The sequence below is a fragment of the Urocitellus parryii genome, chromosome 1, assembly GCF_045843805.1.
Source record: "Urocitellus parryii isolate mUroPar1 chromosome 1, mUroPar1.hap1, whole genome shotgun sequence".
Taxonomy (NCBI): domain Eukaryota; kingdom Metazoa; phylum Chordata; class Mammalia; order Rodentia; family Sciuridae; genus Urocitellus; species Urocitellus parryii.
The window spans coordinates 94,272,749-94,561,106 of NC_135531.1; the positions used below are offsets into that span (position 1 = coordinate 94,272,749).

Below are 288,358 nucleotides of genomic sequence, written 5' to 3' on the forward strand. Positions count from 1 at the left end.
GTTCGCCACCACACCTGGTTTTCTCTACCGCTGGACGTTCCTTCTCAGTCTCCCTTGTGTTTCTCCACTTGTGCCATCTCTTCATGTGGGGGCCTCAGGGACCACTGGTGGTCCTCCGATACTCCCCCATTCATTGGTGACCTCACCTTCTCATTTTAGCTCTGGCTCAGGCTTTCCTGCCTGCCTCCCTGACCCTTCTGCCTGCACAGCCAATTGACACCTCACTTGCCTCCTGCCTGGTCTCCAGGTTTCAGCCCTGAGCCCTCCAGTCTCTCCCCAACCGAGAAACCAGAAAGACCCCTTTAAAAACAGGAGTCAGATCAGGTCAACTGTTTGTTCCAAACATTCTGTGGCTCCCTATATCACCAAGAGTCAAAGCCAAAGTCCTCACAATGGTCCACAGGGCCCTCCATCATCTGGCCTCTGCTACCTCTCTGTCCTCATCTCCTACATCCTTCCCCTTGCTCCATGCTATTCCATGAACTTGTCCGGCACATTTGTGCCTCAGGGCCTTTGCACTGGCTCTTCTTGACTGAAATGTTCCTCCATCAGATGTGTGCATGACAAAGTCTCTTATCTCGTTGTCATCTTTGCTCAAAGTTTAGGGTTTCAAAGTGTCTCCCAGTAGCACTCTATTTAAAGTGGCAACATCTCACCTGTCTATCTCCTGACCTCTTGTTGCTGCTCTATTTTCCCTTTAGTACTTACCACAGTGTATAACATCATAAATGTCACTTATTTATCATGCTTATTGTTTGCTCTCTCCCCCCACCTCTTCTGGAAGCATCATTCAGAAGGGCAAGAATTTTCATCTGTTTTGTTTCCTGATATGGTTCACCTGGAATTGTGCTTAGTACATATGAGGGTTCAATATATTTTTGTTAATGAGTGAAGGAAGAAAGGAAGCATGATAATTATGGAATGAATATCCAATCTAAAAAGGAATTAGAGGCTGGGGACATGGCTCAGTGATACTGCATTTGCCTGGCATGCATGAGGCTCTGGGTTCAATCTTCAGCACCACACACACACAAAAATTAGAACCCATAAAATATGGTGCCTGGCATGGTCAGTGTCTTGGACATTAGAGCCATTGGCTGTGCAGTGGCCAGTCCCATTTCCTGGTGACTTTTCCTTGCAGGTGCCTCCCCCCCCCCACCATCAATTCATGTGGATGGCCTGAGATTCACTGCAGTCCTCACTGCAAGGTGGCAGTGACCCTTCAAGTCACCAAGATGGTTGGAGGACTGGGCACATTTCCCTGGACTGGTGAGACTGAGTCCAGAGACTTGCTCATGTGTTGGGATGGGTAGGGAGGGCGTCTTCCTTCAGAGCTGGAGGTAAACTCAGCTACCTGGATGCTGCGTTGGAAGAACCTGCCTGGAAAGGAAGCCAGGGCACTGGAACAAAGGGCTATAGATCCGAGGACGGAAGCTGCCTCTCCTCCCAGGCTTGACTTTCCATTTACTTGAGCCCCTCTTCAAGGAAGGCAGTTTGACTTGGGCTTCTGTCTCTTGCAGCCCCTTACACTGTAGCCCCTGATCCTGAGCTCCTGAATCAGGGAATGAGCCAGGGGTGGGAAAGGCCTGTCCGGGTGTGTGGGCTGGATGGCCTGTGGTAGCTCCAAGTGAGGGGGACTGAGGGCACTCCCTTATCCATCTGGGATGGAAGTTGGCATGGAAACAGACCTGCCTCCTTGAGGGCTCCCAAGTTATCAGGGGAGGATGTGGAAACGAAAGGGGCCAAGACAGATGGAAAGATCCTGCTACTCCAGAGCAGCAAGGGAAGCTAAGATGGATTCTGCCCAAGCTTGGGGTGGGAGGTAGGATCAGGAAATGTCTCCCCATCCCTCAATGCAGGGCAAGAGCCCAGTTAAAGTGGAGTGTGGGCTCTGCCACATGCTAGAAGAGAGTTCTGGGGTAAGTCACTTAAGTTTTAGCAAACAACAGTGTCCTTAAACATAAAACAGGATGAATAATGTCCACCTCATAGAGTTATTTTGAGGACAGAATGGGATAACGCGGGTCGAGAATTGAGCATGAGCCCGGTTTAGTAAGTCAGTTCCTATTACCTTGCGCAGGTGTTCCGCCTGGCCAGGGATTCTGTTGGTACAGGTGCAGTTACTGTCGTCACCAGGAGGTGGCGCCCCGACCCCAAAAGAGCCTTATTTGCTCGACTTTTTGCGGGGCTCTGTGAAGGTTTGGGCGGGGTCGCCTCTTGGATCTCAGCCCGTTAGACCCCTACCTTCCCGGCCGTGGTGGGGCGAAGTGCTTGTACTCCCCTCAATTATCTATGGTCGCTGGCTCCTGGAAGGGGAGACCTCGGTCACCATGGGACAGTCAGAGGAGCCTTCGTTTTCCACCCGTGTTACGTAAGAGCACAACCTTCAGGGAGCGCGGGGACAAAGTTGAGGGTGCTTTGCTCAGGGTGGACGAGAAGAAGGACTTCCTGAAGGAGCGAGCATCACAACACGGAGGCTGGAGCGCGGGAGCGTCTGGGCCTGGTGCTGAGGCAGGGGGATGACCCATCTGACCTTTCTCTGTGCCAAGGAGCCGGGCTGCCCCTCGCGGTGGACCTCGCAGTGGATGGCCCCTTGATGCGGTCACTGGTAATTCTAAGTTCTGCCAGCAGAGGGACACAGAGAGACGCCCGCGCCGATCCGCTCCCCTCCCCGCCTGAGCTAGCCCTCCCGGGAAACTTCCCTGCTTGGCAGAGCCTGCCTGGGCGAGACCCAACGTGTCAGGTGTCCTTAAGCTCTGGAAAAAGACTTGCCCTTCTCCCTCCTGCTGGGCTTCTTGGGGAGAGCATTTTAGGTGAGGGGAGGGTCAGCTCCCATCCTAACTCAGCCCTGGCCCAGCTGAGCTCCACCCTAAGTAGGACTTGCTGGCCATTCCAGTCTAGAAACTCAGAAATCCTAGGACAGGTGGGGTTATCTCCCAGAGGCAGGGGTTTGGGAGGGGGCCCCCTGCCACCCTGGCCTGGATCGCCAGCTGGACCTCAGGAAGTAGGGGTTGCCCACCCCATACCACCTTGGCTGGTTCCCGGCATTCTCCTGGACAGGCTCCCAGAGGCCCACAAAGGCCCTCAGATGAAGTTCTGAGCCTTGCATTGCTGTGCCCTGGGCCAGCGTCCTGCTGGCTCTAGGCACCACAAGTCCCTGGCACTCCCTGTAGAGCTTTGTCCACCAGCCCTGAGGGCTGGTGGGGCCATGTTTGCTGGGGGAGGAGTAGTCAGGCATCCCTCAGAGCTGGGGCAGTCTCCCTTCTGTCCTGCCTGTGGCTTTGCTGTCTTCCAGATGACCAGCCCCTCACTTCTCACTTGTTGGCCCTCACCACCAGGGTGATCTGGAGGAAATGGTCTTTCCTCCTTACATGCCCTCCTAGCTGACACAGGAGTCAGTGGTGGATAATGTCCTCATTTGTAGACAATACCATGAGGCTCCAAGGACTCCCTGTGGCCTGTGGCTCCCTGCAGAAGTTTCTGACAGCACGACTTCCTTACTGCAGCCCTGATGCCTACTGTATGCTGGCCCTGGGCTCCAGTGGATCTGTACACTCAGGAGTGAGAAGGGCTCCTGCCCTCATGAAGCATCCGTGTGGTGTTATATGGGCTTTGGAGAGGAAGCCAAGGCACTGCATGGCCCTGCAGGGCTGTCCGCCCAGCAAGGGACACTTCCTCAGAGAGGTCTTCCTTGACCAGCTATCAAACAGCCCCTCTGACTAGGTGCTGTCACACCTTCATGTTTTGTTTGTTTCAAAACCCTTTTGGGATCTGTATTGATCTTCCTTACCTGTGGATGGTTCATTATCTAAGTACCTTCTGCATACCAGGCACAGCTGTAGCCCCTGGGTGACACGGAAGTGAAAGAACAAATTTCTTATCCTCGAGGGCTGGGGCTGTAGCTCAGTTGTAGAGCACTTGCCTGGCACCCGTGAGACACTGGGTTCGATCCTCAGCACCACATAAAAATAAATAAGTAAAAATAAAGGTATTGTGTATTTTTAAAAAATTTCTTATCCTTGGGCTGGGGTTGTGGCTCAGCTGTAGAGTGCTCTCCTAGCATGTTGGAGGTGCTGGGTTGGATCCTCAGCACCACGTAAAAATAAATGAACAAAACAAAGGTATTATGTCCAATTATGAAAAATATTAAGAAAATATTTAAAAATATTTCTTATCCTTGAGAAACTTTCAGTCTAGTGAAGGGCATGGTGGTGGTGAGGCAGCCAGCCAGAGAAAGCAAGGAAACATTCAATATCGGAACATGTGTTATGGAGGAATAGAGGGCAGGGAAATGGGAGATTTGGGGGAAGGAGGGAGTGGTCTTTTAGGGGCAGTAGTCAGGGAAGGTGACATTTGAGCAGAGAACTGACAGGAGGGAGGGGTAAGCCATTCGGACACACAGAAGTAGTGTTTCTGACAGAGGAGAAGCAAGTTCAAAGGCCCTGAGGTCGGAGTGTGCCTGGTGTGAGGAGGGAGAGGATCAGTGAGAACATGCGTGGCTAGAGAGGAGCGACAATTTGAGCATTTTTTTCTGGTACCAGGGATTGAACTCAGGGGCACTTGACCACTGGGCCACATCCCCAGCACTTTTTTGAATTTTATTTAGACACAGGGTCTCACTGAGTTGCTTGGCTCCTTGGTTTTGCTGAGGCTGGCTTTGAACTTGCGATCCGCCTGCCTCAACCTTCTTGAGCAGCTGGGATTACAGGTGTGCGCCACCGCACCCAGCCATTGGAGCATTTTGAGCAGGGGATTTCAAGGCTCTGCTTCCATTGCCAGACACCTTGGCTCCTGTGTGGGGAATGCTGGTAGCAGGGCTGGGTGGGAGCAGGGACCAGATAGGAGGCTTCACCTCTAATGTCAACCTCTCAGGATCTGACCAGAGTTTGGTGTGGGAGGAAGGAAGGGTGCCAGGGTTTTGGCATGAGCCAATGGAAGGGTGGTGGTGACATTTATGAGGAAGAGGAGGGCCAGGGCAGCTGAGTTGGGGGCTAAGTGAGGGACTTCTTAGCACTTGGGAATCTGGGTCTGACCTCTGTGCGGGGGTCAAGGCTGGAAAGTCATGTGCTGAGACTTAGTAGGGCTCAGCTGGGCTCCGAAGCCAGGGTGGCCTCAGCCTAGGGAGAGTGGGCTGGAGAAGTCCAAGATCTGAGCCTCCGGGTGCTCTGGCACTTGGAGGTCAGGGAGCAGAGAGGCATAGCCAGGGAGGCCGAGGGAAGCATGATGGCGAGAAGTCCAGAAAACAGAGGAAGCAAGTGTTCCAAGGAGGAGGGAGCTGCCTCTCTCAGACACTGCGGGAAATTTAGCACGAGGTCTGCAGGTTGAGTTTTGGATTTGGCATTGTGGCCCACCAAGCACACCACACCTAGCACCTTTGTCCTGAGCACCAGAAAACTGGTGTCATTCCATGTGTACCTTTTTCTATAGACATCTGGATGGCAGATACCTCGGTGTAAAGAAAGAGACATCCCTGCTTGGTAGATAGAGCCTTGCACCAGGGCACGTGGCCTGGCGAGAAGATGGCAGGCTGGGGCGCAGCTCCTTCTCTTCCTCCCTGCAGCCTAGGCGCCCCAGGGCAGTGTCCAGCCTGCACACCTGCACTCAGCAGCTGTGTTGGCTGTTGTGATACATGGTGTTGGGGAGTGTGCTTGACTAGGGGCATCAGATCAGTTCCTTCAAGAGAGAGGAACTGGAGACAGTGGGCATGGACAACTTCATCAGGGAGCTTTGCCATAATGAAGAAAGAGAAGCAGGACAGTAGCTGGAGAGTCCGGAGGAAGTAGGCAAGGGAGGGTGGGCGAAGGGAGGGCATCCTAGGCAGGGAACTGCGTAAGCAAAGTGAGGTCCTTAGAAATGGCTGGAGGGGGGCTGGAGATGTGGCTCAGCGGTAGCGTGCTCGCCTGGCATGTGTGCGGCCCGGGTTCGATCCTCAGCACCACATACCAACAAAGATGTTGTGTCCGCCAAGAACTAAAAAATAAATATTAAAAATTCTCCCTCTCTCTCTCTCCTCTCTCACTCTCTCTTTAAAAAAAAAAAAAAAAAAAAAAAAAAAGAAATGGCTGGAGGGACAAAGGTGGGAAGGTCCTAGACATCAAAGTGAGGTAGGAAGTGTCAGGAGAGGGCACTGGAAAGGTGAGTTGGAGCCCTTATCTGGGGGTGCTGAGGGTGGGGCAGGTCTGCACACATTGTGGGTGCTCACTTGACACTCCCAGGTTTGGCTTTGTTTGATGGAAGACTGGTGCACTGGGTGTTTTAGGGGCCTCTGAGACAAGCCTCCCCTGGGCCCAGGGATGGACCTAAGATGAGGTCCTTCAGGTGGGCCTCAGGTTCTGGCCTCCTCTCCTCCCTGAATGTCCCACCCTGCTCAAGCTGAGGATGAGCAGGAGGCCCTGCCTGGGCCTGGGGAGCAGGAGGTCAGGTAGAAAGCTATGGTGGGCTGGAGCTATGCCTCGGCCTCTGCCCAGGGGTGCTGGCTGCTCCCAATGCAGCCAGGGCCCTCCATACCTCTCTGTGCTCTCCCCAGGGACCACAGGCCAAGCAGTGAACCATGGAGGAGGTGAGAGTGTGTGATCTTTACTCCACCTCCAACACCTGCTTCCTGAGACCCCCTCAGATGAGGAGGTGAGGTGGGGCAGAAAGGGAAGTCACTTGGAGGAATGGGCCACCTGCTGACTCCTCTTTCCCTGGAGGGCACTGAGGAATAGGGTGCACTTGGGTAGGGGACACTGACCCCATCTCTTTCAAGTAATTGCAAGGAATGAGAGCAAGGTTCTTCCCTCCCTGTGGCACCTAGGGAGCTCCCCTACAGAGTCCACTTTGGCCCCTAGACAGTCCTTTGAGCCAGTTCCACTGGAAAGAGGGGTAAATGAGGTTCGGGGAGGGCCATAGCTGCCCACGGCCACACAGTCAGGAAACGCAGAGGCCACACTGGATCCTAAGCAGTCTTGTCCCAACCCAATCCCACAAGAGAGGGCCTATTACCATCCTTAGAGGGCAGATGAGCAAAGAAACCCAGAAAGGTGGTGTAGTTATGACTTGAGGTCATGGGTCCCGCGGGGAGGAGTGTGGAATCAGAGCTCCATCACCTCTACTTCCTGCCACAGCCAATCCTCCTTGCCCTCCTTGCCTGCAGGGAACAACAGGGAAGCTATGACTCTCTGGGCCCTTCAAGAAGACCCTGGGCACCTGAACAAAAGAGTGCCCCTGTTGTTTCAGGGCTCTGGAGAATATCTAAGGGTTTGCTGGGCAATGCAGGGGTGTGGTCTGGGTGCTTTCTCAGCTGCCCTGCTGTGTCCTTAGGTTCACCTCCTGGGACCTTGAGGCAATGATTTATGTTCTTGAAGCCTCAGTTTTCTTATCTGTAGACTGGGTTGTAGGAGTGTTTTGAGGGTCAAATATGAGCGCCCATTGTGAACTCTGGCATGTGGCAGATGCACAGGTAGTAGCAGAGGTGACCGTGGTTGATGAAACCCCAGCTCCAGCTCTCTCCAGGGGAAGATTAATCACAGTTTAGACACTTCCTGTATACGACAGACATGCCTCATAGGCCAGCAAATCCTCTCTCGTTCCCTAAGAAGAAAATCCTGAAATGCCTGTGTGTTCCTACATGAGGGATCAGAGAAGGCTTCCTGGAGGAAGGGGCCTTTAAGCAGGCATTTGAGGTTCAGATCACTGACCACAGCAGGATCAAGGCCCCCCAGGCAGGGAATGGAATGTTTGCAAAGGTCTGGAGAAGGGAAGGACCTGGGTGTGGTGAATAGCCTCTGGGGGCTGAAGTAGGGAGAGTTGGGAATTGGGTTCCTTGTGGACAGGGCCTGACTCCAACCTGATTTCCCTTTTCCCAGGGTCTGGGCTGGCTTAGCCTCCCCTCCTACCTGCCAGCCCCTAGGCTCCTTAGATTCCTATGGTTGGGGGCACTTTAATATTTCTCTGAGAGGTGGGATCTTGCTCTGTCAGAGCCTCACAGTCAGAAAGTTCTTTCTAGTGTCTAGTCGAAGTACATTCTGGCCAACCTTCTTTGGAGCTGGAGGCCTGGGGTGAGGGGGAGTGCTTCAAGGTCATGACTAGCCATGGGGTAGAGTCCCTAGGGCAGGTGCCTTGGTTTGTGGTGTCCACAGCCCAGAGCACTCTCTCCATATCACCTATCTGCCTAGTTTAGTGTCCCCTGATCTGGCACCCGGACTTGCATACTTGGTTGGCCATTCCTCACCCCCCACTTCCCTCAGGGTCTCTCTCCTTTGTCTCTCTTCTGCCCCTCCTCTCTAGCTCTGTCCCTAACTCCCCTTGTCACCCCATGCTCCAAGTCTGTTTCTAGCTCTGTGTGTTCCGGCAGTCTCAAGGGCTCAGTTTTCCTTTCTGAGATCCTCCACCTTACCCCCACACTCCCCACTCCTCCCTTGTGGGTTCCAGGGTGGAAGGATGGGGGAAGGATGGAGGGCAGGAGTCAGTCGATGAACCGACCCCCCGGGGGGGGCAACGGCCTGTCCCCTCCTTCACCTGGAGAGGGGCAGGACAGGCCACACTGTCTCAGGGTCTGAGGCTGGAGGGCCCTGTCGAGGGGGTGGTGGTTAGGTCTGCTCGGGGGTTGGGGACAGCGGGGCCCGGCGGGGCTAGGAGGGGGCGGAACCTCGTGGCGGTCCCCTCCCCCTCTTTCTTAAAGGGCCCAGCGCGGCGCTGTGCGGGACTGGGTGGGTCGCGCCCTCCCCAGCCAGGCCCCCCGGCACAAGGTCGAGCGCTGGGTGCCCTGGCGCCGCGGGCGGACCAGCCGGGTGGCCGCTGTCACCTCTCGGCTCCGCGCCCGCCTGCAGTCCCCCCGCCCTTCCCCGCCCTTCCCGCTCCTCCCTCCCTTCCCTCTCCTTCGTTCCCTCCCTCCTGCCGTCCGTCCCCCCATCTCTGCTTAGCTTCTCCACAGCCGAGGCTCCGGCACCTGAAGGGACAGTAGCGGGAGCCGGGAGCTCCGACAGGCGGCCGCGGAGCGGGACGGTCAGTCCACTGGCGGCCTCCGCATGGCCCCGCCGTGAGAGGCTGGACCCAGCGACTGGGACCGGGAGCGGTGAGTGGGGCCGCGGGGCCACCTTGTCCCCAGAGCCCGCGTGCTCCGGGACCCCGCCCCTCCCCTCTCGGGGCCGAGCTGGGGACGGAGCGGGGCGCTGAGGGGTGGGGAGGGGCACGCCTGCTGGGTGGCGGGAGCCGCCCTCCGCCCTCGGTGCCTGCTAGGGTCTGCTAACAAAGCTACATTTCGAGATCAATTCCGTGGCGGCTGGAGCATCCGAAGGATACGGTTGTCATGGAGATGGGGCCGAGAGAGGAAGCCCGAGATGGCCGGGACTGGGCCAGGGAGTGGGGGCGCTGCTAAGAGCCCCAGTCCAGGCTGCAGGGAGGGTTGGCCAGCCCGATTGTCTCCCGGGTTCTGCCTCCTGATCCCCCTCCCCCTTTTGTATAATCTGAGTGTAAATGTGTGCGTTGATGGGGTGCCAGTGGCAGTTTGGTGGCCCATGAACCGGGTGTGGGGTGACGGGGCCTGCCAGCAGCCACCTTCCCAACCGAGAGCTTTGAGGATTTATTTCTGTTTCCAGTTTCCTAACTTTGACAGCCGAGCTTGGCCGCCAGGCCTCCCCAGCTCTGCCGCTAGAGCAGGGGCTAGCGTGGGGGCGTGGCAGGCAGCAGGGAAGACCGAGGAGGCCCACAATGGCTGTGGCAGCAGCAGTGAGGGAGGGGTCCTTGGAGCCGGCTGCTAGGTCTGGGTGGGGCAGGCAGTCCAGATGTGGGGACCACCCTGCCTGGCTCTCTCCTAGGAGGAGGAATTCAGATTCCTTCTGTTCCTGAAGGATCTGGGAGCTCCTGGGAATGAGAACCCGGGGTATTGTTTCTGCACAGATGGACCCCCCCCTATGCCCACCCCTTTGTCTTAGGGCCATCTTGTGGGGCCCGGGAAGAGAACTGGGGGTAGATGCAGCAGTCACAATGGAAGAGGGTTCAAGACTCTTGGCAGGCTCAGGATAAACCAGGCTGAGCTTGATGCGGACTCCGGAGAGGGCCAGGGTTTGGCCAGCACAGATGGGCAGCTTGGGTCTTGTGGCAAGAGGCATTTGAATTTTCCTGGGTTCTCCAGCTCCTTCCTCTAGACCCAGGAGCTCCAGACAAGAGCTACTTAATGGGGGCTATTCAGGCAGCTCAAGGGATAGTGAGTAAAGGGCACTGAGACCACCTCCAAGTCCAACCACTGACCCTGGTCAGATACAGTCCTTCTTTCAGTCCCTCCCCTGGGAAGTTAGGAACTCTGTACCAGGGAAGCTACAGGTTCTATGGCCCAGAGTTCTCTGAATCAGTAAAATGGGCCAATTCTCTCCCTGCTCCTTCATGTCTCTGGAGGAGAGACCTGCCCTCACCAAAGTCCCTTCCTCTCAATATACAGTGGGAGACAGTGGCTTTTGAGTGGGGCTACCTACTACAAAGTTTGGTCCTTTTGGAACATGGCAGGCCCATCCGGTGTGGTTAGAACCCTCAGAGGGTTCCCACACATAGGGGTGAGTCTGTGGGTGCGGGCCCAGCTAAAGGTAGAAGGATGGTGGGGGTGTCTTTGGAAAGCCTCCCCAACTGCTGCCTCTTGCAGTGCTGAAGTCTCTGTGCTTATGTGATTTGTACCTTGTAGCGCCAGGGATTTCCTGTGGTAGACTGAGAGGTGTCCCTCCTGCTGCATGCCCTGATCTGGCAGCTATGTGGTGGGTGCAGACTCCTTGGGCAGACCTGACCAGTGGTGCCTCCCAGGGTCTTCTCTGAAAGGAGAGTGCAAAGCTAGCTGAAAAGAATGACATCTTGCTGTGTACAGGACTGAATGAGAGGGCCCAAGGAAGCCACACTGCCTGGCTTCCACCTATTAAGTGCCACCACTGTGCTAGGTGCTGTCCAACACACAGCAGCCTGTAGAGGGGGGTACTGCCACTACTCCCATTTTGTGGGAAAGGATGTTGGAGCTCTGGAGAAGTTGCCTGTTCAAAGTTGCCTGGTTAATAAGTGGCAGAGGCCAGATTTGCCCCTCGGAAGAACTTTCTAATGCTCAAACTTGTGCCTCTTCTCTTCTTCCTTGGAGATACAACTTAGGAGGGAGGTGGGTCTGAGTGCCTCATCAACTGAGAAAGGGGGTGACCTTGGGGGAATTTGAGGCACCAAATTGGGGTCTCCTAGGGAGGTGGGGTGAAGGCACTCCCATTCTGGATGTCAAATTGCAGAAGATTGCTGCTGCCTCTTGTGACAGATGACGCTCTAGACCTCCTTTGCCAGATGGTCTTTTCCAGGAAAATCTGTTTTGAGCGGCATCTTATGTCTGGGGCTCCATATTTAGCCTGGCTTCTCACATGGGAGGATACACTCAGGCTGTCGCCCCTAGAGGGGTGTTTAAGGGTAGGGTGTTTGGGGGAGGGGTGTGCCTGAGGCTAGACCTGGCTCCATGCCACAGCTTGGCATAGGTGGGGAGGGGTCCATGTCCCTGCCCCAGCTGAGGGCTGCCTTGCTGGTCTCCCTCATGACTGACTGTTTCCTTAGAGCCCTTGTCACCCATGTGGGTTCCCTCCTAGGGGCATCTGCCTCCTGGAGTCTAGTCCCCTTTAAGTAGTGAGCTGCTCCAGGGGTGTGCCTACCTGACCTGGGTGACTCCAGTGTCCAGCCGAGGCAGGTCCATGGCCCAGCTTACCAGAAGTCTGTGGCCTGCTCAGGGGTGTGAATATCCTCTGCCTCGCTTCATATCCCTGCCATCAGCATCCCTCTTTGGAGTGTCTCCCTGCACCTCCTTCCTTTCCCCACCTTACTTTTTATCTTGTCACACCTGATAGTACAATGAATATCCACCTACACCCTTCACCTAGAGACCTAGATTTGCCAGTCACTAACATTTTGCCATATTCTCCCTCCCTCCCTCCCTCTCTCTCTTTTACTCTCTCAAGATTAAGTTGCAGGGCTGGGATTGTGGCTCAGTGGCAGAGCCCTTGCCTAGCATGTGTGAGGCACTGGGTTTGATTCTCAGCACCACATACAAATAAATGAATGAAATAAAGGTTCATCAACATCTAAAAAAAATAAAATAAAAAAGAGTAAGTTGCAGACATCTTAACACTTTACCCAAAATACTTCAGCATGAATTTCCTGAGATGAAGGCATTTATCTACCCAAATGGTTTTAATATTTTGGTTTTTTGGTACTGGGATTGAACTCAGGAGCACTTGACCACTGAACCACATCCCCAGCCCCACCCCCTTTTTTTAGTCCAATTTTTTTTTTACATTTATTTTATTTGCTTATTTTTATGTGGTTCCGGGGATCGAATCCAGTGCCTCATGCATGCTAGAAAGCACTCTACTACTGAGCCACAACCCCGGGTCCACCCCAGCCTTTTTTTGTATTTTATTTGGAGATAAGGTCTCACTGAGTTGCTTAGGGCCTTACTAAGTTGCTGAGGCTGGCTTTGAACTCAAGATCCTCCTGCCTCACTCTCCCAAGCTGCTGGGATTACAGGCAAAATGACTGTAATATGCTATTATCAGACCTAAGAAATTTAGTAAGGATTCAGTTTGACTAATTTGTAATCCATATTCAACTTTCTCTATTTGTCCCAGTAATGTCTTTTATAGCTCTTTCTCTCTCTCTCTCTTTTTAAATTATCAATTAAGGAGCATACATTGCATTTAGTTATCATGTCTGTTTTGATCTGGAATAATAACCTGATTTTTAAAAAAATTTTTATGACATTGTTAATTTTAAAGTTTTATGAAATAGCCCACATTCTGAATTTGTCTTCATGCTTGCTCGTGATTAGATTCAGGTTTAACATTTTGGGCAAGCACATCCCCTACGTGATATGTGTCTTCCCAATACCTCACGGCAGGAGGTGCATGTTCTTAGGTTGTCCTATAAGGGTTTGTGTTCAGTTAGGCTACTTGACTGAGGAGTCTCTTTGTTTCAATTCCTTCCCCTTCTCTAATTCCAGAAGCTCCACCCACCTGCTCATTCAAACCCCCCAAACTGACTGAAGCCCTACTTCAGATCAGGTATTAGAGAATGGAGATCCCAGACACCGATGGGCCCTTACACAGCTCATAACCTCGGGTTGGGGATGGGTGAGCCACAGCCCACGCAGGTGCTATTGATTAGGGAGAGGGGCGACACAGAAAAAAGGAGTGATGGGTGGTGAAGAGAGAGGGCATGGGGTGCAAGACAGGAAGAGGGTGCAGCCAGAGATGGCCTGGAATGTGGGCAGCAGTAGACCTTTCCCCCAAGGGCACTGGGAGCCACTGCAGGGTTTTATAGGGCCTTTATGAATACTCTGAGGAGGTAGAGTGGAATTGGTGGGAAAGAAACCCGCATGCTGTCAACCCAGGATGCCTGGGCCCAGAATAGCCGCTGTGTGTGTTGCTGAGGGAGGGAGTTGTGTGCTTGGGTGGCCCTGGTGGGATGGGGTGGAGTAAGGAGGGGTTGGGTAGATGGTCTCAGTGTCCAGCTAGAGGACGGGGAGCAGACAGGAAGAGCCGCCGTGCAGAGGCTTGGGAAGGCTGATGGAGGAAGCAGTTTGGGGCATATGAGGTCTGAGGTGTCTTCCAGGTCAGAGAAACTGTGAGGGAGGCTCTTTTCCCTGGTGTTAGTGGTGCCCGTGGCCAGAAGTTCTCAGAAGTTCAATTTTGAGATGAGGGCAGAGGAAGGCCAGTCCCTCCCACAGCAGGAGCAGATAGTAGGCTTCCAGGTGCCATCAGGGGCAAGACTTGGTCAGGCCTCAGGGCCAGCTAGAGGCAACTGCCTGTCAGTCAGGAAAAGTCCCTCCCCTGTAGAATCCAACTCCCTTCCTTCATTTTGCTTCTTCATACTGGCTTGGCAAAACCCAACCTGGTTAGACCAGCACTTGGCCTACTCCACCCCTGGCCTACTCCACCCCTGGCCTACTCCACACCTGGCCTACATCACACCTGGCCTACTCCAGCCCAAGGTGTGCAACTGGATGGGGCTGAGGAAATCCATCACCCCAACTTTAAGCCCAACCCTGTGGATTCAGATGGGCCATTGGTGCCATCCAGCACTCATGCCACAGGTCCCGAGTTCATCACCTCTTCTGATGCTAATGGCTATTTCATATTTTCTCTTTTTTAAAAAACATTTTTATTGGTGCATTATAATCATACATAAACGTGGGGTTCATTGTGATATGGTTGTGCATGCACATAATGTAATTGGTCAATTTAATTCCCCAGTACCTCCCCTTTCCCCTCCCTGATCCCTATCCTTTACTGGTCTCCCTTCTATCTTCACAAGATTCCCTTTTTCTCTCTTTTTCTTTCCAGCTTCCACTGGAAAGAGAGAGAACATACAACCTTTGACTTTATTTCACTTACTGTGATGTCCTTTGGTTTTATCCATTTTCTTGCAGATGATACATTTTCCTTCTTGTTTATGGCTAACACTATTTTTTTGTGTGTGTATGCCATATTTTCTTTTTAAAAAAATATTTTTAGTTGTAGATGGACACAATACCTTTATTTTATTTATTTATTTTTATGTGGTGCTGAGGATCGAACCCAGGGCCTCACAGGTGCTAGGCAAGCGCTCTGAGCCCCAGCCCCAGCCCCTGCTCTACTTTCTGCCCTTTTGACTCTTGGCAGGAACCTAGGCTGGTTCCATCACTTGGCTATTATTACACTTTCTCTCCTGCCCTCCACCCAACCTCTCCTTTTTGATCCTCCCTTTCAGCTGACCACCTTTGAGAAAGTCGAAGCAATCAGAACTTCTCCAGACCCCAGTGCTATGTGCACTCACCTACCTACTTCTGCACCTGCTGTCCCACCTTCCTCCTGCCCCTGTGGTTGCAGCGTCCCTGCTCCTGGCTAAGGTCATCCCTCTCTACTCGTTCACTAGATTTCGCCTGTCCCCTTGTCTCCTTGGGCATTTTGTTCCAGCAAGTGTCCCTTCTGGCTTCGTCAGTCCCCCTCCCCAATCTCTACTAGATCACTCCATCAGCAGGTATCATGTCGTTCTTTCTCTTGGCTTAAGACCTTGTCCTCCTGTCTTCTCCACAGCACCACTACATCTCTCCTTCCTTTCCAGTGAAGCTCCTTGGAAGGGTTGTCTAGACTCCTATCTCCACGTCCTCTCTGCCCACTCCCTGTGACTGTGCTTTGGTTGGCTTTGCCCCTGCACTCCACTCCATGACCTCCATGTAGTGGCACAGAGGCCAGTTCTCAGGGCTCTTCTCCAGCATTTGACACCTTCAGTCTCTCTCTTCCTTGATACACTCTCCTTGACATCCAGGACCCCATTCTCCTGTTCTCTTCCCACCTGGCAGGTTGCTCCTTCTCAGCTTCCATTGTTGGTTCCTCTCTTCCTCCCCGGGTGATCCAGGAGTGTCCCAGGACTCAGCCCTGCACAGCTGTCTTCCCCATCATGTGGATCTCATCCAGTCCTGCCGCTTTAAGTGCCACCTATATGCTGCCAGCCCCCTCATTCATATCCCAAGACTCCACCTCTTCCCTGGGCTTCAGGAGGCTGTTCTACCTCTCAGCCTTGGAATCCACCAGACACCTCCAGCTCAACTTATCCAAAGCAGATCTCCCCATCCTCCTCCCCAGACCTGTTCCACCCAGACTTTTTTTTTTTTTAAGAGAGAGTGAGAGAGGAGAGAGAGAAAGAGAGAGAGAATTTTTAATATTTATTTTTAGTTCTCGGCGGACACAACATCCTTGTTGGTATGTGGCGCTGAGGATCGAACCCGGGCCGCATGCATGCCAGGCAAGCGCGCCACCGCTTGAGCCACATCCCCAGCCCACCCCCCCCCAGACTTTTTTTTTGTCTTTAAAAAATGTTTTTGTACAGAATGCCTTCATCTTATTTGTTTATTTTTATGCGGTGCTAAGGATCGAACCCAGTGCCTCACACATGCTAGACAAGGGCTCTGCCACTGAGCTACAGTCCAGCTCTCCACCCAGCCTTTCTCTTTTCTCATGTCATTCTAGTTGTTCCAGGCTCTTGATTTCTCCTTTCTACTGCCCTATACATTGCCCATCAAAGGGTGAGGCTTTACTAGTGCCTCGTTGTCCCCTCAGAGGGCCTTGGTGAGTGAGGAGGCCCAGTTTCCTGGCTCTCGCCCAACACCTGGTCCAGCTCAGCCCCTGCACACATACTGTGCCACATACTGTGAAAAATTTTTTCCTTTTGGTACTTCGGATTGAACCCGGGGGGCTCTACCACTGAGCTACATCCCCAGCCTCTTTAATTTTATTTTTAAAAATTTGAAACAGGGTTTTGCTGAGGCTGTCCCTGAGCCTGTGATCCTCCTGCCTTGGCCTCCCAAGTTTCCAGGATCACAGGTGTGTGCCACTGTGCTCCGAAGTGCTGTGATATTTCCATCCAAGAGGGTACAACTTGGAAGAGCCTGAAGTGAAATCCTAAAGCAGAGACAGGAGAAGACAGGGAAGCAGAGGGAAGGAGGGAGGGGACCAGAAGGACCGGCCAGGGAAGGTTAAGAGAAGCTACACAATGAAGAGCAAGGGGGGGAAGGTGAGAGGGAGGAGGCCTGGAGGGAGAGGGCTTCCCTTGGGGGCTGTGGGCAGACCACATGAAGATCTGAGGAACTGGTTTTAAGGGTGCTCGTCAGGTGCCTGGCTCCTTCATCGGAGGATCTGGAAGGTGAGGAATGTGAACACTGGGCAGAGGGAGGGGAGGAGGGGCTTCTTGGTTCATTTCTCTTGGCTATTGAAGCTGACTGAGTGGGGGTGGCCCAGAGACTGAAGCCCCTGGGCTCCCAGAGACTGACCCCTGCTTGGTTGGCAGGACTTGCACCTGGTCAGTCCACTGTAGTTCTTGGAGCTGACTCTCAGCCAACAGGCCCTGGGTCACCTGTGGGCTCTAGAAGCAGGGCAAGTTCCAGACACTCCCAGAAGTTCAAGGCACGTAGAGCAGTGGTCAGTCTGGTGTGGACTCCCTTAATCAGGGCAGCCTTTGAATGATTCCAGATAGCTGAGGTTCACCCTGGAGGGAGGTCAGCAGGGAGCGGAGTCGCCTGCTATAGACGTGATGTGATTTGGGTTTTGACAGCGTACACTGTGGATTTCATTAGTGTGAAGGGCTCTCCAAACCAGCATGCAGATGTATGCAAATGCTAAGCAAATGAGGGTGCCAATGGGCTGAGGGGTCGGGAGAGAAGCAAACTAGATGTCAAGGAATGACCTTTGTGGAGCGAGCCTCTAGAGTCCCAGCAGGCTGGAAGGCACAGGAAGATGCGAAAGTGCACCCAGCCCAGGGGACCTCTGCCTGCCCAACCATGAGAGCGGAGAGCTCTTCTCTGCCCTCACATCCCAAGCAAAGTCTGCTTCCCTGATGGCCAAACCAAGAGAAAGAAAGGTGCTGGGCTCATTAATAATCCCCAATAGACACCACCTGAAGGGGACAGGCCCTTTTAAGGGAGGCCCAGTTTTCTGGCTCTTTCCTGACACATGGTGCGGTTCCCGTGCCTTAAGATGGAGAGATTGACATTTAAGTGGGAAAGTCGGTGGGTTCAGGACTGTAGGGTCCTCCTCTGCCTCAGGAAAGGGTGGGATCCTCTGTATATCCCTCCCCATGACCCCACAATAGTCTTTCTGTGCCTCTACCTTCAGGCTGAGCCTCTGAAATTCTTGCTTCAGAACCCACTCTGACAGCCATCAGGGGACAAATGACTGTGAGGCTGAATGGCCTGTGTTCTGTGTTGCTCTTCTGGGCATCCCACCCGGGGGATAAGGCAGCCAGCTAGTTCCTCCGAAGCTCTGAGAGGGTTCTGGAAGGTATACCTGTCCCTGAGCACCACACACACACCCTCTCATTTTGTCCTCATAGCAGCCCTGCAAGGCACATACTGTTAGTATGTCCCATTTTATGGAGGAGGACACTGAGGCTCAGAGATTTGAGCAACTTTCCTGAGGTCAAATAGCTTGTGGGTAGCAAAGCTGGGATTCGAAGCAGGTCTTTCTGAGTGTGCAGTTTGACTGTGTCCTGACCCACTTTCCTGGACTGTCTCAGTCTGAGGCACTTGTTGTCATACAAGGTGGTTCAATCTGGGAAAGACCAAATGGGTTAGGAGGGTTAGGGCCACTTTGGCCTGCGGAAACAGAGAAGTTCCTGAGACTCCTGGGTGGACATCCCCTCCTGTTATTTTGGGCTCCTTCCTCCCTGGGGAGCTGGGATGTTGAAGAGGTACGGGTTCAGACTGACCTGGGCCTGGGGGCATGCCTGGAGCTCTGGGATGATAGGAAGAGTTGGCCTCTCAGTGCCTTGGTTAGCAGAGGCTGCCGGGGAGCACGATGAGCTGTGTGATCCGGGGAATTGACCCAGGGGTCTTCCAGGCAGTTTCTCGCTGCACATGCTCAATGATCCAGCAGCTTTTGATGGAGCCAGAGTGCTCGGGCCTGGGCCAGCTCAAGCCCCAGGCTCACGGGTATGGCTGGCCAGGGTCTGTCCTGAGCATTTCCTATAGGCCAGCTGTTTGCATTGATTGGCTTGTGTGAGTGTCCCTGTGTGTGCCCTTGTGAGTTCATGAGTGTGTGAAGATCCCAGCTATGTGCTAAAATCTAGATGAGTTAGGGAGCCAGTTAGTTCAGGAAGAATTTGGGGGAAAGGCAGCAGGGTCAGGAGGGTGGTAAGGGTAGGTTCCCAGGGGCAGAGAATGATTCAGAAGTGAAAGGTTTCTTACTTTTCCTTTTCTTCCTTTGTTTCTTTTTCTTTTTCTTTTTTGGTCAGGGAACCCTTGTGAAGCTCTCTGCACCTCCAGTGTCAGAGATGGAAGGCTCTTGGGGATTGTCCAGGTTGGGGCTCATGCCCAGAGCCTATAAATGGGCTTTCGAGATCTGTGAGCCTCTCAAACAGACTCAGAATGCTGTGCATATATATGAGAGTCCATCTGGGGCAGGGTCCTCATCTCTATCAGATGCTGAGAGAGACCCCGGATGTGGGAATGGTTCAGAATCTCTGACACAGGTGGGGAAAATGAGACCAAAGAAGGGTTTCATTTTTCTGAGCTCCTTTAGCAAATTAGAGGCTAAACCAGTAGTCTCTCTCCCTGGGGCATCAGTGGTCTCGGCCTTACCTCCACACCGATGTTCCAGAGCAGTGCTCTCTGACCCCAGCCTCTTCTACATGCTCTTCCCGGGCTAAGCAGCCCTGGACTCCTGCAAGCTTAGGTTTTGCCTGTTGGGAGAAGTGCTCAGCTCCAGAGCCCCCGTCCCAGCTCTGCCCTGGTGTTCCCATTTCTACCAAGTGGCCTGCACCCCCAGCCTCAGCTCTGTGCCTCCACTGTGTATGGGGATGGTCAGTGTGGGTCCTGTTTTCCCCAATGCCACCCAGCCTGACTCTCTGGGTTATCCCTTCCCTGGCCCCAGATTCTCCCAAAGCAGAAGGATTTTTGACCCAGTGACATTGGTCTAGCTGCCTTAACTTTGCCTATGAGCCTGGAGGCTGCTCATCCCCATTTTTTCACCCAGAGAATTGCCCCATGTGTCCGTCTACCTCCCTCCATGTGTTAGTATGTGTGCGCATGTGTGTAGGAGCACACGAATGTCCACATTGCTCAGAGACAAGCGCATGGGCACCTGTGCACATATGCTTGCCTCTGTGTCTTACAGTGCCACCTGGAGCCTTCCTGCTAGGACCTACCTCCACTTGGACTTCCCCCTGTCCCTGGCTTAGACCATGGAAGGGACCATAAGATTATCCCTATAATAGTCTAGTGTTCCAAGCAGACTCTCAGCCTTGTCATTTTCCAACTTTGTGACCTTGAGCATGCTCCTGAACCTCTGCCAAAGATGGGGGTGATGATAATTCCAGGATATCCATTCAACAAATATTTATAAGGTGCCTACTGTATGTCACACATGGTATGAGGCTATGGAGAGACAGCTATGAACATGACAGGTCCCCACTCTCATGAATTTGCTTCTCAGTGTCAGGGAGATGGGCAGGATGTAAGCAGACAGCAAAGGGAGTTCAGTTCCGCTTGGTGCTCTGATGCCTCAGGGTGGAGTGTGAGAGTGTGCTAGGTGGTCAGAGATGGCCTCATTGAGGAGGCAGCATTGGAGTTGAGCCTGGGATGGCAGAAAAAGCAGTCATTTAAAGATCTAAGGAAAGAATCTTCTAGGTCAAGGGTATAGTTGGTGCAAAGGCCCTGTGGTGGGAATGAGCTCAAGGAGAGAAAGAAGGCCAGGGTAGCTGAAGGGAATGAGGAGAGACAGCAGACAGCTTAGGCAGGGCCTTTTTAGGCCATGCTGGAGGGGGGACTGGATTCTAATCTTAGGGTAATGGGAAGCATGGGAGGGTTATGAAGGAGGCGGGCGTGTGATGTCACTTGTTTTCATAGTGCACTCCAGCTGCTGTGGGGAGAGTGGTGAGGGCCACAGGGTTTTCTCAGGAGCAACTGAGACCCAGAAAGTGCTTGGCTCAGCTGTCAGCTCTAGCCCAGCCAGGGTTCCTCTATCATCATGGTCCTTATCTTGTCTGGTGCTGAAAAAGAGGCTGCTGAACCCAAGGTCATCCCAAGGACTGTGGGTAGTAGGAGCTCCTGCCTGGAAAGGGCCCTGGATCAGGCTGAGAGAAGCTGCAGGGATCTTGGCCACTGGCAGCCTGTCATTTGCAGTCATCTCCTTGGGATGGATGCCCAGGGCCCAGCAGTACCCTCTCCCTTACTCTTGCCAGTGGGGCTGGAGGTGGGCAGGGTCAGTGCTTCAGGCCTTCTCTCTGGGTTGAGAATATGGGCCCTTCATCTCATGAGAGGGCCTGATAGGGGGCCTGGAAACGATGGCTCATCCTGCACCTCCAACCTCGGGCAGCAGAGGGAGGCTAAGGGTTCTGGAGGCAGCTACTCACTGTGCGCTCTCCTGAAGCCTTCTGGATTCTGTGCCTCAGTCTCCCCATTTGTCAAATGTGGTGGTGGAAAGAGTAGAGCCTGGTTGCCTTTCATCCTTGACCTCAGATCCTTAAACCCCAGATCGCTCAGCGTTTGTCACCTTAGGTTCCTTCACCAGCCCTGGGGGAGGAGGGGCAAACGGTCCCATTCTGCAGATGGCTTCACAAAGGCCAGATGGGGCAATGATGAACCGGGTACGTAGCTGTTCCAAGTGAGGCTTTGGGGTGTTGTTTTACACCTCTGCTCTGAAACTTACCACTTACACACCCCTCCTGAGGCTCCGTAAGAAAGGGGGTCCTGGCTCAGCTCTTCTAGGCTCAGCTGGCCCTCTGCCCTGGCAGGGACTCTGGGCCCCCCGCCCAGAATAGAGCTCAATGCTGCCCCTTGTCTGCCCACCCAGAAACCAAGCATGCGGCCCAGTGCCCGGTGCTGGCAGAACCTCCATCCTGCTCCCAGCTGTAGGAGGACATGGCAGGGCAGGTAGGGATGCAGCTAGCTTGAGGAAGCTGCTAAAAGTTGGGGGGGGGTAGCATAGGGGTCTCCCAAGGGGTCCTTGATTTATCTACAGCCCTGACTTTGGGGCTGGTGGAGATTGAGCATCAAGCGAAGCCACTTATACTCTCAAACCGTGGGTGGGATCAGGCTCCAACCTCATGCCTCAGACCAGCGCTCACCTGGCCCCGGGCTGGAAAGCAGGCCAGAGGGCTAGACTAAGATTCAGGCAGCAGGCCAACAGGCCCCCCTCTCTCTTCATTTCTTTTTAAATGCCACCCCCCCACCCCCTGGAGACTCAGTTGAGGAGGTGACCTCCCGTCCTCCTGTTCTCCCTCCTCTGGGTACACAACCAGAGGGAACAGATCGAAATAGCACCAGCGGTGGCGGGGATGTAGGGCAGACCAGAAAGACAGCGCTGAGCCCCCAGGGTCCCTGGTGTCCTAGGATCAGGGCTCAGAGAGTTTGGAACCTGAGCCTTGCTTTCAGATTTTTTTTTTTAATATGTGGACTTTAAAAAAAAAATCTTATTCTCATGCAGTAGTCTAAACTTTAGAGGTGGTGATCAGGGTGGGTGGGCTGGGGCCGCAGGTCTGTCTGACCTGTCCTCTTTTTCTCCATGTTTGCAAACCCAAGATTAAATTAATTTTGTCATAGCTGATCTTTCTTCAAGGACCTAGAAGTCCACCGAGAAGTAGATCCACCTTCCTCTCTGGGCTCATCTTCTTTAAGAGGGAAGTCCTCCTGGAGTCTAACTCATGTTTCCCACACTTGCTTCATTATAGAATTACAGATGGCCCTCTCTGTCCTGTAGAGTTTGTTCAGAGTCTGGGGTAGACTCTGGCTATCTGTATTTTAACGTCGTCCTCAGGTGAGAATTCTGAAGAAGCATGTACAGGAAGTTTGGGTCTCATGTTCTTGTAGTTGCCCCTGCAGCTTGTTCTGTTGCAGCCCAGAAAGAAGACCCATTGCTCTCCTCCTTCAGCCTCTCCTGGACCCCAGCAGCCCTTCTCAGAGGAGAGTGGGGGTGCTGGGGTAACCAAGGCCTATGGAGGGGAGGAAGAAGGTGGCCCAGCCAGAAACAGGAACCATGCCCTGGATTCCTGCTTTTTGCAGTTTTCAGGGCATTTGGAGTCACTGGTTCCCCACCTCCCCACACCAAGCAGAGGTGACTGTGGGTGGCTAGCCTAGACTAGGTGGGGCCAGGGGCAGAGAGTGGAAGGGGGTGAGCTGGACCACAGCTCTTTGCATACAACCTCTGCCCTTCCCAGTAGGATGCGGTTGGGTAAGCGGGTGGGAAGCCTGGGTTGGCTCCTAGCCATTGTAAATGGGGGGGGGGGATAGAGATGGAGCACAAAAGGGGTCTCCTCACTTCACGAAAGAGAAGCAGACCCAATACAAGGCAGCGAGGAGTGGGGCTGGCCTGGCCAGTGCAGTCAGGAGGCCTGGCCTAGACTGACACAAGGCCACACAGAAAGTTGGGCAGAGCGGGGCCTGACCCGCCTTGCCGTGCTCTCCCCACAGTGCTCCCCAGGGGCTTCCTCTGAGTCCCTCCTCAAGCCTGGCGAGCTGTGGTGGGGATCTGGATGTGGAGGGGAACCCCAAGTCTTTTCCTCCTCCCTCTTGGCACAGCCAGAGTGCTGGGCACTACAGAGGCAGCCTGGTCTCCCCGAGGCTCTCGGGTGGCACTGCAATCGCCCAGCACCCTGGACAGCGCCTCACTCTGGGCCTCCTAGGGCTGATGTCTCTAAGATCCGCTTTGGCTTCCCTGGGGTGGACTCACCTCTGACTGAGCTGACCGAACTGCACTTCTGTTGACTTCCTTGCTTCCTCTCCTAATGCCCCATAAGGGTATCCTCCAGCCCAGTTCTCTCCACTAACTCTAAAGATTCCCTCATCTCTGGCCCCTGGAACAAGCACCGGGGACCTGTCAGCCAGCAGGAATGGAGGGGCCTGCAGGAGGTGCTGCCGTGGCCCAGCTCCTCCCTACCTAGATCTTCACTGGGGGACTTTGGTGAATTCTGGAGGGCACCACAGACACAGGAGGTAACAGGGAAGACAGGAACTGAGGCACAAGGGATTGACACAGGGGTCAGGGGACAGTGAGAGGGCCTGGTCTAGGCAGGGCAGTGAGGGGGCCCTGACCTGAACCCAGACTTCAGCTGGAAGGGTCCTGAGATCATCATGACCACCCTCCTGCCCCCAGGCAGGCTGTACAGGTACTGGTTCTGCAGGGCTTTGGATCCCCTGATCCTGCCTGTCTGACGGACTCTGACCTCATCTCTCCGTCTTCTGCCAGGTCTACTGGAGTCCCAGGAGCAGCTGGGACAGGATGGAAGCAGTGGCTGCCATGGAGGAGGATAAGCTCCCATCCTCACTGCCTGAGGAAGGCGGTGCCACCTGGGACCCCAGCCTGGCACCTGAGGAGGAACCTGGGGTCCAGAATGGAATGGCAGCCAGTGAGGAACTGAGCAGCCACCTCAGCAGCCCAGTGCACGAGGAGAGGGGAACCCTGGAGGATACCGAGGAGCCCACAGAGGACCCAGATGAGGCTCTGTCTGCCATCAGCCTGGGCCTCTCCCTCACCAATGGCCTAATCCTGGGGCCAGATACGAACATTCTAGAAGATTCAACAGAGTCCAGGCCCTGGAGGGCTGGTGAGCTGGTGGAGGGGGAGGATATCCCCAGGAGCCTCTGTGCAGACACTGAGGACCCTCAGCTGGGGTAAGTGGGTGTCTTGGGTTGGAGGCTTACCATGTTTGGCAGCTCCAGTCCTATGTGGCCTGTGCCTAGCCCCTTATTTTTCTGGTCCCTGTTTTTATCATACATAAGATGGGACTCTCATATCCCTATTCTGTCCACCTTCTGGATGTTTGGGGAGGATAGGGCCATGAGTGGGAATTCAAAGGCTAGCAGGTTTATTGTATCCCCATCCCTCAGCCCCGCAAGTCATCACGAGCTGATTTTGTCAGGTGCAAGGATTTTACTCCCTCCATCCTAGACTGGCATTTGAGTTCCAAATCCTTTCAAAATGCTTTGATGGGCTGGGGTTGTGGCTCAGTGGTAGAGCGCTTGCCTACCATGTGTGAGGCACTGGGTTCAATTCTCAGCACCACATATAAATAAATTTTTTTTTAAAGAGAGAGTGAGAGAGGAGAGAGAGAGAGAGAGAGAGAGAGAGAGAGAATTTTTAATATTTATTTTTTAGTTCTCGGCGGACACATCTTTGTTGGTTTGTAGTGCTGAGGATCGAACCCGGGCCGCACGCATGCCAGGCGAGCACGCTACCGCTTGAGCCACATCCCCAGCCCCATATAAATAAATTTAATAAAGTGCTTTGATGTGCCAGGTGCGTGGTAATCCCAGTGGCTCGGGAGGTTGATACAGGAGGATCATAAGTTCAAAGCCAGCCTCAGCAAGGGCGAGGCGCTTAGCAACTCAATGAGACCCTCTTTCTAAATAAAATACAAAATGGGGCTGGGGATGTGGCTCAGCAGTTGAGTGCCCCTGAGATCAAAAAACAAGCTTTGATGTGAAGGTCATGTGGGCCATGCCTCGACTTTCTGCAGATGAGAATCTACCAGTCCTGCAGCTGGCCCCAGGAAAGCAGGCTTTATGAGGTAGCCCCTCTCAGCCACCGTCACCTGAGGTTGCCATCAGAAAGTTCTACTGGGATTCCCGGCTTCCTGGAGTTGTAGCCTCATTTCCATTATCCTCAACAAGAGGTGGCAAGACTTGAAGTCTTGGGATGCCATTGGGAGGAGGGATGTGCATGGGAAAGTCTAGAAGGCACCAGAAAGGGCTGAGAGCATAGAAGAGAAGGCTTGGTGAGCACAGCTATAGTCTCTGGCCAGAACAGGCAAGTTGCAGGAGTATGTGTGTGCCTGGCCTACACAGGGGTGTGTGCATGGGCATGCGTGAGCATGTTGTCATGCATGGGCTGTGTGGTTGTGAGTGGGGGTGTCAGCGTCTGGCGTGTGCACTTGTGGGTGTGTGTTTGGGCCTGTAGTGGGTGTCTGGAGAGAAGTGTCTTTAGGTCTGGGTTGGCATGTGAGTACAGTATGTGGGTGTGCGAGCCCGTGTGAACTAGGTGTACATGGCTGTAGGTTTCATCCACAGAGAGCCTAGGACAGCCACTGAAGCTAGCAGGGGTTGGCAGGAGCCTGGGGCTTCTTGGAGCACACTGTTCATATTCAGGTGACTTATTAATTTGGGATGACTGAGGGTGGATGCAGATGGAGGTTTGGAAATTTGCTGATGGTTTTCAAGCCTCTATCAGGGCTATTCCTCAGGTCTGCTCTGTTGCATGAGCAGGTGGGAGATGGGGGTACCATTTGTGGCTCTGACAATGACTGAGAGTCTCTTAAGGTAATGGCTCTTTTGTTTTTTTTTTTTTTTTTTGTATGGGGGATTGAACTCAGGGGCGCTCTACCACTAAGCCACATCCCCAGCCCTGTTTTTGTATTTTATTTAGAGACAGGATCTCACTGAGGTGCTTAGAGCCTTGCTAAGTTGCTGAGGCTGGCTTTGAACTCGATCCTCCTGCCCCAGCCTCTCAAGCTGCTGGGATGATAGGTGTGGGCCACCATTCCTAGTACGGCTCTGTCTTATTTGGATGTCACTAGTACTCGGCACACTCCTGGCAGAGGTGTCCTTTCTAGGCAGACCAAAGTCTAGGACGCTTTGGTTTGGGGAGTGTGGAGCTGGGGGAACATACAGTAAGCTGGAGAACAAACACAATACTACATACTGATAACGGCTAGGGTGACAGCAGAGATCCCTGAGGATAGGGAATGGAGAGAAGGGGCCAGTGTGGTGTGGGCCTGACCCCCTCAGTATTACCCAGGGAGTGACATAAAGGCAAGCCCTGAGAGTAGAGTGGTTGGCTGAGCTAAGAACCTCCTAGGCTGTGAGAACAGCAAAATGATGACCCAGTATGACACTAGTTATGACAGGGAGCTGTCCACATTGCTCAGGGAGCTCAGAGGAGCAGCCACCCAGGCCAGGCTGGGGGAAGAGACCTCATAGTCACTTATTTAGAGAAATATCAGAGGCCTACTGTGGTCCAGGCTGCCGGTCAGGCCCTGAGGGTCAGGGACCACATCTGTCCCTTACACTGCTGTATTCCCAATCCCTGGCCCAGCCTCTAGCCCCTAGTGCTCGGTAAGTTTTGGCTGAAAGAAAAATCAGCAGAACACAACCCATGCCTGCCCTGCTCCCAGGGAGCTCCCAGCCACCAACCCCTGTGTGGCGTACCCCTGGGCAGGATGGTGACTGGGTCCTTGCATCCCACAGGCTGGATGGCACCGGGGAGCCAGATGTGCGAGATGGCTTCAGTGCCACCTTTGAGAAGATTCTGGAGTCAGAGCTGCTGCGGGGCACCCAGTACAGCAGCCTTGACTCCCTGGACGTCCTGAGCCTCACAGATGAGAGTGACAGCTGCGTCAGCTTCGAGGCCCCCCTCACCCCCCTCATCCAGCAGAGGGCCCGTGACAGCCCCGAGCCAGGGGCTGGGATGGGCGTGGGGGACATGGGGCCTGAGGGGGACATGGGGGCAGCCGGTGGTGAGGGGGAGCTGGGCAGCCCCCTGCGGCGCTCCATCTCTAGCAGCCGCTCAGAGAACGTCCTGAGCCGCCTGTCTCTCACAACGGTGCCCAATGGATTCCATGAAGACGGGCCCCAGGGTCCAGGCGAGGATGAGGAGGAAGATGAGGAGGACACAGACAAGTTGCTGAACTCAGCCAGGTGAGGCAGGCCTGGGGCTGGGGCTGGGGCTGGGGCCCCATCTTTGAACAGATGGAGATACTGAAACCTGGAGGGGACAAAGCATATTCGGGTGAACCAGTGTCCAAAGTCAATGAGTCCTCTCCAAGGCTGGCTTGTCCATCCTCTGCATCCAGAATTCTCACCCTGAGTTTCCATTCTGCCCTTCAGGTTTTCTCAGCTTGTAGGAGATCAGGGAGCTGTGTCATGGGCATGTGCAATAGCTAATGATTTCTCTTGAGGGGTTGGTTCTTCTGAAAATCTAACTTGATTCTTTCTTGCTGCAGTGGAGCTTCTTCCTCTGCTCTGGCCCCTGCGTGGGTTTTTAGAGGCCTGGGATTCCTTCTAGCCTTGCATCAGACCTCTGTTCCTGGGCCTCTGATCTCCCTCCTCCATCTGCAGTGATCCTAGCCTGAAAGATGGCCTGTCAGACTCGGACTCAGAGCTGAGCAGCTCGGAGGGGCTGGAGCCTGGCAGCACAGACCCGCTGGCCAACGGGTGCCAGGGGGTCAGCGAAGCTGCTCGCCGGCTGGCCCGCCGCCTCTACCACCTTGAGGGCTTCCAGCGCTGTGATGTGGCCCGGCAGCTGGGCAAGAAGTGAGTGGGCCTCCCACCCCTCCTACCCCACGTAAACCTGTCACCTTCTCCAGCCAGTGACTGTTTTCAGGAGTAGCTGGTATCAAGGAGCTTCCAACACCCCCAAGGACACCTCCTCCTGCCACTGTCCTCATTCCTGGCCGCGCCCTAAATCTGTTTCCTTTCTGGGCTGCTTGGGCCAGGGCTGTTGCTCTCAGCTCCCTTGGGGCTGGGGTGCAGTATATGGGATGTGGTTATGAGGTCATCATGAATGGTAGTGAGGACAGAGCAGCTGGTCAGGAGCTAGTGGCCAACCTAATGGGGCCAGGGAGAGAGGAGAACCTGGGAGAGGAATGGCAGGGGACACATCCCGACACCTGGGCTCAGGAGGGAGTTCCCGGGCCTCGTGAAGCCCTACTGTCTATTGGGACCAGCTGAAGGGGCTGGAACCCCCAAGTTCAAGCCTTGGCCTTCAGCCTGGGGTACAAAGGGAAGAGCTTGGGGCAAGTAAGGGCTGTGACTGAGGAAGTCGGCTGGCACAGCCCCACGCATGTCTCACCAGTGTGGTCCTGGCTTTTTAATTTATTTTTTTTGGTATCAGAGATTAAAGCCAGGGTCACTCAACCACTAGCCACATCCCCTATTTTGTCTTTTACTTAGAGACAGGGTCTCACTGAGTTGCTTAGTGTCCCACTTTTTGCTGAGGCTGGTTTTGAACTCACGATCCTCCTGCCTCCACCTCCAGAGCCATTGGAATCACCCACGTGCGCCACCTTGCCGCACTGGCCCAGCTTTTGACCCTTCTGTCCAGAGGGCCTCCCAGCCCACTGGAAGGCTCTGAGGTGGGCAGAACAGACCTGGCTTCTGCTTGCTGCTCGAAAGGCTAAGGAAGACAGTCAGACCCTTGGCCACCAGTCAGAGCTCACCCTTGTGGTGGCTTAGGCCCCAGGTCCTTCCCCCTCCCTCTTGCTCCTCCACCCTCCACTCAGCCTCCACTGGGCCCTCAACCACCCCAGCCTAGAAATCACAACTCAGATGGCCCCCTCTTCCCTTCTGGGTTGTAGGCCCCACTCCCCTGAATGCACGGCAGCCTTTCAGTCGCCTTTCTGTGATGAGTCCCTCTCCTGTCTCTTCTGCCACTCCCTCTTTAGGCATCTGCTTAGCCACACTTAAGGGCATTTGTCTTCCCAAAGAAAAGCAAAGCTCTTCCTCCAACTTCACAGCCCACATTCCCAGGTTTTCTCCCTTAGGTGCATCTAACCTTCCCCTTCTTCTCCTCCTCACTCATCTCCTATAAATTGGTTTACCACCCCCACCTTCAGAACCTTCTCTTTTCAAGGTCACTGGTGACCTTGTGTCTTTGAATCTGGTGACCACTCACCTTCAGCAGCTTCGACATCATGGATCACTCATTTTTCTTTCTTTCTTTCTTCTCTCTCTCTATATATATTAGTTATAGATGGACACAATGCCTTTATTTTATTATTTTTATGCGGTGATGAGGATCCAACCCAGTGCCTCACATGTGCTAGGCAAGCCCTCTACCGCTGAGCCCCAGCCCCAGCCCTCCTTTTTATTTCTTTAAAGTATCATTTTTAGTGTGGAAATTTCAAACATACACAAAAGCAGAGAAAGTAATATATTAAATCTTCACACACTCATTTTACTCAGCTTCAAAGTTATCAATATTTTAAAATTCTCATTTCATCTACTACCCTGCAGCTTCTTCCCTCCATTTGCTGGAATATTTTAAAATATATTTCAGACACTCCATTATTTGAACCTTAAGCACTTTAATGTATATCTCTAACTGATCAGAGTCTTTCTATGTAATTATAATTCCATTATAATTACAAAAAAAATAGCAAAAATTTCTTATTATCTCTAAATTCAGTTTGTGTTTAATTTTGTCTGAGTGTCTTAAAAATGTTGGTTTGTCCAAATTAGGACCCAAAGGAGGTCTGCCACATTGCATCTAGCCCTGTGATTTCTAAATGTTGTTTAATCTACAGTGGTCAAGAGTCTCTTCCTTTTTCTTCTTCTTTTTTTTTAATGGTACTCGGGTTTGAACTCTGGGGCACTCGACCACTGAGCCCCATCCCCAGCCCTATTTTGCTTTTATTTAGAGACGGGGTCTCACTGAGTTGCTCTAGGCCTCACTAAATTGCTGAGGCTGGCTTTGAACTCAAGATCCTCCTGCCTCAGTCTCACTAGCCGCTAGGATTGCAAGTGTGCACTACTGAGCCCGGCTTCTCCTTCCTTTTCCATGTGCTATATATTTGTAGAAGAAAGTGAGCCAGTGGTTCTGGAAAAATTTCCACCTTTTGGACGTGGTATCCTCATGGTGTTATTTCACAGGTTCCTCTGTTTCCTGTGGGTCCTGTTAACAGGAGGGAGAGCTTGAGGCTTGATTAGAATCAGGTGGCAAGAGTTCCCTCATTCTAGTCTTGGGACACGTTCTTCAGTGGCCTCCTGAACAATACTTCCCTCTTCTCTGCCTGTGTTCCTCCGTCTCCTTCACTGCTTCTCTCTTTGTTCCTTTAGCTTTCATCAGAGCTCTGCCTTGGGCTGGCTGCCCTGACTCTGCACCTTCTTCTCCTGTGGGCTCAGCTCCCACTGCAAATCATTATTAACTACCATGGAGTGGTGACTCTCCCAGGGATCCATTCAGCGCTGTCCCTGTCCTGAGCTCTGACATCTTCACTGTTTTAGTCATGCCACACCCCCATTCTAGCTCCCTTTTTGGTGGATTCTGCCTCCATAATTTTTTTTTTTTGTACCAGGGATTGAACCCAGGGGCACTTTATCACCAAGCCACATCCCCAGCCCTTTTAAATATTTTATTTAGAGGCAGGGTCTTGAGTTGATTAGGGCTGGCTTTGAACTTGTGATCCTCCTGCCTCAGCCTCCTGAACTGCTGGGATTACAGGTGTGCACCACACACACTCAGCCTCTGCCTCCTCAGTCTTCTCCCCGTCTCTCCCATCTCTTTCTTGGACAACTAGAAAGTTGTCCAAGACCAGGGGCCTCTACCCAGCAGGTAGTGTTCCAAAATACGAATCTGACTGCCCTGCTTCAGACCCCCAGAATCACATCCTTTCCCCTGAGCTGCAGCCCTCTTCCCTGTCTCATCTCTTACCTCCCCCGTTCCTGCTCTCCAGGCTCTGGCCATACATCCCTGTCATAGCATCTTGGACGTGTTTTGCAGTTTACTCCATTGGGAACACTTGGCATCATCCCATCCCCCACTCCTTGCACCAGGTAGCATTTTTCAGTGTTGGCTGAGACATCACCTCCTCCAGGGAGCCCTCCTGATCTCCCAGCCCAAGGTTGAACAACAAGCCTGACTGGCCACTTGGGGAGGCAGCCTAGGGGTAGGGAGATGTGGGAGGGTGGGTCAGAGTACTCTGAAGCCAAGTCCCCCTGTAGTTCTGTCATCCTTGGGATGGACCCTACTTCTAATTGACTTCTCATACTTTCCCTGCAGCAACGAGTTCAGCAGGCTGGTGGCTGGGGAGTACCTCAGTTTCTTCGACTTCTCAGGCCTCACTTTGGACCGAGCACTCAGGTCAGTGGGGCTGGGATGGGACAGTGTTCACAGGTGGTATGGGCAGTACATCTGGATTCTCATCCCAGCTGTATCAGAAACTGCTGTGCCACCTTGTACAAGTCTCTCGAACCCTCTAGTGAGGCTGCAAGGGCAGCAGCAGAGCAGCACCTCAGGTTGGGCTGAGGATACAGAGGTGGGAAGTTCCCGTCTATTGTCTCTAATATCGTGACTCTAGGAGAGGGAGGCAGAGGGTTGCCTCTGTGAGAACTTCCTGCCTGCCACGTGCCGCACTTGGTCCTTAGCAGCTTTGCAAGGTGGGCGTGATCTCCCCACCATCTTTGAGGAGAAGATGATGAAAGGGGGATTTGATCTCAGCTCTTACTGGTGTTTGAACCCAGGGAGTAGGCCCCAGGAGGGCCAGGTGCAGGCCCAGGGAACAGGAGGGGTGGGATGGGTGGATATAGCCCAGGGTCAGCAAGCTCTGGTAGGGACCAGCTGGGGGATGCAGACCAGGCCTTAGGAGGGATGGAGAGCAGTCTCTGAGCTAAGAGTGGATGGTCTTAACTAGGCCTTTTTACTGTGTCCATGTGTCTCTTATAATTTTTTTTTTTTTTTTTGTGGTGCTGAGGATTGATCCCGGGTCTTGTATGTGAGGGAAGCACTCTACCAACTGAGCTATGTCCCCAGCCCTGTCTTATATTTTTACAAAATGTAACTTCTATTCTTTTTTCTCTGTTTTGGTTGGGGTATTTCTTCCAGTTCACTTATCCTTTCCCTGTATTCAATATGCCATCAAACCTATTTGTTGAGTTTTTAGTTTGTTATCATATTTTTCAGTTCTAGAATTTTCCATCTTATTGAAACTTTTAAAAAGAAATTCTTATTCTCTGGTGAATTTCCCATCTTTTTTTTTTTTTTTAAGAGAGAGTGAGAGAGGAGAGAGAGAGTGAGAGAGAGAGAGAGAGAATTTTTAATATTTATTTTTTAGTTCTCGGCAGACACAACATCTTTGTTGGTATGTGGTGCTGAGGATCGAACCCGGGCCGCACGCATGCCAGGCGAGCGCGCTACCGCTTGAGCCACATCCCCAGCCCCAAATTTCCCATCTTTTCATTCATTTTTTTTTTCATTTTTCCCTTTGATCTTGAGCATGCTAGAATAAAGTTCCTGTCTATTGTCTCTAATATCTGCATCATTTGAATCACTTGTCCCTGTTTCTATTGTCTGTTTCTCTTTTCTATCATCTATCCTATCTATTTGCATGCTTAGTAATTTAAAAAATTAGATTCTGCATATTTTGAATAGAACTATGATGGCTCAAGATTAATCTGTATTATTCCAAAGAGGGTTCATCAAGTCCTTTGCTAGGGAGTTAGAGGAGGGAAGCATGGTGATGTGGTTCTATTCTAGCCAGAGCTGGACTGAGGAGAGGCAGTGCCAAAGCCTGGTATGGCTCAGGGTCTGCATAGATCACGGGGTGAAAATCCCGGGAGGAAACTTTGGGGTTTCCTCATTTTGTCTCAGTGCAGCAAGATTGCCAAAAGCAAAAACATAGAAACAAAAGCACCCCCCCCGCCCGCCACTTAGAGACTATCTGTTGAGCTTTTTAGCCTCCTACTTTCAAATCTTCAAAATTTGGCAAATGTCTTGCTATAATGTTTATAGTCCCCCAAGTCTCCAGGTTTCTCTCTCCAGTCCCATGAAGCCACCCAGTGTCTTGCCCCTTGTCTGTGCCCTTAGTCAGCAGTGCCCCTAGGGAAGAGCAGCGGCAGTTGGCCAACCTACATACCCCAAGTCCTCTTCTCTCGGGATCTTGGCCTTTGTGGTCTTGATGGTCTCAGCAGCCTCCTGAAGCTGAAGAAAACGCACTGCTTCCACTGAGAACAGTGAACAGCTGCTCTATCCTGAGCTGAGTCTTGAAGATTGCACACAGTGAGGAGGATGGGAGGGAAAGTGTTCAGTGGCACCAGCTCCTGATCAGAGGCACGGCAGCTGGACTGGAGGGCCTCAACGCCAGCCCGGTAGAGTGAGGCGTTACTGCACAGGCACTGGGGAGCCCTGAAGGTGCTGAATGTAAAGCGATGCTGTCAGCCTTTGATCCAGTCGTGTGCAGGCTTCTGAACAGCGTGAGGTGGAGGACAAGAGGACAAGGCCTGTGGGCAGGCCCTAAGGCTAGCGGGGAAAGTGTGTAAGGCTGCTCAGAGGACAGGGTAGAGGGCTGCAGGTCCTGAGATGGGGAGAGGTGGGCAGTGGTGGGGCCGAGCCTAGGGATAGCTGGAGAATTTGGTGGTGTGGTGTTGGGCTGGGGTTTAGTGAAGAGCCCTCAACGGGGACTGTGGTCTGGGAAATAGATGGTATGCATGCCTCTTAGGTAGCACAGGTTCAAGCTGGGAAGGGGACTGGAATTTAGAAAATCCTAATGGAGTATGAGAAGAAGAGGGAGAGGAACAAATCAGGGCAGAGGTCAGGGAGCAGGAGGGACAGGGAGAAGAGGAGATGGATATAGGATAGGAGAGTAGATTGCATGGCAGTTGATGGCCTGGGGTTAAATTTCAAGAGTGGTCCTCAGTTTGGGATGCCTTGGAAAACCTTGGATGGTCAAGGTGTGGCTCAGATCTCAGGGGACCTCTGGAGGCAGCGTAAGGGTATAGCCACCCACCCTGCCCATGCCAGGCCTGGCCTTCTCCCACCCAGATTTACCTGCCACTTTCTCCTGCTGCCAGGCCCAGCATAAAGAATATAGATAGCCAAGTGGGTATTATAGGTGCTTTGGGCTAGAAATCAAATGAACCATAGCAAAATTAGGAGCAATCCATCTTGTGAACCCAGACAGAGGTCCAAACTGGGTTAGCCTGCACTGGCGTTCCCAGGCCCTGGATGAGAAACCCTAGCCCCATCTCCCAGCTCCTCTGGTTTTGGGATCAGCTTCCCAAAAGGTGCCTCTAAGAGGTGGGTGACCTTGGAATTGAACTTGAGGGAGATTAAGAGCTTCTCAGCAAAGGTGGGAAGGATGCTCCAGGTGGACCCCAGTCTGATCAGAGGCATCCAGCAGTGGAAATACCTGTCCTGTCTAGGGTATGGGGACAATTTAGAGAGGCAGCAGGTGGGTATGGGTTGGAGAGACAGGAGGGGAGCTGGGGCAATCACAAGACCCTGGTGTGGGGGACTTGGGTGTTACCCTGAGGTTTCTGGGGAGCCAGTGGCAGGTTTTAAGTCCGGCAGGTCTTGACTGCCTTGTGTTTAGTTGAATCAGTGTCTGCAGGGACTGGGAGGTGCAGGAGTCCTACAGGGAGGGTGTTGTGGGTGGCCTGGGCATGTGATGAGGGGGAGGAGGAGGAATTGAGATTGAATGTGAAGAACAAATCCCTGGGATTTGGTGGCAGCTTAGACTTGGGATGGGGGAAGAGTGAGGGGGTGAGGGAGCCTGGGGCTCAGCCCAGTGGCATACAGAGGAGCAGGAATGACTGAGGAAGAGTATTCTGAATGGCAGGTGTGGATAGCCTGGGCCCCACCACGGAGGAGGAGTGAGGAGTGGGTCTCAGGCATGCATCTATTTATTCTTCACAACCTGCCCCAAGTTGTAGGTGTGTATGTCATGTTGGGGCTTTTACCCAGGGTGAGTACCCAGACTGAGGTGGGGGTTCAGAGAGACCCTCAGCAGCTTTGAATTATCTTCTAGAACCTTCCTGAAGGCATTCCCACTGATGGGGGAAACACAGGAGCGTGAGCGGGTCCTGACACACTTCTCCCGCCGGTACTGCCAGTGCAACCCTGATGACAGTACCTCGGAAGGTATGGCAGGTGTCTCCTCTGCCCCACCCACCCACCCTGCCCATGCCAGGCCTGGCCTTCTCCCTCCCAGATTTCCTGCCACTCTCCCCTGCTGCCAGGCCCAGATGGTCTGTCTGCTCTGGAATACAGAAGGTGCTCAATTAACGTTGCATAGATAATTGATGGCACATGGAGTGGGCTCTGCCTGCTGGGAAGAGAGCTCCAGATATCTTGCCCATTGTCTTTCCCAGCACCTCAAAACTCTCCATCCTACAGGGTTAGTCCTTCGGGTCTTCATGCTTCCGGACTCTGTCACAATGGTGATTCTTGGTGTGGTGGGGGTCCTGGTACGTGAAGTTCTGCATGGGGACCATCTTAGGCGCAGGACTTGTCCTTTGGATAGACCTGAGTCCTAAACTGAGGAACAAGGTCTCTTATTGGAAGAGACACAGGTCAAGTCAGGTACATGGCCCAGGACCCAGAGCCATTGCTGGGTCTGAGGTTCAAGGTGAATTTGGAGATAGCAGGCAGGTGTCTGGGCTGGAGCAGAACCAGGGCAGTCAGGTTTCCTCTGAGGGAGGTGAGGGTCCTGACAGGAGGCAGGCAAGTGACTCTGACACTGCAATGTGGTGGTCAGGCAGCATCACACAGCCCCTGGCCCTGAGTGTCTTGGGCAGGCGATTGGCCTCTTCCTGTCTCCAAGGCCTCCAGGAGGGCGCTATCAGGAGACAGGTGGGAAGCTGGGGTGGGAATGACCCGGATCGTCACACTGAGAATGCCACTGTCTGTGATTTAGATGGGATCCACACGCTCACCTGTGCTCTGATGCTGCTCAACACGGACCTGCACGGACACGTGAGTTGGGGGACGTCCTTGCGCTGACTGACTCTGAGTCATCAGAGCCTGACCCTTCACCGAGTTCCCTCCCTGAGACTTCTTTCTCAGTGACTGTGTTTCTTTTAGCAAGTCCTGGGAGTTTGGCAACTAGGCTTCTAGATTTGTCTCTGCCCTAGTTTTTTCCTGGGTCCTGGCCCCTAAACAGGATGGTGAGAACAGTTGAGTCATACGGGAGTTGAGGGTATGCCAGGTAAGATGTGTGCCCCTAGCTGGGCCCATGCCACTTGCTGCTAAAAGCAGTGTATTCCCCCCCACCCTCGTCAGCAAGGCCAATGCCACCTCACTGAAATGCCATGCCCGGGAAGCCCTCGTCATCAATGGTAGGTTACTCTCAAGAGGCATTCTTGTTCCCTCCTTCACTCCACCAGGCCAATGAGTGAAGTGACAGGTGTGGGGTGCCGGGCTGTGAGGCTGGGTCAGGCCCAGCCTCAGGTGGCCTCAGTGTTTCTCCTGGCTCACTAATTCCTTCTTCTTTCCTTGGTCTGCTGCGGGGACCCTCTTTGGGCTCTCCTGCCCTTCCTCAGGTGGTAAGTGTAGCTAGTGGCGTGCATGCCCTGTGTGCCTAGACCCCCATCACCATGCCACCCTTCTGTGTCCCCATCACATCAATCTGGTCCCATCTGATCCCTTCTCTGTCATTGCTGACCCGGGGTGGTCAGAGCACCCTGTTGGGTTGGGGGATATTTTAGTGACTCAGGGACAACAGGCCAGCATGTCTGGTTCTAGAGTTAACTAGGGAAGTTCAGGCAATATGGGGTGGAAGAAAGCTGGGACAGGCCCATCTTCAACTCCTACGCTTGCTTCAATGTGGCAGCTGTTTGACCCTGGGCAAGTCACCAGACCTGTCAGAATCTCAGGTTCTGCATCTGGTGGTGTGGGTCACAGTATCTTGGGAAGTCCTGAGAAGAGAATTAGACACAACACCAAGTGTCAGGATGATAGTATTCATTATTAATATTAAAACTTAAATGATGGTGACCTACAGACCCTTGGAGGGCCACACTGTGCAGGCTGCAGCCTGATGGCAATTGAGCATGGGGAAGGGAGAAGCAATCTGGGCTGTGCCCTGCTGGGGCACTGGCTTAGGGAGGGTGAGGGCCTTGGGGTGCCCTCATCGGGAAGAGCTAATGTGTGACAACTTGGGGGAAGTTAGCCTGGGCCTTGGCCTGAGTGTGGAACAAGAGAGAAGATGAATGTATTCTATGTGATGGTCACCAGGGTGATGCCCAGGAACCAGCACTGTTCCTGAGACTGCCCCCTGTTGGTGGAGAGTGGGTATTGCTAGTTACTCTAAAAGTAGTAGTGAACACCCTGCTCCATTCCTGTCTCCACTCTTGGCCTGCCTGAGGGCATACCCTGGGCCCAGCCTTGGATGCCCCTCCCCATGGCTGAGCTGCTCATGAGGGCAGCAGCTCAGTGAGCCGCGGGGTAGAGCACACCTGGAGTGTAGTGGGCCCCCCATTAACCCTCCGTTGAGGAGAAAGTAGGCGTGACAGATCAGAAGTGGGTGGGCTAGAATCCTCATCCTTGCTGTGGGAAGACACATTTCTCTAGAGGCAGTGTTGCCCAATGACTAGAAGCCAGGTTCCAGGTCAGTTTCTCTGTATCTCTCCAGGTGACAGCTGGGTGGCCTGGAGCAAGCTACTGACTTCACTTAGCCTCTGTCTCCCACTGAGGAGGAACAGAGATAGCACATGTGGAGTGCTTGGCCCAGGGCCTGAGGGTTGCAGGGGCTGTGAGTCTTCGCCTCTCCTCTCCCTCTGCTGCTCATCAGATAGGAACTGAGTGCCTCATGGGATGGGGGAATCTCAGGAATGTGGACCCTGATGGTGCCCTCCGGGAAGAGTTCTGGTCAGAGAAGAAGGCAGAACGGGCTGCCAGAGCGTGTAGGTGCACTTTTTTTGGATGGGCATAGCCTGGGCAGGGGCTCAGGAAGGCTTCCTGTAGGAGGGGCGTCTGGACTGGAGGTTGGAGGCTCAATAGCAGTCCTGGCTGCTGAGTGCCTTCTGTGTTCTGTGAAGAAGCAGGAAGGAAACTCTCCCTCAGGTCACCTGCCTTCTAATTAGAAGATGTGGGCAATGCCCAGGGGAACAAATGATTGCAAGTAGTGGTAGGTCTGGGACTGGAATAAACTAGTGTGGTGGGGGTGGACTAGGGCCAGGGAAGCTTGACCTGAGACCTGGAGGACCAGAAGGAGCTAGATACAGAAAGATTTGGCACAAAGTGGTCCAGGCAAAGGGGTCAGGAAGGATGTTTTTCACCTCTTGCCTATTGTCAATAGCTGCTACCAACATTCGTGTGCAAGTTTGTGTTTGAACAACTGCTTTCAGTTCTTTTGGGCCTACCCCTAGGAATGGACTTGCTCGATTTTATGATGTGGTCATTTTGTTTAACTTTTTGAGGATCCACAAAACTGTGACTGTTAGTTTGTGTCCAGTTGGGAGATGGACAATGGTGCCCTGGGTGAACAGGGTAGTAGATGTGGAAAGAAGGGGCTACAGAGGAAACTTCTTGAGGGTGAGTCTGACAGGACTTGCTCTTGGTGTTGGTCAGGGAAAGAGAAATAAGGATGGCTTTGGCTGACTTGTGGTGCCATTTCTAGAGTCTCCTGTATTTGTGGTGGAGGTGATGGGAGAAGTGGAATTCAAATCCCTTATTTTATTTTTTGGTACTGAGGATTGAACCCAGGGATGCTTAACCACTGAGCCACATCCCCAGCCCCTTTTTAATAGTTTATTTAGAGACAGGGTCTCACTGAGTTGCTTAGGGCCTCACTAAGTTGCTGAGGCTGGCTTTGAACTCCAGATTTTCTTGCTTCAGCCTCCTGAGCTGCTGAAATTACAGGTGTGCCCCACTGCACTCAGCTGCAGTCCCATTTCTGACATGCTGTGTTGGAGATGCCTGTTGGTCATCAACATGGGGACACCACAGGGGTGGTGAGATCAATGAATCCAGGGCCCAATAGAGTTGAGTGGGATAAAGAGATGAAGGGAGTGGTGGTCACTTAAAGCTAGAAGCCTGGCTCAGTGCCCTGGGGAGAGAAGCAGGCTGATGGCCATGTTCTGAGGCCTGATGTGATTTAGATATAAGCAGAGGACCAGACAGGACTGTGAGGCAGCTGAAGAAGTCCAAGGAAAACCAGTTAGTGTGTGGCATCTCAGAAGCTGAGAAAAGAAAATGTGTCAGTGGAGGAGCAAGGTCGAAGAGAGAACCATAATATCTGCTATGAGGGTGTTGAGGCTTAAGGAAAAAGATGTGTGTGGTCATATCGGAGAATATTGGAGAATGGAGATCAAATATTCTAGGAAAGTGTGGTATGTTGTCGTGAGGGGTTGGTGCCTATAGGATTGGGTAGTGGATATAAAATGGGACTAGTTAGCATGACTCTGTACTCCTCTCCAAGCTTATCCGTTCTACTGGGCTTAGATCCACAGTGTAGGAAACTAGTTGGATTTTATCAGGGCTGTTTTTTTTTTTTTTTTTTCCTAGGCAAATAGGACAGAAGCAGAAAGGGGCAACAGAGCTAGAAGTGTTGGTGGAAGAGTCGGGCCTAGAATCTAAATGGGATAAAAAGAAAGTGGGGATGTTTGGATCTCAGCAGAGTGTCAAAACATTGCTGGAATGAGCCTTCCAGAGAAGAGTGATCTGGAAGGAGAGCAGATGGGTCAGGAGTGTACACTTTCAGGAGTGAAATGGGGTGTTGGAGGTGGTTGATCCTGGGATAAGCTGGAAAGTGAGGATGTCAGAGAATGGTGATTTTCAACCTCCAAGCTAGAGAAGATGGCAGCCTTGGTTGAGCTGGAGATGGAGATGAAGAGAGAAGTTCAGGGGGCATTTTGGATGTCCATCCTCCAGCACTGGTTAATGGGCTGAATGGCAGGGTCAAGGGGGAGAACCATCAAGGAGGAGGCAGAGAAAGGGGACCTGGGTGGAGAGCCACTCCAGGAGAGTCCCAGCTGAAGCCAAGGTGAGTTGTTTTTCAGGAGCAGCTTGGTTTCCCCCAGACCTCTGGTTTCTTGAAGAGTGGAGTTGATGGTGATGTGGGTTGGAGCAGGATGTTGGTGAACTCCAGGGATAGTCCAGGGATTTGGCTGCTTTCCTGAAGATCAGCAGTTGGGGTGTTTGCAACTCAGGTGGTGACAGAACTTCACACCAGGGAAGAGCCAGTATAATTAAGGGTTAGTGAGAACTTGCAAGTCTGCCCAGAGGCCTTTGCTCAGTTCCTTCCTTCCCCCTTCAGGGAGGTGACATCTGCCTTCTTTCAGCTTGGCCTGCCTCATCCTGCTTCTGGGGTGAGATTTAAAGATAGGATAGGCTTGTTCTAACCCTGCTGCTCAGGGAGGTCATGCCAGACCTGTGGGGAAAGGTCTGGCTTCTGTGGGGTTAAAGTATGACCAAATTTCAGTACTTGGATGATGGCTTTGATGGCTCCCCAGCCCTATCCAGCTTCCGCTCTGGGAAAGGAAGTGAACGTAGTGAACTGGCCATCCTGGCCTGAGAGGGCTTGGGCTGGGGCTTGGGCTGGGGCTTGTCATCAGATGGGCTGTGACGTATTTCTGCTGGGAGACAGAGTCTGTGGAAGGAGGTCAAAGTCCAAGGGCAGCCTGGGAGGCCCTATATTTTGAAGCTCTGCAATTAGGTATATACCAGTTTAAGATGATTATGTTTTCTGGTGGATTGACCTTTTTTTCATTGTGAAAATGTCACTCTTTACTTCTAGTAATACTTCCTGACTTCAAACCTATTTTGAAGATTTTTAAAAAATATTTATTTCTTAGTTTTAGGTGGACACAATATCTTTATTTTATTTTTAATGTGGTGCTGAGGATCGAACCCAGTGCCTCATGCGTTCTAGGTGAGCATCCTACTACTGAGCCACAATCCCAGCCCCTATTTTGAAGATGTTAGTGTAGCCATATTGCTGCTCTTGTGTTAGTTGCAGGGTTATATCCTTTTCTATCTTTTTGTTCCTGTGATGTCTGTACCTTTATGGTTAAGGTACATCTCTTGTATCATAGACTTTTTAAAAGAGCAAGTCTGATAATTATCTTTTAACTTGACCATTTAATGAATTATGACATATTTGAGTTTAAATATACCACGTTACTATTGTTTTCTGTTCAACTCATCAGTTCTGTGTTTTTTTTTCCTCTCCTTGCTTACCTACTTTTGGACTATTTAAGTATTTTTTTTCTAATTCCATTCCCCCCCCTTTTAGTTTGGTAGTTGTGCATTCTTTTAGAATTCTTTTTTTTTTTAAAGAAAGAGAGAGATAGAGATAGAGAAGAGAGAGAGAGAGAGAGAATTTTTTTTTAATATTTATTTTTCAGTTTTTTGGTGGACACAACATCTTTATTTTTATGTGGTACTGAGGATTGAACCCAGCGCCCCACACATGCCAGGCAAGCACGTTACCACTTGAGCCACATCCCCAGCTCTCAAAATTCTTTTTGTAGTTTGTGATATATAGCTCTGACTTGTCAAAGTACCTTTACCACTTCTTGTTCAATGTGATATCATTAATTCTATTGATTTTTCTTTCAACCCTTTTTTCTTTGTGGCCCTGGAGATGGAACCCAGGGCCTCACATATTTAAGACAAGTGCTCTACCACTGAGCCCTCTCAAAATTTATAAATTGCTATTATCGTGCTTTTAATTATTATATCTCCTTATATTTTATTCCCCAGAAAGCTGTATCGTTGTTCTACACCATTAATAGTCAGCTGCCCACTCTTTCCGCTCTTCTTCATCCCTTTCTGCTTCTCTCTGCTTCCATCTGGGATGATCCTCCTTCTGATGCAAGAATTCCCTTCAGTATTTCCTTTCTTCATTTCTATTTTTTTGTTAAAGTATGACTGGGGAGTTTCCCAGGGCCTCTTGTCCTTGGCAGCTCTGAGTCCCGGATTTTGTTCTCCAGTCCCATAAAACCACTGTGTCACTCGGCCTCGGGGTTGCCTGTGCTTGAGGGAGGAAAGCTGCTCCTCCTTGGTCTCTCCTCTCCATACTCCCTTCTTGGAAGGTTCTTCAGCCTTGAAGTCCTCATGGCTTTTATGTTTCTCCAGTGCCCGCACACAGATGTTTTATTAATATTTTTGACCACAATTGTTTCTATTAGGAAGATTCCTCTGGAACAAGATAGTCTGTGTTTTTTGACTAGAAATCTTGCCTAGTTCTTTTCATTTTTGCACTCCTGACTAATGGTTAAAGAACGTTCATAGTGTGTGGAATTCAGACGCAAGTACTATCGATGTGGCTCTTGTGTTCTTCTACTACAGACGAATGTGTACGTGGCTATATGCTTGTGTATGGACACACAGATATGTACGTGTAAAATATATGTAGAAACATATGAAACAAACATATATCAAGGCACACTGGGTCTTCTCTTTGACTCCTTTGAAAAGATGTGGAAAGTACTTGCTTGTCAGCTTATTAAATCTTACAGCACTGTTTTCCTAATTATTTCTGTGGTGTGTAAATGTTCCCTATTATGTTAATAGATTCTACTTGCTAAAATGTTGCCACGGTCAATCAGTTTGGGAAAGTGTATGTGGAATCCCCTCTTGGGAGAATTTCAACACACATAAGCATTAAAGACTCTGAAACACATAAATAAACTTATTTAATAATGCACTCCTTTTCTGAGAGAACAGCTATTTCAATCTCATGGGATACCAGGGTTCTATAGGTAAAACTGATGAGATACTGTTTTAGAGCAAACCCAAGTCCACAGACCCTCACAAAGAAGCATGCGTCCAGTGCTTCTTCAAATGTGGCCACACCAAGGAGAGTCTGACAGTGTGAACATCAGGTGTTGGGTTTGGAGGGTTCCAGTCCCTCAGTGGTTAAAGAAGAGGCAAACCTCATGGATACAGTCATTCCCAGCTCTCTATTTGTATCTCCAGGAGTGAAACCATCTGCACAGGTTCTCTTTGTATCAGCCAAACTTAGCATGGGGCACCCATGTGTATTGGTGGAAATTGATTTTTGACTCTCATAAAACCAAATTCTCCCTTACTTCACCTACCTTTTGGAGGTCTTGCTGCCCCTCTGTGCAGGTGAGAGGGTGAGGCGGTTGTGGCGGAATACACAGAGCTTCTGCTCAGGAGCCAAGAGGCCTGGGTTCAAGTCCTGGTGCTGAGTGACCTTGGGAGAGTTAACCATGGAGGAGCGGGTGAGAGCACGGGCTTTGATGTCAGACACACTTGGCCCTTCCACTTCCTCGCTGTGTGATCATGGGCATGTCACTTCACTTTCCTGCACCTCAGTTTCCTTGCCATGTGGTGAGAAGAAAATAAAATAATGCATGTAAAGTATAGTACCTGGAACATAACAGGCACCTGACAAATGCCAACTATTATAATATTTCATCCAAACCCGACTCCTTCATCTGGGTTTGAAAAGAACCCCGACCTTTCATCATGCTTGAGGATCAAATAGAATCTTGAATGTGAAAGAGTTTCGTAAACTCTTGGAGACAAAGGAAAATCCAGGCAGTATTATTTTCATGACTGCCTTTGATGCTGCCTCATCTCTTCTGGTGGGGCAGGGTAGGGTGTGGGGACCACACCATTTTCCTTCCTTACCCTCAGAAAGAACTGTTTCTCCATTACAGAACATTGGCAAGAAGATGTCCTGCCAGCAATTCATTGCCAACTTGGACCAGCTGAATGACGGCCAAGATTTTGCCAAAGACCTGCTGAAGGTATTACCTGATGGGGCTTCCCGTGTCCCTAGCTATGCCCTGGGAGGGTGGAGACTAGTCTCTGTTCAACTAAATCCTGACATTCCAGGACCTTAATACTAGAGTCAGGGACACCATGACTTTGGGACAGAGTTAGAGAACATCTGGCTCAACAGGTGGCTGTTCCATATTCCCTGAGTTAGGCAGAAGGGTTGACTTTGTGAGGTGTGTTGTTTTGCTTCAACTATCATTATTGCTGCCACAGTAAAATCATCACTACCATTAATGGTCACAGCTGCCACCCATCACCACTTCCTTTACTACCACCACCTCCATTATCTTCGTATCACCCCCAGAGAACAGCCCACTCATTCTTCCAACATCACGGAAGTTAAGGGAATCAGTTTTCTTTTGAGATTGAACCCTAGAATCCCAGGGCGGAGCTCTGGCTTTTCTAGCTTGGTCAGTTTTCTACCTTGAAGAAAGAAAAACAGTTTTTTTTGGGGGGGGGAGGGGGGATAGATAATGAGTTCATTTCTTTAAACACTTTTTTTATTTGTAGATGGACACAATACCTTTATTTTATTTATTTTTATATGGTGCTGAGAATTAAACATGCTAGGCAAGTGCTCTACCACTGAGCCACAACTCCAGCCCATGAGATCATTTTTAGATAGAGAATTTTTATGTCTGGTGGTACCAGGAAGGTAGTTGAATTATGAGTCTGATGGTAAATATGTACAATTATTATGTGTTAGTTAAAAATTAAACTAAAAAAGAGAACATCATCTTCATCTCTCTTCTTAACACAATAATCTTCATCATCATGAAGCCCTTATAAAACGTATCTGTGAAATCAAACTGCATTCTACCTATCCACTTCTCCCCATCCACTCATCCATACCTGTACCTACTTCTCCATTCACCCATTCATTTTCCCATGCATCTCTCCCGTCTATACAACCACTCAGTTACTCAACTACTCATATACCCACCCATTCATGCATCACCTACACACACATCCCCAAACACTCACCCATATACTAACCACTCACTTGTCCACCCAACTCATGTCTCTCCATTCCTCCATTCGTTCATGTACTCATTTATTCTCCCATCAACCATCATCTTGTTGAGAACATATTCAGAGGTGAACAAGAGAGACAGCTCCTGACCTACGAAGCTTACAGTCTCCTGGGGATACAACAGTAAATGACCACATAACTAAATATCACCCATCCGTACATTTACCCATGCTCTCATTTATCCACCCAACAAACAAGTTTGAATCAAACACTCACTTTGCCCCATTAACTGAAAAGGTGTTCCCTCGCTGGACCCTCATTGTTGGAGGTAGATGGGAATTTCTTTGGCTCTTCTTCTGAACTTCCCTCTCTCTCTCCCCCCATCCCAGACACTTTACAACTCCATCAAGAATGAAAAGCTGGAATGGGCCATGTGAGTAGTGCCCACAGGCACAAGTATGGGAAGATGGCTTCACTGGGACAGGGAGTGGCTAGGAGTGCAGTTGGGCACACTGGCCACTCTCCATGGTGCTGATTTCTCCCAACCAAGGGCCCTGACAGCCCCTGTCCAACTGGCCAACATCCATTGTTGAGTTTCCTTTTGGGCTCATTTTCTGTCTCAGTTAGAGTATGCGATGTTTATAGTGCTATGGAATAGACTGAACTATGAACTTAGTTCGATGATGTCTGCAACTACTTTTCTCTACTGAGGATATTTCCAAATTTCCAACAATGACAGCTCTTTCCCCTTTGGGAAATAGGCAGGTAGGAAGCACAGACCCCTTAGCACTCCAAGAATATTACCACGTTCAGGGGGTAACTGCTCTTAGCAGTGGGGAGGGGTAATTGCCCCCTGTCTTCTTCCCTTGTGAGACCTGGAGGTGCCCAGACATCTGGAAAGAGGGGTGACAACCTTGCTATGAATGGCTTTGGGGGGAGCCCATACTGCTGTTCTCCCCAGAGAAGCCTGTGCCTTTGGGTCTGTATGGAGGTCCCAGGCTCAGAGATCCCAACCCCATTGGGAATAGCTTGCACTCCTCCATCAGGGCTCTCATGGTGGCCTGAACTTTAGGGGCCTCTCCTGAGGCCTGCTCTTTGCCTGTGTGCTACATGGTTGGTACAGCAGCTTCAGTCTGCCTCTGGGTGAGTGCTCCCAGGTTAGGCTCTCAGGGTTGGAGGCAGGAGAAGGAAGACTGGAAAGGAGACCCGAAGACAATAACGTCTCTAACTTTGTCATCAGGATAGAGGATTAGTTTAGAGGCCCAAATCAAAGATAAAAGGTCAGCAGTCAGAACTGAAGAGCGAGGTCATAGATCTGGATCTGGGATCTGGACCCTCCCCATCTTTATCTCTGGCGGCTGCCCTTTCCCTCTGGCTTCCTTGGCTCTTAGAGTGGGTGGTTGATGGGAGAGGCCATGGCAATGTGGGGCAGAGGCTTCCATGGAGGTGATGCTCAGCCTGGTACCTTCCTAGTGATGAAGATGAGCTGAGGAAATCCCTGTCTGAGCTGGTGGATGACAAGTTTGGGACAGGAACAAAGAAGGTGACCCGGATCCTGGATGGTGGCAACCCCTTCCTGGATATCCCACAGGCTCTCAGCGCCACCACCTACAAGCATGGTGTGCTGACCCGGAAGACTCATGCTGACATGGATGGCAAGAGGAGTGGGTGTCAGGCTGGATGAAGGGGCATGGGGAGGGATACTGGCAGAAGGGGGTCCCATCAGGTTGTGGCTACTTCTTTGGGGATGCACATTCAGTTAGATGCGCAGGAGGAGTCAGGTAGGACATGTTAGAGTGGGTGATTGTGAACACACTACCTGTGCTTCCCTCCCCAGCACCCCGTGGGAGGCGTGGCTGGAAGAAATTCTATGCGGTGCTCAAAGGGACCATCCTGTACCTGCAGAAGGTGAGAGTCTGCTTTAGAGTCCTTACCCAGGAAGGGCCAGCTCAGTCCCATCTAGCCCCTGCCTTGTGGTGGCCAGGGGCTCCTGGACAGGACCTGGGGCTTAGGGAGGTGTCAGGTCCTTCCCCCCAAAAGGGCTTGAGTTTACTCAGGATGTTGGAGATTTGGGGAAGGGGTGTTTGAAATGCCCAGTAGCTCAGTAGCTACCCAGTGTCATGCCTCTGGGACAAATTGGGGCTTCTTGGGGGTTAAGGAGATAGAGGGACAGAGAAGGAGATCAAGATGGAGGGAGGTGAGAATGGAACACTTGCAGCCTTGAGCCAGAGCCTGGCCATGACAGCACATTCCCCACCCATCCTGCCAGGATGAGTACCGGCCTGACAAGGCTCTGTCAGAGGGCGACTTGAAGAACGCCATTCGTGTGCATCACGCGCTAGCCACCAAGGCCTCTGACTACAGCAAGAAGTCCAATGTGCTCAAACTGAAGACAGCAGACTGGAGGGTCTTCCTTTTCCAGGCTCCGTAAGTATGAGCTGGAGCCCCTCATTCCCACCTGGGCTCAAGGCCTACAGCACCAACCCTGCACACATCCCTCTCCCGGTACCCTGGGGTGTAGACATCTTAGCTTCTCATGCATGTGAGTCCCAGAATGAGTGTGTTCACTTGGCACAGATCAACAGCTGGGTTCTCAAAGAGGGTTTCTCTCAGCATCTCTTGGAAACTTGTTAGAAATACTTAACTGGTTAGGTGCTGGCCCGCCTTAGCCCATTCAATCCGAAACTTGAGGTCGGCCCCAGCCACTGTGCTTTAATAAGTTCTGCAGGGGCTGCTAATGCATGTGGAGGTCCCTGAAGGGTGAGATGATGGGATCTTGACTTTAAATTCAGGTGGCAAAGACTCCCCCTTACCTTTGACCTGCAAGGCCTTCCTTCCACTCTGATGCAAGCTATCCTTCTGTGATTTGAGGTTGGGGTTTTCATGTGCTAGATGAGCTAAAAAGGGGGTCAACTGGTAAGTAAGGCTTGGGGATCAAAGAAAGTGCTGGGCAGGTGGCAGGGACAGGACAGGAGGGCAGTGGAGGGGCCACCATTTGCTTCCTGACCTCCTGAACTCCCGGGCTCCAGGGCAGGAGTTCTAGACTTGGACAGGTTTATTTTCATGTAAAAATCCAGGTGCCTGGAAGCTGGGACAGAAAGGGAATTCCCTACCAGGCCCACCCAGCCCCCTGCCCCATCCTCCCACCTCCCTCCCTCCTGGTCCCTGCCTATAAAAAGAATCAGTGCCCTCTCTGTGCCAGGCCTAAAGCTGGATATTGGGTGCTGGGTGGAAAGATAGGGACTCCTATTGTGAGAAGCTGGTGCCCTCTCCCATCTCCTCCTGTCCCCAGGAGCAAGGAGGAAATGCTGTCCTGGATCCTGAGGATCAACCTGGTGGCGGCCATCTTCTCAGCCCCGGCCTTCCCAGCAGCCGTCAGCTCCATGAAGAAGTTCTGTCGGCCCCTGCTGCCCTCCTGCACCACTCGCCTCTGCCAGGTTCAAGCTCCTGGGATCATGACGCCACCTCCCCAGGGCAGCCCCAGGCCCAGGCCTCCCGTTCCACAGCAAATCCCAGCTCAGGGCTCCTGGTCCTGGGCTCCAGGGAAGGGCAGATATTCTCCCCCTACTCCCACTTCCAGAAGGGAAGACTAAGGCCACTCGCCACATGCCCCACAGGCCTGGCTGTGCTGTGGCGGTTGGCAGGGGCACACTTTCTTGCCCTATGGTGGGTGTGATGTAGCGTGAATACAAGAGGATATCTGTGTCGTGGGGAGGCAGGAACAGGTGACACTGGCAGGCCCTTTCACCAGTGCGTTTTAATTTTTACTTTAAATATTAGCATTATTAACATGTTAATTCTACAGATCCGTTGTGTTCACCATGATATTTCCATATTGCACTGAGCATGGCCATCCACCCTCTGCTTTCACCACACCCCTTCCTGGCACCCTTCCCATGCCTAGGGACTAATCCCTCTTGTACTTTTCAGGTCACTTTTTTCTTTTAGTTTCCACATATGAGAGAGAACATGTGATACTTGTTTGTCTGTGTCTGGCTTATTTCGTTTAACATAACGTCCTCCAGTTCTATTCATTTTGGGGCAAATAGCAGTATTTCATTATTCTTTATGGCTGAATACTACATATATATTCTATATAATATAATTATGTGTGTATATAAATGTATGTGTATGTATGTATGTGTGTGTGTGTGTGTGTGTGTGTCTTTAATCCCGTTAATCTGTTGATGGGTATCTAGGCTGATTCCATTATCTTGGCTATTTTGAATAGTGCTGCAGTAATCATAGGCATACAGGTATCTCTTTTTGTATGCTGACTTATTTCCTTTGGATCTACACCCAGGAGTGGAGCACTGATTGCATGGTAATTCTATGTTTAGTTTTTTGAGGAGCCATCATACTGTTTTCCATAGAGGCTATACTAATTTACATTCCTGCCAACAGTGTACAGGATTCCTTTTTCTCCACATCTTCTCCTGCATTTGTTATAATTTTTTTATAATATGCTCTGTTGATGTCTTCACTTATCCTTAGATGTTTCATTTGTCATTCTGCAAAAAGCTTATCTGGTCAGTACTTCAGGTTTTCAGGATACTTTTGGAGAGGAAAGGATAAATGGTCCAGATCTTGAGAGGTAGAGGGTTGGGGAAGCTCTAAACTTTCTGACTTTGTCAACTATTGTCCCCTTTCCTATTGGGCCTTAGTCTCTCCACCGAGCTCTGGGGTTTCTGCATCTTCCCAGAGCTCCTCTGTATGCATACGCAGTGAACGCACCATGTACACTCATGTACCACACAGGCATACACATGCTCGTGTATACACACAGTGCACTCATACATACGTCCTCCAGTTCCACTCATTTTGGGGCAAATAGCAGTGCCCCACATGTGTGGCCACAGTCACACACTTGCATGTGCACACTCTACAAGGGACCTGTCTATTTTGTGATGGGTGGGATGTGTGTGCCCTTGTCTGTCAGTGACAGTGTCTCTCTCAGTCTATCTTTGAGTGTGGTCCCGGATCTGTGACTGTAATGCATTTCTGAGAATGAATATAAGAGAATGTATGGGTCATATGGAGCCACAGATAACTGGGGTCAGGCTCACCCTTGGCTCAGTGTGTTTGTGTGTGCATGCGAGAGTTCCAATGAGTCACAAGTGTGTCTGGGTTGTGTCTGTATCATGGAAGGTGCATGGGCATATATGAATGTGAGGGGCTCATCTCCTGAGCCTGAAGGGACATTATAGAGAGTAGGTGCTCCTGGGAGCAAGGAGAGGAAGGAGGAAGATGGAAGCCGCTCTCCCTTGGGTCCAGAGCCTGGCTGGAACTCCAGCTAGTCTATCTCCCTTTGATGACCCACTCCAATGACATCTGAGAGTCAGGCCTCATAATCTAGGGCTTATCTTTGTAGGAGGAGCAGCTGCGGTCTCATGAGAACAAGTTGAGGCAGGTGACTGCAGAGTTGGCTGAGCACAGGTGCCACCCAGTGGAGAGGGGCCTCAAGTCCAAGGAAGCTGAAGAATACCGGCTGAAAGAGCACTATCTCACGTTTGAGGTGGGCCTCTAATGGAGGGATAAGGAGGGTCTGGACCAGGGCCAGGGGAAGAGACCAGCTCTTGCCCTCCACCACCCACCACCATTATCCTTCTACAGCTAGGGGCTTCTAATTTGGGAGTTCCCCACTTTGGGGTCTCACCTGAGGCAGGTGTAATCTATTTATGGATCATGTTTCCTGTGGGCCAGTCTTGTACAGTCCAGCTGCCAAATGGTCATCAAACTATTGCATTTCCCTTGGGTCTCTCCAAGAGCACTCAAAAAACCCCAATAGAAATGCCACCACCTTTCCAGGATCCTTTCTCACCTGTGCCTCCAAGATAGGCCCAGTTTCTCTGGGAGCTTTTACAACCAGCCATAAATCACTCAACTCCTATCCACCTGATTCTCCCACCCACCCTTTTGGCCCCATTTTCCTTCAGCACATATGTTTATACAGCAGAACAACTTTATCTCTTCTTCTTCACTTCTTTCTTTCACCTTGTCTCTCTCTACTACCTTGATTCACCTCATGATGTTCTACAGGTGGGCCTGACCATGCATCACCAGGAGGTGGTGTTAGGCAGAGGAAGGAAGGCAGGAAGCACTTGCCCATTTTGGACTGAGTAGCAGATGGAGGTGTTCAGACAGACGAAAAGCCTGAGACTGATCCAGGAAGTTCCCAGAGCACAAATGGCAGGACCTCACCAATCTCAGTCTCTAGATTTCCATATTGACTTTCTGTTGAGGTGTAGGGGAAAGAGGAGGATAGACCCTGATTTTTTTTTTTTTTTTTTTCAGTGCAGGGTATTGAATCCAGGGCCTTGTGCATGCTGGGCAAACACTCTGCTACTGGGCCACATCCCCAGCCTTAGGCACTGACACCCCCAGCCCCCCAAATGCTCTACCATGGAGCCACCTTCCCAGCAGACCCTGACCTTTTGAAAAACAAAACTTGATAGCTTTTGAAAGCCTCACATTGACTCTCTGCAGTGTAAAAATAGTGATGGCAAAAGCTAGATCTATCTCTTGCTAAGTACTAGGCCTGTTTCTTCTTGCTTCCATTGTATTGGCTGATAATCATCATACCAACTCTGTGAAAGGGTTCTGTTGTTATCCCCATTTACAGATGGGGAAATGGAGGTTTTCATGGGGAAATCAGAGCACTTTCCTGAGGTAACATAGTTAAGAAGTGTAGGAACCAGGACCCTAACCTATGTGCAGCTCCAGTACCCTGGTCTACTGTCTGTCTCTATAATTTTAATTGTTCTAGATATCTCAAATAAGTCGAATCATACAGAACGTGTCTTTTTGAGACTAGCTTATGTCACTTAGCAAAATGTTAAGATTTATCCATGTAAGCTGGGTGTGGTGCACACGCCTGTAATCCCAGAAGCTTGGGAGGCTGAGGCAGAAGTTCAAAACTAGCTTCAGCAATTTAGTGAGGCCCTATACAACTTAGTGAGACCCTGTCTCAATATAAAAACACAAAAAGGGCTGGGGATGTAGCTCAGTGGTTAAGTGCCCCTAGGTTCAATCCATGTACTTCCCCCGCACCAAGAAAGGATTTATCCATGTTGCATGTTTCAGAATGGCCTTTCTTTTTAAGGCTGAGTAATATTCTATTGTTCGCATACAATGTGTTTTTTTATCCATCATCTCTTTTTTATATATATTTTATTTTATCTTTTAATTAATTTTTAAAATTTATATATGACAGCAGTCCTTTCATCTCCTGATGGACACCTGGATTAGTCATGAAGAACTTTTAAATGTGCTTGTTGGCCATTTGTATATCTTTTTCAGAGGAATATCTATTCATGTCATTTATTAATTTTTAAATTGGCTTGTTTGTTATTTTTTGGTGTTGAGTTGTAGGAGTTCTCTATATATCTGAGATATTAACTCCTTATCACATATATGATTTTCAAATATTTTCTGTCATTCTGTAGATTGCCTTTTTACTTGTTGGTTGTATTCTTTTTTTTTTTTTGTAGTTGTAGATGGACAGAATGCCTTTATTTTATTTGTTTATTTTTATGTGATGCCTCACGCATGCTAGGCAAGCGCTCTGTCACTGAGCTACAGCCCAGCCCGGTTTGTATTCTTTGATGTGCAGAAATTTTAAGTTTTGGTGCAGTCCCATTTGTCTGTTTTTACTTTCATTTCTTGTGCTTTTGGTATTGTACACAAGAAACCATTGGCAATTTTTTTTTTTGATTCTTAAAACTATTAGTGAAATTTATGTGCATGTTTCTTGTCTGTTTTTATTGGACAGTTTATTTTCTTTTTATTGATTGTGAGAGGTCTCTGAATATTAAGGATAAGTTTTCGGTTATGTAATATATATATTTTTTTTCTCATTTTGTTGTGTGAACTTTAACCTCATTTTTGGCTTTTCTCTGCTCTTTTTTCCCCCAGAAAAGTCGTTATGAGACCTATATTCACCTCCTGGCTGTGAAAATCAAGGTGGGCTCAGATGATCTGGAGCGAATTGAGGCTCGGCTGGCCATGCTGGAAGGGGATGATCCTTCTCTACGGAAGACACACTCTAGCCCTGCCCTTAGCCAGGGTCATGGGCCTCTGACTGGCAACAAAGCCACACAGGATGCTACTGGGTCTGATACTTAGCTGGTGTGGACATGCTGCAAATGGCCCAGAGGGGTCAGTGAGCACAATTCCAGCCTGGGGCCACCGGGACCAAGCACCAGGCAATTGACAGGCACCCAGAGGGGCATGGAGAGCCCCGTGGACCATGGAGTTGGAGATGCCATTCGTGGCATTGGTCTTCTTACATCCTGGGCCATCTCTGAGCTTGATCTTCTCCCCAGCCCTCATTGCCCTTTCCACACAGGGTCTCACTTTGTAGGCCAGGGTGCACCTGCTCTAGCACCTCCTCACTGGAGAAGCAGAGAGGGCCATTGCTTCCCCTGGCCACCTCTTCTCATCAAGCTCCTCCCTCATCTCCCACGTTGGAGGGTAGGTCTGGACTCTGGGTCTCAGCTTGGACCCCTCTCCTCCCTTTCTCTTCCTCCTTCCTTTGAGTTGACCAGCAGCAGGTCTGTGGACCACCAGCACCATCCACTGCTCCTCCAAGCGACCTCTGCAACCAGGCCCAGTTATGCCTCACATCGCAATAATCTGGGACCCGGGCCTGCCACCGCTTAGTACCAAGTTGTCTCCACATTCACATCTCCTTCCATCATGGAGGCCACTACTGTCTCCTTTTTATACAAACATAAATGTGTATATATATATATATATATATATATATATATATATATGAAATCCCTTTAAAGATGGGGTTGGAATGGCTGTCAGAGGATGAAATCAGATGAAGAAAAGCCTGTTTTGGAGTTCCACCTGTTATCAAGTTGGGCTCCATAGCCTTGACAGTCTGGGAGGGAAGATGGAGATAGTGCTGAAATCCCCTCACCTGCCTTTTCCTCTTCCGGCTGAGCTGTGACTCACAACTGATCTTCCAGTTGATGTTTTTGGACTAAATAGACAGGATCTGTGTGTGCCACCCCTTCTGTCCCAAGGCCGTCCTGGGGGGTAAGTGGGATGGGGCCATTGCCTTGTTTGTACTTGGCTATTTATGTTGGTGCTGCCAGGTCTCTGAGCTCAGAGGTGGCCTCTTGTACAGACCTACTGCCTAGGAATAAAAGACACTCCACCTTTTGGAGAGAGCCACTTGTCAATAAGCCCAAAGATGTTTGGTGGAGGAAGGTTATGGAAGCCAGTAATTCTTGGTCTTGGGAAAAGGTGGAATGACAAGTTGCTGATTGTTGATATTTCTTTTATTTTTCTCGTGAATCAGAAAGGCTTTGCTAAGGACAGATCTGGGAAGAATAGAGATATTTTCCATATGCCCATCACAGATTAGCATCCTTCAAACCCTGTATTCCTCAGGCCCACAAGTGAGTGGGGGTGAAGGTGCCCTCAAGGTGGCTATGGTGAGCCAATCTTCCCTATTGTTTAAATACATTACTGTAGTTTGGCCAGCAATTTGACCTCTGTGGTAACATATTTATTTAATAAGATAAGCCAGCCTCACAACTAAGTACCTAACATTTCCAAACCCACTCACATTTGATGCAGGGACATGTGAGTATGTGGAGAGCAGTAGTGATTTAAATCCAGATTATTTAAGTTGGATCAACTGAAGTGTTTTATAACTAAACCATCTGGCCCCTTGGTTTTGCTCAGGGGAAGTAAATGTTCATTTAAATGAAATTGAAAAGGCAATGTGGCAACATAAAAGAGCTCTCTGTACTTTTTCCAAGCTGCCTCAAAGGTCCTTTGATTTTCAGGCCAGCGTCCCACTCTCTGCTCCGTTGAGGGTGGGTGACGACCAGAGGTGCAAGCTCCAGCAGCCACGGACAGATGTGCTTCCCCGGGCACTAGTTGTGCCTCTTATCAGTAAAGAAATTTTTAGTTTGCTTCCTTAATTGTATAATTATTTATTTGTAAATTATATACATGTACTACTGTACTAAAATATTATGTACATTATAAAACATACACAAAAATAGAAATTTAAAAGAAGATGAGATAAAATAAATCTAAATCAAAGTTCTAATATTTCTTCCTGTATTCTAATGGACTATCATGTTCCCTGTCCCAATTTCTGCCCTAATATAACCAGTTTCTAAGACTATCCAAATCCAGGGCCCTGGGAGATGCAATAAGTGGTTTGCGCCACCTGGTGGTCCTGGGAAGTGGTTGCAGGTACAGGGGTTCCTGGGGTAGGAGGGGGGCTGGCCCTTGATCTTGGTGTCTTGAGCCTCCATCCTGGCATTCAATGAGAGTCAGTCTATGCTGCACCCTGTAAAGGGTGATGGGGACAAGGTGGTGAGAAAAAGATCAGTTTCCTGTCCTCATGGGGCTCAGAGTCTAGTGGGAAGAGGGACAGGCAGTTACCATTACCTTTTGGGACTCTGGGAGGAGCCGAAGAGAGAAGCCAAGTGTGATCCAACAGAGAGAAGAAAGAATTTGGGGAGTGGGGAAGAAACTCTGACTCAGATAACTGCTCAAATATCCTAAAAATTCTAGGGGACAGGGTAGTAGGAAGGAAGTTGCTTAACAGGATGGAGACACTTTGTGAAAGGCCATACTGAAATTCCCCCAAAGCAGAAATTTGAGAGGCAGAGTGGAGAAGGGTCTCTCTGGCCAAATGTGCTCCCAGGGGTGGATGACACAAGGAGGAGGAAGCCAAGGAATTATATTAGGTCTTGGCTTTGGACGTTGGCAGGTATGGCAGGTATCTTAGAATTCAGAACAACAATGAAGGTATCGTATGAGGTCATGTAAAGGTCATTGAATTCTGAATTAACTGGGGGTCACATAGAGATCAGAAGTTCATTTGAGTCATGGAGGTGGTTTCTGACTGAAAATTCAGAAGGTAACAACTTAGAGCCCTCAGAAGGGTCAAATAAGGACACTAAACTGGGTCATGATAAGGTCAGTGAATTTACCAGGAGGACATACAGAGTAATGTGGGATTCCATGGAAATGAGAGGACACGTAGAGAATTATCAGCCTTCAGAAAAATGTAAAGTCAAAAGCAAACTGAAGAGATGGCAGAGAGGCCTGGATGAGGCCATCTGATGGGGCCTGAGAAGGGCAGTGATGTGCAGGTTTGCACAACAGCTAGTCAATTATTATTTTTTTGTTTCTTTGTGCTTGCCTTAGCACCCCACAATGAATAGAGACTTTACCTCTTCTTTTACTTTTCTCCATCATCTCTCATTCAGTTTTTGCCACACTGACAATGTGATTCAAGGATGCAAGGCATGGTGGTGTCATTACCACCCAAGTAGCACTTACTAGACATCTACCAGGACAGTCCTGGGTCCACAGCCACTCTCTGAAGTAGGTATTTCCATCCTCATTTCACATCGAGGACCCTGCAGCTTAGATAATTCTTAGACAACTCACTAGCTGTGGCAGGTGTTCAAACTCAGGTCCCGTTGGTGCCTGAGCCCTCCCAATCCTAAACCTCTTTGTCCCACCTCTGTATAGGTCTCTGACTACACACACACACACACACACCACACAGACACACATATCCACCTCAGCTCTTTGGAGAGATTTCCTCGTGTTCTGGCTGGAATCTTCTGGTTCCTGGTGCTGGGTATTGATTTAATAAATTAGTTGATGAGATGAAAGACTTAACTCTGGACCTCCATCTGCCTCCTCTATACCTGAAATCATGTACCCTTCATCAAAGGCTGCAGGTTTAGACAGGTCCTGGCTCTGAGGGGGGATAAAGTTGGGGAAAGAGCAATCCCCTGTGGGCTTATGAGCTGCAGCTGTTGTGGTCCTTCTGGCAGCAAGGGTACCCATTATGCTTCTTTGCATGTCCAGACTTTGCCTGTGACGTGCCCAAGGCCCCAAGGGTCATCTTGCCTCAGCTACCCTGTGCCAACCCCACAACCCTTCCTTCTTCACCCATCCAGGCCGGGAAACTGTTGCCTCAAATCCAGCCCCATAGCTCCGGGGCAAGAACTGGGCCAGAGTTCTGAAGCTGAGTTTGAAGCAGAACAATTTGCGTCAGTCCCTTGGCCAGGTTCCTAGCAGCCAGGGGGGACACCTTGTAAATGGTTTTGGAAGAGGGAGGTGGGTTGGAGCCTGTCCTGGGAGCTGGGGCCAGGGAGATTGGAGAGAGGGTCACTTTCTCTCAGGGACTGCACTGGCCCTCTCCTACCTTTACTTGAACACCCATCCACTTCCACCTCAGGTCCTCATCCTGTCTTCCCTCCTCATCTGGGCTAGGCACACACAGTCAAACAGGAGTTATTTCTGATTTTATTTATAATATAAAAATGTTCAAGTGTCAACAGTCAGGTGTTCGGACATTTCAGGGCAGGGTTCCCATTTGTTTCTGTTTGGGATTTTTTTAAAACAATTTCATTTTTTGACAAATTAGCTTGGATCCAGTTTTGAGGGTTGGGGAGGGTAGGACTGGAGAGAAAGTGGAAGTCATAGGTGGGTATGGGGACTGGGGCCAGGTTGTGAGAAGGAAATGGTTACTTTATTGCTAAAAGGGGAACTGAATACACTGTCGAGTGGCTCTTCTCGGTCCCAGCGTGACCATGCATCCAATCTAAAGAATCTGAAATGCAAAGGACATGCAGGCATAAAATAGAAAAGACGACCTGTAAACGAAGGTGCTGCAGAGGACAGAGGGCATCCTGGAGGCCGCAGGGGAGGAGGAGCCATGAATATTGGGCCCCTGGCACAGCTGCCCCCTCCCTGGGCCTGGGGCTGCTGGGGAGACCTCTTTCTGGCCCCCCTCCCTTAGCAGCTGTGAGGAGCGGGGAGAGCCCCTCCCCATTCTGGTTGCTGTCGCTGGGCTTCTGTCTCCCCCTGTAAGTTACCTGATCCCAATTCTAGCACTTGAACCTAGGATCCCTGCCCTCTACTCCCAGGGGGCCCAGGACTCCAAATATGGTCTGGGTACAAAACTACTTCTGTCCTCAGTTTCTTCCTCAGCACCCACCACCTTCACCCCATAAAACCCTCACAGTCTCTCTCCCTGCTTTCGCTCACCTCAACCAGCTCTGGATCCTATGGCCCACCACCACCCCGCAACCCAGACGTCTCTCCAGGAGCCCCAGATTAGCGTACAGCAAAAGGCACCACAATATAGGTTTCTATTAAAGAGTCAAAAAATTGGCCCATCTCTCTTTTTTTTTTTTGTTGTTTCTTTTTTTTTTCCGAAGCTGTAAATCAGGATGTTACATATAAATAGTTTCCCTATAAAAACGTCTTTGCCGTTAGCTAGTATTATAAGACAATTTTTGCTAAAATGAAAATAAAACATTTTTGTTATACTTTTTTCCTTTTATAGAAAATAAAAATATTTTTATTTCTTTTTTTTCCCTCCTTTCTCCAGTCGGTGGTCTCTGTTCTCCTTAAAGACAGTGGGGCGGGCGAGGCGGAGGGGGCGGCGGGGCCCTAAAGGGGCGCCGAGTCCTGCTTGGCCCGCGGGGGCGGCCCGCGGCTGTGTCTGCTGCTGGCCCGCGTGCTGTGGCTGTCCAGGGAGTAGTAAGTCCTGCTGTCGGCCGCCGGGCACAGCGGCGGCGAGTCCGAGCGCAGAGCGTCGTGCGCCGCGCGCAGGCCAAGGAAAGGCGTGCTTTCGGCCGCCAATGCCCCGTCCGCGTCGTCCGCGTCGTCGTCCGAGGCCGAAGCCGAGCCGCCCCCCGAGCCGCTGCTCAGAGACAGCGAGTCCCGCGCCGCGCGTGCGCGCTGCGCCGCCAGCCCGTTGAGGCGCGAGCGGCGCCAGCGCCGGGGCCCCGCCGACGTCCTGCGGGACGCGCCGCGCGCTCGTGGCCGCGGCGGTGGCGGGGGCGCGCACTCCTGCGTGGTCTCGTACTCGTCGTCTTCTGGGATGCGGAAGGGGCTCGCAGGCAGGCTGCCCAGGCTGCCGCCCAGCGCGCAGGCCCCACGCCGCGGTCCCTGCCCAGCCGCCGGGTAGTAGTAGCTGTCGTAGCTGCGCTGCATGTCCGCGCCTGGCCCGGGCCCTGGCCCGGGGCCTGGGGGCGCCGGTTGCCGCAGCAGTGGCTGCTGCTCCGCCAGGCGGTAACTGATGGGCGCGGCGGGCGGCAGCGACACAGCGTGTGCAGAGTTGGGAGAAGTGATCTCAAAAGTCGGCACCTGCGTAGCCAAAGAGTAGTGGAAGTCCACGGGCGAGAGGCGCGCGGGCGTGGTCAGGGCCGACACGTACCTGCAGGGAGAGGCAGAGGCATGGGTCAGGGGGTCTCGGATGAGAGGGTGGGCCCCAACCGAAATCATCTTGTGAGGGATCCTGTCTGCAAGAATGATGGCGGTACTTCTCTATGACCTCATGCAATTCCCTTAATATCTCCAATCCATATTCCTATTTGTTAAGCGAGGATAACCATAGTGCTCATTCCATTGCAGTATTGGGACGATTCCAGATATGGTGTCAGGGGAATGTCTTAGCCCAGTATCTGATCCGTGGTAAGTCTTCACGAATGATCGTTTGTTGTGGGAATGCTCACAGTCATGGGGTCAGGCATTTTATCTATGTATGATCTCATCTAATAGTAATTTTTTAAGACCTTTAGGTTAGGGCCATACTACACACAGGAAAGACTCAGGACGTTTGAGTTCTTTGCTCTGGGTTCCACACTTAGGTAGTGGCAGAGCTGGAATTTGAACACAGGGCAGGAAAGAACCAGAATGCCTATTGTCCAATTCCAGAAGCCACTAGTCCCTATTCACGTATCCCTATTACTTGGACTCAGTGCTCCTGCAGGGACAGTTCATCCCACGGCTCACAGCTTTGGTGAGGGCAACATGCCTTCTTATATTGAAATCAAAAGCCTCCTCAGGGAATTGACCATTCACACCTTGGACAGGGTGCTCAGCTAGGGCTGACAGATACCCCACTACTTGGGGTAGTCTCTGCCTGGGTCCAATGACACCTAGTGACTTCAAAAGCTATTATCTCCCAGTCTGGATCTTGGGCACCTGTCCTTTTTCATTCTCCACATCCCTCTTGTGAGCACATCAGCCTTTTGTCCACTTCAGAACAGGAATCACCCACCTCCATGATTCCTTTTCACACTGCATAGCTAAGCACCTCACTGCTGTCTAGAACCAGCCCCAAATCTCTGTTAAGTCTTTTTTTTTTTTAACACAAATGTTTATAGCAGCTTTATTTACAATTGCAACCAAGGTGTCTGAGAGGTGAATGGATAAACAAACTGCCTTTTGATTGTAGGAATCCTCTTTTAAAAATTTCTCTGTTATGTTCTTTTTGAGTCAACTGATTTCCCCTACCCTGGTCCGCCACATCTTCTCTATCTCATGTGTAGATTTAATTATCTAGTCTTACCCATTCCCCCATCCTTGGGCACACTCTCCATCCTATCCTGGGCCAGCTGTTCTCCCTGGTTGTGTCCCCATCCCATGGTGTCTCCTTCATTTTGCAGCTCCCAGAGCAATCTTTTAAGTCCCAGCTCTGCTAAGGAGGCTCCTTCCTACTTACTCACCCAGACTCCATCTCCTGAGCAGAATCCCTTGGCTCTGGTCCATCTGTGTGGCCCCAGCCTGCCTGTTTAGACCCAGCTTTGCTGTTCCCCACAGCCCTCCGTGCTCCAGGCACCTCACTCTCTGATCTTACTCTTAAGTGCCTCTGTTGGAACAGCTCCAGTGGTTCCTTCCCTGTATACAAAAGGCTTTCCATCCCCATTTCTCTGCCTCTTGCCTTCCTACCACCCCCTAAGGAGCCCTGGTATTGTGGTTACTGTTGATGATAGTAGTGATAGGTATGAGGCAAAGAGCTCTGCATATATTTTCTCATGTGGCCTTCATCAAAACCATGCATACTAGAATTCTCTCTGATCTACAGCTAAGGGAACAGTGTATAGAGGCAATCAGCCTGCCCTTAAACATGCAGGTTGTGCAGCTGCCCTTGGACAGGTTGGTCTTAGGAAACCTGGCTGTTTCCTAGAGCTTGCTGTCAGACTGGGCTTCTCTGCCCTGGAGTGGTCCCTGGAGTGGTGTCCTGGGCTTAGCACTTTCCATAGGCTGCTGTGAGCAACAGTGGTTTGTTCCTGTGACTGGGAGTGCCTCAGGGACGGGAAGCAGGAGGGCCACCTCTGACTCCCCAGGCAGGCCTGCCCAGCCTAGACTTGTAGTAGTGGGAGGGTAGCTGAGCATGGTGGTGCATGCCTGTAATCCCAGCAGCTGGGTAGGCTAAGGCAGGAGGAACATGAGTTTAAAGCCAGCCTCAGCAAATGTGAGGCACTAAGCAACTCAGTGAGACCCTGATTCTAGATAAAATACAAAATAGGGCTGGGGATATGGTTCAGTGGTTGAGTGCCCCTGAGTTCAATCCTGGGTACCAAACAAACAACAACAAAGTAGGGAAGGTATCTACTTCTCTCCTTTCTTCTTGGCTCAACGCTTCTTGTATGGTGCCCCTTCCTCTGCTGTCCTCCCATAGATGCAAGTTGCTGAGGACCACTTGGGGGCTGAGTAATGGGGTGGGTCCTATGGTTCCTAGCTTGGAGTCAGAGAAGGGGAGTTTCCTTGGTCCTTCTGCATCCTTTGCTGGAGAACTCAACAGTGCCTTGAATGCTGCACCTTGTTGCCCATGCTGTCTGGCCTGGGTCATTCTTGGCGCATGTCTATTGTGCACTGGTCAGTGTCCTTGAAAACAACTTCCCTTCCCACCCTCCAATCGACTTGGTCTTTGTGTCTTTCTGCTTCTGCTGGGACATGAGTCCTCTAGGTGATATGGGGATAGGGCAACCATAGGACCTGGTTGTCTGGAATAGCCCCTATTTATTCCTGAAGTTTCAGTGCAATTATTAATCTCCCATTCTTCTTTGAAAAGTATCCTAATAGGATAATTAAATCAGGTGGTCCCTATGTGCCAGGGTCCATTACAACTCAGCTGTAATAACCTTTCTGGGATCTTGTTTACTCACCTGAAAAAAATGGAGATAAGCCTCTTTGAAAGGTCTCTAAGATACCCTAAGGGTCAGCCTTGGGTCAGTGGTACCAGCCCTCTGGCCAAAGTGGGAGCCAGGTCAGGGTGTAAGAACTAACCTCTCACTGTGCGGAGAGTCACGCAGGGAATCTACGGAGTCATGGTAGGGTGGCACAGCAGCCCTGCGCCGCTCCTCCAGGCTGTATGCTGCTGCTCGCCGCGCCCGAGCCTCCACACATGCTGGGCTGTTGCACTTGCTGGTGCCCACTGATGACAGCATGATGCCAGACTGGGAGTCGGAGGTCAAGCTCTCAGAACGTTCCAGGCTCCATGTGTGGCTCTCATGTCTGGGATAGCCAGTGGGGACAAGGCAAGAGGTCAGGAAGGGGTAGAGTGGCCCAGCAGATGTGGAACTTTGGCCACCCAATCCCAGTATCTTCATCCCATCTTGGGCTCCTTTGAATCATGGGCTGATGTGGAGTATCACAAATGTCCAAACTTGACATTGGGAGGAGGGCTGGGTGCCATGGCTGGGTGAGCTGCAATGTGTAGAGGCCCCTTCCTTTATATCTTGCAGCCATCTTCCCCCTAGCCTTGCCCCAGAGCCCCTGTGTGGGACTCTTTCACCCTCATGGCCCTTAGCCACCTTATCTCAGGACCCCAGCCCCAGAAGCCAATCTTTGGGAGCTCTGATCATTCCATGGTACTTCTCAGGAAAGGAGGGCCAGCCATGTTATTTCTCAAGCTGTATAAGCCTCTGTGTTTATGTTGATAGATCACCCCTGTTCTGAAGAGAAGGCTAAGGGAGATCACAATTTGTGAGCCAAATTCAGGAGAGGGTGTCAAATAACTCTGGATGAATGAGATAAAAGACAGGAATCCTCAAGTTTCTGTGGGCCTTGACTTACTCACCTGCGGCTGGAGGTGGGCGTGGCTGTGGAGCAGTGGTGAGAAGGAGAACAGGAGTGGCTCCCAGAGAAAGTGGTCTCAGTTTCCCTCCGGATGACGTGGTCTGTGGCTGGCACATTCTTGGAGATGTACTGGGACAGACAGAGAATTGGCAGGAATTAGTGATGGGGACCAGGTAGGCTCTCGCTGGTGAGGGTGGGAAAGTAATAAGCACTGAGCTCTAGGTGGGGGGAGTGATCAGTGGATGACAAGCGGCTTTGATGTTGGGGTGATTTTGGTTCCAGCCAGCAACTCCCCTCCTTTCCCTTGCAAGTGGGCAAAGCAAGGCCAGCCATCCGGGGAGGCAGTGCCTAGCAGGCAGGGATGATCCAGGACAGCTGGCTGCTGTCCTGGCAACTTGTGTGAGAAGCCTGGCTGACCAGCAAGGCTCAGAGGGGATCCTAGAACACCACTCACATCTGCCATCTGGATTTCTTCGGGGTCTAGCCGGGGGTGGCTGGGTCCATTGGCCAGGCTCCGGTTCTGGTGGGCTGGGCACATGTTCTGCCGCAGGTGGTTGTGCATCTGCTTCCGCTGTTTTCTGCATAGAGGGAGGGTAGGTGAACCTGGCAGGTCCCCTATAGTGGATGAACTTCCCTCCAGGGCACATGAGTAGTTAATGTGTGGACCCCACTGCTTTCTAGTTTCTTAACCCTGGGCAAGTTACGGAAGTTCTGCCTATTTTAGTTGCCCCATGTGTGAAACCATTCCAAAGACTGTTGAGCATTAAAAATATATAAACTATTCATGCACATTGCTGGCACTCTCCCTCCCTCATTCATTCATTTGTATTTATTGAGTTTTTACTGTGTTCCAGATACTACTCTGGAGCAGAGAAGTCAGACATGGTCCCTGTCTCATGGAGCCTGCAGGCTAGTGGGGGAGGCAGATGATAATCACATAAACAAGTAAATGAACTCGATATTTTCCCTTAAGTTTTATGAAGAAAATAAAAACAAGGTGCTGTGGTTAGGAAGCCAGGGCCTGTGGGACTATTTTACATTGGCACATATTAAATGCTCAATAAATTTGTTTTATAATAAGCGATTCTTATGTCACTCACCTGTCTAAAACCTTCATTAGCTCTCAGGGTCCCATTTCACCCTCAAATCCTATCTCTCACTGCCTTCCCTTCACCCCAGCTTTCTGCACCCCTGGACAGCTTGTTTCAGATCCCCTGTCCTCTCTGGCCTCTGGGCTTGCACACATTCTAGTCCATCCACCTGGAATACTTTCTTTGCCTCTTCACCTGCTAACTCTTGCTCACAGGCTCCAGCCTAAATGTTGCATCCATGGGAAAACCCTTCCTGCCCTCCAGCTAAGGTTACATGACTCTAAAATATGTCTTGTGACACTGGACCACTTGCTTTGAGCACTGAATAAAAGTCTGCTGAAGAAATGGATAAATGCAGTGGTGTTGGAACAGAGGCTTGCTTTTCCCCCAGTTCTTGGACACAATCCGTAATGTGCCAGGCTCCTCCTCTGGGCTCCTGAACCCCAACTCCCTCCTTACTCTCCACCAGTCTTTATTGAACTTATCTGAGATGAGGGCAGCTGGGCCTTCAATCCTATCAGTAGAGGTAGCAGGGGTTCAGACCTACAGGCTCCATCCCCCAGATGATGGCCATTTCCAGCCTTGCTTTCCAGGTAGGAGCAGATGAGACAAATATCATTTACTGTACTACATCATGCTTCAACCTTTAAGGGATCCCCATCATCTACAGGATAAATTTAGACTTCCTGGCTTGGCATCAAGGTCCTATGGTGGCATCTGGATCCCAGCTATCTTTTTAGCCTCTTGCCTCCTCTTCTATGATCCGGTTCTTTGGCCCAACTAGTTCAGGCTGCTTCTGTTGCAGGTGTGACTGCCCCATCTGTGCTTGTCTTTAGCTGGCACTCTGCTACCCAAACTGCTCAGCTCCCTGAGCTTATGCCCTGACCTGTCTTCTGCCCAGAGGTGGCCCAGCCTCACCTTCTCTGTGTTCTTGTCTCAATTGCTCCCAGGGTGGGGTCAGGAGGTGCCTGTGAGGTGCCTCTTTCCAGGGAACACAACCTTCTCTGTGCCTCCCTCTTTCTTCCCTAGCACTGCTTCAGCACCTCCTGCTAGACAGGGCACATGATCTTAGAGCCATTGTGGTCAGCTGTGTGTTCCTCTCAGGCCCTCACAATGTCCTTTGATGCATACACTAGGCTCATTCCCATGGGGACTTGGAGTGGTTCCTCAGTTTTCTCAAGATCACATGGGAAACGGCATAGCCAGGTTGGAACCCAGACTTGTGTTCTTTCAAGCCCTGTGCCCATGAGCCCGCTTTGTTTGGTCATCTAGGGCTGTCTCCCCACCTCTACGCCTGTTTCCTGATCCAGCCCCTGAGCCCCACAGTTATAAAGGCCCCTGGGGATAGGAGACTGAGGCCAGGCATGGTGAGGTACAGGAGAAGAGCCTGTCCTTACAAAAACATTTTGGTGGCCATCCCCTGGCTTGGCCTGTCCCCTTCCTGAGCACTTGCCACTCACTTGGTCTTGCAGTAGGCGACTACACAGACGATGCCCACGACCAGCAGAGCCACACAGATGCCAGTGATGGTCAGGACCCTCTTCTGGTATAGCTCCTCGGCTTCTGCAGAGGCAGAGTGGACATGAGGAGGTGGGGCAGGAGGCAGGCCTGGGGGGATGCTGGTGCAGACACCCCCTGCCCCCAAAGCCTCAGGCTCCCTCAGCCCGGGTCCTGCCAGTTCCCTCCATTCCTCCTTCCTGCCTGCTTCTGGATGGTCCCCCACATTCCCACCCACCCATGGGTCTGGTCACACCCTCCCAGATCCCAGGCCCACCCAGAGCATGGGGGTGGAAATGCAGGGGATGGGAGAGGATAGAGTAGAGAAGTAGAGGAGCACAACCTAGTCTGGCCAGTAGCACCCCTGCCCTGCTCCACAGCAGCCTGGCAGCTGCAAAGAACCTTGGTGACTGTGGAGAGTTTTCTTTATGATAGTGAACATGGAAACCCTGAGCAAAGGCCTGGATCAGTTACTTTAGCTTCCCTAAGAAGCTAAAGTTGTTGACAAGGTACGAGACCAGAGGTGGGATGTAGGAGGGATGTAAGGGCCAGGAGCATGACAGAGCAGACAGGGCCCAGGAGGGGACATGGAAGAAAGGCCTGGTCAGAGTTGTGGCCTGGCCCACTGCAGCCTCCCATGTCTGCAGGTAAGAAGCCCACCAGTGGCAGCACAGGCCCCTGGCATCTGCACACATCTATCCTTGTGTGTAAAGAACACCCTCACCCTTGCTGGGGAGTTGAGTAAGACTGGGCCTCCAAGCCCCCAGCCTCAACTCTCCTCTCTACTCTCCATGCCTCTAAAACAGACCACTAGGAAGAAGAGAAGCAAAAAGTGACAGTACTGGCCATAACCCAGAAAGCTCACCCTACCCCACCTGCACTTGCTGGCTGGCCCTGCTTCCCTGCTTAGGAATAACTGGAGGTGGGACTCCCACACCTTGGTGGAGCCCTGTCCCCTTGGGCTTATAGCATCTCCCATGCAGAGGCAAGCACACAGTAACCCCAGGGCTGCAGACCCTTCAGACCCACACGTGTCCACAACTATGCCTGCCAGAGTCACAGGCACAACCTTCACAAAGATAAACCCATACCTGCTCTCTTCTCTCTCTCTCTCTCTCTCTCTCTCTCTCTCTCTCTCTCTCACACACACACACACACACACACACACACACACACACAGAGTTAACCACACACTCCAGTAACAGGTGCACACACAGATCCAGGCACACCGACCCACAGTCAGTTAAGGCTCTCTTAACCTGACCTTTGTCTCACACCCCCATCTTGACTCTGTCCCACAGCCCTGCCTCCAGGCCTCTTTCCCTCTTTACCCCTCAATTTTCTGTTGTCAGGCATCTGCCTCCTTGGAGACTATTCTGGTCATGGTCAACAAAAACCCCCATGTTCCAAGTCCTGTGGTTATTAAAATGCCTCCTTGTGGGGCACACTCTATGGCCTTGGAGTGGCGCTCCTGGCTGAGCTTCCTCCTACATGGCAGGCTGGTCTTCCCATGTCAATGGCTGCTCCCTTCTTCTCTACTTGGGTTGGATGGTAGAAGGGCCCAGAGCTCTCAGCCTTCTTTCTTTCCTTCTTTCTTTCCTTTCTTCTTTCTTTCCCTGAGTGACCTCATATAGACAGACTTTAAATATCATTTCTTTACATTCTTTCTCTTTCTGTCTCCTGCTCTGATTTCTCCCTAAGCTCCAGACTCAGGTATCCAAAGGCCAAGGCCAACCAGAACCAGTTTCCATACTCCTCCCCATCTCTTGTAGCATCTCTCTCCTGTGGCTCTGGCCCCAAAACACAACTCATTCTGAATCACTCCCTTTCTTCCCATCTTCCCTGATATCTGATCCACCTACAAGTACTCTCAGCTCTACCTTCCAAGTAGGTCCTGGATTTGACCATGTGACCATTTCCACAGCTCCCAACTTAGTCCAGGATGATGCCTCCTCTCACCCAGCGATGGTCACCATGTGGCAGGCCTTTCTGTGTCTGCTGCTCCCTAGCTGCCCCCAGCGTCAGGCTGTTGTCTACTCAAAGCTACATTAAAGTGTAAAGCAGATCATTTTAGTTCCCTGCTTAAAACTCATGATAGTTTCCATTTTAATTCAAATAAAATCCAAGGTCTAAGGACCCCAATTACTTGGTCTCAACCTCCCTTTGAATCTTATCTGTGGTCCTTTCCCCCAGTGCTTGGAATCACTGGTGGTCTTTATCCACTGAACCAGACAAATCCCATTGAACCACATGACTTGGTTCCTGCCTTCAACACTTCCCACCACCCCACCAAATTGTTTGCAGGACTGACTACCTGATGTCACTTTATGGGACAAGCCTCCCCTGACCACTTAGGCACAGTAGAACAATCCCATGACCTCATTTTATTTTCTGTCTAGCATTTATTTTCACCTGATATCTTCCTGTTTGTTGCCACCTCACCCATGAATGGGAGCACCAGGAGGGCAGGGACACATGTCTGTAGGTTCTGGTGATGAGTGTTTGCTGCATACACACTCCCCTTTCAGACACACACACACACACACACACACACACACACGTCTGCACATCCTACACTCACCTCCACACATACATAGGTCCAACTGCAAATGCTCAACTTAACATAGAGATATCCCACTGCCCCTCCATGCCCTCACATTCTGCCCTGAGACCTTGCAAGTGTTGTACACATTCCCTACATCCCATCAGCACAGACGCCTGCAGATTTACCTCATGCATCCTTCCTCCACGATCCTAGATCCCTCAGAGCCTCCACCCCTCCTTCCCACCCAACTTCAGGCTGTGGACACAGACACACTTAACATGCAGACTCTGAGCTCTATCTTCTATTGAGAACAGCTGATGGGGCCAGGAGGTGGCAGAGCTAGGTCTTCCCCAAACCTGCTGCGAGAACAGCCTTGGCATGTTTGTAGGCTCTGCATCACATCTGAGATTCTGACCCCCAGAAGTCCCCCACCTCTGGATCTCCTGCATATCTCTTGCTGGAATACACTGAGACTCTTGGGGCCAGGGCAGAGCCTCTCTGAGCAAAGCCACAGAGTTGGAAACAGAGACCCTCAAAGTCCCTCCTAGTTCAAAGAGTCTCCCAGGGGCAGCTGCATAGGGTAGGGAGTCACATGTCAAATTCTGAGCCAGGGCAAGGGGCAGGCAACAGAAACCAGCCCAACCCAGACCCTTGCTGGTATTGCTCATGGATGCACACATGTGCCATCGTGGGGACAGATCATGGAAGGAGTGACAGTCTCAAGCAGATGGCAAAGCCCAGCAGATAAGACACAGGGCAGGGCTAGAAGGAAATGTGGATTATCAGCAACTAGTCTGGTGCAGAATGAAAAGCAATGGACATGAGAAAAGAAAAGAGGATTCAAGTCAGATGGAAAGGGACACCTCTCTGCACAACTCCCAAACCAGGCTTCAGTAGTTTCTGGACATTGGCCCTTTAAGAAGCCACATCCACACAAAGGCCCTGTCTCTTGTTGGACACCCACTGGGTTGCACAGCTCGGCAAGGCCCCCTCCCCTGAGGCCTTCTAGCACTTGGTCTCCTCTATGCAGGGGGTGCTACTGTGGGCCCCCTCCCCTGAGGCCTTCTAGCACTTGGTCTCCTCTATGCAGGGGGTGCTACTGTGCGGTGGAGGCACAGTCTGAACCCCAGGGTACACGGCTGGCCATGAGCTGCTTTTATCTGCCCCTAAATCAACATAGCTTATTCTAGGACATCTTGATGGGGCCAGGGGAGATTTTTGAAATCATCCCCTTTCCATTTTTGGAAAGGAAATGAAACATTCAGCACCCATGGGGTCAGGGACTATGGAGGGGGCTGAGCGGATGGCGCAGAGTGATACATAGAGGTTCCATACCCTTTAATTCAAATCCAAGGTGCTCTGGCAGTGCAGAAGAGTTGGGGGTAAGAGGGGGAGGGGTGAAGGGAGAGAGGCAGACAGAGATGGGAGGGGGAGGGTGGAGGGGGAGAGAGAGAGAGAGAGAAAGAGAGAAACGTTGGTCAGGATTCTTCAGACACCCGGCAGCCAGCCTGTGAGGTGAAAGCAGGTTAGTAATGTCCCTTCCTAGCCCCCTGAGCTCCTTCCCTGGTGCCCAGTCCCCAAGAGCCCCAGGAGGGCTAGAGAGAAGCAATGTTAGAATTCACAGGCAGAGCATGTTCTTTGAAGGTGAGCAGTGGGGTTAGTACCTGGTGAGGAGGCACAGGCGAGAATCAATTGGCAAATGTCTCCCTGGAGGAAAGGGTGACTGGGGACAGGGTTCTGAGGAGTGCCTGGTCCCCTCCTCTCAGCTCCAGTGCCAGCCCTTCAGAGCTCTCAAGTCCTCCTGGAGAGGGCCTGACCAGCTCCTAGCTCATTCACAGGGCCCTTTCTTCTGTTCAAAATGAGGGCAAGATCCCTAGGCCGGCCCCACAACCCTGGCCTGTCCCACAGGTCTGGCTGGCTTTCTCATCTCTTAGGAGCCTAAGTGTGGAGCCTCAGAGTCTGTGAGGAGCAGGAGCACAGAGAGGAGGAGGCTGCAGGCAGCAGGTCACTTTTCCACTTACTGCCTCAACACCCTGGAAACCTGCAGGGGCTGGGCATGGTGCCAAGACCGATCTTGCTACTTAGAAGAGCAAACTGCAACTAGGAGAATGAGAAGATTGGAGAACTTGTGAGTGCCTCATTTAATGGATAAATTAGTCTTGGAAGTGAGATCAATGAATGTGTGGTTTCAGGCACCTATGAGGTAGATATCTACGCCATTGACAGGTTAAATAAGGGTCAACTCTGCCACCTAACTGCTGTGTGTCATTGAGAGATACCCAACCTATCTAGGTCTCAGTCTCTTAGCTGTTAAATAGGGTTAAGGCTCAACCATGGGGTCCTGGGAGGTTTGCAAACCTGGCTGTACTTCAGAATCCTCCAGACCAATAGGATCAGGCTTGGGTAGGAGCCCAGAAATCACAACAGTGTTTTTAAAAAGCTCATGTCCCATCCTATGGTGCATCCAGCACTGGTTTGCAGGACTGAGTCTCAGTTTTGCCCTTAATTTGCTGTGTGAATGTGGGTAAGTCAGTTTCTGTTTCCTAATCTGTCAAAAGCACATGTACCCAGTCAGAGGCAGCAGCAAGCAGGCCTGAACAGCAGAGTCTCTGCACACTGTGCAAGGGCCCAGCTCCTGCCGAGCCGGGTTCACTCCCTCTCTGGCTTCCACATAAGCACAGTCATCTTGGCTAGACTCAGGGAGAATACGAAGTCGTGTGTGACGTTCTCATCTGCTGCAGAGGAAGGGGAACACAGGCAACTAGCAGGAAGTCCTGAGCATTATTCACCCCTAGGTCTCTCTCTGCTTCCTGAAAGGGATTCTAGATGGCTCTGCATTTGGAAAAGGATAGGAGAGGAGGGTGATTCTTCAGGGATGAAAGTGGTCCTTGACTTCAAGAGCCTTGAGGAAGATCCTGGGGCTTGGGCTCCCCAGTTCTGTGCAGGGACCATACCAAGGAAGCACTGACCCCAGCCCTCTAAACATGAGTCTTCTGTGTACTCCTGCTAACCCGAGCCTGGAGGGTGATCTTAAGGTTTTGGCTTCTTTGCAGTTTTGCTCTGAATGCAGAGGTAGGAGAAAGTCATCTTAAGTATGGTTTGTCCACTCTTCTCTAGGGTTCCCAGAGCTGGCCAGCCAGGCAAGTTGATGTAAAATCTTGACAGACTCCAAAGACCTCAGACATTTCACTGAATAGTTAATTCTGGGATCCAGGGACCTTCCAGGCAGCTCAAGAGTGCTCATATTGTTTGGCTATCCAGCCGTGTTCCTTGGAAAAAACAGCAGGGCTTGACCACGGCCTCCTGGATACTAAGAGCTGGTCTGAGCCCCACTTTTGGACAAAGCTATTGTATTATATGAGGCAACTGGGACCCAGTAGTTCCAGGACACTTTCCTAAGGTCACACAGGAAATCAGAAGGCAGAAGGGAGATTGGAGGCTCTGTTTCTGGTCTTTTTGGACTATGCTTTGACTAGTTCTGCCTCTCTGGTGAGGCCTTTCTGGCTAGTCCTGAGAGCAATGACTACCTGGAGAAGCAAGGAAAGGCTTCCAAAGCCCTGTAAGAGTTTTCATCTGTGTCAGTCCTCTGGGAACCAAATCATAGCATCAGCAGAAGCTTCCAGGTCTACTGATGGTGTGCTGTTTGAGTCAAAGGCTATACTATTTAGGGAGGATCAGTGATGGTTGGCATGATTGGTGAGGTCACTGGGGGCCTGGCCAGTCACCAGGAAGGCAGCCTTCTTCCTGGGATGTGCAGAGAAGAATTCCGAGGGGCCTACAGCTGCATCTACCCCAGCTAAAATATGAGTGTCCCATTCATGTTCACTGCCTGCCACTCAACCAGGATGGGGTGGTACCACTGAGTCACAGGAAGGTCCTATTGTTCAGAAATTTGCATACTAACCAGTAATCGTGGTAACCTGATGCTGGACTTTCAGCAGGGCGAAGCTATCCAGGCAATATGCAAATTGTTCAATCCACAGTCACAAGGTGCCTGGACAAGGAGGCAGTGATGTGTGTGCAGATGTGAGCATGTGCTCTGTGTTTGCATGTATGTATGCAGGGGCGAGTGCATGCTTGTGGGTTAGCGTGTGTGCTCATTTATATGGAGGCATACACACAGACAAGCTTTGACTCTCTGGGAGGAGAGGGCCTGTCAGTGAAAGAAGGAGAAGCCTTTAAGTGCTTCTGGGGTTAAGGCCTAGTTTCCTTATTCTCTGCAAAAGGTAACCTGGTTCCAGGTGGTCTGGGCAAGGTCAGACACTTTGATCTGGAATGCTGGGAGGTGGCCTCCAGGGAGTCAGTGCTCCTCCTGCCCTCTCCATGCCAACTGTAGCTGGGAGAGGTACTAAAGTGCACTCTAACGACAGTGGCAGGCTGTCTGCTGAGCTCCTCACATGTGTTGCTTCGTTTCATCCTCACAGCAGCCTGACAGGCATAAATATGACCCCCGATATACAGACAAGAACACAACTCCAGAGGGGTTAAACGAGGCCCAGAACTCACAGGCTGGGCCGCTGGCATTTTCATCCTGCTCTCTTGGAACTAGAAGCTTGCCACTTCTTTGAGCACATTTCACTGCCTCTGTAGTCACTATCTACTAGAGGAGCACACGAAGGGCTCTCTGGGAAAGTGCTGGAGGAGCACTCGTCCTTCATAGAAAGGTAACAGTAATGGTACTGAAGACAAGGTGGGAGGGCCACAGGCTGCATTTGCAGTCTGTCTTGGGCTCCTGGGGCTCTGCTGACCCTCCCAGCAGATCCAGGCTGAAAGTTGAAGCAGCCCAGCTGGCAGAGAGGCCTTGGACAGTGGCCCGGGTTCCGGAGGCTCTGCTGCTCTGATTCAGGAGGGGCCAGGACTGCCTGTCCAGAACAGTCCCATAAGCCAGAGAGGTTCTTGGCCAAAGGGTGGGAAGGAATATAACCTCCACTGCCTGTCACCTGGCCCGTGCTCAGCCTGGCAGCTCTGCCCCCTCTTGCCCTACAGTTCTCCACATAGACTGGACCTGATTTTGAAATTCTTCCACAGCCTGGTTTCTAGAGAATTCCTTTGAGCCACATGTCCTGCCTACATGCTCTGTCCTTGTCCCCAAGGGCTTCCTCCTGGCTTCTGACTAGAGAGTCCTGTGGGGAGCCTTGCCTCCCATGCTATGAAGACAGTTGACCTTCTGGGCCTACTGGCTCTCATTTGCTGGGGTCCCTATGCTTCTATTGGGTTAAGGTAGGGAGTAAATTTTCAGGCTTTCCTGCTGTGGTCTAAGAATGCTTGGGAAGGTTCATTTCTTCACCCTGATACCTAGACTCCAAAACTCTTTTTCTCCATGAGCTACCTAGGAGTAGACCTTTGGCGTCTCCCAGAGTTCTACTTCCCAATGTCCAGGTACCATCTGGATGCTCTAGTTCCTAACTCCTCATAGGACCCAGTTGTCCTATGGACAGGAGGGGATGGGCCGGGGCCTAGTCTTCTCTGCAGGATAGGATGGGTGACATGGTTCAGGCCTTGCAGACTAATGGTCCATTGGACCCCAGATGGAATCTGTGGGCAAACCAGTGTAGTTTTGCTCTGCTGCACCTCCACCTGGTGGTGCTGGAAGGAACTGCTCCCAGGTCCTAATATAAACACTGTACAATTACAGCTGCATCCCTGGGTCAGCCACAGGGCTCACTTTTTTTTTTCTTTTTGTAAATTATGTAAACCAGAACATAGAGAGAGCTCCAACCTCAGAAGTGGAAGAAAGAAAAGGAATGAAGTATTGAAAGTGGATTCAGACCGGAGATGTCCTGGGGAGAATCACCAATGACCCCTTGATTCCTCATTCTCCTTATCATTTATTTTCTGAGCAATCCCCAGCCCACCTCATCCTGTAGCCACACAAATGTCCTCTGGCATCCATGGAGAACACTGCCACAGGTGGTCTTCAAACTCCCCTCCTCCCCTCTCTGGTCCCCAAACCCCAAACCAACATACTCTGGCCTGAGCAGAAAATAGTTTTTTGAGACGTTTTTCTTTCTCTCAAGCACACCAGCACACACACTCACACTCACTTCCCAAACTCATCATCAGCCTGACATCCTCAAACAGCCTTCAGAGGCCAGGGAGGGCTCTATAAATGCCTCTTCCCATTTCTGGCCAGGCTATCTGTCCCCAGAATGGGTAAAGAGACCTGAACAGGGTCCTGCTGCTGCAGAGAGAATTCAGCATGACCATGCCCAGGCAGTATAGCTGATGGATGCCAGGGGGCAGGGGGTGTATCGTTCTCCTCTGCACAGGCTTCTGGTGAGCACTGAGGAGTGAGAGGAGCACGGGACACCCCCACTTCCCTCCCAGTCATGATAAGCAAGGCCCCATCCCTCCCACAGGGGGAGATTGCCAGTCACCAGGGAAGAGAAGAAATAGAAGAAAGAGACATACTGGAGAAGTTGACCATTGCGAACTGCTGACACCTGTCCCCGGTGTATCCCACAGGACACCTACCAAAAGAAAGAAAACCAGAAAGAGAGAGCCAGGATAGCAAGACACAGGCATTGCAACACCCCGGCACGGGCTCCTGCCAATGCCAGCTGGGTTCCTTGCCACCGTTACCATTTGTACTGGCCTGGCCACTCTGCCCCTTACCTGCAGCCCTGAATTTTAAACCCAAGGATTAGGCCAAAAATGAAAAACAAAGCAAAACAAAACAAAACAAAAGAACTAACAAACCAAAATACAAAAAAGAAAAGAGAAACAAAACAAAACAGCCAAAGATCAAAACAACCAACACCCCTGGCCCTATGCCCTACATTGGGGGGACTGCACCCGGAAGCTTTCTAAGGAGCAGGGACTTGTGTTTGTATCTTCAAACATACTTTGCTTAGGATCTGGCATGTACAATCGCAAAGGCAGTTTCTCCAAACATCTCTGTCCGAAGAATCCGTTTGGACATCTGGAGAAGGAAAAGGGGAAAAATCACAGAACAAACTGGCATCATCCGCGAGGCTAAGGTTAGAAATCAAAGTGCACAGTGATGAATGAGAAAAACCAAGTCAGGCACTTGGGGTCACACTTGTAGCTGAAGGGGCTGGAGTTGGGGCTGGGTGGAGGGCTCTGAAATCTTATAAACCTCTCTAATAGATGTGGCTCCGTGGGTGGTGGGAAGGGGTGGGGCAGGGGGAGGATGATTTAGGGAAGCGGGGAGGGGGAAGAATGGAGGTTATTGTCTAGTTGTCCTCCTGGTCCTGAACCTTTCCTTCTTACCTGCCTGGTGCCCCATGAAGCCAGTACTGCAGCCCGTTAGTGCCAGGCAGTCAACCTTAAGGGAGACCAAGTTCTTAGGAGCCACTCCTTTGGGCCCTATTGGAGGATTCTCTCTGGGGCCCTGGGCAGGTTTTCTCATACATGAAACTCCCAGAAAGTTCAAAGCAGAACTCTGGAAGGCTGTACCCAGATTATGTGTCCATGACAAAACTGACCTAGAAGATGTTTGATCTGTTCTCTCAAAGAAGGTTCTGTGGCCAAATAAGTTTAGGAAATCCATTCGCAGGGCTCCTCATTGCAGCTTACATTAGCATATGAAAGGTTATAAAAATTTTATAGGAGGAAATAGCTGAACTTTCTAGTATGTCCCAAATTTATTTGACCATGGAAGGCATTTTTTTTTAGAGGAACCTTTGTTGAACACAGTTTGGGGAAGGCTGCCCTAGAACAATAAACATGGGGAAAGCTTAGTAGGGGAAGGGGAAGCTGGAGGGGAGCTGGAATTACTAGCGTCCCAAAGCTGCCTTCCTGAGGCCGAGGGCAGGGGCAGGTTGGAGCAGGCTCACTGGGGGACCTGGAGGCCTGTTGCACATCAGGGGCCTGCTGGCAGCCAGCCTGGGCATTCCTGCCCTTTCCCTGTGACCTGCTCTTCCACTGTAGCCTCACTCTGCCCTACATCTTTCTTCCATCTTGCCTTTCCTGCAGCTCCAAGGCACCACCCACTCCCATGTCCCTGACCTTGTCCTCACCCCCAAGGTACACTTCCTTCTGCTCTTTGGCTGCCACCTCTCCCCTCAAGCGAGTCTCAGTCTTGCAGATTTCTGGCAGCCCTCTATTCTTTTCTGAACCCCAGCAAGTCCAGCTAGCTGAGGAGAATCTTACGAACAGGGCTGGACTGACCCCTTCCCCACATGTCCCTACTCAGGGATGGGCCTATGTTGCCTTGGCCTGTTTTTCCTTGGGAAGTTAGGTAATAATTGGCTACTGTTCAACATGAATCAACCTAAACTTCCTCAAGAACTAAAGTGTGCTCTACTCCTTCACCTCCTGGTATATTCAACCATTCAGGAAGCCCCTGGGGCTTAAGTGGGCGGTGACTGTTGGCTGTGACATATACTCATGAAACCCTGTGGCCTTATATCTAGAGGACTGGGGAATGGGAGTGGTTGGTGGGCAGAAAGCTCGTTGCTCAGGACCCTGATGGCAGCTCTCTGGGAGATAAGAGGTCATCGCTGAAGTGATAGGGGTGTGTGCAGGCACACCTGGCCAGGGTGGGGGTGAGGGGCTGGGAGGGCTCTAGGAAAGTGGTAGGGGTGGGCAATGGGCATGCATGCTGATCCTGTTGAACAGGGGGGCTCAGGTCCCTCATCAATCCAACCTTCTCTGATCCCTGGCCTTTGTCCCAAGGAAGATGGGGATTGTGGCTAAGGATTTCCAAACAACTCCAGCTCTTCTTCCTCAGTTCTTGGACACTGGTGTGGGGATGGGGACAAGAGGGGGAAAAGTGATTTTTTTTCAAATAGAAGTACCTTTGGGGTAGAGGATAAAGACCCAGGAAGTTGCCAAAATGACTCTTGGAATCCACAAAAGAACAGAAAAGAGATAAGTTTAACTGTGTTCCATGTCTGAGATTAGCCTGGCTCTTGGAGTCAGGTAACTCAGTGTATGTCTTTGTGTGTGTGTGTGTGTGTGTGTGTGTGTGTGTGTTGGTGTAAGAGAGAGAAAGGGGAGTTCAGGGGCAGGAGGGCACAGAGGGGAAATATATTCCCATTTCTAATAAGCAGGGCTGCTGTACCATGACTCTTGGAGACCAATGACAACTAAGTCTATTCCTGTATCCTCGATCCCACATGCAGCCTGAATTCCCTGACTGCATCCTCATATCTTTCACGGCCACTGAGTCACACAACTCTAGGGGGTACTATTAACACAGTCTATAGCATAAATGTGCACCTTGGAATGGTGCAATATTATAGTGCTAGTCTTCTTGCCTTGAGAGTGCCCCCCTGTTTGAACAAATAAGGCCTCAAGGAGGGGTAACATAAGGGGCAGGAAGGCCTGGTAGTCAGTAGTGCTCTCTGGGGCTCTAGCTCCTTCAGGGGGCTCCTGGACACTCCTATCCCTCTCCTTTGTCCTGCCTATTGAAATTGGGATTCCCCTAGGGCAGACTTTGGGGGTGGGCCAGGCCTCCACCTCTCTAACCTGCCCCCAAGACCAGAGTGCATCCCCTATCAACCAGGGCAGGAGTCTGAACTCAGTGTGGGTGGGTGGCTGGCTGGTGGTTTGTGGGTTCCACTCAAGCAGGGATGGCCCTCTGAATTTCAGGGACACGGAGGACAGATCAGAAGGAGCAATGGGTAGCAGCCTTCCCAGCCCTTCCCGCTGAGTCATCAGCTATGATGCTGGGAAGGTCTGTACCCAGGGCTGGAGAAGAGCAGGGGTGAGGGGGGGCAGAGAGGAGAGCCCACGGGCTGCATCTGGGGTGACAGAGGGGTCAGGAACCTCTGCCTTCCCCTTCCCCCACCCCACCTCCCGGGCCTCAGTTTCTCCTTTTGGTAGCCTGGGGATAATGCCATGTGTGCTGCCCTTACCTGGGGAGAGAGGAGGATGAAGGATGAGGGTGTGCCCCAGGGACTGGGGGGGAATAAGGGTCTCGGAGTCCATGAGGGGTGGGTGGAGATGTGGTGAGGATGAGCAGGCAAATGGGGTGGGATGGGGGAGTCGCCTGATCATGGGTGGGCTGGAGAGAGCAGAACGGATGGGGATGGACCGATGGCAGGGGAGGCATGCCACTGGTATGTGCACAGGGCTGGAAAGAGAGTCTTGTTCTGTCATCATCCCCTGAACCAGTCCCCAAGAGTCACGCACCAACCGTGCTCAACAAACACACGGAGAGAAGAGGAGAAAGCAGCGAGAGGAAGTGTGGGGGCCCCTGTCTGGCCCAGACAGAGACAGTCACCTTGATTTGGATCCCCATTTTCAAATCCCCTTAAGTTTTCTTTTTTAAAACAAAATTCAGTATCAGTGACACTGTTTCTTTTGGCACTGAGTTCCAGAAAAACAGGAGGGTTACGGAGTGTGCCTGCTTTCCAACACTCCCTGTAGGGCTTGAACCAATACACAACAACAAGTGTAAGAAAACCAGGAAGGAAAACTGATTTTTATAGAAACTGGAATGAAACTGACCAGTGTAGTTTCATTATCCAAGCTAAGCGGAAATGCAAAAAAATCAAAATAAAAGTAAACAAACAGCACAAATGGTAAGACGTGAGTTCCGTTTCCTAAGTTCTTTCCTTTTTATTCCATTCAGGTGTCATCAGGAATCCCGAGAGGCCTGCCCCCCTTCCCTCCCAGCTTGCCCACCCCCAGAATGGCCTCTGGGCTCTGCCCGGCCCCCTCCCCCCTGCCCTTCTCCAGCACAACTCAGAGGACCTCAATCCCCGCCAGGGATGTTCTTCTCCCCTTCGGGCTGACAAAGGGAGCCAAGAAAGTCAAATCCATGAGCCCTGATTGGGGCTGACCCGGGGGGGGGGGGGCAAGATGGGGAGGGGGTAGCTCTGGGTGCCAAGTTCAAGTTCTAAGCTGTGAAACCCAGTTGTCCTGGTGGGGAGGGAAATAGGCTCAGGCTCCTGCCTTCTACTCCCCTTAGACTTGGCCAGGCAGGACCTGGGCTCCTAGGGGTGCAGCCTTGCTGGCGGGGTCCTCTGGTACCTATGTATCTTATTCCTCCTTTTCCCACAAGAAACTCCAAGACTAGAGCTTGGGCCCCAGAGCTGGCTCTGCTCATCCCTGGTGCCTGTCCTGGGGGCTGAACCTTCCCTATCTGGAGCCAGGGCTGATTTTAGCAACAATGCTGGATCCATTTGAGGGTCAAGGGGTCCAAGGGGCTATGGAAGAGGCGTATGGGACATGGCAAGGGGGATGCAGGACTGGGCCATCCCTGTTAGTTATTCCAAGGCCCTTGTGAATTTGAAGTAGGTCTAATCCAAAGAGCTCAGAGCATTTTCAAGGCTAGAATGTTCCCCAGGGTCTGTAACTAATGTGGCTGCCTCTTAGAGGAAAAAGCAGGGAAGGCTGAGGGCTGAGGCCAAGTTGAGAACTTCCCTGGAGGACCTGCTGTTGCTCTTGGGACTCTTCCCTGAGGTTTGGGATGGGAGGAGGGTGGGAAGGGGATGGTAGCAGGTGAAGGGTGGGACCAGGGAGGAAGCCAGCCAAGGAGGCCAGCAGGGGCTAGAGCCACAGTCCCGCCTGGCAATGGCAGCCCAGCGACCCCACCCTGAGGATGAGTGTGAACAGGTGTGGACCCTTGTGACCACGTGGTATGTGGAGGGGGTCTTTAAAAGTCCTGGTCTTCTTGCCAGGCCCATATTCCTAGGAAAGGCTGCAGCTAAGGAGGAGGATGCAGACCCGGCCTGGGAGGGCAGAGACAGGGGAACTAGAAGTGCTGATCTGACCTCAAGTGCTGATCTGACCTCAAGTGCTGATCTGACCTCAAGTGCTGATCTGACCTCGTCTGTAGGAGCTCAGGCCCCTCTCTAAATCTCCGTCAATATTTTAGTGGTCTTTGCCCAGATGCCACAAGAATGGGGCAGTTTTGGCATCTTGCCAGGGCCCTAGACTTGAGATGCTCTGAAAACCCCAAGTTGTTCACTAGGCCCCCTTCCCACTCCTCCCCAAGATCTGGCCACAGCTTGTGCTGCCCTCCCCAAGCTCCCTTCCCCCTCCTCTCAGGCCCACCAGAAATTCTGTCCATGGGCTTTGGGGGGGGGCCCAACTGCCCAGAAGACCCTGCTGGGCCTGAACAAGGCCTCCCTGACTGCCAAGCTCCCGCCTACCCTGTGTGCTCTGGGGAGTGGGTGGTTCTGAGCTCCTTGGAGTTCCTGCTGGGGCCAACCTGACCTCCTCCACTGGGCAACACCCACAGTCTCTGTTGGTATCTTTTTACTTCATGGAGAGGGGGCCGGGCTAAATGAGCACAGGCAGCACTTGGGCACAATGGTCACTGGGGTGCTGTAGGGCATTGAAAGCAGCCAGATTCAAGGGGTTCTGGGCAGTCCACTCTACTCCCCTCAAGACTGCAGGAGTAGGACCCTCAGGAGCCAAGGGTGTGGGAGCTTGTGGTCTGCCTGACCCTACCAGGTTCCTCATTGCTGGGGAAGATGCAGCTTGGGACAGAACTAGTTTGGAGAGTTGTTGAGAGATGGGGAAGGAGGACAGAGAGAGAAAGAGAGTGAGAGAGAAAGAAAGAAAGCCCAGTGCCTTAGATTGGCATCCCCATCTCCCTAACAGGTGTTGGTGAAAGGGTGGACATCAGGAGATGGGGTGGACAGGGGCCTAGCAAACTGGAACAGCAGGAGCCCATGTGTCCTGACATTTCCTCAAGTTCCAGAAGGGGCTAGAGCTTACATTTCCTTATATTCCAGAAAGGTCTAGGAATGGGGCCAACCTTGCTGTCTGTACCCTTTGGGGACCCCTTGCCAGTGACTGGAAGCACACTTTTCCTAGAGCCCTCCACTTCTGCCCCAGCATCTCCTACCCTGCTCTCACCCCATGCTGACCCCACTGGTCACTTACTTGCAGGAAAGCTGGTTGATGCCCTCGATGTAGTAGCAGACGCCTCCATTGACACAATAGGACTTGGCTGTCTCGTTGCACTTCCGGGCATGCCCCGACCAGGATGACAGGGTGGTGCTCACTGGAGGTATGAGAGACACATGCCGGTGACCCACTGAGACCACCTCTGGGTCCCAGGAATCACTTTCTTCATGGCTTTTCATGGCTTATCCCCAAACTGGAAGGTCAACAGAGACTGCAGACATGACTGGGCAGGGGAGGTCTACTGGTCCTTCTGGATTGCCAGTGAGGCAAAGTGGGAGGCCCCCACAAGCTCTAGCCATCTGTCCTGTGTGACCCTGCACGCTTTCTCCGGGCAAACCTCTAAAATCTTTTCATTTTTTGGAGGGGGTGACAAGGGAGCAGAAACTGCTTCCTCTGCTGGAATCAGGGCCCACCTCCACCCCTTTCTTCCTGTCTTCCTGTCTCATCCACAAGTGGATGAGATGCTGACGTCTGGTGTGGGCAATGGTGCTGGGAGGAGACACCTGTACCTGCCTTTATTGTTCAGGTTCTTGTATGTTCAGCGGGTGGCTGGAAGGAGTAGGGACTTGAAGGGAATGGCACCTTTGGGACATTGCTGTTTCCTGAGAGCTGGAGATGTGGTTTAACCCTAGCTTCTACGCTCTTACCCCTCTCTGCCAGGGATGGACGGAATGCAACAAAGGCCAGTATGCCCTGTCTCCAGAAGCAGCAAGGGTCTCTTCGTATACTCCCATGCCAGGCAGCCCCGCTGCTCTCCCACCTCATCAGCCTTTGCCTCTGGAGGGAGCCTCCAGACCTCTGAAGCCCAGACTGTAAATCATGGGCTTCAGGTTGTTGGAGAGGAGATGGGGCTGAGGAGGGCCAGGGCAGCTGGGATGGGAAAACTGGCTGACAGAAAGATTGGGCTCTGAGGCTATCGACCCAGACTGTAAGTTCGATTTAGCAGACTCATTTGAAAAATCAAAGTTAAGAAAGCTCTTCTCCTCTATCCGAGGAGGGCATACAGAAAGCTGGCTTCAAGTGAGAATTCTTGCATCAAAGTCAGTTTTCATCTGTAAGATACTGTCCTATGCTGTGTGTCTAGACTGGGCTGCCAGAAGGGGCTCCTGCTCCCCACTCAGCTCTTGGGGGCTCTGAGGGCCTCTTACTTCCACCCAGCACTAGCCTTGTGACGGAGATGGCCCATCCTGCCTTGTCCGGCCCTATCTCCTCAGGGGTATTGAGTTTCTATGGCTCCTGTCAGTCATGGGGAGGGGCTGAGAGGAGGAGGGCAGGCACTTGGCGCCCTCAGTGTTTAGACATGTAGGGAGACAGATGGAGCATGGGGGACTTGGAGCGTACACACAGCTCTGCCTCTGTATATGTCTGAGGAGCTCACTGATAAAACCCAGCGGACAGGGCCAGCTCCCACCTTCCCCTCCCCATCATGCCGGCCGCTGAGCTGGCATCCTTGGCCCCATTCTGGCTGAGGTCTCCCCTAAGGCTCAATGCAAACCCAGCTGGGACCCACATGCTGGCTGGGGAGAAGAGAAAGCTTCACGTTGGTGTCTGTCCCACTTCTGGGTCAGTGAGACCCAAGAAACTAAGAAAGGGCCAGAAAAGAAAAATAACCGAGGTGATCATGCCTAAAGTTATAAAGTCCCTTTACTGGGCAGATCCTAGAGGTTGTCCTGCCCTTCGGTTACACTGTAAAGAAGGAGTGAGGAAAGAGAATGGCAAAGTGCCCATGCAGAGTCACAATGTGTGTTGTGACAAGGCCTTAAGGCTGCTGGTCCCTAGTTGTGCAATCTTGACAGCTACCCAGTCCCCTGCGAAAGAAGACGTCAGCACCAAGTCTTGCCTGGAGCAGATGGATGCAAAAACAATGTGGACCACAGGCCTGGGTCCTCCGGGGGGCCTTGGCTAAGCCAGAGAAATCTCAGCCTGGGCCTGCCAGGCCCAGCATGGGTCCCTCTGCAGCCATGGGTGGCAGAGACTGACAGTTGCTGTGCCCTCATTGTTTTTCCTCCCAAGCTGAGGGAGCAGTGGACAGCAGTGAGGTTGCTGGCAGGGACCGCAGCTGCACATTTGGGCTTGTCACACATACATGCCTGCGCTCATGGAGGCCTTGGGACACAGATGACAACTGAAGAAAAATGGACCCCTGAGCTGTGGTACATGGAGCCCTGGCTGCCAAGACCACATCAGCATGGAGATGAGGCCGAGGACCCAGAAAGGTGAAAAGGGAGGACAAAGTGGAGGGCTGGTCATAGAAAGTGTGGCAGAATGATGACTGCAGGTCTTCCCACCTCAGAAAGGCCACTTTCTAGGGACAGGACCTTCCTGAGTCACTACAGGCCAACTCTTGTTGTGGGTGAAGCCACACTCCAGGGAGATGTGCATGCTGCAGGAGTGCATGCACACCACGGCACCAGCAGGCTGTGCTGGCACACACATGTCCCAAGGCAACAGGTCTAGACTCCCCCGTCAGTGTATCTGTATTTCTAACCCAGTCCTCCCATGTGTGGAGAATCAAAGGTGACATGGATTCTCAATGGGAAGGTTTAATTGCTCCCCCTATCCCCTTTTTTTTCCAGTAGTAGATTTAACCCAAGGATGCTCTACATCCCCAGCCCTTTTAAAAAAAGTATTTTTGAGACAGGGTCTAAGTTGCTGAGATTGGCCTCAAACTTGAGATCCTCCTGCCTTAGCCTTCCTAGCAACTGGGATTGTAGGCACGTGCACTGCCCCTGGCTCCCTAACTGCTCCTTTGACACTTGAACTTGAATGGCTCACAACCACCCGAAACTCAACATGTCCCAAACTGAGCTCCTAGTCATCTATCCCAACCATCGTCTCTACCTTTCCCTCTGTCAGTAACCAAATGGCACACACCCAAGTCCTAGAGGGCATCTTATATTTCTCTTTTATTCCCCACTACCTCTCATCCCCAAGGTTCACTATTTCTAACTCCTCAAGAGGCTCCATGCCTGTCTCCCCAATTCCTCTTCTAGTCCAGGCGTATCTCTTCCTTGGGTGACCACATGTCATCCCCTCACTGGTCTTCCTACCCTCATCTCCACCTTCCTGCCTTCATCTCTAACTTTTTTGCTTGGCAGCTGCCACAGTGGTCTTTAAAATATGGTCTTTCAAAATATGTAAGTTCCATGATGGAAGTTCTCCAATGGCTTCCCTTTGTACTCAGGATAAAGCCCCAACTCCTTCCCAGGTAGAATCTGGGCAAGGATAATAAGGATAATAAGCCAGGAGTCCTCCTGCCCAGGACGTTCCCAATATCAGACTCCTCTGGCCTCCCTCACCTTCCCCAGTTGTCAGGCTCCTTCCTGATTTTTCCTATTTGCTTCATCTATTTCTGCTTGTAGTACTTATTCTAACCTAATTAAATGATGAGGCATGCCATTATTAGCTCCTTCAATAGAATGTAAGCTCCCTTAGGGCAGAAAGACATCTCTCCTGTTTCACTGAACCACAACATCTAGCAGAGTTCTGGGCACATAATAGGTGCTTAACAAATATTTACTGAATCAATGAATGAGCAAATAATATCTGATTCTTTGGAGAAAAGTGCCTTCTGTTGCCAGCCCAGGGACTAGTCTGGTATCCCTGGCTGATGATAGCTTTTCTGTAGGTTTTAAATGTAAATATTCCTGAGAGGTCATTAGGGAAATGAAATTAAAGCCACAATGAGATGCCACTTCACATCCGCTAGGAAGGTGAGAAAACAGAGGGATAATAACAAGTGGTGGTGAGTTTGTGGAGAAATTGGTAGTTCGTGCATTGCTGGTGGGAATGTAAAACGATGTGGCTGCTTTGAAAAGTAGTCCAATAGTTCCTAAAAAAAATTAAACAGAATTACCATATGCTCCAGGAGTTCTAAAAACCTATGTGCATACACAAACTTGTCCATGAATGTCCAGAGCAACAATATGCATAATAGCCCAAACATGGAAACAATCCAAGTGACTTAATAATCCAAACTAATGAATGGATAAATAAAATGTGGGACATTCATACAGTGGAACATGATTTAGCCATAAAAAGTAACAAAGTACTAATTCATACTATAATGTGGCTGGACCTTAAAAAAACATTACATGAACTAGAAGAAGCCAGGCAAAAAGGCCACATATTATATAAATCTATTTGTATAAAATGTGTACAATAAGTAAACCCATGGGGACATAAAGTAGATTAATGGTTGCCAGGGGCCAGAGGAAGGGAGCAATGCTAATAGGTATGGGTTTCCTTTTGGGGTGATGAAGATATTGTGGAATTTGTGGTGATGGTTTCATAACTTGGTGACTGGGTAAAAACCACCAAATTGTATACTTATTTAAAAGGGTGAATTTTATGGAATGTAAATTATGCCTCAAAAATTAATTTTAAAGAATTTCTAGAAGGGACAAACCCTGGAAGTCATTATCAGCCATTAGTGACTTGGTATGGGTGGGTTCTTCAGGGCCTTCCTTCAAAGACTAAGCAGGAGCAGGGTGGAGAAGCAGCTGGTTCTGGGGAGCCATCTCCCCATTGCCTGTTGCTGCAGCAGCTACTTTTCTCCCTTGTTCATAGAAAAATCTTTGCTTCTCTTTTGAGACCCAGACCTAGCACCTCTTGATACGTCTAGGTTCTCTTCTCACGGTAGCCCGCTGCCCTTTGGTGCGGTGGACTGTCTTCTCCCTGCCCTGTTCTAAAAGGCAGATGCTTTTGAGCCCAGCTTTTAGCTTCCTGCCTTGTGAAGGACTTGACTGGGGGCCAAGACTGAACTCCTCAGAGCTCACAGCAGAGCGTGCTGAATGTGCAAGTGAGAGTACACAGCTCGCCTTTTGTCCCCAGCTAGAGGACAAGCCTGGGTCTCTGCAGGACTTCCATGGTCCTGTAATACCCCACTTCAAACCTGCCTGTCCTCTGGGGCAAAGTCTGATATCCTGGACCTAGAATGGCTACCCCAGGATGTCTCTGAGATCCCTTTCACCTGAGACATGGACACTGGTTTCTCAGAAGTGGCTGATTAATTTTTTGAAATTTCCACAAACTTCTGCTAACTCCTCCTTCCTGCCAGCAGCTTGGGAAGGTCGGAAACCTCTTGTGAGCTGGCAGAGTTATGACGAGGGCCTGCTCTGGTTTGGGGAAGAAGTATTAGGCTCCACCAGAAAGGAGCAGGAGCCCTCCAAGAGCCAGAGTGATGTCCCTTGCGCAGCCTGCAGCTCCTGATGCCCCGCCCCTGTAGCTTTGGCTGCCCTGGGGCCTGGGAGGGCCAAGCCAACCCACCTAGGGATGAGTCAGAGGGGGGCAGGCAGGGCCTATACCCGATCTCCGCCCCCTCCTCAGGGTGTGGTTGCTGCAGGTCTCCTGGGTTCTGTGGATAAACAAGGAGCCAGGCATCTCTGCCTGTGAAAATGTCCCCAGTCTTCTGGTCACCTGCACTGGCCCTGTTCAGCTCCCCACATGAAGAGCAGGCTCTTGCCTGCATGGGCTGCACAGGGCAGCAGAAGAGGTGCGTACTCCGCCTGCATGTGGGTTAGGTGCACAGGACATCAGCCTGAAGATCACTAGGAATCTCATAATTTTAGGGGGAAGAGGCTTATAGATCAGCCTCAGGAGGGGAAAACTGAAGACTAGGGAGGTTGGGCAACATGCTCTGGGTTGAATGACACAGAGCTGGGACTAGATCAAATCTCTCCACTCTCCACTGCCCTGCCCTGCGTCCCTCCCGCCAGGCTACAGGCACTGAGGCAAGGAACCCTATGGGCAACTGGATTCCAGTTCTGCCCTCCAGGCCCAGCCCAAAGGCTCCACTCTCTGGTTCTGCAAAGGATCACAGCATGACCCATTGCAGGAAGGAATTGAGAGCCCTCCCAACCCTCCCAACCTCAGGTCTCAAGCCCAGTGTGGCAGAGCAGGCATGGCTGTGACTTTCTGTATGGCAACCCTACCTTCTTTCTCCACGAAGAGCACCCCTTGAGGGAACGCTTCTCCATGTGGTATGGCAGGGCCATGGTTCGGGCACTCTGCCTCTCAGGAGCCCCCCTGCATACACAGACAAGCCTGGCAAAGACGGCGCCCTCCAGCCTGAACAAGTGGCAGGGCCAGTGGGCACATGACCTAATCAGGGTCAATCAGAGTCCATCCTCGTGATCTATGTGTGGACCAGAGACCGAGGTGGCGGGCTGGGATGAGGTAAGCCTGGAGCTGTCTGTGGCCACGGCCTCCTCTTCCCACTCCATTCCCCCAACGTGGGAGAAGCTATTTCAGAACTGGAAAGAATGAGGCCGACACACAGAGGGAGAGTGTCCTGACCCATCCTCTTTGTTCTTAGACTCTCATTTCTGAGGCCAGTTTGACCTCTTGGACTTCCCAGTTTTACAAGCCAATAAATGAATTCCTTAAGGTAGGTTTAACTTGAATTCGTGTCAGTTTTAACCAAGAAAGTCTTGACTAATAAAACAGGAGACTTCAAGTCCAAGGTGGATCTGTGGATGTCTGCTCACTATGACAGGTGGCAGGTGCTAGACACTCTCTCGCCCCAGGCTTGGGGCAGGTTGAGAAGTGGAGATGCAAATACCCCTACTGCTACCCTGCCTGGCTTGGGACATGGAGAAGGCAGTGAAGGCCTTGAAGCAGGTTGTAAGTTCTTTAATATAACATTTACCGGGTACCTACCAGGAGTCAGGCACTGTGCCAGGCCCCGGGGCCAGAGTGGTAAACAGGCTAGATTCACCCCCCATGGAGCTCCATGGCTAAGTTTGCCTTGAATTTTACATTGTACAGCTCTATCATTAACTAGCTGTTTGACTTTGGACAAAATGTTTAGCCTCTTTGAGCTTCTCATAACCTATAAAATACATCCTGGGCCTGAGTCAGGGTTCATGAAATAATGTGCAGTCTGGCTTGGTACATAGTAGTTGTCATTGTAACTTCTTTTGTCCTTGTCATCCCCATCCCTGAGGCTCACCCTCCACTGGAGTGCACACAGAGAAAGTTCAGCAACAGTATGGGACCTGAGGAATGATCTAAGATCTGAATTCAAAAGATACTACTGGGCCTCTGGGGCCCGAGCTGGGAGGGACACTACAGTAGGTTGGGGTGGTCTTAGGAGGAAGGCTGCCGGGGAGAGCTGGTGTGGGAGAAGGAATAAGGATGGCATGGCAAGGGGAGAGACTGCAGAGGAAGATCATGGGCCAAATGGGTGAGTCCCTGGCCTGTGGCTCCCAGGCTGGGGACATGGTTGAATGAATGTGTGTTAAAAAGGCCACTGTTCTGATACAAGTGATTAGGGATGAAACTTGTGCCAGGGTTGCCCCTGAGGTGGGCTTAGAGTGGAGGGCTAGTTATGAGAAATATCCAGACTGGATAGTGGCAAGGAGCCCAAGAGGCTGGGAGAACAGGGCTGTCCCTCAACAGGGCAGGGCAGAGAGGGTCTTGGCTAGGTTATCATCTGAGGGCCATGGGCCGGGGAACGTTACAAGTTCTCTTTTAGGTAACGAAGGGTTTGGGAGTATTGGAAGTCTGGTGGAAAACAGGTGACAATAAATACAGGATTAGATTCTGTGACAGGCATGACTGAAAGCAAATCCCAATAAATAGGTGTCTGAATGGCATGCTCCGCCTGGGGGTGCTGGGAGCAGGAAGGCTCTTTGTGGGATTTGGTGCACTGGGGTTAGAGTGGAGGGCACTGCATGAGGACAGGAAGCATTGGTAGAGAAGAAAGGTGCCTTTCCAGTCAAGGGAAAGGACAGCCCAGCAGGAAGGCACCCTCTGCTCTGCAGCTGGATCTGCCACTGCAGAGAGAAGCTCAGGAGCACTGTGAGGTCCTGACCATGTAGTCTTGGAGGAGAGAGGATGTCTGGTGGGAGAATCTGCCATCTCCAAAGAGGCTATCTCAGGGGATCCAAGCCTTCAGTCCTCCCGCCCTGGCCCCGTGGAGATGACCTCCTGCACTCAGGTGCCGGCAAAGCAGCATCCACAGGCCAGCAGCTGGCAGCGCCCGGGGCCTGCCTCTCCCCCAGCCCCGCTCTGGGCAACCCAGCTTCCCATAATTGCCTTCTAAAAATATTCTTCCCTCCACCCCCACCTCTTGATTTCAAAATATTTAGTTTTCAGGGTATTTAAAATGAGAGTTGGCGGCTCTTCCAGCCCCAGATAACAAAGCTAAACATTTATGCTTCGACTGCATTTCTCTGAATCGGCTGAGATCTGGGGTTTGATATGGCCGTGGCAGAAGGGAGGGGAGTCGAGTGCAGGATGGAGCATGTGTGGGCCTCCTGAAGGCTGGGGGGCAACTGATCCACCCTGCCAAAGCCCTCAGGGACCCTTCCCATCCTCAAGGGGCCACCTACCGCTGTTGACGTAGAGCCGGCCCCGGACGGTGTCCTTCCCCAGGATGTTCTCAGCCTCGCAAACATACTCCCCAGCGTCCTCAACCTTCACCTTGTTGAACTGTAGTCGTGAGTTCTTTCTGGTTAGGGAGGGGGAAAAGAGGGGAGAGGCGTGAGCTGGGGGGAAGCGGCGACAACGATGCTCCCCAGCAGTCGTCCGACAGTCACCTCTCCCCACAGACCCACAGTGGCCTTGCAGGTTGGCTGGAAAGTAGATACCCTCAGGCTGGCCGTTCCTGGGGTCCAGAGGAATGCTGAAGCCCTGGAACTGGAGGCAGACTGGGGCCCTCAGGACAAACCAGGCTGGGGCTAATGGCTACACACATGTTCTAAATCTATGAATTCTCATGTCTATTTTCCCAAGGCTGGGCCTTTTTTGTAACATTTTTCTGGGGGCAGAGAGCCAGGCCCCTTAGGAAGTCACATGACTACATCTTCATTCTCAGCAGCTTTAACCTTCCTTAGAAATGGCTGCTTGTCACGCTGGATACATAGGACCCATTCCCAGAGCAATGGTTTAAATGTGTTCCCAAAGCTCATTAATCCCCAAAGCGATGGTGTGGGGAGGTGGGGCCTAATGGGGGGTTAATGTCACAAGTGCTCCATCATGAGTGGCTTAACGTTGATTTCGTGGGAATGGGTTTGTTATAAAAGCAAGTTGAGTCCCCTCATCCTCTCTCACCATGTGACGCCTTCTGTCGTGTTACAGTGAAGCAAGAAGGCCATTACCAGATGTAACTTCTGAATTTTTGACTCCTCTAGAACTGTGAGCAAATAACATTTCTATTGCTCATAAATTACCCAGTCTGTGGCCCTTCGTTATAGCAGTGGAAAGTGGACTCAGACACCCAGATACCTGGGAGAGCCACCATTCTGAGAGGATCAGTTGACAACTGTGCCCAGATCCCAGTCCAAACCTGTGGTTTTCTCCTGCCTTCCAATCAGCCCTGCCACTAAGGGGCACTCTGTGACCTCTCCAAGGAGCTTTTGTTTCATTTATTAATTCATTTGACAAATGCTTACTGAGTGCCTTTGTGTGCCAGGAACTTGTACTTCAAGCAACAAAAAGATCTTGGACTTGATCCCAGGGCTGAACTGGGTGTCTCTTCCTATAGATGGAACCCTAGAGGGCTTCCTGACTTGCCCAAGGTCACCCAGCAAGGTAAAGGCAGAGGTGCTGTAGCTAGTGGAGACATGCGGCATCTTGGGCATCTGAAGTTGGGGCTAGGCCCCTTCTTCATTCAGTCCCTGCATGCCCCGCCCCTAGTGCTGTGACTGCAGTGTACCTAGCCCTGGGTCCCCTCTTTCTGAAGTTCTGGTCAAACCTCTCCTCCCTTCTCAGAGCTTCCCTGCACCTATCCCAGCATGCCTAGGCTCTGCAAATGTCTGTTCCCAGTTCCCATCCTTCCCTCTGCCCCAGTATTCTCAGAGGCTAGCAAGAGCTCTGAAAAAAGCCCAGGTCCCAACCTGGACCCCAGGGGGAAGCAAGAAGTAGCATGGAAATGTCTTTACATGATGTTGTCTCCTCTTCTTTTTAGTGATTGGTTAAAAAACAAAACAAACAAATAAACAAAAAACACAGATTCCCAGAATATTTGTAGTGGATTGGAGGGATAATGGCTCACGGGACAAGGTGTAGTAGAGCTGTAGTAGAGATGTCACTGCCCTACCCCAGGGATCAAAACAGAGCCAGGACACTGTTGGGGTAAGGAGGGCAAGGGCAGGTGAACAGAGAGGCTTGCCCATAGAGATGCAAACTGGCCCACAGTCCCTACCTTGGCCTATGCTTTTAGGGACCTCTTTCCTGGACTTGCTTTCTTCTGAAGGTAGACCTCTTCCCAGATATCCTCACCCCAAGACTCCCAAACGAAGGTGCTGCAAAGCAGTCTTGTCAACAGAGCCTATTGCTGTGATGATGTCCTCACTAGTGTGGTGACAGCTGCTGGACTATACCCTACCCTTCCTGGCTCGAGCAAGTCTTTGTCTCCTTGGCCTGGTGCCTGTCCACAACCCTCTTCTGTCAATTAAAGTTTGTTCCCTTCATTAAGTAGAGCCCCGGAGGCCCCTCTGACTGAGAAGGCTTCTCCTTCCCTGCTCTAGCCTAATTAGACACCACAGAGCCCAGCTTCCCTGGGATGAGGCTGCTCTCACTTCCAGGCACTGGACAAGGAGGGCACGGATCACCTGAGGGGACTAAGAGCCAGACCCTCTTTGTCACTCACAGTCACATTCAAGGGAGTTTCCCTTGCATGACATCATATGTAGCAGGACAAGGCCGAGTGATGCTCAGGGCATTTGAGGGGGGAAAGCTGGAACTTGAAGGAAGGGTTCCGGGAGAGCCCTGCCCCTTAGAAGAATGAAAAAGGGGTGATAACAACTCTCCGGGTTTGCCAGCTGCAGGCATCTTGGTTTACTGGGGACACATGGCTCTCAGGGAGGTGGGCTCCAGAGACACAGAGACTCTGGGTGGGATGAGAAGGAGGGCTCGGTGGGTCTCCCAGGCCTGGCAGTTGCTGGGACCACTATACTCTGTCCTTGCTGTGAGCTCCAGCTGCCGTCCCTAAGGACTCACAGTCTCTCTGGCTTTCCCGGCAGTAGGATGCTATCTGTTCCTGGTGCCCCATCACCGTGCTGACCCAGGTCTGCCCCGAGAAGGGTGCCCATCCCCACCCTCCCCAGGTGGTTCTCTGCTGGCAGGAATGGGATCTGGGCGGCTGCACATTTTCCTCAGCGCCTCCCCCCTGCCAGCCGGAGGGGCCTGTTCTAGCCTGCCCCTCATAAATAAGGGAACACGCGGTTCTGCAGGGGAGGGCCCTGCGCCCAGGGCTTGAGGGGGCAGTTTTTTCCTGGCACAGGAAGGCTGGGTCAGATACTGCAGTGTGGTGGCACAGAGACAGACAGTACCAATGGGGAGGAGGTCTCTGCAGCCCAACAGAGACACCAAGACCGAGCACAGCCTGGGCAGGTGGAGCATATGCGAGGAGGGCTGTGGAGGCTACTGCAGGGCAGGCCGGGAGGACAGAGAAGGGCTTTCCAGAAAGAAGCCTCCTGTCCCTGGCCCCTATGCTAGGTAAGATGTGTATAGTAGGGGGCTGGGTAGCGTGCAGAGGTGGCAGCAGCAATATCAGAATCCTCCTGAGGAGCCCTTGGTAACAGGAAATCAGAAGTTCCCAATTACAGTGCACTTTTCCACCACTTGCGACTCACTTCTGGGATCCTAGAGGCAGGGCAGGTGACTCAAGGATTGTTCAGAATAGTACAAAGGATAAGGCTCTGACAGGTGGGGGCTCGGGGCACACTTCAGAGTCTGGGGCCTACTATACGCAGGGGAAGACCTCACCAGGCTGGACTGGGTCACCCATTTGTCAGATGAAACTGAGGCTTACCCAGGAAGCATCAGGTTCAGAGGGTGAGCAACCCAAAGGCCTCCTGCCCAACCACAGTGGGTCCCACGCCCAGGAGGTGAGGCCCAGCACAGGATTCTCATCAATTCAACACTGAACTTAGATCTGTACCAGGTCCACAGGGGAGAATGGGTGAAGGGGGGCTAGTCTTTGAGTCTCTCTCACATTAGCAGTGACAGATCCCTCCACAATGCAATGAAGCCATATCTAAGGCACTGTTGGAAGAGACAAGAGTTGGAGGGCTTGGGCACATGTCCCTGAGACATGACATTTAAGCTGGACCTTGGAGAACTTTGCCAGGAACAGAAGGGACAACCACAGGGAACAGACCAGTGTCATGAAAGTAAAGACCAGGGGTCAGGAGAGCAGCGGGTCAGGAAACAGGGGGAGAGTGATATGCAGACAGAAGGCTCTGAAGAGCCTTAAGGCTGTACCCATCATGTTGCAGGTTCTCCTGATCCAGGAAGTAACAAATGAGCAATCACAGGTGTTCCTGTTAAAGATCATCCCCTGTAGGCACTCACGGGGGGTCTGTGGACCTCCAAAACTGGGTGTTTAAGGCCCATTTTTTTTCATGAAGAAAGGAAGGAGATTTTACCCGGGTCTACACTGGAAGCTGGGCCCATGTTGTTTCTTTCACCAGTGTATCCCAAGCCTCTAGCAGGGTGCCTGGCACATAGTGGATAAGGTGTGCACATGGCACACAGCAATGATTTCACAGCAGGCCTGCAGCCCGGAGGGTGGAGAGTGGCCGAAAAGCAGCTGGAGGCAGAGAAGCCAGGAAAGAAATGCACAGGAAGGGAAGAGGGCGCCGCCCCCCCCCCCCAGAGATCTGGACTTCCTGCAGGGATGGCAAAGAGGGCAGCTGATGGGCAGCAGGCAGACTGGGTGTGCACAGCTGAGAGGGAGCACAGGAAGCAGAGGCTGGGCTGGAGAGGCCAGGTTAGCGAGGCTGGCTTGGGGCGTTTGGAATTGAAACACCTGTAGGTGACTCAGAGGGGGTGTCTAATGCTGAGCTGGTGGCCTGGGTCTGGAACTCTTGAGAAAAAGCCATCAAGACTGGAGATGGAGGCTTGGGGCCTCTGTCTCCAGAGGGAGAGGTGGGGGAGAGAAGCCCAACATACAGGAAAGCCAGCATCATGGCAGCTCAGTGGTCAGACTCCCAGGAGGAACAGAGGGAGCCCAGAGGGTGAAGGGAGCAGATGGCCTGTGTCAGGGCTGCCGGGAGGCCTGGAGGCCGGGGTTAGGGAGCCCAGAGGTCAGTGGGGTCTCTCAAGGGCCTCAGCCATGGAGAGGCTGGGGACACACGGAGAAGTCAGACTCCAGCAGGACGGCGACTGCTCTCGGTGGTGGAGGGAAAAAGAGAGATGGGGCAACAGTTGGAGGAGGATGAGGAGACAGCACCCCAGCAGGAAAGCCTTCAGAAGAGAAGTGACAGTAGTGAGTTTGTAGGGACAGAAAGGCTGAAGTTACCAGAGGGAGGAGGCAGCTAGTGGGGCCGGGGCGAGTGTGCATGTGCGCAAGGGAGCCTGGGGCCAGCATGGGGTGGGGTCAGGTAGAGGGTCTGGGGATGGGCAGTGGGGGGTGAGCTTGGGAGTAATGTGGAGGGTGAGGATGAGCACTGTCTTGACTTCTGCTCTCAGTGAAGTAGGGGAGAGGCTATTTTCTAGACAGAGAGGATGGGAGGGAGACAGGGTCCTACCAGCTCCAGCTTCAAGACATCTGTTCATTCTCCTCTCTAGCTTGGAGTCACTCTTGGCAGTGGGCAGAGGGTGGGGTGACCTCAGGTGAGCTAGTGGGTGGCCTGAATTTCTTGACAACACTGTAGACTGGGGACACACGGGAACACCCTCCACCCCTTCCCTAGCCACCACAGTTTTCTTAGGAAGTGACATTCTGTCAGACAGAAACCTTTGATCTAAACCAAACCTCTCTTCAATTACATCAGGTATGGCCTGAGCCTGGGCTTTCTTTCCATCACTTTCTATTATGGGCCAGGTTGGACAGTCTTTAAAATGCTTTTCTGCCTAGGCCACTTTCTGAGGTGACCAGTTCTATCTTTGCCTCTGTTCTTGGAAGGAGAGTCAGAGAATGGGACAGTCAGAGCCTATCTGGTGGTGCCCTTCCCACCTCTTGCACAGGTTCCCAACACTGAGGCCCAGAGGACGCAAGCATACCAGGCCACACAGCAAACCAGGTGTGGCCTGAGCCCAGGCTTTCCTTCCATCACTTTCTGTTGTGGGTGAAGCTGGACATTCTCTAAAATCCTTTTCATTTGCATGTGGTGGGGGTTGAGGAGAAAAATGACAGCCAGGAAGGGAGTAAGTTACAAGCTCCTCTGCAGGTGGGGGCAGAGAAGGCTGGGGTGCTCCTTAGCTAAGAGGGTTGACAGAGCAAGGTCAGGCGGAAAATCCGTTTAGCCTGCAGAAAGACGAGGGGGCTGCTCATGGAATCCTGGCTCCCTTGGTGCCCAAAGTCCCCTGCCTGACCAACCCAAGAAGGATGAGAAACTAAATCCCAGCCCGATACTTGGGGAGCTTCTGAGTCCATCCCCTGGAGCGCTGATGGAAGATTAAAGAAAATTCTTATATTATAGGAAGCTCAGACTCCCCTCACACCATTCAAACCCTTTCTCCTTACCAAGCTCTCTGACAAGGGATAGCTAACTGAGCTTAGAGACCAGCCACTCATCTTGTGTGACCTCCCACAGGCTTTCTGGAAGCAGGGCCTTTCACCCCAAATTACCAGATTTGGGGGCTTTTGGACACTATGCTGTGTCTTTTGAGAAATTTTTGGGATAAGCAAGGACTTCTACATTTAAAGCTGACCTTGACAATCAAATTGCCTCCAACCATCCAGAGACATTGGTTGCTTAATTCTTGTCTGCGGTGTGCAATTCACCCACTCAGCATCACCAGAAGGGCCCACCCAGACTGCAAGGAGAGGGGCTGGGGGTGGCAAGGAAGGGAAACAGAGAGAGGGGCTGGGACTGGCTCCATGCTGGGTCTGGGGCACATCCCTGAGCTCCGCCAGCTCAGCCCCTCCTACTTAGAAGGAGGGGACAGAGGGTGGGGCTGATGTTGCTCACCTGCCATTGCCATATTTGATGCGGATGTCTCGGCTGCGGTTGAGCTCCTTGCCATCCTTGAACCAGCGGTAGGAGGGCTGGGGGTTCCCGGCTGCTGCCTCACACTTCAGTGACTGCTTCTCGCCCACCTGTGCTGTTTGGCTCTTCATCTTCTTCAGCTTGGGCCGGGTGGCTGTGGGGTACAAGGCAAGCGCGTGAGTGTGGTGGTGGTGGAGGCAGCACCAAGCACAAGCAGTTAAGGGCTCCCGACGGGGGCTCGGACTGGGAGGGGAGGGTGAGCCTGGAAGTCACCCCTCCTGCTGTCATTGCTTAGCTCAATTTGCCTGCATTTAGAGTCTGCAGTGAGATCGGCTTCCTTCATACTTGGGATGGTACTAAGAGCTTTATGTGAGCTTATAAAATCTTCACAATAACCCCATGAGCTTACTGAAGTATTTAAACCCATTTGTACATGGGAAAACTGAGGTTCAGAAGAGTAAAGTCACTTCCCTAAGGACTGGGGTTCAACCCAGATCATGGCCCCAGGGCTCATGATCTCTACTGTCCCTAAGCCCTAAGTCTGTCCCAGAGGACACAGGCAGGCCAAGATGACAGACTTGGATAGCACTCCCAGGAAGTCCAGCCTAGCCGAGGAACCTGGTTTTGCTATCACAGCATGGGTCTTGGTAATCTAATAACAATGGAGCCCAGAGGAGTCATCCTTGTGCTGGGAATGGGGTTCCCTAAGCTAAGAGCTTTGGAAGATGTGGAGAGGGAAGTCTGGCGGAGGCAGCACTGTGGGAGATCCTGTGTGGTCCACTGGGACGGGCTGGCAAATGGGTAAGGAGGAGTGGGGTGACTAGGCATGGACTGTGCTGGTGGGCACAGGTCGACCGAGGATGCAAAGCCGTAAGCACCAAGCTGAGAGGCTTCCCCCATTATCCTTTTTTTCTTTAAATATGTATTTTAGTTGTAGTTGGACACACTATCTTTATTTTATTTTTTTATGTGGTGCTGAGAATTGAACCCAGTGCCTCACACATGCTAGGCAAGCGCTCTACCACTGAGCCACCAATCCCCCTTATTCTTAAACACATTCTGTTTCCACATGCCCAGTGGTTTGCCTCCTTGCTCCTCTCCCTACTGCCTTAAAAATAAAACTGGGAAAAAAGATGCCCTGCTCTGAGGTAGGTGAGGGCAAGCCAGCCAGTGCTCCCTGCAGAGATAACAAATTCTATCAGTGTCGCCCTTTATAGGACATGCAGCACTTCCGTGCATACTCTTATTTGGTCCCTGAGCTCTGTGAGACAAGTGTCATACTGACATTGATGGTAAAGAGGAGACTCAGAGGTTCAGAAACTTGACCCAAAGCCACATAGCTAGGAAGTCACAGAGTTGGAACCAAAGCCTCGGTGTCTGAATCTGTGATGCGCCGGGCTGGGAGCAGGCTAGTGTCGACTTTTGCAGCCTCATCTCTCTTTGAGGATTGGAGACCCTGGTTCAAATTTTTTCAATAGCAGAAGGGAGGGTCTTCGAGGGCCAGGAAGTGTCTGGAGACTGACTGGCCCTGTCTAGGTCATTGGTCCTTTTCTTGGTAGCTCAGAGTTCTGACAAAGGGCCAGAGTTGGTTCTGAAGGAAGGCAGGCAGAGAGGGCCGGTGAGAGGTAGGAGGCACCTCCTTGAACTTAACCCTGAGCTGTTGCTTGTCAGTACGAAGTCAATGGGCATGAGGTGCCAGGGCCAGAGGGAACTTCAAAAGAAAACGTTTAAAAATATGTTCCTTAGGGCAGGGGACATAGTTCAGTGGTATAGCCTAGAGCGCTTGCCTAGGGTGTGTGAGGACCTGGGTTCAACACCCAATACCACAAAAAAGAATGGCTTAAGCAATGATTCTTGTGAAATAATTTTGTTCATTTTAGAAAATTAAAAAACAGTAGAGTAAAAAGAAGTAAACAAAATCATCCATTATCCCAGTACTCAGAATGAACACACACACACACACACACACACACACACACACACACAATTTTAAACAAAATGGGATCAGGGCCAATAACACATTTCTCTCATTTAAGAAAACAATGTAATCCTTTCACCTTGCTGTTAAATACTAATAATAACATTTTCCAAACTGAATTCTATGAGACACAAGTATCTGAAGAGATGAAAATAGACATTACTTGAGGAAAAAATGTTCTGTGAGGAACATGGGATGAACTTGGCTAATGAAGTGTCTTTATTGACTTCAGTGAGATTATCTAAGTAAGGAACTTGAAACTTTTTTCTTGGATCCCTTAACAGCATTTCAAGGAAATAAAATTATGTGGAACAAGTTCTGTAACATAACTTCTCTGTGCATATATTTATAGACATAATATATATTTTAATAGATAATATATTCACAATTCAAAATTTAAGAACTGTAAAAGAGTATCTAAAACTGAGCCATACCCTGCCCCTCTAGGTTCAGAGTAGATATTCAGTTGCTCTTCCAGGAGGCAACTAATTTTACCAGTTCCTTTGATATCCTTTCAAAGATCTCCTAAGCATATATGAAAAAATAAAACCCTGGAACTCACACACATATTTCCACCAAATCATTTTTCATCCTTGCATAATATTCCTGTGCAGCTGTATCAAAATTTACGCAACTGAATCCTGTTGTCAGGCAGTCAACATGTCCTCACCAATATCCCCAGAGGAACATCCTTGTGGCTTCATCTCCTTGCTCTACCAACGGACACAGCTGTAAGAGTGGACCCACACTGCCTGTGTTCCAATCCAGGTGTTGCTACTCATTAGTTTTGTGTCCTTAGGTCATTGACTTATTACTTCTACACCTCAGTTTCCTCATCTATAAAATACAGGTAATAAATAATAGCTCCTACCTCGTGGGATGATGGCTGTGAGGAGTAGAAGACAATGCACACACAGCCTGGCATGCCCAGAGCATTCAGTAAAGGTCAGCTGTTATTATTGTTATTATCCACAATTCTTTCCTAAGGCCACCTTCCTAAAAGTGGCTTGCTGCGTCTAAGAGTATATAGTCTTTTCAGCTTCATGAACTGCCAAATTGCCCTCTGGAAACGCTGCTCCAGTCTGCACTCCCCCAGTGAATGACGGGGCCTGTTTTTCCACAGCCTCACCACCAGGAGGTATTATCATATCTTTCATCTCTGCCAATTAGCTAAGCAAAAGATAACGTCTCTTTGTTGTTGTAATTTGCATTTATTTGATTACTGATGAGGCTGAACATTTTTCATAAGTGTATTGGTCCATTGTATTGCTTCTTCTGGAATTGCCTGTTCATGTCTGCAGTCTGTTTTTCTATTGAGTGCTCATCTTTTTATTGATTTCTAAGAGCTCTTTAGAAATATTAAGGCTATTAACCTTTGGGCTACAATATTCCAACCCCCCACCCCTGCCCGCCAGTCACCTGCTTCTCACATTTTAAAATGCTAGCTTTTGTTTTGTTTGTTTTTTATCTTTCTTTTATTTTTTTCACCCAGACATTTTATGAGTGCTGAATCTACCAATCTGTTGGATTTTCAGACACTTCATTTTTCTAGGTGAGATTGGAGTCCTGCCTCAGCACCCTTCCCTGCCCTGCACCCTGCCCTCTTGCATCTACTACAGAGTTCCCAGACACGCCTTATCTCAGTGCTTAAACCCAGATGCTGATGTGAATCACATGGGAGCCTCAAAACTTCAGTGGATGCCCGGGGCATATCCAGAGCATTCTAAAGCAGAACCCGTGAGGATAGTCAGGAGGGTGATTTTTAACAGGCTCCCGGGTGTCTTTCTCATAGAAAAGTGCACATGTTGTAAGCGTACAGCTCAACAACTGGCGACAGACAACACATCTGGGCAGCTGGCTTTGCTCCAAATTCTGTTTTTTAACCTGGTAATCTAAATTCATGGTCTAGGGTGACCTCTAGCTAACCCCCTGCTCCTTTTTGTGAACTGGGGCACAGAGAGCTCTTCACAGGTTCGAAAGTGTGTTGACCTTTCTTGCAATTCTGACAGCAGGGAATCCCCTGTCCCAACCACCATGGGCCACCTCACTTCCAGCCAGATAGGGGAGGGGGAGGGTGACACCTGGTGGAAGGAGCAGTGCTCACTCTGCCACCTCATTTTCTGACTGAGTTCTGGTGCAAGACTGTGCACTGAGCCAGCGGCCACTGCTTAGTGGTTGTGGTGATGGGCTGGGGGTGTATCACACAGAGATGGGCAGCGGCATGATCCTCATTCAGAGGGCCGGAGGAATTGGGGGCTCCAAAGTCATTCTCTGACCCCATGGAAAACACAGGATTGCATTTCAGATCATAAGGAGCCCACCCAACCTAGTGAGGACCCTGTGTGACTCAATAGTCACTTCTTGATAGTTCACTCGCTTCAGAACAACCCTATCTGGGTGTTTCTGGAGAGTTGGAGATGATTACTCCATATATATCTAGATAGTTTCTGTCTGGGACAAAGCACAGGACCTAGCACACAGTAGGTACTCAGTAAGTACATATGGTATATTTACTCAAGAGTGTAAGTGCCTGCCCACTAGGGTCACCTGGTTTGGCTCCATTCATTCATTTAATACTTTCTAATCAACCGACCCCATGCCAGGCACTCTTCTGGTGCTGGGTATATAGTACTGAACAAGACAGGTATGTGTCCTGCTCCTGGGGAGCCTGACTTTGCATGAGGGGCATAGACACTCAACAGTAAGTGAGAAGCCATAATCAGCTGGATAAAGGCTCTAAGGTAGGAATGAGCTTGGTGAGTTCAGGGGTCTAACAGAGGCCTATGTGGCTGGAGGAGGATGAAAGGTGAGGGTGGGATGAGGGGAGTGTGGAGAGGTAGACGGAACCCAAGTTCCATAGGATTGTGAAAGGCAGGATGAGAAATCTGGATTTGCTTTTTTTTAAAAAAAACAAAACAACAACAACAAAAAACTTTTTACATGCTTACCAGAAAATGTTAAATTACACATGCAGATTACATTTTATTTCTATTGGACAGCACTGATCAAAGGATGACAAAAATAATCATACATTTAAATCATGCCGTATTCTTTTGTTTATTTATTTATTTTTCTTTGAATCATGCCATGTTCTTTGCAAAGAGTTTTCTTTTATAGCTCTTAAAGTTTCCTCAGAAGGACCACCTGAAAGCTAAAGCAGGTAAACCTTGTAGATTTTTTTTTTTCAGCCAAGTTCCTTGGGGAGGCAATGACAGTGGCTAAGAGGGCAGAACAGAGAACACAAACCAGATGGCCCTTGGAACAATGCCCAGGGGACCTCCACACCCTTACTCCTGGGCCCAGTGCCCTGACAGACATTTGCAGCAAGGACTGGGGTGACCTCCCCACGGTGGCCCTGGATTTGTTCTGTAGGTGTGATGGGAAGGCATTAGTAGCTTACAAATTGAGGAATGACCTGATCTTACTGTCTGCACTTTAAGCTCTTTCTTAATCTGAGCCACCATCACCTCTCCCCCTGTGGCTTCCAGCCATTGGATCAAATACCAACCCCTGGGGTCAGCTGGGACAAGGCTCAGACGCTAGTCACACAGCAGACCTTGGGCACCTGGTTTAGCTCCAGTCCCCAGCCTGGGTACCTTCTCTCATTTAGGTCTGGGATTCTCAAGTCTTTCTTACAGCCCAGGGCCCAGAACGCCATGTTAGTGTGTGGGCATCCTAACAGGTCCCAAGAGTGTCTTGGGGCCAGAGCTGAACCAAGCAGAACAGACTTCCTGGGATAGATAGGATCTGTCAGGACAATAGCTGAAGCAAAGAGTGGGCAGGCACTTAACCTCGTGAGTAAATATACCATGTGTATTTACTGAGTACCTACTATGTGCTAGCTCCTGTGCTTTGTCCCAGACAGAAATGATCTAGCCATATATAGAGTAAGCATCCCCAATCCTCCAGGAATTAAGCTTGTCTTCCTCTGTCATTTTTTCGTTACATAACAAATACACTTTTATTGTAGAAGAATTACACAATACAAGTAAGGACAAAGAAAAACACATTTAAATCAATTCAAGTACCACCAGAGAGAAAACCACTGTTCATATTTTCAAATATCTCCTGCAAGACATTTCTAACATGCTTTAGATTCACTTCCCCCCAACCCAGTGGACACATTACAAGAGTATTTTTCCAAGCCTAGAAATAAATGTAGCTCTAAATTATTTTAACGGCTGCCTAATATTCCATTGTTCAGATGAATTTGGTAAGTTGTCTTCAGTGTTTTGCTACCATGAACAATACTGCAATAAACTTCTCCATCAATTCAGCTTTGTGGCCAAAAGGAGGAACAGCAGAGCTGGGGGCCCAGGCATATTTCCCTATGCAGAGGAGAGACTCTGAAAGGTCCAGCACACAGGAGAGTGGACAGATGAGGTTTGCCAGATAAAAGCAAGAGGAGGCTTTGTGTGCATAAGAAGCGGGAGGGAAATTCTCAATACCCTCCCCCTGGCTGTCTCTGACACCTGATTTCCTGCAGGTGGAGGGGCAGGTGGCAAATTGATGGCTCAGGCAGGCCTATGGGAGGTCCTCCTCAGACCAAGGCCTCGTACTCCTTGGGTTGGGAAGCCCAGATGTTACTTTGTTCTGCTCTCACCCTCCTGGAGGCGTGTTTACTAAGCAGCAGAACCAGGGTTCTCTGGAGTGGGAACATGGGGGTACAGGGATCACTTCTGGCAGCTTTAGCAGAATAAGAAGAAGGTCTCCACAAAAAGATTTCCCTCGGTGACAGGTTCCATAAAACCTGAGGACACATTCCCTGTTGCCTCAGCTTGTGGGCCACAAGGTATTTGGTGGCTTCTGCTTTCTGTCCCCTGGTGCCAAACCAGGGCATCTGGTCTGTCTCCGCCTGACAGGCAATCCCCAGAAAGCACCTCATTAAAGTAGCAACACAGAACAACAACCAGCGCTGTTCCCCACATCCCAGCCCCCAGGCCAGGAGGTGCCGCCGTGCCAGCGGCCTGACCTCATTCCTCTCCAGTGGGCGGTGGGTGCGGAGACTGCAGAGATCTGAGAGCAAGACAGACGCCCAGGACGAGGCCGGGCAACCTGGCCCGGGAAGACCTGGCCCTCTCTCCCTCCCAGCAACCAGGGCCAGGGGCAGCGGGCTCTTAAAAGGGTTAATGATCCTCACCTCATGACTAAGACTGAGCAGTCCCCTTTGCAGGGCAACACCTGGAGACAATTCGGCCAGCCTGCCCGGCATCAAAGTCTCACACTGTCCTGGGCCAGCGGGCTGCAGCCCAGCCCCCTCCCCAATCCTCTCTCACCTACAAAGTGACTGCAACCTATTGGAGGTTAATTACAGACTCCAAGTTCAAATGAGAAAGAAAGAAAGGGAAAAAAAATTTAAAAACACAGCTGGTTTAAGTGGGCACAGGGGAACTCATCTGTGAAGTGTGGTAAGGTATCCGCCCCACTGATGCTCCTGGGACAGGCCTCCCAGAGGGAGTGTGCACCAAGCTGGGCCTTTGGCTTTCTCTGGGCCACAGATCCTTGGCCAATGAATCCCAGCCTGGTGCCTGGGATTGCCTTGTCTTTTTATATCCATCCAACAAATATCCACACCCAACAGGCTCTGTGATGTGCCAGGTGCCCATCAGGCACCAGGGATATGGCACCAAACAAGACAATATGGCCCCTGCCCTCAGTTTTGGGCTTCTACTGAGGCCGAGAAGGGAAAGAGGTTCAAAGAGAGTCACTTTCCCTGCATCAGTGAAAGCCACTGATGCCTGGTACTTCAGTAGCAAGTAGAGAACAGGAGCCAGGACTGCTAGGGATGAGGACTAAAGGCAGCCACTGTATCAGGAGAGCATGGAGAGGAGGATGAGGAGGGGGGAGAATGAGGAGACAAAACTTAGTAGCACCAAGACCAACAGAAATATTCCTGCCTTAAAGCCTTGCCTGCCCAGTCAGAAGCACCACCCAATGACACCCAACTTTACCACGGGAGAGCAAGAAAGGCACTGGCCCTAAAGCCAAGGACATGACCACTGCCAGCCCCTCTGCCAGAATTTTGAGAAAAGCACTGGTCTTCTTGGGCTCTTCCAAAGTCAGGGGCAGAGATGCCAAGCTCCTGATGTCTGAGCCATAGGTACACAAGCAGTGAAGATTTAGGAGTGAGGGGTGGCACCCATGTCTGCATAGGCTCCCAGAGCAGAGCATCAGTTGCTGGGTAGGTTGTACAGTGACCGTTCAGATATCATAGTCTCCTGGATCCCTACCAGTGTTGGGACACGGGCACAGATATCTAGATCTGGCACAGATGAGACGTGGAAGATGCAGCACCATTACAGAACAGCCAGGCTGCTGAGGATATGGAGATTCAGGTCTTTGTCTCAGGCTCCCGATTTTTCAGCTGTCTGCTCTTTTTTTTTTTTTTTTTTTTTTTAAAGAGAGAGTGAGAGAGGAGGGAGGGAGGGAGGGAGGGAGAGAGAGAGAGAGAGAGAGAGAGAGAGAGAGAATTTTTAATATTTATTTTTTAGTTCTCGGCGGACACAACATCTTTGTTGGTATGTGGTGCTGAGGATCGAACCCGGGCCGCACGCATGCCAGGCGAGCACGCTACCCCTGAGCCACATCTCCAGCCCTGTCTGCTCTTAAGTAGGCATTTTAGCCTCTCAGCCTCAGTGGACTCATCTACAAACCACACTCTGCCTGTTTAAGAGAGGAAGGTCTCTAAAGAGAGATGGAAGCTTCTGACTTGATCATTTCTTCAGTGGCTGGGGCAGAGTTGGGGATAAAGCAGAGATGGAGGGCCACTGCCATCTGCCCAAACCCTCTTAAAATCCCTGCTGGGGAAAGCTGGGCTCTGGGCCAAAGTCTTGGGCCCTGGAGAACCCAGTGTGAAGATGGTCTGAAGTAGGTGGGCTAGGCCAATCCTTGCTCAGGCAACCAACAGAAGGCTGAGGAGGGGATCCCAGAGCTTCTGTTCTCTTTGGAATAGACCTGCACTTCCTGTCTCCTCAGCCAGGCTGAAGATAGTTGTTTCTGAAGCTCGGAGTCTTGGGGAATGTAGTGGGAAGGGGACAAGACTGGCGCCTCAACTGGAGTGTGTGGGAAGCCACTGGATGGTCTTGGGCCTCTTTCTGGAGGGTCTACTGAGCTCTTTAGTAAGGAAAAGCAGCACATTTGTATTAAAACAAACAAACACATAATGTAGTAGAATGTCAAGTTCATGTGGATTTTTAAGATAAAATAAAAATAGAACACTTCTAAGCAACATTGGGCCTCAGGGAAAGGCCTTAGCAGGTCTGGTGCAGGCAAGCAATAGTCACATGCTCACCAGGCTCTGTCCCTCCAAATCCAACTGCAAGCACAGAGAGCCCTGGCTAGGTACTGTGGCAGGGCTGGAAGTGGGATGCAGTCCTTGTGGTCCAGGCTGGCCACGCTGAACTCAGCCCAGAAATCTGCCTCCCTCCCTGGGTAGGAAGTCATTAGCTCCGACATGACAGGTGGAAATCCAGTTTCTCCATCTCCTCTCCCTAAACTGCTCTTCCTCCTGGTGCCCTCTTTCAGTCACCTTGGCATTATGACGATCCTATTTCTCTCTTGACTTTCCTTAGAGGTCAAGTTCATTCTACTTCCACCAAGCCTCTTGCCCTCATCACTCTTCACCATCTGCCAGGCCCTGGTTCAGGTCACACCGTTCCCACCCCAGGACCACTGTGCCAGCAGGGAATAGCGGGCAGATTTACCTCTATGCCTTCTGCCATTCAGGAACTTTCCTCGATTCCCTGATGTCTATAGAAGAAATGCTGCTACTTTCCTTTGTGGTAGTCAGGCGACTCAGGGGACACTGCTGGGCCAGTCAGTGGGTTCCCTTTTCAAACACCCCTCTCTATTTTCCCCTATCACTTTTTTCAGAATCTTATATTCCAGGTAGACCAAATATGCATATTCTGACCTTCCTCCATGTTCCATGTTCAGGTGTCCATCAAATGCCATTCCCCATGCAGGAAGCAGAATCCAGAGGGTCAGCCTTGTAGACTGAGAGTCAGACAGGCCTTGGTGAGCATTCTGGCTCTGCCCAGAGTCTTGTATAACTAGGCAAGTTACTTAACCTCTCGGAGCCTTTAGTTCCCTGACTATGAAACAGGGACAATCCTACCCACCTTCTAAGATTGTGGGGAGAATTAAATGGACGCAACTCATGTCAAGAACTTAGCACAGTGCCTGGAACAGAGAGATAGCTTAATAACTGGAAGCTTTTATTAATCTAAATCCCTTAAGATCTCCTCAGATGCTACCGCCTTCTCTAATCCACCCAGCCAGAAGCAGTTTCTGTCCCACATAGACTCCCTGTGCCTTTCACCAGCTCTTCCTGGGGCTTCTTACCTCAGAGAAAACTGGGTTCTTTTCCTTCTAAACTGTGGGGACCTTGGGGAGGGGATGTGATGGGGGTATCACTGTGTTGCTGATGTCTGGACAGAGTAGGTGCTCACTGATCACAGGCTAAACAAATGAATTAGTGACGTAAGGCTGGGCTGTGACTGAAGGGCACCTAAAGCAGTCTGAATCCAGACTGCTGCAAACACTCAGGGGAGGGTGGGGCCCCTGACAGCTAATCTCAGAGCCCTTTTCCCACCCAACACTCTTCCCCAGCTCGTCACTCAGCCCCAACAGGCTTGTGTCCCGGAATAGCAGAGCAGATGACAGAAATCGGGGACCTCACAGAAAGACTATTCTTGCTCAGTCTACCACTGCCCACTACTCAGGGGCCCCAGACAGGCAGGAAGCCCAGCCAGAGAAGCTTCTTTCCAAGAAACTGTGGATCTTCAGAGGAGAAGGGGCTATCTAGCTCTCCACATGTGGAGTTGAAGTAGCTTGAGACTGTCTTCATTCATTCCTGCTCTGGAATGGATTGAGAACACAGAACATTTGAGTGCTGAGGGTCCTGTGCGTGTGGCCTCTGCCCTAGTGGAGAGCCTCACTAGCAGGGCAATGCTGTCGCGGGGGGATGGGTCTATGACAGCAGTGTGGGGTGCTGCTCGGCACAGAGGACACACTGACCCTTCCTCCTTATCCCAGGGGCCAAGGAGGGCTGTAGGGGGAGCAAATCCCATGCTGGGACTGAGGGATAAGTGGGGGTCGGCTCAGAGAAGGCAGAGAGATCACCAGGCAAAGGGAAGAACAACTTCCTAGGGATAAGGTGGGAAAGAGACTACAATACCTTCAAGGGACCAGGAGAAATTCCATCCACCTCATTGTAAGGTACAAGAGCCGAGGGGCCAGTGACTAGGGTGCCTTGTGGGGCTGCCTCTCTCCCTGGGTAGGAAGTCATTAGATCCGACAAGACAGGTGGAAATCCAGTTTCTCCATCTCTGCCAAGCCCTTTGTTACATTTATATGTGGACTTCTCTCTCTGAGCCTCAGTTTCCCCATCTATACAGCGAGGGAAGTGAACTATCAGCTCAGATGGAGTCTTGTCTGATACACAGAAGCCACAGACCCCTGGCCAGGCCCAAAGCTCCAGAGTTCTTTGCAAAGTGTTTCTAGGTGGGGAGTGAAACAGACACAGTCTGTGGTCACCTACCCATTTACCACCAGTCCATGTCCTGACTGGTCAGTGGGATGACTAAAGGGCTTTGGATGGAGCCCTCCCCTGGCCTGTCTTTCCACACCCTGGGGGGTGGCCAAGGATGCCTAAAGGGCAGCTCTGACAAGGCTGCCCTTCTGCTCAGAACCCTTCCTCTCTGCAGGTTCAGAGAAGGTCAACTCACTAGCCTGACATTCAGAAGATCCATGTGGCTCCGGTGGTCTCTCCCTCCTGGTCACCATGTTGGGCAGCACAGTCTCAGGACTGCACTTTATTTCTCATCCCCACTGGGTTCCCAGCCTGCACACTCTGCTCAAATGGTCACTTCAGTTTGAGGACCCAGACCTTCTCCCTGGTCTTTTCTCATTCCACCAAGTTTGTCTCAGCCCCATCTTTTCCTGAAGCCTCCTCAGACTGCTTGGGTTGGAAGTATTCTCTCCTTCCATCCTGAGTCACTCCTGATGGTTAGAACTGCAACCAGAATGGGACCCATGTCTATCTTGTTCCACAAGGTGGCAGCCCCTGGGGGCATCGTGCTCGAGCACTATGTGGGATGATCTGTAGAGGGGGTTACCACCTCAGCCAGTGGTGCTCTTTCTCTCTCTTTGCTTCATCCTTCATTGCTGGGGATTGAACCCAGGGGTGCTCAACCACTGAGCTACATCCCCAGCTTTTTAAATTTTATTTTGAGACAGGGTCTTTCTAGGTTGCCACAGCTAGCCTTGAACTTTCAATCCTCCTGTCTCCTGGGTAGCTGGGATTACAGGGTTGTGTCTCTGTGCCCAGCCTAAATCAGTGATTCTCAAATTGCAGCAAGTGTCATTGTCAACTCAGGGATTTTCTAAAACAATTACTGCCCACCCCCCCACCCCCGCAATTTCTGATTTAGTATTGCAGGGCTAGAGCTCAAGACATTGTATTTCAAGCCTATTTTCACTTTGTGCTTTAAATCAGGTTTCCACTAAGTTAAACATTCATCTTTTGTACAATGGACTCCATAGGACCAGACAACTCCCCAATTTAGTGTTAGATCTGACTGCACTCTTGAGCTCCGGGCTAGGTTTCTGGATGGGCCATTTGATCCTTGTAACTTCCATCTTCCTAGGAACTCCTGCCTGTTGATGCAGCCTCAGGGCCCCAGGGCTGCCCTCCTGTGTCAGCATCCACAATTCCTGTTCATACCTGATCCCCATAGTCATCTTGCCAGATTCTGGTGAGGGCAGGAACCCGATCTGCTCATTTCTGTATCCCTTTGTATCTCACCTTTGCAACTGAAGAACCCAAGAAGTAAATACCTGACTGGTTGGTCTGATGGGGAGGGCCTGCTCCAATAAGTGGATCCATGGGGATCCTCTGCCTCTTGCTGATATGTCATGAGGGGCATAGAATGTGCAAGAGCCTGGAGTCAGGTGGACATGCTTGGCTGAGGCAGGGCAGGGGGCAGACCTCATTTCAAGATCTCATTCTGCCACTAATTCATGGTTGATTGCAAGCAAGTCATGAACTTCTCCTGCCTCAATTTTCCTGTCTGTAAAGTGCAGATGGTTAAAAAAAATACCTAAACCTTTTGAATCTGGCATGCAGGAAAGCTTTCAGTAACTCCCATGTGCATTGGGCATGGACTTGATCCCACTTCCTGCAAGGCCTGTTCTCTCCTTGGTGAATTCCTGTCGCCATCCAGTATCAGCTCAGATGTCACTCCTCTGTGAAGTTCTATTTCCTCCCAGGAGAACAAATCCCTCTCCTCACCACACGCTGCACATTTATCACTGGCCTTAAACTCAGTTCTAGTCATAGGGAGTTGTGTAAGGATCTTTATCTCTGAGCTTCCTGAGGGTGGGGACTGTGGGTTATTCCATAGTAGAAGCTGAATGAATACTTGCAGAACTGAATACACAAAGGTGAGTAAAAGTGCAGTTTGTGTAGCTACCATGTGGCTGGAGTTCTTGAAGCCTTGAGGAATAGAAGGTTCTCGAAGAATAGAGTTCGCAAAGCCTGGAAGAATGCTGGGAAGGTAGGCTGCCACTGCCTCCCACTACATAATGAAAGGTATACCACCCGCTCAGACATGGAGGGAAAACACTAGGAGAATGGAGTTCAAATGGGGCCCAGGTCTCAAGCTTCAGAAGACTTTGCCAGAGTTAAAAAATGAAAAGCCCCTCTTCCATATATCAACTCTCCCTCAGGTCGGCCTGGTGGCCAGATAGCAGAGGGGCAATAAGGAGTGGGCAGGCCTGTGTCACCATCTCTGAAGCCAACTCTGAGGTCAGGGCAAGGGCCTGCTAACTCTGGGCCAGCACTTCTTCCTCCATATGCTCCTCATTCTGCCACTGCCCTCAAGGTCAAGCTCCTGGTGCCTAGAGCAGAGTGCAGTAACAGGCATCATCTTGGAGTCCAAGGATCTCTGCTTCCCATAAGGCTTCTCTTACTTCCTTCAGCAGCTCACAGAGCCACACAGGTCAGAGGTCCTTGGGTGGAGCTCACCTGAAGCCCACAGTCCAATTTTACTTTTATTCTGGACCTATTGGCCACCCCATTCTCTCATCCCAGGTGACTCACTGCCCTACCCTAGGCCCACTGCTATGCTGATATGGAAAGACTAGAGCTTTCTGTCCCCTCTTCACCCATACCTAATGCCTGGGACCTGAGCAGAGGACTGATGAGTCCTGGTCTGTAAACTGCTTTGAGCTTTTAGGATGAAAGACTATGGGAAGTACAGAGTCACTCCCTGCTTGTTGTTATTGTTCCTTGTGAACCCCTGAGGTGCCAGAGAGCCAGAGCAGAGGTGCAGTCTGTACCCCGGAGTAGCAGGAGACCTGATCCAGGTGCCAGGCTCAGCAAGGTCAGTCAGGGGCCAAGGCCAGTGGGTGAGTCTGCCAACCTCCAGATGCGGCTCAGACACGTGCATATGAGCACATCCCACCTCTGGTCTGGCCCTGGGCAGCCTAAGGATGGGAGTTTGTTCTAGGAGTCTGGGCATTAGTTTTAGCACAGGCAGGAGATGGGAAAGATGGGAAAGAAGATCTTTCGAGGATTTCTTTGTGTCTAGGGAATTCAAATGACACATGTCCAGACTATCATCAGCTAATGATGCTCACCCACCTTCCCACTCAGGACACTCTGGTGAAGACCAAAGCCTGCCCATGTCCTCCTGCAGGCAGATGAAGATTCCCAGTTCATAGGAGAGTTCTGTCAGAGGGGACATTTCCATTAAACCCCGACTGGTCTTTCAAGGGACACATAGAATCCAATCCCAAACCTCTCTTTTAAACAACACAGCCTGGGGTTATCATTTTCTTTGGGGCCAGATCTTCCTGCCTCCCAATATGACAGTTTTCCTGTACTGGGGGTTCTCAGGGACACAGGGCCTGAAGACTGAGACTCTGACCTCACTATGTGCAAGGTAAGAGTTGAGAGCAGAGAACATTTCCAGAGATCCTGAGAGAGTCAGGACAGTGCCCCAGGTCACACTGAGGCAAGGTAGGGGTGGATCCCAGCTGCCTGGTCCAGCTGTGCCATTTCACTACACCATTAAAGGATTTATAATCAAACTCCCCACCCCTGGCAATCCTATGCCCCTAAGATAAAGGGAAATAGGGAATTGTGGGGGGCAGCCCCTAGTAGGGATACCAGGCGTCAGCCCCACGAACTCTCCATGAGTCATGATGTATGAAGACACACACCTGCACCTCTGCCCCACCCAGCCCTCCCGTGCTGAGGCAGGGGAGAAGCCCATTTCCCTACAGTTCCTGTGTGAGTGGGTGGGGTTACCCCTCCTGCTATTTGCGAAGGAGGAACTGAGGTACCTCTGGGTGTGTGGTCAAGGACCAGGGGGAGCCAATTAATTAATGTCTCCTTCTCTCTCCCCTCCTTTCTCTCTCCCACTTTCCAGATACTCTCCCCATGTCTCAGCTGAAGATTTTGGCAGATAACTTGCTTACATTTTCATGTCTTTACCTCCCAGTCTTTCAAACAAATGTGGCTTAGTCCTGGCTAAGACCCCCTCTGCTGCTGTCCAGTGCCCATGTTCCCCCCAGCTGGGGCACTCTGAGATGTAATGAGGCTGGCGTGGAATAAGTGGAGAGGAAAGTTCTCTAACCCTGTAGGCCACTGTCATCTTAGTCACCCATCCTACTGGGTTTGAATCAGACCCCTTTAGTTACATAAGACTGTTGGTTCTCACTGCCATAGTACTTTCTCCTGACATCTTGTTTTGGAACATGACCCTCCTCTATTCTCTCCTCATTCTAAAATATTTTAAGTCCCCTAAATTCCTCTAGCCCAGGCCTTGAGTCTGTTTTGTATCTGCTCATCAACCAAGTCCCTGAAAGAAGGCATTCCAAGCCAATGGCCACAGGGAACCAGAGAACACGAGGAGGCCAGAGGGAAAAAAAGACAGCAGGAAATATTATAGTAAGACATTAGGAAGGACTTTCTCACAGGGGTTGAAGATGCTGGAACAGATAATTGAGAGGCCCATGGAATCTCCCCTTCATAATCCTTCTTCCGCTCCACTGAGTACTCTGCCCTTTGTAGCAGACATACTCATTTCCTGTGCTGGTGATTCCCACCAGCTGAAGCCCACCAAGTGACTTGCTACCAGCTCAGTTCCTACCTCCCTGACATTGGGAGGGTGTCCTTATTTAGCCAGCCTTTCAAGCTTCCAGAGATATGATGTATACAAGTGGGGGGGAGCAAGGAGGGGGAACTAAGGAGGGGTGGGGGAGTGGCTATCTGAGCCAGATCCATAAATTTTTGATCTTGATAAGAAGTATCTTGCATCTGCTTGGGTTGCAGGTTAGGAGCCCATCCCACCCTTCAGAAGCCCACCTCCCACTCATTGGCTGTGGCTCAGTGGCAATGGGCAGAGAAGAGCCCACCCTTTCCATTTCTTTAGCTGCTTTTCTTTACTGTGCTAAACATAGATAGCATTGATTCCTAGGCTTTTCCCAATAGAAAGACCAAAGCCTTGCTCTCCTCCGCCCCAGCCACCCCATTATACAAAAATTCAGGATAGGGAAGAGATACCGAAAGACTGTCAACCACAATTGAAGCTTATCAACTTCCAGTCCGGTGAACTTTTGAAGCCATTTTTCGGTTACAGCTCAAGTGGGAGATAGAAATCTAGCAAGATGGGCATAGTTTTCTGGAGCATGCTAACTTGAAACCCAAAGTCTCTTCTCCAGAAAGTACTGTGTGACTTTAACCTCAGTAAGCCTCTGTTATCTCCTCTGTAGAATGGGGACAGAACCACCTGCTTTCAGGTTGTTATGAGGGTTTAATGGAGACGAAGTATTGGAACATGTCTAGCCTGCTGACTAGTACAAAGTAGACGTTAATAAAATGCTTGCTTGCAGAAGAAAAAAGAACTGAGAGTCCAGGGTTTCCCCAACTGGGCCTCAAGGCGAGCCTGGTTCTATGGGGAAAATGTGCGTGCCCTAGGCCAGCTGCTGGGAAGCCCAAGGCCAGTGCACTCCTTCACCCTGCAGCTGCCCAGGAAGGGCACCGAAGTGGATCTTAGCCCCAGCTATGCTCACTCAGAGGGGGTCAGAATCTAAAGGTTCAAGCTAGTCACTCCTGGAAACCAGAAGGGGACAACTGCCCTATGTCTGGTCCAGTTTGGAGAGAAATGTATGTCACAGAGCAGCGGGTGCCCTGTTCCCTTGGGTTCGAAAGCAGGGCAGGGCATCCCCTCCAAGTCTCCGGAGGTGGCGGGCACTGCTTGCTGCCCACGCTCCAATGGCCAAGCAGAACGGATGGAGGTGTGGCACAGGGGTGGGGGCAACCGGAGAGCAAGCCCGGAGAGCATGCCCGGCTCTGGGTCCCTCCAAAGAACGGAAGGCAGTGACAGCTCTCTGAATGCTGGCGGCCAGGCCAGGCCCCGCATCGGATCGTCCACGATCCCTGTCCCTACCCGCGCGGCGTGCTGTCGCTTGCTCAGCGCTACTCGCCTGCGCCCGGTACCCACTAGCAGCGCTCGCGCCCGCCCCTCCGTGGGGACGCGGCAGCCGGGGAGAGGCGCGCGCTGCCACCGCCTGGCTCCAGGCGCTCTGTCCCTTGCCCGCCCAGCCGCGCCGCCCCGCTCGCACAGAGACATGCACGTCCCGGGTGCCTGTCACCCCAGGGCTGCTCGCTCAGCCGCACACTCACCCGCGGGGCGCCGGGGGCGGGTGAGCGGGCGGCAGGTTTCTCCCAGCGAAACAAGGTTTCTGGGCGCGCCGAGGTGCCCTACCTTTCTCCCCGGGGTCGGGCTCTTGCTCCCGCTCCCCTTTCCTCCCCTCTCGGTGCTTCTTGCCACGGCCGCGGCCCCTCCTCCTGGGCTCCGACATTCTGCCCGGGGTCCCAGGCGGTGGGACGGCCTCGACTCTCCGCTGCCGCGCTGCGCCCCCGCCGCCTGCAGCCCCAGTGCCCGAGCGCGGCGCCTTTCTTATAGGCGGTCACACCCTCCGGGGGAGGGGAGCAGTGAGCCTTAACTCTTCCTCTCCCGCGCCCGCCGCCCTTGCCCCCCCCCCCCCCGCTGCCCACCAGCTCGGGGCCGCGGGGGCCTGTGGGCAGCCGGATCTGGGCCACGGGTCCCTTCCCCAGGGCCACCGAGGTAGGCAGGATGGCACTCAAGCAGAGCGCCACCGACCTGCTCGCCAGAGAGCGGGCTTCAGCTGGGGGGGGGGGGGCGACTGTGATTGGGGAGAGGGGAGTAGAGATCCCCCAGCGAGGGCCAGACTAAGGACAGTATGGGGGTGGGGAGAGAGCAGAGAGAAGGGCCCAGGAAGGGACCAAAAAGGAAGGTCACTGGCCAACCCAGCGGGTAGGAAGCACCCTCCCCTGCCGCAGAAGGTCGCCACAGTCTTGCCAGGCAGTTGGACTGAGTCTCCTCATCCCTGAAGATCTGGTCTCAGCCCCATGAGAAACCACCATCTGGGGAATACCTTTAATGCACCCTCCATGTGTGCCTGACAGAGGGGGTCTGTGGCCTAGGAGCCCCTCCCAGTTGGGGTGGGCTGCAGCCTGGGGAGCCTGGGCATTCTAGGTGGCTCACAGGCCCCCTCCCACACACACAGGACTGCACTCCCCAGCCCAAGGAGCAGCACTAGCTGGCTCCTCTGCAAGGCGGGTGAGGTGAACCCAGATGCTGTACCACTGCCGTCCCTTCCCACCCGCCCATCCCTCAAACCACAGGGTGAGTGCTGTGGGCAAGAGTCTGGCTCCTGGCTCCTGTCTGGGTGTGGTGCTGAAAGGGTTACACAGTGAAGGCTCTCCCTCTCCTGGCTCCCAGAAAGCCTGAGCCTGCGGTTTGCCTGCCTAGTTCTGCCTGAGGTGTCCCCTTACAGCCATCCCTACTAGAATCCCAGTCAAAGATCATCCCAGCCAGTCCTCTGCCTCCTCAGCAGAGGTCCCAAGGCATCTCTGGACAGGATCCTCTTTAGGAGAGCCTGCAGGAGGCTTGGACTCTGGGTCAAGGCCAGGGACTCTGGGGCTCCAGGACTGCCTGCAGGGCCTGGCCAGAACTTGAGGCCAAACTTGGGGGAGAGGAGCACAGAAAAAGGGAAGATGGAGATGATGTCCACCCTGAAGGTTAATCTCCCGTCCTCTTGGGACCTCAAGCTTGTCTCATCAGGGGCCAGCTCAGGGTAGGTTAAAACTAAGAGTTATTTAAAAGATAGTGAGTGCCTAGCCCACTTCATGTAGGTTCACTCTCTGTGAAGGGGAAGCTGAGCCAGCACCAGCAGAACCAGCCAGAGGTCCCGGGCAGAGCCAGCACCAAAGCTTGGGTCTCACTTCTCCAACCATATGCTCATTCAGCTTCCAGAATGGCACTCATATCCATCCCTCCCTAGCCACTGCTTCAGTTCACACTTCCTTCTCCTGCCCCCAGACTCTCTCTGGTCTCCTTACTTGATGTCTTGCCTTTGCAGTCTGACCTCTCCAAGATCATCAGAGCGAGCTTTCCAAAACCCAAACAAGATCTCCTCACTCACTATTACCCCAGGGGTTAAACCCAAACTCATAAGTATCTGAAGTCCCATTCCACAGGTCCCACCTCCTAATCTTTTTTTTTAAATTTATTTTTTAGTTTTCGGCAGACACAACATCTTTGTTTGTATGTGGTGCTGAGGATCGAACCCGGGCTGCATGCATGCCAGGCGAGCACGCTACTGCTTGAGCCACATCCCCAGCCCCACCACCTCCTAATCTTCTAGTCCTTAAGCCTGTGCAGAAGCCACATATTCCTGCAGGCCACACACTCTGCCCATCTCAGCTCCATAACTTGCACACACTATACCAATCTCTCTGTCCAAGATGGCCTCGAGAGGCTTGGTATCAGGGGAATAACAAGTCAAAGATGCCATGGAATTCCAGGGGGCATAAACACTCTCTAGGAGCTAGGGTATGTGGACATAATGCTGAGAGAGGGGGGACTCGAGGGAAGTCTGGAAGGATGGGTAGAATTTTGCTGAAGGACAGACGAGGGGCCTAGATGACCCCTCTGTTCATTTATTTGGCAAATATGCAGTTACGTCTCCTGTGTTTAGGGCATAATACTAGGTGCTGGGGACATGGATGTGAGCAAGACAGACCCCAAAGATTACAGTCTTGGGGAAGATGAACAAAGAGCTAATTATACAAATAATGGATTAATTAAAACCTGGGTTCAATATTAAGAAGACATGCTCATTCAACAAACATTTATGTATGTCTACATACAGGTTGACAGAGGAAACAAACCGTAGTGAGGAAAGGCTTTCCCCAGGAAACATTTAAACTGGGATTTGAAGAATGAGTAGGAGTTGGCCAGACTTAAGGGGCGCTGGGGAGAGTATTCCTGGCAGAGGCAACAGTGCATGCAGTGGCCCCAAGGCAGGAAGGAGCTTTTGTATCTTTGCAAAATCAGAAGAAAGTCATTTTGCTAAGGTGTGTGTGTGTGTGTGTGTGTGCGCGCGCGCGCGTGCGCACGCGTCTGTATGTCAGGCATGTGTGTGTGCACGTGGAGCGTGGGGGTGTGTAGGAGGGTGGAACACATTCTGTAAAATGAGCCTGGAGAGGAGGCAAGCAGCGATCAAATTGAGCAGGACATTGTGGGCCCAGTGAAGACACTGAGCTTTATCTTACCAGCAATGGCCTGCCACTCAAGGCTTTTAAGCATTGTAGTGAAGGAGATGGAGATGACAGTGATTAGACCCCCTGCTTCTGAAATGATTCTTATATGTCCCTATAAGCTCACTTCACCTTGTATTGTTATTAGTCTCCACCTCTCTCCCCTCTGGCTAATTTCCTGTTAGGGCTGTGACCACAGCACTTGCCTGTAGGACAGAAAGTGTCTGCCTCCAACTAGTATAGAGTGGCCAAGGGTAGCAACATGGCTTCAAGTGGGGACCTGCAGGCCAGCTGAAGTTACCCTCTCCTGCACACAGCTATCCTGGCAGTTCATGGCAGCTCAGGGCTTGGTACCTGGTGAAAGACACGTGTCGAAGATGCCACAGAAATTCCAACTGGTCTCAAGCAGTCTCTAGGAGCTGAGGTGCAGACAGATGGGAGGTGGCATTCAAACTAGGTCTGGAATCCAGGTAAGATTTCCATGGTGGACAAGTGAGGTATGACAAAGATCTAAGGGAAGAATTCCCTGGGCACCTGCTCAGGTGACAATGAGCAGGCCAGGTTTATGTTAGGAAATTATGGGAGCTACTAATAATTAGTACAGAAGACATTTTCTGAGCAGCCACAGTGCTAAGCACCCTATACATGTGACCTCTTGTAGTTCTCACAGAAGTCCCACGAGCTAGTCATTATCCCTGCTCTACAGTTCAGTCATTATCCCTGCTCTACAGAAGAGGGAGTGGAGAATAGGAGGATCGAGACCTCTCAGTCAAGTCACCAACCTGGGAAGCTGCAAAGCCAGGACTCAAGTAGAGCCATCTTCAACGAGGGTCATGCTCGTCACCACAAGGCCTTAGTAAATATATTGGGAATTCATTGATGCTTTTTTGAAGAAGAGCATGGTGTGCTGTGAAAAAAATTAATGGAGTGGCAGATGACTATAGCAGGCAGGATGGGTAAAAGGGAGAAGAAAGTGGAGGCAAGAGAACCAGTGAAGCAGCGTGACTCTCAGACATTTATTTAGAGCCTACTATATGCCAGGCCCTGAACACTTTGTGCCTGTGCCAGGGGGAAAGGCAGTGAAAGGAGTAATAGGAAGAGGAGCTAGCCTAGGGTTCATTTGCCTAATTCCTAACCACATAGAGAAAGCAGTCTGCTATCATTCCCATTTTACAGATGAGAAAATTTGATCACAGTGAGGGAAAGTCATTGTGATTTGCCTAAATTCATAGCTGGATGCAGCTCTGGGTTAGGAACCATGCATTTAAGTACCTACAGCTTGTGCCCTTTTGCCCAGCCCTACAGTGTTGCTCAGGAGAGCTCCGGAGGCTGAGGGAGGAGGATTGTGAGTTCAAAGCCAGCCTCCGCAACTCAGTGAAGCTCTAAGAAATTCAGTGAGACCCTGTCTCTAAATAAAATACAAAAAAAAAAAAAAAGGGCAGGGGAGTTGGGGATGTGGCTCAGTGATTGAGTGCCCTGAGTTCAATACCCAGAATATTAAAAAAAAAAAAAAGACTGGAGAAGAGATTGGGTAGAGAAAGGACCCTGTGTAGCCAGCTACTGGACTCAGGACCGGTATACTCCTCCCAGCTCTAGGGCTGATGTTCAGTACTTAGGTCACAGGCAGGTGGAGAGATACCCATGGCACCAGGGACTGCACACAGAACTCCCAGTACCCTGCCTTCTCTGTTAACCAGAGCAAAGCTTCTTAGGAGGAAGAAGGACAGCTGGGCCATTGGGGCACCAATAGCCTGGCCCAGGACTCCTCTAGGGAGTTTATAAATGACCTTGTGGACCAGGCCTGTTGCCACGGAGCTCCTTTCCCTTACCACAGTTGTTCGAAGCCCTGCACCCCTCCTGTGGGGCGAGTGGGCCTGGGGACCACAGAAAGACCACCTCACCCCAAAGGAAGCCTCCACCCGATGTTTCACAATGAGACACTAATAGTAACACAACAAGTTAATTCAATTCCATCAAGGAGCAGAACACAATGCTTAACTGACTTACAAACTTTTTTTTTTCCTTTTTAACATTTTCCCTTCCACTTTGAGGCCGTGCCATGGGCAAACTTTGAAGTTTAGGAAAGTTTAGACTTGTTTGAGTCATGTGCAAAAATGCCTGAGTAAAAAGGGGAAGGAAAAAACCACATTACCCCTTCCCCCACTGGAGACTTTGGTGCCCCAAAAGCCTTAAATTCTCCTGCAAAGGGGTCTCTGGGATCGACTCTCCTTGGGCTTGCTATTCCATGGGAATTCTCAGGGGACAGTCTCAATGTCCTCAAGGCTCTCCCCCAACCCCCATGCCAGGAGAGGACACACCTGACCTGCTGTATATTGCTCTGTGAACTAAAAGTCCTTAGAGAAAATGAGGCGACCCTTACTCTCAGCCACCCCTATTTTAGGGCCTCTAAGTCATGAGGCTTCACTCCCCTACTCCCTACCCAATGAGGCCACCAGAGGAGGAGACAGTAAAATGCCATTCCCTGCAGGCCACAGAAATTCCCACTCACGAAGGAGAGAGAAAGGCCTGGGAAACCCACTCCCCTGTACAGAGCAGAGGGACAGACCTTTCACCAAGTCTGCAACCTGGCGTAGCTTCAGCGCCCCCTGTAACCCACAACAGATTTTTCTCTTTCACCCGGGTTCACTCTCAGCCCCACCTCCCTGAGACTGAGGACCTGGAGCTATTAAGAAGTGGGCAGTGTGGTCTGCGTGAAAGGGGCTGGGTGGATGCCGGGAGCCCTGGGCCTGGGCTTAGTTTTGCCCCTGAGATTAGGTTCCTTTTCTACAACAGGGACCCAGGCCATATAACAGAGAGCTGTCCTCCAGATTCCTCGGCCCACAGTGGAGTGGCTCTGGGAGTCTGGGTGGCTGAAAGAGCAGAGGCCTCAAAACCACTGTAGAAAAGCTCTGGCCGCTGGGTGAGCGCTTCTGGAGCCTCCTGCCAGCCTGCAGACCCCAGCTAGTCCCTCCGAATGGTGCCCGTTACCAACACACACTTAGGCACCGCTCGCCTTAAGTTCGCTGTGCCCTGCAGCGCAGAGGCTGACCTCAGTCCATGGAGGCTCCAAATTCAGGCCTCCACAGACTGGGAAGCTCTGACCACACGGTTTCCCCTTCCAAAAAAGATGGGCCCACAGGCCTTTCTCACAGGGATTTCACTGAGTGGCTAAGGAAATTGGTCTCCGATATTCCAGAAATGAGAATGCTTAAAAATGTCCCCATCTGGGGTGGCTCCCTATGCTCAGAAGCCCACGCCAATAGTGCTGAGGTGCTGAGCCACACCTCCCTGCCACACCCTTTTGACTCCACCCCTTTCCTTTTGCTACCAGCATAAGGTCAGCAGTTCCAGTTCCTGAGCTTGGCCTCTGGTTGGAGGGATGGCCGTGGGTGGGCACTTCTGTCCCCCATCCCCACCATTTAGAAGGTTCCTCTTTGCTCAGCCCATCCCATTTGAAACCCAGAAGAGATTTCATGCTCCCTGCCCAGGAGTTTAATCTCTTTTCTTCATTTTAGATCCTCTTTGGAGCCAGAAGGAGGTAAAAAGGAAGGGGCAGGCCCATCCCAGGAGGAGCCTCAGGAGCAAACTGGGAGGGACCAGGAGAGAGAGAGGAAAGCATTGGCCAAAGAGAGAGTGGGGAGCCTCCCCTGGCTTCAGGGGCCGGCAGAAGAAAGCCAGGCAGCAATGGGAGCGCAGACGAGGGGAGAGGTGAGGCGACAGGCAGGCCTGGGCAGAGCTGGGAGCAGGACGGGAGGGAGAGGAAGTGAGAAGCTGGAGCAGCCCCAACAATGGGGGGCGGGGGTGAGCAAGAGGACAAAGGAAGGAAGCAGAGCAGAGACCCAGGAGGCAGGCAAGGCTCTACTTTCAGTGTCCCCTGGGCTTGCTGTGTGCCTTTGGGCAAATTACTTTCCCTCTCTGACCTGCCTTCTCATCTGGAAAAGTGAGGTTGGACTATATAATCTTGAGAAATCTTCCCATCTAAGGAACCTGAGTTCTAAACTTGCCAGCTAGTGGGCGAAAGTTGGGAGTAGAGGAATGAACAGCCCCCACCCCCCCACAGATGAGGAAGAGATGTTGTTGACCCATGGGCCCTTCTCCTGTCCCCATAGTGCTCCTTAGCCCACTGGTTCCTGGGCTTCTTGGCTTGGCAGCAGTCTTTGGTTGCTTTGGGTCAGGCCTGGGTCAGGCCTGGGGAGGTAGTGAGGGGCTGGTGGGAAGCCTGAGGCGTGGTAAGTGCCCTGGAGTCCTGCTGTGGTGCAGGCGAGGGGAAATATGCCCCATCTGCAGGAGACACCTGGGAGACTCCAGCACTTTATCTAGTGACTGCAGTGACAGTTCTCACTGAGGTGAGGGGTGGGAGCCCAGCTGTCTTCACCAGGGTCGGGGCCGGGGGTTGGTGATTCAACTCTTCTGCCATCCTCCGTCTTCAAGCTAACTGCATAATTACACAGCAATAACACTAACTGGCACTCACACACCAAGTCCTGTGTAAGTACATAATTTATTTATGTAACGACATAATGACAAGTTTGCTGGCCTGGGGGCTAGAGGGACCTGCCACAAGGGCTTAGCTACTGTCTACATCACCCTAGGGACATAGTGACTGTGTGGATCAGCAACCCTGTAGGAGTCATGGTTCCCAGAATTAGTTGTCCTGCAGGTCCTATCCTGGTCTAGCAGAGGTAATTCATTGTTTTGTTGTTGTTTGTTTTTATGGTACTGGGGATTGAACCCAGGGCCTTATGCATGCTAGGCAAGTGCTGAGCTGTGTCCATCACTAAGCTATAGCCCAGCCGTCTTAGATGGAATTTGCTTATATTTCCCCATCTGCTCTGGGAGGTCAGGCTGGAGGAACCTGCACCCATCCCCATCACCTTGAGGATTAAGGAGAATCCTCTGGAAGGGTACAGTCCCTCTCCAGGCAAAGGGAGACAATTCAAGCCAGGCTGGCAAATTTGGAAAGACTCCTGGTCACCGCCCAAGGAAACAAGAAGCCTTGCCCAATATAGGCATTTATGAGCCTGGAGGCAAAAAATTTCTCTTCTCTCTCTCAGCCCTGCCCAGCCTAGCCCTACCCAGCCCAGCCCTGCCACCCCAGGCTTGGCTGCTCCTGGGACCACAGCCCAACCTCTCTGGCCTGGCCTGGGTACTGGTTCCCATGCCATACTTAGCCCTCTTGGGAATTCCCAATGGACAGCTTCACTGATGCTAATTTCATAGAGGCTGTGGCAGGTCTCAGGGTCTTCTCTGGTCCGGTTTGGTTTCTTCCTACTGTCCCAAATCACCCTTTTGCTTTTCCTTGGAGCCCCTGATTAACAGCTTATGAAAGTTCCAGCATGAACCACCACGCAAACACCTCTAGAACCTCTGGGCTGCTGGCTCCTGGACCACCCTGTAGCTGTGAATACCACAATTCACCCAGAGCAGGTTCTGCAAATTCCAAGCAGATACAATAAGGAGACAGAGTCAGGAAACCTGCATTCTCCTTTGATTTATCTCAGCCCGTTTTTTCCTGGTGGTTCCTAGGCAGTTTCCATTTGGGCCTCAATGGCTACTTGCCTATGAACCAAAGGGAAATAAAAATGTGCTCCAGGGGTCATTTCAGCAATAAACCTTCAAAGAAGAGCTCTGAGTCTCCAAGTATTTGTCCAGTTCTGCTTGCAGTTCCCTTGCCATTGACTGCTGCCCTTCTAGCCAGGCTTCTAGCAGTCTCCCTCGAACCTCTGGGAGGCTTAGAAACCTGTGCTCTTTTGAGCCCTTCCTGTGGATGTCCATGGAGCTGCCCGTGGGAAGCAACATGCTTACAGATGGTCTCAGGAGCTCTGAGCACTAGAATATGGCTGTTGGATGCTTCAGAATTCCTTGCAATAGCCATCTAAAGACTAGGAAGACAGCGAGGATGCTGATGTTGACTTGGGTGGCCCCTGTTGGACTCATACTTGCCCTGTGAGTTTGTTTTCTCCACACTTACTCCATCACCCAGGCTTTCTGTGAGTCTGGCTCCCTCTCCTCCTCCCTGGAGTATTGGGTTCTGACAGCTGTGGCCAATGAATTGCCTACCGCAAGCCTTTGTCTAATTGCACACTGTGTTGGGGTTCCAACTGATGTCTACTGAGTGCCCCTTTGACGTAATTTTATACACAATCTTCCCTTTAAATGGTTCTGCAGCTCAAACACCACCACTCCCTAATCCCAGGGTTCCCTTTGCAACCAATGGCTTCCATAGCTCTATGGCCTGAGGGGACACCCAGCACAGCCTTTGTGCCCTTGCCCCCTGCTTTGCCTCTGCCTGCTCCTTGGGTCACCAGGCTCAGTGACAATGGTTGGTCTGCTTTGTGGCCAACTCAGAGCTGGGCACTTCAGTATCCCAACAATGCAGGAGGGCGAAATTTACAGACACAAATCACAGCTTAAGACAGCAGCAGCAATTTATAGATAATTTCTTTGGAAAGGATCAGACTAAATCTCCTGGAAGTTCTTTGGAGGGAGAGTTAGGGGACTTGGGTGGTGTGTCAAGGTGAGCTTCCTATAGCAGGAAGAAGAAGACAGAGAGCTGGAGGTGGAGTATGGGGGCCAGAGGGAGGTGCACTGACTTAAAAGGGAAATTGTGGAATCCCAACCCCCATGCCTGTGCCTGCTGGCTTTCCCCTGTCCCTGCCCCTTAGGATTAAGAAGCCCACACATTTGCCACCCCAGGCATAGGGGTCAGGGTCATTTAGAGCTGCCTTCCTCTAGATACCTTCCAGGGTTCCACATAGCAGAATGACCTCCCCCTAAATGAATATATCCCATGCAGGATGACAGCTTCCTCAGCTCTTCAGTCAACCCCCCCAGGTCCCTCCCACTCCATTATCTGTCCCTCTCCATCTCTCTTTCTTGCTCTCACTCATTCACTCATCCTGCATACCCCTCGCAGCTTCATCCCTCCTATCATATCCCTCCCTCCCATTACATAACTCTGTTTGGGATTATTTTTGCCCAGAGGTATGAACTGCATTTCTGCATATTTAAGCTGTCCTTGATTCATTCCTGCCCGTTTCTTAGTTCTGTTTGCCCAGGTGCCCGCCCCACCCACTAGCTCTGAGGCCCCTGGGAACATTCCCACGTTGAGCTCAGCTTGCCCCACAACTACCAGCTGCTCCACTCCGTGACCAAAGCAATGGACGTAGGGCCACACAGGGTTCCATTCAGGTGGGCCTAGGCCACGGTAGGTGACTGGCTGGTTCCACTAGGGCCACAGCAGCCCTGGGACCCTCCACTGCTCTCTGTGATCCCCCTACAGTGAGCTGTGGCCCCTGTGGCCCTTGGATCTCCTGGTCTTTTCCTCTTCTGGCTGCATTCCAGCTGTATAGCCCCAGGATCCCCCCACCCCCGTAATTCAAGGGGGAAGGGGCAGTGGGAAAGAAGACAAAATACTAATTAATGGTTTGTTTCCTATTAGCTTCTTACAAATAGAGTGTCTTAATGTAATTACTGAAATGGTTTCAAGGGGGCTCTTGTTGCCTTGTAAAATAATTATCTGACAATCATCATTTTATTTTTAAGAGCTCATTAACAAATAGGCTGTAAATGGCTTTCTCGCTTTCTCTCCTGCTGAGGATCGGGTAGAGGACAATGGGATGGCCAGAGCCTTTCTGTCCCCAATTGAAATGAGGATTTGGCTCAGCAGTTCCCAGCCTCTGTGAGGTGCTGGCGTCAGCTGAGCTGCCAAGGTTTGACAGGCTTGGTGGAGGTCAGGGGGTCCTCTAGGTCCGATCCACATTCCAGTGGTATCTGATGCAGGTCCAGATCTCTGGGTCATCAAGGAAGATACCGAACTCCTCAGAAAAGACTGCCACCAGAACATGTTCCTGTCATGCTGGTACTAGCATCTCCACATCACATCCGATCACCCCAGGCCCTGGTAAGCATCACCCGCTCCGTTGCTGCCCCCCTACCAGGGGCTGGGCTAAGCTCTCATCCACAGGCATGCTCTCCTAGCATCTCTTGGTAGTGTCTGATTTGCAAGCAGCAGAATTATGTAGCTTAAAAGGTGAGGAAAGGCTATCAGTGAATTCTAGATGATGAGCTTGTTAAAAGGAAAATATTAGGGTGACATTTGTATTACAAAAGATGAGATGGCGGGTGCAGGGGATGCATTCCTGGAATGTGGGACAGTGTGGCGAGGATCAGAGTGGGAACCCACAAGGGAGGTTGAGAATGAGGCAGATACCACTTTGGTGGACATAAAAGATGTGTATGGAGTCATGGGAGATAACATGCAGAGTGCTTGGAGCTCCTGCTGAGGAAAGAGGGCCCACTGGAGGGTTCTGAGCAGGGTGGTGGCCCAATCCAAATCCACTGTGGAGGCGCATCTGGCAGCCAAGTGCAGGCAGAGTGGAGCAGGAGGAGTCTGGAGGCAGTAGGATTTACTAACACTGTTTTCAAAATGGGCTCAGCACCTGCTGTAGCCCCACTGGAGTGCTTTCTACAAATGCAAAATAATGATCCCATCCAGAACATTCTGAACTATACCAGGAGGTGGTATTTGTTACTATTCTGGTTTAGATAGTATATGAAACACCCTTTGAGAAAAGCGGCCCTGGAGAATCCAGTCCTTACCACTGAACTTAGCATTTAATTTTTTTTTTTTTTTTTTTTTTGCAGTGCTGGGGATTGAACTCAGTGCCTGGTGCATGCTAGGCAAGCGATTTACCACTGAGTTACATCCTAAGCTCATCTAAAACTTTCCATAACATGTACCTACCATGATTTTTCCTCTTATAACTGCATTTTAAAGTTAATTGAGACATAACTCACATGCCATACCAATGACCCATTTAAAGTGTATAATTCAATTGTGTTTTATTCTATTCATAGAATTGTGCAACTATCACTCCAATAAATCTTAGAACATCTTCATCACCTCTAAAAGAATTATTGTATACTTTAGAAACTTTCCCCCAACCCCCTAGGCAACTATTGATCAGCTTCTGTCTTCATAGATTTGCCTAAACCATAGATTTGCCTAATTTCATGCAATTAGAATCATACAACATATGATTTTTTGTGACTGACTTCTTTCACTTAGCATAATATCTTCAAGGTTCATCCACATTGTAGCATATATCAATATTTCATTCCTCTTTATGGGTGAATAGTATCCCTTTGAATGGATATACCACATATTATTTATATATTCATCAATTTATGGACATTTGAGTTACATTTACTTCTTGGTTGTTATAAATAAGCAACATTTATGTACATGTTTTCATGTAGACATATGTTTTCATCTGTCTTGGTCATAAATAATACCTTCAATCTCACCTGAAGTGGGGTTGCTCAGTCATATAATAGATCTATGTTTAATCTTTGGGGACACTGCCAGTGTGTGTCTTCCAAAGTGGTTACACCTTCTTTCACTCCCACCAGCAGTTTATGAGGATTCTGTTTTCTCCACATTATTCGTTATTATTTGACTTTTAATTTCTAGCTATCCTAGTGGATACCTTATTATATAATTCAGTCACCCAATTAAAGAATACAATTAAATAGTTTTTGGATTATTACATTATTTTATTGTGGTTTTGATTTGCATTTCCCTGCTGAATAATGATGTTGAACCTCCTTTTTTGGTATATATCAGCCACTTGTATCTCTCCTTTGGAGAAATCTCTCTTCACATCTTGGCCTTTTTTCTCTTCCAGATTTATTGAAGTATAATTAAAAAATAAAAATTTTGTGTGCCTATTTTATCTACCTATTTGTTTAAAATTTTTAATTGGTGTATTATAATTATACTTAATGGTGGGATTCATTGTAATATATTTATACATGAACACAATATAATTTGGTTAACTTTATGTGCCTATTTTAAATTATATCATTTATCTTCTTATGGTTGAGTTGTAAGAGTTCTTTATCTATTATACATACAAGTCTCTTATCAGATACATATAAAATTTGAAAAAATTTCTCCCAGTCTGAGTTATCTTTCACTGTTTCAGTAGTGACCTTTGAAGCACAAACATTTTTATTTTTTTCCTTAATTTTTTTTAGTTATAGGTGAACACAATACTTTATTTATTTTTTTAATGTGGAGCTGAGGATTGAACCCAGTGCTTCACGCGTGCTAAGCAAGCACTCTACCACTAGCTACAACCCCAGCCCAACATTTTTAATTTTAATGAATTCCAATTTAACTATTTGTTCTTTTGTTGCTTGTGCTTATAATGTGATACCTTAGAAATCATTAACTAATCCAAGGACATGAAGATTTAAAGCTATTTTTCTCCTAGAAGCTTTACATTTTAAGCTCTTATTTTTGATCCACGTGGAGTTAATTTTTGCATATGGTGTGAGGGACTCTTTTACATTTAGACATTCAGTTCCTAGGACCTTTGTTAAAGAGACTACAATTACATTAAAAAGTAGTTTCCTTCCACTGGTTACTATGTGGCCAGCAGTATAGGAACCATTTGGCTAGAAAATATAGAACTAAGCAGGCAATGGACGAAAGGGCTTCAACTCTGATGGGGACATCAAGAACCGAGGTAAAATAATGGATGAGAGTCATAGGGAAGACGGAAATGGTAATGAGTGGAGACAGCATGGATGTAGTGACCCGTAAGAACTCAAAGATGATAATACAATGATTACACTTATTCTTTTTTTTTTTTTTTTCCTCTATTTACTGGTTTTACTTTTTTTTTTTAAAGAGAGAGTGAGAGAGGAGAGAGAGAGAGAGAGAGAATTTTTAATATTTATTTATTTTTTAGTTCTCAGCGGACACAACATCTTTGTTGGTATGTGGTGCTGAGGATCGAACCTGGGCCGCACGCATGCCAGGCGAGCTCGCTACCGCTTGAGCCACATCCCCAGCCCCTACACTTATTCTTTGTGTACACTTTTATAGCTTAAAACAGCTTTCATATATCTTGTTCCATTCAGTTCTCTTAGTGAGATAGAGAGGGCAGTACCATCTTAACAGAAGAGGAAACCGAGGGCCCAAGATGTGGTTAGTAGGCAGCCCAGACAAGCCCCTGACACATCAGTGATGAGAGCACTGGCAGAAGTTCGATAAAGCTACTTAAGGTTGGATCTGGGTTGCCAGTAGGACATGTCTAGCAGAGATCTGAAAATGTAGCACTAGAGTCAGCTCTAGAGGTTGGGGTTGACCATAGGGTTGAGGAGTCACTGACCATTAAAGCCACCTAGACAGGGCACATTTCCAGGGAGATCAAGGCAGAGGCTCATGGACAGATGTCCATATTTAGAGGCCAGGAATAAACCACCAATGGAGTAGTAAGGAAGAAGCAAAATAGTGGATGAGGAGGAAGGCAGAAGGAGAATCTTCTGGGAAGAATAGGGGGTCAACTAGGAGCAAACATCTAGAAGGGTAAAAATTTCCAAAAGCATGGAGGAAACCCTTATCTGACTTTTCATTAGGCAAATAATCACTCACTCTCTAGTTTCTTTCTTCCAGAATTTTCACGTAAAAGCTTTGCTCAGATCTAGCTGTGCCACCTATGGAAGTGGGTACAGCATGCTGCAGATATAATTACCCTCCGAAAGGCAGAGGAGCCAGGCCAGGTTTCTGACCAAGCAGGCTATAGTGTCCCTGAGTTCTGAGCTTACATTCAAAGTAGGGAAATGGCAAGTGTGGGGTCGCTAACTCTCCCCACGACAATCCCTGAGGCCTCAGAAGGCCCTGTATCACTAAAATCAAGAAGCACCTGCCAGGGACCTGGTCCTATGTTTAGTTTGTGTGCATTATCTTCTTGGGAAAATGATCTTCAAGGCTCCGTGAATCCCCGTAATTAAATGATATTATGGAGACAGGAGGGGCTACTAAGGATGGTGGGGATGTCAAAGATGGTTCCTGCCTCAAGGAGCTCACAACTGCCACAAGAAGAGATGTGATGTGATCTCTTGGACATTATCAGCACACAAATATTTGGGAAAGCAAAATTGAATTAGAACACCAATCCAGGGCTCTAAAAGAGAAATAATCAATGTACATCATGCAAAACTAGGTAGCCATTTCAGTCACAAATATGTTGATTGTATCAATGTACAAAGGTTGCAAATAAAACACAGCAATTGAACAAGGCAGAGATCACACGAGAGACAACCAGGCAAGGTTCTCCACCCAAACCAGCAAGACCATGGAGGTAATAATGATTTGCCTGTTTGGTACCCCATAAATTTCATTCCTGTAAGCTTGTTTAGGTTCAGTTCATAACAACAAATGAATGCTCTAGAAAACAACTTTTTAAAGACTAATCATAAAGCTACAATAATCAAGGCAGTGGTACTGGTGAAAGAATAGGCTGATAGGTCAACAGGACAAAATAGAGAGCCCAGAAACAGACCCACATAAATACAGTCAACTGATCTTTGACAAAAGAGCAAAGAAATACAATGGAGCAAAGATAATCTTTACAGTAAATTGTGTTAGAAAACAACAACAACAACACTAAATCTAGACACAGACCTTATCTCCTGTGCAAAATAATTTTAAATGGATCAAATACCTAAATGTAACATTCAAAATTATAGAACTACTAGAAGATAACAGAGAAAAAAAATCTAGATGACTTTAGGTTTGGCAATGACTTTCTAGATACGCTATTAAAGATGATTTATAAAAGAAATAACTGATAAGCTGGATTTCATTGAAATTTTAAAAAAGATAATATCAAGAGAATGAAAAGATAGGCCATAGACTGGAGGAAAATATTTGCAAAATATATTTAATAAAGGACTGTTATCCAAAATATGCGAAGAACTCTTAAAGCTCAACAATGAGATAAAGAATAACTCACTTAAAAATGGGCAAAAGATGGGGCTGGGGTTATGGCTTAGTGGTAGAGTGCTTTCCTAGCATATGTGAGGCACTGGGTTCGATTCTGAGAAATAAATAAAATAAAGGTCCATTGACAACTAAAAAATATTTTTAAAAAATGGGCAAAAGACACCTGAAGAGACACCTTGCCAAAGAAGATATAAATGATATAAATGCAAAGGAGCATATGAAAAGATGCACCATTTCATATATCATTAAGAAATTGCAAATTAAAACAACAATCATGTATCATTACACACTATTAGAATGGCCAATGTCCAAAATACTGACAACATCCAATGTTGGCAAGAACGTGGATCAATAGGAATTCTCATTCCTTGCTGGTAGAAATGAAAATAGAATAAGACAGTTTGGCAGTTTCTTATAAAACTAAACACACTCTCACCAGATATTCATCAATTGCATTCCTTTCCTTGTTATTTATCCGAATGAGCTGCAACTTATATCCACATAAAAACCTGCACACAGATGTTTATAACAAACAGCTTTATATATCACTGCAATACTTGAAAGCCATCAAGATGTCCTTCAGTAAGTAATGGATAGATACACTGGTTGATCCAGATGATGGAATATTATTCAGCACTAATACCAAGACACGAAAAGACATGAAGGACACTTAAATGCATATTATGAAGTGAAAGAAGCCACCTGAAGTGGGTATGTCAAGTGATTATATGCAACATTCTGAAAAAGGCAAAACTTTGGAGAAAGTAAAAAAGATCAAAGGTTGCCAAGGAGGGGATGAATAGGAGGAGCAAAGAGGACTTTTAAGACAGTATAACCTGTCCTGTATGATACTATACTGGTAAATATATATCATCTAGTACTGGCCCAGACCTGCAGAATTTATGACAACAAAAGTAAATCTTCATTTGTGGACTTTGGATGATAATGATGTGGCAATGTAGGTTTATCAATTATCCCACAGGTGCCACTGTGTTGGGGGAATGTTGATCGTGGGGGAAGCTGTATATGCTTAGAGATGGGGTGTATGAGGATTCTCTATTTCTGCCCGTATTTTTTTTCCATGAATCAAAAACTGCTCTAAAAGTAATTTTTTCCACATTTTTATCTGTGCATTATAATTGTACATACTGATGGGATTCATTGTTCTGTATTCATATATGCACACAATATAGCAATATAATTTGGCTAATATCAGTCCCCAGCATATTCCCCTTCCCTCCCTCCCTCCCTCCCACCCAATGCTGTAATTTTTTAAAATTTTCTTTTATTTGTTGTTTTTAGATATATGACAGCAGAGTGTACATGGAGTACAAAATCCTAGGTGCCCTTCAACAGATGAATGGATAAAGAAAATGCAGTATATATACACAATGGGATATTCGTCTTCATAGAGAAGAATGAAATTATGGCCCTGGCAGGTAAATGGATGGAACTGGAGGCTATCATGCTAAGTGAAATAAGCCACTCCACATAAACCAAAGGCCACATGTTCTCTCTGATATATGGATGCTAACCCACAACAAGGGAGGGTAGAGAGGGGAAGAATAGAAGTCCATTGGGTTAGACAAAGGGGAACAAAGGGAAGGGAGGGGGGACGGGAATGGGAAAGACAGTAGAATGAATTGGGCATAACTTTCCTTTGCTCATAAATGAGTACACAACCAGAGTAACTCCACATTATGTACAACCACAAGAATGGGATCCTAATTGGAGTGGGTTGTACTCTAAAAGTAAAGTTTTTAATTAAAAGAATCAATTGACAATTATGAGGCAGTGTTTGTGCCACACATTCTAATTCTTATTAAATATATCTGGTGTTCTCCAGAAGTCTTCTTGGTGTGCCTGTGGTTGACAGCCCTGAAACAGACCGAGCCGATGAGAGCAGGGCGGAAGCAAGTTATCAGGACCTGCCACGGGACCCTGGTTCCGGTCCTGCTCAGCCATTAATTAGCTCTGTGGTTCCAAGTGTGTCTTAGACTCCTTCTCTCTCACTCTTGGCACAAGTTCAGACTAAACCTTCAGCAAGGCCCCTTCCAGCTCCCTTGTCCTATATCTGTGCTCTAAGTCCAAAGAACTCGGGATCTCTGGCTCTCTGGTACTTTAACTTGAGAAACAGTCTTTGCAGATCAACCTTCAAGGGCTCAGCCAAACCCAGAGCTCCCATTGTTACTCATAAGGCCTGACAGACAGAAGACTAGCAAAACCCTGAGGGCTGATGGGATCCTTTGGCCCCATTGGCTATTGGAACTTCTTGGCTCCCTGAAGGGAGAAACAACTCAGATATATCAGCTCTACCCAAACAAGGATTGCAGGCCCCAGGACCAGATGGCTTGGTGCTGCGATACGGTCCTGCTGGTCATTTGCTGCTTGTGCTGGTTGCCAACAGAGCTATCTGGAAGGACTGGCACTGACAGCTGCAGGGAGCATGTATTGTGCCAAGGAGTCCCGGGTTCAGGAATGGCAAGAGGAAGCAGAGAAAAGAAGGTGGCAAGCAAACCTGGCAGGGTCGTCTTCCCCAGGGTCACTAGGAAGGATGAGTGAGGCCTCATACCCCTTCCATTGGGACCTCTTATCACCCTGCAGGCTCGAAGCTAAAGGGACCTTTGAGGGGGTCCCAGTCCTGGGTAGGGAGTGACCCTGGCTATCTGGGCTCAGGAATCTTTGGTGGATTTCCATATCTCTGATCAGAATTGAACTCTTTTTAACAAAACATATTGGTGCTAAATCAGTTAGGTGTTGAGAAAAATAAATCTTTTTGGTTTGTGAGATAATATCAAAAGTGCAGAATTTCTGGTAAACGAGAAAAAAGAGAAAACCCAGAGTATTTTTCTTAAGGGCAATGAATTATGCCTTCCTTGTTGTGTTCTACAGACGGAATTACTCAACCGGCTTGTTCTGTTTTAATTAACCCAGCTAATAACTCCCCTGCTGGATTCCCTTGTTCATAACTTCTTGGTTTCACATAATAACGTGTTTGTTTCTTCCTTTGTGTTCTAATGAAATGATAATAACCTTCCCTGGCATTCATTTCATCCTTAATATCCGGAGATTTCATTAATATAAACCCTCTTTCCATCTGTTCTTGCTCCCCTTTAAAGGAAACATTTCTGTTTTCTCTTTACTTGTCTTCTTTGGGGAGGCTCTGCTAATCTCTTTTTTCCTCCAGAAAGAATCTTTCTGTATGGCTTCCCTGGGCCCACAAGGCTTGGCACAGGCTCCTGGGGCCACCTCCCTTTCCAGGACCTCACCGAGGTCTCTTCACGGATGCTTCTGGGACAAACACCTTTGCTCATTTGGAATCTGTCCTTATGTAGCACACAAGGGCATCAAGTGGCTACCACATTTTGGGGGCGAGGTCAAGTAGAAGCATGAAAATGTCCTGGTGTCAGGCTTTTGAGAAGAGGTTCCTGCCAGTCTCAGGACAGTAGGACCTGTTGAGATCAGGGCAGTGTGTAGGGAGGGCATGGAGTGGCAGGAGAAGGGGCAGCTTCAAGGTCAAGGAAGATGGGAGATCAACAAAGGTACTGGCATAAAGTGGGGCTGGCAGAGTCCATCAGCTTTCTTCTTTCTTGTTTTCTTGATCAAGATCAAAATCTTGACTACCAGCTGGTGCCAAGGTGGGAGTTCCTGTGGCGTGAATGCCTAGGTTTAGAGTGATTCTACCCTGAAGAACCCACCGGGTGGGGCCCCCTCACTCAGCCCTGCTCATAGGCTGCCTTCTACTGTGAGAAGGGGTGTCAGTGACATAGGCTGCCTTCTACTGTGAGAAGGGGCGTCAGTGATTGAACACTCATGAGGTCTGAAATGAGGAGTTCCACACTGGTGGGAAACTGAGATGACACTCCTCAAAGCACTAACAATCCCCAAGGGCACCACTGAATGTGTCCACTCTGAGAGTCACAGGGAGGGAAGTTTGCAGTTAAGTGGCCACAGGAGGTTTCAGTTCCTGGAGAACATTTTCTTTTTCTATTGCCATCTAGGCTGGAGGGCCTTTCAGGGTTGTTGCTATTCTGCAGGTAGCCTACCACCCTGGGGTATGGAAGTGTTTGGGAAGAAAAATCCAGGCCCTTGAGTGGGGGAAAGCAGAGGCCCCGCAGCCTAAGAGATTGAGGGAAGATGGCAGGCCCTTCGTCTGGTCCATCTTCCTTCAACAGCCTAGCCAGCATGGCCCACCAAGTCTACCTCTCTGCCCATTCCATGGGGTCCTCCCAGAAGCCCATCCATGGATGCAGGAAAGTAGCTTCTGCCATCTGGTGGGGCCCATTCTGGCTACCCAGGGCACCTTCACCTTATTTCCTTCTATCTCAGGAGGTGTGGCTACTGTGGCCATGGCAGCCTCTGGGTTGTCCCACTGCCCCTTGACATGGTAGCAGGGTGTGGAGAGAGCCCAGGGCCTTCCTCTGACACCGGAAGAGAGCAGAAGGAGCAATACTATCTACAATATCTTCTTTATTTAGATCTCCAGGAGGTAACAGGCCACGCCACACACGCTCTGACTGCTCTGCCAGAGTCACTATGGCAAGGGTGTGGGCATCTTGGCTCCCTGCATTTAGCATTTGACTCTGTACTTTCTGAACACCGTGTGGGAGCCAACCAGGGAAGATGACACCACAGACGAATGGGGGGGGGCAGACACAGGTGCCTGAGACTCCCACAGGGAGCAGCACATACATGCCAGGCATGTTCAGTCACAGAAGACCACACGGACTGCCAACATGGCCACTTGGTCCTGATTCTTACCATTCAGTGAGTGATGGTGCTGTTAATAGCCTCAATGGTCTGGACCCTGGATCTACGGTCAGCCAGGCCAGAGGACATAGGCATGGCTTTCGTGGAGTGTGGTGCAAAGCATGAAGGAGCAGGGCATCTGTGCGATTAACTCTGGGCAGGAAACTGCTTCCCAACTCCAGTGTCAGAAAAGACTGCCTCTAGTCCAAAGGTGATATATGAATGTTCTCTAGACCTCTCCAGGGACAGGACAGACCCACCATCTCCTTTGACCAGTCTGACCAATTTCATTTAATTCTGTTTCCATTCCAAAGTGGGTGTCATGGGCCCCATATATGAAGCAGATCACCTGAACTCACCTTCTAAGCACGTTCTAGCCAGCCAAGCAGTTGAACATGGCACCCTCTGTGACCATGGAAGGAAGAAACCTGCCTAGTTCCTGAGGGGAGGGAGCTCGGGGCCTTGTGCTAACCACCTACTACCTGGGTCCCATTGGTGAGATGTTGCCACTCTACCTAAACTTCGTTTCTTCTGTAGAGTCAAGATTCTCAAAGAGTCCTATTCTAAGAGGCCAAGAAGAACCTAACAAAAGGATGTGGTACCTGGCAAGGGTCACAGCTGCCTCTTGGGGAGACCAAGCCAGGAGCGTGTGTGAGTGGGAGTAGTATCTCCTTCCTCCCCCTTCCCCGCGGTGGTTATTCTTGGCCCGCTCTGGGCCCAGATGCCTCACCCCTGTCCTAATTGCCCCATCCTATTTGGAACCTTCATTGCAGCGAGTTCCAGGCAGCTACTTTCCCTTTCCTTCCCTCCTTCTTTTCCACTTTTAATCTCCCTCCTATTCCTGAAGCCCTCCACCTCACTGTTCAGAATTGTGGGACAGCTCCTCAAAGACTATACTGACAGGCAGAGAAGCGAAAATTATTAAAAGGAAGTTTGGCGAAGCCTATAGGCCAAGTTTTAAGCGCCCTCTAATCCCACTGTCCTCTTATCCCATTCCTAAAGGAAACTTCTAGAATGATTTTATTGGCCTTGGATGGCACGGCCAGCAGCTCAAAGCTTTGTCTACTCTCTCTTTTCAGGCCAAGATGTGGTCTTACAGAGATGGGAACTGTGTTCCTATTCTTTCTCTTACCCCCAGGGAAAGCCTCTTTGTCTCAGGAAACCCGAACCCTCATCCCAGTTCTTGCACTATCACCCCAAGCACTGACCAAAGATAAGAGACAAAAAGGAACTCCCTGTAATCAGCCCTTTCTGACCAATACTCTTATGACCATGATAATAAAGTAGGAAAGAAAATGAATGAACATGGATGCACAGGGACTGGGTCCCATCACTGGTGACCCCCGTTCAGAACAATGAGCCAGTGATCCTGCTCGCTTTCTCATGATTTTCATTTTATTTTTTAAATTTTATTTTATTGGTTCTTTAGTTATACATGACAGTAGAATCCAATTTTACATATAGTACACAGCATGGAATACATCTTATTCTAATTGAGACCCTGGTACCTCTCCTTCCCCTTCCCTTTCCCCACCTCCTGCTCCCTTCCCTCTCTTCTGTCATTCACCCACAGTTATTTTTTTAAAAAGTGAATTTCTTGTGGATGTACATGATGGTGAGATTCACTATGGCATATTCATATATGTCCACAGGAAAGTCATGTCAGATTCATTGCACTATCTTTCCTTTTCTTGTCTAATCCTTACATTTTCCTGCAGCAATGAACATCATGGACTGTCTCCTTGAAATAATCCCCTTGCTTGTCATTTTCTGCAGGGATCTACTTACTCCTTGTTATTCCTACTTTCTAAAAGCTGCTTCTCTGTCTCCTTCACTGATGATGGAAGTTAAGTGCTTCTTAGGACTCTGCCCTTGGCTCATTCCTCCATTCATTTACTCTTCCCTTCCATAAGCATATGAGCCCTGCTCTGGGCTAAGCACTGGCCATTTATTTCACTATTCTCTTGAAGACTTCCACAACTCCCCAAGAACAACCACTATTTCTCTTGGGAAAGCCAAGTGTGTCTCCATCCTTTCTTGATGGTCACTCTGGAAGATGGCACACAGGTGCTACAAATGGAACTTGTCTTCCCTCTGAGCCTGCTTCTCTGACTTTGACTTTCTGATTTCTATGTCCTGCCTCAGCATTTTCTTGGTCATTTGAGCTTTTTGAAAACTAGTAGGAATTTTCTTTGACTTGGACTGAGGAATCATATTCAGTCACTGATGGCGTCTGGCTAATTCTGTCTGCACAATGTGTGTCTAAAGCAACTGCCTTTTCCTCTCCATTTGTTCTCATCACTAACCTCACAATCAGGCCTCCTAGGGTCTCCCAACTTTACCCCTTCATTCTGGCTTTCTATTCAGAATGAGAGTTGCTGGAATAATCTTCCTACACAGCTTTTGTCTTGTCACTCTTCTGCTTCAAAAGTCTTGTTACGCTCTGCCTCAACTCTCAAATAGTGTCCAAATCCCCTGGCTTGCCACTCAAGGCATCTATATTGTGCCCTTTGTCATGGTTCTACTTCACAAGTTTGTTCTCCAGCCACTTGGTTCCCAAACAGATGCTTCTTCCTAATATTGCTTATTCTGATACCTAGACCCTTTCTTTAGGGATGTATAGGTTTAGAAATGACATATCTGCTATTTAAAACATACCCATCCCTAAAGAACAGGATCAGATGTTGCTTTCCTTCAATGAAGTCTTCATTAAATATGTCACATCTATTATGCTGATTATTGTGACCTCCTTGTTTGTTTGTTTTTTAAAGAGAGAGAGAGAGAGAGAGAGAAAGAGAGAGAGAGAGAACTTTAATATTTATTTTTTAGATTTTGGTGGACACAACATCTTTGTTTGCATGTGGTGCTGAGGATTGAACCCGGGCCGCACGCATGCCAGGCGAGCGTGCTACCTACCACTTGAGCCACATCCCCAGCCCAAACCTCCTTGTTTTAACTAGATCATAATTTTTTTACTTATACAGACATTCTTTTATTCCTCTTTGGACTTCCAGCACCTAACATTGTGGATATTAATAGTGTTTATTGGATAATGAAAATATAATTCCTGATTCTTAGACAAGATCAGGTGTAGGCTAAGAGTTCCTCATAGACGTGATCAGGTATAGGCTATGAGTTCCTCCAAAGGAAGATATAAAAAGAGGTTACAGTTGTACAGAAATATCTGCTTTCACATGGGTGTCACTCTAGTACCCCAGAAGGCTATTTGTTGGGTTTTCTCTTGGGTTAAACATTTTTAAGCCATAATATGGTATCTACCATTGGTCAAAAGATGAGATATAGCTCAGGCAACATAGGGAGACCCTGTCTCTAAAATAAGAAAGATTGGATGCTGTAACTTTGCAAGGACTTTTCCAATAGTCCTTCCTTTGCCTGGGGCCTGGTACCACAAAAGTTTCTCACATATCAACCCTTCCATCAACTGCTATGCCCCACTGTCAGTGAGAACAGTCATCTTGTTATTTCAATAAATTCTGACTTTAACTTTGGATAAAAGTAAGAAAATCACCAAGTAGGATAGCGTCCCCTGATGAATTCCTAATTGTACTTAGTGTGAGCCATTTCAACATTCTTAAAGTAAGGCATTCCCTTCAGCTTCAGAAAAGACTTTGAACCCATAATTCAGCATGATTATTTTTGGGACAAACCAGAATTAGAGTGTTATATGGCAATATCCCTTTTTCCTAAGTTTCCCTTACTCTGAGTCAAGACTGGGTTTGCTCCCTCCCAGACCAAAACAAAGAACCAGCCTGATGGAGAACTGCCCTCTTTCTACAAATTTGCTGTCTAATACTTTCCCTGGGGTAAGGAAGTTAAGCAAGTTAAAAATAGAGGGTTTCACTTCCATTCTGCAGATGCTAAAGTAAACCAAAAGACTTGGCTAGGCAGCAAGAAGGTGATCAAATCCATAGTCACTGGAAGCAAAATGGGCCCTGAAGAATTCTTGTAAGGAGATGGTTCTTATTTTATCAGTTTTAGCCATGGGTAGGGTATGTTTGGAAAATAATTCAACAAAGAGAACCAAACTCCTAAGGTCTCAGAGTCAGAAAAGGAACAGAATTCAGTTCAAACTTTCAGGCAGGTTCCCTTGGCTGGAGGTCTGCTTTCCATCTCTGCAGAACACGCTCTGTTTCTGATGATAAAGTCCATGCTTCATTGACTCCCAGATACTCACTGTCTGCTGCTATCCTGTTCATGGCCTCACGTAGTAAACATGACTAGAGAAAACCCACCAGGGGAAAACAAAGGCCAGGTGGGCTACCAAGCAGGGGTTCAGGGAATGAAAGTTCATGGGTAAATCCTGTTGGAAAGGGTAGCCTAGGCTAAAGCAGATAAGAAGCCTGTCTGTAGTGACAAGAAGTCATATGGAGAATGGTGGTCACCAGACATTATTCAAAGACCCAACAGGGTTGTCTGGGTCTTTCCCAATGGTGACAGTCAAACTAGTGGCAGCAAAAGCATGAGTTTACCATGGAATGGTAAACATGTGGGTAAATATAAAAGAAAGCATATATCTACATAGTCTCCCAGTTTCTTTAAAACATATGTAAATGTTTAAAGCAAAAATGATAACACCGTATCAGTAGGTTTATAATGTTTGTATATGTAATTTATATGATCAAAATAGCACTAAGAATTGAGGTTGCACTTTTGTCAGATTTTTATATTTTATCTGAAGTAACTCAATATTACCTCTAAATATACTGAGTTAGGTTTAAGATGTATATTGTAATCTCTAAAAACAGTGCAGAAAGATATTTTGTATTTTCCAGGTGATATTTTAAACTACATGATTAACATAAAAGAAGCCAGGGAAGAATGAAAAGATGAATAAAAACCAGATGAGAAAAACAAAAAACTAATAGAACAAGGGAAGACCTAAACACAATGTTATCAATTCAATTACATTAAATGTACCTGGACAAAACACTCTAAGCAAAAGGCAGAGATTGATAGGCTGAAATAAAAGTCAAAAATCAAACTATATGGAGCCTATAAGAGACACATTTTAAACACAAAGACACAAATCAGCTCAAGGTAAAATATTAAAAACTATAAAAACAACAAAACTATGAAAACAACTAAAAGCAGACAGTTGGAAATTATACAAAATGTATGGAGAAGAAAAGTGTAATGGATCTCTTTTTTGCAAGGGTGGGGGTTACTGGGGATTTAACCTAGGGGTACTTAACCACTGAGCCACATCCCCAGCCCTTTTTATTTTTAATTTTGAGACAGGGTCTCACTAAGTTGCTGAGGCTGGTCTCAAACTTGCAATCCTCCTTCTCAGCCTCTAGAGTAACTGGGATTACAGGCATGGGCCACTGTGCCTGTTATGGCTCTTGTAATGTAAGGCAAAAAAGATTTTTTTTTTTTTTTTAAAACCAGTAGTCAGGCACAGGGGCAATTGCCTGTAATCTTGGTGGCTCAGGAGACTGAGGCAGGAGAATCACAAGTTCAAAGCCAGCCTCAGAAACTCAGTGAAATCCTATCTCAAAATCTTAAAAAAATGGGATAAGGATGTGGCTCAGTGGTTAAGCACCCCTGGGTTCAATCCCTGGTTGAAAAAAAAAAAAGCAGTATATTAGAAACAAAAAGGAATTCTTAATAATGATAAAGAGGCCAAATAAGGAACATTTATTAAATGATAAATTTATCAATATACTTAAATGCATTATTTAAATATAAAATTATATATATATATATATATATATATTTTTTTTTTTTCCTAAAAACAGATAATCAAAATATATGAAGAAATAGTGACAGCCTTAAAGGGAAAGTAGAAAAGTCTACAGTTATACCTGGATATTTTAACTTACCTTTACTGGTAACTGGCACACTAATTAGACAAAAATTCAGTAAGGGAATAAAAGAAATGAATGACATTATTAATCACCTTAACCTAATTTACATTTATAGAAAGTTATATCAAAAGATGAAAATATATACTCAAGTGCACATAGAATATTCAAGATTGATGATGTGCTAGGGCACAAATCAAGATCAGTAGATTTCAAAAATATGTTCTTTAGCCACAGTGAAATTAAAATTTAAAAATCAATTAAAAGGAAACATTTGAAAAATCCCTAAATATATTTTTCTTATGTTTAAAATATCATTTAAAAGATAACCAAAGCAAAGCAAAAGTGTATTGTAGACTTTTTAAATATATATAAAAGTAAAATATATGACAAAAATAGCAAAAAAAAAAACTATGGTAGAAAAAACAAAAGGTGTTCAATTATGAAGTTTTTATACTGTATATGATGGTATCATGTATTACTTGAAGACAGACTGATAAGTTGAAGATGTATACCATAAATCCTAAAGCAACCACTAAAATCCAAATCAAAACAAAGCAAAGAAGTATAACTAATAAATCAATTTTAAAAAAGATAAATTGAAATCATTAAAAACAAGGAAAAAGAGAATAATGAACAGATGGAACATACACACACAAAAAGGGAGTAAAATGGTAGATTTAAATCCAAACATAAATAAATTACATTAAATGCAAATGGCATAAAATTCTAATTTTAAAGGCAGAGATTTTCAAATTTGGTTAAATAAAAAGGAAGACTCAACCAACTCAACTATATATGTTAAACAATAGAAAAAGATGTTAACATTAGCCCAAAGAAGGCCTAAGTGACTATATTAATATTAGTCAAAGTATAATTTAGAGCAAATATTTTCAAGGATAAGGTGGGTTATTTCATAATGATGAAATAAGTTCATTAATAGCACAAAGCTGTCCTAAAGATTTTATACCCAATAATACAGCTTTGAAGTATATGAAAGAAAACATGGTAGTACTGAAGAATGAACAGAAAAATCTACAATGATAATTGGAGTTTTCAGCACATTCTCTCAGTAATTGATAGAATTTGAAGACAGAAAATCAGTAAGCTTATGAAAGACTTGAACAATACTATTAACCTAATTAATGTTAGTATTAACCAATACTATTGACCTAATTAATGTTCATAGAACATGCCACTAAACAATAATAGAACATATTTGTTTCAAGAACCTAGTACTTACCAAGCTACATCATATGCTAGTCTGTGATATAAATGTCAACACATTTTAATGTTTTTACTAATGCACTATAGTTATACATAATAGTGGTGTACATTTTGACATATTCATACATGCACAAATATAATTTACTCCCACACAATGGAATTTTACTCAGCCATAAAGAAGAATAAAATCATGTCACTTCTGGTAAATAAATAAAACTGGAAAACGTCATGCTAAGTGAAATAAGCCAGATTCAGAAAATCAATATATTTTTTAAAGTTCAAATTTTACAAAGTATGTTGTTTAATTATTACATAATTAAATTATAAATTAATAACAAAAATATATGGAAAATCTTGAAGTACTTACAAATTTAAAATGCATTTCTAAATAACCTATTGGTCAAAGATGAAATCACAATGGAAATGAGAATGAATTTTGAATCAAATGAAAATAAAAATATGATATATCAAAATTTGTGGAATGCAGTTGAAGCAGTACTTAGAAATTTATGGAGTTCAACCATTATGTGAGAGAAAAGGAAGAATTCAATTAGAGAAATAAGCTCCCACCTTAAGAAACCAGAAAAATAAAAGCAAAATAAGCCCTAAGTATCTAGAAAATGAAATAACAAAGATAAACAATAAAACCAATGAAACACAGAGCTCAAAAATAATGGAGATGATCAATAAAATAAGAAGCTGTTTCTCTGAAAAGATTAATAATGTTGATAAAGCTCTAGTCAGATCAAACAAAAAAAGAGGGTTGGAGGGAGGGAGAAAAGAGAGAAAAAAAGAGAGAAAGAGAGAGAGAGTAACATCAGCAATGAGAAAAATAAGATCACTATCCTTCCCACAGATGTTAAAAGGACAAGGGACCACCATGAGTAATGTTATGCTAATAAAATGCAAAGGGAAACTACTAGAATTCACTAAAAAAGCAGTTAATCTAATTATTCCTATATCTACTTAAGCACTTGAGCTTTAGTTGAAATCTTTTCCAAAGATAGAACTCCAAAAACTCAGAAAGCTTCATGGTGAATTCCACCAAATATTTAAGGAAGAAGTAGTAACAATTCTATAAAAGCTCTTACAGAAAATAGAAGACGAGAGACTACTTTCCAACTTATTCTATGAAGCTGGCATTTCCCTGCTACCAAAACCAAAGATATAACAAGAAAAGAAAGCTATAGACTAATATTACTCATGAAAATAGACACAAAATTACTAATTTTAGAAAACCAAATCCAACAATAATTTGAGAGATAATGTTATAACCAAGTGGAGTTAATGCCAGGATTGCAAAATTGACTTAACATTTGAAAATCAATGTAATTTACTCCATTAACAAGCTCAAAAAAATAGATGCAAAACACATTTGACAAAATTTAACATCTTCTCATGATAAAACAAAACAAGACAACCTCCAAAACCTACAGCTACATCATTCTTAAAGGTGAAAGATTAAGTGCTTTTCCATTAAGAACAGAAATGAGATCAGGAATAAATTCTATTCAACATTACTGGAGGTATTAGCCATTGCAAAAAAAAAAAAAAAAGTAAGGAGTAAAAAACATATACAGATTGGAAAAGAAAAAGTAAAACTGTCTTTTACAGATGACATAGCTGTCTAGGTAGAATATCCTAAGGAATCTACAAAACAGCTACCGGAACTAGTGAGTTTAGTAAGGTTGTCAGATAATGGTCATTATATGTTGTGGTTTACATGTGGTGGCCCCCAAAGCTCTCATGTGAGACAATAAAAGAAGATTTGGAGGAGAAGTGATTGGGTTATAACCTTAGCCCATCAGCAAATTAATCCCTAATGGGATTAATTGAGTGGTAACTGAAATGTAGTGTGTGGCTGGAGGAGGTGGGAACTGAAGGTGTGGCTTTGGGGTATATATTTGAATCTGGAAAGTGGAGTCTCTTTCTGCTTTTTGATCACCATGTGAACTGCTTCCCTCTGCCACACTCTTCCACCATGAGGAATGGTGCTGGAGGAATGGAGCTGGCCTTATGTGGACTAAGACCTCTGAAACCATGAGCCCTCAAATAAACTTTTCTTTCTCTATAATTGTTCTGGTTGGGTCCTTTAGTCACAGCAGCAAAAAAAAAGCTGACTAAAACGTTACACAAAGGTCAAATGTATTTCTATATGTTAACAGTAATCACTCAGGGAATAAAGCAACTTTTGGGGGTGACAGAACTAGCCTACAACATGATTAAAAGTTAAACAATACCATTTGCAATAGCATCAAAAATATAAAAACCTAAGGGAAAATTTAACAACCACATGCTGAAATCTATGAAACATTACTGAGAAAAAGTAAGACGACCTAAATAAATGTAGAGATATTATGTTTGTGGATCTGAAGACTCTATATTGTTAAGATGTAAATTCTCTCTAAATTGCAAAGAAATATACCAATGCAAGGAAATATAACCAAAATCTCAGCAGGTTTTTCAGTAGAAATCAACAAACTGATTCTAAAATGTGCATGGAAGTGCAACGGACCCAGAAAAGCCAGAGCCATTTTGATAAAAAAAGAAGAAATAATGGAGTACTCATACTATCTGACTTCAAGACATATTTTAAAGTTATAATAAATAAAAACGTAGATCAACAGAACACAAAGAGTATCCAGAAATAGGCCCCCCCACACATATATGGTGGATTGATTTTTGACAAAGTTCCTAAGATAATTTAAGGGGATTCTTGGGGAGAGAGGATAATCTTTTCAACAAATGTTGCTGGAACAATTAGAAACTATATACAAAAAAACAAACACTACCTCCCAAACTCCTAACCCTTTAGTCACACAATATACAAAAATTAACTCAAAATGGATCACAGACCTAAATTGAAGATCTAAGACTATAAAACTCCTGAGACACAAACAGATGTATTCTAGGAAAGATTTCTTAAATAGGATATCTTTGGAGAATCCTGATCCTTAGAGCACCAAAAGTGAACATATTGATAAAAACGTTTTGTTCCTGAAAGCAGGAACAGCATAGTAGAAGATGCCCACTGTCCTGGATTGCAAGATTTAATTGAAATAAACCATGATGAATATGGACTTAACAAAAAGGAAGAAATTTCACGTTATGGAAACTGTGAAATTAAATTCTTCAATTACCTCACAAGATGTTTTGATGAGTAGCCCTGAAAAAATAAACCATCACAAAATAACACTCACAAGAAGAAGCTAAAACTTCTCAGTACTACTTGATATCAAAAGTCTCCTTCCTGAATGCCACCTTCTTGTTTCACCAGGCCTGAACTACAGTAGTCAGATGGAGAGAGACATCAAGAACGTGCCAGATACATCTCCTTTGGTAGTAATCTGATTACCTATTCACCTCTAAGGCCCCTCTGTGGAGAACAATTAGAAGAATTTTGAATTTAAAAAAAATTCAAACATTTTCTTCATATTATCAATGCTGTGATATATTCTTTGCCAATTGGAAGTTTGAATAATATGTCATATTCACTTCTATTCAACTCATTTATATAGTGTCATATAATGTCTTAACATTTAGTGTTCATCCAAGTATATTTTAAAAATTTCTCAAGGGAACTGTTAATATTTTGTATATTAGCCACATAGAATAAAAAGTTATGTTTCAAAAATGGTATGAAATGTAAAAGAAAAAATAAATTAGATTTCAAAATTTAAAACTTCTGTTTTTCAAATGACAGCATTATAAAAGTGAAAAGGCAAACCACAGATTTAAAAAATAAATCTGAAAAACATATATAACACAAATTATGTCTAGAATGTACAAAAAACTCTTACAACTAAACATTATGAAGACAAATAGCTCGGTCAAATGATGTGAGCAGATGCTTCATCAAAAAGATATGCCAGTGGCAAGTAGCTTACTTGTTACAGTAAGATGCTTAACATCATTGGTCACCATGGGAATAGAAATTAAAACTACAATGAGATATTACTATACACCCACTAGAATGGTCAAAATTAGAAAGATGATGGTAGAAAAGGTTAGGGAGAGATTTTTATTAGAATAAATTATATTCTATGTATGTATAATCAATCTGTTTCAAATAATCAAAATGTCCATCAATAGGCAGATGGATAAACATTGTAATATGCTGATATAATGGGATATTGCTTAGCAATTAAAAAAGGAAGAAACTACTGACACATGCAGAAATGGGGATGGACCTTAGAAAAGTTACACTTAGCAAAAGAAATGAGATGTGTTAGAATACATACTGTGTGATTCCATTTAAATGGAATTCTAGAAAGACATTTAATCTAGAGTGGCAGAAAGAAAATAAGTGATTGTTCAGGGCTTCAGGGAACTTTTTTTGGGGGGGTGGTTAATGGAAATATTCTATAACATGATTGTGGTACTATTTACCTCATCAGATGGATTTGTCATAACTCATTAAACTGTTCCCTTAAAATTGGTGAAAATTGTTGTGTGTTAGTTCTATCTCAATAAGAAAAAGGATGAAGCAGCTCTACAAAATATATGTAAACTCCAAAGTTTATAGTTAAACTGAAAAAAATTAGGTGCAAAACTATTTACATACAGTAGTCCTCTCTTATCTATGATTTTACTTTTCATGATTTTAATTACTCATGGCCAACTACAGTTCAAAAGTATTAATCGAAAATTCCAGAAACAAACAATTTTCAAGTATTAAGTTGAATACTGTTCTGAGTAACATGATTAAATCTTACACCATCTTGTCTGTCCCAACCAGGACTTGAATTGTCCCTTTGTCTAGAGCATTCATGCGGTATACACTACTCACCTATTAGTTACTAGTAGCTGACTCAATTATTAGATCAACTATCATGGTACCAAGGAGCTTGTGATCAAGTAACTCTTACATAATAGCCTAAATCTACTTTAAAATATCCTCATCACTCACTTCATTTCATCTCATCATGTAGGGATTGTATCACCTCATATTATTGTATCAGCTCATGTCATCACACAAAGAAGTGTACAATAGAATATTTTGAGAAATATACAGATCACAGTCACATAAATTTTATTATAGTGTATTGTTATACTTATTCTATTTTATTAGTATTTTTAGACTCTTTCTATACCTAATTTATGCTTTGAACTTTATCAAATATATGTATGTACAGGAAAAACAATATATATGGGTGGGGTACATCCAAGATTTCAGGCATTCACTGGGAGTCTTAGAACATATTCCCTGAAGATAAGAAGGGAGTACCACAGTATGTTATCATTTGTGGGGAAAAAGAAGAAAATATATTGGCATATGCTGTATAGGCAGAAGAATACCCAGGAAAATGAAATAGTGGTAGCCTCTAGAAAGAGGAAGTCAGTGTCTGGAGTCCTGAAATAGGCAGGAGACTTTATTTTTCATCATATATCCTTGGATTTTATATGTCCTGTACATTTTGAAAAATAAGATTATTGATATATGGGTGGTATAGGATGGGGCAGAATTTCCTCAGAATGGTATCTACCTCACAGTAGTGTGAGATGTCACACTACTTTTAGTGAAATGAAGTTGTATCTAAGCTAAAACCTGAAGAACAGTAAGGAGACAGCCAATGGAGGGGGAGATGAAAAGAAGGATATCCTTGAGAAAGGAAATAACACATTCAAAGATCCCAAGGGAAGAAGGAAAATATTATGTTGGGTAAATGCAGGGTACTTCTGTGGAACTGGAATATTGTGGGAAAAAAGGAGACTTGGGAAATACATGGGGGCCATGTTTTTATCTTGTAAATGAAGGGTCAGCAGACTTAATAGAAAAGATTTTATATTTTATGATCCAAGAAACAAAATCAAGGATTTTTTTTGATAGGCACACAATAAGACAAAAATAAATTTCTAACTTTTAAATGACATAATTCAAAATATAATAAGCACTTTTTTTGTATTACAAGTATCTTAATGAGGATCATGGGATACTTTTTTGGGGAAATAACATTTCACTTAATTGGGAGGCAAAGTCAGTGTTTTCTATTATCAAAATAAATTGCAAAATTTCCCATTAATTCTAATCTGTAACGAGATCTTATATAGTTTATATTTGAAAATGTCTTTTTCACACAGATAAGTACTGCCAAATATTGATATCAATCCATGAGCATATGATTTTAATTAAACATATGTACCACTTGGGGGGTATTTATAGAATTCTATTTGATTCTTCTTTTGATATTTGCCTTTCAGCTTGTCATCACATTGCAGATTAATCACTTCCAATTGAAGATTAGGTGGAAGATTCTCAAATGCACCATTAAATAAAATTCAAAATGTGGAAATTTCCTTTACACTTGCATCAATATTGAAAGAAACACTGCTGGAACTGTAGTTTGAGCTCAGAAAATATATCCGCTATAAATTTGTGTGAGAGGAGGTCTTGATTATTATTTCTACTGTGGATAGCCCAGGAAGTATATAAAACAACTAGTCATTACTTATGATTCAAACAACATTGGTTGTAGTAAAAAAAAATTAAACCACAATGTATATTTCACAAACAAGCATTGCTATGCCTTATGATTTGAGGTTTAATTAATTAAGCAATATCAAGTCTGTAGCAAAAATTAATTTCCAAAGGTACTGTGTTTGATAAAAGTAGTCAAGGGCAGTTTTTCTCATTCAGAAAGATTTTGATCTCAGCTCTGACTTAAAAAAATTATTAATATTTAGTCATCAAAATGCTATGGGCAAGTACAAGTTAATATCTTCAGCTCTTGTTTCTGACAAAAACAGAATCACTGATGATTAAGTTCCCCAGTGTAGGGCTGTAGCTCAATGGTAGAGCGCTTGCCTCACAAGTGTGAAGCACTGGGTTTGATCTTTAGCACCACAGAAAGAAAGGTAGATAGATAAATATTGTGTCTTTCTATCTACAACTTAAAAAAAGGAAGTTCCCAAGAGCAAATGAAGTTCACTATTGACACTATTGTTTCAATAACACAAAAGACTAAAATATTTTCCTCAAAGTTCCTGCAAATGGATAATACAATGAATAATCATAGGCTTTAAACACCTTACATTTCTCACAAATTTTATAGATTTGCCCAGTTAAACCTATTTTTCTACTCTAGACAAATGTTGCTATCATTAGTTATGACACATCTTAGTAGGTTCCACTTCAGGTTGCACTGACTTTTTTCTCAACTATTCTTACCTATGGTTGTTCTAGATAGACTACCCTTAAAGGCTAATTCTTTAGTCATTTCAATTTGGCATTGCTTCCTCGAATAAACAGACAAACAAACAAAAAAAAACTGACCAATATTGTTAACATCTGTTGACTCATCCAGAGCCAAGAAAAACCACTTGAAATCATTTGTCTTGTTTTTAAATTTACTATTTATGTTGCTCCTAATATTATCAGCTCTCTGAACAACTATGCTTGCTGAAAGGCTAATAATCTTAAGTGAGTTTATTTTCTCTGGACACATTCTTTGGCTGCTGCAATCAAACATGATTTAATAAACTCACCATTTGTAAACAGTTTCCTTCCTTTGCTAGCAAATGAGCTTCTTGGAAATTTACTTTGGTTGGAGTCTGATTTTGTTTTTTATATTTTGTGAAGAAATTCCCCTGTATGAGATATTCAACTTAAAATTTTCTGATTTTGTGATCATTGCTTTCTGTGAATTGGAAATTTTTACTTAGGTAAGTGTTGAGATATATATATATATATATATATATATATATATATATATATATATATATATCTCATTCTTTTAGCATAGCTATAATTTCATCATGTAATACATGTAGTTATTTGTTATCTGATTCAAGAACAAGATAATCTATATTTAATTGTAACTCAAAGCATGACATTCAAAATTCACTTTTCTTGTTTTTACATGATGAGTATGCACTGGTAATAAGAAAATAAATAAAATGCCACAGTACAGTGACACACATATCATTAGATATGCATCTCATTTATAGCATTACCAGATTATAACTTTATCAATGGAATTTATAGTGCAACAGTGTAGTGAGGAAAGCATCATTCATGGTCATTATAGTAACCGCTTGACTCTGCTATTTGTAGTGCAAAAACAGACCCATAAACAATATGAGAACAAATGAGCATACTATGCATTTCAATTAAGCTTTATAGACACTAAATTTTTAAAAAATATTTATTTTTTAGTTATAGGTGGACACAATATCTTCATTTTATTTTTATATGGTGCTGAGGATCGAACCCAGTGCTTCACGCATGGTAGGCCAGCGATCTACCTCTGAGCCACAACCCTAGCCCCACTCAAATTTTAATTTAATAAAATTAAAAAATAATTTTTTTTTACATGTAACAAATATTGTTCTTTATTTTTTTCAACCATTCAAAATGTGTTGGCAAGGAAGTTAAATAAAAGGTATTTATATCAAAAAGAAAGAAGTAAAATTATCTTTATTCATTATTAACAGATGACTTGATCTTGTATATAGAAAACTCTAAGGAATTCATTAAGAAAACTATTAGAAGTAACAAATGAGTTCATCAAGATTGCAAGATACAAGTTAAAACATACATATACAGATTGTATTTGTATATACTTTCAATGAGTGATATAGAAATGATAATAAGAAAATAATTTCATTTATAAAAGTATAAAAAGAATAATATATCTAGGAATAAATTTAATAAAGTACAAAACTTAAACTCTGAAAACTACACAAAAGCTGTCAAAATAAATTTAAGAAAGTCTAAATAAATGGAAAGACATCTTTTGTTTATAAATCAGAAGATTAAATATTGTTAAGATGGTAATATTTCCCAAATTAATCTACAGATTTAAAAAAATCCCAATCAAAATTCCACCTGACTTCTTTGCAGAAATGGAGAAACTGATCTGATTTAATCCAGATTAAATTACTCAGAAGAGCCAAAACAATCTTGAAAAAGTAGAACAAAATTGGAAGACTCATACTTCTCAATTTCAAAACATGCTATAAAGCCCAAATAATCAAGACAATGAGTACTGAAAAAAGGACAGATATATAGATTAATAAAAATTCTCAATTCAATTCAATAGAGAATTCACATATATTGTCAATCGATTTTCTACACAGTGCCAAAATAATTTAGTGGTGAAAGAATAGTTTGTTCAACAAATGATTCTCGATCAACTGGATAACTACATCCAAAAGAATGAGGTTAGACATCTACCTCACACCTCATACAAAAATTAACAAAAAATAGATCAAACACTTAAACATATAAGAGTTAAAATTACTAAACTAAATTACTAAACTAATTACTAAATTACTTGGAAGAAAACATGAGCATATATCTCAGCGACACTGGATTAGGCAACAATTTCTTTGGTATGACAGCAAAAGCATGAGCCACAAAAATTAGATAAGTTGGGCTTCATGAAAATTAGAAGCTTTTGCCTTTCAAATGACATCATTAAAAAGTGAAAAGGGGAGTCTGGGGTATAGCTCAGTGATAGAGCATTTACCTCACATGCACAAGGTCCTGGGTTTTCTTCCCCAGCACTGATAAAGAAAAGTAAAAGAAAACTCACTGAGTGGGGGGAAATGTTGGCAAATAATATATTTTATAAAGAACTTGTATCTATAATATATAAAGAATTTATGCAATTCAACAATAAAGCAACAATAAAAACCAAATTGGTTTAAATGGATTTAATTTTTTTGAAAGGATTTGACAGGACATTTCTCCAAAGAAGATATACAAATGACTAATAAGTACATGAAAAGATGCCTGACATCACCAATTATTAGAGAAATACAAATAAAAAATAGACAACCTATTAGGATGGTTACTATAAAAAAATAATGAGTGTTGGTGAGGATGTAGAGAAATTGGAATTCCTGTGTATGGCTGGTGGGAATGTAAAATAGTGCAGTTACTATGGAAAACAGTATGTAATTCTTCAAAATATTAAAAATAATATTACTATGTGACTCAACAAATTCAACTTCTGGGCACATGCCCAAAAGAACTAAATTCATGGTATTTAGCACACTTAGGTATTTGTACACTTAATGTTCACAGTAGCATTATTCATGATAGTCCACAGGTGGAAGCAATACACATGTCCATAAACAAATGAGTGGGTTAAAAAAAATGGCATATACATACACCGGAATATCATCTAGCCTTTAAAAAGTAGGAAATTCTGTGACATGCTATGGCATGGATGAACTTTTAGGACATTAGATTAAGTGAAATAATCCAGCCAAAAAAAGACAAATACCATATGGTTCCCGTATGGTTCCACTGATATGAGTCATTTAGAGTTGTCAGATTCATAGAGACAGGAAGTAGAATGGTGGTTGCCAAGGGTTATGAAGAATACATATGAATAGCCAATAAGCACATGAAAAGATGTTCAACATCATTAGTCCTCAGGGAAATGCACACGCAAACTACCCATTAGGATGGCTAGAATAAAAAGACACATAATAGCAAGTGTTGGTAAAGATGTGGAGAAATGGGAACCCTCATTCACTGCTAATGGAAATGAATGTAAGCTGGTGCAAAGATGGTACAGCTGCTTTGGAAAACAGTCTGACAGAACCTCAAAATTCAGAGTTCTATGACAAAGCATCCCCACTCCCAGGTATATACACACCTAAGAGAAATTAAAACTTATGTCCTTACAAAAATTTGTACATAGATGTTCACAGAAACATAATTTATAATAGCCCAAACATAGAAACAACTTAACTGGCTATCAACTGATGAATGGACAAATAAAATTTGGCTTATCCATACAATGAAATATTATTTGGTCATTGAAAGGAATAAAATGTTGATTCATATTTCAAAATGGATGGATCTGGAAAACATTATACTAAGTAAAAAGAACTAGACACAAAAGATCACATATTATATAGTTCTGTGTATATGAAATGTTCAGGAAAATATATAGATCCAGTTTTCTTCATAGAGACTGAAAACTGATTAATGATTGTCTAGGACTGAGGAATTCCAAAAACGTGTGGGATAATTCCTTAGGTTGATAAAAATACTCTAAAATTGGTTGTTCTTATGGTTACACAACTGTGTGAATATATTAAAAACCACTGAATCATACACTTTATTATTAATGGGGGGGGGGGAGGAGTACCAGGGATTGAACTCAGGGGCACTTAACTACTGAGCCACATCCTCAGTCTTTTTTGTATTTCATTTAGAAACAGATTCTCACTGGGTTGCTTAGCATCTCACTAGGTTGCTGAGGCTGGCTTTGAACTTACTATCCTCCTGCCCCAGCTTCCCCAGCTGCTGGGATTACAGGCATGCACCACCATGACTAGTTTGAATCATACACTTGAAATGTGTGAATTATATGGCTCATGAATATATCTCAATAAAACTTCCTTTTCCCCATCCCCTGCCATGTAAAAATGTATTTCTATGCACTATACCAAAATAAGCCAGAGATTTCTTATCAGGACAATATTCACCACATAATCTCAAAGTGCGTGACGTATGATGATAGCCACCCAATTTTAAAGGATCTTCAGGAGTCCTGTCTTTCTTCTCCTGGATTTCTATCATTTCTGCCTCTTCCTCAGCCCACAAAAATCAACCAATCAATCAATTCCACAGACTTAGTGGCCCTGCTGCGTGCCAGGCTATGATCTGTTTCATTTTCAAGGACTCACAGATGCTCCTCCCCCTAGCAAATCAGCCTCTAATGAAAAGACCCAACTAATTTTTATTGAAGCACAAATGAGTGAAGCCTTAATGTGATCTTCTGGTAAGGGCAATTTGGATTAATATGTTTTTCTTATTTCAAAAGTAATTCATGATAACTCCAAGGAAGATATAAGAATCATGAGGACATCCACAACCTGAAGATAATAATATTTTGATCTACATCTTCCCAGACTTTTATGCTATTGTTTTCTTCATTTCTTCTGTTCTATTTTTAACTAGAGAGTTTACAGTTTACTTAAGATGAACATCTCAGGCTAAGGAATGACCCTGGGAGGGCTGCCATTGGGTCAGAGAACTTTTCTTGAGGCTTCAAGAATGGCACCTCTCAGGTTTACATGTGGTGGGAGTATAAGCAAGGCCCTAATGGGTACCTGGTGGTGTCTAGGTGTTCACATGTACCAGCCTCCTCCACATAAGCCATGCTTACCTCAGTTTTGGAGCATAAAATACTGGAAATCACAATGCCCAGGCAGGGGGCCACTGGGGGTGGGGGTGAGGTCTCCCTAAGGGCATCTAGAATTGCTGCATTCTTTGCATGGCTCCCGCCTCTGTCTAAATAGCAAAAAGCTGCTGGGACCAACATGTCTGTGACAAAGAGACAAGTGAAAATTTGTTGAGAGAGTGGTGTCCCAGACTCTTCCTAAGGGAAACCTGATTAAAAGGACTATTTCAAAGGATCATTAGTAGAAAAAGAATTTCAGGCTCCCTCGGGTAGAGCTGCCTTTGAGCCAATCTCAGTTTCAACACTTCTAATATGTCCTCCCCCCGCCCAAAAGGTCAGCTGGAGTAATCCACACTCCAGAAACCAAACTCCCAAAGTCAGGGACACAGATGGTCCATGTTGGCCTGCTCCTTGACTGGCAGACCCATCTCAACTCACCCCAGGGGAGAGCTGGAGGGTTTGCCTGTCCCTGGGGAGCTGAAATACAGTGCTGAGAATCTGAACAGTTTTCTCACACCCAGGGGAACTTGGGAGCACTCTGCAAAACATTTAGCTTCTTACAAAATACAAAAACCCTGATGCTGGAAGAGGCGAAGCCTCTCTCCCCTGTCACTGGAAGCTAAGAAGCACATTCTCATCCCCCTCTTTAGGAAGGTGCTGGTCCCAAAACGGCATTATGATCTGTTCTTTTCTGGAGAACCATCCCCAAGCTGATCACCCCTCCCACAGATATCTGTGATCGCACCTGATCCCTTTTCTGGGACAAATCCTCTCCATGGGCCAGAATTGAACCACGGTCCACACAATCTCATTGCACCTAATATATGGTCACACTCAACCTCACAGACCACCCTCCATACCAATTCTTCTTTCTAGTAGTGGGAAAGGAGTTCAGCTCTTGACTTCCTGAGAGACCTTCCTTGAATGAATCACTCTTGACCCCAAAACAGAGGTCCTCTTCACTTTGATTATCACTATCACCATTTGAGCCCACCAGGTCAGTCCCTCTGCCAGCCACCATCCTAGCCCCATTTCTGAATATTGGCCACTTCTGCCAATAGCAGGACCCATTTATCAACCAGTCAGATCTCTAATCCTCACTCCAAGCTCCTGAAGAGGAAACCACAGCCCCAAGATGTTGCTGCACCACAGAGAGGAAACAGAGCCAGTTTTCAGTCAAGTCTAGAAGGCTCCTGAGCTGTGCTGTTTCCCCTGACCCCTGCTGCCTCCCCATTCTGGACCATGCTCTAGACACAGACTGAGAAGGATAAAATGCTATTTTGCTGGCTTTGTATGCTTAGACAAGTCTCTTACACTCTTCTGCTTCAGTTTCATCTCTAAAATGACACTTTTGTTTGAGGCAGAGGTATAGGGCTGTGTGTGTATTAGCGGGAGTCGTTGTGGGTCTGTGCGTCCTCATGTATCTGGGATGTGGATAAGAAGGTAGGGATAAGGCCATCCCCTGTTCCTGCTTTCCCAGAACAAGGCAGCCAAATGCTGCAGTTGCCTTTGGGGACCTAGTGAGTCATGGCCAGGCTGGAGGGCGCCTGTCTACCCCCTGCTGCCTCTCTGGGGTGCCACATTCTGTGGTCAGGAAGAGGGGCCCCTGGAGGGCCCTTAGAATGTTCCATCTGCTAGAAGCCCTTTGGAGGACTGATGGTATGATAAGGTAACAATAGTAGCTCGGGTTCTGTGGCTCCCTTCTTTCCCTCTAGTGAGGTTCCTTCTGTCCCAGAGCCATGGAAAGCTCCCAAGTTCCCCACAGATGCCTCCTCAGCCCATCTGCCTGCTTTTCATCCTACACCACCCAGCTTTCTCAACTCCTAATTGTATTTTGAGACTTCAATCCCCAGGCCCTCGAACAACCATGCAGAAAATCCCCTGGTTACAACCCTGCAACCCTCTTGCTGCATACCCTGCCCTGGGCTTTCCCAGGCAGCCCTGCCTGGCCTGGCCAGAAGAACAAAGCTCATAGCCTTACGATCTCAGCCCTGGAAGATTCAGGGAATGCAGTGGCCAGGAAGCAGGACCTATGGATGGGTAGAGGCATTTAGCTGCTCAGTTGCCAGGGAGACAGCATGGCATAAGGACGGATGATTTGTAGTCAAATAGACAAGGCCTGAGATTCTGGCTCTGCCCCTTCTTAGCCATGTGACTTTGGGCAATAGAGGTAACCTTGCTGAGCCACACTTTCCTTGTATGTCAAACAAAGAGAATAATATCCACCTTGCCGGATAGTTCTAGGGATTAACCGAGATAATATATTTAAAGCACCTTGCTCAGTGCCTGACACATAGTTGGCACCCAATAAATGTGGTTTCCTTTTCCACCCCCACTCCTCCTGCCCAGCCTCTGCCAACACCAGTGGGCAAACAAATGTGGCAGATCACATCTCAATTATTTGAGGGTCCAGGGCTCAGCCTCCATACTTATTGTCCTTTAAACTGCACGATGGGTGTACTACAGAAGGTGGAAAAAGAGAAGGAAGAAAGTGAGGCAAGAGTGGGAAGAAGGTGGGTGGGCAGAAGAAAGGTGCAGGGGGGAGCCTCAGCCCTAGACAGGAGAGCTTATGTGGCTTAGGGCCCCAGAGCGACCCCCCGAATAAGTGCACAAGGAATTTGCTGACAGCAGCTGGCCTCTGAATGGGGTGGGGGTAGACTCCAGATTCAGAGCCTGGATTCAAGTGGGTCCTTCCCACTAGCCTGTCTGGGCTAGAAGCAGGGAACCTGATATTTACATACCTCTGCAGATGTGTCCCAACAGCCTGCCTGCCCTACCACGGTGGAGGAGGAATAATCACGCCAAGGCCAAACTCCCTCCTCCTCCCCCTCGGAGGGCCAGATGACCTCAGAGCTTCAGAGCTCCAAATGGAGTGCATGTGTGCGTGCATGTGTGTGTGTGTGTGTGTGTGTGTGTGTGTGTGTGTGTGTGTATGCGCGTGCGAGCGCGTGTGTGTGCAGCTCCAGTCCCTAGCAGAGGAGGCTGCAGGCCTGGGTTCAGAGGGATGCAACATCTGGCCAGCTGTGAGTCTGAGCCAGATGTGCGCTGGCCAGATGGAGGGCAAGCTCCCCTGGGTGGGGGTTGCACAGGAGGGAGTCATAACCTCATTGTGCGGCCTAATCCTGAACATATTACTCTGGAATATGTGCGCCATCAACAACATCGCCATAAAAAAAAGGCCTCAATAAAGAGAGAAGAAAGAGCAAGGCCCCAGGAGTCATCAGTGGGCCTCTGACACACTTTCTGGGGTAGGGGGTGGACTGAGGAGGGAGTCTGGGCTAGCACTTGACCTTGGGCGCCAGCAGTCCACGTGCTCCTGAGGAGCTGGGGCGGGGGCGGGGTGTATGTGTGCTGGGAAGTGTGTCTCCTGCTCTGCAAAGAGAGCTACTGAAGGCTCAAAGCCATGGACACAGCCCATAAGAGCCTTTGTGACTGAGGTGCAAGGGTTAATGGATCTGGGAAGGGGCGCCTGCATCTGGGAAGAGCTGAAGAGGTAAGCCAGAGAGCAGCTCTGGGCCTCTTTCTTCTGCCTTCCCCAAACCAGGTATTCTCATTCTTCTAGCAGGGAAAGCACTCAAATATCCGCCTGCTCTTCCCCTTTCTACTGTCCCCACTCCCATCCCAAGAGAACCATCCAGACAAGCAGCAGAGATGCAAAGCAAGGAGATCAGGGCTGGGCTGCCTTACTGCCTGTAGTCATTGGGCTGAGGCCCAGTAGGCCTTTTTGGGAATACTGACAAGGTAGGGTGGTCCCAGCAGTCCCCCTAGAGAGTAGATGACCTACAAGAAGAGTAAGGACAATGTTCTCTTCCAGTCTAGAGGGCCCCTGCTCCCTGAGAAGCTGAGGTGGAGAAGGAAACAGAGAAAGGGTGGACAAAAGGAAATAATCACATGGGGAACCACAAGTACCTCCCAGCCCATGTGGTCCAGGCCCTCCATCTGATGAGAAGAAGAGGAGGTGTATTAGGGAAACTGGGAGAGGGACCCCAACAACAGTCCTAACTGACACCTGCGGAACTCACCCCCAACCCAGGCAACTTCTCATTCCGGAAACCCAAAGAGATGCAGGAAGAACAGACCAGAGTTGAGGGTAAGAGGATGCTCACTGGGGTCGGGGGAGGGGTGTTGGAAGTTGGTGAAGAATGAGATCCTGAGAGATGGGAGACACATGGAGCAGACCAGGCGCTAGGCTGGTGGTTTTCTCCCTCTGCCTCCTGCATGTTCGTGGCAAGCACAACTGCTTCTCATTAAAGTGACCGCGGAGAAGAAATCCAGGCGAGCCCAGGTCATGGTCACATCCTCGAGCAGCCAGCCTCAGCCAAGCCAGAGAGGAGTGGGCTGGGGCCCCAGGAGACCCGCAACTGCTGCCCAACCCTGGGGTCCTGAGGTCATCCATGTCAGCACCTATGGTGGCAATGATGAGAAGGAAGAATTCGAATGGCCAGAGAAACAGGGAGGGAGGGAGATCCTGCCCACACCCTCCTGGCCATCTTGCCTGCTTTCTCTCTCCTCATTCATTTATCACGCCATGGCCAGCTCCAACCCCACTAACCTCCTGCTCAGGAAATGGCAACAGCTTCTCATCACCTCAGTCAAGACACATTTCTGAGCCTGATGCAAAGGTTCTTTGTGATTTAGCAATGCTGGATGTTGGCACTTCTCACTTTTGTGGTTCTCTAAATTGAGCCCTGCTCTCCAGCTACACCCCACAAAGGTCACTACATCATCCTGTCAAGTCCTTCTGTATCTTGGTTTTCTTTACCCTAAATTGCCTTTTTGTTTCTACCAACTCATTATGATTTCCCTCTTACATTTCACTCACCTGTAAAATTGTAGAGGAATAATGTCTACCTTGGACAGTTTTTGCAAGGATAAAATTAGAAAGTGCTTGGCACAGAGCCTGGCACACAGGCTCTTATTATTATCGTTACTTTTCTATTCAATACCTGTGCAGTCCAAGTCCAGGCTCCACCTGACCTGCCCATCTATGATGGTCATCACACCATCAACCTCCTCCTTGCATTTGCCAGCTCAGTTCACTTCTATTCAAACATTCATCTGGGTGACCCACACTTTGTTGGCACCCTGCCAAGCGGGGGGGGGGATGGGGAATGAGAGACTTACATGCTGTCCTCAAAGAGCTTATCTTTTGGAGGGGGTCAGAGTAGAAAGCAGTGGCAAGAAGGCATTCAGTGCTGAGTTGAAAGTACAGAGGGAGGTCAGCACAGAGGGCAGAGGAGGCTGCTCGGAGGAGGAGGTGAGCGACAAGTGTGGCCCTGAAGGTTAAAGTGGAGTTAGCAGGGTGGAGGGGGACAGAGGTGCTGCAAGGAAAAGAAACAGCATGGACAGAGGCCCAGATGGAGGGGAGGGGGTGGGTGAGCAAACTGTCACGAGCCAGGAAGGTTAAGAATGGACTGAGAGGACCAGCGAGAGCGGAGGCTGGAGAGTTTGGCAGAGCGCCAGTGGAAAGGCTTTGTAAGCTGGACTAAGATGCCAGGCTGAGTCCTGTGGGCAGTACAGAATCACAGGGAGCCGTGGCACTCACTTTGGCCCATAGCATGTGGGCCTTGGACCACTGACTGCTTTACTTCTGCCAGACTTCCCTCTCAGGAGATAAACCAGTGCCGTCTCATAGCCCATTCTTGGAGAGGCAGAATATAAATGAGTAGCTCCCCCCTTGATGCTCTGGGAGGGCAAACCAAGGATTACACTGTGCAGTGCATGGGGCAGGAGCCCAGGGCATGTCTGAGCAGGTGAGGGAGGACAGGAAGCAGTGACAAAGTAAGAGGGAACATGAAGACTAGTCCTTCCTGATTTTCACCATAACCATGGTCTCCCCTGGACTCCCAGAAGTTTCCTGAGTCAAAGATCCAACATAGGTTTTCCAAAGCCCAGTTTAATTCATCTGATGAAGGAGTGCCAGACCCGACTCCATCTTTGTCTGCTCTGCACTGCAGAGAGGGGAGACTGGGTCAACATCCAGCCACACCGGGCCACCTGGGAAGGAGCTGCCAAAATGCCACACCTGTGGAAATGCCTTCCTGTGGAAACACTATGCCTACCTGTGGAAAGTAAGACTCGGGTGCCCCGTCCATCTGCCTACCACATGGCAGAGCATAGGTGCAAGCCCTGCCAGGGTGAATTGCCACTTAAGGAGGAAGGGGACACTGAGGCAGGGATGGAAGGGAGAATTTACTGGGAGGGCTGGCTCTGGAAGCTGACAAAGGAAGCTGAAACTGAGAAGAAAAGGAAATAAATGCAGGCCCTTAACAGCCCCGTCCATAGGTGCCCCGTCTTTCATTTCCCTCTACCCAGCCTGTGGGAATTCTAGTCAGCAATCAGTGGCACCCAGTCCCTCTCCCAACATACTGTATGATATGGGCACTGGAAGCCTGTCCTGATCAGTGAGCACCTCTCCAGGATGCCCTCCCTGACCCCTGACTTGAAGTCTCTCTCCCTTTTCTGACTCTTTGCACTTCTGAACAGCACCATTCAAGAAGCACCTGAGTTTCAGTTCCTCTAGGGGCTCTCAGGGCTCCTCCTGGCCTCCTGGCACTAAGCTCCTTGAGGGCAGGATCAGGCTGTTGCCTTCCAGCATCCTGCATGGTCCCCAGCACAGGTTTCCCCATGGCTTGGGTTCATGGTTCCTGCGTCTTCCTCTCTGAAGGTGTAAAGAGGACATGGAAGTTCAGATGGGCCAGAACTGAGCCCCAGGGCTGGAGGGTGGGAAAAGAGTTGTCTCCCTTGATGTACTCCAAACCAGATTGACAAGGCAAGATTCAGAGGCCAGGAGTGGTGGCCATGTGGTGGTCAGATGGAAAAGCTACAGCAGCTGAGCAGCAAGTGCTACAGGTCCCAATAGGCAGGACATGGAAGCTGCAGAAGGCTGGGTGGGGGGGGGGGGCAGCTGCTGCCTCGGAAGAACTGTAAATGGATTCCAGGTTCTAGTGCCTGACAAAGGGTCTGAGCAAGGCCTCACCCCAGGCAGCTTCGTCGTACAGCGGGTGTGACTAGAGGAGCAAAGCTGAAAAAACGGGCCACCATCTGGAGGAGATGACAGGGCCTAGAAGATGGTGTCAGCAAATGGTCTTCTCCCTGAGGCAATCAGGGCAGGTCTCATCAGCACTTTGAAATAAGCATCCTGGCTGGTTCCAGATGTAGGACCAGATGTGAGAAAATGATATCTTGGCATTGGCTGATAGGCAATTTCAGGGTCCATCTCCAAACCTCCTGGTGGTGGGGCCTTCTCCAGATCTTTCTGTCCCTGCCCACACACCTCCCTTGGTTATAAAGCCCCAGGCTGCAGGATTCTTGGGGTTGGCCAAGTACTTTCTCATGCCTGGCTTTGATCCACCCCAGAATCAATGTACTCTCTTGCTCAGTGGAGATGGGAACTATCTGGTCACTAACCTCTAGTCAAAAGTCTGAGGTTTGTGTTTGTGTATTTGTATGTATGTACAAATTTGGACACATGTAATTATTCTGGGAACAAGAGGCCAAGTCAATGGCCCTGAAAGAAGCATTAGGGGAAATATAGACCCACCTACTTTGCTGTACAGGTGAGGCAGTCAAGAAGTAGAGACTGGGAATTCTGCCAAGGACATGGGGGAAGTGAGCTGTGCCTCTATTAGACCCAGATCTCAAGCAGAAGACTTAAGGGTTCTTTCCACATAGTCACCTTTCCCCCATTCCACTCCACCCCTAAGGCCACCCAGGTCCAAATCTGCTTCTCTCCTGGGTTGGGGCACAGCTACCAAGGGCTGCAGGTGGTGTCATGCAGGGGTCAGAGTGAAGAAGAGCAATGGAAAGATGGCATGTCCCTTTCCAGGATAAAACTGCTCAAAAGAAGAAACCAAGAGGGGCTTGTGAGTGGTAGATGACAGAAGAGAGACCCTAAACACTGGCCTCTGAGGGGGTATCCCAGGCTATGTGGCCTGATGGTAGGTGGATTTCCTTCTCCTTCCCGGGAGAGCCCTCCACTTCCCATGGGCACTTGAGCTACCATGGCATCATTCCTCAAGGACTAGCCCTTCTTAACTTTCACCATAACCAGGGTCTTCCCTGGACTCATGGTGCCTCCCAGAGATTTCCAAAGCAAAGTAGGTGGGTCAAGGATCCAACATAGGTTTTCCAAAGCCCAGCTTAATTCATATGATGAAGCAGTGCCAGACCAGACTCCTTCTTTGCTTAGTCTCAGCTTCTCAGTCTGTGAAATAGGCAAAGCCCACTGAAGGGGGGAAGGAAAGCATGAGCTGCTTTGAGCAGGTGTGGCCACCTTGCTCCCAAATCACTTTGCATGAGCTATGGTTTGACTGTGGGATCTCCGTTGGCTTGCCTAGGAAGGGGCTGTTGTACGGGGGCAGGGGCCAGTAAGCAGGAAAAAAAATGAAGAGCTTTTTCATGCATCAATAATTTCTGAATTTGAAACCTCTTCCTTTCCAAACTTTTCAGAGCACACACTGTCCAGTCCCCTTCATTAAGGATTAATTACTAGCCAAGTTTGAAGTCTTTGGAGTTGTTTGGGAGTCATTTGAGCTGAAAAGGAAAACATAACTATGTTGTTATTTCTTCTAACTGGAAAAAGGATATTTTTTGTGGGTGTTTGCAATGCTTACAAACAGCTGAAGGGGTTTTTTACTCTATCTTTCCAAAAACCATTGCTCTAGGCCATGACCAAATATGGAAAAAATAACCAAAAAATAATCTCCAAACCATGAACTTTTCAGAAAGTTGCAAATAGCCAAAATAGAAATATGTAACAGAAATGGCCAGGACCTTGCTTAGAACAATTTCCCACTGTTTCCTGCCACCTGCCCACCATTGGTGATTTCGACGCAAATTGGCATCTCTCAAGAGACTTTACTTCTAGGCATCCAGGAACCAGGAACCAAGCATGAAATGGAGTTCTGGGGAGACCTCAGTGCTGGATTAGCAACCTTATTTCATAGGTAAGGAAACTGAGGCCCACCCTCATGACCTGGGTATAGTCATCTGCCATGACCTGGGTATGTATAGGTGACTTGCCCTAGGCCCTGTAGCAAGCTTTGGCACAAGGAGATTCCCCTATCTGGCTCTTGCCAGCTGTCACCCCCATCCCTAGAAATGCTGTAGGGTGGATTGGGGTAGGGGCCCTGAGCCTTTCCAGGAAGCCAGGATAAATAGCCACTTGTGGCTATGCTTTGGTCTGCCTAGCACTAAGAATAAGATGGGCAATGTTGAGAGGACAGTATGGGTTTAGAGACCAAGAAAAAGGATTCTTCTCTGTATTACAAAGCAAGGGCAGAAGGCTCCCATCAAGGAGCACTCTCACTGTGCTAGCCACTGTCCCGGGTAGCTCCAGGATGCTCCTTGCCTCCGGTTCTTAGACAGCGAGCATTCAGCAAAAGGCTGGACATTACACTCCTGTTTCTGGGTCCCAGGTTCTCATGTAGCAGAAACTTCAAATTGGGAATCTCCTCTGCAATGTCCTCATAACCAAGGTCAGGGCCAAGGCTCCTGGGACTTCACTTCCCATAATAATTTTCCCCAAATGAGGATGAGAGAAGGGACTGGGGCTTCCTTTCTTTAGAGCAGAGGTAGACTCTATCTTGAGGCACAAGAGGTATGTTTTAGGTATGGTCCAGAACAGTAATACAATATTGTATTTAAAACTATGGCACCAGACTTCCAGATTTGAGTCCTAGCTCTCTCAGTGATTGACTCAGTTTCTTCATCTGTAAAAGAAATAACACCAGCATTTGGATCCTCTGGTTCACAGTATTGCTATGTAAGTTGTAGCTATGGTTACTAGTTATTTGCTAGGTATTGGCAACCTAGGAGCAGGGGGAAGAATAACCAACTAGATACCTAAGAAACCAGGACCTTTCTCCTAAATTGGATAGAATCTCCCAACATCCCTACAGCTGTCCAACCCAGGTCAACACTGTCAGGCACGCAAGAGAGGCCAATGAGTCCCAAATCAGTAGTATGCCTGTTCCCAGCCTCTTGCTAGCTCCTGTGTGAGCCTTAAAAAAGTTGCCAGGCTCGTCCAGGCCTTAGTTTCTCCATTAGTAATAGGAAGATAATAGAACCCTTGCTGCTCCGTCAAGCTCTTTGAGGGGCCCGGATGAAAGGCACCAGCAGCCTGTGAGATGCTGCTATTACAGCTAATGACAGAATCTACACGCTCGTAAGCTGCTGCCCAGCTCTGACTCAGGCTGTTTACGGTTCTAGGCCCGGTCGTGGGGGAGTGGGGGAGTTGAGTGGATTTGTGGTAGAAGGATAAGGGGGAGCCCTGCTGGTGCCCTCATCTTCACTACAACCCCACATGAGCATATGCCACGACCTGGGTTTCTCTAGGGTTTCCTCTTCCTTCATGGATCCCTAATACCATTGTCCTTGAGAATTTCTGTACCCCTCACCCCATGCCTGCAGGGACCTCTTCAGTCCTTGCGTCCCTCCTGCCAGAACTCAGGCTCCAGCTCTGTGTGTGACACATCACTCCAGAGGACAATCAAGCCTATTTAGAAACATGTGGAAGCCATGGTCTTAGGCTGCTGAAGCCAGAAGAATAAAACATTCCCCAAGGCCAGGGACAGCAACCCAGAAAGGCCTGACCAGCATGGGGCTGGACTCCTCTGTGACCTCCACATCTGGTCAGATGCTGCAGGTCCCTCCTTCCCCTGGGGAGCATCTACTGGAAGGCCAACCAGGGAAAGGAGGTTTTCATGACCAAACCCCACTCCAGGAGGCCCTGCCAGACCATCCTGCCATGGATCACCAGCTCATTTTCCAGACTACGGTTGATTTCTGGTCCCCTCTGAGAACTGGAGGTGGAAGGAGGCAGCCAAAGCAAAGCCCAGATGACATCAGGTTTTCCCCAGCCCCTGGCAGAGGAGCTCTTTCCTTGGCAATTCAGTCCACCCCTGCAGTAGCCTCTGGCCTGACCTTGGCACTGGACTAGGGACATGTAAATTTATCCAACCAAGATTTCAGCTTGACAAGGGCCAAAGCAGCCCCAAGCAAATGTCTCTTGTCTTTCCAAAGGGTCTCCTCATCACCAAGGCTCTTATTTTCCTGACCAATACAAGGAGCAACAGGTCACTGGGAAGATGGGTGGCCAGGCAGAAGAGGCACTGCACAAAGTCACCTGCTCACCTCTTTCATTTCTCTCTCTCTTCCTTCCTTTCTTTCTTACCTAGGGGTTTTATATGCTAAGCACATGCTGTCCTACTGAGTTGCACCTCCAGTCTCGCTTATCTCTTTCCATCTGTTTGTCTCTCTGGCTCTAAGAACCCTTGACCTCCCAGCATCCTTTTTGTCTCAGGCAGGCTCCCCATTCTTCCCCAATCCAGCCCTTGTTAGTCCTTCTTTCAACCAGCGATGCTGAGGCCCTGCGGCAGAACCTGTGGTAGACAAAGTGCCAGAACTGGGACTGGCCAAAGGAAACACAGAAACCGGAAAGCTATGCTGAAGACAAACTACGGAGGGTGGAAGGGGAGAAGAGCGGACCTCCAATGGGAGAAGGGCTTCTAGAAACCAGCATGGGATGGAGTGCCTTGCTGGGGAGAACATTCTAGGCAGGGTGACAGGATAGTATAAGCAGGAAGTACAGGAGGAGAGGAGCTTGGCCTCTGCAGGAGAATCAGCTCCTACAGGGCACAGGAGGCTAGAAGCAATTGAAGAATGACCACAGACTGTGCTTTGGGACACTGCCCAGAAGAGGAAGCACATGGACTCAGGGCAGGAGTGCAGGTGTAGCCTAGGCAGTCAGCTCAGATAATCTTCACAGGAGCTTCCTGAAGTTAACAGGTAGGGCCTCCTTTCCAGAAACCAGAACACACTACAGAGGTAGGTACCTTTGTCTTTCCCAAGCCCTGGAAGGAGGAATTGAAAGGAAACACTCTCATTACTATTTACAGAGAGGGAAACTGAGGCTCATTAGAGCTTAGTCATCTGCCCAAGGTCTTAGAGTAAGTCAGCAACCAAGCCAGCGGAGTATTCTAGACGCCCGGGTGTGGAGGGGTCCTCAAGAGGTCATCTACTCTGCCTCTTGCCCCAGGCAGACTGGATCCCAACAAATAGAGATTCTGATTATGCCCAACCATGTCAGGAAGGCTTTTTTTTTTTTTTTACAAGTGCCAAATATTTATTGAATTCAAATCTAGCCTGAATCCTTCCTTCCATTGTTTAAAAACACAACTTCTATGGTGCCTAAGCAAGATGGAGTCATATAAAAGGCCTCTCTAGGTCATTTTTTAGTTTGTCCCTCAGATTTCTGTTCTCCAGGATCAATCTCAACAGTTTCTTTCTCTACAGGCCCCCGCACCCCGTGATAGACAAGGCACTTATACTAGGTGCTCTGTAACTACCAGAGGAAAGAATAAATGGTGAATAAATGGACAGATAAACAAATGGTTTCAAGACAAGCATAACCCTTGACCCCTAGATTTCAAAATAAAGTCCCCCAATATCTCTAATTCATTTAACAACCAAGCATAATATATCGATAGCCACTGTCCAAGGTGGTCTGGAGATATTCTTGGGCCATATTCTAATTCTAAAAACGTGTAACTTCCTTTATTGGCTAGACTGCTGTATATATATACACATGTACTCAAACATACAAATAAAGTACAGGCACCAACCTGGTGGGAAAACACAGCCCCATCTTTGCCAGGTTGGCACCGCTGTTAGGTCTTTTTTCTTTTCCTTTCTTTTTGGGACTGGGGATTAAACCTGGGGTGCTGGACTGCTGAGCTACATCCATAGCCCCTTTATTTTTTTTTTTTTATTTTAAGACTGTCTCACTAAATTTCTCAGGCTGGCCTCAAACTTGTGATCCTTTTGCCTTAGCCTCCCAATTCACTGGGATTACAGACATGTGCTACCTCACCTGACTGCTGGGGTATTTTGATAAAACAGGGGTACTTCAGAAGACAGCAAAGACTTATTTCCCTTAAATTCCTCTTTATCTTCACCCCCGTGATCCTCATATAAGGAAAGAACTGAACCCTATATATATAGGCATCATTTTTATATGCCACATGTCAGGTATGGTGCCAAACACTTTATATATATTTTCTTTTCTGGTTCTCACAGGTTACAGGTTACAGAAGAGGAAACCAGGGACTCAGGGATGAAGTCTGCCTAGTAAATATCAAGGGTAGGCCTCGACCCTGCTCTGACTCTTACCTGTTCTTGCTGTCCCATCTCTCCTTGGATGTTCCCATTGCTCCCTGCCCCCACACCCATCCCAGCATGCCCAACCGCATCTAGGTAAGAACACTTGATTGCAAAGAGTGGGGTTATTCATATCCAGCAGCTTGTCTTTGTTTAAACTGGTTCCTTTTCTGGTTGTTTCCTTTTCTCCTAATCTCAGATTGAAGACCTATTATTTCCAAGCCAGGAAAAAAGAACAAGGAAAAAAAAGGGAGCTCTGTTCCAGGAACTGGCACATCTCTCTCTGTGCTGCCCAGTTTCTTACTTCTCTGACTCTTGGACAAGCCCAGCCATGCCTGGCCCCCAATTTGGCAGGGCCATTGGTCACAAAACCATTTTAGGGTCTTCTCTTCTTCCATATGCCTCCAGGTCAAGGCTGAGGTCAAAGAACAAGTGAGGGTAGGATGCAAAGCAGATCAAGGAAAGAGCCTAGAAAATGAAAATGAATTCTAATTCCTAGTCTGGCCCTCCAGTGTGCAGCTTGCTCTCTTTGGGACCTTATGTGTCCCCTTCCTGGCCTACAGAAGTAACTCCAAAGAGAAAGTGTAGCTAGTCACAAAGAAACACAGATGTGCACACATATGTATTTAAATGCACACACACAGGTGCCCACACCAGAATCACAGACTGTCACAAACACATATTCCAGCCCAGTCTTATTCACAGTCAGTGAGAGCCTCAAGGACACAAAGTGCCTGAAGCTAAGACACATAATCATGAGCACATGCATTCACAATCACATGTTTCCAAACATTGCCATAAATGCGTCTTTTCTCCCAGGCACAAACATTGTCACATGCTTGGGAAGTGTGTACCAGGCCTCTGGGAACAGGCATCTGTGAACAGGTCCAAAGGACAAAGGATGCTAGAGTTAGACCCCTGAATCAGAGAGGTCTCCAAAGCTCATGGAGACCCACTTCTAGGCTCCCTGCTCCATCCAATCTTTGAAGTTAATGAACGGATTGGGTCCTCCCTTGTCCAGGGAGGGAGTTAGGCCCTTCTCAACTCTCCCCATGGCCCCAGCTCTGAAGCACACCCGTCTGTCCCTGAGTCAATAGAGGCCAAGCCTGTGCCAGGAGGGATGGTTTGCATCCAACAGTCAGAAGAAGCCACTGTGTCTCTCTGGGAGAGTGGAGTTTCTGGCCCCAGGCCATCAGCAGCCTCTTACCTGGGGCTGGCATCCACTCTCCCAGATGAAGGGGAAACAAAGGTGCCTTGATACAAGGGCACCAAGATTGTTGGTGGCAGTAGACACGTCAGCACTGCCCCAGGACAGGAACCCTGTCACCACCCTGTTAACTCCACAAGGTCAGGCTAGCCTTCTGGCTCTAGTGGGCACATGCTCCCCTCTGAGACCTCCAAGCACCTGCATGAGTGGTCCCCAGGGGAATTAGATGGGGGAGATAGAAGAATCTAGGTGGGTTAGTATGTCCCACGTTTCAGGGAGGAGAACCCCAAAGGACACCCCAACTCCCTCAACACGACTTCACCCAAACCAAAGCCATGGATTTTCCATGAAGGAAACATCTGCTAAGAGGAGAACACAGCCCGTATCAGCAGAGCTGCCAACAGAGCTGGAGGCCAGATTCTCCAATCTCAGACCCAACCAAAGAGCAGAAGAACACACTCCTCCTGGACGGTGATGGCAGCAGCAACTCCAGGTTCCAGCAGGAGACTCAGCTTCCAGGCTGCCTGCCGCCAGTCCTGCTGATGCCCAAAATGTAATCAAGGACTGAACATTCAACCAGCCAGCCTCCTGGAAAGAAGGACCCTGCCCCTTCTACTGGTGAATCCCGGCCCTCCAGAGGCCTCCCCAGCAGCAGCAAATCAAGGGGTTGTGTCTTCTGCCCAGACTTCACTCCTGTCCAGCCTGATACTCCAGGTACAGTCCACTGCTAAAAGAAAAGCCTGGCAGGAGTGCTCATGGATCACTCTCTGGCCATGGTCAGGATGTGAACTAAGGTAAAGCCAGCAAAGGTATGAATATGAGGGGTTCAAGGCATGTGCAGAGAAAGAGATGAGCTAGTTACCAGGAGACAGGGGACTAGCACTCTGTCACATCACCCTGTATCAGCAAATTCACTTCCTTTCTAGGACTTTCCATAATTTGTGTTTATGCTGTTTTCAAAGTCTAGGGACCATGTATGTCTTATTTACCACTGAATTCCCCAGCGTCGGCACAGTGCTGGGCACACAGGGGGAATCAGTAATATTTACTAAATGAATGAATAGTCTCTGGCAACAGAACCTCTGCATACTGCACTCATTGCTCCAGAAACACAGGAGTTACATATCTAAGACCAGAGAATCCAGATTGGAAATGACAAGAAGTCCTTCAAGGAAGGCCCACTGGCTCTCCAATCCACCCATCTGCTCGTCCCACGTTCCACAAATATATCTGGAGTACCAGCTATGTGACAGGGAATTAAGAATATCTTCATGAAATAAACAAACACACACACTGGCCCCTTCCCTCAGGGAGATACCCCTTTGGTAAGGGAGACATATACCTGGAAACAAACAACCCAGACTGACTAATGCCATCAGAGAGGGAAGATCAGAGGGCCTGCCTTGTCTTAGGGAGCTGGAAAACGTTTCTGGAGGAGGACATCGGAGATGAGCCCTAACCAGTGAATTAGCCAGCAAAGGCAGGGGGAGGGAAGGAGGAAGAAAGTGGGAGTCTAGAAATAAGAGAGCATGTGCCTTAACTGAGGAGAGCAGAGAATCCAGAGTCACGGGAGCTGGTGAGGAAACGCTGAGAGGGTTGGGTAGGCAGAAGACTTGGGGGGAAGGGCTGGAACACCGTGACAAACCACCGAAGGCTGTGGGCAGAAGAGTCAAGGGATGTAAGCTTGTGAGTCAGAACATTCCCTAAGTGCTTAGAAAAGGAAGCTAAAGCACACCTGCCAGACAGAAGACGAGCAACCTTCCTCCATCCCAAAATGCAAGGAGAATGTGGGTGCTGCTCCAAAAGAGGCGTGGGAGCAGGCAGGGATTGTGCAGGGACCCCAGCCTTCCCCAGAGGCTCCCGGTTTGTAGATACCTGCTTCCTCTTGCCTGAGATATAACACCCAGGGGATGGTGGAGACCTGAGATGATAGTCAGGTGGGAACAATGTGTGAGGGGCTCCACACTGCAATGGGGGTGCCTGGAGAGGAGAGGGCAATGTTGGGGCCAACAGTGTGGGATCCAGAGAAGTCTGGCAGAATCTAGAAATCTAGAAATCCCTAGATTTCAAGTACCTGCATTCTAGGGGCCATTTCCATGGTCTCTTAATCCTGATCAGCCCTGGGAACAAGGTAGATCCCTACGGAGTATACCTCCTGGACAGAGGAACAGAAAAGCCACCCAGGTACTCTCAGGACACATATACCCCACCCCCAAGAGAGGCTCCTTACTGAAGAACAAGCCCCCTTCTCCCTCACACCCTGCAGCTCAAAGACAGCCACAAGTGGCCAAATGTCCCCTCTCACCAAGTCAGACAATGGAAATCATTGAAGATGCTATTGCTGTTGGGCCCAGAGGAAGGCATTGGTACCCAAGTAGGAAGAGAAGCAGAGACACTTATAAGACAAGGCTGGTAACTCACGCCCTTCAAAAGCAAAGGCTCATTAGAGACACAGAGGCCAGAGCTGCAGTCAGAGCTGTATACCAATACATGATGTGGCTTTGGAAGTTCTTTCAACCTGGGCTTTGATTTTCTTCCCTATAAAAGGAGAACAGGACTCCATGATCACTCAGGTCTCTTCCAGTGCTTCATTCTGGGAAGCAGGGAGACTGTGTCCACCCCCAGGCCTCTGCTTTCCCAGCAGGCATTGGCAGTCTCCTGCTAGGCCTTCCCACTATCTGATAAGCCCCCAGTGCATGACACACCAAGCTTGGGCCCAGAATCACATATCTATTAATGCTGCCTGAGGAAGGGTTAGAGTAGAGAGTATATGGAAGCAAAAGCTAGAAGAAGCTGCTAAAGCAGAATACAAAAAGAAAGGATCTCATGGGGCAGGGGCTGAGCTGAGAAGGCCCAGAGTAGGAGTCATGCAGGATCTGAACAATCTTCCCACAGAGTAGAGGCCTGCAGAACTAGAATTTTGCCCTTTTCTGCCAGCCAGCCCTGCAACTGGCTTGATCCCAGTTGTGTGAGGGGAGGAACCTGGGAGATCCACGCCAAAGGGGATGGGCCAGAGAGACAGCAGCAGCTTCCCTCCCAGACCTGCAGGGGTTTGGAAGAAGGAAGGAAGGCTTGCAAGGCAGGAGGGTAGCTGCTGAGCTGGACCACTAATCAGCCATCCACACGGGGATACCTCCATTCAGCCAAGGCTCACCAAGGGCCTGCTCCTGTCAGGCTGTGTCTGGACACCGCTCTCTAAAGAACGTCATGGTAAATTCTGAAACTGGCACAAGACTCAGCCAGCAAGCCCACGAAAAGCTTGGCTCCACCACTCCCACGGGCCAGCAGAGGTGTCAGCAGGACCTCACCGGGGAGAAAGGAGGAGACACCAAAAAGCACCTAGAGCACCTACAGCCTGGTAGGCTTTCCTACCAGCCTCAGCCAGGAAGAGGGGCCCTGAAAGAGACCTGACTAGGGCTGATACACAGCCTGCCCCGCCACCTGGTGGATAGCGGGCGAAGGTGCTGGAGATAGCGCTCAGGCAGGTAATGCCCTGCCACCTGGTGGAAATTTGAGGCAGAGGGTTCTGGAGCTCACTTTAGTTCCAGAGTGCTGATCTAGGTTCAGTCTCTGAGTAGCCTCTGGTCCTACGCTAGAGTATGAAGGATATGCTCTTGTAGGGCATGACCCTAGTCCCTAAGGACTTACAGTTGATTGGAGGAAAAAAAACCTCACTTATATGAAAGAAGAGACGATATAATTGCACGTGCTAAGTCATGAGCAATTCAGTTCACTCATCCATCCAACACCAATGCAACCTTCCAACCAAATACTTAGAAATCCTTGCCATAAGTAAGGTATTGTGATTCTATGAAGCGAGGATAAGTTACAACACCTGATCCCAGCCCTCAGTGATCTGAAGCCCAACTATCCTTACCTGAATAACACACAAACACTCTCTGGCTTCATTCTTTTTATTTTTAAATTTTTCTTTTAGTTGTCAATGGATCCTTTATTTATTTATATGCAGGGCTGAGAATTGAACCCAGTGCCTCACACATTCTAGGCAAGTGCCCTACCACTGAGCCACAACCCCAGCCCCATATGGCTTCATTCTTTACTAAAGACTTTTACATAAATCATCTCCCTCAATCTTTACAAAACTCAGGGAGGTATGTGTCATTATTCTTACCTTACACACAAAAACATTCAAGCTCCAAGAAGTTAAATTACATGTTCAAAGTCTCACAGCTGCTGGGTGGCAGAGCTTAAGTATAAACCTAGGGCTTTTCTTTCATTAAACAGACATTTCCCCAGTGCCTGATGTATATCAGGCACAGGGGCAACAAAACCTTATAAGAAATGACCATTCCCCAAGGGGCAATCACAGTCGGCTGAGTAGCAAACAGGAACACCCATAATTATACACAGGATGTTGGGCAGGTCTAAAGCAGAACTTTATACAAAATTCTCTCTAAAGTATGGCAAGAACAGCTATAATTTTAATAATTATAATACTAGCCAACATTTATTGAGTGTTTATTATATGTGAGGTACTATGCTGAGTGCTTACATGAGCCAGCTAATTTAAGTCCCTGTAAGGTAACAGGTATTAACCCCATTTTGCAAATGAGGAGACTAAAATAGACTCTAAGTAACTGACAGGCCCAAGATGTAAATCCAGGGGGTCTAGCTCCAGACTCTGCACCCTTAACCACCATGCTGTACTGTCCTGAGGTCATGGCAAAAGATTTGCGCATACTGTCTCCCATAAGGGGACTTGGAACAGGATACTGATGGGCTGACCTGGGTGGAGGAAGGGGGCTGGTTGCAGAGGCTTGGAGATCATGCCATATTTTTTGACCCAGAGAGAAGACTCTGGCCCTGAGGCTGTGCTAGGAAAGAGCCATTCTATTTAATGGTCCATGATTAGAGCCAACGTACCTGGCTTTTAATAACCTATTAAGACTCTGACACAGTTTTCTATAGCTCCTCTGAAACAAGTTCTAGATTTGGCAGAAGGAAATAAGAAATGACAGTTATCTTGAAATATCCGTTGAGCTGTTGCCTTAGTCTATTTTGTGCTTCTATAACAGAATACATGAGGCTGGGGGATTAATTGAGAATAGATATTGATTTCTTATAGTCCCAGAGGCTGGAAAGTCCAAGGTCAAGACAGGGTGAGGGCCTTTGTGGAAGGCCAAAGGTGGAGGGGTGAGAGAGTATGAGAGAGCAAGAAAGGGTGAGGAAGGAGGAGACACCAAAATAAACCCCACTGTTATGGTTTAGATATGAGGTGTTTCCCAAAACTCCTGTATTAATGCAGGAATGTTCAGAGGTGAGGTGATTAGATTGTGAGAGCTGTGACCTAATCAGTCCATTCTAATTTGAATGGACTAACTTTGTGCTTACTATAGGCAGATGGGGCATGATTGGAGGAGGTGGGTCTCTGCAGAAGTGCCCTTAAAGGGTTGCTCTTCCTGAAAGCCCCTTCTCCCTCCTTCTCTCTGTTTCCTGACTATCATGAGGTGAGCTGTTTTCCTTCACCATGCCTTTTGTCCATGATATCCTGCCTCATCTTGAGCCCAGAGAAATGGACTCAGCCATCTATGGACTGAGACTTCTGAAACATTGAGCCCAAACAAACATTTGCTTTTCTAAATTGTTTTTGTCAGGTATTTTGATAATAAACAAAACCAATGAACACATCCACCTCTCAATATAACATTAATCCATTCATAAGGGCTCTGCCTCATGTGTTAATCACCTCTCAAAGATCCCATCTTGCAACACTGTCACACCGGGATCAAGTTTCCAATATGTGAACACTGGGGACACACTCACTAAAGCAGTTCTTACCTAGAAGAAGGTCTAAAGATATTCTGTGTAATTCAAAGGTGAAGGGATGGATATTAAGAGGAAGCAGATCTGGCCTCAATGGAAGGAATATTTCTATGTGGAATTGAACCTATTTAAAGGAGTAAGCTGCCAGGCAACAGATGCATTCCAGCCAGCAGGATTACTGGTTGATAGAGAAGCTAGAGGGATTTCTGTATAGGGATCTTAATGTCCCCTGCAAAGCTGAGGTGCCACACCAGCTCTCCTGACCTTCCTTTATAAATATTTATTGAACCAACCCTAAGCTGGGCACCAGAGACGTCAGAGGTGAATAAAACACAACTCTTGCTCTCAAAGATTTTAGAGGTTAGTAGAGAGCCCCTAGCCTCTACCCACTTCAGGTACTACATGATGACCTTTGACTCACACTTCATTTACCTCTTAAACAGGAAAGATAAGGGATATATTATGTGCTCTTCCTATCCTTTTGGAACAATTGTGTAACTCTGGTTGACACAGAAACTTAGTAGAGAGCCTCTAGCCTCTACCCACTTCAGACACTACATGATGACCTTTGACTCACACTACATTTACCCCTTAAACAGGAAAGATAAGGGATATACTGTGTGCTCTTCCTATCCTTTTGGAACAATTGTGTAACTCTAGTCGACACAGAAACTTAAATAATATAGCAAACTAAGTGGGCTGAGATGACCAAAGAAAAATAAGATAAATAATAGCAATAAAACAACCGACCTCCTTGTACTATGTTCCAGGCATTGTACTCCTCACTTTACAAGTATGATTTTTACCTAATTATGCTGGCAAAAGTTCAAAGGCAAACTTAATACCCTTTCAACTCCCTAAAGGGCTCTACAAAAAAGGTAACTGCTGTTCTCCATGTTCTCTAATTCAGGCCACAAGATAGTGGTTTTTGTATTGTAAGAAGACTGGGATAGCTGGGAACAAGTTGGTCTAAAATGCTGGAATAAAACACCAACCAAGACTGTAAAGTTTTCTTCTGTGGGAGACTTAAAAAACAACATGATTTCCTTTTGGTTCTAATGACAAAAGGAAGTGAAACCAGACAAAGCGGCACATGCCTGTAATCCCAGTGGCTCCAGAGGCTGAAGCAGGAGGATTGCAAGTTTGAGACCAGCCTGGGAAATTTGGTGAGAATTTAGTGAGTATTTAGGGAGGATCCCAAGTTCAAAGCCAACCTCAGCTACTTATCGAGGCCCTAATCAACTCAGTGAGACCCTGTCTCTAAATAAAATACAAAAACAGGCTAAGGATGTGGCTCAGTGATTCAATCCTCAGGACCAAAAAAAAAAAAAAAAAAGAAAAGAAAAGAAATTGAATAAAGGTATGGACACTGGATAAGGTCTGGACACATGGCTGAACCTAATTAAGATCCAATTGAAAAATTCCAGGAAATAAGGAGGTGGCTTTCACACATTGAGATCAGACAATGTCACCCCCTCCCCTGGAGGGGGCACTAAGAGTGAGGCTCATTTGGGCTGACAGGGCTTTGAGTTCAACTCATACTCCAACCCTCTAATACATGATTTTTCCTATTTCTCCACATCTCTTCTGAACTATTCCAGCCCTATGACCCTCTGGTAGGTGGATCTCCTTCTCTAGGGAACCTATGGAACCATCTTCTCTCTAGCATGGAAAGTGGGTGTGGAGGACCAGAGAGAAAGGGAGGCTGTAGCTGTAGTAAAACACCAGTGGGAAGAAAGAGGGTTGAGAAGGTGTCATGACTGGGATATACTGGTCATTGACTATCCAGAATGTGTGGACTCTGATGGCAATCCCTAATTAGCACCATCCACAAAACCTTGCCAAAGATGCATTGACTTCAGACTTGCCAATGAGGCCAGGCTCCACACCAATTTTTCTTCTTTCCCTGTGAGTTTTGAAAGTTACTGAATCTCCACTCTTCTTAAGGGCCACCATCCTAGAGTCCATTTTATTTGCTTAACCTCAATTTCTCTAACCAGAGAGAAAAGAAGTTGATCTAGTTCTGGCTCTGGGTCACAGTGAGGACCAGCTCAGATGCTTTCAGCCACTCCAGAGATCAAGCTAATGACATTTAAAGGCCATTAAGGGTTCCCCTGGAGCTCCCGGGTTGGCACCAAATTTCATCTGAAAGTTCTGCTTCCTTTGTGATCACCGCCTGCCTCAGCTTTAATTCATGTACCTATCTTTCACTAGATGGCAAGTCATTTGTCTGGCAGCTGGAGTTGGGGTAGGGGAAGAACTAGGTGGACACTTGTTCCATAACACATCCATCCTTAGGAGGCAGCTGACAGCAAGGAGCTGACTGCCATTCTTTCCCCAAACCCCATGTTACCACAACAGGGAATGACAGGGAGGAGCTATGGCGCAAACCCAGAAGGAAATTACATGGCCTCAAATTAGGTCAAACATGCCTTTGGCACAAACTCACAGAAGGAAAAGCCAGAAGACAGCATGTTTGCCTTCCAGTTACAAAATTAACATGTCAAAAAAACAAAAGCTCTCAGGTATGTGAGCAATATACAATCGGAAAATATAATGGGAATACTATACTACTACTACTGTCAATAAAACAAAAATGATAGTAAGAAAAGTTCATGATCTATCAATAGAAAACCGTGTTCCATCTCTATTAAAGGAAACAGCCAAAAGACATGAATGGGTAGGAAAAGGTAGAACTTTTACTATGTAAATCTCCCCAAGTTAACCTCTAAATATAACAGCATTCCAGTAAAAATCCTAAGGGCATAACTGATTCTCAAATTCATCTAGAGAACAAATGTAGGAGAATAGCCAAGGACAATATTGATAAAGAAAAGTCAGGGGCTGAGGGTGCAACTCAGTGATAGAGCACTTGCCTAGCAGTGCGGGGTCCTGGGTTCAACACTCAGCACTGATTAAAAAGAAAGAAGAAAGAAAACTCCCAAAACTCTAGCCAAGCATGCTATCATGCCTGAAGTCCTAGCTACTCATGAGGCTGAGACAAGAAGATCACTCCAGCTTAGACAATATAGTGAAACCCTATGTCAAAGAGAGAGAGAGAGAGAGAGAGAGAGAGAGAGAGAGAGAGAGAGAGAGTTCAGACAATAGAATAAATCAATTAATGGAACACAATAGGTACACATAGGATGTTATGTGACATTTCACTTTAAGAAAAAAGCACTAATTATCCAATAATGATATAGAAATAATGAGTTAACTTTTGAAATACCACACATACAATACAAACACACACAAAAATAGTGGGGCTAGGCTGTAACTCAGTGGCAGAGTACTTGCCTGGCATGTGTGAGGCACTGGTTCATCCTCAGCACCACATAAAAAAATAAATGAATAAACAAAGATATTGTGTGTCCCTCTACAACTAAAAAAAAATTTAAATAAATAAATAGTTGATAATAGAGCCAGGCGTGGTGGTGCATGCCTGTAATTCTAATTTGGGAGGCTGAAGCAGGAGGATTCCAAGTTAAAAGACAACCTCAGCAACTTAGTAAGGACCTAATCAACTCAGTGAGAACCTGTCTCTAAATAAAATATAGAAAGGGCTGAAGATGTGGCTCAGTGGTTAAGTGCCCTTGAATTCAATCCCCTGTACCAAAAAAAAAAAAAAAAAAAGGATGGTTAAAAGATTTAAATGCTAAATAAAACACTAGAACATTTTGTTGGATGTTTACATAATGTAGGAATCAAAAAGTCTTTCTAAACATAGATCAAAAGGGAGACCAAAAAGAAATATTGATATGTTTGCTACATGAAAAAAAAAAGTGAATCTTCTGTGCTAAAGAACATCACAAAACAGGGTAAACAATAAGCTGGAAAAGCCACATGCAATATTTGTCAAAATAAAGGTTAACAGCCTTGATATACTAAAAAACTTGCAAAATAATAAAAAAAGACAACTCGGTAGAAAAATGGACAAAGACAAAAAAAGAATACAAAATGCTAATAAATAAGCATATTAAGATGTGCAATTTAAATCATAATTAAAGTAAATTAAAATGAAGCAACATTTTACATTTCAGATTTGTAAAAGCAAAAAGAACATTGGCAGAATGTGTAGAAATCAGCATTCACAGACTGGTGGTGAAGCAAAAATTGGTTCAATCTTTCCAAACTATAATTTAGCAGCAGGTATCAAAAACCTTAAAATGTACCTGTTTTTTTTTTTTTTTGTCCCTTCAATTCCATTTGGGAATTTGTTCTAAAGAAATAAGAATATGACAAAAAATCTAACTAGAAAACAACTGGCATAGCAACAGCAACAACAAAACAGGAAAATAAACTAAATTTCTAATAAAAAATAAATAAATGAGTCACGACTATATTCATACAATGAAAGTACCAAATGATCTTTTAAAACAATGACATAAAAATACAACTGTTGTTTCAGAAAAACGTTCCTCATATACTTTCAAATTACAAAAGCACATTATGAGGTAGTAGATATAATCCCATTTTTTTTAGAAAGAGAGAGAATTTTTAAATATTTATTTTTATTTAGTTTTTGGTGGACACAACATCTTTGTTTGTATGTGGTGCTGAGGATCAAACCCAGGCCACACGCATGCCAGGTGAGCACGCTACCGCTTGAGCTATATCCCCAGCCCTATAATCCCATTTTTAAAAGAGTTTCTTTATACACATCAAAAGATCTGGAAGAATTTATTCCAAAATACTTAGTTTTGTTGGTGAATTATGAGTGTTCATGTTTTCTTATTTTTGATCATCCATACCTTCTAATTTGTCTAAATATATTTAATTACAAGTATATCTAAGTATTCTGTATGATTTTAAACAAATTTCTTTAAAAAGGAAATTTAATTAATTATTTAAGAAATTTTTAAAAAGGGCTGGGGTTAAGGTTTAGTAGTAGAGTGCTCACCTAGCATGTGTGAGGCACTGAATTCAATTCTTAGCACACATAAAAATCAATAAATAAAATAAAGGTATTGTTCCATCTACAACTAACAATATTGAAAAAAAAAAGAAATTTAGGAGACTCTTGCAATAGCCTATATATCCAGTCTTCCCTGGTCCTTTTGCTCTGGGGGATAAAAAAGCTTCTTTGAGAAGAAATAATTCCAGGGTTAGGAAGGTATTTACCACTAACTCCAAAGAGTTTCATTCCAATTACTCACTTGGTTCTTCCTCCTCATCAAGAAAACAAACTCTACAGCCATAACAGGACAAGAATCCAAACTTTCCTTTTTTTTCCTTTTTCCTTCCTCTGTATCTAGCAAAAATGGGGAAAGACTGTGCCTTGGTGAGACAACAGGATACTTTCTATGGTTTAGAGTTGGTTTGAGTGTGTCCCTCAAAAGTTTGTGTGTTGGAAACTTAGTCCTCAGTATGAATGATGTTGAAATAGTGAAACCTTTAAGAGGTGGGATCTGGTGGAAGGTGGTTAGGTCTTTGAGGGCTCTGCCCTCAGAAGGGATTATTAATGCTGTTCTCTTAGTTCCTGTGAGAGTGGATTGTTATAAAAGAGCAAAACTGGCCCCTCCTCATTCTCTGGCTTCCTGTCTTACTACAATTCCTCTTGCACATGATGCTATCTGCCATGTTGTGATATAGTCAGAAAGCCCTCACCAAGACCAAGAGGATGCTGGTACCACGCTCTTGCTCCTCCAAAACTGTAAGCTAAATAAATCTTTTTGCTTTATAAAATACCCAGCCTCCCCAAGAATATAACTTGGGGAGTTATATTGGTGAAATTGTATTGTTATTTATGTGCCTATACAAATGTGTAAAAAAATCCCATCATTATCTCCCATTACAACTATAATGAACCAATAAAAAATGTGGAAAAAATAAAATAAAATACTCAACTGTAGGTATTTTGTTATAGCAATGGAAAACGGACCCATAGAGCAATCCAGAAGGCATAAATCAACCTGGTCACCTTAAGCCAGGGGAAAAGGAAAAGGCCTTAGTGCAGCAAAAAAGGGAGTTGGGTAAGTTGGCGACACCTGAAGTGAATCTCATGAGCTGCTACCCAGATCACTAAATGGTAAGTAGTGGGGCAATTCAGATTAGGGCTCCCTTCAGGGAGCTGGGAGGGAGCAAAATCAAGATAATCACACACTCAACTAAGAGTCTTAACTCTCTATACTTCAATATAATAACTTACCAGAGGGTTTTGTCCCTGCCTGTAAGACTCTAAATCATTAAATTTTTAAAAATTTCAACCTTTTTCTCTTACTAGCTGTTACCATCCTCTACTTATCTTCTCTACATTGGATATGGGCCTTACAAGTGATCTAATCCTCTATCCTGACCTTAGGACCAGCCTTTCTCAGCACCACAGTTGGGGACAGCGGCTCTTCAAACTGGCACTTGCAGGGTGCTGCTACCTTTAGGGGCCTCTGCTTCCAGTTCACAGATTTAGCCCACTTCCTTCCTAAACCCAGAGGGGATAAGCCCACGGAATGACTCCTTAGATGCAGTAAATGTTCCCTGGATGTGGAAAACCCATTTCCTGGTCCGTATGTGGGCCACGGGCCCCCTGTGTGGGCTGGCAGCCAACCTGCCTCTGGAAAAGAGGTTTCTTGAATATTGATACACAAGTGTCTCGTGTGTGTTACAAATGTCTTACTTGTCATATGCGCTACATGTGTACAAATGTCTAGGCCGCCTCAGGAATATAATAATGTCTCTGTACCTCCCTATTCTTAAATCTCTTGGACTCAACCAATTTTAACTCTCTTTGAATCAAAATCGAGTCCAGCTTTTCTGATGCTGTGGTTTCTGGTGAAAAGGAGGAAAAAAAAAAAAACCCAAACAAAAAGACAGTCTAAATATCTTTCCCAGCACTGCAAGGACTCACAGACCCTTCTGTCTCTATTTTTCTAGCCCCCATGGCCTTCCAAGCATAGATGGGAACGTCCTGCTAGAAAAGTCAGCCCAGCTGTGTGGCCCAGTCAGGCCGAGACCTCCGCCTCACTCCTGCCCTGCTTTTCATGAAGGTGCTGGCCTCACTGCCCCTCCCTGAGTCTGTCGTCCAGGACCCCAGCCTTACTGGCTACACAGCACTCAAGGCAGAGAGGGCCAACACAGTCAGGTGCCAGGGCTGAAAGGCACCCTGTATGAGAGCTCTGGGAACAATCCCACTCACCTCCTCAGAATGCAGACGGTGGGTGGCTGGTGGGGGAAGGACCATCTGGGAATTATCGGGCAGCACTAAGGCAGACCAACTGGGGCAGTCAGGGCTGGGCTGGGACAGTACTGCCAAGGATACAGATAGCCTCTGCAGCTGGAGGAAAAGGAAATTGTTGGTGATGTCCAACAGATTCCCACCTCACCCACCTCAGTCCATAAGAAAGCTCCCAAGAGCTGCTGAAGATGTTTCTCAGTGAGGGTGCTCTTGAGCTCTCTGGGACTCCAATAGGGCAAGAGACCCAGAACTTTCTTTTTTATTTTTTTTTTAATATTTATTATTATTATTTCTATTATTTTTTAGTTTTTCGGCGGACACAACATCTTTGTTTGTATGTGGTGCTGAGTATTGAACCCGGGCCACACGCATGCCAGCGAGCGCGCTACCGCTTGAGCCACATCCCCAGCCCGAACTTTCTTTTTTAAAGTATAACTTTTAGAGTTGGAATTAAAATTGTTCTATTATTCCAAAAAATCCTAAAAATATCTACCATTTATTGAGCATTTTTATGGGTTTAATTAAGCATTTTACTTAAATTATTACACTAATGCCAAGGATACCTGCATGAGGTGGGATCCTTTGATTTTCCTTATGTTGCAGATGTGGAAATGGAGACGCTGAGAGGTTGGGAGACTTGTCTGAGGTCGCCATACTGGGAGAGGTGGCCACATCTACATATCTATCAAGTCCATGCTCTCAAGTTTGCTGGCGCTCTGGACAGTCTTTCTTCTGGGACTCCTGACAAGTCAGGGTTGCCAGAGCCTCCCCACCACTTTATATGAGGAGACAAATTCTGGACTCCTCAAAGTGTGGGTTTCTTTTATGTTCCAGAAAAAAATGTTGCTCAGAGTGCCTTCTCCAGAGGCTTTGTTCCTGAAGTCTTTTGAACCAGTGAAGGGCAACCCTCACACACAGAGCCAACGGTCTTGGGTGTTACCTTGATGGGGCAGCCAATTAACTCAATCCTTTACAACGAGGGATCTGTTACAACTATCGGCAAAAAGAAGCCAAGGAGGTGAAACAAGCAGGCTCACTCCGGAGGTGCCAATGACTCTGTGCTTGGGGAAGCAGAATCTATCTTCACTCCAATTTTCCCACCAGCACCCCCCCAAATCGCTTGCACAAGGGCTCTGGGATAGACGCATTGGGTGGCAGAAAGTAAGAACCAGAAGAGACCCAGGGTCATTAGTTTAATCCTTTGGTTTCATAGATGAGAAGGCTAGATGAAGAGGTACTAAACCATTTTCCGTCTCTGGCCTGTTCTTATCTTTTCCTTATGCTTCGGGCCAGATGTCAGATTTGTGTTTATGTGCATATTTTCCTCCCCATAAGCAGGACTTGGAAGATGAGAGAAAGGAAGAGAAGCACAAATGGTTAAGAGAACTGCATGGGAGGGAGAGAGACCTTTGTTCAAATGTTCACTCTGCTAATAATAGTACCATCCTCAAAGAACTGGTCTAAGAATCATCAATGCCTTTTTTTTTTTTTTTTAGAAATGGCTAGTAAATCTGAATTAAGTATAAGCTTTGGTTCATTCATAATGATATAATATTGGTTCATTAATTGTAACAAATGGACCTAACTAATGTAAGATGTTCATGATAGATAAAACTGGGTTTGGAGAGATAGGAACTCTGGACTATCTTTGCTTTTTTTTTCTATAAGTCTAAAAACTTCTAAAATAAAAAGTGTATTAAAAATAAATTTAAAAAAGTATAGTAGACATTGTTCTTGTTATAAGATGAAATGATTATGAGCCATTCCCTGAGAATCTGGAAACAGCTAGAAAGAATCAGGCAGCAGGTCAGCCAACATCAAAGCCCCTAACATTCAGTCAACTCAAGTCAGCCAAGCTCCCAACTACAAGTATTAATAGGCCATGGGCTTGACAGGCATCAAGGCATCAGAGAAAGACTATTTAATCTGAAGTCAGACAGACTCCTAGGTTCAAACGCAGTATCTACCACTTCCCATCTCTGTTATTCTAAGCAGAACTCCTCATCTCTCTAGAGCGCCTCTTCCTTCTTACCTGTCGCTATGGTTTATATGTGCTTTGTTCCTCAAGGGTTCATGTGTTGAAAGCATGGTCCCCAGGGTAGTGACATTAAGAGGCTATGGAACTTTTAAGAAGTGAGGCCTAGTGGGAGGCCATTACTGGATGGCCATTACTTCTCCATTCACTTTCTTTTTCACCTTATGATCTCTCCCTCCCACACATGCTTCCACCATGGTGCCATCCTCCATGATGAGATACATCCAGGGGGATCCTCACCAGAGTTAGGACTATGCAGTTTGAACTTTCAACCCTCAAAACTGTGAGCTTAAAAGCCTCTTTTCTTTATATAGTACCTAGCCTCAGGTACTTTATTATAGTAACAGGAAACAAACTACCTACACCTGAGGACTATTTCTCCCTGTCTAGAACACAGACTTTTTTTGTGAAGCCAAAATGAGAGATGTGGTAGGTAGTCTCTAAGATTGCCCCTGATAATCTTATCACTTGGCACTTATGTCCTTTTATAATCTTCCCTAGAGTGTGGACTCAACTTATTGACTCCCATTTAACAAATAGATGATGATGTGTGGGGACAAGTGCATGGAGTACTGCATACATGACATATGTTAGGAGCATCTGAGTGGCAAACCACACCCCTCGTGCTAGGCACGAGAGAGGCAAACCACTTACCCCATAAGCACAGCCCTGGGTGTGAGGTCACGGTGTGGCAGTCCCAATGCTTGCTCCACAGCCTGCTCCTTGACTGGTCGCTTCCAGGACAGTTGGCAAGAAATCGCATTGGTGGCTGCCTATAATCTGCTTAGCTACTGCCTGAGTATATATATGTGGTAACTGTGCAATAAAATCAGAGCTGCTTCCTGCTTGGTCTCTGGAGGTCTTGAATAGCGACTCCACAGCCACACTCTCCTCTACCCTGTTCCGTGGACCTCCTTGCTGGACAAGAGAGAGCCCACACAATGATGAGATGTCATATCTGAGATTAGGTCATGAGAAGACAACCACTTTGGATTGCTTATCCTGGGGAAAGCAGCCATCATGTTATAAGGGAGCCCTGTGGAGAGGCTCATGCAAGTGAGCTTGGAAGACATCTTCTGATATCTTCCAACAACACAAGAATGTACTGAAAAGTGTTCCTGTCAGCCTCAGTTGAGCTGACTGCAGTCCTGGCTTGACTCAAGCCAACTAAGTCATACCTGGATTCCTGATACACTGAAACTGTGAGATTACAAATGTTTGTTGTTTTAAGCCACTAAGTTTTGAGATAATAATATATAACTAATACCAGAGTAATTAGTAACATGTAACTAATAGTAATTAGTAATATATAACTAATACAAGAGACTCTCAGTGGAAATACTTTGCTGGAAACTTGAGAAATTTGGTAAAGCCAGAAACAAAAGAAAACCAAATCAAATCCTAAAGCCCATCAGGCTCCACGGGATCAAGTTCCATGCCATTTCTGCTTATCGCTGCCTCTTCCTTCCTCTTTCTCCCTGAACATCTGTAGACACATGGGTTTGGTAATGATAGCGCATGAGATTTTCTTTCCACACTGGGAAAAACTCAGTAGTTCTAGAGGCTGGGAATGATCAGATGAGGTAGCCCAACTCTCGCCTGACTCTTGTAAAAGCTGGGGCCCTGCTTCACATTGAGCCAAACCATTGTCCCAAAATATATTTAGTCCCAGTTCTTTGGGGGATTTATCTTTCTCATTCAGAGAATGTTCACTGCATCAACAAAAATTTATATCTGCATTGTACCTTGTTTTGTTCCATCCAAGGCTATCTCTGGGACATAGAGAACTTCTTGAAATTAAAGCTTCTAGTCCAAGTCTGGTTTCACTGTGTCCCCTATAGGAAAGACACTCTTCCACCATGTCCACTATTCCCTGGCCAGATACCCATAAAGGATAGTTGGCAGGAACCTGATTCACTTTCAAGAAGAGTCTAAGTCTCTGACTGCCAATCAACACTTCCCACCCCACTGAGCAATGAGGAAAGAGTGGAGAGAGAATGTCTGTTCAGATAAGGATTCCACCTGAACACCAACGCTAATCTCTACAATCAGTTGACTCCAACAGAGTTTTCAACCTAGTTTCTTCCCCTTTCCCTTCCTCCTACCATTACAAAATTCCTCCCCCCAAACTTTTCTGTGTTCATCAGGTAGCTCCTTTTCCCAGGGGAGTCTCCCTCCTACATCTCTGTCCCAAATGGCTGAAATCTATGTGCATCTCCGGACTTGATTACACCCTGCAAGAAGTCTGGTTGTTCAGAGAAGAGGTTTCTGTAAATGCTCCAAGGAGGGGCAGGCAGGGGAATGGAGACTAAGCCTTAGCTCCTGGGGTGTAGCGTGGCTGTGAAGAGTTGGCAAAAACATCAACAGCAGTGGCAGCTCCCCAGGAAGGGCTTCCTGTGGTGTGACTGATGCAGAAAATGAGGGCCCAGAATACAGCCAGCAGGATTCAGGCTGAGCTGCGAATCAGGCTCTGAGGCAGCAGACTGGAGCTGTGGCTAAGTGCTGCTCACACAGGGCACAGCCTAGCGCACTGCTTACGGGAGACTGGGTACTGCTTCCTTGCTATCTGTGCCCCTCCAAGATCCCCTTCTCCCAGAGATGGCTTGGACTTCTAGGGCTGGAGTTCATGGGCAGGAAAATGCAGCCAGTCTACCTGCCCTGCACAACCATCTGGGAGCACCAGTCTTCCCAGAAGCCCATTGTCCTTCTGGTGTTCCCCAGGTCTTCCTCCGGAGGGACTCTTAGGAGTCCTAATTCACCTTCCACCTTTCCTTTGGCTTTTAATACAGGGGTGCTAATCTGGAGAGAATCCAAGTTCCTATGAAGATCTGGGCTAAAGTTCTGGTTCTATCCCAGGCACCAAAGCTTCAGAGATTCCCTTGGAAATAAAGAAGTAGTCAAGGAATAAGTTCCCGGAATGCCCAGAATGCTACCTAGAGCTCCGTGATTTGAGGGGCATTATAAGGAAGACCCAGTTTAGCATTGGAGGCTCCAGGCTTCCAGGAAGAGAGGTGCCTGCCATGCTTTTCATGTACCATTTAATCTGGCTCCGCCAAGCTGTGAGCTCTGAAAATAGAGGCCAAGTCCTGTTCTCATCTGGGCCCTAGCACAGTGCAAGCTCCCAATGTCTTCACCCCCTCACCCAGCTGCAGCCTGTCAACCTAGACTGGCCCTGGGGTGGCAGCTGCAAAGAAGGAAAGAGGCAAGGCTGGTGAAGGAAGGGCTTGACAGCAAACCCCAGGCCGTGTGAGCCCTGGAGCATGCTTGGGCTGTACAGCTCCACTCTCTGCAGAAACCCTGCTGGCTCAGGAGTTTAGGAGGCCTCCTAAGGGCACAATGGAAAAATCCAGGGGACTCATCAGAAAAGCCTGGCTTCCCACACTTTCTCACACCAGGGCTTCTTTCTATTCCCTCATCACCACAGAGTCAAGCCTAAAGTCTGCCTGGAGTTCAAGGCCATTTCCAACCTGACTGCCTGCCCCTTCCTCCCCAGCCATCACCCCATAGCTAGCTGGACAGTCCTGGGGATCTCATTGTTATCTAGCACATTCCATCTGTACTGATGTTGCTCCTTTCCACCTTCCTACCTCCTTATAATACAACCAGAGCTGGGTCCTGGCCTATTCTCTTTGGAGCCTGTTCCAATCACTTTGGCCTCTATCAACCTCTGACTTTTCTGAGCTCCTACAGCAGCCTGGCCTGAACCACACCACCCAGCACACTTGGAGCAGCTCACGCTCTTCATTAGGTGCTTCTTCAAGTCTTCATCTAGTTCCCAGAATGCCCAGAATGCTACTTTATAATATAAGAGCTGCAAGATACCCAGCAGGGTACCCCTGGGCAGTCCAACACAGTGAAGCTTGAGTCTTAGAGAGTTGCAACTCTCTGTTAGAATTGTTCTATGTTCTCCTGGCTTGGGGCAGGCTCAGAAAATGCCAGTAAATTATTTATTTACAACTTGCAAGGACTAGCCTTCTCTCATCCCCCTGCAAGGTACTTTGTTGTTCCTTGAACCAGACAGCACCCAGGCGACAAACTCTTAAGACCAGACCTTTCGCATAGTAGTCTGAGATGGAGTCGTCTTGCCTGGGGGGCAGAGGAATGAACAAGTGACCATTATGAATGACCTCCATCAGACACTGCCCTAACAGGGTACCTCCTCCATCTCTGCAGACCTTGGCTCTCCCAGCTTCCCTTTATCAGGTCTTATCAGCCCAGCTCCCATCGCTGCCAGGCTAAGCCCGATGTCTGGGGGATTAGCTTTCCCTGGTTGCCCAGTACCACAGCCTCTGTTTATGACACTAGGTTTCTGGCTGCTGGGGGCTGGTGCTTTGCACATTCCTGTGGACAGGGAAGAGCCATTCATAAGGATATTCCTTCTTGATTCTCACAGTCGCACCCCTGGAGGTAAGCAGATGGCTCAGTGACCTCTCCCCAGTCCCTCCCCCATTTCCACAGCCCAGGAGCCAGCCTATCTTCAGATCTGGAAGGCATGGTGACTGTGATTTTGGCCAGACTTCCAGAGTTGATCCCAAGGTACCCAGTGTCACTTGAGAAAGTTCTCTGTTTCTCAGGAGAGGAGACATCAGGGGCCTGAGCCTGGGAATGGTCCCCAGGGCGGAGGCCCAGGCTGAAGGGGAGACTGCCCCTGGAGACATCTGACAAACTCCTCAGGATGTTTTCTAGTGGTAATTCTCTGTCAGTCTCTCAAGACACTTCCCTTCACTGCCTCTGATTCTCTGTTTCCTTCTACTCCCATCAGCCCTTGTCCACATCAAGAGAAGACGGAAAAACAACCTTTACTTAAGTTGTTACTTTTGCATACACACTGCATCCTCACAATATTTCTCTATGACAGGCTAAGAGTTAGCCTCCCTATTTTATAGGTGAGGCTACTGATGTCTGAGAAATGATGTGAATTGTTTTATTTGCAAGTTATACAGTGTTTGGACCAGAATCCAGAATTTCAAATGCTTAGGCAAAAGTTTGTTTGTCCTTCTTGTTTTGCTTTGTTTGATTGCTAGGAACCAAACCCAGGGTCTGCTAAGTACATGTGCATTGAGCTACATCTCTAGTCCTGTGTCCTTTGAAAAATGATACTTTGCCTAAACTCGCTGCTTTCTCATCTTGAAACTTTCTTACCAGAAATGATTTGTTTTCCTGGAACAAGACAATTCTAAAAGAGGAAAAAACACTACTTCTATTGCCCTAATGGAATTCAAAATTCCACTTCTTGCCCCAGAATCATAGAAATATTCATCTCATATACACAGAAATTTCTCAGTTGCAACAGGCATATAAGGATTTACATTTAGAACAAACAAATAGGTTTGCATCCTCATCCTCATCAATGTCTTATACTTGTGTAAATATGATATGCATACATATATGCATTAGCTTCATACTTTGGTCCCATAATCTCAGTTCTAAGAATTTATTATAAGGCATGAAAAAGAAATAGATTGAACTAGTCTAGGTTCAACAGAGCAGTATTTAAAACAATGAAATATTTGGAAGCAATTTATAAATGGCCTACATCTGGGGATTTGTTTTTAAAAAATTGGTATCTTCAGATGATGGAACATCAGTCATTGAAAATCAGGTTTCTGAAGAACAATTAATGACATGAATAAATGGTCACTATCATATTAGGTAAGAAAAACTGTTTATAAAATTATATGAACATTAAGATCTAGTAAGTAACAAAATATGTCCATGGAAAAATGATTTGGAGGGATTACTAAAACTTTGTAAGAGGATATATTTTAGCATGGTAAAATTATGATTTTTCTTGCTTTCATGTTTCTGCATTTTCTATATTTCTAATAATGAGCATTTGTTACTTTTAAAATAAGAAAACTACAACACATATTGATTTTTGTTAAATTCCTTTTTTATTTTGTCCAATAGCCACTGTCAGTATTTAGGGCAGGGGAAGTTAGCCCATTTTATAGCTGATGATTCCCTTTGCCTCTCCATTCCATGATGACTGTTTTCCTATTCCTTTCAGCCCCAGGACTTGCACAACACACCAGACACAGGCCCACATGCTCCCGCTTTGTCTTCTAGAGGGTGCACACATAACCCACCTCACTTGAGCCAAACATCTGAAGGAGCAGACTCCAGTGGTAGGGGATGGGAGATGGAGATGAGTCAAAAAGCATTTATTTCATTTCCACCTCAAGGGCCTGATGCAGTGCCAAGCTGTTGGTAGGAGCTCATTAAATATGTGCTGGCTTGGGCCTTATGCAAGGGTTGTTCTGAATACTTTCTACTTAGGAGAGCTGCCCTCTGACTTCCTAGAGAAGCTTGGCCTTTGCTACCCTCCCCAGGGTAGGGGCAATGGCTTCCCCTCTCCACAGACCCAATGGATCCAAGAAATCAAACCTCCACAGGCAATGATTCAGAACCTTTGGGGGGTTATTTAACCGCTAAGAATCTGATGAAAACTATGGTCTCTCCTCAGAAAAATGCATTCAGGTTGGGTCCATGCTCTCCTATTCATACATAATTCAAGGAGATTCACAGATCTTCTGAAGCAGGCTCAGATCTTGGTGGACAGCTTGCCCAGGCAATGGGACAGACAGGCTCTGCCTCAGAATCCTCACTAGAGTTGCTTCTTCTGTTGCCCTTTCAGCTTTGCACCTCTTTGCCTCAGTGAGCCCTAATTAGCTCCTCTCTGAGAGGTGACTCAGGGCCATTATCCTCCCCCTACTCCTGATGACCCATTGGGAGGAGAGGGGAAGTAACTTTCATAGTCATACCATGAGTCAGTGAACAAGCCAAGACTAGAATGTGGCATTTGGGGCTCCCGGGGCTATATTTAAGCCACTAGCAAGAACTGTTTCTTGTGGCAGGGTCTGCACACAGGCAGGGTATAAACACAGATGCTGACCCCAGCTCCAAATCACCAGAGAGAACATGGAATCTGAGGCGTTGTCATCCCCAGGCACTTCCTTTCTGCATCTCCAAAGTGCACAGGAACAGCTCCCTCTTCACCCCGCATGAGAAGAAACTGAGGCAACAGGAAGGAATGAAGAATTCTGAATTTTTGGCTCCAGGCTAACATTCTTCCCTGGGACCATTGCAAACCCAGAGGAAGCCTCACCTTGTCCCCGTGTCAGGTGTGGCCCTTGGAATGTTGCCCCCACCCCCAAGACATTGCACTAGAGAAAAATTGCTTTGGCCTAGGTCAGGCCATGACATGAAGTGGTGTTCAGACTTTTCTTATTAAACACATGCATGCATAGTCCTTAAGACTTAACTAATACAGACCTGGAGTCCCTTGCTCAGGACCAGAGAGGAAGAGGTAAAAAGAGAAGCTAAATCTGATGCGTCATCTAGGTATCAGCAAGGAAAAATCCAGCAAGTCACATCAGATGATACCAATAACGTCCCCCACCCTCGCTCATCATCTCAACCCCACACCAAAAGGACCCCTGGGAATATTTCTTGAATAACCCAACCTCTGCAGTATTGTCCCATAGAACTTTCAGTGATGATGGAAATGTTCCGTATCTGGATGTACAATATGGTAGCCACTAGCCATATGGGACCTTCTGAGTTCATGAAATGTGATTGGTGTAACCAAGGAAATGAATTTTTCTATTTTATTTATTTTTAGTTAATTTAAACTACAATTTGGTTTGCCACCTGTGGCTAGTGGCTACTATAATGGATGGCACAACTCTAGAGGCTCTGTGAAGAAATAAACTTGAGGAATTAAATATTTTATAACTTGGTTAGTCTCTGCCCAACTGACTCAGAGAAAAATTTTAGATTTGTTAGAAATCCCTAAGATTTTTGGGGGGTCAGTGGTAAGCAGAGTGAATAGAAGAAGACTCTGGTCAGGAAATGAAAGGAAGAGATCTCTGATCCAGTGTTACGACACTTTCCCAAGAAAAAGGAGACTATTCCATCTCATATCTTGGACTGTTTGCTAATGGAAATGACCCAATAAAGCTCTCCAGCACTCTAACGATGGCCATTGTAAGAAGCAAGGAAATACTGTCAAAAGATAATACAGTAATATGTATCAAAGTCTTATTAAATGCATGTATCCTTTTGGTCATTTCTTTCATTTCTGGAAACTAATTTTAAAAAATTAATTCAAGAGGTTGAGAATCTGGCTTAGTGGTGGAGCACTTGCCTGGCACATGTGAGACCCTGGGTTCAATCCCCAGTACCACCAATTTTTTTTTAAATTAATTCAAGATGTACATCTATTAGAATTACCAAAATTCAGAACACTGACAACACCAAATGCTGGCAAGAATATGGAGCAAGAAGAACACCCACTGGCTGCTGGTGGGAATGAAAATGGTACTGCCACTTTGGAAGACAGTTTGGCAGTTTTTTAAAAACTAAACATACTCTTACCATATGATCTAGCAATTATTCCCATTTGATGTTTACCCAAAGGAGCTGAAAAGTTATATCCACACAAAAACCTGGACAGTGATGTTTATAGCATCATTATTCATAATTGTCCAATCCTGGAAACAACCAAGATGTCCTTTAATACATGAATGAATACATAAACCAGTGTCCATCCAGACAATAGAATATTTTTCAATGCTAAAAAGAAATGAGCTACAAAGCCAGTAAAAGACAAGCAGGAGGGGCTGGGGTTGTGGCTCAGTAGTAGAGCGCTCCTCTAGTGCGGGTGAGGCATTGTGTCCACCTATAACTAAAAAAATTGTTTTAAAAAGACATTCAGGAAACTTAAAGGCATATTACTAAGTGAAAGAAGACAATCTGAAAAGATTATATACTGAAGAGTCCAAGTACTTGACTTTCTGGAAAAGGCAAAAACAAAGAAACAGTAAAAAAATCAGTGGTTGCCAGGGATTGGAGAGAAGAAGGGATGAACAGACAGAGTGTGGAGGATTTTTAGAGCATGAAATTATTCCATATGATACTATAATAGTGATAGATACATGTCACTATACATATGTCCAAGCCCATATAATGTATACCAAGAGTGAACCAACTATGGATTATGGCTGATTAGGATGTATCAGTGTAGGTTCACGTCCATTGCAACAAATGTACCTCTCTGATAGGGGATTTGAAAATGGGTAGACATACCTGTGTGGAGAGGAAAAGGGAATATGGGAAATTGCTATACCTTCCTCTCAATTTTGATGTGAACCCAAAACTGCCCTTAAAAAAAAAAACTAAAATGGTGAACTAGGGATGTAGCTCAGTTGGTAGAGTGCTTGCCTTCCATGTACAAATCCCTGGATTCAATCCCCAGTACCACAAAAAAAAAAAAAAAAAAAAAGAAGAAGAAAAAAAATGGAACCCTATTCATACCATAAAAAAAAGAGAGAAATAAGTTAATTCAGGTAGTATGATTAAACTATAAGGATATTCATTTTAGACCTTTTTATGGATCAAAAAATATTATAAACAATCTAGGTATGCACTAAGAGCATATTGTTAAATAAATTATGGTAGCTTTATAACAGAATATTTCTTACCTCCCACATCTAAGCCATCAGAACAAGTTCTCTACTACCTCCAATATATATTCTGATTCTGTCCATTACTCTTCATCTCAGTCACCACCATCCAAGTTTGAATCATCACCTTCTTTCACCTGGATTATTAAATAGACTTGGAACTGATCACCTGCTTCTGCTTTTAAGCAGCACAGTCTAGCTGTTTTGTTGTTTCTTTTTCTTTTTTCTTTCTTTTCTTTTCTTTTCTTTTTTGTTTTTTTTCTTTCTTTCTTTCTTTTTTTTTTTTTTTTTTGAACCCAGGGATGCTTTACCACTGAGCTACATTCTCCACCCTTCTTATTTTTATTTTGAGACACTTGTCTCTCTATATTTCCCAGGTAAAAGAGATTTCATCATGCTATTCAGAATAGCATGCAATTTAAAACTGAATTGTTTATTTCTGGAATTTTCCATTTAATATTTTCAGGCTGAGGTTGACAGCAGGTAACTGAGACCACAGAAAGTGAAACTGTGGATAAGGCAGAACTACTGTCATGATAAAGATGCAAAAAAATGACCATTTGATTTCCTCCTTTCTGTTTCTTATGCCTTCTCTTTCTTTTCTTTCTTTTTAAAATTATTTCTGCACTGGTAGTAATGGGCATCTTTGCTTTATTCCAGATTTTACAGTGAATATTTCTAACACTTCTCCATTCAGGAAGACATGTGCTCTAGTATTTTTACAGACACTTTTATCTGGTTAGAAAGTTCTCTTTTCATTCCACTTTATCATAAATACTTTTTCATAGCTAAAATAACAGATTATAGAAAACAGCACAAAATAGAGCTTAATTATTATAAGATACTTTGGTACCAAAAGCTATAAAAGGAGACAAAATCAGCCATCCCAGAAGCCCATTTGTCTCTTCCCTATCACAAGACCCTTCCCTTCCTATCCAGCATTATTGGCTCTCCTAGTGGTTTGGTAATCACCTCTTTACTTTGTCTTGGTAGTTTTATCACCCAAATATGAAGCCCTGAACACTATGGTTTGGTTTGGCCTAATTCTTCATATGTCCTTTGGATCTCTTCTGACCTACAAGTTGCCCCTCCATCTCTTTTTCTCCCTTTTGCAATTCATTTGCTGAAGACACCAGATCCCTGGTTGTGTGATGTTTTCCTTTGTAGGGTGTTGATGTTTTTTAAGTCTAACAAGATGATTATGTGTGTAGGGCCTCTCTTTTAACTTATTAGTGGAGTAGATTAAAGTTACGGGCAGGGGTAATCTTCCAAAAACAGACTAGATTGTGTAACTTCCCTCCAGTGGCTTCTCACGGACTTCAGGACAAAATCCAAAGCTTTGACCATGGTTTACAAGGACCAAAAAGCCCATCTACATCTCTCTCTCTGACTTCATATGCAATTTTCCCACTTCCTCACTGTTTTAGCCAGTGACTTTCTTATGGTTTCTCAAACATGCCAAGTTTTCTCCCACGCTTTGGTCACTGCATTCACTGTTCTCTCTTCCTGGAATGCACTTCCCTTGATCTTCAATGGGAGCTCCCTGGTATCAACAAGGTCACAGCTCAAAACTTTCTTCCTCAAGTAGAACTTTTTTCCCCCTTCTTTAAATTTTTTATTTTTTTAAATTTTGAGACAGGGTCTCAGTAAGTTGCTGAAACTGGCCTTGAATTTGTGATCCTCCTGCCTCAGTCTCCAGAGTCATTGGAATTACAGGTGTGCTGACCATTCGGCCTCAAACAGAACTTCTAATGTAGCCCCCTCATCTCTTCCACATCCTTTATTTTTACTAATCCTTACCAGTATTCTGTTCTCTTATTTATTTATCATCTTACCTTAACCCATAATGTAAGCACTGCGCAAGTCTTTTTTATTGTTTTATTCCCAATACCTAATCTGGTGCCTCAATAAATATTTGTAGTAGCAAAATAATAGGAATATATCTATTAACAAGTACATGTATCCAAAACATATTAAGTTGATAAAAGAAATATAGATCTATGATATAATTTTATTTTTTGTTACAAAATATATTTGTACATGTATCTGAATCTGTCTGGTCAAATATCTGAAAGGGCAGAAGCACAGGATTAATGGCAGTCATTTCTGGGTAAGACACCTATTATTGATATTTATTTTCTTTTGCTTATCTGTTTTTTTCTGTTTTGTTTTACATCTTCGACAGAGATATATTATATTTATTACTGAATGAAGGGAAGGGAGGGGAGATAGGACTAGGAAAGACAGTGAAATGAATCAGACATAATTTTCCCAGGTACATATATGAATACAACATAGTGAATCCCACCATTATATACATCCACAAGAAGGAGGTCCCAATTAGAAAAATATATATATTCCATGCTTATATAATCTTATCAAAATGGATTTTACTGTCATGTATAAATAAAAAGAACCAATAAAAAATTTAAAAAGAAAATAATAAAAATAACCTTATTTTGATGAAAGAACAATATCTTTTAAAAAGCACATGATCTAGTTGAGAGAACATAAAGACTCCCCCAATAGCCCAAGCCTTCATTTATATGAGCATACGTAATTATCAAACAACACATAGTAAGTGTGTGCTCATCCCTATCCTGGGTGGCACAGGGAGCCTAGGAACTAAATCTGCCTTTATTTAGTCACTTCATTCTGCCTTGTTCCAAAAAAAGGAAATGTGGCTCATAAGAAGGGCGCTCTCATATTATCTATTTAGGGACATGAGACACAACAAATGAAAAGGCAAACTCCAATTCAATTATGGTCTCTTTCCATTTGGTGGATGTGTCTTATCTGGCTTCATATTGCCCTAGAACCTATGAGTGACTTACCTGGAACACTGGTGTTCACTGAGTACTAATTGAATTAAACAGTTCAGCATATACAACATCACAACATGGCCCTTGATAAAATGCCAAATGATGTGAAATGGGAAGTTGTTACTTAATGGATATAGAGTTTCAGTTTTGCAAGATGAAAAAGTTCTGGAGATTTGTCATGCAACATGATTCCACTGAACACAACTGAACCGTATACCTGGAAATGGTTAAGATGGGAAATATTATGTGCTTTTTCCCATAATGTTTTAAAATGCCACATGAAGTGGTACAGACTGGTGCTGACAATAGTGCTAAGAGGTTAATCCTGAGAGATCCAAGTGACAAAAGAGGTCCGGGGGTGGTGGGGGGGACTTTGCAGGGAAGGACTGGAGCTGGCCTAGGAAAGGAAAGTATAGCTAGATTCCACATGAGGACAGAGGGTGCTTTGGTGGGGTACACAGGAGGCAGCACGCAAATGTGCTTGGAGCCAGTGAACAAGAAAGTTGGCTCTAATGAGCTGCAGAGGATTTAAGAAGGTGAGATCAGGGTGTGAGGGGGTTAGGCCAGAAAATGAAAAAACCTTGGATGCAGGCTGAGGAATCTGGACATGAAAGACAGAAGGTTTTAGATTTGGGAAATGTGTGATAAAAGGGGTGTTCTAAAAATACTAATGAGCATTCAAATTAGACTATAGTACACATTAATCTTAACCTTGCTGAAAGGGACAGAAAAGGAAGCACCCAAATGTCCTAATGTGACATTCAGATGGCAGCGATTGTGAGACAGACACAGAGTCTAGACCAGGAGGTCATCTGAAACACTTTTTTGGGGAACAGAAAGCCTGTCCTCTGCACTAATGAGGAAGGATGGATTCTATCACTCTCCTCTCTTAACCTTTCCCAGAGAGGCTCAGACCTGAAAAAGCACCTTTTTCTTCCGGGAACTGTAATTAGGTAGACAGTGGGCAGAGTGACTTCCTGACTTAACTGCAAAGTGGAAGAAGATTGCATTTAGAAAGGAGGGCTCCACATGTGCAGATAGGAACCATATAGCTCCAGCTGCGTGCACCTGGGAAATACACAGTTTCCTGCAACGAGAAGGGGGTGCTCAGAGGTACCCCCTCCTGCGGGCAGCAATGCTCTCAGGCCAGGATTGAGGGGGCTGCCAACGAGCTTTGTCTCCAGCAAACTGACTTTGTCTCCAGCAAACTGTCTTTCCAGAAACCAAATACCAGAATGAACCACAGTCAATAGTTCCCACAAAATAAGGGACACATGACTCTACTGAAGCTGTCCCCCGACAAGTATTATGGGGAATTTCAACTTTTGTATTGAGAAGAGGGAAAACATCCAAATAACGGCATATATAATTAGCCCTCAATGTATATTTTTAAAAATTATTTTTAATTTGTATTTTAAAAATTAAAATTGTTTTTATTAAAATTATTTTTAAAAATTATTCCTTTTTTAGAGCTAGAGGAGAAATGGGGGTGGGTGTCTAGTTTTGATTAGTGATTAAAAGTAGTCTTTGGGAATGAGGATCTAGAAAAAAAGCCCACCATCCTTTGTTTGTCCCAAGGCACTACTAACACTCAGCACTTTGCCTTTGACCCAGCTTCATCTCCTTGACTCTAAACCATCAAAGTTTTGATTAACACTCAGAATGGGATGATCTTTTGAAGACCATCTGACACATGTCTGCCAACACTGGCTCTAAGGGTTAGCGGGAAGCTGCTTCTATCTCCAAACAGTATTTCACATGCTCTTTAGTGAAAGAGGGGAGAAAAACAAAGGTCATCAAAACAGACCTGCACCCAAGGATTAAGGGAAGATATCACTACCTAATCCCAGCTAAGGACAGACATGACAAAGCTGACTCTGCCATATGGGATGTCATCTGCCAAAGCTCAGAAATAAGTGGAGACAGCTCCCAGAGCCAAAGTCAGTGAAGATAGCCTCACTTACCCACAACAGGCCCAAGGATGCAACAAATTCCCAGGAAAAGTGAGCATGTGAATCTTGCTTATCCAGAATGCAAGCCTGCTGTCCACAGGCTGAGAGGAACATCACACACAGACATGGTCCTCTCTAAATGGAGCCTGGCATTGAGGAAGGGCCATGGGCCAGGGTTCCACCAGAGAAGGGCAAATTTAATTTTCCTGGCATTCAGTCGCCCTGAGGATTGTCCCTTTGGGTAAATCAGGAACCTTTGTTAAACACTAGCTTTCCTAGACATGGCTGAAGAGCAGAGAAGATGTAGGGAAGGATACATGGGCCCTCTTTTCATAGAGCTCTCATCTGATTTGAAGGCCCCAGTTAAGATAAAACAAAGGAACACAAGTGCTTTGTTACTGAGTTGGTGAGCAGGCATAAGGGAGCTGAAAGGTAAGAACTCTAGGTTGAGCTGGGTGTGAAGGCACACTTGTGCAATCCCAGCAATGCTGGAGGCTGAGGGAGGAGGACTGCAAGTTTGAGGCCAGCCTTAGCAATTAAGCAAGGCCCTAAGCAATTTAGTGAAACTCTGCCTCAAAGCAAAAAAATTAAAAAGGATGGGGATGTGGCTCAGTGGTAAAGTGCCTCTGGGTTCAATCCCAAGTATCCAAAGAAGAAAAGAAAAAAGAACTCTAGGTTGGAAGTCAGGAGGCCTAGGTTCTTGCTCTCTGTGTCACCAGTGAAGAATGACACAGACTTGGGTAAATCACTTAACCACTTTGGGCCTCTGGTTTCTACACTAGAAAAATGAAAGACCAATCTCAATCCGACCCACAGAAGAGCTACCAGGTTAGAACATGGTTCTGAAACCCCCCCGGTGGCTGCAAAAATGCCTCTATTATGGTCAACACTTGTACATTTAGACCGAACCCTAAGCCAAGAAAGCCCTGGAGGGCAGCATTTGTCCACCTCAGTACTCAGAAGCCTATGGCAGGGTCTCCTGGAAGGTCAACAAACCTAGTCCAGAGTCACACAGTATCTGCTCTATCTCCAAACCAGAACCTAGTCCAGCCAAGGGCCTCAAGATAAATAACCTGCCTCACCCTTTCTACTCTTCTCATCTCCTCTAACTCTTCAAGTCTGGTCTCTACTGGTGGTGCAGCAAAATTACAGGACTGAATATCACCTGAGGGAGAGACTTTGGATCCTCAGGAGGCCCAGAACTTGCTTCTGACAAGGCTAAAAGAAGAATTAGAGCTAAGAATTGTGAGTCAGAATTTTGGAAAAACAAGCAAACATCCATCCACCATTCAAAGAAATGTACTGTCACTTGAGAAATATGGGGTAAAACCAGAGAATGGCAGGAATGGAGGAAGAGAAGCGCAGTTAAGATGGCGGCGGGGGCGGGGGGGCTTGCTCAAATCAGTGAAATCAAGAACTATTCCAAATTTTCTAAGTTCTAACAGAAGCCTCAGCCCCTGCACCACTTTTCTTCAGCTGGGCCAACTCCCAACTTCAGCTCAGCTGTCCTGTATGAGCTCAGACCCACCTTCTGCTTGAGGGTCACACAATGCCCTGCGCCTTCTCTGACACCCAACAGGGCTTATCCAGACTGGTGGAAAAAACACAAAGTGCTTTGTTACTGAGTTGGTGAGCAGGCATGGGAGTTGGCCTGCTTGCAAACAGGGGGCTCAGCCTCTCAGCCCGAAAGCAGTCAATTCCAGAAGGTGTTCTGCATGACTCCACACAGATCAGATGGAACCGACTCCCCACTGCGCACAATGAAAACCTTAATAGTAGCCCTAATATTGGTTTCTCCTTTACTTCTCATTCTCACTCATGCTGCTCCCTCATTCCTGCTTCCTGGGATCACCTCTCACAAACTATCTGCATCCTGTTCTTAGATCAAGTTCTGCTTTCTGCTGACCCTATACCAAAATATCAGTAGAATCTGGTGATTGCAAACTGGTAGGAGAGTTTGATAGTGACTTGGCATATTTTTTCAAGGGATGCCAGATTGTTTTCAAAATCATTCTCTGTAATGCCCTTGGCTCTCTATTCATCCACTTGGTCCAGTTATTCAACTCAATGGCAAACCTAGCCTGCACTGCCCTCTCCAGCAATCTCACTGAAATAGCGAAGGATCTAGAAGTTCTTTACTAGTGCTCGGTAGCTCTTTGAAATCATTGTTCAGGAGGGAATATTATGATACAATCTTTTACCCACTACATACTGTCCCATGCAGCTTTCTTCCAAATATCATTTCTTCCTGGAAGAACCAACAGTTTTTGCAAGGAGCGTGATGTCCCTTTTGAAAAAGGAGGTGTGTCATAGGAGGAAAATCACCCAGACTACACTGGAGGAGAACACTCTGATGCTGAGCATGTATGCCCTGATCTGTACTCACTTGAGGGAGCCTGAAGAAAGATGCATGACATGCATGGCTGCCACACACATACACATGTATCCAGGAAAGTGCACACATACATACTCAGCAGGAGAAAAAAGCAGGAAGAAACATTGAATTATTAGTCAGAGTTCTGAGTAAAGGCTATGGGTCATTTTTATTCTTTTCTTTGTACCCCCATGCATTGTCTAATGAATGTGTAATGCTCTTAAGCTTTAAACTGTAAAAGAATGACACTTGTCCCTTCCAAACTACAATGTCTACAGAGCCTTAAACACAACCTCAAAATGCCCAAAGATTCAGCTTACCCAGAGTAATCTGGACAGCTGCTGTTCTAGTTCTTGTGCCTGGAGATTCCTAGACAAGGGATGTGGAAACACAAAATATTATCATTATCAAGCATTTTCTCCCTGAGTAACTTGGTCTTTCAGAGGAAGTGAAGCACAGAAATACAAGTCAATGGCCCACACACCTCTGTGCTGAACTCTGACATTCACCATCGCCACCCCCTCTACCTCTGCTCTGCCCTACTCCCGCACCCTTCCTGCCTAAGAGCCACAGGGGGACCAACCCTCACATTCTGGCCACCTAAGGACTTGGGCATCTTGCTGAACAGTGGGGGACTGAAGGGCAACAGTCAGTAAGCTAGGGAGCCCCTGAACCAAGCCAGTTGTTAAGTAGGCGTGAGAACCCATCAGCTGGAAACACCGAAGGCGGGCAGGCAGGCGGAATGATTCTGGGTGAAGGAACATTGTAAATGTTGTCACCCAAAATAGAGCCGAGCTGAACTTGGCTCCGAGGCACTGCAAACCTCCTTCCTGCTCTCTGTCGGCTCCCTTCAGAGATGCTCCCCAGGCGCCACACCTCCTCCTGCTGCTGCCAGGATTGGTATTGTCTGTGCTGCTCCAATGGGAGCTGGGGACAGGGGACAGAGGAGTAGCTCTGACCCAGAGCACCAGGAACAGCCCTGGGGACAGGCTCAGCCCCGCCTGGCCCTACAGTCACACAAATTATATAAGCCAGACATCAAAGAACTCAAAGAGGTCAAAAGCAGACTCTCAGGATAATCGTGTGGTCCTCCTTGCCTTTACCTGTCTGTCCCTTGCCTCCTCCTGCCACCCCAATCCCAAGCACGACTCTGCTTTCTATGTCCCATATACCACACAGTCACCCAAGTCAGAAAACTCAGCCTTCTCTTTGATACATTTTTCTCTCTCGCCCCCACAGGTAAAGCACTCACTCTCCTTCACAGCCTTTCTTCAATTTATTACCTTCCTTCCTTTACAGCTTCTGTTGAACTTCAGCTCTTTATCATCTTTCCCCTGGATTCCTCCAAGAACTTTCCAACCATTCTCCTTTCTCAGTCCTTCCATCTCCGCATCCCTAGATGTGATCACTTCATCCCCTCTTCAGGTGCTCTTCAGTAGCTACCTCACCTCTTTACCTGTTAGTCTAGATCCTAACATGGCCCTGGAAGTCCTGTACCGTGTCTCCAGGACCTTCTTTGCTAGCCTGTCTCTCACCTTTTCTCCACACTCACACCCCATGTTCTAGCCACATCAGACCTCACAGACATCTCTGGATTTTCCAGACTCAACTTGGATGAGACCTTGGACTGGAAGCCAGCTCTACGAGCCTCGTGATGCCTTCCTTCCCTGATACCTCCCGTCAGCATCATGCCATCTACTTGGCACTTGGTTCATCCAACAAGGTACAGCTTGTTTTCCTTTATGCCATCACAACTAATCGAAGAGAATCTAGAAGAAGAAACTGTCTAACATATTTGTTTGTCCCTCATACTTACAATTGTGCCTATATTTTACAGTATTCAGGACATCCTTGACAGCTCAGGATAATATCGTGTATTATCTTTACATAAATGGCTCCCTTATTGCCCCAGTTGAAGAATTATTAGTAGGACTGTTATTATTATTATTTTTACCTGAACCAAATTATAAGCAACTTGAAAATACAGGTCATGTCTTGAATTTCTTTTTGTCTCCCTAAACATAGAGCATATGTCATATGAGCCCATGAGCATGCCTCAGGTAGCAATCAATAAATACATAGCCTGTTATAAAGGCAGGCACTCATTCATTCCCATATATCTATTGAGCAGTGGCTACTTTCCAGATGCTATTCTAATACTAGAGATGTGGTGGTGGGGAAAAGACAAAAACCTTTGTCTTAGTCTATAATTCTAGGAAAATGAAAGAGACAATACTATAAGACATATATATGTATTAGATAATGCTGAGAGCTAAGGTGAAAATAAAAGAGAGAAAAGGAGAGAAAATGATATGGGGCTACAGTTTTAGTCAGGGTGGCCTGAGAGTCCCAGCTGAGAAGGCAGTCGTGGAAAAGGTGAAAGAAGCCAGGAAACGTGCTGTGCAGGTTTCTAGGTGAAGCCTATTCCTAGGAAAGCAAACACATAAAGACCCAGAGACAGGAACGTGTGTGACCAGTTCAGAAAACAGTAAGGTTGGCCAACTGGTGAAGGTGGGAGAAGTGAGGAGGAAGCAGAGCTGGGATTAGAGAGGGAGCAGACCAGAACCTGCAAGCAAGCCAGGCTATTCTGAGAAAGAAAACCACATGAGGTGTGGAGCAGAAGGACCACAAGCTGATTGATTGATTGATTGATTTTGGTATTGGATATTGAACCCAGGTGTGCTTAACCACTGAGTCACATTCCCCAGACCTTTTTTATTTTTAGTTTTGAGACAGGGTCTCCTAAAGTTGCTTAGGGCCTCACTAAGTTGCAGAGGCTTTGAACTTGTGATCCTCCTGCCTCAGCCTCCAGAGTTGCTGGGATTGCAGGCATGCACCACCATGCCCATGGCTCCCCACACCCAGGGGGAGCCAATTAATTTTCTATTTTTCAATCATTCTGGCTGCTGTGTTCAGGATAGCAGAGGGTCAATGGTGGAAGCAGAGATCAATCTCAAGACTTAAAACAACTGGGAAAGAGACTGTGGTGGCTTGGGCCAAGTACATAACTGGGGAGGCGATGAGAAGTACTTGGATTCTGGATGTATTTTGAAGGTGAAACTTAATGAATTTTTGAGAGGATTGAATGTGGAAAGAAAAGAGGATGAGTCCATGATGGCTCCAAAGTTTTTGACTTGAAAAACTGATTTTGCCATTTTTGAACTGGGGAAGATTACAAGAGACTTCCGGGAATTTTTTTTTGTCTTGCAGTGTGGGGGTGAACCAAACTCATGCACACTAAGCAAGGGCTCTACCACTGAACTATATCCCCAGCCCACCATCCAACAATTTTGCCTGCTGATCAACAAACTCCCCTTTTTAGCCGTAGTGCCTGGCAGCATGAGAGGTGCTAAATGTGTCCCTTAGTGACTAGTGACCTATCATTAGTCAGAAACCCATGCTTAAGACAAACTGCTACTTTATCAATGGGAATCCTGACTAAAGAAATATAGACAAGCATGCCTATAATCCCAGTGATTCAGATCTCATTTGAGGCCAGTCTGTGCAATTTAGCAAGGCCCTTTGCTACTTATCAAGACCATCTCAAAATAAAAAAAATAAAAAGCACTGAGGATGTGTCTCTGTGGTTAAGCATCCCTGGGTTCAATCCCTGGTACCAATCAATCAATCAATCAATCAACAAAATATAGGCAAAAACAAAGAAATAGAGTAGAATAGTCCTCCTAAAGATGTACATGTCCTAATTCCAAGAATCTGTGAGTATTTTGCCTTGAAGGATAAAAAGGACTTTGCAATGATTAAAGTAATAATCTTGGATTACCTGGGTGGGTCCACTGTGATCACAAGGGTCCTTATCAGCATTGCATTTGGCTCTAAAAGCTGGAAAAGGCAAGGAAATGAATTCTCCCCTAACAGTTCCAGGAGGAGCATAGCCCTGCCAACACCCTGATTTTAGCACACTAAGACTGACTTTGGACTTCTTACCTCTAGAACTGTAAGATAATAAAGCTCTGTTGTTTAAATTACTAAGTGGCAGTAATTTATTGTGGTAATTTGTTTCAACACTGTGATTGAAAAGGGAATTTGTCAGTTGATGGGCAAAATTACCTGGTGTCTCTTGTAATCTTCCCCAATTTAAAAAAAAATGGCAAGACCAGTTGTACAAGTCAAGAAACTTGAAGCCATTTTACACTCTTCTTTTCTCTCACTCTACATCCAATCCTCTCACAAATCCTATAAGTTCTACCTCCATTTAAATTCTGGATGTATCCTCCCCTGAGTATTCACCTGGGTACCATGATCTCTCACCTAGCTGTTTTAATAGTCTTCAAATAAAGTAGGTAATTCCCTAGTTTTGGTCACAATAGTATGGTTATGTAATATGTTGATATTATTAGGGGAAGTTGAGTGAGGGATACAGAAACCATGTGAACTATTTTTGTGAGCTTTCTGTGAGCACCAATATAAAAGTAATATACAAAGAGATAAATGGTTCATGTTTTAAAAAGAGCTGTTGTTCTTGAATAAAGATTTGGAAAGGAATCATACCCCTCATGAAGATGTATGTCTCTAGCTCTCCTTCTAGTAGAAACAATAGAGCATTCTCCAATTTAATAAATGTCGAAGGCCCATGGAAATACAAAATCATCATCAGGCAAACGCCACAAACAACTGTTTCACCAATTGATGCTAAAATTAGTGGCCAGAAGTTTGAAGACAAAAAGGATTTTCACCATTTTAAAGTATGTCCTCCAAGATATATTTAACTATATAGAGACAAATAGTAACTTCACCACGAAGAAATTTGGCAAATGCTACCCAACCACATGACCAACATTATCATCATCAGTAGGATGTCCTGAGAAGGACACAGCATCACTTCTATAATCTGTCAAAAGGCACAACCTCGGCCGGATGCAGTTGTGCATGCCTATAATCCCACTGGCTCGAGGGGTTGAGGCAGGAGGATCACAAGTTCAAAACCAGCTTCGGCAATCACGAGGTTTTAAGCAACTCAGTGAGACCCTGTCCCTAAATAAAATACAAAAAAAAAAAAAAAATAGGGCTGAGGATATAGCTCAGCGCTTGAGTGCCTCTGAGTTCAATCCCCAGTACCAAAAAATAAAAGCATAACCTCAGTCCAATAAAGAGAAGCTATTAGACAAACCCAGATTGAGGTACATTATTCAAAACAACTGATCCACTCTTCAAAAGTGTCAAGATCATGGATGATAAGGAAAGACTAAAAACCAGTTACTGTTGAGAGGAGTTAAGGAAGAAGAATGGCTAAATATAATGTGGGGTCCTAAATAGGTTCATAGAACAGAAAGAACAAGAGTATAAAGCTGGTGAGATTCAAATAAGGCTTATATTTTAGTTAATAGTATTGTAGCAATGTTAATTCCTAGCTTTGATAATATACTATGTTTATGTAAGGTGTTAATATTAGGGAAGTTGAGTGAGGGGTGTACAGGAACGCTCCATGCTATTTTTGCAACTTTTCTGTGATCTAAAATTAGTGCAGAATAAAAAGTTAAAAAAGAAAGATCATGTCTCTAGATCTACTATTGACTAAACATTGCCTTGCAGGTTCAGTCACCTTCCCCTCAATTTAACCCATAAAACAGGATGAACCTGACATCCTCTCAGGAGACAGAGAGTTGGATGGATCTCCCCCAAAAGAAAGTCTGTTAGGCCCTGGGCTGCTGAGATTGAAGGGGCTTTGAGAGGGCATAGCCCAAAAGTGTTAAATATCTCTCTCCCCACACGAGAACATCAAAGGATCTGATGATGGGTCTGAAATTGCCATTAATGTCACCAGGTAGTTCACTTGAGCCCTCCACCCTCAATTTGGCTAGAAAGAGGTAGTCAGGAACTAAGAGCTAATGTTCCTCCTGTCGCAGTTACCCCATCACCGTCAAGGCACAGCCAACCCTGATCATCCTCCCAGCTCTGTGAGCATAGCAGGTCTTGTTCTACAGTCTGGCAGTGTCTGCCTCCATAAGAAGGCATCAAGCTCTTGGTTTCAAAACTGCCTTCCTGAACACATCACTGCCTGCCCCTGTTTACCTTCTGATGACTACATTCTTGATAGCAATGGCCATGACAAGTGTGCTTCTGATCAACAAATTCTTTGCTGGACCATCAAAGCCATGCCCACAACTGCATGGGGACACCTCAGATGCCATATTCCCACTGTTGCCCAGGCTATCTGCACTGCCCAGGTGTCTAGGCTCACATCAAGACAATAAGTTGCTCTTCCAGCATGGATTCTTTCCTCAAGAATGCCTAGAACACATTCAGGAGTCTGTGGAGGAGTGGGCACAGGGAGGGATGTGCTGATAGCAACACTTCAACTCCACCTGGGATGTAACCTTTGAAGCCTTCCACTAAGGCTCCTAGACTCGACTTTAGAAAACCAGATGCCAAAGATATCTGGGTCAAAGGTCTGAAAATCAGTGGCCCCTTCAGTAAACCAGTTAGAAAATAAATAGAAAAGGGCCATTAGCACAGATTGCCCCATTCATGGGGTCAATGCAAAAAGCAAGGATTATCACATGACCTGACCTGCTAAGGGCCTTTAGTCTTACTTCTGTCAATAATACCAAAATGTGCTATTTGTCACTCATCCTGTTCAGTACATGTTCTGCCCAACTGTACCATGAAAACAGACCACCACTGTGCTTTGTAGGGCTCTTGTGCCGTATTACAAACAAAATGGAGATTGTTCAACTTCAGCAGCATGAGCTATCAAAGAAAGCTTTTAAGTACCGATTGCCCCCATTTGGCTTCCTCATGCACATGCTGGTGTGAAATGGCACAAGCATTCTGGAAAGCAACTGGATAACATGGATCAAATGCCTTGAAAATATTCCTATCCTTTGACCCAGCAATCCTGCTTCTAGGACTTATCCCAAGGCAATCAGAGCCATACACAAAGATTAAAGCACAAAGTTGTCATCCCGGTATTATCTCTAGTAGTAAGAAAATTGGTTATGATAATGTTCCACAACTGAAAGTTGATAAATAAAGCATGGGGAAATCCTTAGATAGCCTAATATGTATGCATTAAAAATCCAAGAGCAGTTTGCTACATAGGAAGACAGGATCCTGATTTGAAATGTGTGGGGTGGAGGGAAGGAAATCTCGTATGCAAATAAAGATGCAAGAAGAAAATGCTCCTTAATGGTAGTTATTTCTAGGTGGTTGAAATGTTGGCAGATTGGTTAAAATCACTTGCTCCTTTGCACTTTTCAGTTGGTTCTAAATTCTCTCCAACAAACATGTTACTTTTCCAATGAGGAAATTATAGAGCGCCCCCCACCCCCACTGAAGAGGCATTAACTTGCCCTAGAGACTTCAGTGAGTCAGTAGTGAAACCAAAAACATAGACGGTGGTTCTCACAGGCTGCCTACGTGTACAGTGGCAGCTCTAGAGCAGTGCTTCTTAACTGGGACGACGTCCCCCAAGGACAGTTGGCATGGCTAGAGACATTTTTGCTTGTGGTGACTGCTGGGCGAGGGGGTGGGGATGGCAGGGAGATGCTGCTGGCATCTAATGGAGAGAGGACAGAGATGCTGCAAAACATTCTACAATTCCCAAGATAGTACCCCATGACAAAGAACTATTTGGCTTAAAATGTGAAGAGTGTCACCCTTGAGAAGCCCTGCTTTAGGAAAAGGGAGCCATGAATTAGGCCCTCCCCTGGACTTCCAAGAAGCTCAGGTGGCTCGAAGGTGTATCAGGAACCACCAACCTGTCTCACATCCTGTGAAAGCCCAAGTGCCTCTGCTTCAAACAGGATCTGACTTGGCAGTTACCAGGCCCCAGGGTGCAGAGCACCGAGGACTTTATTACTGACGTTAAGCAACCTTCCGCTTCCAACTAGAGAAAAATAAATTGCTCATTTCACTCTAGAGCCATAACAGACACAAACAGAACACAAGGATCAAGACTCAAATAGATGAGCCAGAGCTGCGAACAGGAGGCCTGTATGCACATTTTTCTGCATCTTCACTCCCAGCACCTCAAGAATCCAGGGTCACCACGTTAGACTTCACTTCCAAGTATCTTTAAGGTAGAAGACGGAAGAGCCCCACCAGATTCTTTTCTCACAAACGCCTCCATCCAAAGGGGCCACCTGCTTGGAAACATCATCCTAGGTAATGAATGTGCTACCAGCACTTCCCTTTCCCCATGACCTTGTGCCCACTTAGCAACTCATAGGACTCAGGAGCTATAAAGAACCCTGGCCCTTCCTTTATAGATCAGAAGACCAAGTCACAGAGAAACTAAGAATCAGTCCCAAGTCACACAGCTTGGACAGAGCCAATACCTGCACCCAGATCTTCCATTCTCTCTACTCCTTAATGGTATCACAGTCACTAGAAGTCCAGCACTCTGAGACCCACAGCCACCAGGCCAGTCAGGGGCACTTTCACTCTCCAGTGCCATTTCACAAGAATAGATAATAGGGGGAACAACCCAGGAATATTAACACATGGCAGACTGACATTTTATGTCCCATTTAGCAGCAGTTACTGAGGAGAATCTCTAAGTCCAAGCAGAAAATGCATGGGGAAGTCAGAGATCTGTCCTACAGTGCACAGCTGAGTGTTGCTACTGCCATATCCCCAAGTAGTCTAGCAAACCTTCCTGAAAGGGGTGAAAGAGGTGTTGCTAGTCCCTTTCCCTGGATATATGACCACACACCTACTTGCTACATTGGTTCAACAAATGTTTCCTGAGCACATATTATATAACAAAAATAGTAGGGCAAAGGTCATTTGGATCTGATCCAGTCTCCCAAAGACCCAGCTCTGTTATAGACGTTCTCATTGGACTACTAAGAGATCCTGTACTTCTTGCTACTTCCTTACAGTGAGCTTACCTTTACCTGAGCTAGCTTGGGGAGGCTCTGACTTGTGACCAAAAGAGCAAAACTAAAACCAAATGAAATGTATATACAATGAATTCCAGGTGGATCAAAATTAAATGTGAACTTAAAACCTAGAAGGAAAGACACTGGCCTATTCACCCCAGCAGAGGAGGGAAAATAACATTTGACAAATGATAAAATCAGAGACAAGCTGATGGGTTCAAAGAAACAAAAACATGAAGCCAGGGAGGTTAGAATGTGGATTCTGAAGTCAGACAGGCCTGTCTCTCCCTCTTACTAACTGTGTAACCTTGAAGAAGGTTACACTTAACCTCCCTGAGTCTTAGTTTCCCATATGAAAAAATGGGGTAATAGCAGTAGTACCAGCCTCCTAGGGTTGTATAAGTCATCATGTGACAATAGCACTGGTACATATTCAGCACCTATTATTTCTGGACTTCAGAGCCACTTAGCACTCATCCTTTAATCTGATCCTACCCTTTTCCAGAAGATTCTAGAAAAACTGCAGCACAAACTTCCCTAGGCTATACAGTTCACTGCACTATGGATGAAAACCATTGGGTCTCTGGTCCCTCTCAGTCAGAGAGAATTCTGCCCTAGCTAAATGGTAACTTGAGGTCCAGAACCTTCCTGGGATGATACTAACTCACTCAGAAATTCTGAGAAGCTGCTCTGTATAAGGAGGCTGGAATGTATAAGGAGAGAATGAAAGCCCTTGCCTAACCAATAGGAGTAGAAGTTTAGCATCCTGTAAGGATTCACTGCTCTTCAAAGCCCCATGGAGAAATCATCATCCTCTCAGGTTGCTTCTGCCACAGACCTGGACCACATGGAGTCTCTGCCATGCCCTGCCACAGAGTGCAAATGCCCTGAGTCAGTGTCCTCACCTTAAGAACCACAGTGCTTCTTACCTGGGACTAAGCTGAAGGCTCTTCAAGGAGGTGCCTTGTATTCTGTGTTCCCCATAACACTGTGATTGGGGTTCTATGCACAGGAGACACTTACATGAAGCTACCATAAATATCCCAGTTTTTGTGTGGACATAAGCTTTTAATTTCCTTGGATAAATACCAAAGAGCATAGTTGCTGGATTAAATGGTAAGAGGAAGTTAGTTTTAGTAAGACGGTTAAACTGTTTTCCAAAGCAGTTGTGCCTCATTTGCATTCCCACCAGCAACGAAAGAGAGTTCCCGTGGCTCCACATACTCACTAGCGTTTGATGTTGTCAGTGTTTGTTCACACAATTGCCAAAACCTGGAAACAACTAACACGTCTGCCAGTAAGTAAATGGATAAATAACCTATGATGGATTCAGGTAATTGGATATTATTTAGCACTAAAATGAAATGAGTTTCAAGCCATGAAAACATTGCTATGTATGGCTCAGATCTGGACTGAATGTCCCTCAAGGCCTCCTGTGTCTGAATTTAACTTTGAGGTGTTAAGAGAGTAGAAATTCAATATGACTGTGGTATTAGGAGGAAGGGTTTCTGGGAAGTGATTAGGCTATGATAAGTTCGCTAGGGGAGAGACCCTATAATGGAACCCTGATGGCTTATATGAGAAGAGGGAGAGACCAGTGAGACACACAGACACACAGACACAAACACACACACACGCGCGCGCGCTCATGCACACATTCCATACCTCTTGCCATGTGATTTTCTCCACCACCTAGAACTTTGTCAACAAGAAGGCCATCACCTCATGTGGTTCACAGACCTTATACTTTCAGAACTGTGAGCCAAAGTAAACTGTTTTCTGTATAAAGTATCACACTGCCTCAGGTATGTCAATAATAGTAATAAAAATGGACTAATATGGACACAGAGGAAACTTGAAGGCATATTACTAAGTGAAAGAAGCCAATCCAAAAACTCTACATCCTATGTGATTACACTACATGACTTTTTGGAAGAGGCAAAACTATGAAGACAGTAAAAAGATGCATCATTGCCAGGGGTTGTGGAGAGGGAGAGATGAATAAGTGGATCACAGAGGATTTTTAGAGCAGTGAAAATATTCTTATGATAATAAAGAATACATGTCCTTATACCCTTGTCCAAATCCATAGACTATACCACACCAAGAGTGAACTCTAATGTAAAGCTTGAACTTTGGATGAAAATGATGTGTCAATGTAGTTTCACTGATTGTAGCAAATGTATCACTCTGGCAGGGATGTTGATAATTGGGAGGTTACACATGTGTGAAGCAGCAGTTATGGGATGTCTCTGTATTTTTTCTCAATTTTGCTACGAACATAGATTTTCTCTGAATAAAATAAAGTCTTATGGAAAAAATGCTCTGAACTAAATATTTCTTTGCTGTCAGCAAATAGAACTACCTTCAACAGGTGAAGGTCATATGATCCAGGACAGACTCTCCTACCATCTATGAGGGGCAGTGTCTTGCTCATGCTGTATGAGGTACTGTTGATTCTAGCTGGAACACTCAGTGACCCAGGTGGAGGACTTCAGAACCTCTGACACATGATGCTCTCCTAGGAGGCTTTCCAAGAGTATTTAATTATTGGCTGACAACCTTTGGATCTGGCCACCTTTGCAATGTCCAGGGCCATTGCTTTGGCTCAGGGCTCCTCATCCCTCAACTGATCTTTTTCAGATCCTACCTCTAGAGGGTCCCATTTGTCCCCCACACAGCCATCAGAGACTAGAAACTAATCTTTCCTATATACAAGCCTTCAAATGACCTCTTGGAACAAAGAGAAAGACCAAACTTCTCATCATAGCATGCAAGACCTTTCACAATCTGGTCACAGCCCATCTTAGCAGCAGCATCTTCTATTACTTGGAACAAATAGTGCACGTCATGACTCATATCATTATTGCCCATGTTATTCCCACTTCATTAAAATTCTGGTGCCATCTTCTCAACTCTTTCTGACAAATTCCCCAAACCTCCCTCAGGATGGTGGCGGGCAGCCTCTGGTATGGTCCCCAGTGGCTCTGACTCCTAGTATTCCCATCCCTGTGCAATGCTTTCTCTTTGGGCATTGCTGGACCTAGTGGCTTACTTCTAATAAACAGAATATGGCAAAAGTGATGGGATGGCACTTCTGTGACTGGGCTATGAAAGGACAGTGAACTGTCTCCCTCCCCCCACCCCACCTCCCGCCTTTCTCCCTATCTCTTTCTCTATCTTCACTTTCTCTGAGGGAAGTCAGTTGCTATGCTATAAACTAGGGAACTGGCGTCTCTGGCCAACAGCCATTGAAGACCTGATTCCTGCCAATGGCCACATGAACAAGCTTGAAAGCCCCTGTTGAACCTGAGATGACCACAGAGCTGGTTAACATCTCATCTGTAGCCATGTACAAAATCTGAGACTGAAAGACTTAGTCACATCTGAATTTTTGGCCCATAGAAACTGTGAGAAATGTATAGTGTTTTAAGTCATTAAGTTCTGGGGTAATTTATTATTCACAAACAACCTGATAACCCAGCCACAGATAAGTGATAACAGGACCCAGCTCTAATGCAGTCATTCCCCTTTCTTCTCCCCCAGCCTATTTATATGTCCCTATTCTTCATGGCATAAATCCAATCTCCTTAACATAGCTCCCAAAACCCTACATGATGATCCAATTCAGTTTGCATCTGAAACTCATTGTTTTTGTTTTTTTTTTTTTTTTCCTGGTAGCAGGGATTAAACCCAGGGACTCTTAAACCACTGAGCCACACCCTGAGCCCTTTTAAATATTTTATTTAGAGACAGAATATCACTAAGTTGCTTAGGGCCTCACTAAGTTGCTGAGAAGGGCTTTGAACTTGTGATCCTCCTGCCTCAGCCTCCTGAGTTGCTGGGATTACAGGTGTGCACCACTCTGCCCAGCCCCAGTTCATCTTTCACCACTGCCCATGGCAACTGGGATGACCAATCTCCTTCATGTTCTTCAGTGTGCCCCAGTCTCTCCTTTATTTCGTTGCATAGACTATTCCCACTGTCTAGAGCACTTCTTCCTTCTTTCTTAAGTTCATTAACTTGGATTTGTTTTTCAAAATCCCAGCTCCGATATCTTTCCTCCAGGAAGATTCCCCAACTCCCAAAGCTGGGTTTAGGTGTCCTTTATTTGTGATCCCCTTTACCTTGGACCTTCCTAATTATGGCACTTTTCACATTATGCCTTAAATTCTTTGGACTTGCTTGACTCCTGGGCTAGATTACAAGCTCTTTGAGTACAGTGCACATGTTAACCATTTATCTCTGAATATAAACTAGTCCTGTCTTAACTTTTAAAATTTTCATTATGATCATAAGTGGTCATTCCAACACCTTGGTTTCTTGGTTCCTTGAATCCTTTTCTAATGAGCTTCTGCTCCACACTGCTCTACTCAATGACTGTCTTGATTAAATCATAGTCTTTGTCATCACTAAGAACTGCAACCCCTCCATGATCTCAAATGCACATGTCCCACCCACTCTCCAACCACCCCCTTCTACCTTCCAGCTTATTTCCTCTTAGATTTGGATTCCAGAAATTCCCTCATCCAAACAGGATCACCAATTCCTTGCTAGTACCATCTTTTTACAGGTTCTCATGGTACATATGATGCCCTCTCTCTCTACTCTCCCAGCTTACATTCATGATCTATCTTTATAATAATTCCCTTTCTGCCTTGGCAAAATCCAACCCAGTGCTTACACCCATGCAATTGAGTGTAGCTGGAGAAGAGCACACCATCATGTTGACTGGTCTCATTTTAAATTCATGTGCAAGAACCAAAGATGAACCTGACAATCACACTATCCCTCCAGCTTATTCTATTCACCCACCTACTCTCTAGGATGACTACTTCACACCCTCCTTCTGCTCAAACTTCAAACAACTCCTCCCCCATACGCTTAGCTGATGACCTTGTTTCCTACTTTACTGAGAAAATTGAAACAGTCAGAAGAGACCTTCCACACATTGCTGCACCTGTCAGCATCTATACACATAACTCTGCCTTCCTTCCCATTACCGTACATGAATTATCAACAATTTAAGAGCCAGTCCCTCTACTTAGATGCCAGATCTCACTCCTCCCCTCTTCTAGGAAAGCATTTCAACAATTTCCCCCTCACTCTCCTACATCATTAATTTCCACCCCCCTCAACTGGATCATATATACATGCTGTATTTAAAAAAACAAAACAGTTTCTGTTTGGAAAGATGAAAGTTTTGGAGATGAATGGTGGTGATGGTTATACCATAGCGTGAGTGCACTTAACACCACTGAACTATATGGTTAAAGTGGTTAAAATGGTGAATTTTGTAGTATGTGTATTTTATCATAAAATAAACATAATAAATTCTCTTGGTTCCACTTTAACAGCTACCATCACTGTCCCCCTTTGCAGCAAACTTGAAATAAATTCCTTCTCTTCCCTTCCATTCTCTGCTAAATCCACTCAAATAAGGCTTTAACTCCACCACTACATTAAAATTGCTCTTGCCAGGATCCGCATTGCCCAAACCAGTGGTTAACGAAGTTAGTGCTCATCTAACTTGGCTCCTTAGCAGCCCTGGAACCAGTCTATCTCTCCCTTCCACTTGGGATACGTTCTTCAATTGGCTTCCAGGTCACCACACTCTCTTGTTTTTCTCCTTACCTCCCCAATCACTTCTCAGTCTTCTTTGCTGGCTCCAACTCTTCCCCTAACCTCTTAGTATTCTAGGGCCCTTCTTTTCTGCTCTACCTACCTCTATGCATTCCTTTAATGAACTCAGCTACTTTCACAATTTCATAGATTTTATTACCACCTATGTGCTGATCATTCCCATATTTATATCTCTGGCCCATATTTTACCCTCCTCTTAACACATCCAAACTATCCAAAATTGAACGCCTTAATTGCCCCCACAATTCAACCCACCCCCAGTCTTCCCTAACTCAAGACCAATATCATGTTTCCAATCACTCAGGTCAAAAAACTTGGTTTATTTTTTTTCTCCTCCTTTTTTCTCTTCCACCATATTTTATCTACCAGGAAAACCTTTGGGTTCTATCTCTTAAAAATATCCAGAATCAGTGCTGAGGATGTGGCTCAGCGGCAATGCACTTGTCTGGCATGTGTGAGGCACTAGGTTCGATTCTCAGCACTGCATATAAATAAATAAAAAGTAAAGGTCTATCAACATCTAAAAATATGTATATTTTTTTAAAAATCCAGAATCCAATCTCTTCTCATTTTCTCCTTTGCAATCACAATATGATAAGCATCATCATTCTCTCACCTAGATGGCTTCCCATCTGTTCTCCCTATTTTCACTCTCACTTCTGAAGTCTGTTCTCAACTTGCAGACTTTGCGACCCCTTTCAATGAAGTCAGATTGTATTACTCCTTGACTCAAACCCTCCAGTGGATTCCCACCCCCCCACACACACACACACCTTTTTTTTTTCTGCTAAAAGAAGAGGCTACATTTTCACAATGGCCTACACAGCCCTATATGATCTGGCACCCATCACTCCTCTAACCTCAGCTTATTCCACTCCAGCCACAGGGGCCTTTTTGCTTTTCCACAAACATGCTAGGTATGCTTCCACCTAATGTAGGATTCCCTGTGCCAGAAATTCCTCTCACCAAGATATCTACATATCTAACTCCCTTGCTCTTTCAAGTCTCTGTTCCCAAGATCGCTCTTTTTAAAACTACAGCCCACCCCTCTGCAATCTCATAACCTTCTTTTATTCCTTTTATTTTCCCATAATACTTATAACCTTCTAAGCACTGTTTAATTTACATATTTATTATGCATATTCCATATTATTGGTCTTTTCTCACCAGAAAGTAAATTTCATGAGAGCACAGATTGCTGTCTGTTCAGTATTCTAAGTACCTGGAAGCATATTCAAGGAGAAACTCAAATAGTGTTGAAAGAATAAATAGTCCCAGTGTAATGCCTAGCACATAATGGATGCCTACCAAATATTGTAAAAGTGAGTGAATGAATAAATACTTTGAGCTTCCGACAAGTAAGGATGTGACTTACTCATATTTATGTTCCCGGTACCCAAGACATTAATGAGGATTCAATAAACATGGATTGCATTTTTAAAAATTGAAAGTGAGATGAGACTGGACCCGTGAGGTGCCAGCACTTGGGGGTTCACATTCCATGAATCCTGTTTCCTCCATGGCCACTCCTAACCTGGAGCTTTCCATATCTAGACCTTTCAAGGTATAATTCTCAGTTGCCAGAATGAAGTGACCAGGTAAACACAATGGAGGCAGGGACAGCTTCCTGAGGAAGGGCTTCCCTGCAGCCCTTAACCAAGGATTCGTCACCAGACTGCACAGGTAGGGTTTCCAGGTGGGTACGCTGTGATCTTATAAGCAGCAGATGAAAAACATGCTCCCATAAACTTTAGCTCCTATGTCAGATTTCCAGGACCCAATTTTTGATAACCCAGAAACTGGAAAATCAAGTTACTTCAACAAACACATCCCTTGTACTTCTCCTTTCAGGGCTCCACCTCTGAATAGGTGAGGCTGGCAATGGCTCAGGGGCCTTTGCAGCCCATCATTCATGTCCACACTGGGGGAGGGTAAAATGGTTCCTTGTGCACAGGCTGGTTCCTACTTGCCACACCCCTCAAGTTAGGGAGGAAGCATTAGGCCTTCCTGACTCCACAGTCCTGCTCTCAACTAGAGAACACAGAGTTGTCACCTACAGGAGAGGCAGGAGGGGGCAGGTGATGCAGAAGAGTTAGTGTGAAACTGGAGGTGAAGTGCAAGGAGTTACAACTGTGCTACTTTATGGTACTGTACGACCTTGGGCAAATGATTTCACTCTGTGCCTAGTTTTTTCACATTTAAAGCTTAAATTCTAGTCAGGTGCAGTGTTCATGGCCTATAATTCCAGCTACTCAGGAAGCTGAGTTATGAGGATCATAAGTTCATGGCCAGCTTGGAAAACTTAGGAGACCCTGTAAAATTTTAAAAGGGCTGGGAATACTATTCAGTGGTACAGCACTTGACTACTAGGTATGAGGCCCTGGGTGCAACCCCTAGTGCCACAAAACAAATAAACAAACAAACATTGGCTAGAGAGGAAAGAGCTAAAAACCAGAGAACGTAAAGGAATGACCAGAGAAATACAAGTTGGGCATCACTAGTACAAAAATCCAAAATCCTCCAAACTCCAAAACTTTTTGAGTACCAACATGATGCCGCAATTGGAAAATCTCACATCTGACCCCATGTGACTAGACATAGTCAAAAACAAGTGCATCAAAAATATTGTATAAAAATTGGATTCAATTTCTAGGACCAAATATAGATATATGTAGATATATATCTTGTGCTGGAATTTTATTATATATATATGCATATATTATGTAATATAAGTATAAATATACATATTGATAGTGGAAATTTCATGACATATATATTATAAAATTACCCTCAGTTGATGTGTATAATGTATATATGAAACAAACTAATTTTGTGTTTAGACTGGGGTCCCATCCCTAAGATAGCTCATTATGCACATGAAAATATTTAAAAATCTGAAAACCAAAACACTTCTAGTCACAAACATCCCTTATCCAAAAGGGAAAATCAACCTGCAGAAGGCAAACTAGGAGTGTGACAAAATGGAAACTAAAGGAACCATGAATTTAAAAAATGGGTATGAGAGGAAACAGAGATGTCTAGACTGTTCTTTCAAGAAGTTTGGTAGAGGGCTGGGGATGTGGCTTAAGTGGTAGTGCGCTCGCCTGGCATGCTTGCGGCCCGGGTTCGATCCTCAACACCACATACAAACAAAGATGTTGTGATAGACAAAAACTAAAAAAAATAAATATTAAAAAAAATTCTCTCTCTCTCTCTCTCTCTCTCTCTCTCTCTCTCTCTCCCTCCCTCTCTTAAAAAAAAAAAAAAAGAAGTTTGGCTAGAAAGAATAGAGAAGATTTAAGATGGAGAGACTTGAGTATGTTGAAAAAGGGATAGAAAGGAGTAGGTAGAGATGAAAGAAAAAGAACAACAGGGAGGCTGGGCATGATGGCACAAGCCAATAATCTCAGCAGCTCTTGAGGCTGAGACAGGAGGATCGTCAGTTCAAATCTAGCTTCAGCAACTTAGCAAGGCCTAAGCAGTTCAGTGAGACCCTGTCTCTAAATAAAATATAAAAAAGGCTGGGGATGTGGCTCAATGGTTAAGCACCCCTGGGTTCAATCCCCAGTACCAAATAAAACAAAATGGAGGGGAGTCAGTGGCATTAGGCTTCTGAGAAATTGGAAGGGAGGGACTGCAGTAAGAGCAAGAAGACTGGCCTCAGATGACAAAGGACATCTGTTGCATGAGAGAGGAAGAAGAGGAGAAGATGGGTGACTATGAAAGTCAGTTTATGTTCATCCCTCCAAACATACAAAATCATAAACTTAATTCTTCTGATGTTTTCAGAGAAAAAACTCAAAATTTTATAGGCCCAAGTGTTCTTGGTGAGCAGCGTAGAATCCCAGGAAGCAAAAGGCTTTTGTAGTCCTATCTTGACCTGGTACAAAATGACACTTAACTTCTCTTCACTGCTCCTGAGTCAGAACAAGGTAAAATGAGAGCTGCTTCAAGTTGAGCTATCCATAGGGGATGTGGCAGGATCTCTGGGAGACGACAGCCCAGGTGTAACCAGGTCACCTGTGGGAAAGTGGTCGAAGCATCACTGAAGTAGAAGTTACAAAGCATGGGCATGCAGGTGGGGATAGTTATATTCACAGAGAAAGTCAGCCTCATTCTTTGACATAGCAACTTTAAGAGAGGAGGGGGGGGCTTGGGATGTGGCTCAAGTGGTAGTGTGTTCGCCTAGCATGCGTGAGGCACTGGGTTAGATTCTCAGCACCACATAAAAATAAAATAAAGATATTGTGTCCACCTAAAACTAAAAAATAAATATTAAAAAAAGAGAGGAGAGGGGAAGAGCCCACCTGCCTCATAAACTGAGATCTTATTTTATGTACTAATCCATAGTGAAATGTTGCCCATGTCATTGCCCAGTCACTTGATAGTTCCCCAAAGCCTGGGATTTGGGGCTGTTTCTCCATTCACTATTTCATAGCCAGTGCTTGGACTCTAGGACCAGACTTCATCAGCATCTCTTAGCCTGACATGCAAAAACAGCACTCATGTATTAAGATTTAGGAGGACAAGTGTGTGCCAAGGTGACAGAAAGCAGAACACCAAAATGCAGAGGCTGCCAAATCCCTGCACCCCAACTCCTGCACATCCAAACCAACACCACAGCCACCCAGTTCAGGCCCTGTTCCTCTGGTTTGCTCTTTCAACCCTTGGAGACATTCTTTCTGAAACCACAATGGGGCTACTTTCTCATTTATAGGGACAATGTTTCTAACAAAAGCTCATCCCCAGGGGACAATCAGAAGAAATGCTGAATTCCAGATGAAGAAGAAAAGGAGAAGAAGCCCATTTAGAATACTGCCTCTTTGGTCCTGTTATCCAAAGTCTCTAAAGCATCAGGGGAAGACAGAAGGAGAAGAAAAGGCAGGGAATCACAGGGAGGTGATAACTAACACTTAGCAGCCTGTCTATAATAAGCAAATGACATAATAGAAATAAACACAGCTCTGGGGAGAGGTGCTGCCTGCGCTGCCCTAGCAGGCCCAGGGGCTCGAGGGAGTCATGCTGGGCTAGAAACCCGGTTATTTCTAGGGCACCACACAGAGTCTGACCTGAATCAGGAGCCACTGGAAGCAGGGGCCAGAGGAGGCCTGATGGGAGGCTGGAAAACACAGTGAGGCTCCAACCAGGGGGCCTTGCTCCCCAGCCCCCTCCAGAGGTGGGAAAGGAAAGAAATCAAAGAATCCTTCAAAGAAGGATCCAGGGGTCTCCTGAGCCTCCATATTTCAGTAGAGGTAACCAGGTGATCAGTAAAAGTCAATAATTCCTTTATCACTTCCCTGTTCACGATTGTTCTTCCTAGAAAGTATGGGTTCAAATTAGCTCCATCCCTAGTAGGATCACTAGTAGGATCAGCTAGGAATTCACCTGTTTTGAGCTTAAGGTTCCTAGATGTAGAATTGGGAGAGGGCCACTTCCCAAGGTTTTTGTGAAAATTAAACAAAACAACATGTTCTGTACATTTTAGTGTCTTTCCCATGCCCCTCTCTACTTGAGGATTTACATTCTTAATTATAAATTCTTTGTCTATATTCCCTGAACACCCAGCAAGAGGAGAAGAAGGGAAGGAACTCAGAAGTCTCCTGTCATTCAACCCAAAAAGAAAAGTCACATTCAGATAATCAATGGGAGACTGAAACAAGAAGAACTGGTACTAAGCAGAAAGTTTTGAATTTGGAGTGGAATGTGAAGAACTGTCAAAAGGTAAAAAGAAAACAAGAACAGAATTCATCCTGAAAAGAAACTTCACAGAGAGCTGGTTGGTTGTCCTGTTACATAGTGGGTTGATGTTATAGGGTTATAGGACAGGGGTAGGGGACCCATCTACTCACCAACACCCAGAGCTCCAAACAGTCAAATCCAGGGTAACATAAACTATCTGTTCACCAAAATGCATCTTGCCTTTCACCTTTAGGAAGAAGCAAGAAATGATGAAAAAATTGTCCATTTGAGATTTCTTAAAAAAATCAATACAGCTGGATACAGTGGCACTGCCTGTAATCCCAGTGACACTGGCAGCTGAGGCAGGAGGATCTCAAGTTCTAGGCCAGCCTCAGCAATTTAGTGAGGCCCTAAGCAACTTAGCAAGACCCTGTCTCAAAAATAAAATCAATAAAAAGGGCTGGGGATGTGGCTCAGAGGTTAAGTGACTCTGGGTTCAATCCCAAGTATACCCCCCAAAAAATATCAATACACATAATATGTCCCAAGATCAGAACATACATTCAAGCCAACTTTCCACTTCCACAGATCTCATGCAGTGAGAAAGGATGACCATGATTCATCACAAGACCCTCCAAGACAAACTGACTTCTACACTCACTGAGGCCAGAAAAGGCCCCAATGCATTTCAGTAAGATTTCTGGTAGCAAAGGCTGAGGTCAAATAGCTTCCCAGGTAGCAAAAAAAAAGTGCAAGTTTGCATATGTGGCCCATCTTCTTCCAAAAAAGTAATTAACTTATTCATCACATGTACTGTGCCACCAATTATAAGGCATGGCCTGACTTAGAGATGTCCATGTTGGGGCAGGAGGGGTCTGTGCATCTTGAGACCAATGAAGTAGGATATGTCTGCCCAGGGAAATATTCCATCCATTTCTCAAACTCCCACTCTGTGACCTTGCCTTTTAGTCGTTGGCAGAGGGACTGTGAATAGGTTATGCACAAGGTACTCTCTGAGCACTGATCTTTAAGAGTGAGCTGACTGGTTAGCTATAATAATCACAGCATGCTTTGATACAGTACTTTGCAATCTCAAAATGCTTTCATGGATGTAATCTCCTCTGATCCTCCCAATATCCCCGTCAGGTAAGAAAAGCAAATATTGTTAGCCCTATTTTACAATTAACAAAACAGCCTGGAAAAGGTCAGTCATCCTAAGGTTACAGAGCTAGGAAGTGGCAAATTAGAATTTAAACCAACATCTCTCTCTCTTAGGATTGTGCTGTTTTATGATACAAAGGCTGAGGTTAGGATAATCCCAGCATTGTCCAAAGAAAATTCCATGAGTAATGCCTAACTTCTGTATTTTTATGTCTGTCTCCACTCACCAATGATTTCCTAAGAATGATCCTTTAAGTTATAAGGGGCAGGTATGGAATTCAGTAGTTTGCCTATCCCCTAGAAGTCCCTGTTCATGACCTAGGAAGGAAATATCTTCTCTGCACCAGTAGAACAGTCTGACTGAGCCACTCACACATGTGCCCCTAATGTTTTGTTAATTCCTTCTGAAAACCAGGCAGAAAGGCCTATAGATTCCTGAACATAAAGGCAACAAGAACAAAGAGAACTTCATTACCCAAGAGGCTGGGAGATGCCTGGAGAGCAAAGACAGAGAGCCAGAAGTGGCCACCCAGCCTAGGAGAGGAACAAGCTGAAGCCCACAAGCTAAACAGAGAGAGATCCAAATTTTATGGAATATTAGGTTCATCTGGAAGTAAGAACAGCCTAGATATGTGTGTGCATAAAGCAAGGAGGTTCCCTCTCTCTGCCCTCGGCTCTTTCTCTCCTCCAGCCACCCTTCAGGAGTCCTCTGCTCTTAACGGATCCCCTCCTTATTTCTGTGTCATCTAACTCTTCATCTCTGGTCCCCAACCTTTCACACAGGCGCCTGCTCTCCATTAAGAAAGTCCCAGCTGTCCCTATTCCAGCTGCTCCAAATCATGCTTTCTGCTACAGACCAACTAAAACTACTTCCCATCCCAGTTAGGTTTGGAGGGTTTGGTGCTGAGATAGCTTCAAGGCAGTGTGCTAGTCCCAAAAGAGATTTGGAATTTTCTTTCTTCCACCATGAATTCCAGCTTTCATCCTATCAGAAATGACCTTCCCCCACTATCAACTACCCAAATCCAACTTGATCCATCTGTCTGGGTTTACCTATTATTCCATCTTGGCTCCTTTAAGTCTTTCTGATTCCCCTAGCTAGTTATGTATTTGTCCTCTGTCTCTCGGTAAGTGCCATACTCTTTGGTAGCATATGACTTAGTACCATTAATAACAATTTGACAAATGCCATCACCCCTCACAAGATCTTTATACACTCCTTGATGGTATGTCCATGGTCTACTCATTATTACATTTTCTGCAAAGGGTACTGTGCAGAGGAAGTACCCAACAAGTATTTGACCTTCCTCCATGTACCATATGTCCACTTGAGTCTCCCACCAACAAATGGGGGCTGAGCACAGACCTCCTGGGTTCAGAATTCTGGCTCTGCTATTTATAGGTTTGTGATTTGGGGCAAGTTATTAATCTATGATTGAATTCCACAACAAATGGGGGCTGAGCACAGACCTCCTGGGTTCAGAATTCTGGCTCTGCTATTTATAGGTTTGTGATTTGGGGCAAGTTATTAATCTATGATTGAATTCCACCTTTGTAATAAAGAGGATAATAACAGTATTTATTTCACTTAGTTATTGTGGGAACTAAATGAGCTAATATTTATAATGTGATTAGAACAGTGCCAAGTACATAACAAATCTCACATAAGTATCTGTTAAGTAAATAACATCATTGCCAAACTCATCATTTTCCCCCTTATAACTTCATTTTTTTAATGGCATTATTATTTCCAGCTTTCCAAGATCAAACCTTGATTGTTTTTTTCCTTTATGATTGCTACCCAGGTCATCCCCATGTCTCACAGATTCTAGAAAGAAAATATCTAGTTTACCTGTTCCTCAGTCTCCATGGCTTCTAGGACTTTATAACTACATTCTTCATCTCCAGAACACGTATTCCTCCCCAATTCCAGGCCACTCTGAATCATATGGACAAAGTACTCACAAACATTCCTCTCTTTGTATCCTATCTCTGTTCTAAAACCAACAATGGCACCCTATCACCTCCAGACCCACGTTGAAATTCCTTTGTCTGCCTTGAGAGACCCTCTTTAATCTGCTCCAGCTCTGTTTTCCTAATCTTATCTCTCTACATCTCTACCCCAACAGTATTAACATCATCATGGTCCTGTACAGACATTTTCTCTACCTCTGCTCAATTGTTCTTTCAGCCCAGCAGACTTTCACCTATCTTCCTAAATTCCCCAAACCTATTCATTCTGCAAGACTGACCACCAGTCGTAAGACTGTCCTAGAACTTCCCAGCACCAACTGATTTTCCCCCTTCTCTCTAGTCCATTTTACCTTTGGACAATTACTATGTGCCTTTTCTTTATGTTACTTATTAATCTGATATTCCCAACTAGATTATAAACCTCTCAAGATCAAGATACAAAACTGCTAGATCTCCCTAGCATCCTTCAAAGAAAATATCAATCAAGGAGCTAAAAAAATAAAAATAAAAATATTTTAACTGATATTTGATTTTGAACTTGCCTCTCCCTTCCTTCTGGAGGCAGGAGGTGGATGAGGATGTGACTGCATATCCACCTGGCTGATCCTATATGCTGTGACCACAGATGGTGTGGCAACCCTACCTAGGAGATTTGCTATAGCCAAAAAGCCTGCTCTCTGTGTTGACAAACGCCAACAGTCTCTGTAATCTAGGCTGCCATATGGTTCACCCAGCCCTGCAGCAAAATCAGTTTCTCAGGAATATCTGAGAGATCAAGCACGCCAACTCTACTATCTATGGAGTGCAGGAGGTCACCTTGAGCTAGATCTACCCAAAACAGGAAAAAACAGAACCTCCAAGGACAAGCCAAAGGCCAACCAGATGCAAAACTGACATCCTCTGAGATATCTGTCAATGACATCTGCCCCTTCTCTGAAATCCAGTGATATTGGCCCAATGAGCCCCCTCCATCAGCACTCTTGGGGCTTCCCAAGAAGAATCCACAGCTGAGCAAGGGCAGAAAGAAAAGGTACACTGCCCTCACTGTATGGAGAAAGCTGCCCAAAGTCAGAATTTAATTTCTGTTTTCATAGCATCTGGTCTGGAGGGCTAGTAACAGAGTAAAACAATTTTATCATTGAGCCAGCTGTCCTAATTTAGGAAGGACACTCCCCATTTTTGGATCAACTGTTCATCATTTCCCCATTCTCACTTCTTTGTGGATTTTGAAGGCAGGAGGAGGTCAGGCCCCCATCATCTTCCTAAATTGCCCCAACCCCTCCCACCCAATTATCACAATCACAGACTCCTTGAGGCTGCTGGGGTTTGAAGCTCAGAATGGAATATAGGGGAAGTCTAGCTTCAGGGAAAAACTCAGCATTTCAGACATCTAGAGTGTCTCTCAGCCCAGGATTTTGCTAAGATTTACGTAGAAAAACTGTAAACCCATGAAGGCTCTAATTCAATGCCATGCCACTTACCTAATTGGCTTAAAACACTTTCTCCACCAGTTCTCACAGCTGAATAAACCATAATTTGTCTGGTGAAAACAGAACCTCAGAGCATGAGTAGAACCTGCTCAAGGTCACACAGAAACAAAGACTAAGGCTGGACCTATAAAGGCTGATTTCCAGGAAGGACTCTCATCATTAAAACAATAGCTAAAAAAGGCCTGATTAGTCCCCCTTTCCTCATTTAAATCCCCACAGCCCAACTCTCCTCCTGACCACCTAAAGGAAGGTACAGTCACTTCTGACTGCCCAATTTGGACTGAAATCTGCCATCTGCTGGCCTCCCATCATTCTATCCACACATCTCCTGAGTATCAAGAAGACCCTGGATAGATCATAGATCATTTTGCTGAAAAGCCTTCTCTCAGGCTGATTTTCCTTTTTTTTTTTTTTTAATCAGGATCTCCCTATGTTGCTCAGGCTGGCCTCAAACTCCTGGGCTCAAGTGATCCTCCTGAGTAGCTAGAGTAGCTAGGACTATAGACACGTGTCACTGTACCCAGCTGGGCTGATTTTGAATCAGCTCCCTTGGCTGTGCTGTGTGGCCATGGCTCATGTAAGTGTCCTACAGAGGAACACAGAAAAAGAAATTAGTTCTTCACTCATTTTCCCTTCAACTTACATTACTGAGCTCCCATTATCATTTGTTAACTTCATTACCATGAAAGTGATAGGGATACCGGATTATACAAAACCACCAAGTCTTCCCATCCCTGAATACAATTTTCAAGGTGCTTTCCCATAGAATTTAATAAAACACAAGTGCGACCCACATTTCAGAGATTTGGTGTTTATTAATATTATAAACAGTAGCAACAAAGATAGTAAAGAGCACTTTGTAACTAACCCACCCCTTGCCCTACTTCACTTTAAGTGTCAATCTCAATGTACTACTCATAGATCTACCAACATATCACATCCCTAGGACTGCCTCCTTCCAAGAACCAGAGGCTTATTCCCATGGTCAGTTCTAATCCTGAGGGAAAATCCTAAAGTTACAGAACCTTTGTTAGCCATCTATTTTAAGGAAGGCACAAATTGATACATAAAGATACATCCTCTGCTTCCCTCTTTCATTCAAGAAGCCCACAGTGTGGAGGATCATCAACAGGCTCTCCTCCTCCCCAGGTTGCTTACAGAAGAGCTGTGAACCACACCAAGACATAGAGGTGGGCATGGCTCATTCTGACTGAGGGAATCAGAAAACACTGGGAGGAGAAGGGTTGAGCCTTCCAGGCTCTGAGCGCAGCCTGAAAAGATGAGGAAGCTGGGAAATGAGTAGGAAAGCAGAGGCGCACCAAGCCAAGGAAACAGAATGAGCAAAAGCACTAAAGAAGAAAAGTGCACGATTTGGGAATTTCGAGCAGTATGTTTTGGCTACAGCAAAGATAAGTGTGGCAGAGTGGGCTAAAAGGCTCACAGGCAGGTGGGGGCCACATTGGGGAAAGCTTCGCGTGTCCTGTGAAGGAGTTTCCGTTTTCTTCACAGACAATGAGAAGCTACTGAAGATTTCTGGGTTGGGGAGAGATATCCTGTTTAGAAAGCCAATGCCAACAATAGATGATAGATGGAAGAAAGCAGAAACTCCAAAGGTAGGGAATTCCATCTGTGGCTACTATGGCAGTTTAGGTGAGATACAGCACTCCGCTAGAGCATTGTGAATGAAAAGAACTGGATTGAAGAGACTGCAGTAGTAAAAACGATTATGACTTGTCAATGGAAGGGGGCAGGGTGAAAAAGCAGTCAGAGATGACTCTGACATTTCTAATAGCTTGGGAGACTAGATAGTTGTTGTTATCTGAGATGGGAGTGTCCTAACCTGAATGGGATATGGTAGGAATACACTAGGCTCAGTTTAAGACTTTTTGATTTGTACCCTTTGTTAAGACTTCAGAAAGATCAAAGGCAATGCCTCAAAGAATCTTGAGACAGACAAAAGACCCTCCATGGATCTTAAGGACATGCCTCACAGATCCTCCCCATTAAAGAATAGGGATTCACTAATCTTCAGGGTATTGTCCCTCAGCAGCCTCACAGGATGCTTAATGTAGGGAAGAGTATGTATATCTTGGTAAGATTTGTGAGCGTGGCTTTTGTCTAACATAGTGAACCCAAAAAAAGATTCACTGGAAAGCCCCATATTTTTTTTTTAATTTTAGTTGCCAATGGATTTTTCACTTTATTTGTTTATTTATATGTGGTGCTGAGGATCAAACCCAGAGCCTCACACATGCCAGACAAGTGTTCTACCACTGAGCCACAGCCCCAGTCCCAAGCCATGCATTTTAAGAAATAATTAGGGGCTGGGTTTGTAGCTCAGTGGGACAGCACTTGCCTAGCATGTGTGAGGCACTGGGTTCAATTCTCAACACCGAATATAAATAAATAAAAATAAATAAATAAAGATCCATCAACAACTAAAAAACTACTTTAAAAAAAGAAAGAAAAGGAAAAGAAATTATTGTGCTATCAGGAAATCCACCAATGTGGACTAATAGGAAGCAGGCTGAGGAATTTACTTAGTGGCAAATGGCTAAATTTGATGGAAAATGAAGGCTAACCCAGAGGGCAGAACCAGGATCCCACATAGTAGAACTGAGAACCCTGAAGAATCTTCCAGGGCAGTGGCACTGAGCTCTATTCATATGCCAGGCTGGATTTTGGAACTGCTATGGACTAGTGACTGATGCTTCCCCCTTTCTAAATGGTTTGGTAATTTTATCCATGGTGTCATTTAGGGAAGCTGGGCAAAGGGTATTTGGGAGCACTATGCTGTGTTTGCACTCTTCTTGTAATTCTGAAATTATTTCAAAATTTAAAATAAAGTCATTTTGAAATGTAAGCATTACAGGGCTGGGTTGTGGCTCAGTGGTAGAGCGCTTGCCTTGCAAGTGTGAGGTCCTGGGTTCCATCCTCAGCACCCCATTAAAAAAATTAAAATATATTTTAAAAAGTAAGCATACCTTTTTTTTTTTTTAAAGACCCATCTATAGCAGTTATCCTGCATCTATCCCAGCACTGTATTTGGGGTGGAGGTCAGACACCTTGTCCCTTTAGTTTATGATCTTTGGATCAAGAAGAACAGACTGAAGTGGCTGTACCCAAGGAGGTACATCTGCACCTAGACCTGACTTACATGGCAAGGCCTGGCCCTGCGCCTGAGCCTGAACCTGAACCTGATGTCATAACAGATGAGCCTCCTTGGGGGAGAGCATGGTCTTGGGTGGGGATGAGTACATTCTTCCAGAGTGAGGAATATAAGTAATCTGTGCCAGAGGGCAGACTGTAATGCCCACATTCTTTAACACTCCTTTCATCTAGAAGCAAACTGTACATTCTCTCCCTTGAATCTGGGCAGGACTTAGTAACTCTCTTCTAACAAACTGAATATTGTAGGAATAATGCTGTGACTTCTGAGGCTAGATCATAAAAAAGACAATGCAGCCCTCTCCTGGCCCTCTTCTGGGATGCTTCCTCTTGCAGTGAGGAAACCCAGGCAAGGTCTCTGGCCTTCAGCCCCAGCTAAGCTCCCAGATGAAAACCAGCCAGCAGCATCTGCTAGACAAGTCAGAAAAGAAAGTTTGAAATGGCCTAATCTAAGCTACTGTCTGACAGTCCAACCACCATCTGAGTAAAACTACCTGAGAGATACTAAACCTGCTCTCTGAGCCCTTCAAACCCCAGAACTATGAAAGATTCTAACACATAACTGGTGTTTTGTTATGCAGCAATAAATAACAAAAACAATGTGCTATGGGCAGCTGAAACTGGAATGAAAAATGTCAATGAAATCAAGCAACATTTCTCAAGTTCATATAATTAGCAGGGAACAGAGACAGGGTCTGGATGCTATCAGTCTGGATGCAAAGCCATTCTCTTTTAGCCAGTGATGGGCATGACAGTGAGAGTGACTGAAACTAGCCTGCATTGAAAGTTTGCTACAAGCAGGTGCTATCCTCCACGGAGTAACTCACCAAGTCCTAAGCCTTATCACGACGCTATAAGGTAAGTATTGTTATTAGCCCCATTTTAGAGTTGGGAACCTGAGGTACCACGATGTTAATTTACCCAAGGTGATAGAACTCAGCCAGTCACAAAATCATATTCACCCAATTGAAAAGTTGCCTCCAGAACATGCAGTCTTACCCCTCTAGGCTAATACCCAAAAGAGTGATACTTCCAAAAAAATATTACACATGGGCTGGGGTTGTGGCTCAGTGGTAGAGTGCTCGCCTAGCATGCATGAGGCACTAGGTTCAATCCTCAGCACCACATTAAAAAAAAAAAAAAAAAAGTGAAACATGTCTGTAATCCCAGCGGCTGGGGAGGCTGAGGCAGGAGGATCATAAGTCCAAAGCCAGCCTCAGCAAAATCAAGGTGCTAGGCAACTCAGTGAGACCCTGTCTCTAAATAAAATACCAAAAATAGGGCTGGGGATGTGGCTTAGTGGTCGAATGCTCCTGAGTTCAATCCAAGAAAGAAAGAACGAACGAAAGAAAGAAAGAAAGAAAGAAAGAAAGAAAGAAAGAAAGAAAGAAAGAAAGAAAGAAAGAGAGAGGAACTAAAAAGGGAACCAAGGACAACGCCTTAGGAACTATGCCTTTTACAAGGTGGTCAAAGGAAGAAAAACCCATGATGGAATGATCTGAGAAGGTGGAGACAGGGAAAAGAAGCATGTGAAAGGCACATCAGAAAAACCAAATGTCATATTCCCCTTACTGGCAGGATCTGCAAACTACCTTCAATCTTCAAGTGTGACCAGGTCAACAGCAAAGCCAGCAATAAGGCCCTTCCCCAAAATTCAGAATTGTTAGTAACAAACTCTTTCAAAGAAAGCAATCTTCCAACTACAGAATGAAGAGTAACATCTGTTGGATTACCCTCTGAGTCCTGTAAACAGAGTGATACTATTGCCCTTTCTATTCTTCCTCCTACAATGACAACACTTGCCTCTACTCTGTAATGATTAAGCTATTATTTAACTTTAGAGAAAAGAAAAGTAAACTCTTGTACCTACTTTAAAAAATATAGTTCGTGACCTTGGGCCAATGAAGACCACTAGAACTCTTCGCCAACTTGATGTTTTCTTTAGACACAGCTCCCCAGCAAGCACTAAAGTTCTAAGTTATCCCTTCACAGAACTATCTAAAATCAATGCCTTTAACTTTTTCTCCTGTACATCAATCTCTGGACCGAAGGCAGACCATTTGCTGGAGGCCCCAGGGCTGCACTACCACCCAGAAGAAGCACAGAGCCCTCTCTGTGTGGGGACAAAGGCAGGGATAAAGCTGGCGGAGGGAAAACAGTCCTCCCAAGGGCACCGGTCCCAGCTCCAGCTCCAGCTCCCATTTGCCCTCTCAGCTAAGCACATACCATGCACAGTGGAAGCCTACGCCGATAATTTACATAGTGAGAAAGGCAGCAAGCTTCCCTCAATCCAGGACCACCCATGTGCCTCCTAAAAATACAGGTTCTTTTCTTTACAAGCAGCAAGAGTCTTCTCTCAGAGGTGGCCATATCTTGCTCTGCCCAGAGGGTCTTAGTATTGACCTGAACCACCTGAGTTGAGCCCTGGAGGTGCCATCTGGGAGAAATCATTGTCAGTAGATGGCCAAGACAATGTCATGTTACAAAGAGAGCAGGAAATGTCATTAGCCTTTTTGGAGAAGGCAGCATCATTTGAAATGATGCCCGGAAGGATGGGAGAAGCCTTCATGGAAAACCTCGCATCTCATCCAAAAGAACCCAACCTGACAGATATGTGGGCAGATCTGTAGGGCGTGGTTCTACCCTCAACCTATGCCAGGACTCGATCCCACCTTCCCACTAGGTCTATCAATCTGAAGTTCAAGGAAGGGTTGGAAACTTTGTAGGAGGAATTTCTGGAGATTTATCTGATTCTTCAAAATGGGGACTGACGAAGGGCTGCTGCCTTTTTGACAAAAGTGAGTAAATTATCAGGCTTGAGCAGAAAGTTGGGGAGCAAGGTAGGGCAAAGTGGGAGAGGTGGAGCCTCAGGTAAGGGAGTCTCAGAAGCAAAACTCATGTGGAAAGTGTATGGAAAAGAAAGCAGCTGTGAGTGAGGGGTCAGGCAGGCCACCCTGGGAAGCCCCAGTGTCCTTTGGAAAGAAACTCTCCACTTCTGGGCCTTGGTTTCACTCTGTGACAAATGAATCATGTCATGCTCTGAGACTCCTTTCTTTCCTTTTTTTTTTTTTTAATTCTTCCTTTCATTATCCCCCCCCCCCAAATCAAATTGACCAACAACAATGCTGGGAAAGTTGCATTGGGTACAGCTATGCTATTTTCTCTTGCCGAGAGACAATTTCAACGCAACCTGACAAAACAGATCAGCTGCTTAATCCACCTGTTCCACTCTGAGGGTAACGAAACTCTCTTCTCCAAGTCATGTCGAGCTATCCAGAAGGGAGTCATCATTAGGCAGTGCTTGGGAAATGCAGTACTGGTCTAAGCACATGTGTGAGGTGCTACACTGAGATCATTTTTGTGGCCACAGGCGCTAGTAGAAGGGACTCGGACTCCAGGAGATTGAGTGCCAGAGCCTCCTATAAGGTCATGACTAGAGGTGTTCAGGCCTGGAAACTGGAAGAGAGCTCCCTCCCTCTGGAGAAGCCTGCACCACACTTCCTCCACCAGTATTTCATCCAAGCAGATGTGGAGAAAATGCTTCCTTTCAAGGAAGTGGTAACAGAATGAACATGCCAAAGGAGGGACAATTGTATCAGCAATAATAAAGAAATGGGAAAGGAAATTAAATGAATAATACCATTTACAATATCACCCAAAAAAAATTGAACACTTAGGGATGCATTTCAAATACTGCTTATATAATTAAGAAAAACTCATAAGCTCTGCCTATCATTCAAGTCTGGTGAAAATATCACCCTAATCTACCTCTCCAGGCACTTCACCCATTTCTCCCTTTCCTTCTGTTATTTTGTCCACAAACATGCCCCTAAACTACTGAGATTTCTGCTTTCTTTATACAGAACCAATTTAATAAATCGATTCATCTCTCTTTATCCCAAGCTAACTTACCTTATCTATCTCTGACTATTGAAAGTCCATTTAAAACTACTTCTCCAAGAAACTTTCTTTAATCATCTAACCTGATATAACTTTTCTTTTTATTTGTCTTTATGTGGTGCTGAGGATCGAACCCAGTGCCTCATGCTTGTGAAGCAAGTGCTCTGCCACTGAGCTACAACCCCAACCCAATGACCTTTCTTTCCTTTATGACTCTTCTGCTCTTTTCATAGTATTTATCATAGTCTAGGTTGAATACTATTCAGTCTTTGTACTTATAACTTGTAAACTCATTGATGGCAGGTACTATGTCTGATGCAACTCCCCTGAAGTACATTTTTTTTTGGTACCAAGTCTTGAACCTAGGAGCACTTAACCCTGAACCACATCCTCAGCCCTTTTTTTATTTTATTTTATTTAGATACAAGTTCCCACTGAGTTGATTACGGCCTCACTAAGTTGCTGAGGCTGGCTTTGAACTTGTGATCCTCCTGCTTCAGGCTCCCAAGCTGCTGGGATTACAGGTGTTCGACACAGCAGCCGGCCATGTATTCTTTTTTTTTTTACACAAAATATATATTTAATATTTATTGAAGCAAACATCTAAAACATAAAATTAAGAGGAAGCTTTTTTGAATAATAGAAACTTTGGGTGCCAAATTGCATTGCTGTCACAATAGAAATAATGATATCCTGACTTTTATAGCTATTTAGCCATGTGGTAACTGTGACCTTCCTTTCAATCAATTCTGAGGAATATAGTTCATCTTGGTTTCTGTTAATTGGACCAGTATTAAGATCAAGATCAAATAAAGCATCCCAGCCTAATGGACAAACTTAGATCCTTGGTCTTTATAAAACAGTTCAGGGAAAGAAGGGGTAGGGGAGCAAATGTCCTCAACACAGGCAGGGAATCTGTAGACTGATAAAGAAAACCATAAGGCATTCTGTTTCTGGAGAGAGAATAAATAGTAATCTGACCATCACATCTTGGGAGGGGTCTGTGTTGCTAGTAGATACAGAAACCCTGTAAGATTCTTGTGCTTTGGTCACTCTAGAAACATCTAGGAGGGAAAATGAATCGTCAACCACCTCCCACCCACCTTCAGGAATCTGGCGGCACAATCAGGTCTTAAGCAGAGGCAGGCTCTGAAGATGGTAGGCCTCTGTCCCAGAGAAGGTCCCTGGAGAAGCTATTTGGCTCTCACTGAATGCACAAGTGGGAAGGGAATATGCTCATAGGCCAGAGCTCATGTGGCACACTCTCCCTGCAGAACTAGTCAGAGAAAGAAGGCACCTTAACTTAACCTCCTTTCATAATTATCAAAAACATCACAGCCGATTAGCAGCAACTGATCTCAATCAGTGTGAACTTGTCTTTTCATCCCACATTGGCAAAAGCTTGCCGGCTCTTTGCCTGGGTACAGCATGTCTTCTCCATGTTATCCTAATGCCTTTTAATCATCCTTCATGTTTGCTTAAGTTCTCACAGCTTTGCATGGCTCTCTAGCTCAGCACAATTCATCCATGTGTATTGTTATTATTAAAAGAGTTTCATTTCACATAAGACCATCATTTTTCAAACCTGTCATAATTTTGCACCTCCCTGCTCAATTCATCCACTTTTCCCAGTTTTCTAAAGAGTTCCCTATGTCATCTCTTGAACTTCATAAACTAGAATTATTTCTATGTATGATTTCTGAAAAGTGATAAAAGAAACAAGAAACAAAACAAAAATCTTCATTCTACATACATGCATCCAAACTTAAATTTGGTAATGATGGAGTCAGATTTCTTTTACCTTTAGTCCATATTATACTATCAACACTTCAGACTTTGAAAAAAAGACCCAAAAACAAGTTGTTAAAGACTGCACAGGGGAAATTTCACTGATATTGACATCACCATTCCTTTCCCAAATCAATATTCAGAATTACTAAATGCCACAAAGCCAACAGGATTTAGGGGGTTAAGACTTCCTGCTGTTTAGATATTTGTACATTTACTTTTTCCCTACTTATCCAAATGGCAATTCCCGATCCTCTGAAATTTAAACACTACCTTCAAGTCAGTTACCTTAAATATACTTCAAAACAGTTTTCAGATAGCTAAATCCCCCTGGACTCTCTTACCAGCTGCATATGAATATGGTCAAAATCAATTCTTCATCAGTAACTGAGGTCTTTGGCTTCTGGATAAAAATCTAAGCAATTGTGCACTGTGGAATTTTCTCTTTCCATCTAAGGAAATACTGAGACTTTCATATGGATGCTACTGTGAGATTACCAAGAGCATTAATCAGTGGGAGCTACTGAATGGACAAAGTTACAAGCCCTAAATCTCAGTGACAAAACTTTGGTCCTGTCCTTTGAGCATCTTGATGAAGATTCATCATGAAAAACTTCCTAATGGCAAAGTATCTGAAAAGTAAGTTGGTATTTTCATTCCTGATCCTAAGATTATACTTGTGAAGTAGAGTACTAATTAAGGGGAAAAGAGCATCCTTTGACTAGATAACTCAAGGTGGAAAGGAGTCAGCTATAATTGGAGCCAAATAGTTGAAAATTTGGGTTAGGAGATATATATATATATACACATACACATACATATACATATACATATAATATACACATACACACATACACATATATATAAACCTGGGAAGAATTTACCATAAAATTGGCTTAATGGCAAAATTAACATTATCATCTGTTAAAAGAAAAATGAAAGACTACTTTGAAAAATGTTTTTAGAAAAATACACATTTTAGATAAATACACATTTCAAAAATGTTATCTTATAATTGCCCTAGAGCTGGGTAGCTAAGGAAAGGGATGAGGGAGCCTTTTCTCTATGTGTTCTTTTTTTTCTTTAAAATTTTGTTTTAGTTGTAAATGGACACAATATCTTTTTTTTTTTTAATTTTTATGTGGTGCTGAGGATCAAACCCAGTGCCTCACACGTGCGAGGAAAGTGCTCTACCGATGAGCCATAACCCCAGGCCCTCATCATATATTCTTATTTACTTTCTGAATTTTGAGCCATATAACGAAAAATTTAAATACATTTTTATTAAAAAGATCAAATGGGGGCTGGGGTTGTAGCTCAGTGGTAGAGTGCTTTCCTGCCCAGGTGAGGCACTGGGTTGGATCCTTAAGCACCCCATGAAAATAAGTAAATAAAATAAAGGTATCGTTTCCATCTACAACTAAAAAAATAAATAAGCTTATAGTTATTAGGAAATAAAATTAAAATATTTAGATAACAGAGGTGAGGAGGAAGCACGTTTACTTTGATTGGAGGCCACAAGAAAGTTAGTCCCCTAGACTGTCAATACAATATCCTCCCTAGATCTCAATTAGGTTGTTCTTCAGACTAATAGTTGTTTTATTTTTGTTTAAATTTGGGGGAAGAGGAATGGTAATCTGTCTCTCTGTCCCCCAATTAAGTAGATCTTCTCTAACAAGACCTTTATTCTTACTGCTCAAATCCCATTAACTCTAACCAGCACAATGATTAAGCATATTGTGGTTATTCTAGTTGATAAGAACTCCTTGGGGGTTGGGGGAGGTTCCCATAGTGACAGGTAAAGACTATCTTCATACTCAGCTTTTCAGCCCAGGGCTTGGTGTCAGAGATCAGGGAGTTAAGATTGTTTTAGCTTGAATCTAGAGGCTTTCTTTTTGAATGTCTCTTGACTTCATTCATTCAAACAGAACTCAGGAAAAGTCCTATAAGCAAGACACAGTACCAAACACGGAGGGTTGGGCAGGGGAGTCAGGACAGAGAAGCCCTTAAAGATAAGATATTGTTCCTGCCCCCAAAATCGAATTCTGCAGAGGAAAGCAACTATGACAAGAAATGATGACATTAGGATGACCATTCAATCCCACAATCTATAACCAAGTCTTGTCCTCACCACTAGGACTGGTCAGTTTCTAATCTAGTTTCATTTTCCCATCTTCAAGCTGAAGCACAGCTGGGTTTCCAGCTGGCTGGGGAAGAAAAGATTCTTTAAATAAATGGCATTTTAAAAATATGCAGTCGCTTTTGCTATACTGAATTTTGTGAACCACCTTCCTCTAATATATAATTCTGGGTGCCAAATTAATTTAAAACTCTCTTAAAGGGCTGGGGATTGTAGGTCAGTGGTGGAATGCTTGCCTAGCATGTACAAAGTCCTGAATTCAATCCATAGTACAGCAAAATAATAACAACAATAGTAATACAAATAAAACTATTCTAAAGAATGTAAAGTCTCCAAGAAATACACCTTGTTCATGTTTAACAACAAAATACACTATACTCTGGAAAGTAGCAAATGAGAAAGTCCCTGTGGAAGAAATGTTCTTTTTTTAATTGCTAACTATTGCATTTACTCAATAAGGAAAGAGCTTAAAAACATGTTTATAAGAAAGCAACAAGATGGGGTGTAATTATACCAAAATATATGCAACCATCTTTGAAAATGCAAGACTATTTGCAGAACTGGATTCTTTTATAGCATGTCAAAGAGTTGCTAATCCCTGCAAGGCCATCTAACTCCATTTCTTCTCCTTTTCACGGAATGCACAGAAAACACCTCCATGTATGCAATCCTCTAGAAGTGCAAAGATTTTATTCAACTCTTTACCACCAGAGGTAGTATTTTTGGATAAATGATACACATGAGAGCTGTAAAAATGCCCCTCTGCATAGTGATGATATTTAACATTTGACAATATATTGTCAATGCAGCAAGACCCCCACCTACCGTTGTCCACCTTAGTTCACAGACTTAAAGTCAACATTTCACAGTTGAAATCAGCCATATAGGAGGACCGTTTAAAATATGTGAAGTGTGACCCCGCATTGATGCTACTGAGGCATTGCCAACTTTTAAGCACATATACCTCTTGGAATCCAGACACACTCAGAGCAGGAACTGGCTAAACAAAGTAACAATTCAACCTCAGTTGCTCAATATAACAGCCACATTTCCAAGTGCCAGTTTCCCTATTTTGCAACGGGCAAATCTGCTCCAAGGAGAAAATGTTCCCAGTGACCCTGTGGCCCAGAGGGCTTTCTTTAGAATAGAAAACAGAAAATGAATTTGTTAGCTATTTCCTGCTGAACATAAGGAAGGTGTTGTGGTTAGATAGGATGAGTTTGTTTCCTTATTTAATTATACTATTACAGTACCTGTTTTCTTTAACCACATGGTAGAAAATAAGAAAATGTAGTTAATATTCTTTTGTCATCACCAATGCCACAAGTCTCCTCTCAAAACAGGCCTTTTACTTTCTAATCCGCTTACGTAAAACTCCCCAAACTGACTCCCTATTCACTATGAATTCAAAGCAAAATTTTTTGCATTCTAAAACATTACTGCCATACACATTCCTGCTCCTCTATAATTTATGATGTGTGAGGGCCTTCCCTTTACCAGTGATTGCAATCCTAAATTTATCTTTCTGAGAACTATACTACACATGCTATTTTAATAATATAAGATGGCCATGAACTAAAAGCAGACTATATTTCTGACCCTTATCTCTTTCATGATCTCTGCATTCAGTGGTTAAACTATTAAATGTTCACTAAAACCAACAAGGTATAACTGATAAGGCATATTGTGTTGGGAGGAGAAAGGAAGAGATGGAGAACAAGGGGACAGAGAAGCCTACTACTCTATGGGGATATCTGACAATGACGGTCAGGTCCTCAGTGGCCCAGACTAGAGATCATGTGAAGATGTGCACTTTGCCTATCAGGAATAATTCAACAAAACCCCAAACAGAAGCTGTCCTTGAACAAGGTTCAGTAAATGTTTTTACTGTCTATTTCCTACTGCACAATACAGTTCCACAGATTCCCAAGGGATCTCAGACAAAATACTTAATAGAATAAAAAATTAGAAATTCTTAACTGGTCTCAACTTGTCATCATAAAATATTTAGGAACATAAAACCAACATTAAAAAACAGTCAACAATATTCCTTAGAATGTCAGCACCATAAACTGCTGTTATCTCTGAAGTTTTTTCTCTCCTTATTAAGACACTGCCAAGATTCTTCTCATTAAAGTGATGGCAGTTTAACATAGTGCCTAGATATACTCCCACAACTAAACTCCTAAAATTTGCCTCTTGAAGGTGCGGGGGAGGGAAGCTTCCAAAAGTCAAAGGCATTAATCTAGAAAGAAGAGAGCAGCAAAACTTCCAATGAGCTGTTACACACATTTTGCTACTCAAGGCTATCTACACTAACCAGATTCAATTGGTAAACTGGTAAACATACCAACTTCTCTAAGAATCCAGGTCATCTATGGAAATTCAGTGGTTATACAGTCCAGAGTCAACAAATGCCACAGATTCAGCCTGAGAACAAAATGAAACCCCAATATGAATAAGCACAGGACAGGCTGACAGAATACTCCAATGAAGGGACAATTCAGTTTAAATATCTTACTGAGAAGTAAGTACTGGATTCAGGGACAAAAAGAAAAAGCTCGTAAACTGACATTTCTTTGACTTCCATTCTCGGCTTCAGGGATCTCCAGATTCAGTGATTTGTTTCAAATCACCTGCATTCTTGTGCAGCACCCAACATCATGAAGATAAGAGATGCAGTGGATACATCCGGCCAGGAAGATGTCAAAGCTGAACTTAACAGCATTCAGCAGAAGTAAGTTACTCTATTTCATCATTATCATCATCCAAAGCTCTAGTAAGATCCTCCAAAAATCGCTAAAAGGGGTGTCTGCTAGCGGTCCTGGAGGTTTGCTGTGCTACCCGCTCGGCAAAGACAGGCAATCACCATAGAGGGGGAAAAAAGGAGCCACATGGAGGACGAAAAACAGTAGCAGAAAAAGTCCAACTCTGCCTGCGCCAGCGGTGTGGATGGCAGAGCAGCGAGCCCCAGGAGAGGAAGGAGGGGGCGGGGGATCATTCCCTAGGAGAACTTGTAAGCGGAGGCCTTTACAGCCTGAGAGTCTACCCAGCCGATCCTGCAGACCCTGCCAGCCTGGGCAAGGCAGGCCCTTGGGAGCAGAGCGGGCGAGGCCTCGGAGGGTCACTCCTGACTCACTGAGCCTCAGGCCAGCACCGCCCGGACCTTTTCGTGTTTCTCCTTCCGCTACTGGGCTATGATGGCAGCTTTCCAGCTCCACATGCCATACATCAGCCGCAGATCCCAGCTGGCACAGGCCGGAGCCTCCCCCCAGCCCCCCCGACCCTGGCACACTTTGAGCCTGATCCTACTTCTCCTCAACCTCAACCCCCCCACCCACACATGCAAGGCGCCCTGCCCAGGGGTGGCCCCACCCCCTCCAGCGGCCGGACGCTGCCAGGCCTGGGTACCTGCAGCACCTCCCCGCCCCACCCCCATTCTCCATCACCTCTTCCCTCCCCCCTTCTCCAGCAGAGGGAGGGGGCAACTCACCGCAGTCAGTGCACAGGATCTTGCCCACCTCTTTCTTGAGGTTTTTGCTGTTGGTGTCAAGGGGGGCAAAGGCCGTCTTAAAGACTAAGGGCTGCTCCGTGGGCTCCAGGAAAAAGATGTAGCGCTGGTTCCTTTCGAGAGGCGCACAGGAGCCCACGCTGATCACCTGCTCGCGCTGCAGCCCCCCACTCCGGAGCGGCCACTTGTCCAGCACCTTCACGAGCGCTACCCGACCCGTGGCGGGCGGCTCGCGGGTGCTGTTTGAGCTGGAGCCGCCAGCCGGAGCCAGTCCCTGTACCTTGCCCTCCACCACCACGGGTGCCTTGTATGCCTGGTCCTGCACAGACTTGAGGCTGGGCGAGTAGCAGGCGAGCGACACACCGAAGAGCAGCATGGAGAAGCCGGGGGCCGGGTCGCGCCTCATGCCGCCGGCGGCTGCGACTCGCGAGCGGGCGGTGGCTCTCTGGGCTGCGGGGCTGCGGGGCTGCGGCTGTTGCTGCGGCCGCGGCTCTGGGGGCGCAGCGGGACGGGAGATGCTGCTGCGGCGGCGGCGGCGGCTGCTGCTGCTGCTGTCGCTCTCGCTGCTGCTGCTGCTCCTCTCGCTGCTGCTGCTGCTGCTGCTGCTGCTGCTGCTGCTGCTGCTGCTGTTGTCGCTGTAGATGCTGCACCGAGCCTTCTCCAGTGGCGGCGGCGGCAGCGCTGAGCAGCAAACCTGCCGCATCTGGCCAGGCCATTTGGGGGGCTCCGCCGCTCAGCCGCCGCCGCCTTGGGAGGGGAAACAGAGCCCGCTGGAAAACCGGAAACAGCGTAATGTTAGCGCCCCGTAGCCCTCCACCCGCAGCCCGGGGAGGTGGCCCAGCTAGGGCAGGGGGCAGGCGGCAAGCGGGCCGCGATGCGCAGCCAGGCGCAGCGCAGCGCTCCCTCCCTGCGCGCCAGGACTTGGAGGAGGATGCGGAGGATGGGACGCCCGCCCACTTGCTCTCTCGCGCCCCCTCTACCCCCAGACCGAGTGGAGAGCGCGGCTTCTGCAGGGAAAGCTTGGGACTGCACTGCTTTAGTGCCCGCCTTCAACCCGCAGGGGCACGGGAGGAATCGTGCCACCCTATGATTTTGGGATTTATCGGCATGACAGTGGGGGTAATGCGTGAGGAGAGGATGGAAAAGAGATAGTGGCTTCTGACAGCATCTTTTGAACATGGGAGTAGGACACAGGGCATTTCCCCTGCCTTTGGCCATTGGCTGTAAGAATCAGGGAGGTTGCCACGGGTCAGGATGGTGGGCCGTCCTCTCACCTCCTGAGCTGTCCCCTTCCCTAGGAGGACCCTGGAAGTGGGCCCTTATACGAGCCCACGTGCTTGGCCCTGCCACCGCCTGGTGAGTGCTGGATATTCGAGTTGAGGCGGGGAAGGATCCCAGCCCCATCATTTTGTAAAGGGTTGGGGCTCCCAGGAGTCTTGTCTCAACATTAAGGACGCTTAATCAGATGTGGCTGTTGGAAGAGGGTAGTTTCCAAAACTCCGGGCTTTCTCCAGGAGTCAGGAAGAATTAAGCTGCACACTACACAACCCCATTTTTTTAAGCAGCTCCCCAAGGGAGATGGGTGTCCCTTGGGAGTCTCTGTCAGGACCAGAGACTGATCCACAAAAACTGTTTCTTTATAAAAGTCTGGTGCTTACAAGAGGCAGAAGAGTTTGCTCCACTGGAATCAGTGTCTTATTTAAAAAAAAAAAAAACATATATCTCCATAATCTTTTCTTCTATTAATGAAGGTCCAGGAAAGGTTTACTAACCAGCTTTTATTCTCGAAGGATGTTGAGCTCAGGAATGCTAGTGAGGTCTTTGAGAATTTCATCCCTGTATGGGCCTCCCAGGAAACTGGCCTAAGGATGTCTGACTTAGTCTAGGACAGCTATTCTGGAAAAAGAGTGCTAGACCTTTTCTCCTATCTATCTTAAGAGATGAACTATATATCCTAAACCAATAGAATTATTTCTCCCACCTGACTCCAAATTCCCTATAATTCTTAATGACCATCCAATCCATTCCAACAAGTCTGTTAGTCTCATCTTTTATCCCTCAACCAAGCAATCACCAATTTTTTAAAAAAATCTTAAATTTATATACGTCCCCTCCAACTCTGCTTAAGACCAAGTTGTCATCTGTCACCTGGACAACTGCAAATCCACACCTTTTGCCTCATCACCCAGCTCTAATCCGACCACTGCCTAAGTGATAGTTCTGAAATAAAAGTATTTCTTTCAGCAAGGCTCTTTGGGGAGCTCCTTTTACTTAGCCAGTTCCATCTCCGGAGAACCTACCCCTATGCTGAAATCCTCAGCATACTGTGCTGTTTCTTGGTGTGCTTCTGCATGTGGTATCTTGTGTTCACCTTGTCTTGTATCACCTCCATCTTGTCTAACTGGAAAATATTGTTTCCCCAAGACCCAGCTCAGCATTATACCTCATTCCCCTTCCTAAATATCCACCATCACTTCCATCACCATGCATAGCCATGATGGAATTAATCCCTTTCTCCTCTCTGTTATATGTATATGCCTCATACATATTACTATTATGCTATTGACCCATACAGTACTTCAAACAGCTGTCAATAGGTCTGAATCTCACATCAAACCAAGCACCTTAATGTCAAGAATTATGTTCTCTGAGTGTTTGGATCCCTACTACAACCAAAACAGTACTGCAATAGATTAAGAGTCAGCAAAACTTTAGTGAAAAGAGGGTGAGATAACTGAAGGTTAGCATTCTCAGAGCATCAAGCCAACCTTGATGGTCTTTTCACTGAACCCCTTTCATTTTTTATAAAACACAGATATCAGATCATAAGATATTGCTATAAGGAGGCTGGCTAACTCCACCTTCTCGTTTTTTCAATGAAAAACAAAGTGCTAGAGAAGAAAAGGGATTTAAGATCACACACAGCTAAGATTGTATCAATCTTCTGTTTCGGAGGCAAAAGAAGCAGAGAGTCTGTGCTCTGGAGTCAAGCATAGCTGGGTTTCAACCGATTTCATAACTTACTAACTTTTGGATTTATGGGAGTCTATTTACTCTTTAGGTCTTATTTCTTCACCAGATAAATAGAGAAAATAACAGGGTCTGCCTTACAAAGCTGATTTTTGCTCATTATATACTTATTCAATAAATACTCAACCCATGGCATCTCTGTGCCAAGAACCAAGAAACCATCCTTGTTGCTGGGTCTACTGTAGTGAGACAAACTACACTGTCCCTGCTCTCAAAGCTCCTGCTCTGGTTGGGGAGGCAACAGTAAACAACTAGGCAAATAGGTAACTAATTGCTTATAGTGATGAGTATTCTGAAGGAAATAAACAGGACGAAATGATAGGGAATAATGGAAAAGGGAGAGGGAGGTCAACCTGGATAAAGGAAGGCTTCTTTGAGAAGATAACGTTTAAACTGATACTGGAAGAATGAAAAGGATGTGGATTATAGGAGATAATATGCATAACATGCTTAGAACAATACCTGGCACAGAGTAGGGGCCAAATTAACTGACATTTAAGTTATATTAAAATATTATTGATATTTGAGTTATACCAACAGTTCCCAATCACAAGGTTGAGAATCTCTAAGTAATATGCAGTTATTGTACACTAGGATCTTCTGTATATTCAAAAATGTGGCTGAGGGGCTGAAGAAATAAGTCAGTGGTAAAGTGTTCACCTAGCAGTTGTGAAACCCTGGGTTCACTCCACAAGAAAAAAAAATGGGGCTGCATGTAGTGGTGCACCTCTGTAATTCCAATCACTCTGAAGGCTGAGGCAAGAGGATCACAAGTTGGAGGCCAGCCTCAGCAGTTTAGCAAGATCCTTAGCAAGTTAATGAAACCCTTTCTGAAAATAAAAAATAAAAGGACTGGGGGATGTGGCTTATAGGTAGAGCATTTTTGTAGCATGTGACAAACCCTGTTCCCAATAGTAAAAATAGATTCCTTGATTAATTAAAAAATAGATTCCTTGATTAGTAAAAATATATATTCAAAGGGCTTAGTGGTGGAGTGCATGCTGAGCATGTGTAAAATCCTAGGTTCAATCCCTGCTACCATGGCAAAAAGGAAAAAAAAAACTCTTTTTTTTAACACATCCATTTTAAAGTATATCAAGACATGTTCAAGTGAAAAAAACAAGGTGAAGAAGAGTGAAGAGTGGTAAGACATGCTACCATGTTGTCTTGTTAAAAAAAAAAAAAGAAAAAGATAAATATGTGGATTGCAGATACAGCTCAATAGCAGAGCATTTGCCTAGTATGAATGAGGCCCTGGGTTTGTTCTTCAGCACCACTACCAAGGAGATGTGGGGGTAAAGATTTGTAGTATATAAATTACCTTTGAAAGTATATAGCAGAAATTGAGACAGTAGTTGATTTAGGGTAAGGGCCGTGTGTGATTAAAAGTCTGGGTGCAAGAATACTTCCACAGTATTCCATTTTCTATCTTGTGAATTATGTATTAATTCCATGTGCTATCTATTTAAAAATATTTTTTTAAAGAGAGGACACTTCATTGAATTTTTATCAGGTATTTTCACAATCAAAGGCTACTTAAAGCAGAACTATTATTATATGGGATTGCTTGAGGTTTTTTTTAACCTTTAAATGAGATTATTCTGCTAAAAGTGTTGAGAATTATTTCTCCATAATTATAGCTGTTAGAGAAAGCCTTAGAATGCAAAGGTTAAGCTGGCACAGTGGCACACAAGGCAGGAGGATCTCAAGTTCAAGATCAGCCTTAGCAATTTAGCAAGGCCCTAAGCAACTTAGTGAGAACCTATCTCAAAAAAAAAAAAAAAAAAAAAAAGCAAGTTCCAAATCTTAACAGTCTACTAAATTTCCTCACAGAAAATGAGGCAGAGTCTTCTAAAGTGAAAAAATGCACCTGTCCAAATTTCTTCAATGTGTGTTATTATGAGGATAAACTTCCAGAATTAACCTCTGCCATTTAGTATAGAAGAGCAGGGTATTTGGTGTTAGAAGATAGCCAATTCCATACTGATCTTTTCCCAGAGTTCAAAAGTGAATTAGTCTTAGAAAATAAGACCTGATATTCTGAGCCTCCTGATTCTGTATCATAATTGAATAATTGATAATAAAACTAATAATAGCTGCCATTTTTTAAGAGAGAGTGAGAGAGGAGAGAGAGAGAGAGAATTTTTAATATTTATTTTTTAGTTCTCGGCGGACACAACATCTTTGTTGGTATGTGGTGCTGAGGATCGAACCCGGGCCGCACGCATGCCAGGTGAGCACACTACCGCTTGAGCCACATCCCCAGCCCCTAGCTGCCATTTTTAATGGCTTATTTCATATTGGAAACTTCATGTTTATTATTTTTATCCCTCAAAATTTTTGCATTTTACAACTAAAAAGACTTTTAGAAGTTTATTAACTTGCCCAAGTGATGGGAGGAGTTGGGACTCTTAATTGCCCATTGCTGAAGCACCTACTTCATGCACACTACCACCAGGTCTCTCTGGGTGACAGGCATTCTCTCAGCCTCACTTTCCTTGTCATCTGGAAGGTCTCTAATCTCTCCAAACTACTTCCACACATATCATACTATTTGAAATTCATAACCCTGGAGAGCAAGTAGTGTAAACATCATCTTAGGAAACAGTGAGGGAAACGGAGATATGAAGAGAATCTAAGTGACTTTCTAAAGATCACAAAGCTACAGATAGTGTTTTTGCCAAGATTTACCACAGACTCAAGCTCATACTTTTGAACAAAGCCGCAAGGAGACATGGAAGCCAGTCCTATTCACTACACCATGGCTAACCACAAGGTTGTGGGGGGAAAAAAATACTCAACTGGTTTATGGTAGCAGTGGGCTGTGTCACTATATAATAATCACTAAGAACAAAAACAGAAGTAGACAGAATGGTATAGACATTCTGAATTCAAGATAGAACACCCACATGAAAAACTTGGCTTCTTCTCTCAGATCCCTCCCACACAAGATGGGCTTCTTCCAGCTTCAGCCAGTCTTTAGCAGGCCAGAAAGGACCACTGATCCAGGTTACATGACCTACTACTTCCAGGAGAACTGGCCAGGCAAGAAGACATGTATGGCCTGCAGCTGGTCACGAAGTCTCACAAATCAAGCCAAACACCTTGCAGGACAGTCTCACTTTCTAAATAAAGATGTTTTATAAACTTCTTTTTTTTTTTTCTCCTTTTGAGATCTGTTTTCTAAATTTGGCTTCCAGAGTCACTTTCAGGTTCTGTGTGGTTAATTTCTTTTCCTCCAAGGATTTTCAAACAAGGGACTAAGTAGAAAACAGATATTGAGCATCAGAATTTTAGCATTGGGAAGGACTTCAGCCTCAAAAAGCAGCCCAATGCACTCCTTTGGCAGAAGACATGGAGACTGTGGCAATGTATTGATTGGTTCAAGGTCACATAAGTTAATGGCAGGAACAGCCCCAAAACCCTGATTCCTCGCCTAGTGCTCTTTTGTCTACTCTTCAAAATCCTTGATCCACTCCTAGTGGCCTGTGAGTCACTTTGCCTTTCTAAGCCTTAGTTTTCTCCCCCAATAAAATTGGAATAATAATATATGGACCTCTGAGGAGTTTAGGAGAATGCAGTGAGATAATTCATGTAGAATGCTTCACATACTACCTACTAACTGGCTACGAGCGAAGACAATGGAGTCCAATTGCCTGCATTGAATTTCAGCTCTGCTGCTTGCTTAATTGACATTTTGGCCTAGTTACCTAACTTCTCTCTGTTTCCTCAACTGTAAAATGGATAAAATAATAATAGTTCCTACCTCATTAAATTTGTTGTAGATCTTAAATTTAAAAATATATTTTGGGCTAGGGGTGTAGCTCAGTGGTAGAGAGCTTGCCTAGCATGTGTGAGGCCCTAGGGGGGTCAATCCCCAGCACTGCAAAACAAAATTTTAAAAAATAATAATAATAGTAATGTATCACCCACTTAGAAAAATGCTCAGCAGGTTAGCCATTATCTGACTGTAATAACCACCTTTCTTATTTTATGTAGCCACACTTTGCCCAAAATCCAGCAATTTTTAAAGCAGCCATTGTTATATGTTTTGGACATATGCTAAAATTTTTAGAGCCTGATGTTCTGCTTTTTTTTTTTTTTTTAAAAAAGTAACATTGTAGGTAGTCCCAGCTCCCAATCAAGAGAGATCATGATTCAATAATTTATAGTCTAGGGCTGTGTTCTGAGTCTAGAGTCTCTACTCCCTGGTTGCTGAAAAGGGCAGCAGACCCTGTCTGAGTTGCTCCATCTGGGATAATAATACTTTTCTTTGCACAGTGTTTTGAGACCTTTGGATGAAAAGTGCTATGTGAGCACAAATTATTATCTCTTTTCCAGGTATCACTTTTAGATTCAAATCTAGAAGTTCCCTAAAATAGACCACAGCAGAAGTACATTGTGGACACAGATGTATCTATCTTGTATTATCGAAATCAGATAATACACTTATTCTTGACACCATCATTAGTTTTCTTTTGCATGTGGTAGCATATCTAATTTGAATTGGTAAAAATGGGTTATCCTCAGGATGGATGTTTTTGCTGTTTAACTTTCAAAGAGTCTGCAACTCCCCACACACTCTGTTTTCCTGATTTGTGTATTTGGATTTCTCTCCTGAGGTCAACAGGAACTCTGAGGTTCATTCAACTCTGGGGGCGTAAGCAGGACAAGAAGAAATGATTCTCATATCCCCAAATCCTCGGGCTAGTGGATATTTGAATTTCAAATTCTACCATGTTTCTAACTTGTCGTTTTTAGTGTGTGCTCATTCTTTTTCATTTTGTTCCTAGATCTTTCCTATATCATCTGAGGTCAGTAATTTTAAGACTTTACCTTTCTTGAGTTTTCCTTACAATTCATAAATGTATTCATTCTGACCACGAAAAAAAAAAAGCACTTATTGAAAATCTACTATGCATAGCACTGACCCAGATGCTAAAGAAGTAATAGCCTTGGTTTCCATTACAGCTAAAATCTAGGCAAAATTAGTCAGGTGAACTTTATCTATTAAGCCAGCATCTGCCCTGGCTTTCCCCAACACGTCACACCTGCGTGCTCGCACACACACACACACACACACACACCCACACCCCCACACACCACACATACATACTCCTTTCTCCTTGGTTGTCACTCCTCTCCTTTGCCTCTCAGAGGCTCAGGGTCCCACTGCTCTCTCAGCTCTCCCATGTCTAAGGGCAGAGAGAGCAGACTTTACAAATGGTAAGTTCTCAATATTTGCTGATAGGTCAAACTCAGTCACACTAAGATATTAATAATATCTGTTAGGGCCAAATGCAGGCCTTTTAAGTAATGCCTAAAATATATATATATCAGGGATTAAAGCCAGAGGTGCTTAACCTCTGAGCCACATCCCCAACACTTTTTTTATTTAGAGACAGAGTCTCACTGAGTTGCTTATGGCAATATATATATACATACATACATACATACACACACACACACATACATATGTATATAAAAGAAATCTTTGGAGCAGAGATATGGAGCAGAGAATATAATGGTACAAGAGTGGAACCAAAGAGACCAGTTATAAAGCTATTATAGTAGACTAGGTGAGGAAAAACAGAGACTTGGACTTGGTAGAAGCAGTGCTGGTGAAGAAAAATTGTTGAAATTCAAGATATAATTTGAAGGTGAAATGAACAGGACTTGCTGGATGATTAGAAGTGGTTGAGGAAAATAGAATAATCAAGGATGACTCAAATTTGGGTTTGAGCAACTGGACAGATGGTGGCAACATTGATTGAGATGGGAGATTCAGTGAGTAATATAATATGACTAGAGGAAATTGAAAATTCCATTTATGACACATTATTAATAATAAGATGCATGTTAGACATGCAAACGGAAATTCAAATACTGGTTGGGTTGAAGTCTGCACTTCAAATGAGAGGTCATAGTTAGAGATTTAAATTTGGTAGTCAACATATACCTGGTATTTAAAGCTATGGAAGTAGATAAGATGATGAAAAGAGAAGGTTGATAGAGATGACCATCTAGAACAGTACTACTCAACAAAAATGTGTGCAAGACACACATGTGAGCTACATGTGTAATTTTAGATTTTTTAGTAGCCACATTAAAAAGTTAAAATACATGGATGTGTAACCAACGTGATTCTGCAATCTGAATTTGGGGTAAAATTGGGAGTTCATAACCCACTTCAATCTAATGTATGAAATATGATATGTCAAGAGCTTTGTAATGTTGTGAACAACCAATAAAAATTAAAAAAAGAAAACAAACAAACAAACAAACAAAAAAAAGTTAAAATATAAAACAGTAGAGATCAATTTAATAACCCAACACATCAGAAATGTTACTATCTCAACATGTACTCACATAAAAATTACTGAGATATTCAACATTCTTTCTTTCACACTAATCCTTTGAAATCCAGAACATATTTTATACTTACAGCATATCTCATTTCATGCTGGCTGCATTTCAAGGGTCAATAGCCACATGTGGATGGTGCGAGCCTAGAACTTAGCCAACAGCTAGAGGTTGAATAGAGGAGGAGGAGGTGGGAAAGGAGAAGCCAAGAGAGGAAAGTTATTTATAAAAGGGACTTCAACTGTGTCCAGTGTTTATAAGTGACTGAGAAAGATGAGAAGTTCAGCAACGTGGAGGTCACTGATGACCTTGACTGGAACTGTTTCAGAGGAGTGATGGCTTCCTGGACAGAAGCCAGAATGGAATCAGTGAAAGGTAAGAAAGTGGTGACAAGCAATAAAAACAACTTTTCCAAAAAGGTTTTGCTGTGCAGAAGAAGAGAAATGACGCCATGATGGGGGCAGGGATGCAGGGTCAAGGAGGATGCTCACTAAAATAGGAGATGCTAGAACACACTTGTATGGCAATGGGAAAGTCCCAATGGGAAGGAAAAAACTGTCATGGGGAAAAGGAGGTAATTAAAGAAGGGAAGCCTTTCTGAACACAGGAGAGATGGGCTCAAAGCACCAAGAGAGGAGCTGGTCTTGAGAGGAAAAATGATTCTCTGATTAAAATAGGAAGAGAAAGAATTGTGATATAGTACTGGGGAAGCACTGTTCTGGATGGTCATCTAGCTCTGGGTAACAGGAATCTTCATGTTAACACAGGGCAGAAACCCAAATGGAGAGGAAAAAAATAAGATGCCTAATGGAGAAATACAAACTGAAAAAGGAAAGGTACTGTGGATTTGGCAGGGGGAAGATGGGAGACTGTATTCTTTTTCTCTTCTCTCTTTAAAAAATTTCCATTTGATTAGTATAAGAGAAGATGATACTTATTCAGTTTCTGAAATATTGGTGTTCATTCACCAAGGTACCCCATTTCTCTGGATCGAGCTACCTAAGAAACCAATTTAGTGATTACAAGTTGTTTTCTGATCAGAGTCTTAGAGAAAAGGGAATGAATAATCTTAAAGTCATTTCATTCTAGTCATTAAAAAGCCTGATGAAGTCTCTCTCATATGTATAGTACGGCATATACGTGGTCATATTCAGAGTCTTGCTTTCCTCAACCATGTTGAAGTAAAATAAATGAAACCTTATAATCCGATTTGTATGACAAGCTACCCGAGGCTTATTTAATCTCATACATATTTGATAGTCTGGACCTATCTCATGCCTTTAAGAAATTTCAAAGACCACTCCAGGGGAAATATATCAGGCAGGGTCCCAAGCAGGAAATGGAACTCCACCCAAAATAGTTTACTGAAATGATTTATTAAAGGGACTACTTATAAAGATGTGACAGAATTAAAGGAAACAAAAGGTATGTAAAAGCACTCAGGGATTAGCATGTCTATTCCCTAGACATGCAGGGACAAGATGAAGAAAGTGTCACCAGATCCCAAAAAATGCTGGAGTCATGTACCAGAGGCTGCTGGGCAGTTACTGCAAGAACATGGCACCGATGTAGGGAGGAAGAGTGGGAAAGAAACATCCTGATATTTCTTTCTTCCTCCCACCTTCCTGCCTACCTTCTGATGAATCCAGTGGAGGCCAGGTAGGAAGAACATGGTGCAGTCCATAGAGGTTAGGGCTCCTGTGTTTGGGGGCAGGACTGGGGAAGATGGAGAGTTAATCTGGTGGGTAGGAGTCAGGGGCAACCAGAGTATAACTAACACAGGAAGATAAGATATCCTTACACAAAACAATTAAAGAAGAAACTAAATACCAATGTCAACTATGGACTATATATTAAGCACTAAATGCTGGATAGAGATGAGAAAAAGGGTGAGGGAAAGCTAACTCACAATAAGACTACAGTAACTCTTAGCTTTCATTCATCCTTCTTACTACACTAGAGATTTGAAAGGCAAGAGATAGAGATAGATTGTTTTTGTGAGTTTTTTTTAAAAAAAGAAAAACTTTTATGTTCCCATTATTATTAGGAGGCAAAAAAAAAAAATCCTAATTGTAGAAATAGTTCTTTGACTTTTTGAATAAGTATCCTGGGCAGATTTTCATCTCCAATGATCCTTAGTACTACTACCCTTACTTTCCTCAACCTGTACCTCTGGAAAGAGGCCCAACCCCCCCAGGAGATACTGGCTTACTGAAGCTTAAATTTAGACAAAAGCCCGAGACACACATTTGAGGTCACTAAGCTTCTGTCACCATATGGACACAATCAAATAGAAAGCAAAACAGCATTATGGTTGAGAAGACAGGCTCTGAAGTCAGATTGCCTGCATTTAAATGCCGACTTTACTACTTATTAGCTATGTGACCTTAAGTAAGTTACTTCTGTTATCCTCCATGTTAGCTGTGAAAATGGAGATAATAGTACTTATTCCACAGGGTTATTTTACAAGGATTACATAAGATACTTCATGTAAAGTGCTTAGGATATGCTTGTAGTAAAGGCTTAACAGAGTCTTATTATTACTAAAGCTAATTATCTGATTCTGAAATATTATACAACCAATTCTAATTCTCTTTAATAACCTGATCTTGGTCACCACCCCCATATCTTTAGTTTTTCCTCTCTCTTTCTCTTTTTCTCTCTCTCTTCTACACACACACACACACACACACACACACACACACACACACTAGACAGCAGAGTCCCATTTATATCAAAAGTTCATGGATGCTCTTTAATTTATTTATTTACTCATATCTTGGTTAAGCACCTGCTATGTTTCAGACACGGGACCAGGTGTAAGGCATAATTTGAAAGTGAGAAAAAAGCAGACAAAGCCCTTATCTTTAAGGAACTTTTGATCCAGCAAGGGATACAAACATTAATCCAATTGCTATAATAAAAACTGTATGATAGGATAAAGCCCATTTGTATATTGTGACATTGTAGTTCAGATTTTTTTCAGCTTCTGGAGAAAAGAAAGCAAGCAGAAGAATTCTGTGAGCTGCAAGGGAGACTTCAGGCTGTGCTGTCCCAGTAGGTAGCCACCAAGGGCATGTGGCTATTCACATTATAGTTATAAGTAATTAAAACCAACTATAAAACTTAAAATTTCAAATTTGGTTCCTCCTTTGTACTAGCTATATTTCAAGTACTTAATCATCTTTTGTGAGCAGTGACTACTGCAAATGAAAATATGGGACTTCCATCATGGTAGAAAGTTTTATTGGAGACCCTTTCAGGGAAGCCCCATATATAAAAGAAATTCCCTTGGTCTAGAAAGGAGAAGTTGTGGGGGGAAAGTGCTACAAAAAACTGAAACCATTGCAGAGATTAATTTTTCCAATTTAGAATCATAATTGTTAGTAGATATAAGAGTACCAGGTGATGCTATGCTTCTTCACCAAAAAAAAAAAAAAAAAAAAAAGCATTTTTTTTCAGTGGAACTTTACATTCAATTTCAGGTATTTTATAGTTTGCAATTTTTAGTTTTAAGTTCAGGGAAAAATTGAATTGACTTCATTATGAGTTATGATTCTCACATTCCAACTTTTTTGAAATAGAAAACTCTAGGGGTATCTATGAGCTAAGGGGCTTTTCCCAGAAGCTATGGAGGGTTTTGTTTGGTTAGTTTATTTTGTTTGGGGTTTTGATCTATCAGTTAACTCTCTTTAATGTTTCTTTTTCTTTTCTTTTCTTTTTCTTTTTTATTCCCCTAGTACCAGGGATTGAACCACTGAGCCACATCGCCAGTCCTTTTTATTTTTTTATTTTGAGACAAGTTGATTACGGCCTTGCTATATTACTGAGGCTGGCCTTGAACTTGCAATCCCCCTGCCTCAGGCTCCTGAGTCTCCAGAATTTCAGGTGTGCACCATCATGCAGGCTCTCTTTGATATTTCTGACCCCACCATTTCTTACTTATAAGCATGCCACTTTTCTAAGCTCCCTTATCTCCATTCTCTCAGGATCACAAGCTTCTAGTATGATTTCACAGTGACTGTGTTTGCATCCAGGAGTCAGAAGCAAGAGCCCCAGTGAGCGATCATTCTTTCAGTGCTCCTTTTTTTTTTTTTTTTTTTTTTTTGTATTTGACAGTGAGTGCAGAAAAAATGCCATCACTAGGACGAGGGAAATCGGTACTTTTAAATTTTACACCCAGAATAAGTCTACCATGTGCACACAAAATGAGAGAAGTCTTGTTGACAGGTGACAGTTTTCTACCTGAAAAAAGAAATTCAAGTCACTAAAGGGAAAATGAAGACTTGCTGATTTTCTAAGAAAAATCATAGCTGTGGCTGTGATTGTTGTTGAGAATTCTCATCAGAAAAATTTAATTAGCAAGACAAAATATGGATATGGTTTGCCAGTTATAAAGATGAATTCAAAAATGTGGCTCCTAAACTGAAATAACCTAATACTGAATTCTGTTGGAACAACTCAGCTGATCAGCACGTAAGAAGTCCTTCTCCCCTGAGAGCACCATGTGGTGAGGAAACCCAAACAGTTATGTGGAAATGCCCACGTGGAGGGAAACCAAGGCCGCTGGCTCACAGCCCCAGCTGAGCTTCCAGCTGGCAACCAGCACCAACTGCCAGCCACGAGAGCGAGACAATCTGAGCTCTTCCACCATCCTCAGCACCCAGGCAACAGCTTGTGAAGCAGAACCACCTGGCCAATCTACAGCATGGTGAGAAATAATAAATTATTATTTTAAGCCACCAAGTTTGGAAGTAGTTTGCTAAACAGCGAGGATGCCAGAAACAAAACCTTCTGTAAGACGGTGTAGACTACCTAGCTTACCTCCTCTGTGCATCTCATACATAATAGTAGGCATGTATTTTGCTTTGAGGAACTCAACTGTTGTAGTATAAGAAAGAAAAATATCAGACAATGATTCTCCCTTCCTCCCACCACCAAATATGCCAACCTTTCCACACATGTATTCACGCTCTCTACCTTTCCTCTGTTAGGTTAGAATTGTCCAAGTTCCCATTAGAAGCCAACGCCTGCAGTTGGGTTCCAGATCCCATTATTTGTAGCCTTTTCAAGGACTCACCAATTATCTCTTCTTTCTGCCACATCATGGTTTTTTCATGTTGACTCATTGCCTTCAGTACATAGATCCACATGTCTTAATATCAGCCACTTAAATATTTTTCCTTTGATTCCACATCCCCTCCACCCATTATCCCATTTTTCTGTCTCCATTCATAGAAAATGACTCCACTCCTGAATCAGTTGTCTATGGTCCCTGTCTCCAATTTCTCTCCAATTTCTCTGTCTCCAAATTCTCTCCACCCACTCCCACTGGGTTTCTGTCCATACTGTTTCACTTATATGATTCTAGTCAAGGTCACCAATGACTTCCACGCTGCCAAATCCAACAATCATAATCCCCTGGCCTTATATTCCTCCAACTCTTAGCAATATTTGATATCATTCATCACTCCTTTCTTGAAATGTTTCTTTTTTTGGCTTCTGCTACATCTCACACTTCTGATTTTTATCCAATCTACTAGTTACTCCCTTTAAAGTTTCACCTTCTGGCTTTTCCTCCTTTGATCAACCTCAGATTGTTGGTATTCTCTAAACAGCAGTAGAGATCCTTCTTCTTTCTATCCATTCTCAGTCTGTAAGTAATCCCATCCACTCTCATGGTTTTAAATGTGCAAGAGTTGATGACATACGTATATGTATGTGTATATGTGTGTGTGTGCTTGTGTGTGTGTGTGTGTGTGTGTGTGTGTGTGTGTGTCTCCTCTCTGGGAACTCCAGAATCACAATACTTATTTCCTATCTAACATCTCCACCTGGAAGTCTAAAAGGCATCTCAAATTTGACATTCTCAAATAGAAATTTGATCCTCCAATTCCATCTCCCAACCTGATTCCTTCCCATTTCAGTCAGTTGTACAGTCTCTTCTTAGCTGCTTAAGCCCCAAATCCTGCAAGATACTGAGTCCACCTTGTCCCTAACCATACACATCTAATCCTAGTCTAATCAACTCTATCTCCAAAATGTATCACAAATCCTCCAACTGCTTCCTGGCACTACTGCTGCCCTCACTTAGCTAGGTTATCATCATTTCTGCCCTGGACTACCATAATCACCTCTTAAACATTACACTTTCCAATTTGTTTCCTACTCAAGAACTTTTAAGTATGTAGACCAGATGTCCTTCTCCTGCTCAAAATCCTCCAAGATTTGACATTGCATTTAGAATAAAATCAAAATTCTTTACTTCACCTATAGGTCTTATATTGCCTAGCCTCTGCTTACTTTTCCAACCCATTTTTCTACCACTTTCTTATTTGTTTAGGCCAGTTTCAACCACACACATCTGCTCCATGTTCCTTAAACACATCAGCCTGTACCAGCCTCGGAGCCTTTGCATTTGCCACTTACTATGCCTAACACACTTCCCCCCAGATCTTTTGCATGACTGGCTCTTTCTTGTCATTCAGGTATCAGTTTGAATGTTATTTCCTCAGAGATCTTCATGAGGAACAAGCGCCAGTCAATCTCTAGAACATATTATTTTTATTATAGCAATTTTTACTCACTGATATATTGTTTGCTTATTTATTTGTGGGTTCCTTTGTTCATTATCTGCATTTCTCCATTAGAATGTAATCTCCATGTGAAAAGAGACCTTGTTGGTCTTGTTGAATATCCACTTGCAGAGACTGGAAGAGTACCGGCATTGAGTAGGCACTCAAAAATGTGTGTTGAACAAATAAGTTTAAATAAGAGTCATATTATCCCAACGTCATTTCTTTTTTTAAATTTTAATATTTATTTATTTATTTTTCGGCCGACACAACATCTTTGTTTGTATGTGGTGCTGAGGATCGAACCCGGGCCGCACGCATGTCAGGCGAGCGCGCTACTGCTTGAGCCACATCCCCAGCCCCCAACATCATTTCTTAACCTTAGTTCTGTTCAAGAACTTTATATGGATCATAAAATAGATATTTCCTAGGTGATTCACATGATTCTCTATGAATGATTTCCAGATACTGTAGCTATGACACTGCTAGATTACAACCTTCTTCAGTGCAGGGATTATATCTTACTCAATTTTTTATACTGTAATATATAGGCCCTAAAAATACTTTGGTGGTTTGAATAGTGTTGACCAAGCATCTTAATACTTATTCTGAGTGTAACTTAAGCAGTAGAGTTGATATAAAAATATATAATAAACCAGGTATGGTGGTGCACACATGTAGTTCTAGAGACTCGAGAGGCTGAGGCAGCAGAATCAGAAGTTCAAGGCTAGGCTCAGCAACTTAGTACAATGCTATCTCAAAATAAAAAGGATTGGGGATGTGGCTTAGTGGTAAAGTGCCCCTGGGTTCAATCCCCAGTACCAAAAAAAAAGTATAATATGCATAATCCCTTTCCATAAAGTGTTGAAAGCCTAAAATCAGGAGAGATTATTGTGTAAAATGAAAATAATAAAGCACTTTATTTGTAGAAGCAACCTAAAAGTTTAAGGGTAATACCTCCAGGAACAGAGAAAATAGAAATCAATTGATGACTTCTGATAGTGACATTAAGGGTAATATTTTCCCACTTAAGTTCCCTTAAAATGTTGTTTATATAATAAACACAGTCAGCTAAAATTCTAGGTTCCGCAAATATCCATACTTTCTGCCATTAGAACTTTCACAAAGTACAAAGAAGACTTGAGGAATCCTCTGTCCTACAGAGCCACAGTCGTTTAGTACAGCATCTGCTCTCCCAACATTTTCCCCCAAGTTGGTACCCCAGGCCCCATGGGATTTCTCTACCACTTCCAGGTCAATTAAGTAAACTTGTCCTGAGCACAGGACTTTATAACCAAGAACTTAACAAGTTGGTAGAGGGAGCACACCTGGGAACATAGAAATGCAATGTTATATGATAAATACAGCCGTGATGGACAAGGCACAGATGCACCAATAAGAAGGAGAATTAGTTCTGTCAGGAAACAAGTAACAAAGGAGGTGACGACAAAGTAAGGTTGCTAAGTGACGGACTGAAATTCATCAGGAGGGCCCAAAGCAGGAAGGCACATCAAGCACAGACGACCACAAGGTGGCATTGCAAAGGTCCCTGTGCCTGGATACACCACACTGTGTCCAATCTCCTTGAAGGATTTTCTGAGAAATATCATCTTCAAACAAATAGCAGCAAAAGCCTCATAGAAAAAGTGTAAACAGAACATAAATTTTGAGTTAGGTTTGTGGAAGAGAAAGAGACATTCTAGCTGGTCTTGGGTCTAGATTATGTAGAAACTGTTGAGGTTTATGTATGACTGTACATTTGTATTTGTCATAAGTTATCCAGCACTGAAATATTGTATAATTAACTGAAAATTATCCATACAAACTTTCCTAGGAGATAGTCCTGAATAAAACAAAATGTAATAAAACTTGAAATTTCTTCAAGCCAGATAGGGCTCAAATTTTTAGAAGCATTTAAAACTATTTCTTCCACTTTCTAAATCTCAGTGTTCTTATCTATAAAAATATATTCATTAATGTAAAATTTCCTCTGAAGACTGGAATAAGTACAAAAATTGTATGGAGCCTGGATAAAAGAGATAAAAAACAGAATTCAATCAACTACCACGTTGGCCCAGGCTGGAATACCTAAGTCAAATAATAATATCATTATTCATATAATACGGTTAGTCATAATAAACTATTATTCAAGGGTGTGTAAAAATAGTTACAACATGAACCCAAGCAAAAATCAGAAAATATCACCTATCAAGTATATGTGCACATTTGTGATACATGGTCACTGTTAAGTTTAATCAATGACTTTGACCTCTAGATGTTCACAATATAGTTGAGGAGAGAATATTCACATTTATGAAATAACACTAGAAAGTGTTGGAAATAACACTAGAAAGTGTAAATCAAGTCCTAAGGTACACAGTCCACACTGGAGGTGCTGTCAGCTCCAAGGAAGGAAGCAGCACTAATGGAACTCATAATATTTGGAATGCCAATGTCTTTGTCATATCTGTTTCTTTCTAAAAATCTTCTCTCCAACATAGAAAAAATGTTCACTAAAGAAATCTTGAAAAATGAGGAATAAAAGAAGAAAAACAAAGAAAGCCACCTGTATCCAAGCATCTAGAAGTAATCATTATTATCATCTCAGATTATTATCTGCTAGGCTTTTAAAATAATATCAAGCCTTTGGGGAAAAAATAGTTAGGTCCATTCTTCACACTGTACAAAAAACAAACTCCTAAATGAATCAGAAATGTAAATTTAGAAAAATAAAACCATCCCTCAAGTCCTAGAAGAAAAATTTTGAAATTTGGACAAAGTTTTTCTCTATATGTAGGGAAAGGCTTTGTCATTATAATGTGACATTCATAGGCAAGAAATAGAAAAGATTGACAAATTTAACTATATAAATTTTTTTTAAAAGTTTAACATGATAGAACACCATAAAAAGTCAAAAGACAAATGACAAATGGGAATAAAATATTCACAATACGTGTTACTTTTTGAAAGGACTTTAAGATGAAGATGAAAATGGAGGAAAATTCTATAGCAAGATAGAAAAAAAACTAGAGACTCTAAACGTTCCCAACACACAGAAAGGAGAACTGCTTGAGAAGATGGAAATGCTGATTACCCTGATGTGATCATTACACATTGTACAGATGTATTAAGTTATCATACTGTACTCCCAAATTTAAAAATACTTAAATGCACATCCCCCTAAAAGAGAAAGAATGAAAAATGGGCAAAAGGCATGAACAATCCACAGAGATACATAAAGATTATTTTTAAACATATAAACTGATGTTCAAGTTTATTCATAATAAGAGAAATATAAATTATTAAAACTATGCTAGAAGATCATTTCTCATCAGACTGGCGAAAGGTCAAAAGCTTGATAAAAAAGGACTGATGTATATGTCCCCCAAATCACATGTGGAACTCCTAACCCCGAAGATGATTCTATTAGAAGGTGAGACTTTTGGAATGTGATTAGATTATGAGGGCAGCAAAATAAAACATTTTAAGAAACAGAAACCACATTCACCTAACTTTTATTACAGTATAGTTATATTTGTTTTATTTTTAATTATTATTCTAATCTCTTACTCTATCTAATTTATAAATTGAACTTTATCATGAGTATATGTACATAGGAGAAAACATATATTTTAACTATCTTTAGTATCAGGCATCCACTGGGGGTCTTGGACTGTGTCCTCCGTGGATGTGGGACTACTTTACATACAAATCTGCCCTTCAACTTGGCAATCCCATTTGTATAAATTTATTATGAACTTTTATCTCCAACAACACAAAATATACATGTAGCATTGTTTTTAACTTCATAATATTGGAAACTACCTAAGTGAAGATTGATTGAATAAATATTATTCAATATTCAGTATTACACAGCTGTAAAGAATAATGAGAAAGATCTCTATAAGCTGATATGGAATGACTTTCATGATATTTTAAATAGAGGAAAAGTACAAAGTGCAAAAGAGCATATATAACATGCTACCTTTTGTGGAGGAAAAAAGAAAATATACATTATCATTACAAAAGATACACAAAAAGAATAAACCAGGAAACCCTAAAATTTGCAGGCCTGCAAGGCACAACTGGTAAATGTGAGCATGTGCTAGAGTTAAAAAACTACTATATTGCATCCTTCATAGTAAAGATTAGATCAAGAAAGAATCATCAACAGATGCTAATCTAAAAGAAATTTTGGGTGAGGAAGGGGATATTTGCATCATCTTAAAATGTCTCCCCCACATATGACTCCTCCTCCTCCTCCTCCTCCTTCTTTTTTTTATTCAGTCCTGGTGATTGAATCCAGGGGCACTCTACCAACATGCTACCTCCCAGTCCTTTTTATTTGAGACAGGCTCTTACTAAATTGCTGAGGCTGGCCTCAAACTTGCCATCTTCCTGCCTCAGCCTCTGGATAGCTAGGATTATGGAAGTGTGCCACTGTGCCTGGCACCCCCACAGACTTTTTAATAGTTGTAAGAAGGAAGAATGAAAAAGTGTTTGTACAACGGAAAAATCAGGCATCACCTTGACAGGGTGATTTTGATCACTGATGTCACCTATGAGAGACAGATGGACATCATGTGCCTCCAGACGCAATGCCCTGAGAAGGTTAAACATCACCTATGCAGTATTCCTGCGGAGAGTGTATAAACTCAGCCTGATCATGAGGAAACATCAGACAAACAGAAAATGAAGTGTTCTATTAAAAAAAAAAGGTGGGAGAGTTGTATTCTTCCAAAATGTCAATGTCAAAAAAGACAAAGAGAGGCTGTGGAAATGTTCCAAATTTAAGACTGCTGCAGAGATGTGACAACTAAATGCAATATCTGACCCTAAAATTGAACCTTTACTGGAGGAAAAACCTATAAAGGATCATATTAGATCAACCTAAAATTTTGAAATTTGGACAGTAAATTAAATCAAAGCATTATATCAGTGTAAATGTATGAGGTTAATAACTACAGCAAAGCCCTATTCTTCAGAAATACAGGCTGTAGTGTTTTAAGGGTAGAGCCATATTACATGTAACCTACCTCAAATGGTTCAGAGGAAAATTGTGTACATGTGTGTAAAAGTGGGGGGGGGGTGAGAAAGAGAATAAATGATAAATGGAATGAATAAAATATGAGTGATAGCCAAATCTTTGTAAAAGGTGAATGAATTTATATTATTCTTATTTTGCAACTTCTTTTATGTTTGGAATTATTTCCAAATAAATTTTGAGAACTTGAAAAAATAAACAAATATATTAGAGTGTCCCACATAGTGTATATCTCATACTGTATGCATAACTTTGGCTGAATTCTTCACATTATAGTTTCCCATCTCATTACATAATCTTTGACTATCGCTTAACATGTTTGCAAAATACTCTATCAAATTAACATGCTACAGTATATTGAGCAATTCACTTATTATTAAAACTTAAATTACATTCAATTTCTTCTATCTTCATGTTTCAAATGGTTAAACTTAAGCATGCTAAAACCATATTACCTACATTCAAAATTCCAGCTGTTAGTTACTGGCTGGATGGCTTGGAGTCAATGATTTATTCCTCTATGCCTCAGTTTCTTGAAGTCAGACATAATAATGTTCATAGACTTGTTGTAATTATTAAATTAGATGGTCAAGAAAAGAACTGGCAGTGGTGCTTAGCACATACCAAGTATTCGACAAACATTAGATATATATTATATTTTTTGTAAATTAAGTTTTTCCATTTGGGGGGGAACTACAGACTGTATTTAGGGCTATGTAAAGGAAGTCATAGTGTAGAGATAAGAGTGACAATATTCTGAACAATGAAATTGTTTTATAACCCTTGCCTTTCTTTAATTTAAAAAAAAAAAAAGTGTATAGGAATTTAAGTACATCTCTTGCTATTCTTAACTATACCACTAGGTGGCAGCATGACCAGTTAATTGGCAATATTAATTTAAATCGTGATTTTCAAATTCATATTTGCAAATTACCAAAATAGTTACTTGAAAAGAAGTTGGTAACTGCAGACACATTAAATCTATGAATGGTTGGGGTGTTGAGGTGTTCCTACCCCAATGCCTCACTTGGAGTTGGTTGCCCAGACATCCTGAACTGATTCATCTTTTCTTTGCATCCTTCATGGTAAAGATTAGATGAAGCAAGAATCATCAACAGATACTAATCTAAAAGAAATTTTGGGTGAGGAATGGGATATTTGCATCATCCCCAAAGTTTAAGTGTGGGAAATTTAATCCCCAGAGCATCAGTATTGGGAGGTGAGATCTTTACAAGATAATTAGGTCATGAGGTCCATGTTATTATTTGTTTTCTTTGACCCCATTTCTACCCAGGTCAGAAAACATTTTCTTCCTTCATTCTTTTCATCTCCGTAAATGACATTAGTACCATCCACCCAATTGCTTAGAACAAAAACTAAAAGTCACTCTATTGTGGGGTATAAAGCTCTGTGTTGTTGACCTATAGTTTAATATTATGGTTTTAAGAAAACACTATGGTCTGTATGACATCAACACTTATTTCTTGAGACTGGCTTCAGAGCCAAATTTTGTAAGTTTTCCACATATTCTTAAGATGAACATGTACTCTTTGAAGAATTCTGCCTATAATCAAGCTTGTTAAACTGTGTTCTTATTTTTTAAATCCTTAATACTTTGTCAGATTTTTCTGTTTCTGTAGGAAATATGATAAGGAAAATCCCCCACTGGAATTGTGGATTTGTTAATTTCTTATAAGCTGGTCAATGACATTTCTGCTTTATATTTAGTGAAGAGGCATTACAAGTTACATATTCAGAATTTCTTTATCTTGTAGGTGAATTATTCCTTTGTTATTTATTTATTTATAGTTATAGATGGACACAATACCTTTATTTTGTTTATTTTTTTCTGTGATTTTTTAAATTATAAAGCAATTTTTCTCCCTCCCTTGCATGCTCTTATTGGATTTAGTTTTTATTCCTTTTAAAAATCTTTATTGAGGTATTTTGCAAAAATATTTTGCATGGCTTAAATGTGTCTCCCAAAGTTCAAGTGTGGGAAATTTAACCCCCAGTGCAACAGCATTGAGAAGTGAGATCTTTACAAGGTAATTAGGTCACAGAGGTCCATGTTGTTATCATGGGAGTGGGTTTGTTATCATGACTATAAGTTTGTTATAAAAGCCAATTAAACCCTCTTGTCTGTCTCCCTCTTGTTCTTGCTTTCTCCCTCTTACCTTCTTTGCCCTTCTACCTTCTGCCATGGGATGCTGCAGCATGAAGTCTGTCATCAGATACCAGCCCCTTAACTTTGGACTTCCCAGTCTCTTAAGACCATAAGCCAAATAAGTTCCTGTTTATTTTAAATTACCCAAGCTTCAAGTTGTTCATGGTGGTTCATACCTGTAATCCCAGAGATTTGAAAGGCTAAACAGGAGGATCACAAGTTTGAGGCCAGCCTAAGCAATCCTGTCTCAAATTTTTAAAAAAGGTGGGGGAGGGGTGACTGGGAATGTAGCTCTGTGGTAAAGCACCTCTGAGTTCAATCCCTACTATTACTACTACTACTACTAATAATAATAATAACAACAACAACCACTCATTTTCAAATATTCTATTGTAAGAGCAGAATGGATTAAGACAAGGACTTTCTTGAGATATTTATAAAGACTTAGAGCTTTTACAAAATAAGCCAAACTCAGAAGGTCAAGGGTCATATGTTTTCTCTCATATGTGAAAGCTAGAGAGGAAAAATGAAAATAAAAGTGGGCAGGTAGGGGTTGGGGGTCTCATGAAAATCAAAGAGAGATCAACAGAGAAAAAGGACCAGGGGATGGGAAGAAGGGAGGGAGGTGGGGAAGTCATAGTGGCCAAATTATATTGTTGTGGGTACATATGAATATGTAACAACTAATCCCATCATTTGTACAACCATAACTCAACAATAAAAATGTGGAAAGAATAAAAAAAAGATTTAGAGCTTTTATATTGCATTCCCATTCTTTTGGTAATTAATCTTTTTTTTTTTTTTTTTCCTTTTAAGATGGGTCTTACTATGTTGCCAAGGTTAGTTTCAAACTCCTGGGCTCAAAAATCCAACTTCAGCTTCCCAAGTAGCTGGAATTAGAGACATGTACCACTGAACCAAGTTACTCTTATATTTTAATTTTTTTATTTATTGAACCCAAAACCTTACCTCATACATGATAGACAAGCACTGAGCTATGTCTCATATTTTATTTTTGAGACAGGGTCGGGCTGAAATGGCCTTGAACTTGCTATCCTCCTATCTGAGCCTCCCAGATAGCTATATTACAGGAGTGCCTGTCATATCCATTATTCTTGGGTTTTTAACAGGTTCATTAGAAAGTCTAAAGTTAATCACTTTATCTATTCTCTTCTGCAGCAATCAAGGCCCTTAGAAGTTTTATCTCCAATTACCCTCCCTCTCATCTTGCTCATTATTGTTATCTAGTGCTTTAGTTTTAACTTCATCTCTCAATTTAGGCATTAATATCATTGTTAATGTTGTTTCAAATCTATACTTGTTTAGAGGAGCTCAAGTTATTTAGCAGTTTTCTTGCTAACCATTACTTCTTGCATTATGCTATTCCCTTTATTAAAATCCTTTAGTGGCTTCCCATTAGACATAATAATATTGAAATCCTTTACCATAGTTTACAGCTTTTAGCATGATCTGGACCCTGCTCTTGCTCCCATCTCCTCTCATACTCCTCCTCCCCATCGCCTACCACCTCCAGCTGCAGTAGCCCTTCAGTTACTTGAACAGGCTCTAATGAACACACTTCGTTTCCCTCAAGGCCTATGCATGTTCTTTCCTTCAACTCAGTGTGATCTTTCTGTTCTTCCTATTGCTGACTTCCTCTCATTCTTCTCAGCTTAAATATAATCTCAAAAAGTTTTCATTTACCACCCTTTGTAAATTAGATCCTCCCATATCCCATAATTCTATATCAGCAGCACTGTTTATTTTCTTCATGGTATTTACCACGAATCAAAATCATATCTGAGTGTGTGTTTCCTAGTTTATCACCTGCCTATCTGACCATATTTGCCCTGTAAGAATACCAATGGGGGGCTGGGGCTGTAGCTCAATGGTAAGGCACTTGCCCTGCATGTATGAGGCACTGGATTCAATCCTCAGCACCACATAAAAATAAATAAAGAATACTGTGTGTTCATCTACAACTTAAAAAAGGAAAAGTAAATCAATGGGAATGGAAAAGCAAATATGAATAAGAGATATTTTAAAAGAAGGCTGTACAAATTTTAACATCAAATTAGATGAGGAGAGCCAACTAAAGGAAAAGTTAAATGTAATTCTCTAAGTTTTCACCTTTGGAAGACTATAGGAATAGAGACACCATTTGACAGAAATGGAATTTTGGGGCAAGAATTTCATTTTAATGCAATTAAGGAGGGAAAACATCTGTTTTAAAATATTAAGGCTAAAGCAACAGTTAAGACATTGACGTGAAGGTACCACATAGACAATCAGAATTATGGTGTTGGAGGTTAGAGTCAGGACTAAAGATGTAGTTTGGGGAATGACAGCTTTTTCATCCCTTATTAATTTAATATTCAATTTCTCATTGAGTCATTACAAAATTTCTACTCTCTCTGCATTCATTTAACAAATATTATTCCTGACTCTGAGACAGATGCAGGGGATATAATAGGTAACTAAGGTAGATGCTATATCTGCCTTCATGGAGCTTACAGTATAAAGGGAAGAAAGACACTTAAATGCAGTTGCAATAGAGTGTGATATACCTCACCATAAGAATAAATGGTGTTACAGAAACACACAGCAGGAAAAATAACCTAGTCAATGGAGTCAAGGAAAACTTTCCAGGTGAAGTAATGCTTTACTGAAACTTAAAAGAGAAAAAGGAATTATTCAGGAAAAAGGGAGGGGGTAAGGATCCTTAGGTACAGTGAACGAGGATGCAAAAACTTTAAGGCAAGAAAAAAAAAATGCATGCTTTAGTATCTTTTTTATGCCAAAGTAATATTCTTTATCCAGTCCATTAAAATGTTTTTTTTTTTCAGATTGGTTACAGTTTAATTTACATATAGTAAGATTCACCATTTTAACGATAAAGTTCTATGACTTTTTATAAACTTATACAGTCAATGTAATCAATATGACACTCAAGATATATATAATTTCCATTGCCCTAAAATGTTCCGTTGTACCTCTCTGTAGTCAATCTCCTTCACCTTCAGCCCTTGACAAGTACTGATTGGATTTCTGTCTTCATAGTTTTCTCTCTTCCAGAATGTCATACAAATAGAATAAGACAATATGTAGTCTCTTGAATCCAGTTTCTTTCACAAAGCATAATGTTTTTGAGAGTCGTTGATGTTGTGGTGTGTATGAGCAGTTTGTTCCTTTTTGTTGAGGAACAGTATTCTATTGCAAAAATGTAGCACAGTTTGTTTCACTACTTGATGGACATTTGGCATGCTTCCAGCTTGGGGAAATACGGACAAAATTGCTACCAATATCTCCATAGAGGTTTTTGTGTATCATTTCTCTTGGGTATATACCCTGGAGTAGGTTATAGAGTAAAATTGTGTAAAATCATAGGAAATTGCCAACCTATTTCCCAACAAGGTTGTACCAGTTTTGCATCCCCATCAACAGTGTATGAGAGTTTCAGTTTTTCAGTATTGTCATCAGTATTTAATTAATTATTATTATTATATTGTTATTGTTATTTTGTGATACTGGGCATCGAACCCAGGGGTACTGTACCCCTGGGCTACATCCTTAGTCCTTTATTATTATTTTATTTTTTAATTTTATTTATTTATTTATTAGTTAAGAACTTACTAAATTGACCAGGCTGTTTTGGACTTGGAATACTCCTACTTACCCTCCCAAAATGCTAGGATTATAGGCATGTGCCACCACACTCAGCATCACCAGATATGACATTGTCTTTTGGGGGAGGTGGGGGGGAATCTTTTTAATAGGCAACTAGTGATATCTCATTGAACTTTTAATTTTCATTTTCCTAATGATTAATGATGTTGAACATCTTTTCTTGCATTTATTTGCCAACTGTAGTTCTTTTGTGAAGTGTTTGTTCAAAATTTTTGCCCATTTTTTTTTCTTTCCTGGGCTGTTCATTTTCTTATTATTTAGTTTATAAAGTCAGGTTACAAATATCTTATCAGCTATGTGTTTTGCAAAGGTTTATTCCAAGTATGTGGCTTCTCTTCTCATTTTCTCATGGTGTCTTTCAAAGATCAGAAAATTTTCTATTTTGTGAAGTTTGGTTTTTAAATTTTCCCTTTTGATCCCTCTCCTTCCTATCCTTTCGTAGCAGTCTTCTCTCTCTGCCTTCAGTCATGCAGACTTCTCCCATTTTTTAAACAAAAAATCTTCACTTGCACTTCTTGCCCTTCTCTCATTGTTAATGACCCATTTCTCCTTTATTTCCTTGCCAAATACTTGGAATGAATGGTCTCTTGAAGGCTCCATTTCCCCACCAACTAGTCATTCCTTAAATCCCTGAATGTTGTTTCCATTCATACCACACTACCAAAACTGACCTCTTGATGTCACCAGAAAACCTCTTACATGTCAATTCCAATAACATTTTCTAGACTGTAATTCTCCTCTACTTCTTTTTGGCATTTAAAAGAACTGACAAGCCAGGCACCCGAGTTCACCTGAAGTCTCAGCTACTGGAGAGTCTGAGACAGGAGAATCACTGGAGCCCAGGAGTTGGAGTCCAGCCTGGGCAACACTGGGAGATCGCATTTCAATAACAAAGGGCAACACTGGGAGATCGCATTTCAATAACAAAAACAAAAGTTATAAAATAAAATAGCTCACTACTAATCCTTTGTTCTAAAAAATAATTGTTTAACATCTCATTTTCAACATTCCCCAAAAGCTGAACTAAGGTAGTATGTTATTCTATTGGGAATTAATACAGTTGTTAGTCAATGTCATGTAAACGAGTTTTTTTTTTTCTGAATAAATTCAACTTCTTTGTTGTCTGAAGTCAGACTGAAGCAGTAAATATAAAACAGGTGTTAAACTGTTTATAGTTAATTAATTCCCTTAAATGATCTGAGAATTGTCATTTATTTGTTCCGTGACATCATTGCTTTTTTTTTTTTTTTGGTTCAGGAGATTGAATCCAGGGTCACTTAATCACTGAGCCACATCTCCAGAGCCCCCTCCCTTTTTTTAAGTTGTAGATGGACACAATACCTTCATTTTATTTATTTATTTTTATGTGGTGCTAAGGATCAAACCCAGTGCCTCACACCTGCGAGGCAAGTACTCTACCACTGAGCTACAACCCCACCCTTCCCAGTCCTTTTTGTATTTTGTTTAGAAACAGGATCTCACTCAGTTGCTTAGAGCCTCTCTAAGTTGCTGAGGCTGGCTTTCAAACTCGAGATCCTCCTGCCTCAGCCTCCAGAGCCGCCTCATCATGCTTTTAAAACCTGTATTCCCAATGACAGAAATTTCAGCAAACCTGTGACTGATTTTTATTATAAATTGTGCATTACTAGGGTCTGAATGAATGAAATAATAATATACATTACAACATAATGAAGCTTTTTCATTCTTTTTATATATTCCTTATGTTATGGTATATATTAGGAAGAAAAACAATCCAGGAACAATTTCCTAGGATAGGGAGAGAAGTAGTTATTAGAATCATAAAGTTTATTTCTAATATTTGTTAGGTAAATAAACTAAAATACAGTACAATAGATTTCCCCCTACAGTAACATTAGAATAGGCAAAGCAAAGAAATCTCAGTTTGGGGGTTGGGAACGTGGCTCAGTAGCAGAATGCTTGCCTAGCATGAGCAAGTCCCCGGGTTTGATCTCCAGTACCACAAAAGCAAAAGAAGTCTCAGTTTTGGTTTTGCCTCACTGGAACCATAATTAACAACAACTTTCATGCTTCTCAGGTATTCCCCCTAACCACCACCCTTGTCCTTTCCATTTGCCTTCTCTTTCTTTTTCCCTTTTATATCCTCTAATCAACATAATGACCAGAAAATATGACTAAATTAAATCACGATATTTCTCTCAACTCTAGGTCAAGGTAATTACTTCTTGTTAGCCCATCTATCTGTTCCACTGGCTTGCCTTTCTTTACCTGCTGAAATATGTGCTTTCAGATGGACAGCTCCTACACCTTTATTCTTGGATGGAACAAAATAAAACATTGTTGGAAATTTTCCTGTATTGTTAGTGCCACAAGGCCAGGCTAGGAAAATCTGTGCCCTGGACTCTTCCAGTCTCTCTCTTGGGGATATCAATGGATTCTGAGTATATTTGGAGACAGCATTATATAGTTGACAGGGCTTTAATGTTAGAAAAACTTGAGTTCAGATCAGTCTTGACCACCACTTAACAACTGCATGACCAGGAAGACAATAAATTCTAGGAGACTGTTTACTCATCAGTGAAAGAAGAGATGATAATACCTGCCTCAACAGGAAACTCTAGGAAAGAGTTTGCTACTTACTAAGTCTTAGTCCCTTCTTCCCCTCCCCTACACTAATTCTCTTAATTGAAAATGACTCTTTAAAATGCCACCCTTTCTTGGTGTGCTTATGTTAGGCCAATCCCTTGGCACTTTTTATAGGATACTCCGAGGCTAATGAGATAAACAAAGACCAGAAATGATTGGTTAAATGGTACAGAATAGTCATATAATGGAATACTGTGAACCCATTAAATAATAAGTAGTAAATAAATAAAAACTACATTCCCAGAACCTTAGTAAGTGCTGAAGGAAAATAAAAAGGAGGATATGTCACAGCTGTTTTCCTGAAGGAAAGTATGACCTGATTGGGTAGGGACAAATATACATAGTATACTTCTGGCTCAGAATTATGTGTCTTTTATGTGAATCAGCTTCTTGATTTATGCTCTTGAAAACGTATTTTTCTAATCCCAGAGACTTGAGAGGCTGAGGCAGGAGAATCACAAATTCAAGGCTGTAATGGTTAATTTGAATTGTCAACTTGATTAGATTAAGAGATGCCAAGGATTAAGAGGTTTACAGGTATGTAGATGAGGGTGTGTTTAGGAATGATTGGCATGTGGGATAGCCAACTGAAATGGAAACCTTCCCTAAGTGTGGGCAGCCCCATCAAATTGGATGATAACTTGGATGGAATAAAAGTTGGAAGAACAAGGAAGCAGCTGCAGATGCAAGTTCCATTCTTCCTGAATTGGTTCTTGATTGCTCCTGTGATTTTCTGAGATATCGACTCTCTAGATTCTTCCCTCTTCTAAAGCAAACTCTGCCAGTGATTCTCCAGAAGCCTTTGGCCTCAGACTAGGATAGCACTGTTGATTTCTATTTCTGGGGCTTCAGCCTCTTAGACTGTGCAGCTACAGGTTCTTCCAGCTCTCTAGCCTGCAGACTGCCATTGTGGACTATCCAGCTTCTGGTCGTGTAAGCCAACCTGATAAATCCCCTTTTTATAATTATATTTCCTATTGATTCTAGAGAACCCTGACTAATACAACGACCAACCTCAGCAACTTAGCTGAAAGCTATAGTTGCTCCAGAGCAATGGGTCCATATACTTTACCTTGAAGAGTCAGACAGCAAATATCTTGAGTTTGTGGGCCATACAGTCTGTTAAACCACTCAGCTCTGTCATGGACAATGAATAAGCAGGCATGGCCATGTCAATAAAACTTTATTTGCAAAAACAGGCAGCAGGCCTGTGGATTGCAGTTTGTCAATCCAGCTCTAGAGAAACCAATTATAGCAATGATTAAAAAGGAGTGATAGAAACTAGGAGATTTCTCAGCTTAAGGATGCAGAGCCATTACCAATGAGACCTTTTGATTAGAAAAGAATATGTGCACAAGGATACTCACAATTCTTTTTATCTTTCCCTCCAAGTTTTTGCCAGAAAGAAAAGATAAATTAAATAATTGGAAGGGTAATGGGACTTTCCTCCTGAAAAATCCAATAGAATGAGGATTGAGTACCAACCAGATAAGAAAAGGAAACACTGAAAACAAGGAGAAAACTGTTTGTCTAGTCTTTTAAGCTGCTAAAACCCTTGAACTTTGGTGCTTTGAAACATGCAAAGTAAGCTTGTTAAGGCAGGGTGGAGGGGAAATTACTTCCTATTAACATCTGGAAACAGAATCGGGAACTAAAATGTAGTTGATCACTGTAAATGGCAATTAATAAGGGACCAAACTTTAGTCCTTTTTCTTTTTTTATTGGTATGGGGGATTGAACCCAGGGGTACTTTACCACTGAGCCACATCCCCAGAACTTTTTGTTTTTTATTTTGAGAGAGGGCTCACTAAGTCACATAGGGCTTTTCTAAATTGCTGAGACTAGGCTTGAACTTGTGATTTTCCTGTCTCAGCCTCCTGAGTTGCTGGAATTACAGGCAGTGTCACCACAACCAGCTTCCTTTAGTCTATTTCTTAATATTATGCTCTAAATATATCACTTCTTCTTTGTGGTCCTCAGAATTTAGTTGTTCAGATCTGTAAGTTTACTAAATATACTAGTGTGAGGGAAAAAAAACCCTCATAACTAACTAGAATCACATGCTAACCAGATGGGTCACTATTTTTAGTGACAGCTCCCCAAACTGTAGGCTTATCATGCAGCATGCAACCCTACACCTAATATAAGAATAGCTAGGATGTATTGCATACCTCCTAATCACAGCAGGCACTGAGCTAAGCATATTATATGCATTATTTCACTTACTCCCCTCAATAACCCTATGAGGTCAGTAGTATTATCTCCATTTTACAGATGAGAAAACTGAGGCTCAGTAAGTAATTTTTCCAAGGTCACTCAGCTAATAAGTGGCAGAGCTAGAATTTGAATCCAATCCGCCTTCAGAGCCCTCAGTCTTAACTGGTGTCCTCTGTGAGTCCTGAGGAGAAAAGGTTAAGTGTAGCACTATGTGATAGCTGTGATCTCAGATTATTCTTCACAGAAGATCAACTTAGTTAGGTAAAGAGAATTCAAATATATTAAATAATGTAAAAATATTTATAAGACACCATAGTAACAACTACATATTACTATACCTTGAAGAAGTATCTAATGGGCGAGGGGCCTCAAATGAATATGTAAGAAAATAACTAAATGTAAATGAGTTGCCCTAAAATTGCTTTAAATTGCTCACAAAGTACAAGTGCATGGAAATAGACTTGTAAGGAAACAACAAATACATGTCTTTCTTAGGTTCACTCTGGCATATATCCTTTTTTAGGGGAATGACTGATATTCACCTTCAATTTTTACTGATTGATTTTGTAGAACAGGGGATTGAACTTAGGGGTGCTCTGCCACTGAGCCCCTCTGTCCTCTTTTAATTTTTATTTTAAGACAGGTTCTCACTAAGTTGCCAAAGCTAGACTCCAACTTGAGATTCTCCTGCCTCAGCCTTCTGATCACCTTCTACATTTAAATTCTCTCTCCTCTACTTCCCTCCCTTACTCTTACTGGGTATGTGTAGTAGATTGTACATAATTTTAAAGTTTTTATGGTGTTACTACACTGTAAAACAAATATAGAACACAATATAAATACTAAAGAGCCCAAAGCAATATATATGGGTGTGTATATATGTATGTGTGTGTATATATACATATTAATAAACTTCCTTTATCAAATGTTGCACAGGAATCAAGACCTCAGGGTAAGTGGTGCTCTGGCATGTCTCTGGCATGTCTCTGTCATGTCATATTTATTCTCCATGGTCATCCTTCAAAGTACATCACCTTATCCTACCCTGTGCACAGACAGTACTCAGGCATAAGAACCTCTGTCTCAAGCAGAGCAAATTTTTCTTTCTTCCTTGTTGTCTAAAATCACTGCAGGAATTGAGGAGCTTTTTGCTATGATAAACAAAATTCTGTCAAGTTCTGGAGTAGTCAGAACTCAGGCAGGTTAACAAAAATTAGGAGACCCTGCTTGGAAAAAAAAGTGAAGCAACAAGGGAACATGTAAGAACAATTAAGAAGGTTCTGCCAAGGAACTACTTTCAGAGGAAGAAGGCAAAGAAAGAAGATGGCACGAGAAAAATTCTATAATGACCAGTACATCCTGCATGTTCCTTTTTCACATTAAGATTAGTTCAAGAGCCTGTTCACAGGGAGAATCCTCATAAGTTTAAAAAGATAAAAAGGCGTCATGGAAATGAGGCCAGGGCTAGAGTGAGGTGAGTGAGGTTCTCACATTGGACACTGTATTCAAGGGGATGCCAAGAAGCTGGGTAACCAATAAAAAATTATTTATTTATTTATTTTAAAATATTTACTTGGTTATTTATGAAATAATTACTTATTTCTATATGCTTATTAATCTCTATGTATTTATACTTACATGTATATGTGTATGTGTAGATGCATACATACATACATACTTTTTTTTTTCTTTTTTTGAGAGTCACTGTTGTCCAGGCTAGCCTGGATCTCCAGGGTTCAGAGAATCCTCATGCCTCACTCTCCCACCATACCTGGCTCAGAGAAGTGTTTATAAATATATATGAGATCAAACCCAAGGGCTTTACCCTGGCTTTATCCCAACACTTTTTGTTTTTTATTTTGAGAAGGGCCTCGCTAAGTTGCAGTCCTTCTACCTCAGTCTCCTGAATCGCTGGAATTACAGGCCACCACAACCGACCAGATAAATAGTGTTTTAAAGTAACATCTCCACACATCAAATCAGCAAACTACAGTAGGACTCCTGCTCTAAAAATTGGAACTGGCCACACATTTAGGGTGAGGTGCCTGAGGCAGGATCTTAATTGTTAAGATAGTCTTTATTTACAATGTTGATACTTTGTTCATCATGGGTTTTTTGGATTCATTTGGAAGTTTTGAAAAATATTGAATTAAAAAAAATGTTTTTTGCCTTGGTTATTGAGGGTTTTTTCCCCCCATCTTCTTTTTCCCCCACTCCCCTTAAATTTTGTGCCCTACTCACAGTTTTCTAGTCCTGGTTTACAATTGTAGGACAGAAAGAGAGGAGACAGGAAGACACAAGCAGTGGTTTCAAGATTTCTGCCGGGACTTAAGGTCAAGACCTAAAGCAAAAAGTTGGAGATTCCGTTTTACCCCGCTGTGTGCACGCTGTGCCCGGGGCGCCCTCGTGCCAGTGAAGGGCCGTCTTTCATTGAGCGCCTTCACTTGCCTTGGCAGCTGCACTCACTTTTATATGCAGGTTCTGGAATGCTGGGAGCTGTATGGCAGCCAACATCTCTCCTCTCCCTTCTCAAACATGACGTTCTCTGTAATTCAGTTACAGACACCTCTTTCCTTAGCCTTCTCACCCAGGGAGCCTGATCAACGAATCTAAGAACTAAGCCTCATTTGCCTTCTCTGGGTATGCAAGTGAATTTGCATATATCTTGTGTCCATTTGCATTCCCCTCACATGGGGCATTTAGAATAAAAACAACATTCATGAATCAAAATGAAGCTTGTTCCATTCTTTCTCTGTCAAAGTATAGAGTAAGTAAAAGGATACCGCAGTGTGAGAAAAGAGCTGAAATTATATTTGCCAGGGTTATGTGAAGTTTTAAAAGCAATCCAATTTGGTGGCCTTTACCACCATGCAATTGGCTTTAATATTTATAGGTTTAGCCTTGGAGAACACAATCACTCATGACTGAAATAGCCTCCCCCTTCCTCAACCACTGTGTAGAAATTTGAGCCAAGAGCCCCTAAAAGCCGAAACTGCCCACTTTTCCTTCATCAGGTCACCACTTCCAGCCTGGAAGACTGATTTCTCCATTTGAGACAAACTGACTAAAGAACCAATTAAAAGGAGAGAGAGAGAGAGAGAGAGAGAGAGAGAGAGAGAGAGAGAGAGAGAGAGATACTTCTCATTGCCCCCTTGGCCCCTTTGGGAGCTAGAAGAACTAAGGAAAGGAAAAGAGTAACCTGGCATCAATACTGCACAGAAATTCATCCAGAGAAACCAACCAGTGGACAGGGCACTATTGATCCCACAGTGAGATGGAGCTCCAAATGATGAAAACCTATATCATAAATAAAAAGTGTAAGTGCAGTATAGAGTTTTTTTTTTTTTAAATAGAACGAATAGATTAGAATATGTCAATATGCCTCCCCCACCCATAGAGAAAGGGTACCTAACTGTAGGCTGTGAGCCTTGAAATCTGTGCGACAGGTAGATGGTTCAGGGATGGATGACTCAATTCTTCACATCTTGTTAAAAGTCCCTTTAGTACATAGCTGCCTTATTTTAAAATACTTGGTTATTGGATAACTTTCTAGTTTTTGGATAATTGGTAACTAAAAAAGGAGTGCCCTGGACAATGGATTTCCATTTTCAAATAAACAGATAATACCTGCTACTATAGTATAATAAAGTGGCATCCTGGTTTATAATTTAGAATTTTATAAATTTTTTTAGTTGATGCCCAGTTCAACTCTTGGTTGAGTTGATAAGCTCAAGCTTCTGATCCACCTGTCACCAAGCCTTATCTTTTCTTCCATTAAAATGTCATGTCTCTAGAAAAACTCTGTGACAAGAATGCCAAGAGATATGAACAGGGGGTCTCTTTACCATTTTTGTGATAGACCCTACACACACATGCACAAAATCTTGGAAGTAACCAAAATGACCATCAATAAGAAACTGGAAAAATAAATTACAGTAAACTCATACTTTGTAAAACTTCAACACTATTAAAAAAAACAAGTTACAAAAGAATTATATTTAATAATGTGGAAATATGTCCAAGATATATTATTAAATAATGCACATTTCTGAAGAATATAAATAATGATCCAATTTAGATAAAACTAAATGTATATTATCTTTGTATATATTTGTATGTGATGTTTATTTATAATCAAAATTTTCTGGAATAGTATCACTACTAGTAGTTACTTGTTTTGAGTGAGATTGAAGTAGGATTAGGAGAACAGGGACCTGGGACTTTGTAACGTACTACTTGTATAACTTTTTAAATTTTCATGGGGGGTCACATAGTTCTTTTATAATAAATTTAACATGGTAATTGAAGTAATTAATATACATTGTGTTTATGTGATTTATTAATTCATATGTCTATATGTATTATGTTCAGTAAGAGTAAGCGTTCATTTACAATGCATGTGAAAGAAAATGTACCAACAATGGTACCTTTCATTATGTAGATGATTTGTATTTTCTTTTTAAATTTTTGTCTAGATTTATAATGACCTTAGGACTGAGCCACATTCCTAGCCCTTTTTTTTTTCTTTTCCATTTTGAGATAGAGTCTCTTTTTTTTTTTAAAGAGAGAGAGAGAGTTTTAATATTTATTTTTTAGTTTTCGGCAGACACAACATCTTTGTTTGTATGTGGTGCTGAGGATGGAACCCCGGGCCGCACGCATGCCAGGCGAGCGCGCTACCGCTTGAGCCACAGTCTCACTAAATTGCTTAGGGCCTTGCTAAATTAGTGAGGCTGGCCTTGAACTTGTGATCTTCCTGCCTCAGCCTCCTTAATCTCTGGGATTACAGGCTTGGGCCCCCGCCGGGCCCTTGGGATTTTCTTGTTGCAAATAATGTTCATTTATTTTTCTTTTCAAGTTGCAAAAATACTTTGTTTTCAAAGTAGAAAACTCAGAAAACACATGTAAGAATAAAAGAACACTCTAAAAATTAACCTCTAACCTCAATATCCAAAGATGGCCTTTCAGTATATGTCCTTCTGGTCTTATATAATAAATTTTTTTTTTCAATTCTTTTGGATGATTGCCAAGAAATGGAATTGCTAGGCTATATGGTAATTTTCCATTGAATTTATTGAGGAACCACAAACTATTTTCCATACTGAGCTGTAGCCTTTTGCATTCCCACCAGCAATGTGTGAAAGTTCCAATTTCTCTACATCCTCACCAACACTGTTATTATTATTATTTTAATGGCCATCCTAGTGGTATGAGGTGGTATCTCATCTTGGTTTGTTGTTATTTTGGTACTGGGGATTGAACTCAGGGGCACTCAATCACTGAGCCACATCCCCAGCCCTAATTTGTATTTTATTTAGAGACAGGGTCTCACAGAGTTGCTTAGCCCCTCACTGTTGCTAAGGCTGGCTTTGAACTCAATCCTCCTGCCTCATCCTCCTGAGTCACTCGGATTATAAATGTGCATCATTACACTGGCTCATTTTGGTTTTCATTTTGCATTTCCTTAATGACTAATGATGTTGAACATCTTTTCATGTGCTTATTGGTTATTTGCATATATTCTTTTGAGGAAAAAAATGTCTGTATAAGTTTTTTGTTAAAAAAGACAAACTGGGCTGTTTGTCTTTTTTGTTTGGTTTGATTTTGGTACTGGAGCTTGAATCCATAGGCACTTTATCCCTGAGCTACATTCTCAGGCCTTTTAAAAAACTTTTTATTTTGAGATAGGGTCTCACTAAATTGCTGAGACTGGCCTACTTTCAATCCTTCTTTCTCAGCCTCCTGAGTTGCTGGGATTGTAAGCATGCACCACTGCACCCACCTTGTCTTTTCATTGTGGAGTTGTAAATGTTCTTTATATATTCTAGATACTAGACCATTATCAAATACATCATTTGTAAATATTTTCTCCTGTTCTGTAGGCTGTCTTTTCACTCTCTATACAAAATTATCTGATGCATAAAAATATTAATGTTTTTCCAGTGCTGGGGATTGATCCAGGCCTTGCACATGCTAAGCAAGTGCTTTACCACTGAACTACACATTCCCAGCCAAAAGTTTTTGATTTGGTGATTCCCTGATCTATTTTTCCTTTTGTTGCTTGTGCTTTTGGTATCATATTTAAGAAATAATTGCCAAATATAATTAAGAAATAATTGTCATGAAGATTTAACACTAATGTTTTCTTCTTAGAACATTATAATTTTAGCTCTTATTAAATATAATGATCCATATCTTTGATCCATTCTGAGTTCGTTTTTTAATATGGTGTAAGGTGGAATCCAACTTGTTATTTTACATGTGGATATCCAGTTGCTCCAACACCATTTGTTGAAAATACTATTCTCTTCCCTAGTGAGCAGTTTTAGCACCTTCATTGAAAATCTAAGTATTAGTTTTTAAATCAGAAAATAAAATCAAAATATAAAAATGTTCCCTCTTTTATTTTATATTACTTCTGTTACTATTTGTCAGGTTTGTATGTTCTCATCCTCAGATTAATGCAATAGCGTTCCTACTAACTATCTCATCTATCACTGACAGAGTAATATCTCTTTACTACCGTCATGTTATTACCTGGCTCCAGGATGGGCTAGGTTGCTTAAGTATTAATTGGTGGTTACACCTTAAATATTAATTGGTGATTGAACCTAAGTGTACAGTTATTCCACCAAATAATAATAACTTGCTTCTTAACCTAAAATAATCAGCTAGCCTTAACTCTACTGCTTCTACAATAGATATACTAGGGCGGGGGATTACCTCAGTTGGTAGAGTGTTTGCCTTGCATGCACAGGCCTAGGATTAAATCCCCAGCACTCTCTCTCTCTCTCTCTCTCTCTCTCTCTCTCTCTCTCTCTCTCTCTCACACACACACACACACACACACACACACACACACACACACAAGATAGCTGAACTAGGATAAAACCTAAATCAAAATATTATATTCAAGATAGAAGGAGGTAGAAGATACCCTTTTAGCAGAGGATTTTTTTTTTTTTTTGATAACAGGGATTGAAACCAGGTATGTTTGACCACTGAGCCACATCCTCAGTCCTTTTTAATTTTTATTTTGAGACATGGTCTTGCTAAGTTGCTTAAGGCCTCACTAAGTTGCTGTTGGCTTTGAACTTGTGATCCTCCTGCCTCAGCCTCCTGAGTCACTGGGATTACAAGCGTGTGCCACTGTGACCAGTTAAAAATAGTATTTTGATCTCAAAATTAATTATCATTTACTCTTTCCACAAATGTTAACTGGATTTTAACTTAAAAATATTAACTTAAAAAAATTAAGATTCAATCACTACTTTCTAGTTACTCAAAATTTACATAAGATAGTTAAGAAAAAACATAAATTGTAATCCAACATTTTAAGAGAAATAATAAAAGTGGGAATAAAACACTGGAATACTGGAGAGGAACAAGTTTAATGTAGGAAGCTTTTTTTTTTTTACTTAATAAATCTGTTAAATTGCTTCTATAATTACCTAAAACTATCATTTTTCACATTAGTTCATCTTTAATTTATTCAGTTACAAATATTTATTATAGCTTTCTTAATTCAGACAAAGGATAGAGGAATTTCTAATCTGGTTGGGATTGAGTTTACATATAAAAAGCTAAAAGTAATAGAGTTATGATGTTTTCAATAGCATTTTCCAATTTAGTGATATATTTTAAATTATATAAAGTTAATACATTAGAAAAAATAATATAATGCAAATCAACAGCACAAGAGCTGACCAAAGGTGAGAACTGAGTAATTTAGATCATCTATTTCCAGCAATAGGGCCTCAGTACCCTGGCATGACACACTGTGAACTGTGCAGTGTGGTACAGTAATGTGTCTATTATTGTTATCATTTCACACATTATTTCACACACACACACACACACACACACACACACACACACACATACATATTAGAAAGAACTGAAGTTTTTTCTTGTTGTTTTCATTTATTTACATCCTGTTAAAGTTACTTGGATGCTTTAGCTCATGAATTATCAAGAGGGAAAGATTCAGTGCATCCAGGAAAGACTCCATGAAGAATTCAAAGAATGGGAATTATTCAGAAAGAAGTTAGGGGAGAGAACTACCTCTTCTGTAGGAAAGATGGGAATATGCATGATTTATTGAGAAAAATAGTTAGGTCTAATTGAGCAGAGATTTAAAAGTGGGAAGATAGAAACAAATGATCTGGAAAGTCTTATTAGTAGACAATTGTTCTTGTTGCTCTGCATCCTTTAATCTTTTTGTAGTAATAAGATTCTAACTTCCTCTTGCAAACCACCTTACCCTTTATTCTGAGTAAATGAACTTTGAGTTGATTCTCCTACAGGAGTGAGAATGTGACTCAGATCTTGGGTGAATCACTGTCATATTCCCTGGATGCCAAGATGGCTGAGGAATGAACAAAAAGATGCAATGAAACTTTTACTGAGAAGCACATGGTCTTTTCTTCTGGAATTGCTAATAGTAAGGACACTGTATGCTTGGCACTGGTGAGAGGTCACTACTTCATGCCAGGAAATTATTCTGATATAGCAGAAGATGGAACTGGGAGATGAAAAGGAATGAATTCTGGTGACATGATGCCAGCCTTGATTATTATAGACTAATTATCCTTAGAGTTTTCATTTATGTTAACCAATGAATTTCCATATGTACTTTAGCCATTTTTTTATAAAAAAAAATACCTGAATGGACAAATAATAAGTGAACCCTCAACAATCCAAATGAAAGTTATTTGACAAATGTAATTTTTTTTTCAGTACAAAGAATTAAATCACCACCATAATAGGATGGCCTAACAGGAGTAGAAATGAGACTAAGTCCCAGACTTTCTGGGCTCAGACCCTAGACTTCTTGCACTCCATGTGGGTCTTTTATAGCTGGAACTCAGTACTTCTTATATATGGGACACTATCTTTTACTTAGCCCAAGTTTGGCTAAGTAAATTATTAGGCCTTGAGCAATTGGACTTCTTAGAGGATGGTCCATTTTTGTAACATGTTCAAGATAATATGGGTTTTAGATGAATAGTAGTAATAATGTTGCCTATTTTAACAACCAAATAAATGAGGCAGAAAATACAATGCCATATAAACAGTCATCTAAAACTATCACATATAAAATTTGTGTATACTTTGCATGTCAATTATCATATGATATTGATAATTGATTTGTGAAAAAAATTAAAAGGGAAAACTAAGATAACTCATGGTTACTGAATAGTATTGTTTGATTGAGTAAGTCACTTTCTTTCTCTATGATTCAATTTCCCTACTTAAAAACATAGGAAAGTTATAATACTGAACTTATATTCTTAACACAAGAAGATTTAAATGTGGCCTTGATCTATATTTATCTTCATTATATCCATCAGGCACTTGAAGAACACACATGTGTACCTCACAAAAACCCTGTGAGATAAATATGATTATTATTCCCATTTTGCTGAGGCTCAGACAAGTTGTGATTCTTGCCCAAAAAAACAGAATGAAATATAATTTGAAACCAGGAAGCTCTGTATTGCCTCACTACTTTTCTAATACTATAGTAAACAATCTAGAATAGAATAACAAACATTGAAGGGGAAACTGTGAACAGCCAAAAGAGATGTTAAAGTTTTTAATGTTGGGCTGGGGATGTAACACAGTGGCAGAGTGCTTGCATGAGACTCCGGGTTTGATTCCCCAGCAACCCAAAAAGAAAAAAATGTTTTTAATGGTTTTTCATTTTGCCCTAAGGGATTTCCTTGGGCTCCAGATCTGTTGACTTTTATTTATTTATTATTTCTTCATTTTTAATAGACACATAATAATTGTATATTTTTATGACATTCCATGTATTTTGATACATATATACAATGCGTAAAGATCAGGTCAAGGTGACTGGCATTATCCATCACCTCCATATTTATCAGTTTGACTTTTATTTTAGACACAATAAGTGAGCTAATGGTTTTCAAACCTATGGGATAAGGAAGAAATAAAATATTCATTTCAAAGAAAAAAGTTAAAAGGATAGGAAAATGAGAACACTGAAAAAATAACAAAATGCACAGCAAATCTGAGTCTCTTTAAGGTAAGGACAAATGTGCCTACCGATTGCCATACCCAGTGAAGATATTGGTGTGTTACAGTGCCAGGTTTCTATTCTCGCGACTAAAAGGCTCAGGGGTCACTCCAGTTGAATTGGGCTAACTGGGCTGCACAAAATAACCACACAAGAGACACAAATACTTTTTTCTTTGGGGTCACTGTGACAGCTCCTCTGACCTTAAGGTCCCCAGAAAGAGAGAGAGAGCACGTGCTGACCCCTTTTATTGAGGAGAAGTTATTTAAATGGGGCAAGGGGTCAGGTTTCAGGGGGCTGAGTCTATCTTCATGATGTCCACTGTCAGCAGGTTGACTGACACCTGGGTAGGCCACACCCAAGGGCACAGTAAGAGAAGGGGACACACACACAAGGCACTTCCATGGAAGAGTCTATCCTAAACAGAGCAAGGGGTTATATTACAAAGGAACAGGTGAGCATAGCTCACCGACCCTCAGACCCAAGAAGGGTGGGGAAAGCTCTGCCACATTTCTGCGACTGAGCGCCTCAGCACCCAGCCAGGGAGTGTAACCCAGTCACATGTAAGGTTGGTCTCCCACATTACAGTATATGGGTTGATGTTCCCAATACCTATCCTGAGTCAGCAGTTGAAAGTTAATGGATAGTGAACACTTAGTTTAAGAGAAAATATGGTTCAGACTAGAGGTCCTTTCCCCAGAAACATCCCAGATGAAGATTTTAATCCAAGGAAACCTGAGGATCATAGAAAGATTATGTCTTGGCAGGCAAATGTTAAGTTCAGAACCTCCAATAGAAAGACAGCCTCATACATTCAAGAAAAATAAGGGCTGAAATAAGCTGGGCATGGTGGCGCATGCATGCCTGTAACCCCGGCAACTCGAGAGGCTGAGGCAGGAGGATGGGGAGTTCAAAGTCAGCCTCAGCAACTTAGTGAGGCCCTAAGCTAAAACTTAGTGAGACCTGTCTCTAAATAAAATATATAAAGGGTTCAGGACATGGCTCAGTGGTTAAGTGCCCCTAGGTTCAATCCCTGATGAAGAAGATGAAGATGAAGAAGAAGAGGAGGAGGAGGAGGAGGAGGAGGAGGAGGAGGAGGAGGGCTGAAATAACCTTTGTTGTCTAGGTTAGAGAAAATTCTTCTCTCTTCCACTAGCAAAACAAATCTGGGCTTTATTGAGGGGGATAAAAATATGCTCCTTTGTTTCAATCCAAAATAGACATATATAAAATCTTACAAAAGTACCACTATCAAACAGAGTCTATTGAGAAATATTACTTAAGAATGGTGATCCAAAATAGTAACTAAAATACTAACAAGTAAAATCCAACAACATCTCAAAATAATTGAATGAAATCATAGCAGGAATGCAAGGATAGTTCAACATTAGGAAATTTATTGTAATAATTAACTATATGTACAATCAAAAGAGATGAAGTATATTATTCTCTCTTGAGTATATTATTCTCTCTTGAGTGATTTTTTTGATTCATTCACCCAACAAATATTTATTATTCACCCATCAATAATTAAATAAATATTATCACATATCAATATCTGATATTATATACTAATATACTATATTATATACTAATATCTTATAGTGATAAATGCTTTTACAAAAATAAAACAGGTTAAGAGAGAAAAAATAATGAGAAGGATGCTATTTAATATAGGTGACCAAGAAAGATTTCTCTGTTAAGATTAAATTTGAGCCTGGTGTACTAGTGCACACCTGTAAAACCAGCTACTTAGGAAGCTGAGGCAAGAGGATCACAAATTCAAGGCCAACCTCCACAACTTAGGGAGATCCTGTCTCAAATTTTTAAAAAGGTCTTGGGACATGGCTCAGTGGCAGAATGTTTGCCTAGCACATGCATAGGACATCTTAGTACATGCTATGAACAACAAATATATATATTCTTATATATTAAACTAAATATGTACATTTAGTTTAAGCAAGACCTAAATGAGTTGTGGGATTCCAGAAAGAGAGTACAGCAAATGAAAGCCCAGAAGTAGAAGAGATTAGCATTTTTAAGGCCATCATAAAGTTGGAGTAGAGTAAGTAAAATAGAGACCAAAAGAACACAAATCCTATAGGTCATAGTAAAGACATTGATTCTTATTCTGACTGAGATCTCTAGTTACTAGAAGGTGTTGTATAGAAGAATGTCAGGACTGGTCTCCATTATATTATAAAAGATTCTCTGATTGCTAGTTTGTTTTTTTTTTAAAGGCATCTTTTTTTCCCAATATTTATTTTTTAGTTCTCGGCGGACACAACATCCCTGTTTGTATATGGTGCTGAGGATGGAACTTGGGCTGCAGCATGTCAGGCCAGCGCGCTACCACTTGAGCCACATCCCTAGCCCTGATTGCTAGGTTGAGAATAGAATCCAGAGATAAAGGTGACCAGACAGGAAGATGCCATAATAATCCAAGTAAAGAATCATGATCAGTAGGAAATGTAGTGTGTAGGGGGTGGTGGTTATAGTCTGCATATGTTATGAATTCCAGTATACCAGAAAATGGACTTTTTTTTCTTTTAAGTAGGGACTTTCAAATGTCAGTATATGTAGATATTTCTTCTAAATCAGTGCAGTTTCTCCAAAGAAAGATCCTCTTATCTCCTGCCTAGAGATAACCAGTCTGTCCACTAGGTGTTTGCAGCCGGGTAGGGAAATGAATACAGCATTCTGTTTAGATTGCAGGTATGTTCTCATGTCATAACCTTGTTTTCATAACCATTCCTTTCCTTAAAGCCTAATATTCTGAAGTCCATATCCTTTCTATTTCAGTTTCTCCAGAAGTGACACCTTCTGTCTTCTGCATGGTAACAGAGAGAAAAGTATTTGCTTGTGTAGGCATGGGGGTGAAGAGCTGGGTTCTATCTGATCCTTATATAGACCCTTAAATAATCTTCCCCCTTTAAACTTATTTCTTCCTTGCATAGTATTTCACTTCTTTAGTGTGGCTTTCTGAGGTTCCATGGGACAGATTCTTTTTTCCCCCACATTTTTATTGGTTCATAATAATTGTACATAATGGTGGGATTTGATGTTACATATCTATACATGCACACAAAATAGCAATGTAATGTGGCCAATATCACTCCCCAATATTTCCCTTTCCTCTCCTCCTCCCTCCCCCTGGTCCCTTTCCTCAGTTCTACTGATTTCCATCATTTTCACCAAATTCCCTCATCCTTATTTTCCTTTTTCCTCTCTAGCTTTCACACTTGAGAGTAAACATACAACTCTTGACCTTCTGAATTTGCCTTATTTTCTTAACATAATTGTCTCAAGTTCCATTTTCCTGCAAATGACATAATTTTATTTTTCTTTATGGCTGAAAAAACTCCATGGTGTATATATCTCACATTTTCTTATCCATTCATCCCTTAATGGATACCTAGGCTGGTTCCATAGTTTGGCCATTGTGAATGGTGCTACTATAAGTATGTGTATGCATGTATCACTATAGTATGATGACTTTAATTCTTTAGGATAAATACTGAGGAGTGATACAGCTGGGTCATAAAGTAGTTCCATTTCTAGTCTTTTGAGAAACCTTCATACTGATTTCCATAATGGTTGTACTAACTTACAATCCTACCAACAATGTAAAATTATTCTTTCTTCTCCATGGAACAAATTCTTGTGCTGATTGCTAGTGTTCAGTTTGAACTTCCTCTAACTTGTTAATCATTTTTCAACTCACCATCCACTTTTAACTTGCATATACTATGCCTTGGGGTTAAAGATGTTTCCTAATGGGCTGGGGATGTGGCTCGGTGGTAAAGTGCTTGCTTCCATGTATGAAGCCTCTGGATTCAATCCTCAGCATCGCAGGGGGGAAAAATGTTTACTACTGTCATTGAATATGGAGTTTGTGTTTTTCCTTCTTGTTCTCCTCTCATAAATGCCTTTAAACATGTTAAAATATGCCTTTTATCATTCCTAATAAGAATCAGCAAATTAAAACTTCGGGGCCATTCCAACTCGGCTGTGGCTCTCAACACTAAGATACCCCTTTCTGTCTATCAGAACAACAAAGATCATTAATGAGGTTTTTGACAACGTTAGTTCCTTGCCAGCTGTTGGTTGGAAACCTCAGTTCCCTGCCATGTAAGCCTTTCTGTAGGTAAGTTGCCTGAGTGTCCTCAAGATGCAGTAACTAACTTCCCTCAGTACAAATGATAGAATTGACAGTCTAAAGTTGCAGGATTTTTTTTCCCCTAAAAGCAGCCTTATTGTGATATTATCCAAACAATACACAGTTCATCCATTTGAAGTGAAGAGTTCAACAGCTTTAGTAAATATTTAGAGTTCTGTGATCCCTGGGCCTTTTCAGTGTTTTATAACCTAATATTGTGGGTGACATACTACTAGTTTTGACATAGTCTGTTGGTCACATAGATCAATTTTAATATAATGTGGGAGAGAACTACACAGAGTGTGACAACCACAGGCAGGCATCGCTGGAGGCCATTTGGAGGTTGGCTATTACAATGACTATGTAGGCATACTGGAATCCACATAAAGTCTTAAGCTCTAGCTTTGTCCCATCTTTTAGATTACTACTTACAAAAAAACAAACAAACAATGCATACTCTGCATGATGTAAAGAAAAGTTCTCATCTGGAGTTTTGGCAGGAGTCAGTCATGCTTCAACAGCTCTAAATGTCCCTTGAGCAGTACAGAAATGAAAATCCAGCATTATAGGAATGAGGAAATGAGGTTTAATACTTGTCTTTAAAAGAGAACAGTGAGGCCAGATTCAGTGGTATGTACACCTACAAGCCTGGCTACTTGGGGGGATGAGGAAGGAGGATCCAAGTTCAAGGCCAGCCTCAATAACTTCGCAAGAGTTTCTCAAAATAAAATAAAATAAAGAGCTGGGATGTAGCTCAGTGGTTGAGTGCTCACCTAGCATGCGTGAGGTCCTGGGTTCAATCCCCTAGTACTGAAAATGGGGGGGGGGGGTTGATAAGAAACCAATAACTGATAGCAACTTGGCTGAACAGTGTTAGTTGTATAAAGTTGAAAATACTTACTCCCCTAGCATAAAAGTATTCACTTGGTGAATGATTTGTTCCAAGAATAGAAGAAAGTAAATACAGTTTTCTTGTGGTTTGGTCATGAATATTCACCCAGTCTTTTTGTCAATCAACAAATACTAATGGTACAGAGGAGACTTTTGCACCCCCTTAATATTCTATAAATGACTTTTTGAGCTATGTCACTATACCTAGCAATATAATAAAGAAACATGAAATAAATATGCAGTCACTTCCTTTGAAAATCTTTCATAGAAACACAGGAAAAAAAGGGCTGGGGATGTAGTTCAGTGGTAGAATGTTTGCCTAGCGTGCTTGAGGCCCTTAGGTTCAATCCCAAGTGTGGAGGGAAAAAAATAAGTCCAGTATTTCTTTGTTTTAAATAGCTATAAAAATTCCTAAAAACAAACATATATTACTATTTGTCTTGGATCTCTTTTCCATCTCCACGTGTTTTTAGTTATTGATGAAAACTATTTATATACAAGATGGCTTTTTCAATTAAAATAAACACATTTTAGGGTACAGTGTAGCAGAACCATCTGTTGGAACTTATTTTTCTGGTTAATGTGTGTGGGGTCAATTCCTCAGATAATGAAAAAATTGTATTAGGTTCTTTGAAAAATTTCATTAAGAGATTAATTTGTGTTGTATCATGTAACATGTGAAAAGAGGGTGAGGGTAAGTTGAATCTCTTTGGTACAATTAAAATACAGGGGAATGCACAAATATATCTCTACTAAACTTGGTTCAGTGGAAATATTCCAGATGAACAGATTGAAGGAGCCTTTACTTAAAATAGTTTTGCAGATTGCTATAAGCTCAAAATCAGATTAATTTGTGATAGTAAAGAATATAATTTTACATATTTCTGTTTCTGTATTAACAAGAAATTTTATAGTGTGCATAGTTTGATATTTATTTGTAAGGTCAACTTAAAAGCAATATTCAACCAATCCTGTTAGCAGACTCCACTCCAAGTTTTTATATCCTTAGTAGAATCTATCACACTAAAATAAATAACTTTCTCTCCAAGAAACTTCCATGTACATAAGGTCAAATGAGGCTGTAAGTTTTTAATGTAGAAAGGAAGAGGATATTTTAAAATCTTTAAGATAACTTTTTCTTCCATTATATTAAAAATAGATATATAACATTTTCTTCCCACTAGATTGGCAAAAATTGAAAAGTATGACAATACTAAGTAAGCATTAAGAGTACACAGAATTCTTATAAACTGTGAGAGAGTGGAAAGCCATTTGGCATTAATTGTCTCACCACATTGAATATTTGCATACTGTATGACCCAGCAGTCCTACTCCTAGGTGGAAACACTTGCATGTGTGATCAGTAGGCATGCATAAGAATATTTATAGCAATAATAATTATAATAATAAAAAGTCTGGAAACAACCCAACTATGAATCAACAGAAGAATAATTTGGGGTATATGTATACAATAGAATGTCATATAGTACTAAAAATGAACAAGCTATCATTATATACAACATGGATAAATCTTAGAAATATAATGTTGAGTGAAAAGGACAAATCCCCTAACTCTGTATATTGGATAATATAGCATTTTTATAAATCTCAATAGCATGTAATTAGGCATTGTTTTGGCATATATAGATTCATGATCTAACTAAAATAAAATAAAAACAAAACTGTAATGGAATGATAATAAGCACAAAACTTAGGATACAGCTTAGCCTTGAGGGCAGAGGAAAGACAACAGAGAAACACAAAGATAGATGCAAGTGACTAGGAAATGTGCTAGTTTTTGGGTTCCCTTGAGGTTCACAGGCCTTTTTTAGATTACTAAGATTTATACTTAATATATGTGTTACGTATATATTTTGTATCTATTAAAAAGCAAATTTTAAGAGGTTGATCTATTTCATCCTCACCTCCTTCAAGTGAGAAATGAGAAACCTGAATCTTACATTACATACAAAGAAACTGAAGATGGCATAGCTCTCTCCTCAAATAAGGAATGAGACAGAATTCTGCCAACTAGAACACCTCTCAAAGCCATTGATAGCTTTCATTTTCTTTTCTCTCTCTCTCTCTCTCTCTCTCTCTCTCTCTCTCTCTCTCTGTGTGTGTGTGTGTGTGTGTGTATTTTTTTTTTACTAGGGATCAAACCCAGGGGTGCTTTACTGTTGAGCTACATCTCCAGCCCTCTTTAAAGTTTTGAGACAGGATCTCGCTAAATTGCCCAGGCTGCCCTACACATTTGAGATTACTCCTGCTTCAGTCTCTTGAGTAACTGGAATTACAGGTGTTCACCATCATAGCTGACTTACTCACAGCTTTTAAATAATCAGTGTAGCAGAAGCTAAGAAAAAGTAAATTAAATCCAGGTGAATTACATGAAACTTTCCTCCTTCACATGCTAATGAAGTGTGGCCAGTCAGGAAATAAATTGTGATATTGCAGGTTGGAATCTCAGTATCACCAAGGGAAATGAAAATTTCACAAAAACTGAAATCAGAATAAAATATCCAGGAGAAAATGAGCAAAAACAGCTGGATACACTGGCACACTCCTATAATCCTGATTACACAGGGGGCTGAGACAGAAGGATTGCAAATTTGAGACCTCCCTGGGTAATTTAGTGAGACTCTGTCTCAAAATAATTTTTTCTTTATTAAATTATTTATTTATTCTAATTTGCTATACCTAATGGCTGAAAGCAATTCACTTCATATTAAACATATAGAGCACAATTTTTCAAGTCACTGGTTGTACATAAAGTATTTTCACACCATTCGTGTCTTCATACATTACTCTAAAGTAATGATGTCTAACTCATTCCACTGTCGTTCTGATCCCCTTGCCCCTTAGTTTCTCTCCTCTTTGCCCTATCTAAAGTTCCTCCATTCCTCCCATGCCCCGCCCCCAATTGCCATTATGAGTCAGCATCCTCATATTAAAGAAAACATTTAGCCTTTGGTTTTGGGATTGTCTTACTAGGCATTATATTCTCCAACTCCATCCATTTACCTGCAAATGCCATGATTTTGTTCTCATTTAATGCTGAGTAATGTTCCATTGTGTATATGTACCAAACTTTTCCTATCCATTGGCATCTGGGTTAGTTCCACAATTTAGCTATTATGAATTGTGCTGCTATAAACATTGATATGGCTGTGTCCCCGTAGTATCCTGTTTTTAAGTCCTTTGGGTATAAACCAAGGAGTGGGATAGCTGGGTCAAATGGTGGTTCTATTCCAAGTTTTCTAAGGAATCTCCATACTGCTTTCCAAATTGCCTGCACCAATTTGTAGTCCCACCAGCAATGTATGAGTGTGCCTTTCCCCCACATTCTCCACAACACTTGTTGTTTGTATTCTTGATAGCTGCCATTCTGACTGGAGTGAGATAAAATCTTAGAGTAGTTTTGATTTGCAATTCTCTAATTGCTAGAGATATTGAACATTTTTTCATATGTTTGTTGATTGATTGTATGTCCTCTTCTGAGAAGTGTCTGTTCAGTTTCTTGGCCCATTTATTGAT

General features: G+C 45.2%; 2 protein-coding genes across 7 annotated transcripts; one reads left to right on the top strand and one right to left on the bottom strand.

The window, feature by feature from the left end:
• Nucleotides 1-23,747: 23,747 nt before the first annotated feature.
• Nucleotides 23,748-52,788, top strand: Psd2 (pleckstrin and Sec7 domain containing 2). Of its 2 annotated transcripts, none has more exons than XM_026401264.2 (14): nucleotides 23,748-24,121; nucleotides 26,693-27,142; nucleotides 27,563-27,757; nucleotides 31,224-31,304; nucleotides 34,966-35,078; nucleotides 35,854-35,912; nucleotides 43,571-43,660; nucleotides 45,054-45,097; nucleotides 46,138-46,328; nucleotides 46,502-46,572; nucleotides 46,934-47,091; nucleotides 47,957-48,101; nucleotides 50,036-50,179; nucleotides 52,579-52,788. In XM_026401264.2, exons 1-14 carry the CDS (start codon nucleotides 23,748-23,750, stop codon nucleotides 52,786-52,788), a joined length of 2,325 nt encoding a protein of 774 aa, XP_026257049.1. The 2 variants fall into 2 exon arrangements, with proteins under 2 accessions (XP_026257049.1, XP_026257050.1); XM_026401265.2 differs by having other exon boundaries at nucleotides 46,138-46,319.
• A 5,331-nt stretch (nucleotides 52,789-58,119) lies between these two features.
• On the bottom strand, nucleotides 58,120-238,721 carry Nrg2 (neuregulin 2). 5 transcript variants are annotated; one of them, XM_026401272.2, is made up of 11 exons: nucleotides 238,001-238,721; nucleotides 95,370-95,541; nucleotides 88,839-88,957; nucleotides 80,479-80,599; nucleotides 74,083-74,141; nucleotides 69,007-69,030; nucleotides 65,090-65,192; nucleotides 62,993-63,116; nucleotides 62,540-62,667; nucleotides 61,747-61,974; nucleotides 58,120-58,888 (listed from the first exon to the last, which is right to left on the bottom strand). In XM_026401272.2, exons 1-11 carry the CDS (start codon nucleotides 238,719-238,721, stop codon nucleotides 58,120-58,122), a joined length of 2,568 nt encoding a protein of 855 aa, XP_026257057.2. The 5 variants fall into 5 exon arrangements, with proteins under 5 accessions (XP_026257057.2, XP_026257055.2, XP_026257058.2 ...); XM_026401270.2 differs by lacking the exon at nucleotides 74,083-74,141 and adding an exon at nucleotides 74,517-74,593; XM_026401273.2 differs by lacking the exon at nucleotides 69,007-69,030.
• Between the last annotated feature and the right edge of the window lie 49,637 nt (nucleotides 238,722-288,358).

Excerpts from the sequence above, each read along its gene's own strand:
- Psd2 (XM_026401264.2), top strand. The coding sequence starts at position 23,748 with ATGGAGGAGGATAAGCTCCCATCCTCACTGCCTGAGGAAGGCGGTGCC. Across the intron at positions 35,913-43,570 it reads ACACGGACCTGCACGGACAC|AACATTGGCAAGAAGATGTC; the intron begins GTGAGTTGGGGG and ends TCTCCATTACAG. Across the intron at positions 46,573-46,933 it reads CCATCCTGTACCTGCAGAAG|GATGAGTACCGGCCTGACAA; the intron begins GTGAGAGTCTGC and ends CCATCCTGCCAG.
- Nrg2 (XM_026401270.2), bottom strand. The coding sequence starts at position 238,721 with ATGCGGCAGGTTTGCTGCTCAGCGCTGCCGCCGCCGCCACTGGAGAAG. Across the intron at positions 95,542-238,000 it reads GATCCTGTGCACTGACTGCG|CCACCCGGCCCAAGCTGAAG; the intron begins GTGAGTTGCCCC and ends TGTACCCCACAG. Across the intron at positions 61,975-62,539 it reads ACGCCCACCTCCAGCCGCAG|ACATGAGAGCCACACATGGA; the intron begins GTGAGTAAGTCA and ends TGGCTATCCCAG.